The sequence below is a fragment of the Pocillopora damicornis genome, chromosome 3, assembly GCF_964200805.1.
Source record: "Pocillopora damicornis chromosome 3, jaPocDami1.2, whole genome shotgun sequence".
NCBI lineage: Eukaryota > Metazoa > Cnidaria > Anthozoa > Scleractinia > Pocilloporidae > Pocillopora > Pocillopora damicornis.
Genome location: NC_142672.1, coordinates 24707795 through 24981907, shown reverse-complemented (window position 1 = coordinate 24981907; position 274113 = coordinate 24707795). Strand labels below are relative to the sequence as shown.

Sequence of the window (274113 nt, the reverse complement as noted above, 5' to 3'; positions counted from 1 at the left end):
GCTGAGGTGACTTCAAAGTAATAGGTAACTGGGAAAGTGGCGCAAAATGGAAAAAGCCGCAGGGGGTAGGGAATCTTTTTTTTAAGTATCCCGTATCTATTTAATTTTCTGCCCAAATATCCCGTATCCCTATATTTTTTACCCAAATATCCTGTATCCCGATAACCCCTAATAGGGCCAGTATAATTACAAACCGAATCGGACGTCGCGAAGTCTTATTGCCAATTAATCATAAAAATGACAATTTCCAAACAAAATCTTCTAAAATATTTTCATGGTTTATGGGGAAAATTCTCCATTTTGAAGAAAGTCCCAATTTAGGAGCCTGTACACTGTTTTTATGGTGATTGAAACCAAGGTTGTGACTGGTTGATTTAAACTACAACTTTGAATGTGATTAGCTTATTGAACTGTCCGATAACAAACTGTCCGATAACAACTTGGCAAGTGAAAAACAGGAGTTTTTTAAACCAATCACAATCGAGGAAATTGTGATTTTTATGATTACGGTGGATAAAAAAAAAGGGAAAGGGAAGAGGAAGAAGAAGCTTTACAAGAACAGTTCCTGGCATTTCAAGGATGCAACAAAGGAATCATGAAAATGGCTCAAAATCTTTCTGATCGAGCCGCACAGCAACGGACAGAAAGAGAGGCTCTTTGTCAACAGATGAAGGATCAAGTTGATCCAGACAAGGAAGATTTAATAAAAGCGTTGAATTAAAAACAAGATGAAGAAATGAAAGCTCTGTGGGATGAATTGAATGCAAAGTCAAATGAGATGGCTAAGCAAGTTTCACGGGATGAAATGAGGAGTGGCGAAACGACTGAGTTGATTGACTAATTAAACAAACCAGAGAAGCGGAAGAGCGGTAAAGAGACGTAGCAGATACTCGAGAGAGAAAACAAGAAGTAGAAAAACCAGGCTTTTGGAAGAAATCACATGAAGGTCTTAGGAAAATTTTCCCTTCTACACCGTTTGTTTTCAAAATACAGAATTTCTTGTGGTCAATCACAATGAAGAAATGTTTGTTGCAATTTGGAAGAAATATCCTTTCATAATTTTTTTCAAAGACCGCAAATTCCACTTGTCACATGTCCTACCGGCTCCTGCAACTTTTTTGATCTTTGAAAAATTTACTCGTGCTTATTTCTACAAATAGCACTCGAAATCATGTGATTGCGTGTATAAATGGATTGCAAACTTTATTTTGTTTCCTGGGCATTAGTGTGTCATGTTACATTTATTTATTGTGCTTTCAGAAAAGAGCTGGAAGCATGGCTTCAAGAAAAAATCAAAGCATTGCCATCCCTCTTTGTTTACCCAACAACTGCCAGTGAAATGCAGCAACTGGAGAATAAATCAAAACCGGAGGACAAGGTACGTCACTGTATGTGGAGGAGGAAGCGTTGAAGAAGCTTAAGACTGTGAAAGGTATGTTTTCTGTCCATATCTTCATGGTCATCAGTTTTTACATAACAAGTTTTATTTTTTATATATGTTCAAGCTCTTACTGGGTGCAATGAGAACTGCACACATGTAACCATGAAATAGCTAAAAGAAAGAAGATTATTATCAATAGTATAAAAATGGGGAGATTGATATCTGCTTGTGTTCGATTCGGTTGTTATAGTTAACGTAGTTGTCAATTTAGGGACTTACTTTTTCTGGGCACCGTCATATGCTTGTTAACGTACGTTGATCTCGAGCTTTCCAGTTTATCTTGATGCAGTTTTCCTTTTAGTTTCAACAATAATCAAGGAGGGTCTTGGGTTTTTCTTTTTCAATCCGCGATTCAAAAATTTCGTTTTACAACTTAAGCAATCATAAACTAAAATGCTTCATCCTTATCTTGCAGTTGCGTCACTGGACAAACAATGTAAGTGCTTGAAAGAAAACTTAAGTCCTCGATGTTCTCTGGATAGCAGTAAAAAAGCTGAGGTGGGGACAGGGGGGTCATCTTCAGCAATGATGTGTCAGGTAATAGGCACTCAAAGAAGAAACTGATAAAAAGAAGAATCACTCATCTAACATATATTTTTCAAGAAAATTTGGTATCCTTTGTCTTCTAGAGATATTGTGATAATCTCAAGTTTATGAAAACTAAGAAATTTCAAAATTTGAAGAAACTATTACCCCAATTCTAGCCAAAACCAAGTTGCGCTGCTTTAGCGGTCATTTCAGAATAGCAAGTTATAGCTGCCTCCAAAACTACTTACATTGGAATCACCCCTTCACACAAGAGCTTGCACAACTTGACACTGGCTATCTATGTTTTTCAGGACTCCACATGACAGGGAATGTACCGTGGTCTTATTAGACTCAGAGAGAATTGATGCAGTGATGGGAGAAGGTTTGGATACTAGACATGACCTCAGTGGATTGGAGTGTCCTTCGCCACGAACATCAGATGTTAGGGGTGGAGAGATATGCGGAGGAGGGAGGGTGTCCATAAATTAGGCATATTTCTGCGTGCACTTAAAGGCTTGTATTGGTGAAATACAGGAACGGTATTTCAACGATTTTAATGCGTATTCCAAAAGAAAATTTCATTTGGATGTAGGATTTACCCTAAAAAAAGGTTGCTGAAAAGTACTTGGAAAGCATGTGAAAATTAATTAGGCTGCGCAGAGTGTTCTCACATTTTTTTAGCTAGTTCTTGAAGCCTATTCGTGAAAACCGACGTATGCACTCTGTAACTTTGACACGAACGATCCGATGTTTTGATCACAAACCTTCCACTGGGGGTTGATGGAGGAGTAGGGCTTATTTCTCGAACAGAGAGTGGAAGTCGACCTTACACTGGAAAAACTTCTCGTTGAAACAAATTCTCGTCTATTCTCTTCAGTAAGCAGGAGTAAAACTTTAACCCTTCGACAAAAGGATTTTGTGACCAAAAAAAGTACCAAGCTGAACAAAGAAGATAACAGAAAAGCTATTGTGTGCGATAGATGAAACGAAAACATCTCTTAACATTTAGCAGTTTTATTATGAAGTTGTCCCAACGAATAAGACTTCGCTCCAACGCCGACGGCAGTGTGAGTGCGAGCGGTCCTCAACTGGGTGGAGAGGACACAATTCTTCCACAAGACTTTTCCATTCTTCATCTGGCTTCTCAGGGATGTTAATCAGTCCATTCCAACGAAGAAAGAAGTGGGTAAAGGGCGAAAAAGGAGACTGCTCGCAATGTTTTCTGTTTCTTTGGGCCTTCTGTGTTTTTATTTTCGCCGGTTGAACACTTGATAGAATTAAATTACAGCAGTAAAAATGAGAGGATGCTTAGATCCTCTTTGATGCCTGCTGATTGAATGGAACCGCATGGAACAACTTAAGGGAAGACAGACGGCTTGTGCAGCGATATAAACAAGTAGTTACAGGGAAAAAACAAACAAGGAAACAAAAATAAAACGTCAAAAACAATATTAAAGAGGTCGGTCGGCGGGACGCGAAAGGCGTTCTTGTTACACAAGTCAGGCCGAGAGATTCAGTGATAAATTATCGAGAAAAAAAAGCAAATCAAAACCATGCGTGAAAATTTACCAGTTTTTTCCTCTCATCCAGGGGCTGCCTTTATCGAACTAAAGACTACATACTAGTCTCTTGAATTCGAACATTATTCTGTGCGTGGTGCGTTCAGCTGTAAAAGAACTATTTCAATGACTGTGCTTTAGGATTCAGGCAACAAGGATAGAGGTTGTATCTAAGATCTTTTTCAAACACTCGTGCCATCTGCACTTTCTTTGACTACAAAGAGACAAGGATATTTCACAAAAATCCTTTTAATAAATCAATAAAAGTGAGGCTAAAAAATGTGACAACGTTGGGTAAAAATAAACCAACTAAATTGCTATTTACAATGGCAAGTGAGACAAACAAGCATTTAAGCTTGTAACACCAACTTTTCTGATACTGAATTTTCTTTACATCTCCAATTTCAAGCATCATCAGTGTAAAGCATCGAAAAATAAGCCTACTTGAAAGCACAACGCTGCCTGTGAACTGATCCAAGCTCAAGGAATCATTCTTCCGTTCCTTTTTCTGAAAGTCCACCTTTTTTCAAGGGAAAATAAGCTTGTAAGCGAATTTAAATTAATTCAATTAATCAGTTGCAAGTAATTAAGTTAATTAATTTGAATTAATTAATTTAAATAAATTGAGCTTGTCTTCTGCCAGGGTCTCAGTTGGTGGAAAAGATCGAATTATTGGAGAGTGAAAATTGGGGTTTGGGAAGGAAATATCCCTATGTCTATCATAAAGCGATCTATATGCAGCGTTTCCTCTCCATTAACACACATTGTAAATCTCTCCATAACTCATGGTATCGTTCCGGATGATTTGAAAATTGCTCGTGTCATACCTATTTTTAAATCAGGTGACAAAGCTCTCTTCAGCAACTACAGACCTATTTCTGTTCTACCGTGCTTTTCAAAGTTTTTGGAACGAATAATTTACAACCGTATTATGAATTATCTCAATGACTCCGATGTCTTATGTGATAATCAATATGGCTTTAGAAAAAATCGCTCTCCTAGCCTTGCGCTTATCGATTTGTGTGACAAAATTTCTTCTGCATTTGATAGAAAAGAACATGCCATTGGAGTATTCCTAGATCTTTCGAAAGCATTCGATACGGTAAATCACGACATTCTTTTTGAAAAACTCAATCATTATGGGATCCGTGGTCTGGCACTAGAATGGGTCAAAAGTTATCTTTCTGAGAGGAAACAATTTGTCGAATTTAATAACGTTAGATCTGCCCCACAGGGGATTCCCTGTGGGGTGCCTCAAGGTTCTATTCTTGGTCCCTTATTTTTTATCCTGTATGTTAATGATTTGAACAATGCTTCCCTGCTTGATGCAATCTTGTTTGCTGATGATACAAACTTATTTATCTCCCATAATGACCCTGTTTACCTAATTAACACATTAAATAGAGAATTAAACAAATTGTCAACCTGGTTTGCAGCAAACCGGCTCTCCTTGAATTTAGCCAAGACTAATTTTATGGTATTCAAGCCTTGGCAAAAGAAGCAATCCTTTGAATTTCAAGTTTTCATAAATGAGCAGCCTATTCTTCGTGTTTCTGAGACCATGTTTTTGGGTGTTTTATTAGATGACAATTTGACCTGGAAATCGCATATATCCTTAACAGCAAATAAATTATCCAAATCTATAGGTATTATTCATAAATCTAGGTTTTTTCTCTCTACTCACTCCCTTCGTACTTTATACAATTCTATGATCCTTCCATATTTGTATTATTGCAATTTAGCTTGGGCTGGTACCTATAAGTCAAACCTTCAAAGAATTGTAACCTTACAGAAACGTGCGTTAAGAATAGTAAGCAATTCTACATACATTGCCCATACTGGCCCTATTTTAAAGGAACTTAAACTCTTAAAATTTCATGATATCCATTCGTCTCAATTAGGTACTTTTATGTTTTCATTCGAGAACTCTACACTCCCTTCCAAATTCAATAACTTTTTTTTACTGAATAGTCAAATCCACAATTATAATACTAGGAATGCTCAGTCCTTCCGTTTGCCACTGTGCAGAACGAACACAGGAAGTTTTCAATTTACTTTCAAGGTCCAAACTTTTATAATTCGTTAAATTCTGACATAACTAGTTCTCCCTCCTCCGCTTCTTTTAAAAGAAAGCTTAAGGAATTTCTTCTCTCTAAGTATTAGCTTCTGTAAGGCAGTAATTCTTAACTAACTTACTTAATATGTGTGTGCGTGTGTGTGTGTGTGTACGTGTGCGCGGTCAAAGTTAATTACCATAAGTCCATATTGTAATTCTAATATAAGATTAGTTATTTTAAGTGAGAAAACCTGACTTGTTATAAGCCTCGTGGTTTCTTTCAGGTTTTCTCGCCATTTATTTTCTGTCATCAATTTTCTTCATTTTTTTTTTCCATGTGTAAATGTCGTATATGCCAAATAAATATTGTATTGTTATTGTAAAGGAAGCTCCTCTCACTCTTCCCGAGACCTCCATTGTCTCAGCTCACCCCCTTTTTGGCCGTCTCTAGAAAAAGGAGAGCCTGGTACAGACAAAAAGAGGAGTCTTCCTTTCTTCGCGTCATAAAATCACTTTGGGGATCTATGCTAAACTATTTCACTCTGATATCCTAAGAAATTCGTTCAGCGTTCTGATTGGCAAAAAAAATTGAGTACCAACTCGCTATTTTATTGCTGAAAGGAACTTGCATTTCCACTTAAGGTGTAAGACGTTTCACGCGGAACTAGAAATTTGGGAACTTCAGGAAACCACGACAACGGCAATGAGGATGTGGCAAAAAAAAGATCCAAGTAATGAGCAGAACAATAGTTTAGCACGTACGCTTTAAAACTCTTTTCATCTCTCAGCCGTCCACTGTAAAACAACAACGTGAAATCAATAAGATTTGCGGGATTTGAGAAGGAAAACACCGTCGGCAAATTTTCAATTCAAACTGAACGCTGCACCTATACGTTATGCTGAAATAAAGGTATAGCGCCGTAAGAGACGATATACACGTCCAGCAATTTGCAAAATTCTAAATAGGAAATAATCTCGATTTGGCGCAAATACATGCACGTTGTTTTTCGTTTTTTTGCTGTTCGGACATTATCTGTTCGGAGATGCATACAGTTTCTGAGAGTGAAACTCGAGGAAAAGTGAGAGCTTCGAGCGACAGATAATATCTAAGGAAAAATATACGAGAATATTTTTGCGCCAAATGGAGGCTATCGTGTTTATATTTCTTCAATTATTTTTGCAACGCGTGGGGAAAGTGTTTACGAACAGTTCACCGTTTATTACGTAGAATGTTCACCTTCATCCTCTTCATCATCATCATCATCCTCATCATCATCATTATACTCATCATCATCGTCATCATCACCACCATCATCAACGTAAACGTCATCGTCATCATCATCATCGTCATCGTCATCGTCATCATCGTTATCATCGTTATCATCGTTATCATCGTTATCATCGTCATCATCGCTATCATCGCCATCATCGTTATCATCGTTATCATCGTCATCATCATCATCATCATCTGGGTCTTTTCTGGACCTTATTTCTTTTTTTTTTAGCAACTCCGCTATTGTAAGAAATTGATCGATCCTACTTCCATCTGCTCTTTTACGTACCTATCACAGGACAAAATCAAAGTGCTCTGTGAGCAAACTCGTGAATTGACACATGATTTTTTAGATTATGTTTAATGTTATCTGGTTTAGGGAATTTTGTGATTGATTGTCATATCTAGAGTACGAGCAGTAGTTCAGTGTTCGCTAATGTAGCAAAGAAACAAAGTAACGTTAGGATAAGAAGGCATTACAATTGAAATGATCATGCTATTACATTTGACAAGGTGGATGATGTCATGTGTTTTAAACGTCTATCATTTTTGTTTCTGGTTCAAAAGAAAAGGTTGGAAGTAAATGTGGGTGAAAAGTGAAATTTACTGTCTTTCGTTGTAAATATTAGAAAATCAAGGCAATACTGTCTTAATGAAAACATTAACGATTCCCTCTTTATCAAATGAGACAAACGGGAACGAGTTTTGAGTGATATAACTAAGCCAAGCCTGCCACCGTCATTTTGGATCTCCGCCTGGGTAGATTTAGGTCACGTGCTAGGCAACGTATGATCAATAACAAGATAGAATTTCATTTCAGGCCTATTTATCAATTTTGTGGTGTGTAACTTTCGCATTTTAGTACGTTGTTTGTATGTTGAATCTTCAAATTGTCTTGAAACTTAAAAGAAAATTGTTCTTTAAAAATTCACTGAAAATCGGTAGCTAAAATTGTTTGTTTAGGTGTTATCTGATTTTCGTGTTAACTTGTTATTTCGTCAGTCGCCGGCATCTTTTGTTGCTTCTCACAGGAAAAACACACGCGACGAAACGTAATGATCAATTTTGTCCTCAATCTCACGCTATAACAGAAAAAGCTTTTGAACATCTGTAAACTCCGAGCGCTTCGCAGTAAGTGATATTTTCAATGAATCTTCGGATTGTTTTCAAGTTCAAGGACTGTAAATTACAATTTTATGAAAAACGAAGGTTGTTCTGTTATTTCAGTGTGAATCCTTGCATGCCTGCCAGTCGCTGGCGCCGCTTGTTGAAACTAAAACGAAAAAAAAAACTCTTTTAAGATTATCATTGGCTTCTTTTTCACCCCACCACTATTCTTAGCAACAAAGGTCGCCATTTCGTCTGTTTATTGCTCGCCAAAAACTATAAAATGCACTCAAAAGCCTAAAATCTAAAAAAAGTTTACAGGAATCGACCAATCGAGCGAGCGAATGCTATTCCCCACATCGTATCTATAACTCGCTCTTGCGCATGCGCGCAATTCACGAGTTAAAAAGGACACAACATCAACCACAGCACCAATTATGTGAAACTCTCAACTGACATTTTCACACCAGATAAATATTTGAAGCATCCTGATTCTCCCCACGTATATCGCAATATTACGATTCCTTCGCTATGGCAAAATACACCTGTTTCATTAATTCTATGTAACAATCAACTTACATTTCAACACACAAGATAAATATTCGTCGTGAGTTGGCGTTATGTTGCCGTGAGTTCGTTGAGTTTTGCCGTGAATTGCGGTTGTCTTGCCGTGAGTTCGCTTTGCCTTGTTGTAACTTTTGTTTCCGCCGTGACACTTATGGGCCACCGTAGTTTACAAACACATAGATTACGATAAATATAATATTTTTTAAAGGGACGAAAACTGTCCAATATCTTCGAAATTACCTTCCGCATATAAAGTATTACCTACATTATTCTCTGTCCGAGAGTAAATCAATTATTCAATAATTTTCCAACCTTGCACGACTACATGCAACGGGTTTTATTCCAGTTCACTTCTCCACCAACATAATTGTTACACGATTGAAAGTAAGACAACTCTAGATATTTCTTCTTGATGATCTAGTGTTCTCGCTTTAATTTCTTCTTGACTTTCCCTGAAGCAAAGAACTCTCCTCTCAATGTAACCGTACTTTTCTGACAATAACGTTTGAATCATACACGAGACACTTAGAAAATGGTGAATATAAAAAACATATTAAAAACAACTTAAATGTTCTCACTTGTGCTTCGCTGAACTAACGCCCCCAAACCTATCCTCGTATTATTTCATGCTATGGTAGTTTAAAGTTTGCCTAGCTTTGACACTCCACACTCCACAAGGAAGACAAGACAGCAACGAATAAGGAAGACACGTCCTTTGTTCCGGTAATGGCGATGAGAATAAGAATTGTACGTATATGTTCAGCGATGTTACAGAAATATGAAAAGCTGCGTAAAGTGTACACAGAATCAGCTCCAAAGTGTGTGCCAAATTGGAGTTCAAAAATATCTAATTTTTTTGGATTTACACTGACACGAGACCAAGCAGAGACAAACACATACGATAGTTAGTTGAGCAACTTCATTATCAATAATTTCGTTCTTTAATTTTTATTGAATAATGAGCTTATGTAAAGCGGGAGACCCATGGGCCCTGCAATCATCTGACAGAGTTACAAAATATGAGCAATGTAGCCAAAGAAGAAAAGAATCCAACTGATAAATAAGAATAAGTAATCCATTTAAGAGCGAGTAAATTACAGCGCAGTGCCGAGTTCGACTAGTAGCCACGTGTCACGGGTCGCGCCTATGAAGTTTAAGCTTTTAAAATGATTTGTTTTGCTTTTTCCTTTGTTTGCTAGTGGGGCGCTTACGTCTGATGCACAGTAAAGCTTCATTCTTTGAGCGCTAATTTTACTGGTTGCATAACATAACGTCTTTTATATTTAAGTTCATACGGCAACCAGATGGACAATCAGACATGGTTTGATGCTAATCTGGTTTACAAATTTAATGAATGTAACCGAAGAAGTTACAATTCATAGACCCAACGTTTCGACACTCCTGTCCAGTGCCTTCATCAGGGGTGATCTAAACGCTGCAACAAGAAGTCCTTTTATGTGATCACTAATTAGTGGCCTTTTTTCTGACGAGGTGTAAATAGGCGTCAGGGGCAAACCGCCATGGTCACGATTTAGAGGAGCGTGGGCGGAGTCAATATGCCAAGCCTCCAAACAAAGGCGCTGTTGGTAACGCCGATTAGTGGTGATAATTTTAGAATTATCCCACCCAATTGTGTGGTTAGTTAGGCATGTGTGCTCCGATAAAGCTGAATTTTCCTTTTTGCAAAAGAAAACCACTTTTTGATGCTCTTTTAAACGTGTACCAAACTGATGTTTGGTCTGTCCGATGTATTCGTTATCACAGTCATTGCAAGGAATAGAATAAATGGCGTTGGTTCGTTTTTCTTTCGTGACAGGATCCTTAGGTTTGGCGAAAATATGTCCCAAAGTCCGAAAAGTTTTTTGAGCAACTTTAACGTTGTGGCTTTTCAAAATTCTCTTGATGGGTTCCGTAACACCCTGAATGTAAGGAATAACAGCAAAACCAGTCGCTGGTTCCCTTTCATCAAGAGCGTTACTAGTTGTAACTGGTTTTTGGCAGTTACGAAGAAAGGTTTTTGTATAGCCATTTACCTTTCGGACATTAGAAACATATTTGGATTTAACACATGACACAATCCTTTTTGTTTGGTTCTTTCTACTTTGTTGAGTTAACGCTTCCTGTTAATAAAAGCGAATAGATGCTGGTACAGATTGTAGGGAACAACGTCATCAAATCCAAAGCATATACGGGTTAACAACACTTCACGTCACATAATCAAACCCCAAATAAAAGTGTCACATGATAACAACACAAGCCAAAACATTTCAAAATTAACATTGCGCAAAGTTTGGTCAGAGAAAAATTCTCACAATTCATATTTTTTCCTCTTTCTTATGTAAAGCATAGCTACAGAAGATTTCTCTATCAAGACTTCGCCAAAACACAAAGGCCAATCGAATGAACTCGAATGAATCGAACTCCCAAAGTTTTCAATCACAATGTAATCAAGCATGTATTGTACTGGAAACTACTGTCTGTAAATAAATAGTATGAAAGTTCTGAGAGCTAAATTTGTTTATTAATCTTAAACATATTTTTCTGGAAACCATAGTCAAACAAGCAACACATGAACGATAAAAATACTTAACATGGGCTGTTTACGGTCTCCGCCATCCCCAACAATAGCTCTTGATGTCTACATTCTTTCCCATGCAGACTACTCTAATAAATTGTATCCAAAGTACCTTGCTGGAAACAGTATCAAGTGATATTCTTAAGAACATCTAAATAAAAATTAGACACAACAGAGTGAAAGAACAAAAAGGCACTTACACGGTAATCGGTGACCACTGTAATGTTTTTTCCATTTACTGCTGTATAAAACTCATTAAGCTCTGTCTTTGACATCTGAACACCTTTCAGTAGCAGGGATAGGTCCCCTTCCACCTTAGGAACACTGCTAAGATGCTGGACCAGGTCCCTGACTCCTCTGCCAAGTGGATTGCGCCCTAGACCAAGATAGATCAGCTTCGGTACATCTTTTAGTGCACGAGCCAGTGCTGATACTTCATTTTCACCCATATTTGTATTCGCCAGCTCCAGCCTGGTCAGATTGGGTACACTGTTCAGGTTCTTGGCCAGTTCAATAATCCCGTGACCCAGTGCATTGTTTGCCACATTCAGGTAATCTAACTTTTTTAAGTCCTTTAATGAGGCAGCCACTGCTGCACATTCTTTTTCTCCCATTTGTACATCATGTAAATCTAACGAAGTCAACTGTGGCACTTGACGAAGATTCTCAGCCAAATGACTCACACCACTGTGTAAGGGGTTGAATGACAAGCGGAGCACAAGCAAGTTTGGAGAGTGGTGTAGTGACTCAGCAATAAAAGCAGCACACTTTTCTGTTAGATTGATTCCGTAAAGATCTAAATCGCGGAGATTATCAGTAAAATTAATTCCGTGAATCGCGCTCTCAATCGAATCCAAGGCATCTGTCACGCTCCTAAATATTATAATTTTTCGAGGAGCTGTTAATAAAGGCAACATGTTCTTCAACAGAACAAAATCCTCAACTGTTACGTTCTCTACCATGACCTCTCTCACCAGTGACAAAAAATGTTGTCGCGTCTGGTCAGATCTGTTCTCAGTCAAAGACAGTGCAAGGTTATTGTCCTCATTCTCTCCCAGATTATCCACAGGTGGCTGAGAAGAACAAACCGGCGCTGATATCAGTTTAGGAAGCAGTTTACAACGAAAAACAGCATCTGTTATGCGAAGTAGATAGACAAAGTTTTTCTCTTGGCTTTTTTTGAGGAAAAAGTCCGCATCGCGTAACTCGGCGTATTCTTTTACATCTTTAATTTCTCCAGAGCACGTTAAAAATACCGCGTTCAAGTCAGACAATATGGATAGACGATCAACGTGAACATATTGTGTATCCCCTTCTAGAAATAAAGAGATTGGAAAACTGGTGGTGTCTTTGAAGAAGTGCTCTTTAAAAGCAATAGAAGCGTCGTACTCAAAAAGTACTACAACATGGTTAACACATGAGAGAAATGCAGAATACACTGATAGTCTGTCTGAGGCTGGACAACAAAACAAACAGTCGTGACAGAGTTTAATAAAACTTCGTTGTTTAGGAGACAAATCGTTGACAGAAGGCGTCCCAGTGAAATTGTAATTTGCGAGACCTTCTTTCTCTCCGATATGATGTAGTTGATCAAAAACAATGCCCACAGCATCTGATGACAACTCACAAACGAATTTTAGAACTTCTGCCATCATCATTAATTTTTCAAACGTATCCATTCCTGCCAGGCAGGTGACAGGTTCATTCTTCCTAACCTTCAGTTCTTGAACGATGAACCAGGCGGCAAGAAACTCCTGAACGGACTTGTGAAGAAAATACACGATCTTATCACGATTCAAGACGGAACGTTTGGAAACTTGGAAAAAACCGACATGAATAAGCTTCTCGAAGAGATCACTTTTAGGAAATTTGCTGAAGTTAAAATGAAGGCAGTCCTCCAAAAGAGCATCAAAAGCAAGTTCTCCTATCTTGGAAAGTTCCTCTTGATATTCATCTATGCTTTTATCTATTGCGACGTTGTCTGAGTCTTTAGTAGCCATATGATCCAAGAGAGTTTGAATAAATTCTACGTATATTACCGCACGAGATGTTGGTAATTGATGCTTTTTCTTTTTCCACATAAGACACAACATCAACAATAGTAGCGGAATCTCTGCCATCTTCACAAGGTCATGCTCCTTCAGGTATTCAAGTAGCCCTTTAACGTCCTCCTCATCAGGAAGAATCTTTCTTACAAACTGTTTCTTCTGTTCCACGCTATCGAACCCGTTAAGTTCAAACTGGGCGTGACTTGGCACTCTAAGCTCATCCTCTTTCACTGGCCGCGTTGTGATCATTACACAACAGTCTCTCAGTTGACTGCCTCTCCAAATCTGGTGAATTAGGGATGATTTTCCACCGCTGTACTCATCATATCCATCCAAAATGAGCAGCACTTTCTCCTGGTGAGCAAGGTCTTGAGCAAGGTTTTTAAACAGTGAGGAGAATATTTCTCGCCAACTGTAATTTGTAACTTTGACAACGTCACTCTTTAATTTTGAAGGTAAATATTCACATTTTCACTATCTCGTCACTGCGGTTTTTTGTTTTTTTGATTTGTGCCTAATTCTCGAGTACAGTCTCCGATCCTCCCTTCAAGGGGAGAAGCGCGGGCTCATTTCACGAACAGCGGCTGGTAATCGAGGTTATTATTTGTTCCGCTACACAAAAATCTTAAAAAATATATTGATTTCTACTGTGACAAGTGAAATTATTATTAAGACAAAGATTAGGGAAAATCTCAAATATTGTAGTAACTATGAGTTTCTAAAGCTGAAACCTCGAACATTAGCCCCTCGCTGGACCGATTGGGTTGTGTGTGGTTTATAAAATGGGGGTTGGGCTAAAAGGAGGGGAGGGGTAAGGCGGGAGATTCTAGGTGTCTTATGAGTATGTTGAGCCGAGCCTGCCCTCTCTTGCTAATGTAATAACCTGATTTTTTCAGACCATTCTCTATTTTCATTGTCAAACGCCGTTAATCTTGCTGCCACAATTTCGAGATAACGCCCGACTGTCTTCCATTTTTCGAGTTTCTGCAGAAGCCTCTCTAAATCTTCGTCGCTGGGAACTCCTTGCTTGACAACAAACATAAAGACATCACGGCAAAGCATCAAGATGAGACGATAGCGAGTAGTACGTATTGCATCTATTCATGCCATTTTGCTGGATCCACGCATTTTCATTTTACAAAGGCAGGGAGAAGGAAGATGGGGTTGGGGGGTGGGGGTTAACGGGCACGCCCATAGACATGTCCTCATTTTACCTCTTTCCTTTGGAGTCAAGGCGTCACTCGGAGACGACTCTTCATAACGGCATTTCACCTTTGGCATAGGCAAATGTTTAGTGGAACCACCCGCTTGACAACAAATGTAAAAAGATAATTAGACCAGAACATATTATTTTAGCCAACAGATTTATTGTAGCAATGGAGCTTTTTCCTTTCCTAATAAAACGTCTCCTGATGAATTTGTTTCAAGGCCAATTCGTGCCACTGTATTATGCAACCCTACTTTGCATCATTTAACACAAAAATATACACGCCCACATACGCGACCAGAAGATTTCTTGTTCTTTTTTTTTCCCAGCCAATAAGAAAAATTGTCATCGCCACGTAAACGGATTTGGTGACCTACCATTTACATCTCTACTTTGCGATCGAGCGAAAAGCTTTAAAAAAAACTCTTTTCCATACAATAAGCAACTTGGGTAAGGCCACTCTAAATCTTCGTCACTAGGAACTCCTTGCTTAGGAGTTCAAGAAACAGGCAGTGTATAAAGACATAGTCGTTAAATTGGAAGTTGGTGGGCTAGTTGCTTTCCAGCAAACTGTTATTGACTTAGTTATTCATCGAAAAATTTATCTCCGATGAAATAAAACTCACCAGTTCGTTTATTACGATCAATGGGTACCAAAGCCTAAAAAGGAGGAGGAAATACTGGCAACCTTACGCTTACGGTTGGCAGTTAAGTAGTGAGTGAATTTTGCGCTACCAGAAACTTCATAAAAATATACAAACGCGTCAAATGGTCTTCCTTCGCTTTGATTTGATTACCGACAAATGAAGCGACACTTCTAGTTTCGAGGCACTGTCGAAAACGTACATAAAAGATACAGTGGCCAAAAAGCATGGTGTCTGAGAATTTGGCACTATACTTGTAGGTAATTGTATTTTTATTAAATTGCAAGATAAGTGATATATTACCAGTGATAAATTGCTCGGCTAAATCTGTGCGATTAACCAATGAATGACACAACGCATCATGTAGGACCGTGTATGTTGCAGCTGAGCCATCCCTCTCTTTCCAATGTAATAACATTTTGTAGATTTTTTCAGACCATTCCCTATTTTCATTGTCAAACGCCGTTAATTTTGCCTCCTCAATTTCAAGACGACGCCCAACTGTCTTCCATTTATCGAGTTTCTGCGAAAGCCTCTCTAAATCTTCGTCACTTGGAACTCCTTGCTTGACTACAAAAATAAAGACATCACAGCAAAGTATCAAGATGAGGGGATAACGAGTTGTACGTATCGCAACCATTCATACCATTTTTCTGGATCCACGCATTTTTATTTTACAAAGGCAGGGGGAAGGAAGATGGGGTTGGGGGGGGGGGGGGGGGTTAACAGGCTCGCCCATAGATATGTCCTCACTTTACCTCTTTCCTTTGGAGTTGAGGCGTCACTCAGAGAGGACTCTTCATGACAGCGTTTCATCTTTGGCCGAGGAAAATGCTTAGTAGAACCACCTGCATGGTAACAAATGCAAAAAAATAATTAGACCAGAAAATATTATTTGAGCCAACAGATTTATTGTAGCAATGGAGCTTGTTCCTTTCCTAATAAAACGTCTCCTGATAAATTTTTTTCCAAGGCAAGTTCGTGACATTGCATTATGCAACCCTACTGTGCATAATTTAACACAAAAAAATCCACGCCCACATACGAGAGCAGAGGATTTCTTGTTCTTTTTTTTTCCAGCTAGTAACGAAAACTGTCATCGCCGCGTAAACGGATTTGATGACATACCATTTATATCTCTACTTTGCGATCGAGCGAAAAGCTTTAAAAAATCTTTTCCATAAAATAAGCAACTTGGGTAAAGCCACTCTAAATCTTTGTCACTGGGAACTCCTTGCTTGACTACAAACATAAAGACATCACAGCAAAGCATCAAGATGAGGGGATAGCGAGTAGTACGTATTGCAACTATTCATGCCATTTTGCTGGATCCACGCATTTTTATTTTACAAAGGCATGGGGAAGGAAGATGGGGTTGGGGGGTGGAGGTTACCAGGTGCGCTTATAGATATACACTCATTCTACCTGCCAAACACGTTTTTCCTTTCTTCGGAGTTAAGGCGTCATTCGGAGACGACTCTTCCTTACGGCGTTTCACCTCTGGCCGAGGCAAATGTTTAGTAGAACCACCTGCATGATAACAAATGTAGAAAAAAATCATTAGACTAGATGTTTTGAGCCAACAGATTTATTGTAGCAATGGAGCTATTTCCTTTCCTCATGAAATGTTTCCTGAGGAATTTGTTTCGAGGCCACTTCGTGCCATTGCATTATGCGTCCCAACTGTGCATCATTTTACACAAAATGTGCACGCCCAAATATGCGAACGGAAGATTTCTTGTTCTTTTTTTTCTGCCAGGAAGAAAAATTATTATCACCACGTAAACGGATTTGGTGACCTACCATTTATATATCGTTTGCAGTCGAGCGAGAAGCTTGAAAAAAAATATTTTCCATACAATTAGCAACTTAGGGGAAAAAAAAGAGACATTCACTAGCAATGAAAACTTGCAGGGACACTTGAAGCACATGCACACTTGTATCGCATTCTTAACAAAATGTAAAAAAAATTATTTGAGACAGATTTTTTCGGTCAATAGATAGGCTTGTACACAGCCTTGACGATTTGCCTTTTCCGCTTCACTGAAGAAATCTACAAAGACAATCATTTTAAAATCATAAGTCATAGTAACTGAAAAATACAAATTCAATTACAGTGGGTGCCAAAGCCAAAATACAAATATAGATTTGTGTTTGTATACGACATTGTACCAAATAGATGTCCCTGGCAGATATGAATAATCACATCTGGTGGCAAACATCAAAGAAAACTGGACACATCTCCAATTTGTACAACTAAGCTTATACTGATCAAAACTTATGATAACCAGATCAAAACTTATGATAAAGAGTATCCACCTAAAGTCTTGTTTCAAGAGTCTTCAAAAGTCTTGTTGCACAGAAGTTGCATAAAATTTGTTTTTTAAAGTTTAACATCCTTTTCGTAAAGACGGCCAGTTAATATGTATTTAACACTTTTTGAAACATGTTCTCATCAAAGCACTAAGTGACAACTTTTTAATATGTTTGGTTGGTTGATTCAAGTTAAAATTATTTTATTTGTTAGGAAGGTGTTACATATAAAGTTCTAGAGTACTTCGGAATGTTTGCCTGTTTACTGTACATTAAGCCTAATCATGCCAACACTGATTTATTTACCATTAGTGACAAAAGAAACAGAATAGTGTGTAGCACAATTCCAGCATGTGTGTCGCACACTGTGGTCTCTAACCAGCAACTGATACTAATTCTTTTTGACGGGTGACAAAGGAGACAACCATTTCTACAACCCAAGCACATGATGGTCTTTAATAAGCCCCTGATACTAATTTATTTTTAATAGGTGAAAAGTAAACAGTACAGTGTGTTTAGAACTATTACCACAGCCTATGCATATGCTGGTCTTTAATCAGCTGGTCATTACACCTGCTCCAATCAGTCGGAAAGGTAATCTGGTGGAGGATTGGACCTTGTTGAAAGAGAGAACTTGAAAAAAAGCTTAACAAATGATCCTCAGAACAATGTTATGGGAAAGGAAACCTACCAAAAAGCTAAATATTTACCAGTTGCTGATCACACAGAACCCAACAGTTTCCATTTTTAAGCACTGCCTAATTAATAATGTCAATCATGAAGATAGAAACATTGACATCAAAAATTGGCATCTACTGGTTGCTTAATGTGTATTAAACAATGAACTTATCTTCTGCATATTGGTAACAGGAATAAAGAGCTGTGAAGTCAGGAAGTGAATCAAAGCATTAACACTTGATGAGGCAATTGATAGAACCAGAGCTGGAAAAATATACACCATTGAGCTGAAGGACATAGACTTAGAGAACTGTTTTAAGAAGCACCCTTAAGTACAGTCAAGAATCAAAAAAAGAAATCTGACAACATGCAAAAGGTACCAATGCTCAGACTGTGGAAAACCCATGAAACAATGCACATCAATTTCCTGCCTCTGGAAAAATTTAACAAGTGTCGCAAAAATAATTATTTGTTACAATGTGCACAGCCTATGCCAGTAATGGAAGAGATCAGATCACAAAGGAAAAAACTGTGTCAAAGAAATCCGCTAGGACTTTCAATCAAGTTGATGACTCCAAATCAGATGATGAGCTTTATATATCTCATGTACTCAGAAGCAGAAAGTGTTCATACCAAATGCCTTGTGGAGCCTCAGCTAAGGGAAGGTGAGAGCTCCAGTGGACAGCAAAACCATGCAAACAGATTGCAGTTCAGAGGCCAACTGACTAATTATGAAAGATTACAAAAAGCATTAAAAACATCAAGCCTGGAAAACATCTAAGCTACAGTGAATGAAGCCTTTTGAGTTCTATTCACATGTATTAAGGCTACTTCTAGCTTTTTTCTTGGCTTAATTGGTAATACAAAAGAGTGTCACAACAGCTACCTTGATCAAGGCAGCAAAAGATTGAAATGGTTTGCTTGAGCATATAATTGATCATGAGTGATTAAACACCTGCATTGTTTATTTGTTGTGATTGATGAGAGTGTTAAAAATTGGTTCAAATCTGAACCATTTGATCTGCAACGATGAGTACCAGTAGGTACAAATGAGTCGTTTAAGGAGTGATGCACAACTGGAGGAGGAGTTGAGTGGCTGCTCAAAAGCCTTTTGATTTTTCTCAAACAAGCTATCACTTTACCTAAGGATTTCCTCATGTTCCTCATCACTTATTTCTTCCCACTGAAAATCAACAGCTCTGCAAAAACTATTTCCATTTCTGCTGACATTGACTTCTCTTCTTTAAGAAGGTATATTTTCAAACACTGTAATTTGTTTATTTAAAAAAAAGTATGAATACAGGCTTCACACGCCTAAATATAACTGAAAAGACTTTAACGAGTTATTTTCTAGTCATCTATGGCTAATTTTGTAATACTTCAAGATCATTACCCTATGCCAGATTTTGCCATAAACCTTACACTGGGCTCAGAGTAGTTTACCCATGTGTGGAGCATATTTCGTGTTTTTTTTAAAATAAAAACTTACACTTCCTATGTATCAACACTATCTTAATCCATTTCTGATAAAAATTTGGCTAAAAAGTGTTGATCTATCTCCAAAATCATTTTTTTGGACCTCAAAACAACCTTTCACCATATATTTCCTTCTAACAACTTGCAATGTTTGTCCCATGGCAATCCCAGAAATCTTTGTGCAAACAAAAGTATCTGAATACTGACAACTCATTCATTGGCTGACTCAAAATGAGTGGAATAAAATCCTAGTACACCTAAGCTTAGTTCTGTTCTGATTCTGTGAATTGTCTGTAATGTACTTTCATTCCTGAACGTTCTTACCTTACTATGCTATGTCATGCTAATACTTGTTTACATATAAAATAGAACATGATGTTATCATAAAGAATGTTAAGAATGTTAACCATCATACTGGTCAACAATGTATCCCTACACATGTACATGTACTGTGTATTGGAGCTCAAATCAAGTAGTTGTGGTAATCAGTTGATATACTCTGTGGCAGACTAGAAGCTCTATTGCTGGCTGAAGGTCTATTTATTATCATTATTATCAGCATAATTATAATATTTATTTTTGTCTTTATTTTGCTATGCATAAGTTTATTTCTATTTCAATTATACATACAAGACAAACACTTACTTTTCAAGTTGCCATTCCTGTGAGATGGTAGCAGTAGTTGAATTAAACTCTCAGTTACTTGCTGTTGCTGGATTGAATCAATAATACCATCCACCAGATAAACCACAGACCCAGTAGATTGTGCGGCTGATTGTGTTCACATCAATCTACTGGGTAGTGATTAATCTGGCAGACAGCAAAAAATTCAACCAGCTGTTGGAAAAATAACTGTTCTGTGCCAAAATCACTGTAACTCCTGGCTGTTCAGTCAGTCAAGTATCAGAACACCTGCAGTTGTTGGAATGGAACTTAACCCCAATTCATAATATTCTGGAACTCAGCTGCAGGGAAGTAAAACACTTATGGATCAATTATCATTAGTTATATGATAAGCTGAATTATACACACATTTTGATTGGTTGTTATATCAAAATGTGGTAAGTTCATCCATGGCACACACTACTGTGCCTGGAGCAGCACTTTTTTGTTCTTTACACATTTTGACTTCAACCATGATCTATTACTAAACAATCACATGGTAACACAAAATCTATTTATCAAATGGAATAACCATTCAATTTACATTTTTTTCCTTTTTTGGTTTTTTGCTCCTGAACACATGGATATGCAATGAAAACAGGCTCTCATCTCTGAATCAGTTGAGAAAAACAACCATCAAAAACAATTGTCAATAGCACCAATGAAATGGTGAAGTAGATGACTTGTGTCAGCCATTTATAAAGTTCATAACTTACTTGTTTTTTAAATATTAATGTTTCAACAGGGTACTTTCTTGCAACATGATGATTTTCAGAGGCATGGTTTACAAAAGTTAAAAGCAAATACACATACTTTAAAGATGCATACAAAGACAAAATATCACAAACAAAATTCCAAAGGAAAATATGCACAAATATAGTTCATAGAGACAAGGTGCAAAATTGCAATCTGAGCTGGATGCCAAAGCTACTGAAAATTGACTGTTTGCAACTAAAATGTTAATGTTAGTAATGCTAGCAGTTATCTATTTAAGGTTTTCTCAGTATTCTTCATGCAAACCAGCACTCAGGAATGCAGAAATGAATCCATAATTTATTACATCAACTTCTGATACCGGTTTTTTGCAAATCGTCAAGATCTTTTAAACTCTTTTGTAATACAATTGAAGAGAGCATTTTTGTGGAATCATTGAGACTTAGCAACCAAATCATTGCCTCAAATAGTGACTGAATCTAATTGTTTATGACACTTGGTGCCCAGGTTAAAAAAAGTTATTTTTAGACCCTGAGTTAACAATGAAATAAAAACAGAAGCAAGATAGCACTTCAGAGTAGCTCAGATTAATAACAGGAAGCTTGTAGGCCCTGGCAACTTTCAAGTCCACAAGTTAAAAATTAAAATCATAAAAGTACCAGATTAAAGTAAAATAAACAGTACACAGAGGTAACAGACTAATAGGATGAAGAAGTTACAAATTATGCTCCCTTGCATTTGATGCAGAATGAACAGGGAACAAAACTGACTGGGCAGAGAAGAGCTGTTTGAAGTGAAGCCATAATTGAGAGTTAATTAGAACTACAGGTAGACTTATCACACCATTTTGGGATTCAAACTTAATATATACTCTACAGTGTCATAGCAGTGACATTTGAAACAGCAATTACGGCAGCAAAAGGTACAATTAAGATCCAAAACTGTTTTCAAAATGGCAAATTCAATATATCAAAATTAACTTTAAGATAGAGATGATTCAATTAAAGTCAATACTAAAGTGAGCGACAGTTAAGAATTTATAAACTGTTAGGAAAGGAAAATGGGCAAAGTCGCGATCATGACTGCTTTTCACATTAAAACAACTCTAAGGAACTCACTTCAGCAAATGATATTCCAGAATTATGATTTACAGTGTACAATGTTTGAATCAGGTTTAAGTAACGTTTCATATCGGGTGTCTTGGCTTTAACATTTCGATTGACTTATATAAAGAATATTTCTGCTGGCCTAGATGCTTTTAAATGTGGTAAATTTAGCTTTAATTTGTAAACGGGTGTCGATTAAACGATACCCATTGCGTTGAAATCGATGCACTCTATGCAAGCTGTTACCGATGGATTCGAAGTTCGTCGATTTTAAAAGAACAGTCTCAATTAATTGAAATAAATCAAACGAACAACCAAACAACAATGAGATACTGGAAAAAAAGAATTCATACGTACAGCTCCATATAAATAAACAGGAACATGATGACATAGACAACTTTCACGATGAAGCATTAAAGGTTGCTGACATGCTCATAAACAACTATAATTGTAAATGCCAATCTACAAAATTCTTCTAAGCAGCTCTAAACTATGCAATAATACATTTTATCAAGCGTACAAGAGTTAGAATTCTTGACATCCAGTAAAACCATCTCATAAATGTATTCTCTCTTAAGTTGGCAAAGCAGAACCTTACCTCTATTTCCTCTTTACTCGACGATTGCACATGCTCGTGTTTAATGAAACTGAGCAACAGCTGTTGTACAACTTCAACTTAGAGAAATGAAATTTACATAACGAACTGTTTTACAAGTTCAGAGCCGAGCTGAAAGAAGGAAACACAAGGTTTCTTTCGCTGGAACGCGAACCTGTTTATTTTTAATTTCACGAAAGGACTGTGAAGCCGCGCTTCTGCACTCCACTCAAGCTTGCCAGTCATGTGGAAAGTTAATTTTTAACGCAAGCCGGAAGTGCTGAATGTTCCAGAAATATGTTTCATTGTTATTGATCGCTCCTTGTAGTAGTAATAGCTTGGCTCAACATATTATCGATGACCTTTATGCCACAAAAAGAAAGAGAAATGAACGATGAAATACTGAAGTAGAACCATTCCGTGACTCCTTGAGGACATGTTGAATGTTGCGTGACAAGTAGTAGTACTGAGTCACGGAATTACTCTCTGGTTGACTTAATTTCACTGACACATTATTTAAGCTCTCCAGTCAGGAAACGAGTGTATTTCTGTAAAATTATTTCTGTTTGGTATTCATCAAGATCTGCCCACTGTACCAAGGATGAGGTTCACCTCCACCTGCTGTTGTAGTATCTCAAATCAGTTAGTCTACAAAATATCCATAAACGTCCGGACTATTTTATTGGGTAAAACGTATCAAGCGGGGCTACCTCATGATAACAAAACGAAAATTATTCCAGCAACACGAGTATAATTACAGACCGAATAGGACGACACGAAATCTTATTACCAATTAATCATAAAAATGACAATTTCCAAACAAAACCATTGCTTTCTTCAAAAATATTGCCATCGTTCATTGGAAAAAAAATCTCCATTTTGAAGAAAGCCCCAATTTAGGAGTCTGTACATTGTTTAGATAGTGATGAAACCAAGGTTGTGATTGGTTGATTTTAAATTACAACTTTGAATGTAATTGGCTGATTTCCTGTTCAATAAAAACTTGGCAAGTCAATTAGCGGAAAACATGAATCTTTTTTAAACCAATTGCAATCGAGGATATTGTGATTTTCATGATTACAGTGGGTAAAAATGCGTTAAGCGAATGAAAGGTCTTTCCATTTGCTAATAACATGTAATCGCGTGTGTTCTCTTCGCCTTGTGCAACAACACACTTAAATGGTCAGCATATGGAAACCTTAAAAATGTCTCTTGCTGTCAAGCAACTTCTCCCTGGGAGCCAACTATGTTGCAGATAAACGATAAAAATTTCAATTCAAAAAGATTTCAACACTTAATCTGTGGAACTGAATAAAAAAGCTTTATCTCGCTATTATATTCTCCATTTATAGACTAGTAGGTAAGTGGCTGACTCTTCTTATTACCTATTGCTATTTCAACTCCTTTACTCGAAGTTATGGAGCAACGTATCTCATCCAACATGTGTTGAAGATGGCTCCACAAATTAAACATCCCTTGTGAAATAACATCGTAGCGCGAGAATTGAAAAGATAGGTTTCTATGAAATAAATGGGCGAAAATCAGCGGGCTTTCTTGCATCCTACTAGATTAAATCCATTTAACAAATAAACAATGAAACTCATACATTTAATACATTTCTAGTTTTTAAAAAAAGAAGAGAGGGTGATGAATACGCCTGTACAAGTTATCTTTATGATCTCTTAGCTTAGCAGATCAACGACGTGTAGAAAGACTAACCTCTGTGACAGATATCTTTCGTTCTAATGTTAGGGCTGTTTTGATTTAAATTAGTAATCTGACTTGTTACTTTTCTTTTCATTAATTCTTTATCCTGACATTCCAACTTCCCATATAACCTTATTTCATAATTGGAGTCCATGAAATTTCTAAGGTAATGAAGAAAGGGAGTATGAAAATGATACGACGCTCAAAAAAGCAAAACATTACCAGTTCCAGATTTGATCTCCAAGTTTCTGTATAACAGAAAACATGTCACACAAAAGTGATTTTTTACAAAGTGTGACTTAACTTGGCAATTGAATCTCACGAAATTTTAGACTTCTGTCATAAGAAATATTTTCTAGTCTGAAACAACTATCGACTCAATCCAAGAAAAGTGATTTAAGTAAATTTTTAGTCAATCATCTCTGCCTTTGTTGATCTAAGCGTTGAAAGACCTTGGAGTCGATGTTTAGTGTTTTTGTTTTTTAGTCTCAACAGTAATTCGGAGGGTTATGGGTTTTTCTTTTACAATCCACGATTGAAAGATTTCGTTTTACATACTTAACCAATGTGGGTGTAAAGTTCTGTATCCACACACGTTCAAGGTAGGCATTTGGGAGAGTGCGCAATAGCCCAACGATCAAAAAAATAGGAAGAAAAAAAATTATCATAGGATAAAAATAGGCAGAGTGATATTTGCTCGTGTTCGATTCGGTTTTTATAGTTGACATGGTTATCAATTTAGGGACTTGGTTTTTCTTGGCACCGACATATGCTTATTAACATACGTTGATCTTTCTTGATGCAGTTTTTCTGTTAGTTTCAACAATAATTCAGAGAGTTGTGGGTTTTTCTTTTTCAATTCACCTTTCAAAAATTTCGCTTTATATACTTAAGCAATCAGAAACACGAGTTAGATCCACCTCAGATTAGTCACATAACTTTTCCCGCAATTGACTGTTCGTTATGATGTCCATTTTGATTTGCGACTGTCAGTCGAAGCGCGCTTCAAAAACTGCTTTTTCGGCTTTAGAACTGCTCTTCTGGGCTGGACTTTAAGAGATTCACTTACGACAGTAGTATATCTTGCTTTAGTCGCACGTGCATGCATGTATGGGTGTGTCTCTTTTTCTGGCCTTCTTATGGCTATTTGCGCGGTTTTTTATTCTCTGTTTCTTCCTTTATGTATTTTGCGAAGGGAAACTAATAGCCATCTAAATCATTGTGAATCGACTCGAAAACCACACCGGTAAAAAGACGACTGAATCGAGGATGGCTACACGTCTTTTTCACTTACCTTCAGACACATTCAATTTAAAAATGCAACCAAACTTTCTCCATGTAAATCTTATATTTCTATTGGCTCCTAGCATCATACCGAAGTGGAAGTCGTGTATCAAATTCTACAACTCAGCAGGGGTTCCCACCAGACATGACCTCAATGGATTGGAGTATCCTTTAGCAAGAACATCAGACTTTAGGGTTAGAGGGATAAGCGGAGGGGTGAGGAAAGTTCGTAAATTAGACATGTTCTGCGTGTACTTAGGGGCTTCCATTGGTGAAATACAGGCACGGTATTCCAACGGTTTTAACGTGTATTCCAAAAGAAAATTTCATATGGATGTAAATTTTACCATAAAAAAGAGGTTGCTAAAAAGCACTTGGAAAGCATGTGAAAATGACTTCGGCTGCACAAAGTGTTCTCACGTTTTTTAACTAGTTCTTGGAGCCTATTCGTGAAAACCAACGCATGCACTCTGTAACTTTGACACGAACGATCCGATTTTTTGATCACAAACCCTCCACTGACCGTTCATGGAGGAGTAGGGCTTATTTCTCAAACAGAGAGTGGTAGTCGACCTTACACTGGAAAAAATTCTCGTCAAAGCAAATGCTCGTCCATCCTCTTCATTAAGGAAGAGTAAAACAATAACCCTTTGACAAAAGGATTTTGTGCCCAAAAAGAGAACTAGGCTGAACAAAGAAGAGACAGAAAAGCTATCGTGCGCGATGTAAGAAAGGAAAACATTTTTTAACATTTCGCAGTTTTATTATGAAGTTGTCCCAATGAATAAGACTTTGCTCCAACGACAACAGTGTGAGTGTGAGCGGCCCTCAAGAGGACACAGAATTCTTCCACAACACTTTTCCATTCTTCATTTGGCTTCTCAGGGATGTTACTCAGTCCATTCCAACAGACTGCAGAGACATTAAGGAGTATTTCCTAACAAGGGTAAGCCAACTCATTTTGAAATGTTGGACAGAAATGACAAGAGAATTAGTCAAACGCTTCCCAAAAATATTATCTTCTTCAAACTGAAAACATTACAAAACTCTTTTTCACAGCCGCAGAAATATTGATTATATCATAGTTTTCTCGGAATAGACTCTCAGAGTTTGTTTTATGAACAAAATACTCAAAAGTTCGAGAACAAGGTTTTGTTTCTTGGTTGTAAGGTTTATTATTTAACTTTTTGGAGATGTACTGGTTTCGGAAATGGTAACAACTTGTTTTTTTTTTTTGTAACTATGTATATATCTCTCTGCAATTCGTCTAAACTCAGACGTGTCTTAACTCGACTAAAAATAAAGACAAAAGCTTTCTTTATTCTTTGCATACAGTAATTGGATAAGTCTGCTCAGTTAATTTACATATTGACTTTGCTTAAAACGCAGTCGTGTTCTATAAACAAAGAGGGACTGATTGACTGGTTTACCTTGATTACAGTGATCACTGATCACATTGTAATGTGCTCCATATCCTCAGCGATGGGGATCTAAACCTTGTATTGGCTTGTGATACAAACGTCTATATGAAAGGGATGACAGAGAATCTTGGTTTTGTCACAATAAAGTTCCCCTTATGACCCCTAAAAGACTCTGTAATAGTCTTGTGACCCTCCCCCCCTCCCGGCCTTCATCGGCAATTAATTGGCAGTCAATTTTCCATAGTATCCCCTTCATACTCTGTTGGCAATGACTGATTCCCACTCCATTCCCCACTGAAAACCATCCTCCTTCCAGAATCCTTCGCTCCCACCCCAGGAGAAAATGACTGGTTACCTATTACAACTGGTATTTAAATCAACCAGATTTTCAAGGATCAAGGAATGGGACGGGCGGACCACACCCAACAAGTCGCTGAAAGCATTTTGCGTTTCTTCCCTGGCTTCGAAGCCTTCAAACTGTCACCACCATCTGTAAGTGAAGAGGTCATGAAAAACATCAACAGAAACAAAAGTCAGATCATCAGTGAGTTCTTCTCTGGGATAGAAAAGTTCAAGGTCTTGTTGAAAAGAACTCTTACTCCTAAGCACAGCTTCAACGACGGGGAACTTGTGACTGGTGAAGGTAAAGGTTACTATAGCATCTTCGTTTAATTTTCATCTCCCGTGAGAGAGCAACTCGTAACTTCTCTCAGATTTCTATGTATTTTTCAGACGAAAATTACTGGTTTTGAAGAAAAATTTCGAGGGATTACCTTGATCTCTAGAATCTTAAGTCGCCGCCTACTTCTTGAATTATGGGAGTCACAATCTTATGCCATGTTTTTACACTTTTTGTCCACTTTATACTTTTCTAATTAAGTATGTCCTTAACCTTAAAGACAATTTTAATTCCTCGATGACCCACTCTGTTTCCAGGTTTGGCTGCCTTGGTTGAGCTTTACGTGCAGGCCATCAACACTCCTGTAGTGATTCCTAATGTCCAGTCAGCTTGGGACACATTTGTAGCAGAAAAATGTTCTGAAGCAACGTACGAAGCCATTAATGTCTAAAGCACCCTCGTGCATTCAAAACTGTCCAATCAGCTGCCTTGGGACTCCGAAGACATTCGTAAATGTCATGAAACTGCATTTGACCAAACAATTGGTCAGTTCCAAGCTGAAACGATCGAAATATCCTCTATTACAACCGAGAGGTACCTGAACGAACTGGCGGTAAGGAGTTTTAACACATTGTTTAATCATTCCTCATTCAGTACTTTGGAATAAAATGATGCCGACGAACTTTTGTAAAATTCGTCCATTATTTTCCCAACATTTTTGTGGGGATTGATAAAATTTTCGATATTTGATAGAATTCTAACAGGACAAACTCTTATGATTTCACTCAAAGTTTTGGATCTTCGTGAAATATCTAAAAGCAGCAGAGTACCTGGTTCGAAATCGAGTGCGGTGAAAGGAGTAGGTTGTGCAGAAGCATTTCCAAGGTAATGGAATATCCTTGGTTCTTTTTCCACGAGGCTCGAGACTTTCCTCAAGCTTTGCCAACGCTTGTCGTTACACATTTTCTGATGACTGTTTTTCGTGCACGTTTCCGCGCCAGGTGGAGGCTACTGCTTGTTAATTTCATGGCGGCATCTAACTGACCTAACTCTAATTTATGAGCGATAAATATTTAGTAACTGTCTGGTTATACAACCATGAATGCCACGAAATAATAGTTACAGTGCTTCCCAGCATTCATTGTTGGACTTACTAGGGGAGAATGTTCGTAAATTTCAATTATTTTGGCACAAGTTACTCACAGAAACAACAAATAAATGTCCAGTTAAAGTTTGGGAACAAACAACAGCACGGAAAGATGAACACTGGTATTTACTGTAAATATAAAAGGGCTTTTTTTTATTTTTTATTTTTATTTCTCAGTCGTTTGCTGACCGAGATTATGTCACGTGGCAGACTGAGAATGATCAGTTTACGCGAGAGGCTTGTGACGCTCTCCTGAAGCAACTCAAAAAGCAACACTTGGATCCAATCCTCGACCAGCTCCATGGAAAGGAAGGCGCCAAAGTCATGTTCGATGACATTGTAGCAGGTTACAAAAAGATTGAGCAGGACTACAAAGCTCGTACCACCGGAGCTAAACAAGTTTGTGCTGCTGTGTTCTTCGAGTTTCATCCGGTAAATAGGGTTTTTTATTTGGAAATAAAAATTCAGACCAGAAATGAGACAAATTAATGAGGTTTCTAATCTGTCTTCCTTTTTGTTTTCATTGACGTTAATAGTTTCACGGACAGCGAAAAAAATACCAACCAAATTCAGTTCCTTTAATACAAGTACATTGCGATTCTTGGTCTTAGTAACTATTATGTTGTTACAAGAGAATATAACTTTATAATCTCTTGGTAGTTACCACAAAGAAAACCAACAGACAAAGCAACGATGTAAGCGAAAGTTCTACTTTTATCACAGGAACTTACGACAGAAATGCAACAATACTTGGGCATGCTGAAACAATTAAAAAACTTTGACGAGAACTTGAGTCGAGAAATTGCCGCCAAAGCCTATCAAGAGCAAGAGAAGATAAAACTTGAGGTGCAGATGACGCAATTTTCATCGACTTGATCATCATATTACTTTTTAACGGAAAAAAATTGAGAATGATAAATGCTGGGAACGGAGAATAGGAAATGAAGAATAGGAAAAAGGGAAATGGGAAGAGGGAAGTAGAAAGGAAAATAGGGAATGGAAAATGGAATAGGAATTGTTTTTGTTAACGTTCTGCGGCTAAAGTAAGAAAAGGAACGGAAAATGGCATCCTATCTTCAACAAACTTAATCAACTGATTATTAAGAGAACAAAAGCCGATCGAAGTTCATGCTTTCTTTCTCTGTTCTTTGTCAAAAACATTGCTGGATTAATTTAGTTTTAATGGCGAGGATATAGAATTTAATCATCTGCTAGACAAAGCCTATACTGATGTGACTTTTCGTTCTCATTTAAGGAGCCAACGACTTGCACAAATGCAAAAATCAAATGAAGGCATGGAGAAGACAGTGGAGAGCTTGAGACAACAGCTGCTACTCAATCAAAGCCAACAACGGCAAGTTCAAAAGCCGGGATTCTTTGATAGAGCGCTGCAAATGATACCAGTCTTGGGCGGGGTCGCTAGCACCTTATCAAAGCGTAGCGTTATGTAAAGCCTCTAAAGTTATCCCTTATCATGAACACTGGTTCAATGTTTAAGTAGTGGCATTATAACAGCTTCCAGTTAATTATAATTTGCAATCAGTTAACAATCTTACAGTTATGTAACACGTTTCCTGCCAATGGATATGATGTTGATTTTATATATGAAGTGAAAATGGTGTGTTGTCCGTGATACCAATTGGGCTGCAAAACAACTTGAATGTGATCTAAAATAAAATAATTTGAAAAAAGAAACCAATCTGCTCTTCTGATTATTTAATAGCTGGCGCAAGCAAAATCCCCTTTCGGGAGAATTAAGCCCGAAACCTACCTAACTATCGTAGGCTGTGTACGAGAAATATGAATAAATGTTTGGGATATCAAGCTTGCTTTGGTGCGCTCTTGCGGAAGAGAAATGGGGGAGGAAGGGGACAAACGACAAAAATGGAGACTGCTTGCAATGATTTCTGTCTTTTTTTCCGCCTTTTGTGTTTTTCTCGTCGCCAGGTTTAGCACTTGATAGAATTAAATCACAGCAGTAAAAAGGAGAGGATGTTTAGATGTCTGTTAATGCCTGCCGATTGAATGAAACAACTTAAGGAACGACGGTAGTTATAGGAAAAAAACACACGAAAGGCGTTATTGTTACACAAGTCAGGCCGACAGATTCTGCGATAAATTATCGAGGAAAAAAAGCAAATCAGAACCAACAAAATTAACCAGTTTTTCCTCTCATACAGGGGCTGCCTATATCGAAATAAAGACTACATACTAGTCACTTGTATTCAAACTCTGCACACAAATATCATTCTATGCGTGGTGCGTTCAGCCGTTAAAGAACTATTTCAATGGCTGTGCTTTAGGATCCAGGCAACAGGGATAGAGGTCGTATCTAGGGTCTTTTTCAACCACTCATGCCATCTATAACTACAAAGAGACAAGGATATTTCACAAAAATCCTTTTAATAAATCAATAAAAGTGAGGCTAAAAAAAGTCACAACGTTGGGTAAAAATAAACCAACTAAATTGCTATTTACAATGACAAGTGAGACAAACAAGCATTTAAGCTTGTAACACCAATTATCGACTTCACATTTCTGATAATGAAAGATTTTCCATACATCTCCAATTTCAAGCATCATCAGTGTAAAGCATCGAAAAATAAGCCTACTTGAAAGCACAATGCTGTCTGTGAACTGATCCAAGCTCAAGGAATCATTCATCTGTTCCTTTTCTCAAAGTCGGTTTTTTCCGTAAGGAGAAAATAAGCTTGTCTGATAATTAAAATTAATTGAACTAATTAGTTTGAAGTAATTGAGTTAATTAATTTGAATTAATCCATTTAAATAAATCGAGCTTGTCTTCTGCTAGGGTCTCAGCTGCTTGAAAAGATTGAATTATTGGGAGAGTGAAAATTGGGGTTTGGGAAGGAAAGGAAGCTCCTCTCACTCCTTCCCAGACCTCCAATGTCTCACCTTGCACCTTTCTTGACTGTCTCCAAAAAAGGAGAGCCTGGCACAGACGACTAAAGGAGTCTTTCTTTCTTCGCGTCAAAAAGCCACGTTAGGGATCTATGCTAAACTATTTTACTCTAATATCCTAAGAAATTCGTTTTGCGTTCAGATCGGGCGAAAACACTGAGTAACATCCAGGTAATTTACTGCTGAAAAGAACTTGCATTTCCGGTTACAGTATAAGACGTTTCACGCGGGACTAGAAATTTGGGAACTTCAGCAAACCACCACGACAAACTAAAGGTCTAAATTATGAGCAGAAAAATGGTTCAGCACGTGCGTTTTAAAACTCAGTTCATTTCTCAGCAGTCCCCTGCAAAACAACAACGTCAGATCACTAAAATTTGCATGATCTGAGAAGGGAAATACCGACGGTTAATTATCTAAGTTTCCAATTTGAACTCGACGCTGCTCTCATACGTTATGCTGAAATATAGGTGTAGGGCCGTAAGAGACAGTAAGCACGTTCAGAAATTTGCGAAATTCTAAATAAACAGTGGTCTCCATTTAGCGCGAATATATGCACGTTGTTTTTCGTATCTTTTGCTGTTCGGAAATTATCCGTTCCGAGGTGCGAAAAGTTTCCGAGAGTGAAGCTCGAGGAAAAGTGAGAGCTTTGAGCAACAGATAATATCTAAGGACAAATATACGAAAATAGTCTTGCGTCAAATTGAGGCTATTGTGTTTATCTTCCTTGAATTATTTTTGCAACGCGCGGGGAAAGTGTTTACGAACAGTTCACCGTTTATTACGTAAGATGTTCACTTTTCAGTGTTCGCTGGTACAACTGTATGAACACAAAAACATGTCCTTTCTTCTGTAACAACCAACGGCCAACAACAACCCTAATGGACGAAAAGTTTGAAAATCGGGGAATATCAGGTAGGGTTTATTCAAGGATATTCTGCAGTTTTGAGCTAGTGGATATTCGGTCACACGATGCATTTAGACCAATCCCGCGCGCGAGCAAAAACATTTGATGGAATATATTCTGAAATATCATTCTTCTTATTGCTCGCTAAATCAGTTGCCATGGAACCTTTTCTTCCGTGCGCTCAGTCTGCTTCATCATCATCATCATCGAAATCATCGCTATCTTCCTCTTCGTCGTCATCATCATCATTATCGTCGTCGTCGTCGTCGTCGTCACCTTCTTGCTCTTTTCTGAACCTTACTCCTCTTTTTTTAAGCTCAGCTTTTGTAAGAGGTCGATCGATCAACCCTTCATCTGCTTCTTCAATTACCTAACACAGGACAAAAAAAGGACACAACATCAACCACAGTACCAATTATGTGAAACTCTCAACTTGCATTTTCACACCAGATAAATATTTAAAGCACCTTGATACTCCTCACGAATATCGGAATGTTAAGTTTCCTTCGCTTGGAAAAATACACCTGTTTCATTAATTCTATGCAACACTCAAATTACATTTTAGCACACAAGATAAATATTCGTCGCATTCAAATACATTTGTCCATATAGCGAGAAGTGAAAGAGAACATTCTATTTTGAATTCAAATATCTACAAGTGACTACAAGACTTTATTTTACAGCAAGGAAAAAGATCTCAGTTTCAAATAACAAACAACAATGGTCCCTGACGATTAAAATGAGATGAAGGTTTACAAACACATAAACTACAATAAATATTAATTTTTTTTAATAGGACGAAAACTGTCTAATATCTTCGAAACTATTTTTCGCATACAAATCATTCAAATCATTCAATAATTTTCTAACCTTGTACGACTACATGCAACGAGTTTTATTCCAGTTAACTTCTCCACCAACATAATTGTTACACGATTGTAAGTCAGACAACTCTAAATATTTCTCTTTGATGATTCGGTGTTCTCGCTTTAATGTTTTTCTTCACCCTCCTTGAAGCATCCTCTCAATGAAACCGTACTTTTCTGACAATACTGTTTCAATCATATACGAGACACTTAAAAAAAATAATGATGAAAAAACAAATTCAAAACAACTTAAATGTTCTCACTTGTGCCTCGCTGAACTAACGCCTCCTTAGCTATCCTCGTATTATTTCATGCTACAGTAGTTTCTAGTTTGCTTAGTTTTGAGATTGGAAGGAAGATGTACCATTTCCGTATTCCTAGAAGCAAAAAGGAACGCCCACACTCCACAGGAAAGACAAGACAGCAACGAGTAACGAAGGCAGGTCCTTTATTCTGGTGATGGCGATGAGAATAAGAATTGTTTATGTTCAGGGATGTGACAAAAATATGGGAAGCTGCGTGAAGTGTACAAAGAATCAGCTCCACGGTGTGTGCCAAATTGAAGTTCAAAAATATATCACTTTTTAGGATTTACACTGACACGAGACCAAGCAGAGACAAACACATACGATAGTTAGTTAAGCAACTTCATCATCAACAATGTCGTTCTTGAATTTTTCTTCAAAAATGAGCTTATGTGACGCGGAAGACCGATGAGCCCTACAATCATCTGACAGTTTACAAAATATGAGCAGTGTAGCCAACGAAGAAAAAAAATCAACTGATAAATAAGAATAAGGAAACCATTTAAGAGCGAGTAAATTATAGCGCAGTGCCGAGTTTGACTGGTGGCCGCGTGTCACGGGTCGCTTTTAAAACGATTTGTTTTGCTTTTTCGTTTGTTTACTAGCAGGGCGCTTACGCATGACGCACAGCAATGCTTCATTCGTAAAGCACTAATTTTACTGGTTGCATAACATAACGTCTTTTCTAGATCTTTCAGCTGCATGAGATGTCAATGGAAACTGCGCCTCAAAAAGGCTTCTTCTCTCCACTAGTTTAATTAGTCTATGCAGGCGCTTTATTTTATTCAGGACGTGGTAATTTTGCTCTTATTTGGGTACAGAATGGAAACAACGAGCCGAAGCGCTCGTCAGTGGTGACCCTCTTAAACACTTTTACTTGATTTTTTTTTCTCTCCTTTTTCATCTTTCTTCCTTTTTTTATGCAATACGAGTACACAGTCTCCCCCTCCCTCCTCGGAAAAAAAATATATATACCCATCGAATTTCATGCCCGCCTCTCTTCTTTTTTCAATTGCTTCTCGCCATTTTCTCTTTTTTTCCTTATTACCAAACCTACTTTGCTCTTTATTCTATGTTGGTGAGGGTTTAGCCATGTATTTTCGTTTAACACACTTAAAGGGTTTTAGAGTGTAAGGTTTGAAATAGTCATTTTGACAAATTCACTTTTTATAAAGTTGTTCTTTAATTTTTCTAAAAAAAAATAAAAAAGGCTTCTATGACAAAGGCGACCAAGGGCTCTACGAGCATCTGACAGAGTTACTCAACATGAGCAGTGCAGCTAAAGACAAAAAGAATCCAACTGATAAATAAGAAGAATGAAACCATTTAAGTGCAAGTAAATTATAGCACCGTGTCAGTTTCTTTTTGGATGTTAATCATTTTACCTACAACTTTTGGTGAATTATTTCCTATCATCAGTACAAACCTTTAAAACGTAAATTTATGACAATAAAATCAACATGATTTTCGCTTTTCAAAACACGCATTTGAATTTAAACAAGAAAAAACCTTTTTTGTTTGGTTCTTTCTATTTTGTTGGGTTAACGCTTCCTGTTAATAAAAGCGAGTGAATGCTGGTACAGATTGTAGGGAACAACGTCATCAAATCCAAAGCATGTATGGGTTCACAGTAATTTCAGGGCACATAATCAAACCCAAATAAAAGCATCCCATAATAACAACACAAGCCTAAAAAATTCAAAAATTACCATTGCGCAAAGAAGTTTGGTGCGAGAAAAATTCTCACAATTCATCTTTTTTTCTCTCTCTCTTATGTAAAGCATAGCTACAGAAGATTTCTCTAACAAGATTTCGCTAAAACTCAAAGGCCAATCGAATGAACTCGAATGAATCAAACTCCCAAAGTTTTCAATAAGGTTTCAGTAATCAAGCATCCACTACACTGGAAACTATTGTTTGTAAATAATATCAAAGTTTTGAACGCTAAATTTGTTTATGTCTTAATTTAATCTTAGACAAATTTTTCTGGAAACCATAGTCAAAGAAGCATTACATGAACCATTAAAGTACTTAACATGGGCTGTTTACGGTCTCCGCCATCCCCAACAATTGCTCCTGATGTCACAAAATAGAAATAGAAAATTTCGAAAACAGTGACTGTTCCTGATGTCTACATTCTTTCTCATGCAGACTACTCTGATAAATTTTATCAAAAGCAACTTGCTGGGAACAATATCTAATGCTATTCTGAGGAACGTCTAACTAAAGATTAGATACAACTGAGTGAAACAACAAAAAGACTCTTACATGGTAATCAGTGTAAAAAGTGATGCCTCTCCCTTTTACTGCTGTACACAACTCTTCATACTCTGTCTTTGTCATCTGAACCCAAAACAGAGTCAGGTACTTCAGCTTAGGAACACTGCTGAGATGCTGAACTAGGTCCCTGACTCCTCTGCCAAGTGGATTCCATGGTAGATTAAGATCTCTCAGCTCTGGTACATCCTTAAGTGCACGAGCCAGTGCTGATGCTTCATCTTTACCCATATTTGTAGACGACAGTTTCAGCTGAGTCAGATTGGGTACACTGTTCAGGTTCTTGGCCAGTTCAATGATCCCATGACCCAGTGCACTGTGTGACATATCCAGTCTTTCTAACTTGTTTAAGTACTGTAATGAGGCAGCCAGTGCAGCACATTCCTTTTCTCCCATTTCTACATAATCTAACTCTAAAATAGTCAACCGTGGAGTGTGATGAAGATTCTTGGCCAAATGACTCACACCGCTTTGTAAGGGGTTCCCTGACAAGCAGAGCTCATGCAAGTTTGGAGAGTGGTGCAGTGACTCAGCAATAAAAGCAGCACACTTTGCTGTTAGATTGAAAAAGCGAAGATTTAAACTGTGGAGATTGTCAGTAAAATTAATTCTGTGAATCGCGTTCTCAATCGAATTACCTTCCAAGGCTGTCACGCTCCCCCATATAACAATATCTCGAAGAGCTGTCAATAAAGGCAACAAGTTCTTTAACAGAACAAAATCCTCAACTGTTTTCACATGTAAATGAACCTCTCTCACCAGTGACAAACAATGTTGTTGTGCCTGGTCAGATCTGTTCTCAGTCAGAGACAGTGCAACGTTGTTGTCCTCATTCTCTCCCAGATTATCCACAGGTGGCTGAGAAGAACAAACCGGCGCTGATATCAGTTCAGGAAGACGTTTAGAGCAAAAAACAGCATCTGTTATGCGACGTAGATAGATAAAGTTTTTTTTTTCGCTTTTTTTGAGGAAAAGGTTCGCATCGCGTAAATCGGCGTATTTTTTAAAATCCTTAACTTCTCCAGAGCACGCTAAAACGACCGCGTTCAAGTCAGACAATATTGATAGAATATCATCACAGTTACCCTCACGATCATCATATTTAGTTATATATTGAAAAAATAAATAGTTTGGAAAACTGGCGGTGCCTTTGAAGAAGTTTTTCTCAGCAGCAGTAGACACATGTTTGTCATGAAGCATTACGACATGGTTAACACATAAGAGAAATGCAGAATACACAGCTAGTCTGTCTGACTCTGGACAACAGAACAAACAATCGACACAGAGTTCAATGAACTCATTTTGTGCTCTAGACAAATCTTCGACAGAAGGCGTCCTAGTGAAATTGTAATTTGTGAGACCTTCTGTCTTTCCGAGATAGTGTAGATGATCAAAAACAATGCCGACAGCATCTGATGACAACTCACAAACGAATTTGAGAACTTCGTCCATCTTCTTTGATTTTTCAAACGTATCCATTCCTGACAGGCAGGTGACAGTTTCATTCTTCTTAACCTTCACTTCTTGAACGATGAACCAGGCGGCGAGAAACTCCTGAACGGACTTGTGAAGAAAATACACGATCTTCTCACGATTCAAGGCGGAACGTTTGGAAACTTGGAAAAAACCCACATGAATAAGCTTCTCGAAGAGATCACCAGGCGGAAATTTACTGAAGTTAAAATGAAGGCAGCCCTCCAAAAGAGCATCGAATGCAAGTTTTCCTATTTTGGAAAGTTCCTCTTGATATTCATCTATGCTTTTATCTGTTGCAACGTTGTCTGAGTCTTTAATAGCCATATGATCCAAGAGAGTCTGAATAAATTCTACGTAAATTTCCGCACGAGATGTTGATAATTGAGGTTTTTTCTTCTTCCACAGAAGACACAACATCAACAACAATAGCGGAATCTCTGCCATCTTCACAAGGTCATGCTTTCTTAGGTATTCAAGAAGCCCTTCAACATCTTCCTCATCAGGAAGAATCTGATTTGCAAACTGTTTCTTCTGTTCCCAGCTATCGAACCCGTTAAGTTCAAACTGAGCGTGACTTGGCACTCTAAGCTCATCCTCTTTCACTGGCCGCGTTGTGATCATTACACAACAGTCTCTCAGTTGACTGCCTCTCCAAATCTCATGAATTAGGGATGATTTTCCAACGCTGTATTCATCATATCCATCCAAAATGAGCAGCACTTTCTCCTGGTTCTGACGTACATATTCACACAAGTTATTGACTGCCATCGGGTTATCAGCAGACAACAGTTCCGCTGTTTTTAACATGGTAGAGAGGTCCGAAATATCACAAACGTCTCGTAACCTGATTAACAGTAAAAGATTGAACTTTTCGAGGATCTTCTTTCTGCCATTTGTCCAATCCACAGCTACTTTTTGAGTGAAAGTAGACTTTCCTATTCCAGGTCTTCCATACACCAGAATTCGTCTACGGATGGGATGATCTTCGTCACCTTCAAATACTTCACTGCTGTCTCCCAGCTTTTTTTTCGTTGTCCCGTCAGGTTTCCTGTGGTCTTGTAAAAACGTTACTTGTACGTAAATGCTATTAATGTGTACCGTGTTGTCTGGGTCCCATGGTGTTATTTTCACTTGACACATGGTGTTGTAAAACGCCCTCAACTGATTCCGGCACCATTCCCAAAATTCTGGTACAGACGAGTCTGTAGACAAAAAACAAGTAGTTTGGTAAAAATTCTCTTTCTCCCACATCGAAAAGAAAATCACTCGAGAAGGGTTTTTGAACAATAAGGAGAATAATTCTTTCCATCTGTAATTTGTAACTTTGACGACGTCACTCTATAATTCCGAAGGTAAATATTCACATTTTCACTATCTGATCTCTACGGTGTTTTTTTTTTTTTTTTTTTTCTTTCTTTTTTTTTTTTAGGGGGGGCGGGAAGGGAGATGTTGGGGGGGGTTCGATTTGCCCCTAATTCGCGAGTACAGTCTTCGATCGTCCCGTGAAGGAGAGAAGCGTGGGCTCATTTCACGAACAGCGGCTGGTAATCGAGGCTATTGTTTGCTCCGCTACACAAAAATCTTAAAAAAATATATTGATTTGTTCTGTGGCAAGTGAAATTATTATTAAGACAAACATTAGGGACAACCTCAAATATTGTAGTAACCATGAGTTTCTAAAGACCGATTGGGTTGTGTGTGGTTTATAAAATGGAGGTTGTGCTAAAAAGGAGGGGAGGGGTAAGGCGGGAGATTCTAGGTGTCTTATGAGTATGTTGCAGCTGAGCCCTCCCTCTTTTCCTAATGTAATAACCTTTTACAAATTTTTTCAGACCAGTCCCTATTTTCATTGTTAAACGCCGTTAATGTTGCTTCCACAATTTCGAGATGACGCGCAACTGTCTTCCATTTTTCGAGTTTCTGCGAAAGCCTCTCTTCGTCGCTGGTAACTCCTTGCAGCGAAGTATCAAGAGGAGAGGATAGTGAGTAGTAGGTATTGCAACTATTCATGCCATGTTTCTGGATCCACGCATTTTTATTTTACAAAGGGAGAGGGAAGGAAGATGGGGTGGGGGGGGAGGGGTTAACGGGCACGCCCATAGACATGTCCTCATTTTACCTATTTTCTTTGGAGTCAAGGCGTCATTCGGAGACGACTCTTCATTACGGCGTTTCACCTTTGGCGGAGGCAAATGTTTAGGAGAACCACCTGCATGGTAACAAATGTAAAAAGATAATTAGACCAGAACATATTATTTGAGCCAACAGATTTATTGTAGCAATGGAGCTTTTTCCTTTCCTAATAAAACGTCTCCTGATGAATTTGTTTCAAGGCCAATTTGTACCACTGCATTATGCGACCCTACTTTGCATCATTTGACACAAAAATATACACGCCCACATACGCGACTAGAAGATTTCTTTTTTTTTTCTTTTTGTTTTTTTTCCAGCCAGTAAGAAAAATTGTCATCGCCGTGTAAACGGATTTGGTGACCTACCATTTATATCTCAACTTTGCGATCGAGCGAAAAGCTTTAAAAAACACTTTTCCATACAATAAGCAACTTGGGTAAGGCCACTCTAAATCATCGTTACTAGGAACTCCTTGCTTGACAACAAAAATAAAGACATCACAGCAAAGCATCAAGATGAGGGGATAGCGAGTAGTACGTATTGCATCTATTCATGCCATTTTACTGGATCCACGCATATTTATTTTACAAAGGCAGGGTGAAGGATGATGGGGTCGGGGGGTGGGGGTTAGCGGGCACGCCCATAGACATGTCCTCATTTTACCTCTTTCCTTTGGGATTGAGGCGTCACTCGGAGACGACTCTTCATCACGGCCTTTCACCTTTGGCCTAGGCGAATGTTTAGTAGAACCACCTGTATGATAACGAATGTAAAAAAATAATTAGAACAGAACATTTTATTTGAGCCAACAGATTTATTGTGGCCAATTTGTGCCATTGCATTATGCATCCCTTCTGTGCATCATTGGGCACGAAAAATGCACATCCACATACGCGAACAGAAGATGTCATGTTCTTTTTTTTTTTTTTCTAGCCACCAAGAAAAATTGTCATCACCACGTAAACGGATTTGGTGACATACCATTTATATCTCTATTTTGCAATCGAGCGAAAAGCTCTAAAAAAATCTTTTCCATACAATAAGCAGCTTGGGTAAAGCCACTCTAAATCTTTGTCACTAGGAACTCCTTGCTTGACTACAAACATAAAGACATCACGGCAAAGCATCAAGATGAGACGATAGCGAGTAATACGTAATGCATGTTCATGCCATTTTGTTGGACCCATGCATTTTTATTTTACAAAGGCAGGGGGAAGGAAGATGGGGTGAGGGGGTTAACGGGCACGCCCATAGATATCTCCTCAATTTACCTGCGACACGAGTTTTTCCTTTCTTCGGAGTTAAGGCATCATTCGGAGACGACTCTTCATCATGGCGTTTCACGTTTGGCCGACGCAAATGTTTGGTAGAATCACCTAAATGACAACAAATGCCAAAAAAAAAAAATTAGACCAGATTTTCTTGAGCCAGCAGATTCCTTGTAGCAATGGAACTATTTCCTTTCCTCATGCCACGTCTCCTGAGGAATTTGTTTCAAGGCCACTTTGTGTCATGTGCATCATTTTACACGAAATATGCACGCCAACATACGCGAACAGAAGATTTTTTTAGTTTGGTGACCTATCATTAACTTGTCTTTTCAAAATTCGAGCAAAATACTTGGAAAAAACTATCCTTTTTGTAAAAGAAACAGCCAGTGTAGAAAGACAGTCGTTAAAATAGGAAGTTGGTGGGCAAGTTGATTTCCAGCAAACTGTTATTGACTTAGCTATTCGTCGAAAAATTTACCTCTGATGAAATAAAACTCACCAGTTCTTTTTTTATGATCAATGGGTACCAAAGCCTAAAAAGTGGGAGTAAATACTGGCAACCTTACGCTTACGGTTGGCAGTCAAGTAGTGAGTGAATTTTGCGCTACCAGAAAACTACATGGAAATATACAAACGCATCAAATGATCTTCCTTCGCTTTGATTTGATTACCGACAAATGAAGCGACACTTTTCCAGTTTCGAGGCACTGTCAAAAACGTACATAAAAGATACAGTGGCCAAAAAGCATGGTGTCTGAGAATTTGCCACTATACTTGTAGGTAATTTTATTTTTATTGAATTGCAAGATTAGTGATATATTACCAGTGATAAATTGCTTGGCTAAATCTTTGCGATTAACCAATGAATGACACAATGCATCATGTAGGACCATGTATGTTGCAGCTGAGCCATTCCTCTCTTTCCAGTGTAATAACGTTTTGTAGATTTTTTCAGACCATTCACTATTTTCTTTGTCAAACGCCGTTAATCTTGCCTCCTCAATTTCAAGACGACGCCCGACTGTCTTCCAGTTATCGAGTTTCTGCGAAAGCCTCTCTAAATCTTCGTCACTGGGAACTCCTTGCTTGACTACAAAAATAAAGACATCACAACAAAGCATCAAGATGAGGGAATAGCGAGTTGTACGCATCGCAACCATTCATACCATTTTGCTGGATCCACGCATTTTTATTTTACAAAGGCAGGAGGGAAGGAAGATGGGGTGGGAGGTGGGGGTTAACAGGCACGCCCATAGATATGTCCTCACTTTACCTCTTTCCATTGGAGTTGAGGCATCACTCGGAGACAACTCCTCATGACAGCGTTTCATCTTTGGCCGAAGAAAGTGCTTAGTAGAACAACCTGCATGATAACAAATGCAAAAAAATAATTAGACCAGAAAATATTATTTGAGCCGAAAGATTTATTGTAGCAATGGAGCTTTTTCCTTTTCTTATAAAACGTCTCCTGATGAATTTGTTTCAAGGCCAATTCGTGCCATAGCATTATGCAACCCTACTGAGCACAATTTAACACAAAAAGATCCACGCCTACATACGAGAACAGAGGATTTCTTGTTTTTTTTTCCAGCTAGTAACGAAAACTGTCATCGCCACGTAAACGGATTTGGTGACATACCATTTATATCTCTACTCTGCGATCGAGCGGAAAGCTTTAAAAAAATCTTTTCCATATACAATAGGCAACTTGGGTAAAGCCACTCTAAATTTTCGTCACTGAAAACTCCTTGCTTGACTACAAACATAAAGACATCACAGCAAAGCATCAACATGAGGGGATAGCGAGTAGTACGTATTGCAACTATTCATGCCATTTTGCTGGATCCACACATTTTTATTTTACAAAGGCAGGGGGAAGGAAGATGGGGTTGGGCGGTGGGGGTTACCAGGTACGCTTATAGATATACCCTCATTCTACCTGCCAGACAAGTTTTTCCTTTCTTCGGAGTTAAGGTGTCATTCGAAGACGACTCTTCCCTACGGCGTTTCGCCTCTGGCCGAGGCAAATGTTTAGTAGAATCACCTGCATGATAACAAATGTAGAAAAAAAACATTGGACCAGATATTTTGAGCCAACAGGTTCATTGTAGCATTAGAGCTATTTCCTTTCCTCATGAAACATCTCCTGAGCAATTTGTTTCGAGGCCACTTCGTGCCATTGCATTATGCGTCCCTACTGTGCATCATTTTACACGAAATATGCACGCCCAAATACGTGAACGGAAGATTTATTGTTCTTTTTTTTCTGCCAGGAAGAAAAATTGTCATCACCACGTAAACGGATTTGGTGATCTACCATTTATATCTCTTGTTTGCAGTCACGCGAGAAACTTGAAACAAATATTTTCCATACAATTGGCAACTTGGGGGAAAAAAAAAGAGACATTCATTAGCAATGAAAACTTGCAGGGGTACTTGAAGCACATGCACACTTGTATCGTATTCTTAATAAATGTTAAAAAAACTAATCGGGATATATTTTTTCGGTCAATAGATAGGCTTGTACACAGCCTTGACGATTTGCTTTTTCCGCTTAAAAGTTTTAAGGTTTTTCCCTCGTTTAGTACAATTTCGTGCGATTGCATTACGTATCCCTACATGTTATATACATCGTTTAACACTTGATAGGGAGGCCTACATACACAAACTGAATTTTTTTGTTTTTTTTTTGTTTGGTGACCTATCATTTGTACGTCTTTTAAAAATTCGAGCAAAATACTTGGAAAAAACTATCCTTTCTGTAAAAGAAACAGCCAGTGTAGAAAGACATAGTCGTTAAAATAGGAAGTTTGCAACGGTACTTCCTGTAACTTTGCATTCTTGTAGGTGGGCAAGTTGCTTTCCAGCAAACCGATATTGACTATTGGCTATTCATCGAAAAATTTTTCTGATGAAATAAAACTCAGCAGTTCGTTTCTTACGATCAATGGATACAAAAGCCTAAAAAGTAGGAGGAAATACTGGCAACCTCACTCTTACGATTGGCAGTTAAGAAGTGAGTGAATTTTGCGCTACCAGAAAACTGTAGGACAATATACAAACGCATCAAATGATCTTCCTTCGCTTTGATTTGGCTACCGACAAATGAAGCGACACTTTTCCAGTTTCGTGGCACTGTCAAAAACGTACATAAAAGATACAGTGGCCAAAAAGCATTGTGTCTGAGAATTTAGGCACTATACTTGTACATGTAGGTAATTTTATTTTTATTGAATTGCAAGATTAGTGATTTATTACCAGCGTTAAATAGTGCGTAAGTTGGCTATACTCTAAAGGATATTAATGCAGGTCGAAATTCCAGTAGGGATGCTGCATAGAAGGCCGAAATGAAAGCAAAAGCAGGTGTATCATTGGGGGATCAGTGGTCTTCTTCTCAGAGGGAAAATGCTATCAAAAGCTTGAGAGCATCCCAAACATAAGCAGAGTCTGTGAAATTGCTAACAAGCATGTAACATTTCTGATCCAAGAGCTGTTATGATTGGTCAGTGCATAATCATAGGTCATTAATCATGTTTTTTATTTAGTTTTGGTAATTCGGTTCCAGCACATTTATAGAACACAAAACTAAACGGCATACAAGACCAGCTTGTGACTGCAAGCAAATATACTATAGCCCTAAAAAAAATAAAAGTTGATCTGTTTACCTTTGTAATGTGGCCAATCTTCAAAAATATTGCATTGGTTTAGAATGCTGGCAACAAGAGAAGCTGCTGTTACACTTGCAAATGTTTGCCAGTTTTCTTTCTCTTCAGTTCCATCTGCATATCCTGAAATACCCTTGACGACAACCCACTCCATTTTCAGTTCATGCGCTGCACTGAAAACTCCTGAGACATACAATAACAAGCTATTATGAATAAATAACAAATTTGCTCCAAAATCTATTGATTTTAACCTCTTCCATTGTTACCAAATTGTTATCAAAGATTTTCAAGGAACTAGAGATCTATTTTGGGAAGTCACCTTACATATAATAGGTGCAGAGCTAGTCCCTGCAGCTTCTCCCAGGTTCCATACCATTCAGCCACTAAGACTGTACTCTCACTCCCTCCACATGTATATGAAATACTGGTCAGTTCATCAGTAGCCATCTATACTCCTGGGTGTGGAGACACACTGTGAGAGTAAAGCCTCCCAGTCCAGACTACAACACAATGACTTCAGCCCAGGACTTGAACCCAGACCTCTTGATCTGAAGTTCCATATGTTCACACAGTCAAGCCAGTGCATCCCTTGACACTGGTAGGAAAACTTACCGACCACAACTGATATCATATAAGTATCAATTTTCTCTCCCAGGATACAAACATATCCAAATATCTCTTTAAGTAGATTTTACAGTAACAGTTACTTCAAAGGAAAAAGAGATCTTACCCTCTCCTTCTGTCTCAATTGCAATTGCTCCAGGATATGACTTCACTAGTTCATCTCGTCGCCACTCAGCTTGTACGAGCTCACAACCACTCAAAACCTCACCACAGTGGACTTCAACTTTCCTTTCTTGAGGATTTTCTAGGGGTGGATTCCAACCATAAGCTGCATATTGAATGAGAGCAGCAATGTCCCTGCTTACAGGAGTTGTTAAACCACAAAATTTCTTTCCATCCTTTGTAATTTTCTGATAGGAATAGGTTGTGAGCTTTTCTGAAACAACCACATCCCCCAGCTTTGTTGATTCCTGATTCATACCACTACAGTGGCCCACAGTAAAGACAGCTTTTGGCCTCAGCTGAATGACAGCATTCTTTACAACAGTCAAAGCACCACCAGGAATTTTAGAGCCCTCTGAGCATTTCATCAAAGCAACATTCAGTTTAACATCTTGATCTTCACCAATGCTTCCAAAGTATACAGGACCAAGCCCTTTGAAATAGCTTCTAAATGGATCATTAATGTAATAGTAACAACTTAAGAACTCACAGTCCTTCACTGTTAACAACAAAATGTCAATTGGGAGTTGAACATCCTTCCAAGGTTTAGAATTCTGGGTTAGTTCACTTATCTCTGGAAGACTAATATTGATCTTTGGTGGGTCACCATAAATGTTCTTTGGACTGCTCTCATCACTTTTTGCAGTTTCTGACATATTGCCAATCAGCTTCTGAAAATAAAAGCAATACAGAAACATATAAAAACTAGAGTTTAATTTGATTGAATTCACCATATTTAAGCTTGGACACAATAACTAGACTCAAGTCCTGCCCATTTAATCAATGTTTAATTGATGCAACTGTAGAAGTTAAGGTTAATTTATTTCAGAATATAATTCTATTAAAGACAATCTGCTTCACTGCAGAAATCTACAAAGACAATCATTTAAAAATCATCAGTCATAATAACTGAAAAATACAAGATCGATCACAATGGGTTTGTGTTTTTGTATGACCTTGTACCATATAAATGTAAAATCCCTGGAAGATATGAATAATCACATCTGGTGGCAAACATCAAATAAAAATGAACACATCTGCAGTTTGTACAACTAAGCTTATACTGTACTCAGATCAAAATATATGATAAAGAATATCAACCTAAGCTCTTGTCTCAAGCCTGATGCTTAGAGGTTGCATAAAATTTATTTTTAAGTTTAAGATCCTTTTCTTATAAAGGCAGCCAGTTATGTTTCACACTTTTTGAAACAATATATTCTTATCAAAGCACCAAGTGATAATTTAAATTTTTTTTTTAATGTGTTTGGATGGCGACACTGATTTATTTACCATGAGCAACAAAGGAAACAGAATAGTGTGTAGCACAATTCCAGCTTGAGTGTCGAACTCTGTGACGGTCCTTAGCCAACTACTGATACTGATTCATTTTTGATAAGTGACAAAGGAGACAGGACAGTGTGTGTAGCTTTAACCATTTCTGCCACCCAAGCATATGATGGTCTTTAATTAGCCACTGATACTAATTTATTTTTGATTAATGAAAAGTAAACAGTATAGTGTGTGTAGAATTATTCCCACAGCCTATGCATATGACAGGCTTTAATCAGCAAGTCATTACACCTGTTCAAATCAGTCTGAAAGGTAATCAGGTGGAGGATTAGACCTTTTTGAAAGAGAGAACTTGAAAAAAAGTTTAACAAATAATTCTCAGAACAGTGCTGTGAAAAAGGAAACCTACCAAAAAGCTAAAAATTTATTAGTTGGGAATCACATAGAACCCAACAGTTTCCATTGTTGAGCACTGCTTATTTCACAGTGTCAAACATGAAGATGGGAAAATTGACACCAAAAACAGGCAACAAAAATTGGCATCTGGTTGCTTAATGTGTATTAAACAATGAACTGATCTTCTGCATATTGGTAACAGGAATAAAGAGCTGTGAAGTTAGGAAGTGAATCAAAGCATTAACACTTGATGAGGCAACTGATAGAACCAGAGCTGGAAAAATATACACCATTGAGCTGAGGGACATAGGGAACTGTAGAAACACCTTAAGTGCAGTCCAGAATGGAAAAAAGAAATCTGACACTATGCAAAAGGTACCAATGCTGAGACTGTGGAAATCCCATGAAACAATGCACATCAATTTCCTGCCTCTGGAAAAAATGCAGCAATCAAGTGTTGCAAAAAGAATTATTTGTTACAATATGCACATCCCTTGTCAGTAATGGAGGAGATAAGATCACAAGGGAAATTTTTAACAAGGAACTGTGTCAAAGAAATCTGCCAGGGCTTTCAATCAAGTTGACGACTCCAAATCAGATGATGAGCTATATATATATCCCATATACTCAGGAGCAGACAGTGATCATACCAAACACCTGGTGGACCCTCAGCTAAGGGAAGGTGAGAGCTGTGAGTGGCCAGCAAAACTATGCAAACAGATTGTAGCTCAGAGGCCAACTGACTAATTATGGAAGATTATAAAAAGCATTAGAAACAGATCAAGCCTGGAGAACATCCAAGCTATCTTAAAACCCACCAGTAAACTTTGCTCCATGCATGTATGTTTAAGTTTTAGTGTGAAATTGACATCACTTAATGGGTTCAAAATTGTGAAAAATCAGTCATAAATTGCTCTGAAATAAAAGAATGAAGTTCTGTTTACTAGTAGTAAGGCTACTTCTAGCTTTTTTTAATGGCTTGGTAATACAAAAGAGTGCTACAAAAACAGCTACCTCAATCAAGTCAGCAGGAGATTGAAATGGTTTACTTGAGCATAATATTATTGATTATGATATATTAAAGTTAATAAAACACCTACAATGCTTATTTGTCGTGATTGTTGAGAATGATTAGCATTGAAAATCAGTTTAAATCTGAACCATTTCATCATCAACAATGAGTAGGTATAAATTTTGACCTAGGGATTAATCCTCATGTTCCTCATCACTAATATTTCTTCTTTGCCCTAAGGCAATTCCAGAAATCTTTGTGCGAACACAACTATCTGATTACTGGCAACTCTTTCATTAGCCACCTCAAAATGAGTGGAACAAAATCCAAGTACGTGTAAGCTTAGTTTTGTTTTGACTTTGTAAATTGTCTGTGATGTACTTATATTCCTGAACATTCTTACCTTACTATGCTGTGTCATGCTAATTCTTGTTTACATATAAAATTGAATATGATGTTATCACACAAAAAGTTGAGAATGTTAACCATCATACTGGTGTACAATGTATCCTTACACATGTACATGCACTGTGTAATGGAGCTCAAGTCAAGTAGTTGTGGTTATCAGTTGATGCACTCTGTTGCAGACTACTGAAGCTCTATTGCTAGCAGAAGGTCTATCTATTATCATCAGTATCATCATCATCATTATTATTATTATTATTATTATTATCATTATTATTATTATCATTATTATTATTATTATTATCATTATTATAATTTTTATCTTTATTATTATTTTTATCTTTATTTTTTTATACATAAATTTATATCTAGATGTCAATATTATACATACAAGATAAACACTCACTTTTCAAGTTGCTTCTCCTGTGAGGTGGTAGCAGTAGTTGAATTAAACTCTCAGGTACTTGCTGTTGCTGGATTGAATCAACAATACCATCCACCAGATAAACCACTGACCCAGTAGATTGTGTGGCAGGTTGCATTCACAACCAGCTACTGGGAAGTGATTAATCTGGTGGACAGAAAAAAAATTCAACCAGCTGCTGGAAAAATAGCTGTTCTGTGCCAAAATCACTGTAAGTTCTGGCTGTTCAGTCAGTGAAGAATCAGAACACCTGCAGCTGTTGGAATGGAACTTAACCCCAATTCAAAATATTCTGGAACTCAGCTGCAAGGAAGTCAAACACATATGGATCAATTATCATTATTTATACGATAAACTGAATTGTACACTGTCAATGCTACTGAAACTGACTGTTTAGCACTAGAATGTTAATTTTAGTAATTAGTCATAAATTTAGTCTATTTAAGGTTTTCTCAGTATTCTTCATGTAAACCAGCACTCAGAAATGCAGAAATGAATCCACAATGTATTGCTTCAACTTCTAACACTGGTTTTCAGGTAGGTATTAAGGTCTTTGAAACTTTTTCTCTTGCAATTGAAGAGAACATTTTTTAGGAAGCATTAAGTCTTACATTGTATCAACCAAATAATTTGTTTCAAATGGTGACTGAATTCAATTGTTTAATTGTCACTTGGCGCCCATATAAAAAAGTTAATTCTAGACCCTGATTTAACCCTTTACACCCTGACATCAGTATGCATATTCTCCATACTGTTCTCTTTACAATCCCTGATGTCCTAGCAAGGGGAATTTGTTTAACAATCAAGATGTTTTTCAATTTATTATCACTTCCTTTATTCTCATGACCTTAATGTTGGATTCAGGGATGATACTGAAAGGAGAAATTAGATGCTGGTCACTCTTAGGGATTAAAGGGTTAACACTGAAATACAAAAAGAAGCAAGAGAGCATTTCAAAGTAGCTCAGATTAGTAACAAGAAGCTTCTAGGCACTGGAAATAATACTGATCTTTACTCTGACAAACTTTCAAGTCCACATATAAAATCAAAATCATTAAAGCAGTAAATTCAAATAAAATAAACACCACACAGAGGTAAGAGACTGATAGAAGTGATAAAGTAACAAGTTATGCTCCCTTGCATTTGATGTAGAATGAACAAGAAATTTTAACAAAAATTGGGCAAAGCAAAGCTGTTTGAAGTGAAGCCACTGAGAGTTAATTAGAACTACAGGTGGAGTTATCTCACCATTAAAGGATTCAAACTTAACTGTGATGAGTGGCACAATCACCATAACAACTTCTGTAACATGTATGGAAAATGTGAAAGTTGCTAGTTTGGGACAAAATCACTTCTTTAGGTCTGTTTTAAACTCACATTTACTATTACAACTGATTTATTTCAAACTATTTCATTTTTGTCGCATTTGATTCAAATTTGTATTTACCAATAATCCTTTGTGGGTGTGGTCTTTTTCACAAATAATCAATTTCGAGTTCACTGACACAGTAAAAAGTAAAAATAATACCATTTTGTACTACATGGAGGCTAGTATCTCCTCACTGAGATCAATTGACACTATAAAAACTGACTTTCTGTCTCTTTTTACAACTTGAAGATCACATTGCCATTTTTCTCTTGCAAATTCAATTCTCTTTTTGCAATTCTTTTCATTATAATTTAGATTCTTTAGCCTATTCCTTTCCTGCTTTTTCATCCTCCATCTTTGATCCTCGAAAGCTTTTCTTCATTTTCGTTAGCCATACCTCTTTTCCAGCGCACTTGAAGCGATATTTGCAAATTGCTCAATATCAGAAAAACTATTGACCTTGAACACCCTGCAACCTTTGATAATGTCGCAGAAACCCGCAAAACTGGAAAGGTCACCAAGCTGTTTTCAACATGGAGATGAAAAGATGAAAGCGAAAATGGCAGAGCAAACAGCAGATCTCATAGTGCTTTTGGTGACTGTTTTTTACCGATATTTCTCTGTTTATGGTCAATCCTTTAGACTGATTTTTCACTATTTTAGAACACCAAGTATGAGCATTTGGTTGATGTGTTTTCGTTCCCACATGATTCCAGTTTAGTCAATCTGTGGACAACAACTTGGTGTACTTCCAAATTCTGAAACCCAGCGTTACACAAAGGATATTCAGGAATGATGAATCCTTTCTATGTGTTTTAATAAACTTGAAATGTTAAAGTTTTGCTCAAATGTAGTGTTTATTGTGCATTATCATTAGGTGTAATTTGTTTGCTAAAAAACGAGCTCTCTTTTTACTGAAAATTATGTATTTCAAAAATTTTTACCACTGAGATTGTGTTACGTATTACAACCAAAATTGGCTCGATTTTCATCTTTCCCAGGTATTTTCGACGGTTTTAATAATTAATAATGCGTTTTCTGATTTTATGCTTTTACACTAATCAACATGAACAACCATACCTCTAAGAAAAGATTTGGCCTTAATGAAAAATAATGTAAAACAGAAGAAATCAATGAAAGTTTGCAGTCAACCCCCTATAGGCATGGCGATTGTGCTACTCATCAGTATATACCCAACAGTGTCATAGCAGTGATATTTGAAAAATAAATTATATCAAACTATTGTCAAAATGGCAAATTCAAGATATCAAAATCAACATTAAGAAAAAGAAGTTTCAATCTAAGTCAATACTAAAGTGACTGACAGTTAACAATTCATAAACTGTTAGGAAAGGAAACTGGGCAAAGTCGTGATCATAAATGCTTGTCACATTAACACACCTCTAAGAAACTAACATCAACAAATCATTACAAAATCGTGCCCATTGAAAAGTGTCACCCTGGAAAAGTGGGGTACCAATGATGCTCTGTGGGTGTAATGATTTGGGAATGAGGTTGCAAAAGCTCACCACCAGCATCAGTCTCTTAAGATCTGAATTGACAAATTCCTAAACGGGATTTGTAAAATTTCACTTTGCGTCCTTTAGAGGCAATGGGGATACAATTAGAGCAATTAGTATTGTTTGAAAGAGATGAAATGCTGGTAAAGCTGAGTTGGAACTGAGCGTGTACTTACGTGGAGTGGAAATTTACAAGGTATACTTAAGCTTTTTGAAAAGTAAATAGACTGCCAACGTATTATCTGAAACTGAGAGCAATAGCTGGCTAAAAAGAAATATTCCTGTAATGTTATTTTGCTTTCATGGCGAACTTGATGGTCAAACCTCATAAATCTGCCACATTTCAGTCTTAAAACAAATTAAAAACTCGACATTTGAAGGGTAATTTAATTTTACATCTGACCGATTTTTAAACAATTTGAACTAATCAAGATAACGCTATTAATTACTTCTATTCTTCATCGATGAATAGCGCTACGTTTCAGTTGTCTGAGCAAGAAACAATACTTGGGAACACGGCATACACGGAGGATTACATGATTGACAGTCAGATTGACAGGCTTGTGTGAAGTTATGCATGCTCTTTTTCCCTTTTCTAGCTTATTTGCATTTTCCCGTGCGACGTTTTTCAACGGGCGCGATTCCCTAATGGTAATTTACAGCGTACAAAGTTTGAATCAGGTTTAAGTAGTGTTTCATATCGGTTGTCTTGGCTTTAATATTTCGGTTTACTTGTATAAAGACTATTTCTCCTGGCCGAGATGCTTTTAAATGTGGTGAATTTAGCTTTAATTTGTAAACTGATGTCGATTAAACGATACTCACTACGTTGAAGTTGATCCACTGTGTTCAATCAGTTACCGATGAATTCAAAGTTCATCGATTTTAAAAGAACAGTCTCAAGTAATTGAAATAAAACAAACGAACAACCAGACAACAATGAGATACTGGAAAAACAAAGAATTCATGCGCAAGGCTCCCTATAGATAAACAGGTACATGATGACATAGGCAACTTTCTCTTTCGTGATGACGCATTGAAGGTTGCTGATCTTTTATGTACGTAAACAACTACTGTAAATACCAATTTACAAAAAACACTTAAGCCACAATGAAACGTGCAATATTACATTTTCTCAAGCGTTCATGAGTTAGAAATCTTGAGCATCCAGTAAAACCATCTAATAGATGCATTCTCGCTTGAGTTAGCTGACTACAACCTTACCTCCATTTCACCGTTACTCCACAATTGCACATGTTCGTGTTTGATGAAACTGAGCCACAGCTGTTGTACAACTTCAACTTGGTTAAATGAAATTTACATAACGAACTGTTTTACAAGTTCAGAGCCGAGCTGAAAGGAGGAAACGCAAGGATTCTTTCGCCAAAATGTTAACTTCACTCAATCACTCAGTTGATTTCACGAGGGAACTCTGCATTCCACGGCCACTCAAGCTTGCCAGTCACGTGATAAGCCGCAAGCCGGAAGTGCTGAATGTTTTTAAAATATGTTTCCTTGTTATTGATCACTCCTTGTAGTGGTAATAGTTTGGCTCAACATATTATAGATGACCTTTATGCCACAAAAAGAAAGGGAAATGTTCAGTGAAATTCTGGAGTAAAAACATTCCGTGCCTCTTTGAGGACATGTTGAATGTTGCGTGACAAATTATGGTACTGAGTCACGGAACTTGAGTCTAGCGGATTCAACTTTACTGACAAATTTTATGAGCACACAAGGCAGGAAACGAGTGAGATTCCATAAAGTTATTTCCGTTTTGGCAATCATCAAGATCTGCCCACTGTACCAGAGATGAGGTTCACCTCCGCATGCTGTTGTAGTATATGTATCTCAAATCAGTTAGTATACAAAACATGCATAAACGTCTAAACTATTCTATTGGGTAAAACGTATCAAGCGGGGCTACCTTACGGTAAGAGAACGAAAATTATTCAAGCAACACGAGTACAATTACAGGGGATTGTGTATAATCGAGGTTTTTATGATTAAAGTGAATAAAAACGCGTTCAGAGAATAAGGGCCTTTCCATTTGCTAGTAAAATGTAATCGCGTGAGTTCTCTTCGCCTTGTAAAACGACACACTTTAATGGTCACAGCATATGGAAACCTCAAAATGTCCCTTGCAGCCAAGCAACTTCTCCCTAGGAGCCATCTATGTTACAGAATTTTCATCCAAAAAGGACAAGTTTTGCATTGATTTTATTGGTAAATCATTAGCTTATTTGTTAGTTATAACCTTCCTTTGGGTCTTAAGCACTTTCTGCGACAGAACGAGATTGAAAAAATAAATGTACTTTGGTCAGTCATACCGATTTCACTCGTTCTTTCATTTGACTACGTATCCCAAAATTAGATAGAGGACTATAATCGTAACTCCACCTAGAAAGAAGAACGTTGTCTTAAATTTAAATCAAAGCTGGCCGATAAACGATAAAAATTCTTATTAAAAAAGATTTCAACACAGTCTGTGGGGCCGACAAAAATACCTGGATCTCACTATTATTTTGTCAAGTCTATTTATAGACTACTATGTAAGTGGCTGACTCTTCTTATTACCGATTGCTATTTCAACTTACCCTTTACTCGAAGTTATGGAGCAACTTATCCCATCCAACATGTATTGAAGATGGCTCCGCAAGTTTAAGTTACTTTGAGAAATAAGATCATTGCACAAGAAATGAAAAGATTAGTTTCTATAGAATAAATGGGCGGAAATCGGTGGCCTTTCTTGTATCGTACCGGATTGAATCCAAGGAGCAGATGGACAGTAAAACTCATACATAAGCTCACTCAAATTTTGAGAGGAAGAGTCACGTTTTTCTGCTCGCTTTTTACGTCTCACGTTTATAATCACTGACTCTTCAAGATATGAGAAATTAATTAAAGCACTTGCAACTGGGTATAAAACGCAAACTTAAGGAGCAGACCCGGCACACTGCAATAATAAAGGAAGCGCAACCCAACAAAATTTACACTGAACAGTTTCTCTATTTAAATACTGATGTACATATTTTCGTTACTTGTCACGCATTATTTTCAGAGGAAGTTGATAGAAGTCTCTGTATTTCACCAATAAATTTACCATTGTTTCACGAAATTTGCAAAAACAGCTGAAAAAGATTGGTGTGAACTTAAGCATTAAGCGAATTACGCATCATGTTTGAAATACTGACGACGTAAACCCCTGCCTTTTAACATTCAATGGTTTTTGGCAAACCCTGAAAATGTGATGTAACTTGGCAATACTGAAACGCTAGAAAAAGCATGTACACTCGCTAACGCTTCCAAAGTGAAAATTTACAAGAGGATTCCTTCGACGAGTATGTAAGGAAGGACAAACGAATCACGTAACACCTCCAATGAGGACATCATCAAACTTCCTGCTCAGTATGTGTGTGCTTATCCTCAACTGGGGGGACCTTGATGACAATGAGGTGGGGGGAGGGGGACTAGTGGTAAGATTTTTGGACAAGCCTTTACATTAACAATACAGCGGACGAGTTCATTCATTGTCTCGTGTTTTGAAAATGTTACTACTCTGTCTCTGAATTTGTTGCGATCTCTCTGGATTATTCAACGAGAAAGAAAACCATATCTTCAAAAAACGTACCCCTCTTCCACACTGTTTTTATTTGCAAAATGCACTGAGCTACACAATGATTCCTACAGAGGACATCATGGACTTACTAAAGATTTGCCTAGCGTCAACTTGCTTTCATTACAACGATAATCACTACAAACAGCTACACGGTACAGCTATGGAGTCTCCAGTTTCCGTTGTGGTAGCAGAAATTGTGATGCAAAACATCGAGAAACGCGGCCTTTACACTTGCCGACAAACGATACCGCTTTGATTATGCTACGTTGACGAGACATTTACCGCCGTACAACACGCCGAAATCGACGCATTTCACCACCACCATAATGGACACAACACTGACATACAGTTTAACAGAGACTGCCTGGTAAGCCGTGAAGACAACTTATTACAAACAACAGTTTACAACGATCCGACACAAAACAGATTACTAGACGAGTTATCCTACAACCTCGGCGACATTCGGCTCAAAGCCACAACTATCAGGACTCCAAAGCGACGAGCGCAGCTAGTATGCTCAACATCAACATAGAGATCAACGATGAATCCATAATGAGTGGGCACGCCAAAACAAGTTACGTAGTGTGGGTCCTTTATATGGTCCTCACCGACTCGTACTATCGATCATCCTGGCCCGTGTCTAAATCTCTGGAGCACGACTACGTCTGGTCTGGAGTCTCACAACCTGAAATTGAAGGAGACATCAGGAGTTCTGTATCTCTACTCTCCGTTCGATTTTTTCCGCAGACTATCTTGATTTGCATCTAGAATAATAACGCTGCATTAACAAGGAGCTATCCATTGTCTCGTTTGTCGCGTATTACTGCGTCGCATTTGGACACTGTGTATTGTGGAATACCAGCATACCTCACGCTAGGATGTATTGGAAGTAAAGCCAGATACTTCAGAGAGCAGTTGTCATCCTTGTTATTGATGATAGATTGTCGTCATTATTCGGTGCGCTACACTAAGAACACAAAGGCTAAACGCAGAAAGGCCAGGATCGCGTATTATTCCAAAAGTATTGTGACTTATTAGTTGTTAATGGCCTGCGGCGATGTCCATCCACAACCGGGACCGGCATAAACAAAAGCATTTGACGCTGTTTGCTTTAAAGCGATGATAACCAGGCTGTACCACCTCTGTTTTCAAAGAGTGTTCTTGAATGGTTAGCTAATTACCTATCCGGCAGGAGACACTATGTTCAGATCGATGACCGCAAGTCGTCACCTATACTATCCTAGTTTGGAATCCCTCAGGGCTCAATCCTCGGACCGATGTCGTTCAATCCCCACGTCGCGGATCTTCAAGGCATCCTTCCACCTGCAGTTAGAAGCTCCAGTATGCCAACGACACAATAACATACGCCAGCTGTATTGCGTCGCAGATTTCATATCAGTTAGAAGGCATGAATACAAGCCTAGTAAGCCTTGGCGACTGGTCGAATGACTCGAACCTGGCCCTCAATTCTAAAAGACCAAGGCGATGCTAATCTCCTCCTCACAGGTGGCATGTGTGTATTCCCTTGGGAATTTGGAGCTCGTTCTTAAGATCTCCGGCACTCCACTTGAACGTTTGGATGTAGCAAAACTCTTAGGAGTACACATCGACTCAAATCTTAAATGGGAATTTTGATATAAATTCTATTTTTAAATCCTGCTACGCGACTCTGAGGATTTTAAGGAAAAAAAGGAACTTTAGTGACTTCAAATTACGTAAACATTTGGGAGAAACACTGATTTTGTCTAAGATCAGTTACTGTGATATTGCTTTGATCCTTTACCGAATTTCCTCACAGCCAGACTACAAAGGCTCTAGTTCGCTATCGCTAGTTTTTTTAAACTACGTACGTAAACAGTATTATCCGCTATTTTAAATCTTGGTTGGCTACCTATTCTGGAGCTTAGGGACTTTTCACTTTTAAAGACTGTCTTCAAAGCACTCTATACTTATAACTGTCCTTCCTGCTAAAATCTTCGAGTCGTAAAGCCTTTGAGACATCTTCATTCTGATGTAGCGCCAAGGTTACTTGTTCCACCAGTTCAAGGCACTTTTCAGCCATGGTCTTTAATGATTTGCTAATCAAAATAAAAAACTACTCTAACTTCAGGGAAGACTGTAGGCTCTGCAAAACATTTTTGAAAGCGCGTGCTTTGTCTTCCTTGTAAGACCTTTCCTTCTTCAAGCCCGCTTTTGCATTCATTTATTCAATATCCGCAAAAGTGTATAGATTAATAATAATAATAACAATAATGTTTATTTCTTATATTGCGCAGTCTAACATGCGATAATATGATCGAGTGCGCATTACAACACTAAAATCCACCCAACCCAACCCAGGGGAGGACATCCATCACACAGTAATCTCGTGCGTGGGAAATTAACGTCTCCTACCCCAAACCCTGCAGAAGACGGAACCTCCGGCTTAACGTCTTATCCGAGAAGACGAAGCAAGGTGAGTGAAGCGACTTGCTTAAGGCCACAACGTAGTGCCCCATCCAGGACTCGAACCCGGGCCGTCCGACCCAGAGTCCAGCGCTCTGACCACTGGGCCACTCACGCCTCACAGTAACTTAGTAGTTTTGTAATAAAATTTTCTTAATTATTGTCTAATACATCTACATTTTTATAGATAGCACTTTTGTAGGACATTCACAGATGAAGAGCCCCATCTTTTTTTGTGGATATGCTGTGAATAAATCATTATTATTTCGAAACACTCACCGACTTACTACCACTACCGAAGCTAACGACAACGCAATCCTCCTACTACACCGTACATAAATGGCATATTTGAAATCATCTCGCGCATCCACGTCGCTTACAAACCATTACTACACTACGTCAGTTACTGACTAACGCCACAGACAAAGACGAACCGAGGAACTGACAGGGAGCCGTTCATAAGATCAGTCGCTCCGACTGCCACGCCTTCTACATCGGTGAGATTGGCAGAAACCTCACAACTGACTGAACACAAGCGAGCGACGAGGAAAGGCGATGTCAACAGTCACATTTCGTAAAATTTTGCCTCCACTACACAACCGAACACATAAAACAACACTTGGAGGCATGGACGCGTCGGTCAGCCAGGCCCATGATACATTTTATTAACTCACGTGATAAAAATCCACTGTTACAGTAATTCTAAGAACGCGCCACGGCCGGACACGTAAACCCAAAAAAAACCCCTATTGGAAAAATAGGGATCGTGTGCAACCCCAACCTATGCCATGGCGTCGCCTTTGGGGTTATAAAGCAAAACTAATAAAATAAAGCCTAAAAACATGAATATGAGCAGAAAACGAGATGCTACATAAAATAGCTAAGAAAGAAAGGGACCACCACGGATGGTAACGAGATTATGGCTAACAGAATAAGTGAAAACTTAACTAAACAAAGCAAGATGACGCGGTGGGGCTGAATGTAGAATGATACGCATAGCTAACCGGTCACTCTTTCGAACCCCCTAACCGCCGTCCCACGCGCGCTACACTAGAACCCAGTTCACCGTTGCGTGCCGGCAAAATAATAATTTATGTCAATTCTAATTTACAAAAATTACATATTTTGCCTCCATTACACAACCGAACACACAAAACAACGCTTGGAGGCATGGGCGCGTCGGTCAGCTGGGCCCATGCTAGATAGTAGAAGAAAGGGCTTGAGCTCAGAGGGACAGAGATTTAGAGACTTCAAGCCTGCTAGATAGCGAGTCTTTAACATATATAGATGTTTTTAGCTTCTGCGGAAGTTCAGCGACCGTGACGCTGAGTGTTTCTCTCCGAGACGCCTGAATTGGCTGCCAAAGTAGCTCCTCCTGATCTCGTGGAATGAGTATTAAACCTTGATATGTCAGGTACAATATCCGAAAAAGACTTCTTAAAGGAATCCTTGTACGCAGAGTAACTGATAGGCTTGTTAACCGAAACTAAACGCTTACGATTTTCTGAAGACGAAATAGGACGAAAAAGATAGTCGTCAGAATTCCCGGCTCTATGGGCTTTGCTCATGTACGCCATGAGAAGATAGCAAGGACAAGTAGACGAACGGATTTCAGCGATGACGACAGCACGGTTTTCTCTTAATTCATCTGTTTTGCTTTTCTCAATAAAAATAGTAACGTAACTAGAAAAGAATTGAACATGCTTAATACAAATGAGACATAATTCTGAACTTCTGAAAAAGCCGGAAAAGGCGAGGACGAACATAACTAAGCTTCTTAAATGCAAAATATTGCCAAAATAAGTCCTTTTAGCAAGTTGCTTGAGATGGGTCACCTCGAGGGGTTCTTTCCTATGAGAGGCTAGTTGGCAAACAAGACGAAGAGCTCCCTTCTTCGCGGAGATAACGGTGGAGTGTAGGGTAGGAGAATCCACTCCTGCAACCTGATGCAGCCACTTGAAAGCGTACAAAGCGCAGTTGATGGCAGACGCCGACTTATTCCGATTACTGTAGAAGAAACTGCAGTTAGAGAGCACAATCCATGGGACCGACAGGAAAAGTGGGAACGCCCAACACGCCCTTGGCGAACTCTGCCCATATGCTGAAGGCCCTCAAATAGTTTTCCGATGACCCGGACGCCCTCAAAGCAAGCACCGTAAGCTTGAGCTTTCGCCTCGGCTGGTTGACCTGACAGTCGTCGGAGCTTTCAGAAGACCAAAATCCAAAGGAGAAGATATCTTAAACAATAAAGTAAGAACACTGGTGAGCTAACCCATATACGGAACCCCCGGGGGATAACAAAAGAGGTCAATACCCGTCCAAGGTATGACGCAGAAAAAACCAAACTGCAAGGGAAACGTTGAGCCCATCAGGGGTATAAAACTAGGATAATAGAGTCCATCCGGGGCACGTCAATGACAGCGTTCACGGCATAGACATGTGGAACCCATCCAAGGTCAATAATCAGCCAGAACATTTAAATAATCTAAAGACAGCTTCGTAATACTATCAACCTGAAATCCAAATCTTTATTCTTCCCATCAGGGGCACAAGAATGAACCCACCAAGGGTATGAACATTGAACCCATCTAGGGCGTCATAAAGACGGTAAGAAACAAACAAACCCGTAAACCAAAAAAAATTGATAGAGGAGCTCTTTGTTGCTGTTCGTAATCACGCTGGAAACTTTAGCTTCATCCATAGCCACGGCGAAGGAAAAAACAGAGAGAGCTAAACCAAGCAAGATGACGCGGCGAGGCTGACGATAGAATGACACGCATAACTAACCGGTCACTATTTCAAACCCCCTAGCCGCGGTCCCACGCGCGCTACACTAGAACCCAGTTCACCGTTGCGTGCCGGCAAATTAACAACAATAACAAATGACATAAAGGTTGTGATTGTTCATCGTGGTAAAGTACAATAATAATAATGTATTATCTTTTGTCCCACGATGTGGTCACTTCTAATGTGAATCGCGAATGCTTACTGCTAGTCTTCATCAGTCGATAAGGTCGACTGGTTTCGGGTCTTCTTAATAAGCAGGATGCTCCGCTGTGATTGTTTATTTTTTTTTCACAGCTATGATTAGCGCGTTTCGATCCTCGATGGTCGTGCATCATTCCCACGGCGGTCCGCTATCTTACGGCTCTCCGGTTGTTGTGTTTTTTGATCGAGGGCATCAACGGTTCAGAAATTTCTATTCCATCGTCGCTGTTGATGTTGTTAGGGTAAACATTAACAGTCACATGTTAACAATCACATTGATGAACAATACCGACTTACGAACCACGCTTCTGACTGGGACGCTGCGAAATTTATATGCCAAACCTACAGCACCAACTACTTTCAACGACTTACTCTGAAAAGCTGGCTTACTAACTTAGAACAGACTCTCTTCAACAGGTGTCAACCACTACCGGCACCATACAAACGACTCATTCACGACCTTAACATTAGAAACGAACCGAACAGAACGACCTAACTTTACTGACTGATCAAGAAGGACCATCAAAATTAAAAATTCAGACCAAAAATGAGACAAATTAATGAGTTAAAAAGGTTTCTAATCTGTGCCTTCCTTTTTTTTCCATGACATTAATAGTTTCACGGACAAAAAGAAAATACCAACCGAATTCAATTCCTTTAATACAAGAACATTGCGATTCTTGGTCTTAGTAACTATCATGTAGTTACAAGAGAATATAACTTTATAATCTCTTGGTAGTTACCACAAATAAAACCAACAGACAAAGCAACGATGTAAGCGAAAGTTCTACTTTTATCACAGGAACTTATGACAGAAATACAACAATACTTGAGCGTGCTGAAACAATTAAAGGACTTTGACGAGAACTTGAGTCGAGAAATTGCCGCCAAAGCCTATCAAGAGCAAGAGAAGATAAAACTTGAGGTACTGATGATGCAATTTTAATCGACTTATCAATCATATTTCTTTTTAAGGGAAAAAATTGCGAATGATGAATGGGGAACGGAGAATAGGAGATGAAGAATGGAGAAAGAGGAATTTAGAATAGGGAAGGAGAATAAGAAATAGGGAATGGGAAATGAAATGGAAATTTATTTCTTGAAGTTCTGCTCCGTTCTTCGAGGGAACGGAAAAGAATCTATGGAATAATTGCAACTTTTTTTCTCCAACTCAATCAACTTCATATTAAGAGAACAAAAGCTGATTGAAGTTCATGCTTTCTTTTTCTGTTCTTTGTCAAAAACATTGCTGGATTAATTCAGATGTAATGGCGAGGATATGATTCATTCTTGGTGAGAGGGGAAAATTTTTTTTTACACGCAATAGAATTTCGTCATCTGCTGAACAAAGCTTAAACTGACGTTAAATTTCGTTCTTTCTTAAGGAGGAACACGAAGGTTTACAACAAGAAAATCGTCAGCGCTGTAAGGAAGTAAGACATTTTGAGTCAATGTCAGTATCTGAGAAACTGCACACCTACCCCTCCTCTAACTCAACAACAATCAAACAATAACAAGTTAAGGTTAATGTTGGGTCAGGGGAGGGGTAGGTGTGCAGTTGATCAGATTCTGACATTGATCCGACATTTTCAAAATCACTTAAGAAATCCCTCTACGCTTCAAAAATAATCTACCATCGTCAAATCTATCATTTGACGATTTCCATTTGTCCAGATCACAAAAAGAGAATAAAAGAACAAAGAGGACCATTGACTGCTTTTTGTGAGTTTTGCCTTCTCAGACGGAAGCGCTAAACATGCACATCTTTGATTCCAGAAAGCGCAGACACACGAATTTTACGGCGATTAAACATAGTGAAATCCAATTAAATACGTAGAAAAGTAAGCATTTTAATTAAGCGGGAGCACACTCATTCCTGGGAACTAGGTTTTTTGAGTAACATCCGATTTGGTACCAGGGCAGGTGAAATAAAAACAAACAAAATGCTGACATCTTGTCTGAACGAGTCCTGGTGCTGGGGCCGCCTTCTCTGTCTGCTTATTTTCTCTTGGTTCCATTCCAATGTAATTTTGTGATGTGTCAAATTAGATTCATTATTCCTTAATTTCTTTGTTATAGGAATATTGCCTCATAATAACTTTCACCTTCAAATGCCTTAAAATATATATTTAGTTTAAATCACGCTAGCAAGAATATATCCCATTGGGTGTTTTTTGTGAAAGATTGTACAGTATTTTTATCAGAAATTCATTCTGAGTAACTGAGAAATTTGATGATTTTAGCACAGAGGTGAACAAGAGTAGATGCCATAATATTTTTCATCATGACTCTCCTATAGCTGTCTGACCTGAACTTTTTCCTGTTTGGTAATTAAATGAAAAAAGCTGCAGGCAAAACAGGAGCAAGAAAAAAAGAGACTCCGTGAACAGATGGAAGCTGAAGCAGCGGTCCAACGGCAACAAATAGAGAACATGGTAAAGGCGAGAGTGATGGAAGTTAAAAAACACCGACGAAATTTCATGCAAGAAAGCCAGATACTCAGTGAACGACTTGCACAAATGCAAAAATCAAATGAAGGCATGGAGAAGACAGTGGAGAGCTTGAGACATACAACAAAAAAGGAGACTGCTTGCAATGATTTCGGCCTTATTCCGCCTTTTGAGTTTTTCTCGTCGCCAGGTTTAACATTAGAAAGAATTAAATCACAGCAGTAAAAAGGAGAGGACGCTTAGATGCCTAGCTTTTAATGCCTGCTGATCGAGTGACAGCGTAGAATAACTCAGGGAACGACGGGCAGCTTGTGGAAATAAACAAGTGGTTAGAGGAAAAAGAAACAAACATGCAAACAAAAAATCAAAAACAATATTGAAAACGGTCGGTCGGTGGGACACGAAAGCCGTTATTGTTACACAAGTCAGGCCGACAGATTCTAAGGTAAATTTTCAAAAAAAAAAGAGAAAAAGCAAATCAAAACCATGAAAATTTAACTGTTTTTCCTCTCATCCAGGGGCTGCCTATATAGAACTAAAGACTACATACTAGTCTTTTAATAAAAATGTCTGCGCAAAAATATCGTTCTGTGCGTGGTGCGTTCAGCTTTGAAAAACTATTTAAATGACTGTGCTTTGGGGCCCAGGCAACAAGGATACAGGTCGTATACAGGGTCTTTTTCAAGCTCTTATGCTATCTGTACTTTAATTACACAGAGACAAAGATATTTCACAAAAATCCTTTTAATAAATCAATAAAAGTGAGGCTAAAAAAAGTCACAACGTTGGGTAAAAATAAACCAATTAAATTGCTATTTACAATGACAAGTGAGACAAACAAGCATTTAAGCTTGTAACACCAATTATCGACTTCACATTTCTGATAATGAAAGATTTTCCATACATCTCCAATTTCAAGCATCATCAGTGTAAAGCATCGAAAAATAAGCCTACTTGAAAGCACAATGCTGTCTGTGAACTGATCCAAGCTCAAGGAATCATTCATCTGTTCCTTTTCTCAAAGTCGGTTTTTTCCGTAAGGAGAAAATAAGCTTGTCTGCTTATTAAAATTAATTGAACTAATTAGTTTGAAGTAATTGAGTTAATTAATTTGAATTAATCCATTTAAATAAATCGAGCTTGTCTTCTGCTAGGGTCTCAGCTGCTTGAAAAGATCGAATTATTGGGAGAGTGAAAATTGGGGTTTGGGAAGGAAAGGAAGCTCCTCTCACTCCTTCCCAGACCTCCAATGTCTCACCTCGCACCTTTCTTGACTGTCTCCAAAAAAGGAGAGCCTAGCACAGACGACTAAAGGAGTCTTTCTTTCTTCGCGTCAAAAAGCCACGTTTGGGATCTATGCTAAACTATTTTACTCTAATATCCTAAGAAATTCGTTTTGCGTTCAGATCGGCGAAAACACTGTGTAACATCCAGGTAATTTACTGCTGAAAAGAACTTGCATTTCCGGTTACAGTATAAGACGTTTCACGCGGGACTAGAAATTTGGGAACTTCAGCAAACCACCACGACAAACTAAAGGTCTAAATTATGAGCAGAAAAATGGTTCAGCACGTGCGTTTTAAAACTCAGTTCATTTCTCAGCAGTCCCCTGCAAAACAACAACGTGAGATCACTAAAATTTGCATGATCTGAGAAGGGAAATACCGACGGTTAATTATCTAAGTTTCCAATTTGAACTCGACGCTGCTCTCATATGTTATGCTGAAATATAGGTGTAGGGCCGTAAGAGACAGTAAGCACGTCCAGAAATTTGCGAAATTCTAAATAAACAGTAGTCTCCATTTGGCGCGAATATATGCACGTTGTTTTTCGTATCTTTTGCTGTTCGGAAATTATCCGTTCCGAGATGCGAAAAGTTTCCGAGAGTGAAGCTTGAGGAAAAGTGAGAGCTTTGAGCAACAGATAATATCTAAGGACAAATATACGAAAATATTCTTGCGCCAAATGGAGGCTATTGTGTTTATCTTCCTTGAATTATTTTTGCAACGCACGGGGAAAGTGTTTGCGAACAGTTCACCTTTTATTACGTAAGATGTTCACTTTTCAGTGTTCGCTGGTACAACTGTATGAACACAAAAACATGTCCTTTCTTCTGTAACAACCAAAAGCCAACAACAACCCTAATGGACGAAAAGTTTGAAAATCGGGGAATATCAGGTAGGGTTTATTCAAGGATATTCTGCAGTTTTGAGCTAGTGGATATTCGGTCACACGATGCATTTAGACCAATCCCGCGCGCGACCAATAATATTTGATGGGATATATTATGAAATAACATTCTTCTTACTGCTCGCTAAATCAGTTGCCATGGAACCTTTTCTTCCGTGCGTTCAGTCAGCTTCATCATCATCATCGAAATCATCGCTATCTTCCTCTTCGTCGTCGTCATCATCATTATCGTCGTCGTCGTCGTCACCTTCTTGCTCTTTTCTGAACCTTACTCCTTTTTTTTTAAGCTCAGCTTTTGTAAGAGGTCGATAGATCAACCCTTCACCTGCTTCTACAATTACCTAACACAGGACAAAAAAAGGACACAACATCAACCACAGCACCAATTATGTGAAACTCTCAACTTGCATTTTCACACCAGATAAATATTTAAAGCACCTTGAAACTCCCCACGTATATCGGAATATTAAGTTTCCTTCGCTTGGAAAAATACACCTGTTTCATTAATTCTATGCAACACTCAAATTACATTTTAGCACACAAGATAAATATTCGTCGCATTCAAATACATTTGTCCATAGAGCGAGCAGTGAAAGAGAACATTCTATTTTGAATTCAAATATCTACAAGTGACTACAAGACTTTATTTTACAGCAAGGGAAAAGATCTCAGTTTCAAATAACAAATAACAATGGTCCCTGACGATTAAAATGAGATGAAGATTTACAAACACATAAACTACAATAAATATTAATTTTTTTTAATGGGACGAAAACTGTCTAATATCTTCGAAACTATTTTTCGCATACAAATCATTCAAATCATTCAATAATTTTCCAACCTTGTACGACTACATGCAACGAGTTTTATTCCAGTTAACTTCTCCACCAACATAATTGTTACACGATTGTAAGTCAGACAACACTAAATATTTCTTTTTGATGATTCGGTGTTCTCGCTTTAATGTTTTTCTTCACCTTCCTTGAAGCATCCTCTCAATGAAACCGTACTTTTCTGACAATACTGTTTCAATCATATACAAGACACTTAAAAAAAATAATGATAAAAAAACAAATTCAAAACAACTTAAATGTTCTCACTTTTGCCTCGCTGAACTAACGCCTCCTTAGCTATCCTCGTATTATTTCATGCTACAGTAGTTTCTAGTTTGCTTAGTTTTGAGATTGGAAGGAAGATGTACCATTTCCGTATTCCTAGAAGCAAAAAGGAACGCACACACTCCACAGGAAAGACAAGACAGCAACGAGTAACGAAGGCAGGTCCTTTATTCTGGTGATGGCGATAAGAATAAGAATTGTTTATGTTCAGGGATGTCACAAAAATATGGGAAGCTGCGTAAAGTGTGAAAAGAATCAGCTCCACGGTGTGTGCCAAATTGAAGTTCAAAAATATATCACTTTTTAGGATTTACACTGACACGAGACCAAGCAGAGACAAACACATACGATAGTTAGTTGAGCAACTTCATCATCAACAATGTCGTTCTTGAATTTTTCTTCAAAAATGAGCTTATGTGACGCGGAAGACCGATGGGCCCGACAATCATCTGACAGTTACAAAATATGAGCAGTGAAACCAACGAAGAAAAAAAATCAACTGATAAATAAGAATAAAGAAACCATTTAAGAGCGAGTAAATTATAGCGCAGTGCCGAGTTTGACTAGTAGCCGCGTGTCACAGGTCGCACCTATGAAGTTTAAGCTTTTAAAATGATTTCTTTTTCTTTTTCGTTTGTTTGCTAGCAGGGCGCTTACGCATGACGCACAGCAATGCTTCATTCGTAAAGCACTAATTTTACTGGTTGCATAACATAACGTCTTTTCTAGATCTTCCAGCTGAATGAGATGTCAATGGAAACTGCGCCTCAAAAAGGCTTCTTCTCTCCACTAGTTTAATTAGTCTGTGCAGGCGCTTTATTTTATTCAGGACGTGGTAATTTTGCTCTTATTTGGGTACAGAATGGAAACAACGAGCCGAAGCGCTCGTCAGTGGTGACCCTCTTAAACACTTTTACTTGATTTTTTTTCTCTCCTTTTTCATCTTTCTTCCTTTTTTTATGCAATACGAGTACAGTCTCCTCCTCCCCCTCCTCCTCGGAAAAAAAATATATATATACCCATCAAATTTCATGCCCGCCTCTCTTCTTTTTTCAATTGCTTCTCGCCATTTTCTCTTTTTTCCTTATTACCAAACCCGGAGGACTTTGCTCTTTATTCTATGTTGGTGAGGGTTTAGCCATATATTTTCGTTTAACACACTTAAAGGGTTTTAGAGTGTAAGGTTTGAAATAGTCATTTTGACAAATTCACTTTTTACAATGTTGTTCTTTAATTTTTCTAAAAAAAATAAAAAAGGCTTCTATGACAAAGGCGACCAAGGGCTCTACGAGCATCTGACAGAGTTACTCAACATGAGCAGTGCAACTAAAGACAAAAAGAATCCAACTGATAAATAAGAAGAATGAAACCATTTAAGTGCAAGTAAATTATAGCACGGTGTCAGTTTCTTTTTGAATGTTAATCATTTCGCCTACAACTTTTGGTGAATTATTTCCTATCATCAGTACAAACCTTTAAAACGTAAATTTATGACAATAGAATCAACATGATTTTCGCTTTTCAAAACATGCATTTGGATTTAAACAAGAAAAAACCTTTTTTGTTTGGTTCTTTCTATTTTGTTGGGTTAACGCTTCCTGTTAATAAAAGCGATTGTAGGGAACAACGTCATCAAATCCAAAGCATGTATGGGTTCACACTAATTTCAGGGCACATAATCAAACCCAAATAAAAGCATCCCATAATAACAACACAAGCCTAAAAAATTCAAAAATTACCATTGCGCAAAGAAGTTTGGTCCGAGAAAATTCTCACAATTCATCTTTTTTTCTCTCTCTTATGTAAGGAATAGCTACAGAAGATTTCTCTAACAAGATTTCGCTAAAACTCAAAGGCCAATCGAATGAACTCGAATGAATCAAACTCCCAAAGTTTTCAATTAGGTTTCAGTAATCAAGCATCCACTACACTGGAAACTACTGTCTGTAAATAATATCAAAATTTTGAAAGCTAAATTTGTTTATGTGTTAATTTAATCTTAGACAAATTTTTCTGGAAACCATAGTCAAAGAAGCATTACATGAACCATTAAAGTACTTAACATGGGCTGTTTACGGTCTCCGCCATCCCCAACAATTGCTCCTGATGTCACAAAATAGAAATAGAAAATTTCGAAAACAGTGCCTGTTCCTGATGTCTACATTCTTTCCCATGCAGACAACTCTGATAAATTTTATCAAAAGCAACTTGCTGGAAACAATATCTAGTGCTATTCTGAGGAACGTCTAACTAAAGATTAGATACAACTGAGTGAAACAACAAAAAGACTCTTACATGGTAATCAGTGAACAAAGTGATGCCTCTCCCTTTTACTGCTGTACACAACTCTTCATACTCTGTCTTTGTCATCTGAACACCAAACAGGAACAGGTGCCTCAGCTCAGGAACACTGGTGAGATGCTGGACCAGGTCCCTGACTCCTCTGCCAAGTGGATTCCACCCTAGATCAAGATCGATCAGCTCTGGTACATCCTTAAGTGCACGAGCCAGTGCTGATGCTTCATCTTTACCCATATTTGTAGGCGACAGCTTCAGCTTAGTCAGATTGGGTACACTGTTCAGGTTCTTGGCCAGTTCAATGATCCCGTGACCCAGTGCATTGAAACTCATATCAAGATCGCTCAGCTCTGGTACATCCTTAAGTGCACGAGCCAGTGCTGATACTTCATCTTTACCCATATTTGTATCCGACAGGTTCAGCTCATTCAGATTGGGTACACTATTCAGGTTCTTGGCCAGTTCAATAATCCCGTGACTCAGTGCATTGTATGCTATATTCAGTATTTCTAACTTGTTTAAGTACTGTAATGAGGCAGCCAGTGCAGCACATTCCTTTTCTCCCATTTGTACATGAATTAACTCTAAATCAGTCAACTGTGGCACGTGATGAAGATTCTCAGCCAAATGACTCACACGGCTGTGTAAGGGGTTCCATGACAAGCTGAGCTTATGCAAGTTTGGAGAGTGGTGCAGTGACTCAGCAATAAAAGCATAACACTTTTCTGTTAGATTGATACTGCGAAGTTTTAAACTGTGGAGATTGTCAGTAAAATTAATTCTGTGAATCACGCTCTCAGTCGAATTACCTTCCCAGGCATCTGCCACGATCCCACATATAGCAATATCTCGAGGAGCTGTTAATAAGGGAAACAAGTTCTTCAACAGAACAAAATCCTCAACTGTTTCCACGGATAAATCAACCTCTCTCACCAGTGACAAACAATGTTGTTGTGTCTGGTCAGATCTGTCCTCAGTCAAAGACAGTGCAATGTTGTCGTCTTCATTATTTCGCAGATTATCCACAGGTGGCTGAGAAGAACAAACCGGCGCTGATATCAGTTCATGAAACAGTTTAGAACGAAGATCAGTTTTTGTTATGCGACGAAAATAAATAAAGTTTCTCATTTCGCTTTTTTTGAGGAAAAAGTCCGCCTTGCGTAAATCGGCGTATTTTTTAACATCTTTAATTTCTCCAGAGCACGTTAAAAGGACCGTGTTCAAGTCAAACGATATGGAAGGGAAATTATCATCTTCAGTCCTCTCCAGTAGAAGTGTTTGAATTCTTGTTCGAAATAGATAGTTCGGAAAACTGGTGGTGTCTTTGAAGAAGTGCGTTTTGGCAGCAGTAGACGAGTGTTTCTTATCAAGTATTACAACATGGTTAACACATGAGAGAAATGCAGAATACACAGCTAGTCTGTCTGAGGCTGGACAACGAAACAAACAATCGACACAGAGTTCAATGAACTCTTCTTGTGCTCTAGACAAATCTTCGACAGAAGGCGTCCTAGTAAAATTGTAATTTGTGAGACCTTCTTTCTCTCCGACATAACGTAGATGATCAAAAACAATGCCAGCAGCTTCTGATGACAACTCACAAACGAATTTTAGAACTTCAGCCATCTTCCTTGATTTTTCAAACGTATCCATTCCTGACAAGCAGGTGACGGTTTCATTCTTCTTAACCTTCGCTTGTTGAACGGTGAACCAAGCGGCAAGAAACTCCTGAACGGACTTGTGAAGAAAAGACACGATCTTCTCACGGTTCAAAGCAGAAAGTTTGGAAACTTGGAAAAAACCGACATGAATAAGCTTCTCGAAGAGATCACCAGGCGGAAATTTACTGAAGTTAAAATGAAGGCAGTCCTCCAAAAGAGCATCGAATGCAAGTTTTCCTATTTTGGAAAGTTCCTCTTGATATTCATCTATGCTTTTATCTGTTGCGACGTTGTCTGAGTCTTTAATAGCCATATGATCCAACAGAGTCTGAATAAATTCTACGTAAATTTCCGCACGAGATGTTGGTAATTGAGGTTTTTTCTTTATCCACAGAAGACACAACATCAACAACAATAGCGGAATCTCTGCCATCTTCACGAGGTCATGCTTTCCTAGGTATTCAAGTAGCCCTCTAATGTCCTCCAAATCAGGAAGAATCTTTCTTGCAAATTTTATCTTCTGTTCCCAGCTATCGAACCCGTTAAGTTCAAACTGAGCGTGACTTGGCACTCTAAGCTCATCCTCTTTCACTGGCCGCGTTGTGATCATTACACAACAGTCTCTCAGTTGACTGCCTCTCCAAATCTGGTGAATTAGGGATGATTTTCCACCGCTGTACTCATCATATCCATCCAAAATGAGCAACACTTTTTCCTGGTTCTGACGGACGTATTCACACAAGTTATTGACTGCTATCGGGTCATCAGCAGACAACAGTTCCGCTGTTTTTAACATGGTACAGAGGTCCGAAATACCACAAACGTCTCGTAACCTGATTAACAGTAAAAGACTGAACTTTTCGAGGATTTTCATTCTGCCATTTGCCCAATCCACAGCTACTTTTTGAGTGAAAGTAGACTTTCCTATTCCAGGTCTTCCATACACCAGAATTCGTCTACGGATGGGATGATCTTCGTCACCTTCAAATACTTCACTGCTGTCTCCCAGCTTTTTTTTCGTTGTCCCGTCAGGTTTCCTGTGGTCTTGTAAAAACGTTACTTGTATGTAAATGCTATTAATGTGTACCGTGTTGTCTGGGTCCCATGGTGTTATTTTCACTTGACACATGGTGTTGTAAAACGCCCTCAACTGATTCCGGCACCATTCCCAAAATTCTGTTACAGACGAGTCTGTAGACAAAAAACAAGTAGCTTGGTAAAAATTCTCTTTCTCCCACATCGAAAAAAAAAATCACTCGAGAAGGGTTTTTGAACAATAAGGAGAATAATTCTTTCCATCTGTAATTTATAACTTTGACGGCTTCACTCTTTAATTCCGAAGGTAAATATTCACATTTTCACTATCTGCTCACTACGGTGTTTTTTTTCTTTTTTCTTTTTTTTTTTTTTAGGGGGGGGGGGGGAGGGAGAGGTTGGGGGGTTCGATTTGCCCCTAATTCACGAGTACAGTCTTCGATCGTCCCGTAAAGGAGAGAAGCGTGGGCTCATTTCACGAACAGCGGCTGGTAATCGAGGCTATTGTTTGCTCCGCTACACAAAAATCTTAAAAATATATATTGATTTGTTCTGTGGCAAGTGAAATTATTATTAAGACAAACATTAGGGAAAACCTTAAATATTGTAGTAACCATGAGTTTCTAAAGCTTAAATTCGAACATTAGCCCTTCGTTGGACCGATTGGGTTGTGTGTGGTTAATAAAATGGGGGTTGGGCTAAAAGGAGGGGAGGGGTAAGGCGGGAGATTCTAGGTGTCTTATGAGTATGTTGCAGCTGAGCCCTCCCTCTCTTGCTAATGTAATAACTTTTTGCAGATTTTTTCAGACCATTCCCTATTTTCATTGTTAAACGCCGTTAATCTTGCTTCCACAATTTCGAGATGACGCCCGACTGTCTTCCATTTTTCGAGTTTCTGCGAAAGCCTCTCTAAATCTTCGTCGCTGGTAACTCCTTGCAGCGAAGTATCAAGAGGAGAGGATAGCGAGTAGTACGTATTGCATCTATTCATGCCATTTTGCTGGATCCACGCATTTTTATTTTACAAAGGCAGGGGGAAGGAAGATGGGGTTGGAGGGGTGGGGGTTAACGGGCACGCCCATAGACATGTCCTCATTTTACCTATTTTCTTTGGAGTCAAGGCGTCACTCGGAGACGACTCTTCATTACGGCGTTTCACCTTTGGCGGAGGCAAATGTTTAGTAGAACCACCTGCATGATAACAAATGTGAAAAGATAATTAGACCAGAATATATTATTTGAGCCAACAGATTTATTGTAGCAATGGAGCTTTTTCCTTTCCTAATAAAACGTCTCCTGATGAACTTGTTTCAAGGCCAATTCGTGCACTGCATTATGCAACCCTACTTTGCAACATTTTACACAAAAATATACACGCCCACATACGCGACCAGAAGATTTCTTGTTCTTTTTTTCTTTTGTTCTTTTTTTTTCCAGCCAGTAAGAAAAATTGTCATCGCCACGTAAACGGATTTGGTGACCTACCATTTATATCTCTACTTTGCGATCGAGCGAAAAGCTCTAAAAACCTCTTTTCCATACAATAAGCAGCTTGGGTAAGGCCACTCTAAAATCTTCGTCACTAGGAACTCCTTGCTTGACAACAAAAATAAAGACATCACAGCAAAGCATCAAGATGAGGGGATAGCGAGTAGTACGTATTACATCTATTCATGTCATTTGCTGGATCTACACATATTTATTTTACAAAGGCAGGGGAAAGGAAGATGGGGTTGGGGGAGGGGGTCACCGGGCACACCCATAGATATGTCCTCATTTTACCTGCAAAACGAGTTTTTCCTTCCTTTGGAGTTAGAGCGTCCTTCGGAGACGACTCTTCCTCATGGCGTTTCACCTCTGGCCGAGGCAAATGTTTAGTAGAACCCCCTGCGTGTTAACAGATGTAAAAATAAAAAAAATTAGACCAGATTTTTCGAGCCAACAGATTCATAGTAGCAATGGAGCTATTTCCTTTTCTCATGAAACGTCTCCTGAGGAATTTGGTTTCGAGGCCACTTCGTGCCATTGCATTATGCATCCTACTGTGCATCATGTTACACGAAATATGCACGCCCATATACGCGAACGGAAGATTTCTTGCTCTTTTTTTGTTACCAGGAACAAAAATTGTCATCGCCACGTAAACCGATGTGGTGACCTACTATTTATATCTCTTGTTTGCAATCGACCGAGAAGCTTGAAAAAGATATTTTCCTTACAATAAACAACTTGGGGAAAAAAGAGAGACATTCACTAACACGAAAACTTGCAAAGGCACTTGTGGCACATGCACACTTGTATCGCATTCTTCACAAATATTTTTAAAAAAACTAATTGGGACAGATTTTTTTGGTCAAAAGATAAGCTTTACACAGCCTTGGCGATTTTCCTTTTTTGCTTAAAAGTTTTAAGGTTTTTCCCTCGTTTAAGGCCATTTTGTGCGATTACATTACGCATCCTTGCATGTTATACATATCGTTTTACACGTGATAGGGAGGCCCACATACACAAACTGAATTTTTCTTTTCTTTAGTCTGGTTACCTATCATATACTTGCCTTTTTAAAATTAGAGCAAAATACTTGGAAAAAATTATCCTTTCTGTAAAATAAACAGCCAGTGTAGAAAGACAGCGTCGTTAAAAAAAGAAGTTTTTTTTCTTGTATCTTTGTATTCTAGTAGGTGGGCAAGTTGCTTTCTAGCAAACTGATATTGACTTAGCTATTCATCGATCATTGGAGACCAAAGCCTAAAAAGCAGGAGGAAATACTGGCAACCTTACGCTTTCAGTTGGCAGTCAAGTAGGGAGTGAGGCAGGAGTTTTTAGGTGTATTATTGGGGGGTTGGTGGTCTTCTTCTCAGAGGGAAAATGCTATCAAAAGCTTAAAAGAATCCCAAACATTAGCAGAGTCGGTGAAATTGCTGACAAACATGTAACCTTTCTGATCCAAGAGCTGTTCTGATTGGTCAGTGCATGATCATGGGTCATTAATCATGTTTTTAATTTAGTTTTGGTAGTTCGATTCCAGCACATTTATAAAACACAAAACTAAACAGCATACAAGACTAGCTAGTGACTGCGAGCAAATATAGTGCAGGCCTAAAAAAGATAAAAGTTGATCTGTTTACCTTTGTAATGTGGCCAATCTTCAAAAATACTGCACTGGTTTAGAATGCTGACAACAAGAGAAGCTGCTGTTACACTTGCAAATGTTTGCCAGTTTTCTTTTCCTTCAGTTCCATCTGCATATCCTGAAATACCCTTGACGACGACCCACTCCATTTTCAGTTCATGTGCTGCACTGAAAACTCCTGAGACATACAATAACAAGCTATTATGAATAAAACAACAAATTTGCTCCAAAATCTATTGATTTTAACCTCTTCCATTGTTACCATCTTGTTATCAAATATTTGTAAGGAACTAGACATATGTTTTGGAAAGTCACCTTACATATACTAGGTGCAAAGCTAGTCCATGTAGCATGAGCTTCTCCCAGGTCCCGTACCATTCAGTCACTAAGACTGTACTCTTACTCCCTCCACATGTATATGAAAAACTGGTAAGTTCATCAGTAGCCATCTATACTCCTGGGTATACAGACACACACTGAGGGTAAAGCCAAGACTACAACACAATCACTTTAGCCCAGGGCTTGAACCCAGATCTCTTGATCTGAAGTTCAGTATGTTCACACAGTCAAGCCAGTGCATCTCTTGACACTGGTAGGAAAACTTACCAACCACAACCGATATCATATAAGTATCAATTTTCTCTCCCAGGATACAAATATATCCAAATATCTCTTTGAGTAGATTTTACAGTAACAGTTACTTCAAAGGAAAAAGAGATCTTACCCTCTCCTTCTGTCTCAATTGCAATTGCTCCAGGAAATGACTTCACTAGTTCATCTCATCGCCACTCAGCTTGTACGAGCTCACAACCACTCAAAACCTCACCACAGTGGACTTCAACTTTCCTTCCTTTAGGATTTTCTAGGGGTGGATTCCAACCATAAGCTGCATATTGAATGAGAGCAGCAATGTCCCTGCTTACAGGAGTTGTTAAACCACAAAATTTCTTTCCATCCTTTGTAATTTTCTGATAGGAATAGGTTGTGAGCTTTTCTGAAACAACCACATCCCCCAGCTTTGTTGATTCCTGATTCATACCACTACAGTGGCCCACAGTAAAGACAGCTTTTGCCCTCAGCTGAGTGACAGCATTCTTTACAACAGTCAAAGCACCACCAGGAATTTTAGAGCCCTCTGAGCATTTCATCAAAGCAACATTCAGTTTAACATCTTGATCTTCACCAATGCTTCCAAAGTATACAGGACCAAGCCCTTTGAAATAGCTTCTAAATGGATCATTAATGTAATAGTAGCAACTTAAAAACTCACAGTCCTTCACTGTTAACAACAGAATGTCAATTGGGAGTTGAACATCCTTCCAATGTTTAAAATTCTGGGTTAGTTCACTTATATCTGGAAGACTAATACTGATCTTTGGTGGGTCACCATAAATGTTCTTTGAACTGTTCTGGTCAGTTCTCACAGTTACTGACATTGCCAATCAGCTTCTGAAAATAAAAGCAATACAGAAACATATAAAATTAATTTGATGGAATTCACCATATTTAAGCTTGGACACAATAACTAGCCTCAAGTCCTGCCCATTTAATCAATGTTTAATTGATGCAACTGTAGAAGTTAAGGTTAATTTATTTCAGAACAGAATTTTATTAAGGACAATCTGCTTCACTGCAGAAATCTACAAAGACAATCATTTTAAAATCATCAGTCATAATAACTGAAAAATACAAAATCAATCACAATGGGTGTCAAAGCCAATATAGATTTGTGTATTTATATGACCTTGTACCATATAAATGTAAAATCCCTGGAAGATATGAATATTCACATATCTGGTGGCAAACATCAAAGAAAACTGGACACATCTCCAGTTTGTACAACTAAGCTGTACTCAGATCAAAATAATGATAAAGAATATCAACCTACAGGTCTTGTAAGGTCTTGTCTCAAGCCTGATGCTCAGAGGTTGCATAAAATTTATTTTTAAGTTTAAGATCCTTTTCTTAAAGGCAGCCAGTTATATGTTTCACACTTTTTGAAACAATATATTCTTATCAAAGCACTAAGTGATAATTTAAAATTTTTTTTAATGTGTTTGGATGGTGGCACTGATTTATTTACCATGAGCAACAATTAGGAAACAGAATAGTGTGTAGCACAATTCCAGCTTGAGTGTTGAACACTGTGATGGTCCTTAACCATCATTAACTGATGGTTAAGTAACTGATTCATTTTTGATAAGTGACAAAGGAGAGGGCAGTGTGTGTAGCTTTAACCATTTCTGCCACCCAAGCATATGATGGTCTTTAATTAGCCACTGATACTAATTTATTTTTGATTAATGAAAAGTAAACAGTATAGTGTGTGTAGAATTATTCCCACAGCCTATGCATATGACAGTCTTTAATCAGCAAGTCATTACACCTGTTCAAATCAATCTGAAAGGTAATCAGGTGGAGGATTGGACCTTTTTGAAAGAGAGAACTTGAAAAAAAGTTTAACAAATAATTCTCAGAACAGTGCTGTGAGAAAGGAAACCTACCAAAAAGCTAAAAATTTACTAGTTGGGAATCACATGGAACCCAACAGTTTCCATTGTTGAGCACTGCTTATTTCAGTGTCAACCATGAAGATGGGAAAATTGACACCAAAAACAGGCAACAAAAATTGGCATCTGGTTGCTTAATGTGTATTAAACGATGAACTGATCTTCTGCATATTGGTAACAGGAATAAAGAGCTGTGAAGTCAGGAAGTGAATCAAAGCATTAACACTTGATGAGGCAACTGATAGAACCAGAGCTGGAAAAATATACAGCATTGAGCTGAGGGACATAGGGAACTGTAGAAACACCTTAAGTGCAGTCCAGAATGGAAAAAAGAAATCTGACACTATGCAAAAGATACCAATGCTGAGACTGTGGAAATCCCGTGAAACAATGCACATCAATTTCCTGCCTATGGAAAAAATGTAGCAAGTGTTGCAAAAAGAATTATTTGTTACAATATGCACAGCCCTTGTCAGTATTGGAGGAGATAAGATAACAAGGGAAATTTTTAACAAGGAACTGTGTCAAAGAAATCTGCCAGGACTTTCAATAAAGTTAACCACTCCAAATCAGATGATGAGCTATATATATATCCCATATACTCAGGAACAGACAGTGATCATACCTAACACCTGGTGGACCCTCAGCTAGGCGAAGGTGAGAGCTGTGAGTGGCCTGCAAAATTATGCAGATTGTAGCTCAGAGGCCAACTGACTAATTATGGAAGATTATAAAAAGCATTAAAAACAGATCAAGCCTAGAGAACATCCGAGCTATCTTAAAACCCACCAGTAAACTTTGCTCCATGCATGTATGTTTAAGTTTTAGTGTGAAATTAGCATCACTTAATGGGTTCAAAATTGTGAAAAATCAGCCATAAATTGCTCTGAAATAAAAGAATGAAGTTCTGTTTACTATAGTAGTAAGGCTACTTCTAGCTTTTTTTAATGGCTTGGTAATACAAAAGAGTGCTACAAAAACAGCTACCTCAATCAAGTCAGCAGGAGATTGAAATGGTTTACTTGAGCATAATATTATCGATCATAATATATTAAAGTTAATAAAACACCTACATTGCTTATTTGTTGTGATTGTTGAGAATGATTAGCATTGAAAATCAGTTTAAATCTGAACCATTTCATCATCAACAATGAGTAGGTATAAATTTTGACCTAGGGATTAATCCCTATGTTCCTCATCACTTATTTCTTCTTTACCCTGTGGCAATTCCAGAAATCTTTGTGCGAACACAACTATCTGATTACTGGCAACTCTTTCGTTGGCCACCTCAAAATAAGTGGAACAAAATCCAAGTACATGTAAGCTTAGTTTTGTTTTGACTCTGTAAATTGTCTGTGATGTACTTATATTCCTGAACATTCTTACCTTACTATGCTGTGTCATGCTAATTCTTGTTTACATATAAAATTGAATATGATGTTATCATACAAAAAGTTGAGAATGTTAACCATCATACTGGTGTACAATGTATCCTTACACATGTACATGTATTGGAGCTCAAATCAAGTAGTTGTGGTTATCAGTTGATGCACTCTGTTGCAGACTACTGAAGCTCTATTGCCAGCAGAAGGTCTATTTATTATCATCAGTGTCATCATCATTATTATTATTATTATCATTATTATTATTTTTATTTTTATTTTTTTATACATAAATTTATATCTAGATATCAATTATACATACAAGATAAACACTCACTTTTCAAGTTGCTTCTCCTGTGAGAATTGGTAGCAGTACTGTAGTTAAATTAAACTCTCAGGTACTTGCTGTTGCTGGATTGAATCAATAATACCATCCACCAGATAAACCACTGACCCAGTAGATTGTGTGGCAGATTGTGTTCCCAACAATCTACTGGGTAGTGATTAATCTGGCAGACAGCAAAAAATTCAACCAGCTGTTGGAAAAATAACTGCTCTCTGAGAAAATCACTGTAAGTTGTCGTTGTTCAGTCTGTCAAGTATCAGAACTTGAAAATGGAAATGGATGGAAACTTGGAATGGAACTTAACCAGAATTCAGAATATTCTGGAGCTCAGCTGCAAGGAGGTAAAACACATATAGATCAATTATTATTATTTATCCAATAAACTGAATTATACGTGCATTTTGATGGGTTCTGACATCAAAATGTGGTAAGTACATCTGTAGCACACTAGACTGCACCTCACTTGTCACTTTTTTGTTCTTTGCACATTTTGATGTGAACTATGATCTATTAATAAACAGACACACAACAACACAAAATCTATTTATCAAATAGAATAAGCATTCATTTTACAACTGAATTGGTATACATCATTAAAAAATTACAAGTAAGTTGTTCAGACATTTAGTTTTAAAAATATGTAACATTTGTCTTTGCTCCTGAACACCTGAATGTGTAATTAAAACAGGATCTCATCTCTGAGTCAAATGTCAAAAACAAGAAATGTTTAGAGGAACAAAAGCCCTATAGCAACAATGAAAAAATGTTTCTGTACATGATGAAAATGGTGAAGTAGATGATTTGCATCACCTGTTTATAAAGTTCATAATTTAGTTATTTCATGAATATCTCCCAAGATCTGATTGATAATTCTGTTCTCTTGCTGCTACACATTTCCTTGTAAACTGGTTATGAGAATTTGATGTTCAATCAAGATAATATCTTGTACCTGATAAGTTTGAGTAATCTCATTACCTGTTCACTGGATAACATATCAACACTATAGGGAGAAGTTACATGTTTATCACTTCTGGGAGTGAAAGGGATATTAATGTTTAACCAGGGCACTCACAACATAGTGATTCTCAGAGAGGCTTGTTTACAAAAGTTAAAAGCAACCACATATACTTTAAAAATGCATACAACGACAAAACATCACAAACAAAATTCCAAAGAAAAACAAGCATAAATATTAAGCTCATAACAACAAGGTGTGAGATTGACCTCGCTGCCAATGAAAGTTGACTGTATGAGACTAGAATGTTAATATTAGTAATGTTAGCAGGAATCTATTTTGGGTTTTCTCAGTATACTTCATGCAAACCAGCATTCAGGAATACAGAAATAAATCCATAATTTTTCCCTTTAACCTCCAACACTGGTTTTCAGTGAAGTTTCAAGGTCTTTGAAACTTTTTTTGTATTGCAATTGAAGAGAATATTATTTTTTTTGGAATCATTGAGACTTAGCAACCAAATCATTGCTTCAAATGGTGACAGAATCCAATTGTTTAATCAACACTTGGCACCCGAGTAAAGAAGTTGCCCTGAGTTAGCAATGAAATAAAAACAGAAGAAAGAGAGCATTTCAAAGTAGCTTAGATTTGAAACAAGAAGCTAAGTAGGCATTGGAAATAATACAACTGTTCACTACTAAACTTTGAAAAACTATCAAGTCCAAAAGTACAATCAAAATCATAAAAGAAGTAAATTAAAATAAAATAAACACCTTACAGAGGTAAGAAACTAATTGGAGTGATTTAGTCACAAATGAGGCTCCCATGCATTTGATGTAGAATATGATCAAGAAATTTTAACACAAAATTGAGCAAAGCAAAGCTGTTTGAAGTGAAGCCATTGAGAGTTAATTACTGAACTTCAGGTAGAATTATCTCACCATTAGAAGATTCAAACTTAGTATATACTCTGCAGTGTCATAGCGGTGATATTTGAAAAGTTATTACGGCAGCAAAAAGTAACAAGATATAGAACTATTGTCAAAATGGCAAATTTAATACATCAAAATTAACTTCAAGGTAGAGATGATTCAATTAAAGTCAATTTCAAGTGAGTGACAGTTAAGAATTCAACAACTGTTGGGAAAGGAAGTGGGGCAAAGTCGTGATCATAAATACTTGTTGCATTAAAACAACTCTAAGGATATCGATTCCAGAATTATGATTTACAGTGTACAACGTTTGAATGAGGTGTAAGTAACGTTTCATAACGGGTGTCTTGGCTTTAAAATTTCGGTTCACTAATATAACGACTATTTTTCCGAGCTGAGATGCTTTTAAATGTGGTAAATTTAGCTTTAATTTGCAAACTGATGTCGATTAAACGATACCCATTACTTTTAAAGTGATGTACTCTTTGCAAGCAGTTACCGATGAATTCGAAGTTGATCGATTTTAAAGGAACAGTCTCAGATCATTCAAATAAAACAATCGAACAACCAAACAACAGAGAGATACTGGAAAAACAAAGAATTTATACGCACAGCTCCATATAAATAAACAGGGAAATGATGACACAGGCAACTTTCATTTTCATGATGAAGCATTGAAGATTGCTGATCTTATATTTACATAAACAACTATTTCAAATATCAATCTACAAAACTCGTTTAAGTAGCTCTGAACCGTGCAATATTACATTTTCTCAAGCGAAAACGGGTAAGATATCTTGGACATCTAGTAAAACCCATCTAATAAATGCATTCTCCCTTACGTTGGCAGAGTACAGTCAACCCTTACCTCTGTTTCATCTTTACTCGACGATGGCACATGCTCGTGTTTAACGAAAGTGAGCCACAGCTGTTGTACAACTTCAACTCGGTTAGGTGAAATTTACATAACGAACTGTTTTACAGGGTCAGAGCCGGGCTGAAAGGAGGAAACACAAGGATTCTTTCGCTAAAATGTTAACTTGACTCAATCAGGCAGTCACAAGGGAACTCTGCATTCCACGGCCACTCAAGCTTGCCAGTCACGTGATAAGCCGCAAGCCGGAAGTGCTGAATATTTCTAAAATATGTCTCATTGTTATTGATCACCCCTTGTAGTAGAAATAGTTTGGCTCAACCTATTATAGATGACCTTTATGCCACAAAAAGAAAGAGAAATGTTCAGTGAAATACTGGAGTAAAAACATTCTGTGCCTCTTTGAGGACATGTTGAATGTTGCGTGACAAATGATGGTGCTGAGTCACGGAACTTGTGTCTAGCGAACTCAACTTCACTGACAAATTTTATGAGCACACAAGGTAGGAAACGAGTGAAATTCTTTCAAGTTATTTCCGTTTTGGCAATCATCAAGATCTGCCCACTGTACCAGAGATGAGGTTCACCTCCGCATGCTGTTGTAGTACATGTATCTCAGATCAGTTAGTATATAAAACATGCATAAACGTCTGGACTATTCTATTGGTTAAAACGTATCAAGCGGGGCTACCTTACGGTAAGAGAACGAAAATTATTCAAGCAACACGATTATAATTACAGACTGAACTGGATAACACGAAGTCTTATTACCAATTAATCCGAAAAATTGCAATTTCCAAAACAAAACTACTTCTGCTCTCTAAAATATTGTCATTGTGATTGGAACCAAGGTTGTGATTGGTTGATTTAAACTACAACTTTGAATGTGATTAATAATGACCTTAGATATATGAAATTCATATATTTGCACTGAAGTGAAGAAACGAATTTAAGAGATCCTCACAGCTAAGAGCACTACTGAAACGAGTAGTTGAAAATAGGACCTGAAAAAAAAAAATTCAGATTCGTACGGGACTTGAACCCATGACCTCTGCGATTCCGGTGCAGCGCTCTACCAACTGAGATTTTAATAATATGTTGGGTCTAAATATGATCCAAGTGATGAATAATGATTTTAGATATATGAAATTCATATATTTGCACTGCGGTGAAGAAACGAATTTGAGAGATCCTCGCAGCTAAGAGCAATGCTGAAACGAGTAGTTGAAAATAGGACCTGAAAAAAAATTGATTCAATTGATTTGAACTACAGCTTTGAATGTGGTTAGCTTCTTGAACTGTCCGATAACAAACTGTCTGATAACAGCTCGTTTAGAGAATTAGTGGAAAACAGGAGTTTTTGAAACCAATCATAATCAAGGGGATTGTGGTTTTTATGATTACAGTGAATAAAAACGCGTTCAGAGAATAAGGGCCTTTCCATTTGCTAGTAAAATGTAATCGCGTGAGTTCTCTTCGCCTTGTACAACGACACACTTCAATGGTCACAGCATATGGAAACCTTAAAAATGTCCCTTGCAGTCAAGCAACTTCTCCCTGGGAGCCATCTATGTTACAGAATTTTCATCCAAAAAGGACAAGTTTTGCATTGATTTTATTGGTAAATCATTAGCTTATTTGTTAATTATAACCTTCCTTTGGGTCTTAAGCACTTTCTGCGACGGAACGAGATTGAAAAATACCGATTTCACTCGTTCTTTCATTTGACTACGGATCACAAAATTAGATAGAGGACTATAATCGTAACTCCACCAAGAAAGAAGGATGTTGTCTTAAATTTAAATCAAAGCTGGCCGATAAACGATAAAAATTCTTATTCGAAAAGATTTCAACACTTAGTCTGTGGAGCGGACAAAGATACTTGTATCTCGCTATTACTTTGTCAAGTCTATTTATAGACTACTAGGTAAGTGGCTGACTCTTCTTATCACCGATTGCTATTTCAACTTACCCTTTACTCGAAGTTATGGAGCAACTTATCTCATCCAACATGTATTAAAGATGGCTGCGCAAATCAAAGTTCCCTTGAGAAATAAAGTCATAGTCCAAGTAATGAAAAGATTAGTTTCTACAGAATAAATGGGCGGAAATCGGTGGCCTTTCTTGTATCGTACCGGATTGAATCCAAGGAGCAAATGGACAGTAAAACTCATACATATGCTCACACAAATTTGAGAGGAAGAGTCACGTTTTTCTGCTCCCTTTTTTCGTCTCGCGTTTATAATCACTGACTCTTCACGATATGAGAAATTAATTAAAGCGCTTGCAACTTGGTATAAAACGCAAACTTAAGGTGCAGACCCAGCACACTGCAATAATAAAGGAAGCGCAACCCAACAAAATTTACACTTAACAGTTTCTCTATTTAAATACTGATGTACATATTTTCGTTACTTGTCACGCATTATTTTCAGAGGAAGTTGACAGAAGTCTCTGTATTTCACCAATAAATTTACCATTGTTTCACGAAATTTGCAAAAACAGCTAAAAAAGATTGGTGTGAACTAAAGCATTAAGCGAATTACGCATCATATTTGAAATACTGACGACGTAAACCCCTGCCTTTTAACATTCAATGGTTTTTGGCAAACCATGAAAATGTGATGTAACTTGACAATACTGAAACGCTAGAAAAAGCATGTACACTCGCTAACGCTTCCAAAGTGAAAATTTACAAGAGGATTCCTTCAACGAGTATGTAAGGAAGGACAAACGAATCATGTGACACCTCCAATGAGGACATCATCAAACTTCCCGTTCAGTATGTCTGTGCTTATCCTCAACTGGGGGGACCTTGATGACAATGGGGTGGGGGGAGGAGGACTAGTGGTAAGATTTTTGGACAAGCCTTTACATTAACAATACAGCGGACGAGTTCATTCATTGTCTCGTGTTTTGAAAATATCACTACTCTGTTTCTGAATTTGTTGCGATCTCTCTTCATTATTCAGCAAAAAAGAAAACCATATCTTCTGTTTCGTTTAATAAATAGGCGTTGCCTCGTGTTGACAGATTTATTCGATGACAAGAATCGTGATTGACATTAATTCAATAGATTGATTTAAAAGCGTTAGATTATTATGTTTAAGTCAGTTTTTTAGCAGAATCGAAGTGAGAAAGAAGTTATTTTGTTATCGTTTTTCTGTCTCTAAATCCGCTTACCTGGAGAATCTGCTAACCCGTAAAGTGAGACTGTTGTAACGACCCGCCACAGAAGTAAGTTTATATTGAAGTTTTTGTATCTAGTTACAAGATAAAGACTTGATTTGCGTTTGTTCTAATTGCGAATTATAAATGTATTTCTTTTAGATCGAATAATTATTAAAGCTTGGCTTAATATTATACGGTTTGTGGTGGTCACTTGATCTAATCAGTTCCGAGTAAGGAAACATCTTCAAAAAACGTACTCCTCTTCCACACTGTTTTTATTTGCAAAATGCACTGAGCTACACAATGATTCCTGCAGAGGACATCATGGACTTACTAAAGCTTTGCCTAACGTCAACTTACTTTCATTACAACGGTAAACACTACAAACAGTTACACGGTACAGCTAGGGAGTCTCCAGTTTCTGTTGTGGTAGCAGAAATTGTGATGCAAAACATCGAGAAACGCGGTCTTTAGACTTGCCGACAAACGATACCGCTTTGGTTCTATTCCAATGTAATTTTGTGATGTGTCAAATTAGATTCTTTATTCCTTAATTTCTTTGTTATTAAAATATTGCCTCATAATAACTTTCACCTTCAAATGCCTTAAAATATATCTTTAGTTTAAATCACGCTAGTAAGAATATATCCCATTGGGTTTTTTCGGTGAAAGATTGTACAGTATTTTTATTAGAAATTCACTCTGAGTGACTGAGAAATTTGATGATTTTAGCCCAGAGGTGAACAAGAGTAGATGCCATATTATTTTTCATCATGACTCTCCTATAACTGTCTGACCTGAACTTTTTCCTGTCTGGTAATTAGATGGAAATGCTGCAGGCAAAACAGGAGCAAGAAAAAAAGAGACTCCGTGAACAGATGGAAGCTGAAGCAGCGGTCCAACGGCAACAAATGGAGAACATGGTAAAGGCGAGAATGATGGAGGTTGAAAAACACAGACGAAATTTCATGCAAGAAAACCAAGTACTCAGCCAACGACTTGCACAAATGCAAAAATCAAATGAAGGCATGGAGAAGACAGTGGAGAGCTTGAGATAACAGCTGCTACTCAATCAGAGCCGACAACGGCAAGTTCAAAAGCCGGGATTCTTTGATAGAGCGCTGCAAATGATACCAGTATTGGGCGGGGTTGCTAACACCTTATCAAAGTGTAGCGTTATGTAAAGCCTCTAAAGTTATCCCTTATCATGAACACTGGTTCAATTTTTAAGTAGTGGCATTATATCAGCTTCCAGTTAATTATAATTTGCAACGAGTTAACAACCTTAAGGTTATGTAACACGTTTTCCGCCAATGGATATGATGGTGATTTTATATATGAAGTGAAAATTGTGCGTTCTCCGTGATACCAATTGGACTGCAAAACAACTTGAATGTGATCTAAAATAAAATAATTTGAAAAAACAAACCAATCTGCTCTTCTGATTATTTAATAGCTGGCGCAAGCAAAATCCCCTTTCGGGAGAATTAAGCCCGAAACCTACCTAACCATCGTAAGCTGTGTACGAGAAATATCAATAAATGTTTGGGATATCAAGCTTGCTTTGGTGCGCTCTTGCGGAAGAGAAATGGGGGAGGAAGGGGACAAACGACAAAAATAGAGACTGCTTGCAATGATTTCTGTCTTTTTTTCCACCTTTTGTGTTTTTCTCGTCGCCAGGTTTAGCACTTGATAGAATTAAATCATAGCAGTAAAAAGGAGAGGATGTTTAGATGTCTTTTAATGCCTGCCGATTGAATGAAACAACTTAAGGACCGACGGTAGTTAAAGGAAAAAAACAAACATGCAAACAAAAACAAATCATCAAAAACAATATTAAAAATGGTCGCTCGGTGGGACACGAAAAGGCATTATTGTTACACAAGTTAGGCCGACAGATTCTGCGATAAATTATCGAGGAAAAAAAGCAAATCAGAACCAAGAAAATTAACCAGTTTTTCCTCTCATACAGGGGCTCCCTATATCGAACTAAAGACTACATACTAGTCACTTGTATTCAAACTCTGCACACAAATATCATTCTATGCGTGGTGCGTTGAGCTGTAAAAGAACTATTTCAATGGGTGTGCTTTAGGATCCAGGCAACAGGGATAGAGGTCGCATCTAGGGTCTTTTTCAACCACTCATGCCATCTATAACTACAAAGAGACAAGGATATTTCACAAAAATCCTTTTAATAAATCAATAAAAGTGAGGCTAAAAAACCACCACGACAAACTAAAGGTCTAAATTATGAGCAGAAAAATGGTTCAGCACGTGCGTTTTAAAACTCAGTTCATTTCTCAGCAGTCCCCTGCAAAACAACAACGTGAGATCACTAAAATTTGCATGATCTGAGAAGGGAAATACCGACGGTTAATTATCTAAGTTTCCAATTTGAACTCGACGCTGCTCTCATACGTTATGCTGAAATATAGGTGTAGGGCCGTAAGAGACAGTAAGCACGTTCAGAAATTTGCGAAATTCTAAATAAACAATAGTCGCCATTTGGCGCGAATATATGCACGTTGTTTTTCGTATCTTTTGCTGTTCGGAAATTATCCGTTCCGAGATGCGAAAAGTTTCCGAGAGTGAAGCTCGAGGAAAAGTGAGAACTTTGAGCAACAGATAATATCTAAGGACAAATATACGAAAATATTCTTGCGCCAAATGGAGGCTATTGTGTTTATCTTCCTTGAATTATTTTTGCAACGCGCGGGGAAAGTGTTTACGAACAGTTCACCGTTTATTACGTAAGATGTTCACTTTTCAGTGTTCGCTGGTACAACTGTATGAACACAAAAACATGTCCTTTCTTCTGTAACAACCAACGGCCAACAAAAACCCTAATGGACGAAAAGTTTGAAAATCGGGGAATATCAGGTAGGGTTTATTCAAGGATATTCTGCAGTTTTGAGCTAGTGGATATTCGGTCACACGATGCATTTAAACCAATCCCGCACGCGACCAAAAATATTTGATGGGATATATTATGAAATATCATTCTTCTTACTGCTCGCTAAATCAGTTGGCATGGAACCTTTTCTTTCGTGCGTTCAGTCAGCATCATCATTATCATCTTCTCATCATCGACATCATAGCTATCTTCCTCTTCGTCGTCATCATCATCATTATCATCATCGTCGTCGTCGTCACCATCTTGTTCTCTTCTAAACCTTATTCCTCCTTTTTTCAGCTCAGCTTTTGTAAGACGTCGATTGATCCACCTTCCACCTACTATATCAGTTTCCTAACACAGGACAAAAAAAGGACACAACATCAACCACAGCACCAATTATGTGAAACTCTCAACTTGCATTTTCACACCAGATAAATATTTAAAGCACCTTGAAACTCCCCACGTATATCGGAATATTAAGTTTCCTTCGCTTGGAAAAATACACCTGTTTCATTAATTCTATGCAACACTCAAATTACATTTTAGCACACAAGATAAATATTCGTCGCATTCAAATACATTTGTCCATAGAGCGAGCAGTGAAAGAGAACATTCTATTTTGAATTCAAATATCTACAAGTGACTACAAGACTTTATTTTACAGCAAGGAAAAAGATCTCAGTTTCAAATAACAAATAACAATGGTCCCTGACGATTAAAATGAGATGAAGGTTTACAAACACATAAACTACAATAAATATTAATTTTTTTTAATGGGACGAAAACTGTCTAATATGTGAATGAAAGTGATCCTCGAGGATCACTTTCATTCACGTCTTTATCCGCAGGTCAAATATATGACTTTCATATATTCTTAACCACTGTCTAATATCTTCGAAACTATTTTTTGCATACAAATCATTCAAATCATTCAATAATTTTCTAACCTTGTACGACTACATGCAACGAGTTTTATTCCAGTTAACTTCTCCACCAACATAATTGTTACACGATTGTAAGTCAGACAACTCTAAATATTTCTTTTTGATGATTCGGTGTTCTCGCTTTAATGTTTTTCTTCACCTTCCTTGAAGCATCCTCTCAATGAAACCGTACTTTTCTGACAATACTGTTTCAATCATATACGAGACACTTAAAAAAAATAATGATGAAAAAACAAATTCAAAACAACTTAAATGTTCTCACTTGTGCCTCGCTGAACTAACGCCTCCTTAGCTATCCTCGTATTATTTCATGCTACAGTAGTTTCTAGTTTGCTTAGTTTTGAGATTGGAAGGAAGATGTACCATTTCCGTATTCCTAGAAGCAAAAAGGAACGCCCACACTCCACAGGAAAGACAAGACAGCAACGAGTCAAGAAGGCAGGTCCTTTATTCTGGTGATGGCGATGAGAATAAGAATTGTTTATGTTCAGGGATGTGACAAAAATATGGGAAGCTGCGTAAAGTGTACAAAGAATCAGCTCCACGGTGTGTGCCAAATTGAAGTTCAAAAATATATCACTTTTTAGGATTTACACTGACACGAGACCAAGCAGAGACAAACACATACGATAGTTAGTTAAGCAACTTCATCATCAACAATGTCGTTCTTTAATTTTTCTTCAAAAATGAGCTTATGTGACGCGGAAGACCGATGGGCCCTACAATCACCTGACAGGTACAAAATATGAGCAGTGTAGCCAACGAAGAAAACAAATCAACTGATAAATAAGAATAAGGAAACCATTTAAGAGCGAGTAAATTATAGCGCAGTGCCGAGTTTGACTAGTGGCCGCGTGTCACGGGTCGCGCCTATGAAGTTTAAGCTTTTAAAACGATTTGTTTTGCTTTTTCGTTTGTTTACTAGTAGGGCGCTTACGCATGACGCACAGCAATGCTTCATTCGTAAAGCACTAATTTTACTGGTTGCATAACATAACGTCTTTTCTAGATCTTTCAGCTGAATGAGATGTCAATGGAAACTGCGCCTCAAAAAGGCTTCTTCTCTCCACTAGTTTAATTAGTCTATGCAGGCGCTTTATTTTATTCAGGACGTGGTAATTTTGCTCTTATTTGGGTACAGAATGGAAACAACGAGCCGAAGCGCTCGTCAGTGGTGACCCTCTTAAACACTTTTACTTGATTTTTTTGTCTCTCCTTTTTCATCTTTCTTCCTTTTTTTATGCAATACGAGTACACAGTCTCCCCCTCCCTCCTCGGAAAAAAAATATATATACCCATCGAATTTCATGCCCGCCTGTCTTCTTTTTTCAATTGCTTCTCGCCATTTTCTCTTTTTTTCCTTATTACCAAACCTACTTTGCTCTTTATTTTATGTCGGTGAGGGTTTAGCCATATATTTTCGTTTAACGCACTTAAAGGGTTTTAGAGTGTAAGGTTTGAAATAGTCATTTTGACAAATTCACTTTTTATAAAGTTGTTCTTTAATTTTTCTAAAAAAAAATAAAAAAGGCTTCTATGACAAAGGCGACCAAGGGCTCTACGAGCATATGACGGAGTTACTCAACATGAGCAGTGCAGCTAAAGACAAAAAGAATCCAACTGATAAATAAGAAGAATGAAACCATTTAATTGCAAGTAAATTATAGCACCGTGTCAGTTTCTTTTTGGATGTTAATCATTTTACCTACAACTTTTGGTGAATTATTTCCTATCATCAGTACAAACCTTTAAAACGTAAATTTATGACAATAGAATCAACATGATTTTCGCTTTTCAAAACACGCATTTGGATTTAACACAAGAAAAAACCTTTTTCTTTCTATTTTGTTGGGTTAACGCTTCCTGCTAATAAAAGCGAGTAGATGCTGGTACAGATTGTAGGGAACAACGTCATCAAATCCAAAGCATGTATGGGTTCACACTAATTTCAGGTCACATAATCAAACCCAAATAAAAGCATCCCATAATAACAACACAAGCCTAAAAAATTCAAAAATTAACATTGCGCAAAGAAGTTTGGTCCGAGAAAAATTCTCACAATTCATCTTTTTTTCTCTCTCTTATGTAAGGCATAGCTACAGAATTTTCAGAATCAAACTCCCAAAGTTTTCAATTAGCTTTCAGTAATCAAGCATCCACTACACTGGAAACTACTGTCTGTAAATAATATCAAAGTTTTGAAAGCTAAATTTGTTTCTGTCTCAATTTAATCTTAAACAAATTTTTCTGTAAACCATAGTCAAAGAAGCATTACATGAACCATTAAAGTACTTAACATGGGCTGTTTACGGTCTCCACCATCCCCAACAATTGCTCCTGATGTCACAAAATAGAAATAGAAAATTTCGAAAACAGTGACTGTTCCTGATGCCTACATTCTTTCCCATGCAGACTACTCTGTTAAATTCTATCAAAAGCAACTTGCTGGAAACAATATCTAGTGCTATTCTGAGAAACGTCTAACTAAAGATTAGATACAACTGAGTGAAACAACAAAAAGACTCTTACATGGTAATCAGTGAACAAAGCGATGCCTCTCCCTTTTACTGCTGTACACAACTCTTCAGTCTCTGTCTTTGTCATCTGAACACCAAACAGAGGCAGGTACTTCAGCTTAGGAACACTGCTGAGATGCTGAACTAGGTCCCTGACTCCTCTGCCAAGTGGATTCCCCGCTAGAACAAGATCGCTCAGCTCTGGTACATCCTTAAGTGCACGAGCCAGTGCTGATGCTTCATCTTCACCCATATTTGTACTCGACAGGTTTAGCTTAGTCAGATTGGGTACACTGTTCAGGTTCTTGGCTAGTTCAATGATCCCGTGACCCAGTGCATTGAAAGTCATATTAAGATCGCTCAGCTCTGGTACATCCTTAAGTGCACGAGCCAGTGCTGATGCTTCATCTTCACCCATATTTGTCCCCCACAGGTCCAGCTCAGTCAGATTGGGTACACTGTTCAGGTTCTTGGCCAGTTCAATAATCCCGTGACCCAGTGCATTGATTGACATATTCAGTTTTTTTAACTTGTTTAAGTACTGTAATGAGGCAGCCAGTGCAGCACATTCCTTTTCTCCCATTAGTACATAATCTAACTCTAAAATAGTCAACCGTGGAGTGTGATGAAGATTCTTGGCCAAATGACTCACACCGCTGTGTAAGGGGTTCCCTGACAAGCTGAGCACATGCAAGTTTGGAGAGTGGTGCAGTGACTCAGCAATAAAAGCAGCACACTTTGCTGTTAGATTGATACCACAAAGTTTTAAACTGTGGAGATTGTCAGTAAAATTAATTCTGTGAATCGCGTTCTCAATCGAATTACCTTCCAAGGCATCTGTCACGCTCCTCCGTATAGCAATATCTCGAAGAGCTGTTAATAAAGGCAACAAGTTCTTCAACAGAACAAAATCCTCAACTGTTACCTTCGTTAACTCAACCTCTCTCACCAGTGACAAACAATGTTGTTGTGCCTGGTCAGATCTGTTCTCAGTCAGAGACAGTGCAACGTTATTGTCCTCATTCTCTCCCAGATTATCTACAGGTGGCTGAGAAGAACAAACTGGCGCTGATATCAGTTCAGGAAGAAGTTTAGAGCAAAAAACAGCATCTGTTATGCGATGTAGATAGATAAAGTTTTTTTTTTCGCTTTTTTTGAGGAAAAGGTTCGCATCGCGTAAATCGGCGTATTTTTTAAAATCCTTAACTTCTCCAGAGCACGCTAAAACGACCGCGTTCAAGTCAGACAATATGGATAGAATATCATCACAGTTACCCCCACGATCATCATATTTAGTTATATATTGAAAAAATAAATAGTTTGGAAAACTGGCGGTGCCTTTGAAGAAGTTTTTCTCAGCAGCAGTAGACACGTGTTTGTCATGAAGCATTACGACATGGTTAACACATGAGAGAAATGCAGAATACACAGCTAGTCTGTCTGACTCTGGACAACAGAACAAACAATCGACACAGAGTTCAATGAACTCATTTTGTGCTCTAGACAAATCTTCGACAGAAGGCGTCCTGGTGAAATTGTAATTTGTGAGACCTTCTTTCTTTCCGACATAGTGTAGATGATCAAAAACAATGCCGACAGCATCTGATGACAGCTCACAAACGAATTTGAGAACTTCGTCCATCTTCTTTGATTTTTCAAACGTATCCATTCCTGACAGGCAGGTGACAGTTTCATTCTTCTTAACCTTCACTTCTTGAACGATGAACCAGGCGGCGAGAAACTCCTGAACGGACTTGTGAAGAAAATACACGATCTTCTCACGGTTCAAAGCGGAAAGTTTGGAAACTTGAAAAAAACCGACATGAATAAGCTTCTCGAACAGATCACCTTTAGGAAATTTACTGAAATTAAAATGAAGGCAGTCCTCCAAAAGAGCATCAAAAGCAAGTTTTCCTATTTTGGAAAGTTCCTCTTGATATTCATCTATGCTTTTATCTGTTGCGACGTTGTCTGAGTCTTTAATAGCCATATGATCCAACAGAGTCTGGATAAATTCTACGTAAATTTCCGCACGAGATGTTGGTAATTGAGGTTTTTTCTTCTTCCACAGAAGACACAACATCAACAACAATAGCGGAATCTCTGCCATCTTCACGAGGTCATGCTTTCTTAGGTATTCAAGAAGCCCTTCAACATCCTCCTCATCAGGAAGAATCTTACTTGCGAACTGTTTCTTCTGTTCCCTGCTATCGAACCCGTTAAGTTCAAACTGAGCGTGACTTGGCACTCTAAGCTCATCCTCTTTCACTGGCCGCGTTGTGATCATTACACAACAGTCTCTCAGTTGACTGCCTCTCCAAATCTGATGAATTAGGGATGATTTTCCACCGCTGTATTCATCATATCCATCCAAAATGAGCAGCACTTTCTCCTGGTTCTGACGTACATATTCACACAAGTTATTGACTGCCATCGGGTTATCAGTAGACAACAGTTCCGCTGTTTTTAACATGGTACAGAGGTCCGAAATACCACAAACGTCTCGTAACCTGATTAACAGTAAAAGATTGAACTTTTCGAGGATCTTCTTTCTGCCATTTGTCCAATCCACAGCTACTTTTTGAGTGAAAGTAGACTTTCCTATTCCAGGTCTTCCATACACCAGAATTCGTCTACGGATGGGATGATCTTCGTCACCTTCAAACACTTCACTGCTGTCTCCCAGCTTTTTTTTCGTTGTCCCGTCAGGTTTCCTGTGGTCTTGTAAAAACGTTACTTGTATGTAAATTCTATCAATGTGTACCGTGTTGTCTGGGTCCCATGGTGTTATTTTCACTTGACACATGGTGTTGTAAAACGCCATCAACTGATTCCGGCACCATTCCCAAAATTCTGTTACAGATGAGTCTGTAGACAAAAAAAAAGTAGCTTGGTAAAAATTCTCTTTCTCCTACATCGAAAAGAAAATTACTCGAGAAGGGTTTTTAAGCAATAAGGAGAATATTTCTTTCTATCTGTAATTTGTAACTTTGACAACGTCACTCCATAATTCCAAAAGTAAATATTCACATTTTCACTATCTGATCACTACGGTGTTTTTTTTTTTTTTTTTTTTTTTTTTGGGGGGGGGGGGGGGGAGAGAGAAGGCGGAGGTTGGGGGGTTTGATTTGCACCTAATTCACGAGTACAGTCATCGATCCTCCCGCGAAGGAGAGAAGCGTGGGCTCATTTCACGAACATGATTTGTTCTGTGACAAGTGAAATTATTATTAAGACAAACATTAGGGAAAACCTCAAATATTGTAGTAACTATGAGTTTCTAAAGCTTAAATTCGAACATTAGCCCCTCGTTGGACCGATTGGGTTGTGTGTGGTTTATAAAATGGGGGTTGGGCTAAAAGGAGGGGAGGGGTAAGGCGGGAGATTCTAGGTGTCTTATGAGTATGTTGCAGCTGAGCCCTCCCTCTCTTGCTAATGTAATAACCTTTTGAAGATTTTTTCAGACCATTCTATATTTTCATTGTTAAACGCCGTTAATCTTGCTTCCACAATTTCGAGATGACGCCCGACTGTCTTCCATTTTTCGAGTTTCTGCAAAAGTCTCTCTAAATCTTCGTCGCTGGGAACTCCTTGCTTGACAACAAACATTAAGATATCACAGCAAAGCATCAAGATGAGAGGATAGCGTGTAGTACGTATTGCAACTATTCATGCCATTTTGCTGAATCCACGCATTTTTATTTTACAAAGGCGGGGGAAGGATGATGGGGTTGGAGGGTGGGGGTTAACAGGCACGCCCATAGACATGTCCTCATTTTACCTCTTTTCTTTGGAGTCAAGGCGCCACTCGGAGACGACTCTTCATAACGGCATTTCACCTTTGGCGGAGGCAAATGTCTAGTAGAACCATCTGCATGGTAACAAATGTAAAAAGATAATTAGACCAGAACATAATATTTGAGCCAACAGATTTATTGTGACAATAGAGCTTTTTCCTTTCCTAATAAAACGTCTCCTAATGAATTTGTTTCAAGCCCAATTCATGCAACTTCATTATGCAACCCTACTTTCCAACATTTAACACAAAAATATACACGCCCACATACGCGACCAGAAGATTTCTTGTTCTTTTTTTTTCTTTTTTTTGCAGCTAGTAAGAAAAATTGTCATCGCCACTTAAACGGATTTGGTTACCTACCATTTATATCTCTATTTTGCGATCGAGCGAAAAGCTCTTAAAAACTCTTTTCCATACAATAAGCAGCTTGCGTAAAGCTACTCTAAATCTTCGTCACTAGGCACTCCTTGCTGGACAACAAAAATAAAGACATCACAGCAAAGCATCAAGATGAGAGGATAGCGAGTAGTACGTATTGCATCTATTCATGCCATTTTGCTGAATCCACGTATATTTATTTTATCAAGGCAAGGGGAAGAAAGATCGGGTTGAGGGGTGGGGGTCACTGGGCACGCCCATAGATATGTCCTCATTTTACCTGCAAAAGGAGTTTTTCCTTTCTTCGGAGTTAAGGCGTCCTTCGGAGACGACTCTTCCTTACGGCGTTTCACCTCTGGCCGAGGCAACTGTTTAGTAGAACCCCCTGCTTGATAACAAATGTAAAAAGAAAAAAAAATTAGACCAGATTTTTCGAGCCAACAGATTCATTGTAGCAATGGGGCTATTTCCTTTCCTCGTGAAACGTCTCCTGAGGAATTTGGTTTCGAGGCCACTTTGTGCCATTGCATTATGCATCCTACCGTGCATCATTTTACACGAAATTTACACGCCCATATACGCGACCAGAAGATTTCTTGTTCTCTTTTTTCTGCCAGGAAGAAAAAATGTCCTCGCCACGTCAAACGGATTTGGTGACCTACCATTCATATCTCTAGTTTGCGAAAGGCTATAAGAAAAACTCCATACAATAAGCAGCTTGGGCAAGGCCACCCTAAATCTTCGTCGCTAGGTTCGATTTGCACCTAATTCTCAAGTGCAGTCTCCGATCCGTGAAGGAGAGAAGCGCGGGCTTTTTTCATCAACAGCAGCTGGTAATCGAGGCTATCGTTTGTTCCGCTACACAAAAATCTTAAAAATATATTGATTTGTTCTGTGACAAGTGCAATTATTATTAAGGAAAATCACAAATCTTGTTGTAACTATGTAACACTTAAAATCCTCCAGTCCGAAAGTCTAAATCAGAATGCAGATTCTGAAGAAGTTAAAAAATGAAGTCCTCAGTGACTAATACTTCAAGCTTTGAGCGCTTTATGCCCTGGTCCAGTAACCCGCTTGATGACTTCCTTTTTCCACCTTACAAACATAAGGAAAGTAATTTAAAACGAGAGACAGCGAGGCGGGCATTTAATCAGGTTCATTACTAATTAAATAATGGCAGGTAATTATTTGCATGTCAAAGAAATCTAGCCGCAAAAATGTATTTCTATAAGACTAAGAAAATCGTGAACACAAGAGATTTCTATGGAATATATGCCATAAAGTTTCAAGAAAAATAGCTAATCAACAGAAGAGAGAAAGCTAAACCGCAAACAGTAACGCTAATTAGTTAAGTCTAAAGGAAGATGTCATGATTCAATATGCAGCATCGAGCCCCAGACCCTCGGATTCTGCGCTCTGAAGCTCTCCTACTAGGCAAGAGAGAACTCTATGGTGAGTTTCACAGCAATAAGAATAAAAGAAACAGTTTCTCACTGCATCTGTTCATTCAAATACATACCTGCTGTTTTGGTAGACGAAACATGTTGCTGTTGGGAAGACTGGGCACTAGAGCAGCATGGCTCTACCGGAACTTCTTTACTCAGTGCTGAATGTTGTCTGTCAGTTGAAATATCTTCAAGAACACAAAACCAAACAGACAGCAGTTAGACAGCCTTATGAGGTTTGAAACAGACATGCGGCTTTATGTAGTTCAAACCAACATAATTCGAATACTGCGTCCTAACCTTGCTTGCAAAGGTTAGGACATAACTCAAACGAATGTGGGTGTAAGATTTCTAAAAATGCAAATCTACGTGAGGAATTTAAGATGTCTGTGATCCTTCCTTCCTCTGCATAAAAATTCAGCATTTAACCGCAGTTCTTAGGAGAGGCACCATGCAATAATTGGGTTGAAAAAGACTGGCACCTATAAGTCTCAATAGACATACTGGCTCAAGTAATTTCCTATCTGCAAGAGTTAACAGTTACTGTTGTTCGGTTAGCAATGATAATTTGGTTTTATTAACTAAGTTGATAATGTAAATGGCCACCGTAAAGAGTTTCTACAGCTGATGTTTCGAGCATTAGCCCTTCTTTGGACCGATTGGAGGAACCTGGGTTACCTGTGGTTTATAAAATAAGGGTTGTGCTGGTAGGGGAGGGGTTGGACTAAAGCAGGAGTTTCTGGGTGTATTATATAGTGGGGTGAGGTTGGAAGTCTTCTTCCCAAAAAGTTTGAAAGCATACCACCATCCATCTTTGTAGAAAGAAAATTAGAGCTCCTGTATGTCAACTTCAGGTCAACATCATTATCTTTAATTTCTCACATTTTGTTAGCCCAGTGCAACACACAAAAGCAGAGCCTGTGAAATTGCTGACAAACATGTAACAATTCTGAGTGAAGAGCTGTTCTGATTGGTCAGTGCATGATCATAGGTCATTAATCATGGTTTTAATTCAGTTCCAGCACATTTAGTGACTGTGAGCACAGCTAGTGACTGTTAGCAAATATACTGTAGGCCTAAAAAAGACCAAAGTTGATCTGTTTACCTTTGTAATGTGGCCAATCTTCAAAAATACTGCATTCCTTTAGAATGCTGACAACAAGAGAAGCTGCTGTTACACTTGCAAATGTTTGCCAGGTTTCTTTTGCTTCAGTTCCATCTGCATATCCTGAAATACCCTTGATGACAACCCACTCCATTTTCAGTTCATGTGCTGCACTGAAAACTCCTAAGACATACAATAACAAGCTATTATGAATAAAACAACAAGTTTTAGTATTCTCCAACATCTCCTGATTTCAACCTCTCCCATTGTTACCATTGTCATCAAAGATTTGTAAGGAACTAGAGATATATTTTGGAAAGTCACCTAAAATTAGGTGCCGAGCTAGTCCCTGTAGAATGAGCCTCTCCCAGGTCCCACACCATTCAGCCACTGAGACTTTACTCTTATTCACTCAACATGTGTATGAAATACTGGTCAGTTTATCAGTAGCCATCTATACTCCTGGGTGTGGAGACACACTGTGAGAGTAAAGTGTCCCAGCCAAGACTAGAACACAGTCACATTAGCCCTGGACTTGAACCCAGACCTCTTGATCTAAAGTCCAGTATGTTCACTCACAAGCCAGTGCATCTCTCAACACTTGCAGAAAAGTTTGCCAACACGATATGAGTATCAACTCTCTCTCCCAGGATACAAATATATTCAAATATCTCTTTGAGCAGATTTTACAGTAACAGTAACTTCAAAGGAAAAAGAGATCTTACCCTCTCCTTCAGTTTCAATTGCAATTGCTTCAGGAAATGACTTCACTAGTTCATCTCGTCGCCATCCAGCTTGCACGACCTCAGTACCACTCAAAACCTCGCCACAGAGGACTTCAACTTTCCTCTCTTTAGGATTTTCTAGGGGTGGATTCCAACCATGACTTGCACATTCAATGAGTTCAGTAATGTCTCTGCTTACAGGAGTTGTGAACCCACAAAAGTTCTTTCCATCCTTTGTAACCTTCTGATAGGAATAGGTTGTGAGCTTTTCTGACAGAACCACATCCCCAAGCTTTGTTGATTCCTGATTCATACCACTACAGTGGCCCACAGAAAAGACTGCTTTTGGCCTCAGCTGAGTGACAGCATTTTTTACAACAGTTAAAGCACCACCAGGAACTTTAAATCTCTCTGAGCATTTCATCAAAGCAACTTTCAGTTTAACATCTTGATCTTCACCAAAGCTGCCAAAGTACACATGACCAAGTCCTTTGCAATAGCTTCTTAATGGATCATTAATGTAATAATAGCAGCTCAAGAACTCACAGTCCTTCACTGTTAACAACAGAATGTCAATTGGGAGTTGAACATCCTTCCAACGTATAAAATTCTGGGTTAGTTCACTTATCTCTGGAAGACTAACATTGATCTTTGGTGGGTCACCATAAATGTTCTTTGAACTGCTCTCATCAGTTCTCGCAGTTTCTGACATTGCCAATCCGCTTCTGAAAATAAAAGCAATACAGAAACATATAAAAACTAGAGTTTAATTTAATTCACCATATTTAAGCCTGGACATAATAACTAGCCTCCAGTCCTGCCCATTTAATCAACATTTAATTCATGCAACTGTAAAAGTTCATGTTAATGTTTGGAACAGAATTCTATTAAAGATAATCTGCTTCACTACAGAAATCTACAAAGACAATCACTAATCATAATCATGCGTCGATTGCAATGAATAAAACAGAACTTCATTCACAATCTTAAACAGTATATTTTCCTTCTGATCCTCATTGAAGGTGATTGAGGTAGGTTCAAAGTTTCAAAGAAATCATCACCTGCAATGCAAACACCAAATTGTTTACATTCCACAACGAAAACATCTCAGGGATCGCTGATTGCAATGAATAAATTGGGCAGCATATTAGTGAGTATTTGTTTCGTTACTCGCTCAATGACACACGTGTTTCAATGCCTTGAGTAAGTGACATTTTCCTTCCCAGCTGCTTCATCAACAACTCAAATCAAACAAATCAACTGCTACTGTTTGTCGCCTGAATAACAAAGGCACATGAGTTGCGCATTTTTTTCGACCGTGTGTGCAAAAAAATCATATATATGCATCTGACTACCCTGCATCTGAGCGTATGAAATTCGTCTGCGCAGTTAACAAATACACGAGCAGTATTGTAGTGACTGAAAAATAAAAATTTAAATCAATCATAGTGGGTATTAAAGCCAAAATACAAATATAGATTCATGCTTTTTATGACCTTGTACCTAGATGAAATAGATGTAAAATTACAGGCAGATATGAATAATCACATCTGGTGGCAAACAACAAAGACAACTGGACACATCTCCAGTTTGTACAACTAAGCTTAAACTGTACTCAGATCAAAACATATGATAAAGAATATCAACCTAAGGTGTTGTCCAAAGCCCAGTGCACAGAGGTTGCTTATATAAGTTATTTTTTAGTTTAACATCCTTTTCTTAAAGGCAGCCAGTTCTATATTTAACACTGTTTTGAAACAGGTTGTTATCAAAGCACTAGATAATAATTTTTTATGTGTTTGGATGGTCGACTCAAGTTAAAATGATTTAATATACTTTGGAACATTTACTTGTCCACTTTATATTAAGCCTTATCATGCTGACACTGACTTATTTACCATGAGTGATAAAGGAAACGGAACAGTTTGAAGCAAAATTCCAGCATGTATGTCAAACGTTGTGATGGTCTGTAACCAGTGACTGATGCTGATTCATTTCTGATGAGTAACAAATGACACAGGACAGTGTGCACAGCTTCAACCGTTTCTGCAGCCCAAGCATATGATGGTTTGATTTATTTTATTTTTGATAAGTGAAAAGTAAACAGTACAGTGTGTGTAGAACCATTCCCACAGCCTATGCATATGACTCTCTTTAGTCAGCTAGTCATTACACCTGCTCCAATCAGTCAGAAAGGTTATCTGGTGGAGAATTGGACACTCATTTTTGAAGGAGAGAACTTGAAAAAAAGCTCTCACAAATAATCCTCAGAACAGTGTTGTGGGAAAGGAAACCTACCAAAAAGCTAAAAATTCACTAGTTGGGGATCACAGTTTACATTGTTGAGCACTGCTTATTTAACAGTGTCAACCATGAAGATGGAAAAATTGACACCAAAAACAGGCCACAATAATTGGCATCTACTGGTTGCTTAATGTGTATTAAACAATGAACTGATCTTATGCATATTGGTAACAGGAATAAAGAGCTGTGAAGTAAGGAAGTGATTCAAAGCATTAACACTTGATGAGGCAATTGGTATAATCAGAGCTGGAAAAATATACACCATTGAGCCAAAGAACATAGACTTCAGGAGCTGTAGAAGCACCCTTAAGTATAGTCAAGAATCATAAAAAAAACCCAACTCCATGCAAAAGGTACCAATGCCAAGACTGTGGAAATCCCTCAAAACCATGTACATCAATTTTTTGCTGATGGAAAAAATGTAACAAGTGTCTCAAAAAGGATTATTTGTAACAATCTGCACAGCATTTGTTACTAATTGAGGAGATAAGATTACAAGGGAAAATTTTAACTAGGATCTGTGTCGAAGAATCTGCCAAGACTTTCAATCAAGTTGAAGAATCAGATGATGAGCTATATACTGTATATCCCATATATTCAGGAGCAGACAGTGATCATACCAAATACCAGATGGAGCCTCAGCTAAAGGAAGGTGAGAGCTGTGAGTGGACAGTAAAACTGTGCAAACAGATTGTAGCTCAGAGGCCAACTGACTAATTATGAAAGATTAAAAAAAGCACTAAAAACAGATCAAGCCTGGACAACATTCAAGCTATCTTGAAACCCACCAGTAAACTTTTCTCCATGCATGTATGTGCAAGGTTTAGTGTGAAATTGACATTGCTTAATGGGCTTGAAATTCGAAAAATCAGCTATAAATTGCTAGGAAATAGAAGAATGAAGTTCTATTTACCTGTAGTAAGGCTACATCTAGCTTTTCTTATATCTTGGTAATACAAAAGAGGGCTACAACAGCTACCTCAATCAAGGCAGCAAGAGATTAAAATGGTTTACTTGAGCATCAGAGCATTTTCTATTCATAAGTTTATTTCTATTTCAATTATACATACAAGATAAACACTCACTTTTCAAGTTGCTTCTCCTGTGAGATGGTAGCAGTAGTTGAATTAAACTCTCAGGTACTTGCTGTTGTTGGATTGAATCAATAATACCATCCACCAGATAAACCACTGACCCAGTAGATTGTGTGGTGGATTGCATTCACAACAAGCTTCTGGCCAGTGATTAATCTGGTGGACAGAAAAAATTCAACTAGCTGTTGGTAAAATAACTATTCTGTGCCAAAATCACTGTAAGTTGTGGCTGTTCAGTCAGTCAAGTATCAGAACACCTGCAGCTGTTGGAATGGAACTTAACCAGAATTCAGAATATTCTGGAACTCAGCTGCAACGAAGTACAACACATGGATCAATTATCGTCGTTTATATGATAAGCTGAATTATACATGCACTTTGATTGGTTCTTATATCAAAATGTGGTAAGTACATCCATGGCACACTCTACTGCACCTCATGCACCACTTTTTTGTTCTTTACACATTTTGATGTCAACTATGATCTATTACTGAACAGTCATATGGCAACACAAAATATAATAATTTTATCAAATGGAATAACCATTCACTTTACATTTTTTTTTCTTTTTTTGTTTTTTGCTCCTGAACACATGGATGTGCAATGAAAACAGGCTCTCATCTCTGAGTCAGTTGAGAAAAACAATCATCAAAAACAATTGTCATTATAGCACCAATGAAATGGTGAAGTAGATGACTTGTGTCAGCTGTTTATAAAGTTCATAATTTATTTTTGAATATTGATGTTTAAACAAGGTACTTTCTTGCAACATGGTGATTCTCAGAGAGTCTTGTTTACAAAAGTTAAAAGCAAATACAAATACTTTAAAAATGTATACAAAGACAAAGTATCACAAACAAAATCCCAAAGGAAAACATGCATAAATATAGCTCATAGAAGCAAGGTGCAAAATTGCAATCTGAGGTGGTTGTCAATGCTACTGAAAATTGACTGTTTGCAACTAAAATGTTTATGTTAGCCATGCTAGCAGGTATCTATTTAAGGTTTTCTCAGTTTTCTTCATGCAAACCAACACTCAGCAATGCAGAAATGAATCCATAATTGATTGTATCAACTTCCAACACTCATTTTCAGCAAATTGTTGAGGTCCTTGAAACTTTTTTGCATTGCAATTATAGAGAGCATTTTTATGGAATCATTCAGACTTAGCAACCAAATCATTGCTTCAAATAGTGGCTGAATCCAATTATTTATGACACTTGGTGCCCAGGTTAAAAAAAAGTTATTTCTAGACCCTAAGTTAACAATGATATAAAAACAGAGGCAAGCAGCATTTCAAAGTAGCTCAGATTAGTGACAGGAAGCTTGTAGCCATTGAAAATACCCTGACAACTTTCAAGTCCCCAAGTTAAAAATTAAAATCATAAAAGCACTAGATTAAAATAAAATAAACAGCATACAGAGGTAACAGACTAATAGGAGTGAAGAAGTTACAAATTATGCTCCTATGCATTATTTTGATGTAGAATGAACAAGAACTTTTAACAAAAATTGGGCAAAGCAAAGTTGTTTGAAGTGAAGCCATTGAGAGTTAATTAGAACAACAGGTAGAATTATCTCACCATTATGGGATTCAAACTTAGTATATAATCTAAAGTGTCATAGCAGTGATATTTGAAAAAAGCTATTATACAGCAGCAAAAAGTAACGATTGAGATATAGTGCTATTTTCAAAATGGCAAATTCAATATATCAAAATTAACCTCAAGATAGAGATGATTCGCTTTAAGTCAATACTAAAGTAAGTAACAGTTAAGAATTCATAAACTTTTAGGAAAGGAAGCTGGGCAAAGTCATAATCATGAATGATTGTCGCATTAAAACAGCTCTAAGGAACTCACATCAGCAAAATGATATTCCAGAATTAATATGATTTACAGTGTATAATGTTTGAATCAGGTTTAAGTAACGTTTCACATCGGGTGTCTTAGCTTTAACATTCCGGTTGACTTGTATAAAAACTATTTTTCCTCGCCGAGATGCTTTTAAATGTGGTAAACTTAGCTTTAATTTGTAAATGGATGTCGATTAAACGATACCCATTACGTTTAAATTGAAGCACTATATGCAAGCAGTTACCGATGAATTCGAAGTTCGTCGATTTTAAAAGAACAGTCTCAATTAATTGAAATAAATCAAACGAACAACCAAACAACAATGAGATACTGGAAATACAAATAATTCATACGAATTCAGCTCGCTCCATATAAATAAACAGGAACATGATGACATAGGCAACTTTCACGATGAAGCATTAGAGGTTGTTGATCTTAAATGCACATAGACAACTATTGTAAATATCAATCTACAAAAATTACTTGAGCAGCTCAATAATACATTTCCTCAAGCGTACATGAGTTAGAAATCTTGACATCCAGTAAAACCATGTCAGAAATGCACTCTCGCCTGAGTTGGCAGACCACAACCTTACCTCTATTTCTTCTTTACCCGACGATTGCACATGCTCGTGTTCAATGAAACTGAGCTACATCTGTTCTACAACTTCGACTTCGTTCAATGAAACTTACATAACGAACTGTTTTTGAATTTCAGAGCCTGGCTGAAAGGGGGAAACACAAGGATTCTTTAGTTGAAACGTGAACCAGTTGATTATTGATTTCGAGAGGACTGTGAAGCTGCGTCTCTGCATTCCACTCAAGCTTGCCAGTCACGTGGAAAGGTAATCTTTAGCGCAAGCCGGAAATGCTGAATGTATTAAAAATGTGTTTCATTGTAATTGATCGCTCCTTGTAGTAGTAATAGCTTGGCTCAACATTCTATAGATGACCTTTATGCCACAAAAAGAAAGAGAAATGTTTAATGAAATACTGAAGTAAAACCATTCCGTGACTCCTTGAGGACATGTTGAATGTTGCGTGACAAGTGGTAGTACTGAGTCACGGAATTTGTGTCTAGATTGACTCAACTTTACTGACATAATTATTTTAGAAACTCTCCAGTTAGGAAACGAGTGCATTCCTGTAAAATCATATCTGTTTGCTTTTCATCAAGATCTGCCTAGTGTACCAGAGATGAGGTTCACCTCCATCTGCTGTAGTAGTATCTCAGATCAGTTAGTCTACAAAACATGCGTAAACGTCTAGACGTTCATTTGTTCATGGGAAAAAAATCTCTAATTTTGAAGAAAGCCCCAATTTAGGAGTCTGTACACTGTTTATATGGTGATTGAAACCAAGGTTGTGATTGGTTGATTTAAACTACAACCTTGAATGTGATAAGCTTATTGCCTGTCCAATAACAACTTGGCAAGTGAATTAGTGGAAATCAGGAGTCTTTTAAACCAACCACAATCGAGGAGGTTGTGATTTTTAGGATTACAGTGGATAAAAATTCTTTCAGCGAATGAAAGCCCTTTCTATTTGCTAGTAAAATGTAATCGCGTGAGTTCTCTTCGCCTTGTGCAACGACACACTTACATGGTCACCGCGTATGGGAACCTTAAAATGTCCCATGCAGTCAAGCAACTACTCCCTGGGAGCCATCTATGTTACAGAATTTCATTCAAAAAGGACAAGTTTTGCATTGATTTCATTGGTAAACCATCAGCTTATAACTTACCTTAGGGTCTTTGACACTTTCTGCGACAGAACGGGATTGAAAAAAATAAATGTGCTTTTGCCAGTCAGACCGATTTCGCTCGTTCTTTCATTTGACATCTACGGATAACAAAATTAGATTGTAGACTGTACTTTCGTGGAAAAGGTTGTGGTTATTCATCGTGGTGAATAACAATAAAAAGCTAAGTTTTTCGTTTGTCTCACGATGTAGTCACGTGTGAAGGCCCTACTGAAGAAAGGACTGAACTTCGCCGTAACTCCTGCGAATATTCCTGCCACAGAGATCATCGCTAAGGTCGAAGCAGCCGTAAGACAACTCGACGCCGAACAAGCAGATACTGTCAGAAGAGCTGTTAACGGTATCCTTCAACAGGCGGAACCGCCAGAGCCTAACATCACGAAGGAGATGCGAGATGCACTTAAAAACCTGAAAGAAGACGAGTCCATCATGGTCCTCCCAACGGACAAAGGGCGCGCTAGCGTAGTCATGGATACCGACACCTACCGTGCCAAGATGTCTACGCTTATTGAGAACGGACCCTACCAGCTCCTCAACAAAGATCCGACAGACCGTCTGACCCGCAACTTGTCCGAAAAGCTGCTCACCTTGAAGCGAAGCGGATATCTATCAGAGGCCGTTTACAACAAGATCCGACCCCGACACAAACAGCCGCCTAGAATCTACTGTTTACCGAAGATCCATAAGGCCGACGTACCGCTAAGACCTATCGTGTCGTGAGTAAACACCTTTGCATATGATTTATCCGCTTACTTAGCCAACATCCTGTCTCCTTTAACAGGAAAGTCAGAGTACACGGTGACCAATTCAGCCCACTTCGTATCCACCGTCAGCAATGAGACGATCTTAGGCAACTAGATCATGGTATCCTTCGACGTAGAATCGCTGTTTACCAACGTTCCTATCGACGCCGCTGTACAAGCCGCACTGCAGAAACTCGAGAACGACCCAGGCCTTGCAGACCGCACCACGCTGACGCCTGCACAGATCGCTGACCTTTTGACCTTCGTATTGAGATCCACATACTTTCAGTATAACGGATCGATATACGAGCAAAAAGACGGCGCCGCCATGGGGAGTCCGGTTTCCGCTGTTATTGCCAACCTCTACATGGAGAATTTCGAAGAACAGGCGATAACTACATCATTCTACGAGCCTAGGATCTGGAAACGCTACGTGGACGATACCTTTACCATCCTGGATCGCGAAAACGTTAGACGACTTCCTACTGCATTTAAACAACCAGCAGCCTTCCATCCGCTTCACCATGGAGACAGAGAGAGACAACAAATTCGCCTTCCTGGACACCGCAGTTTTAAGAGAACCTGACGGCCGTCTCTCCACCAGCGTATACAGGAAGCCCACGCACACCGATCAATACTTAGCGTATGATTCACACCACCCTTAATCAGTAAAACGCGGTATTGTTAAGTGCCTTTACGAGCGCGCCAAACGCCTCGTAACAAAACCCTCCGTTATCTCTGAGGAGAAAAACATCTGTCATCTGTTCTGGTTTCTAATAGTTATCCTTCTTCTTTCCTGCACAAACTTACCAAGACCGGAAAACCAAACAACAGTGCCGAACCCGCCAACGAGTTCAAAGCCACTGCGGTTTTACCCTATGTTAAAGGTCTATCCGAACAGCTTCGCCGCTGCCTACAACAACAAGGCGTACGCGCTGTTTTCAAGTCGGAGACTACCCTAAGATCTCAGTTAGTACGACCGAAAGACACTGTCAACCCGGCTAAACAAGATGGTGTAGTTTACAGGATTCCCTGTGAATGCGGCAAGGTGTACATCGGAGAGACTGGAAGACCTATGCAAGACAAAATTAAGAAGCACGACCGAGACATTCGACTCGCCCGTACCGAGACCTCCGCCGTTTCAGAACATGCCCACAACACCGGACACAAGCCACTCTGGAACGAAGTAAAGTTTATTGATCGTGACCCTTATTACTACACGCGCAGGGTCAAAGAGGCTATTTATATAAGACTTCACCCTAACAACATCAACAGGGATAGTGGAATAGAAATTCCAGAAGCGTGGATGCCCACGATCAAGAAACACAACAACAGGAGAGCCGTGCGACAGCGGACCGCCGAGGGAGCAAATTGCTGAGTGAACGGCTTTCCGAACTGCCTAGATGTAAGGAAAGGCCGCAAACTGTCGTATGTTGTTTAGAATGATTAGGGAGATTAAAGTGTCTAGCGACTGGTTTGGATGCGTCCATGTCATTTCTTTCCACGTCGCGAGGGTAAACGCGTATTCCAGAGGAAAATTACGTATGTATGAAAAATTTACCTTAAAAAGACTGCTGAAAAGTACTTGGAAAGCATGTGAAAAATAACTTCTGCAATACACAGAGTTCCCACATGTTTTTTCACTAGTTCTCGAAGCCTTTTCGTGAAAAGCGAAGCATGCACTCTGTAACTTCGACACGAACGATCCGATTTTTTGATCACAAACCTTCCACTGAACGTTGATGGAGGAGTTAGGCTTATTTCTTGAACAGAGAGTGATAATCGACCTTACACTGGAAAAACTTATCGATTGTCTCGAGAAACAAGCGCATTACAGCTCTATAAATATACAGGACAAAAAAGAGGGTGTGGCAACTTTTTCCAAGGAGTGATTCCAAGGATTGTAAGACTAATTTGGAGAGCAGAAAAGTAAAATGTGGAGCAAGCCATAATAAAGATTGGGCAAAGTCGACTAAATATGCAAGCTGTATATCTAGCCGGTAATATTTTGAGATCGACGAGGGTGAAGGAAACAGCCATACAAAAATTTAGCGAAAATTTCCTTGACTGAACGCTCAAACGAACGTAAATTATTTACCACTTAAATAAACGCAAAAACCAGGCGAAATCATATATGGGTGGATCGCGTGGGAACCCTAACACTTTAATGACATGTAATCTTACAGCGTTGGTCGAGGAAAAAAAGATAATATATTTAAATATGAGCTAAATACCTAAATATTTCATCACACTTAAACGATTACGCTCTGTCTCTAAAACGTACATGTCTTTCGCTTCGTCTGTTTTCCAGAGCCCATGAAGTTTAAACAACCTCTCAGAAACGGCTGTGGAAGCGTTATTTCTAATAACAGCTGTAGCACCCCCAGAACGCAGACTATGTAGGCCATATTCCTTGGGGTCATAGCCCAAATCTTTCAAAGTAGTCCTAAATATTTCCCTGCAGCGAGTATAGAATAACTTGCCATTCCTAAGACTATAACCCGACTTGTTCTTCGTTAATGGCCTGAATAAAGGCAAGCGACTGGACAGATCCAAATTGGCTGCTTCAATATACTTACGTAGGATAGCTAATGGGCAGTATTTGTTCTATAACTTAGCGATATAAACACAGTTTCCCTCTCTTTATACATCCGTTTTACTCCTTGACACAAAATTTTTAACAAAACCATCGCAAAACGTGAGGTGTTTTTGCTGAATATTAGCCAGCTCGTTAAAACGAAAAAATCCTGCAAAGCCTAAAGAACTTACTGCGGCAATACGTAAGTCCTTTAAAGATGCTTCCTCAGCGCTATCCAACAAGCGTTATCCAAAGGATTGGAACCATGATCAGGAACAAAGGAATGGAACCATTTCAGCGCAGCATGGACCAAAACCATTGCGGCTGGGGACCTAAGCTGTTGATCTAAGCCAAATAGATAAGGTTCGACAACAGAAGAAGAAAAAGGCAACTGTAGCGCAATTTTCCTAGTTCTACACCACAGTAAAAACTTGTTTATTTCCTTGAGATATTTCTTCACAATAGAATCCGCCCTGGAATTAAGTAAACAATTAAATAAAGAATTGAAATCCAGCCTAATAGCAGAAGGGAGCACCATCCATGCTTTACTTGCAATTACGACCTGCAAGAAAAAATTATATCCCCAAAATTTTACAACAACAGGATAGCGAGTCTAGCAATTGTGACGCAAGCAATGACAGCGATCCTAATAAGCGGCCCTATGCCTGTGACGCAATGTCAGTAGGCTGCATTATAGTAAGAACCTAAACCGACCTTCCGGGGCAAAACAGGCATGCAAAGTAGCTCCTAAACAAAGGCCTAGCGAATAACCTACAAAGAAAACTAAATAACAAACACGTAGTAACTGCATATAAGTCCTAAACGCGACTTTCTCTAGTAGATCTTTTAAACCCCCAAAGGCTCCACAAACTACATGCAAACGGATATAAAATAGACAACACCCTGTCTAGGACACAGTCAGCTCGGACACTTAAATAACCTAACAATCAGCAAAAATAAAGTTACAGCCTTGATTAAGAAAGGTAAAAAACTTAAACCAGCGGGAACAACGCAGTTCAATTTTGTGAAAAACCTTGGCCAGAATGGCACGCGAACCAGTGGCAAAAAAGGACACAATTTTCCATACGTGAAAAGGTCTCCCACTGTCGAGAAAACTCGAAACCTTTTCGTTCTACTAACAAAGCTCTAAAACGACAGAAATCTTCTCCAACGGACGCAGTCGTCTCTTCACATGACCAGTGTCATTTACCCTGGACACAGCTGCCCATGCAACTTATGACCAGTGTCAAATCCTGCAAATACCAGCACTAAAAGCTAATTCAGAAACCTAATCGAAGGACAAAAAAGCTGGATAATACCTACAAAAATTCGAATCTGAGTGCGACAACCTCGCCCGTAAAGCGAGGAGAACCAAGGAATGAACTTAAATTTCTTCCCAGGGTGAGAGTTTGGGATGCATTCAGCGTAAAGCATCCTTTAATGAACCACAGATATTTGCTCGTCAGAAGACGCCAGAAACTGGACGAAGGCCATGATGGGACTACGAGAGTAGCCATCGCTCTCTGTAGGCTCAGATAATAGATAACGCGAGCGACAAGAGGAACTGGAGGTACCACTGAACAATTCTCGGAACTTAACTCTTGGGCAAAGAAGTCAATTCCTGACGCACCCGGACTCCAGAAACGCGAAAAGAATCTAGAAAGCTTTGCTATATAAAAATCAGCAAAACAGTCAACTGTATGCGCGCCCCATAACTCTTCCAAACTTAGAAAGAAATCCTGTGTGACTTGCCAATCATCAAAGTCTATAAGGCGACTGATGTAATCCGCCTTCTCATTCTCAGTTCGTGGAATCCACTGCATCTCCAACGAATAATATGCTCCGCGCAGAACTGAAAAATTTTAATTGCATTCCTGTACAAATCCAATTTCATGCTTCCGACTTCTATGATTCTAGCCGCCGTCTGGCTATCAGTGAACCACTTGACAAGTGAACTTTCCAAAATTGGCGCAAAAGACTCTAGAGGAAAATCAATGGCTGCAAGCTCTCTCCAAGTAGAGCTCTTAGAACGCTCTGAAGGCTCCCAAAACTTATGACACACACAATCCTCCTTAAGGGTAATAATTGAACCGCACCCTATAGCGCTAGCATCGGAGTAAGCGAAACGCTGTGGCTTATTAAAGAGAAAATAATCGCGCACTTTGAAGGAATTTAAATTGTTTTTCCAAAAATAGAACTCCTCAATGCAATAGGGATCCTTCTTAACTTTCGAGTCCCAGTGCTGCGCGCTTAATGTAGACATAATGCAGTGCCTAGTCATGATCCTAGAGATATTTCCGGAAACAGGCGCTGTAAAAATTATCTACCCTGTAAAAGAGGCCAATCTTCTGGCAGAAAGAACAAAATCGGAGTCGATAATATTGTCAATGGTATTGGTTATTTTTGCAACCCTCCTATCGACAATTTCAATGGTTCCACGATCGCTATCCCAAGTGATACTCAGCTGATCAAGCCTCTGGCAAGGTATCCACACTGACTTATCCTCGTTAGTAACGAAACCCGCCTTAGAAAGGTCAGCTCTGACGGCATCCGTGACAATACTACACACAAGTGATACTCAGCTGATCAAGCCTCTGGCAAGGTATCCACACTGACTTATCCTCGTTAGTAACGAAACCCGCCTTAGAAAGGTCAGCTCTGACGGCATCCGTGACAATACTACACACAAGTGATACTCAGCTGATCAAGCCTCTGGCAAGGTATCCACACTGACTTATCCTCGTTAGTAACGAAACCCGCCTTAGAAAGGTCAGCTCTGACGGCATCCGTGACAATACTACACACAAGTGATACTCAGCTGATCAAGCCTCTGGCAAGGTATCCACACTGACTTATCCTCGTTAGTAACGAAACCCGCCTTAGAAAGGTCAGCTCTGACGGCATCCGTGACAATACTACACACAAGTGATACTCAGCTGATCAAGCCTCTGGCAAGGTATCCACACTGACTTATCCTCGTTAGTAACGAAACCCGCCTTAGAAAGGTCAGCTCTGACGGCATCTGCGACAATACTACACACAAGTGATACTCAGCTGATCAAGCCTCTGGCAAGGTATCCACACTGACTTATCCTCGTTAGTAACGAAACCCGCCTTAGAAAGGTCAGTTCTGACGGCATCCGTGACAATACTACACACTTGAGAATCCTTTTCAGTTCCCCATCCGTCGTCAAGATAAACAGCCACGGAAATGCCCTGATGCCTCCACTGTTTCTCAAGAGGCTTAAGAATTTTTGGGAACTCGTAAGGGGCGGACGATAATTCGAAATGTAAAATTGTAAACACATAGAACTTCACTTGATTGGAATTGGAATGCTTCTAGGAAAAAGCAAGATATGTTTGAAATTCCTTGAAATTTGATGACTTTATCACGGAGGTAAATGAGAGTAGATGCCATATTATTTGTCATCATGACTCTCCTATAGCTGTCTGACCTGAACTTTTTCTTGTTTGGTAATTAGATGGAAATGCTGCAGGCAAAACAGGAGCAAGAAAACAAGAGACTCCGCGAACAGATGGAAGCTGAAGCAGCGGTCCAACGACAACAAATGGAGAACATGGTAAAGGCGAGAATGATGGAAGTTGAAAAACACAGACGAAATTTCATGCAAGAAAACCAGGTACTCAGCCAACGACTTGCACAAATGCAAAAATCAAATGAAGGCATGGAGAAGACAGTGGAGAGCTTGAGACAACAGCTGCTACTCAATCAGAGCCGACAACGGCAAGTTCAAAAGCCGGGATTCTTTGATAGAGCGCTGCAAATGGTACCAGTCTTAGGCGGGATCGCTAGCACCTTATCAAAGTGAAGCGTTATGTAAAGCCTCTAAAGTTATCCCTTAACATGAACACTAGTTAAATTCTTAAGTAGTTGCATTGTATCAGCTTCCAGTTAATTATAATTTGCAACGAGTTAACCGCCTTAAAGTTATGTAACACGTTTTCTGCCAATGGATATGATGTTGATTTTATAAAGAAAGTGAAAATTGTGTGTTGTTCGTGATACCAATAAGGTCTTAAATACAATAATTTGAAAAAAGAAACCAATCGGGTCTTCTGATTATTTAATAGCTAGCGCAAAGAAAATCCCCTTTTCGAGGAGTTAAGCCCGAAACCTAACAAACCATCGTAGGCTCTGTGTACGACAAATTTGATAAAGGTTGGTATATGAAGTTTGTTTTAGAGTGCTCTAGCGGAAGAGAAGTGGGGGAGGAGAGGGGAAAACGACAAAAAAGGAGACTGCTTGCAATGATTTCGGCCTTTTTCCACCTTTTGAGTTTTTCTCGTCGTCCGGTTTAACACTTGGTAGAATTAAATCAAAAAGGAGAGGATGCTTAGATGCCAAGCTTTTAATGCCTAATGATCGAGTGAAACAGCGTAGAATAACTCAAGGAACGACGGGCGGCTTGTGGAAATAAATAAGTGGTTATAGGAAAAAAAACAAACATGCAAACAAAAAATCAAAAACAATGTTAAAAACGGTCGGTCAGTGGGACACAAAAGCCGTTATTGTTACACAAGTCAGGCCGACAGATTCTGCGATAAATTATCAAAAAAAAAAAAAAAAGCAAATCAAAACCATGAAAATTTACCAGTTTTTCCCCTCATCCAGGGGCTGCCTATATCGAACTAAAGACTACATACTAGTCTTTTTAACAAAGAAAGTCTGCGCAAAAATATCATTCTGTGCGTGGTGCGTTCAGCTGTGAAAGAACTATTTAAATGACTGTGCTTTGGGGTCCAGACAACAAGGATACAGGTCGTATACAGGGTCTTTTTCAACCACTCATGCCATCTGTACTTTAATTACAAAGAGACAAAGATATTTCATAAAAATCCTTTTAATAAATCAACAAAAGCGAGGGAAAAAATAGTGACAACGTTGGGTAAAAATTGACGTACTAAATTGCTATTTACAATGACGAGTGAGAAGAACAAGCATTTAAGCTTGTAACACCAATTATCGACTTAAACTTTTCTGATCATGAAAGATTTTCCATACATCTCCAGTTTCAAGCATCATCAATGTAAAGCATCAAAAAATAAGCCTACTTGAAAGCACAACGCTGCCTGTGAACTGATCCAAGCTCAAGGAATCATTCATCCGTTCCTTTTCTTAAAGTCGGCTTTTTTTGCAAGGACAAAATGAGCTCGTCAGCTAATTAGAATCAATAGTATTAATTGAATTAATAAGTTTGAATTAATTGAGTTGAGTAATTTGAATTAATTAACTTGAAAAAATTGAGCTTGTATCCTGCCAGGGTCTCAGTTGCTGGAAAAGATCGAATTATTGGAAGAGTGAAAATTGGGGTTTGGGAAGGAAAGGAAGCTCCTCTCACTCTTCCCGAGACCTCCAATGTCTCAGCTCACCCGTTTTTTGGCCGTCTCCATAAAAAGGAGAGCCTGGCACAGACGAATAGAGGGGCCCTTCTTTCTTCGCGTCAAAAAGTCACTTTTGGAATCTATGCTAAACTATTTCACTCTGATATCCTAAGAAATTCCTTTAGCGTTCTGATCGGCAAAAAAACTGAGTAACAACTCGGTACTTTATTGCTGAAAAGAACTTGCATTTCCGGTTACAATATAAGACGTTTCACGCGGGACTAAAAATTAGGGAACTTCAGGAAACCACGACAACGGCAACGAGGATGCCTGGCAAAACAAAAGATATAAATAATGAGCAGAACAATAGCTCAGCGCATGCGTTTTAAAACTCTGTTCATCTCTCAGCCGTCCACTGTAAAACAACAACGTGAAATCACGAAAATTTGCGTGATCTGTGATTAGAAGGGAAATACCGTCGGCAAATGATCTAAGTTTTCAATTCGAACTGGACGCTACTCCTATACGTTATGCTGAAATAAAGACATAGCGCCATAAGAGACGGGAAATACGTCCAGCAATTTCCGAAATTCTAAATAAACAATAGTCTTCATTTGGCGCAAATACATGCACGATGGTTTTTGTTTTTGTTGCTGTTCGGACTTGATCTGTTCCGAGAAGCGAACAGTTTCCGAGAGTGAAGCTCGAGGAAAAGTGAGAGCTTAGAGCAACAGATAATAATCTTGAATTAAATTTAAAACGAAGACTTCTTTTGTTGTGGACGTTAAGGTTTGAAAATTGAGGAATATTACTTAGGGTATATTCACGGATATTCTCCAGTTTTAGCTGATGTATATTCGGTCACGTGATGCATTTAGACCAATCCCGCGCGCGCAAGCAAAAATATTTGATGGATTATATTCTGAAATATCAATCTTCTCACTTCTCGCTAAATCAGTTGCCACAGAAACGTTTTTTCTGAGCGCTTACTCATTTTCATCATCATCGAGATCGTCACTAACTTCATCATCGCCATCATCATCATCATCATCGAGATGCTCACTATCTTCATCTTCGTCATTATCATCATCGTCATCGTCATCATCCTCACTTTCGTCATCATCATCATCATCATCACCATCATCATCATCGTCGTCATCGTCATCATCATCTGGTTCTTTTCTGAACCTTATTCCTTTTTTCAGCTCAGCCTCTGTAAGAGGTCGATTGATCCACTCTCCACCTTTCATTTCAAATTTCTATCACAGGACAAAAAAAGGACACAACATCAACCACAGCACCAATTATGTGAAACTCTCAACTGGCATTTTTACACCAGATAAATATCTAAAGGATCTTGATTCTCCCCACGTATATCGGAATATTACGTTTCCTTCGCTATGGCAAAATACACCTGTTTCATTAATTTCTATGTAACACTCAACTTACATTTTAACACACAAGATAAATATTTCTCGCAATGAAAGATATTAGTCCTTATAGCGAGCAGTGAAAGAGGACATTCACTTTTGAATTCAAATAGCTACAAGTGACTAAGACCATTTTACAACAAAGAAAACGATCTCAGTTACAAAAAACAAAAAACAATGCTCCCTGACGATTAAGATGAGGTGAAGGTTTCCAAACAAACACATAAATTACAATAAATACTAACTTTTTTGGGGGGAGGAAAACTGTCTAATATCTTTGAAATTATTTATTTTCCACACACAAAGTATTAGCTAAGTTATTGTCTGCCAGAGAGTAAATAAACGATTTAACAATTTTCCAACCTTGCACGACTACACGCAACGGGTTTTACTCCAGTTCACCTCTCCACCAACATAATTGTTACACAATTGAAAGACAGACAACCCTAAATATTTCTTTTTGATGACCCGGAGTCCTCGATGTAATGTTTTCCTTGACTTTCCCAAAAGTAGAGAACTCTCCTCTCAATGTAACCATACTTTTCTGACAAAACCATTTGAATTATATACGAGACACTTAAAAAAGAATCCAACTGATAAATAAGAATAAGGAAACCATTTAAGAGCGAGTAAATTATAGCGCAGTGCCGAGTTTGACTAGTAACCGTGTGTCACGGGTCGCGCCTATGAAGTTTAAGCTTTTAAAATGATTTCTTTTGATTTTTCGTTTGTTTTCTACCAGGGCGCTTACGCCTGACGCACAGTAATGCTTCATTCTTCAAGCGCTAATTTCACAGGTTCCATAACATAACGTCTTTCCTAGATCTTTCAGCTGAATGAGATGTTAATGGAAACTTCGCCTCCAAAAGGCTTCTTCTCACGACTAGTGCAGGCGCTTTATTTTGTTTAGGACGTGGTAATATTGGTCTTATTTTGGATACAGAATGGGAACATCGAGCCGAAGCGCTTATCAGAGGTGACCCATGTGAAACACTTTCTTGATTTTTTTTCCTCCTTTCCCCAGCCCCCCCTCCCCCTCCAAAAAAAAATATATCTATATATATAGTTATCCATTGAATTTTGTGCCCGCCTGTCTTCTTTTCCAATTCCTTCTCGCTATTATCTCTTTTTGCCTTATTACCAACCCCGGAGTACTTTGCTCTTTATTCTATGTTATATTTTCGTTTAACACACCAAAAAGGTTTTAGAATGTAAGGTTTGAAATAGTCATTTTAACATATTCGCTATTTACAATGTTTTTCTTTAATTTTTCTTAAAAGGAAAAAAAAATAGGCTTCTATGACAAAGGCGACCGAGGGCTCTACGAGCATCTGACAGAGTTACTCAACATGGGCAGTGCAGCTAAAGACAAAAAGAATCCAACTGATAAATAAGAATAATGAAACCATTTAAGTGCAAGTAAATTATAGCACGGTGTCAGTTTCGTCTTGGATGTTAATATTTTAACCTACAACTTTTGGTGAATTATTTCCTATCATCAGCACAAGCCTTTAAAACGTAAATTTATGACAATAGAATCAACATGATTTTCGCTTTTCAAAACACGCATTTGGATTTAACACAAGAAAAAACCTTTTTTGTTTGGTTCTTTCTATTTTGTTGGGTTAACACTTCCTGTTAATAAAAGCGAATAGATGCTGGTACAGATTGTCGGGAACAACGTCATCAGATCCAAAGCATATATGGGTTCACAGTAATTTCAAGTCACATAATCAAACCCAAATAAAAGCATCCTATAATAACAACACAAGCCTAAAAAATTCAAAGATTAACATTGCGCAAAAAAGTTTGGTCCGAGAAAAATTCTCACAATTCATCTTTTTTTCCCTCTCTTATTTCGCCAAATCTTAAAGGCCAATCTAATGAACTCGAATGAATCAAACTCCCAAACTTTTCAATTAGGTTTCAGAAATCAAGCATCCACTATACTAGAAACTACTGTCTGTAAATAATATCAAGGTTTTGAGAGCTAAATTTGTTTCTTTCTTAATTTAATCTTCAACAAATTTTTCTGGAAACCATAGCCAAAGAAGCAATACATGAACCATTAAAGTACTCAACATGGGCTGTTTACGGTCTCCGCCATCTTGCTCGAAACAATATCTAGTGCTATTCTGAGGAACGTCTAACTAAAGATTAGATACAACCGAGTGAAACAACAAAAAGACTCTTACATGGTAATCAGTGAACAAAGTGATGCCTCTTCCATTTACTGCTGTACACAACTCCTCAAGCTCTGTGTTTGTCATCTGAACAGTAGACAGGGACAGGAACTCCAGCTTAGGAATACTGCTGAGATGCTGGACCAGGTCCCTGATTCCTCGGCCAAGTAGATTGGACCCTAGTCTAAGACTGCTCAGCTCTGGTACATCCTTAAGTACACGAGCCAGTGCTGATACTTCATCTTCACCTATACTTGTACGCGACAGGCGCAGCCTAGTCAGATTGGGTACATTGCTCAGGTTCTTGGCCAGTTCAATAATCCCGTGACCTACAGCATTGTTTGACATATCCAGTTTTTTTAACTTGTTCAAGTACTGTAATGAGGCAGCCAGTGCAGATGCTTCATCTTCACCCATATTTGTATCCGACAGGTCCAGCTCAGTCAGATTGGGTACATTGCTCAGGTTCTTGGCCAGTTCAATAATCCCGTGACCTACTGCATTGTTTGACATATCCAGTTCTTTTAACTTGTTCAAGTACTGTAATGAGGCAGCCAGTGCAGATGCTTCATCTTCACCCATATTTGTATCCGACAGGTCCAGCTCAGTCAGATTGGGTACATTGCTCAGGTTCTTGGCCAGTTCAATAATCCCGTGACCTACTGCATTGTTTGACATATCCAGTTCTTCTACCTTCTTTAAGTACTGTAATGAGGCAGCCAGTGCAGATGCTTCATTTTCACCCATATTTGTACGCGACAGGCGCAGCCTAGTCAGATTGGGTACATTGCTCAGGTTCTTGGCCAGTTCAATAATCCCGTGACCTACTGCATTGTTTGACATATCCAGTTCTTCTAACTTCTTTAAGTACTGTAATGAGGCAGCCAGTGCAGATGCTTCATCTTCACCCATATTTGTATCCGACAGGCGCAGCCTAGTCAGATTGGGTACATTGCTCAGGTTCTTGGCCAGTTCAATAATCCCGTGACCTACTGCATTGTTTGACATATCCAGTTCTTCTAACTTCTTTAAGTACTGTAATGAGGCAGCCAGTGCAGATGCTTCATCTTCACCCATATTTGTATCCGACAGGCGCAGCCTAGTCAGATTGGGTACATTGCTCAGGTTCTTGGCCAGTTCCATAATCCCGTGACCTACTGCATTTTTTGACATATCCAGTTCTTCTAACTTGTTTAAGTACTGTAATGAGGCAGCCAGTGCAGCACATTCCTTTTCTCCCATTTGTACTTTATTTAACTCTAACTCAGTCAACTGTGGCACGTGATGAAGATTCTCAGCCAAATGACTCACACCGCTGTGTAAGGGGTTCAATGACAAGCTGAGTGTATGCAAGTTTGGAGAGTGGTGCAGTGACTCAGCAATAAAAGCAGCACACTTTGCTGTTAGATTGATACCACAAAGTTTTAAACTGTGGAGATTGTCAGTAAAATTAATTCTGTGAATCGGGCTCTCAATCGAATTACCTTCCGAGCCATATGTCACTCTCCCCCATATCTCAATATCTCGAGGAGCTGTTAATAAAGGCAATAAGTTCTTCAACAGAACAATATCCTCAATTGTTACATTCCTTAACTTAACCTCTCTCACCAGTGACAAAGAATGTTGTTGTGTCTGGTCAGATCTGTTCTCAGTCAGAGACAGTGCAATGTTGTTGTCCTCATTCTTTCCCAGATTATCCACAGATGGCTGAGAAGAACAAACCGGCGCTGGTATCAGTTCAGGAAGCATATTAGAGCGAAAAACGGCTTCTGTTATGTGGCGTAGATAGATAAAGTTTCTCTTTTCACTTCTTTTGAGGAAAGGTTGCGCATTGAGTAAACCGGCGTATTTTTTTAAACCTTTAATTTCTCCAGAGCACGTTAAAACGACCGCGTTCAAGTCAGACAATATGGATAGAAAATCATCATAGTAACTCTCAAGATCATCATAATTAGCTCTCAGTTCAAAAAATAAATAGTTTGGAAAACTGGCGGTGCCTTTAAAGAAGTTTTTCTCTGCAGCAGTAGACACGTCTTGAGCATAAAGCACTACAACATGGTTAACACATGAGAGAAATGTAGAATACACAGTTAGTCTGTCTGAGGCTGGACAACAAAGCAAACAATCGACACAGATTTCAATAAAGTAGCATTGTTCCTCAGAAAAATCATCGTAAGAAGGCGTCTTAGTGAAGTTGTAATCTGTGAGACCTTCTTTCTCTCCGACATAACGTAGATGATCAAAAACAATGCCGGCAGCATCTGATGACAACTCACAAACGAATTTTAGAACTTCGTCCATCTTCTTTGATTTTTCAAACGTATCCATTCCTGACAGGCAGGTGACAGTTTCATTCTTCTTAACCTTCATTTCTTGAACGATGAACCAGGCGGCGAGAAACTCCTGAACGGACTTGTGAAGAAAATACACCATCTTCTCAGGGTTCAAAGTGGAAACTTTGCAAACTTGAAAAAAACCGACATGAATAAGCTTCTCGAAGAGATCACCATGCGGAAATTTCCTGAAGTTAAAATCAAGGTTGTCCTCCAAAAGAGCATCAAAAGCAAGTTTTCCTATTTTGGAAAGTTCCTCTTGATATTCATCTATGCTTTTATCTGCTGCGTTGTCTGAGTCTTTAGTAGCCATATGATTCAGGAGAGTCTGAATAAATTCTACGTAAATTTCGCCACGAGATGTTGGTAATTGATGCTTTTTCTTCTTCCAGAGAAGACACAACATCAACAGCAATAGGGGAATCTCTGCCATCTCCTCGAGGTCATGCTTCTCCAGGTATTCAAGTAGCCCTTCAACGTCCTCCTCATCAGGAAGAATCTTACTTGCAAACTGTTTCTTCTGTTCCCTGCTATCGAACCCGTTAAGTTCAAACTGAGCGTGACTTAGAACTCTAAGCTCATCCTCTTTCACCGGCCGCGTTGTGATCACTACACAACAGTCTCTCAGTTGACTGCCTCTCCAAATCTGGTGAATTGGGGATGATTTTCCACCGCTGTACTCATCATATCCATCCAAAATGAGCAGCACTTTCTCCTGGTTCTGACGGACATATTCATACAAGTTATCGACTGCCATCGGGTCATCAGCAGACAAAAGTTCAGCGGTTTTCAAAATGCTACAGAGGTCCGGAATATCACAAACGTCTCGTAACCTGATTAACAGTAAAAGAGTGAACTTTTTGAGAATTTCCTTTTCGCCATTTGCCCAATCCACAGCTACTTTTTGAGTAAAAGTAGACTTTCCTATTCCAGGTCTTCCATATACCAGAATTCGTCTACGGACGGGATGATGTTCGTCACCTTCAAATACTTCATTGCTGTCTCCCAGTTTTTTTTTCGTTGTCCCGTCAGGTTTTTTGTGGTCTTGTAAAAACGTTACCTGTATGTAAATGTCGTTAATGTGTACTGTGTTGTTTGGGTCCCATGGTGTTATTTTCACTTGACACATGGTGTTGTAAAACGCCCTCAACTGATTCTGGCACCATTCCAAAAATTCTGTTACAGACGAGTCTGTAGACAAAATAAATAGCTTGGTAAAAAACTCCCACATCGAAAAGAAAATTACTCGAGTGGGGTTTTTAAACAGTGGGAAGAATATTTCCTTCCATCTGTAATTTGTAACTTTAATAACGTCACTCATTGATTTCGAGGGTAAATTTTCACATTTTCACACTTGATGTGGTCACTACGGTGTTTTGTTGGGGAAGGGGGTTTGATTTGCGCCTAATTCTCGAGTGCGGTCTTCGATTCTCCCGTAAAGGGAAAAAGCGTGAGCTCGTTTCACGAACAGCGGCTGGTAATCGTGGCTATGGTTCGTTCCGCTACACAAAATCCTTATAAGAAAAATATTGTTTTGTTCTGAGACAAGTGAAACTATTTCTCTGTTAAGCGAAACAGTAGCGAAAAAACTCAAATCTTAAAGAAACTATGTAACACTTGGAATCCTCCAGTAAAAAAGTCAGAATCACAATTCAGATTCTGAAGAAGACAAATACCTTCAAGCTTTGAGCGCTTTCTGCCCTGGTCCAGAAACTTGTTTGACGACTTCCTTTTTCCACCTTAAAAACATAAGAAAAGTAACTTAACACGGGAGAGAGCGAGGCGAGCATTTGATCAGTTCCTTACTAATTCAACAACTGCAGGCAATTATTTGTACGTCAAAGAAATCTCGCCGGAAAAACGTAATACTGTAAGACTAAGAAAACCTTGAACACAGGAAATTTCTACGGAAAGCCATAAAGTTTCAAAGAAAAATACTTATTCAGCAGACCAGAAAAAGCTAAACCACAAACAGCAACGCTAATTAGTTTAGTTTAAAGGAAGATATTATGAGTCAATATGCAGAATCGAGCCCCAGACCTTCGGATTCTGCGCTCTGAAGCTCTCCCACTAAGCAAGAAAGAACTCTATGGGAAGTTCCATAGTAATAAGAATAAAAGAAACAGTTTCTCACAACATCTGTTCATTCAAATACCTGCTGTTTTGGTAGACGAAACATCTTGTTGCTCGGAAGACTGGGCACTAGGGTAGGATGGCTCTACCGGAATCCCTTTACTCAGTGGTGAATGTTGTCTATCAGTTGAAATATCTTCAAGAACACAAAACCACACAGACAGCAGTTAGACAGCCTTATAAAGTTTGGGACAGACACGCGGCTTCATGTAGTTCAAACCACCAGGATTCGAATACTGCATCCTAACCTTGCTTGCAAAGTTCTCTGCTCTAACGAATGTGGGTGTGAGATTTCTTAGAATGCAAATCTACGTGAGGAATTTAAGACGCGTGTGATCTTTCCTTCATCTGCCTCAAAATTCAGCATTTAACTGCAGTCCTTAGAAGAGGTACCATGCTATAATTGGGTTAAAAAAAACTGGCACCTTGAAGTCTCAATAGACATCCTGGGAATTTGTAAACAACGATGGTGGCTCAAGTGATTACCTAACGACAAGACTTGTTCAGTTAGCAATGGTAATTTGGCTTTATTAACTTAATTGATAAAGTAAATTGGGCACCATAAAGAGTTTCTAAAGCTGATATTTCGAGCGTTAAGCCCTTTGTTGGACCGATTAGGGGAATGTGGGTTGTGTGTAGTTTCTAAAATGGGGTTCGGGCTGGAGGGCTGGAGGGAAAAGGGGGGGAGGGGGGGTTAAGGCTAGGATTTCTAGGTGTATTATGGGAGGGGGGGGTGGGGCGGGAGGTCTTTTTCCCAGAGGGAAAAATGCTATCAAAAGCTTGAAAGCATCTCACCATCAATCTTTGTAGACAGAAAATTAGAGCCCCTATATGTTGACTTGAGGTCATGTCATTATTTTCAATTTTGCACCTTTTGTTGGCCCAGCGCAACATACATAAGCAGAGCCTGTCAGATTGCTAACAAAAATGTAACATTTCTGACTCAAGAGCTGTTCTGATTGGTCAGCGCATGATCATAGGTAATAAATCATGTTTTTCATTCAGTTTTGGTAATTCAGTTCCAGCACATTTATAAAAAAACAAAACTAAGCAGCATACAAGACCAGTTAGTGACTGCAAGCATAATATACTGTAGGCCTAAAAAAGATCAAAGTTGATCTGTTTACCTTTGTAATGTGGCCAATCTTCAAAAATACTGCTCTGGTTTAGAATGCTGACAACAAGAGAAGCTGCTGTTACACTTGCAAATGTTTGCCAGTTTTCTTTCTCTTCAGTTCCATCTGCATACCCTGAAATACCCTTGACGACGACCCACTCCATTTTCAGTTCATGCGCTGCACTGAAAACTCCTGAAACATACAATAACAAGCTATTGTGAATAAAATGACAAATTTGCTCCAAAATCTATTGATTTTAACCCTTCCTATTGTTACTATTGTTATCATAGATTTGTAAGGAACGAGTGATATGTTTTGGAAAGTCACTTTACATATGCTAGGTACAAAGCTAGTCCCTGTAGCACGAGCTTCTCCCAGGTCCCATACCATTCAGCCACTTAGACTGTACTCTTACTCCCTCCACATGTATATAAAATACTGGTCAGTTCATCAGTAGCCATCTATACTCCTGGGTGTGGAGACACACTGTGAGAGTAAAGCATCCCAGCCAAGACTATAACAGTCAATCACTTTAGCCCAGGGCTTGAACCCAGACCTTTTAATCTGACTTCCAGTATGTTCAGACACAAGCCTGAGTGCATCTCTCGACACTGGTAGAAAAGCTTCCCTTGCGAAATGGCTTTTGGAATTCCTAGGAATTCCTAGGAATTCCTAGGAATAAAGGTGTGAATTTTCACGGTAAATTCGGACTGGGAATTCCTAGGAATTCCTAGGAATTCCCAACCATAACAACTCTGGTTCTAAAAACCTAGAAATTCCTAGAAATTCCCAGAAATTCCCAGAAATTCCAAGTTTAAAGCCAACAGGACTTGGAATTCCTAGGAATTCCTAGGAATTCCAACTCAGAGAACCAATGACTTTCCCTGAAAAGCAGTAAATCTAAAAAATTCCTAGGAATTTCTGGGAATTTTTGGGAATTTTTAGGAATGTTTAAGAATTACTGGGAATTTTAAGCAAAAATTTGAGGCTAATGATATAAAATAAATACTTAAAATTAAAAAAACCCAGCTAAAATTCAAGTATTCAATGAAATTTATTTAGAAGCTTAATTAAGGCTTACATGTAAAATATTTTTGATTAACATCAATGTGTGGTAATATTAGGATGGAATTTGTTTTATTTTTCTTTTCTTGAAAGCTTCATACGGATTAATCCTCAATTACAGCTATTCATATAAAATAGTTCTAATCAATCATTAAATTTGGTTTGACACAAATTGTGAATAAAATCTGTTGATTCTTTTCCATAAAATACATTATCTTAAGTTATTTTATATAGTTATATTCTTGGGAGTGAAGGGGCTAATTACAGACAAATAAAATTGATTTTTTGATTAAAATCTTGTTGTAACTGTAACAATAAATTAGAATGAAGTTATCCTAAACTGAAAACTTAGCTGCTGTTTGTACTGTTTGTATTTTTTTTCCTGGGCTCACAATGAGTTGGCCTTGAATGAGGTTGTCAACAAGAACCTTGACCATTTTGTATCTGGATTCCTTGACATCTGAATTTGAAAAAAAATAATATATTAAAATATGTATGTTTAAAGCTTAGACCAGGCTTTTAAGATGGCTATGAGGAAAAGGGCATTCATTGGATTCTCAAATTGAGAAATCTCTGTTATGGAGTTAGTACATCTCTCTCATGGATTTTACTAAAAAAGGGCTGAATACATTATTTTGTTTTTACCAAGGAGGGCTTCTTTATGTACTAAGGTTTGTTATGAATCTTGAATGTTCCCAAACGTGACTAGAGGAATCTTGAAACCTTACTGATAGGTTTATTTCATTGTAAAGCATAAGCTTAAGAAACTGCGGCATGCAAGTGACCGATTCGATTCTCAGAATTATTCTAGTTTCAGTTGCGCCGAGCGTTATGTAAGCTTAATTCAACCCGCTACATCTACTCTTTTATAAGATTTTGATCACAACGAATATCGCAATTTTTACTCACCACAAACTTTCAAAATCGTAGCTTTACAGATGGCCACTCGACCCTTGTTTGTACCGGTCCATATGTCAACTGTTGTCCCTTCTTTTAACTCCACGGCGCCAACGACTTTCTTCTCTTTTACAACACTCACGCTATTCTCGTTTTCCCATTTAACCACAATAAAAGCTATCTTTAGAAATGTTATATTAAGCAAAACAGTTGAGAAAAGCGATCAACCGATGAAAAGTACATTCAAAGATGAGCGCCAAATGGAGTCTTCTTTGTTTCCGATCGGTCAGCATTAGATTCCATCCACCAAAACCACCTTGGTCGAGAGAGACTGAGATGGAATATTTAATGACTTGCAAAACATAACCGAAGATTCTCGGAAATCCGCAAGTGATGTAGCCGAACATCCGAGGTCAGCATTAGATTCCATCCACCAAAACCACCTTGGTCGAGAGGGACTGAGATGGAATGATGGAAAAAAATTACGAAGCTACGACAACGTGCCGACTTATCCCGATGACCCAAGTGTATTATTTGTTTGGGAAATTGCGTCAAAACTTTTCACTAAAGAAATGGTAAGTATTAATTTATTGTTCGATTGTAGTATTATAAAACATTTTACGCAATTTTATGCAGATATTTCACGTATTTAAAAGGTGCTTAGATGTTACGTAGTTTTGGTGGATGTCATTAGGGAACATCCACCAAAACTTTAACCAAAACCATCAACAATATATTTTTTAAATTTTATCTATAGCCATTGTTAGATGTTCAGGGAGACAAAAGATTTATACCACTAATTAGCAGTTAGTGCTCTGGCTAATTATTTTTTATGGTGCACAATTGCTGACCGACCAAACGTTCATAATGATTATCATAACTCTTAACACATAGAATAAAGTGGTTTTGGTGGATGTTTCTCTCCATCCACCAAAACCACCACAGAAATTTCTGCTACTTCCTTACAGAAGACTGATGTGACCTGCTATTTGGAGTACATAACCACAATCTATTTCTTTGTATGTAGAGATATTTTGGAAAGTTCTTGAGTCAGCACCTTTTATTATTGAAACCATAATCATAACATGGTGCATAATATAGAATACAAAAGGTTCTGGTGTGGTAATCATGTAATCTTGAAACAGGAGAGTTTTTAACTGACTTAAACTGATTTAAACAAACATTTGCAACAAAATTCCAGGTCCAGAAATTTCTTCCACTATTTCCGCCAAAATCATAACCTTTAAGTACAACAAATCAGCACATTAGTAATTGTTATCAGGGGTCTGAAAATCCTATAAATCTTTCACATTTATTTCAAGTAACCTTTAATTTCACATGGATGAATAAGTATACACTCAACATGCAGAATGTCTTACAGTTTACAAACTATTTCCCTTTGTATGGATAGACAGTGAAAGGCCTTTGCCAAATTGGTGAATCAAACCATTGTATACCATGCATTTTGTGATAATTGTTTGTTTTTGCTCACAATACCCAGAAAAATGGAGGGGATAAATTTAAATAGCAAATTCTATGGTTAAAATTAAATAACATTGGAAGATCAAATTAACTTTGTATTGTTTAAAATTCAGTTTTGGTTTCTTGCTTATTCCAGCCTCTTGATATTCAAAAGCATTCCTTGTCATTTTTGTGTTCTTCTGTGTACATAACTTGAAAAATAAACACAGAGAAAGGAAACCACAAAGGATTAAACTTGAAGCTAAAGCAAAGTTTAAGTTGAGCCATAGCTGATCCAAATACTGAGCACTTTGTATTGTAACCCATTTAGCAGTAAAGTTTATCTATATGTCTGCCAGCTTGTCACAAGTCTTACCCCTCTCCTTCAAAAGTCTCTATAAATAAATTTTTCTTTGTGGTCCCTAATTGATGATTAGTATATTACAGCTCCTCAATTTTCCTCTCTCAAGTCAAGGTTACTCTAAATTTAACAAAGTAATGGACTTGATAAAACTCAAACTATAACTCAGCTGGCTGCTACTTGCAACCTTAATTTCTAGATATCAGTATACAATAATCAATATGTTATAAATAAGAACCCTAATGCTTAATTTTGCAGTGATCACCTTCCTCCTTTTCATTTGCAGACCAGACTGGAACCTCTATAGGTGTGTTTGCTTGTTTTGAGTGGGGATGGAAGAAAAGGAGTCATGCCGCATATCTGATTTATTAAATCGCATTTGTTCTGTTTATACATGAGTAGAACTACCTTGTTCTCTGAAAAAAATAAAATTTCTCGCATTTTTATCTGTGCTTCGCAGTCAAACTTCCTTGTGTCTTGGACAAGGAATCTTATTTTCTTGAAAACAAAATCTTTGTTTCCAGCCTTCTGTAATAGGTAAATATAACAGTGTAAGATGAGTGACAGTGTATTTCTCAAGTTATTTTTTGGAATGTGACAAAACGGAAGTGTCATAGCGTGATAAGGAGCAAACATATGATTGCTTGATAGAATGCAAAAAATGCAGAATTGCATATATTTTCTCCTTTGTCAGCAGCATATGTTAGTGAAAAGTTCTTACAATTGTTAACTTCTAAACCATCTTCAATTTAGCCAAGATTGAACTGTTATCACGTTTGTCATAAAAGTATTCTGAGATCAATGTCATATGACCCATTCATGTATTTGACCTTTCAAATTAGCAAGCCATAGTTGACAGAAACACAAAGGTTGAGGATAAAAAGAAATTATTATATACAGTATTTCTTCTGTATCTTTTCGTTTCCTTTTCTCTCCAGCTGTTCAATCTATGCCGTGCTGACAATTGAACACTTTCCTTCCCAAAATTAGGAAAGGCACACCAGTAAAAAACGAATTTTTGCTCCTTAAATATCTCATGCATCTTCCCCCAGTATTTTGTGACTTCTGTCCGAGGAAGGAGGTGTAAGCATTAAATTAACCCGAATGATTCCACGATTGTGGTATCATCCAAGCCATGCCAGAGGACTTGAACTAGACAAACTAGTGAGAATGCACAATAGCGATAGCAAAGCTTTGTAATGCTAAAGAGCTTTATCAAATATATATAAATATATGTTCCCGAAACCTTTGACAGCTTTAAAGAAAGAAAACTTCGTCGTCAATCCTGTTTCAAATTCCGCAATAAGTTTAAGCGCCTCATTAACAGAATTTACGTATCCTAAATTATCTGCATGTCTACCATCAATGGTTCGCGACTTAAAATTCTCGCTATGCTATTTCTGTTTGTTCCTCAAGAATCATGGGATTTACAGCTTTTGATGTTCGGCTACATCACTTGCGGATTTCCGAGAATCTTCGGTTCTGTTTTGCAAGTCATTAAATATTCCATCTCAGTCCCTCTCGACCGAGGTGGTTTTGGTGGATGGAATCTAATGCTGACCTTTCCGATCACGGGCATGATCACGTGGATCTTTTAGGACTTGTCATTGGCTAGCAAAGTGAATCCGCTGGCTTGCCGATTGCAGTGTTAAGAGAAGCGCCTAACTTTTTTCTGACTTCTCCGACCGGTTTTCTGCTTCTAGAAGATGGATAGCTTGGTGATATAAATAAAGATGTGAGCTCACTCTATGTAGAAATAATCGACAAGAATCGATCGTATTACAAATGCACGATTTGTGGCCGAAAGTTGTCGAGGAAACAAAGACTCGAAACTCACTTGAGTTGTGTTAATGGCAAAGGTGAGAAATAACACAAGCCAATCACAGTTTTGAATGCGACTACAAATCGTCTTTTACCCTCATATTTATAAAAGAAGGATACCACATTCGGAAGTGTTAGAGATACATAGATGATCCCAGTGTACCAGTACCTAAATCTACAAAGCTTGACCGTAGCAAGCGTTCAGCAACACGTTCCAACACCGCCATCTCGATTCCTCAGTCAGTCGTTTCCACTGAACTTAAAGCAGTATTGACAACAGAGTAGAGTGCGTCTTACAAAGGAGAAACATTTGTACAAGAGACAGGAGTAGCTATATGCGATTACAGAGGTGCGTTGGAACTCTGGTCCACAAATAGTTATGCACTGCCCGGAGTATAAAACAATTTTGTTGATAGCTGACAGACAGAGAAGAACAACAAGTAAACTTAAGAGCTGTTATTATTGAAGTATGACTGCCACTTTTCATTTTTAACTCGTGAATTGCGCGCATGCGCAAGAGCGAGTTATAGATACGATGTGGGGAATGGCATTCGCTCGCTCGCTCGATTGGTCGATTCCTGTTAACTTTTTTTAGATTTTAGGCTTTTGAGTGCATTTTATAGTTTTTGGCGAGCAATAAACAGACGAAATGGCGACCTTTGTTGCTAAGAATAGTGGTGGGGTGAAAAAGAAGTCAATGATAATCTTAAAAGAGTTTTTTTTTTCGTTTTAGTTTCAACAAGCGGCGCCAGCGACTGGCAGGCATGCAAGGATTCACACTGAAATAACAGAACAACCTTCGTTTTTCATAAAATTGTAATTTACAGTCCTTGAACTTGAAAACAATCCGAAGATTCATTGAAAATATTACTTACTGCGAAGCGCTCGGAGTTTACAGATGTTCAAAAGCTTTTTCTGTTATAGCGTGAGATTGAGGGCAAAATTGATCATTACGTTTCGTCGCGTGTGTTTTTCCTGTGAGAAGCAACAAAAGATGCCGGCGACTGACGAAATAACAAGTTAACACGAAAATCAGATAACACCTAAACAAACAATTTTAGCTACCGATTTTCAGTGGATTTTTAAAGAACAATTTTCTTTTAAGTTTCAAGACAATTTGAAGATTCAACATACAAACAACGTACTAAAATGCGAAAGTTACACACCACAAAATTGATAAATAGGCCTGAAATGAAATTCTATCTTGTTATTGATCATACGTTGCCTAGCACGTGACCTAAATCTACCCAGGCGGAGATCCAAAATGACGGTGGCAGGCTTGGCTTAGTTATATCACTCAAAACTCGTTCCAGTTTGTCTCATTTGATAAAGAGGGAATCGTTAATGTTTTCATTAAGACAGTATTGCCTTGATTTTCTAATATTTACAACGAAAGACAGTAAATTTCACTTTTCACCCACATTTACTTCCAACCTTTTCTTTTGAACCAGAAACAAAAATGATAGACGTTTAAAACACATGACATCATCCACCTTGTCAAATGTAATAGCATGATCATTTCAATTGTAATGCCTTCTTATCCCAACGTTACTTTGTTTCTTTGCTACATTAGCGAACACTGAACTACTGCTCGTACTCTAGATATGACAATCAACCACAAAATTCCCTAAACCAGATAACATTAAACATAATCTAAAAAATCATGTGTCAATTCACGAGTTTGCTCACAGAGCACTTTGATTATATAAAGAAGGACTTGTAATTTGCACCAAAAATAAAAAGATGTAATATTTTTTTGGGAGATCCAGTGATTGGGACATTTAAGAAATTAAGTTATGAAAGGAAACTTGGTTGCTACTTCTCACTACTAACAAGTCTTGTTGACAAATATTTTCAGGTCAGAGTTTCAAATAAAGTAAATTGAAGACGTCATATAAAAGGTGTTTTTCCTCAAAGGGTACATTGACTACCTCTGTCTTGTCTGCATGCCAAATGTTTGCAAAGTGTGTGGATGATCCACAAGTATTGGAACTCTTACAAAAATGTTTTGTAAGAATAAAAACAGCAAAACAAATACAGCAATTAGTCATGAAAAAAGAGCAAAAAACTGAAAAAAAGCAGCAACAACAATCATGAAAAAAGAAAGATTAATTAGGTATTGAATTTGTTTGTCTAAGGCATGAAATTTCTACTAAAAGTATTGTCAACAAAAAGTCTCTGACAGCGTTTGAGGCAGCTGAGCTTGACTATTCCAAGGTTTTCTAACAAAGGCAACCAGTAATGTAGGTTAGGGAAGTAAGATAATAATGTAATTATTGTTAATTATTGTGGAAGTTGGCAATTTCCATTTAACATAACTGACAGCTGGTTCATGAGAAAATCCATATTAATGTAAAGATTTACTAAAACTTAGTTTGAGTAATAAATTTCATGATCTTTAAGTTATAAACATGTACATGTATGTATATCTCTTGGTAAGTTTTGTATAGAATACCTTTTATTGAGCCAAAGTTTTAAGCCTCTGAAATTACTCTTTTTCTTAAAACCTTCACATTCAAGGTATTGAGAATTTCTTAGAATTTATGTGGACCTCAGGGTATTAAAATTGCCTCAAATTAAATTCCCAGAAATTCCCAAGAGTGCCACACTTCTTAAATTATAGGTAGTTTGTAAAACTGAGAATTCCTAGGAGTTCCTAGGGATTCCAAGTCCTCACAAAACTGGAGTCTTCCTTTCCCAGAAATTCCCAGTAATTCCAAGCTTTTTAAATCAGAGTTAATTTGCATAGTTGGGAATTTTTGAGAATTCCTAGGAATTCCTAGGAATTCCTAGGAATTCCCAGAAATTCCCAGAAAACTGGGAATTCAGTTTGCAAGGGTCATTTGCATAATTGGGAATTTTTGAGAATTCCTGGGAATTCCTAGGAATTCCTAGGAATTCCCAGAAAACTGGGAATTCAGTTCGCAAGGGTTACCCACCACAGAAGTATCAACTCTCTCTCCCAGAAAACAAATGTACCAAAATATCTCTTTGAGAAGATTTTACAATAACAGTTACTCCAAAGGAAAAAGAGATCTTACCCTCTCCTTCAGTTTCAATTGCAATTGCTTCAGGAAATGACTTCACTAGTTCATCTCGTCGCCACTCAGCTTGTACGAGCTCAGAACCACTCAAAACCTCACCACAGTGGACTTCAACTTTCCTTTTGTTAGGGTTCTCTAAGGGTGGATTCCAACCATAACCTGCACATTTGATGAGTTCAGCAATGTCTCTGCTGACAGGAGTTATGAACCCACGAAACTTCTTTCCATCCTGTGTAACCTTCTGATAGGAATAGGTTGTGAGCTTTTCTGATACAACCACATCCCCCAGCTTTGTTGATTCCTGATTCATACCACCACAGTGGCCCACAGAAAAGACAGCTTTTGGCCTCAGCTGAGTGACAGCATTCTTTACAACAGTCAAAGCACCACCAGGAACTTTAGCACCCTCTGAGCATTTCATCAAAGCAACTTTCAGTTTAACATCTTGATCATCACCAATGCTTCCAAAGTATACATGACCAAGTCCTTTAAAATAACTTCTGAATGGATCAACAACGTAATAGTAGCAACTTAAGAACTCACAGTCCTTCACTGTTAACAACAGAATGTCAATTGGGAGTTGAACATCCCTCCAGCGTTTAGAATTCTGGGTTAGTTCACTTATCCCTGGAAGACTAATACTGATCTTTGGTGGGTCACCATAAATGTTCTTTGAACTGTTCTTCTCAGTTCTTGCAGTTTCTGACATATTGCCAATCAGCTTCTGAAAATAAAAGCGACAAAGAAACATGTAAAAACTAGAGTTTAATTTGATTGAATTTACCATATTTAAGCCTGGACACAATAAATAGCCTCCAGTCCTGTCCATTTAATCAATGTTTAATTGATGCAACTGTAGAAGCTAAGGTTAATTTATTTCAGAACAGAATTCTATCAAGGATAATCTGCTTCACTGCAGAAATCCACAAAGACAATCCTTTTTAAAATCATTAGTCATAATAACTGAAAAATACAAAATCAATCACAGTGAGTGTCAAAGCCAAAATACAAATATAGATTTGTGTTTTTGTATGACCTTGTACCATATAAATGTAAAATCCCAGGAAGTTTTATGAATAATCACATCTGATGGCAAACATCAAAGAAAACTGGACACATCTCCAGTTTGTACAATTAAGCTTATACTATACTTAGATCAAAATATATGATAAAGAATATCAACCTAAGGTCTTGTCTCAAGCCTGATGCTCAGAGGTTGCATAAAATTTATTTTTCAGTTTAAGATCCTTTTCTTAAAGGCAGCCAGTTCTATTTTTCACACTTTTTGAAACAATATATTCTTATCAAAGCACTAAGTGATAATTTTAAGTTTTATTTTAATGTGTTTGGATGGTGACACTAATTTATTTACCATGAGCGACAAAGGAAACAGAATAGTGTGTAGCACAATTCCAGCTTGAGTGTTGAACACTGCAATGGTCCTTAACCAACTACTGATACTGATTCATTTTTGATAAGTGACAAAGGAGACAGGACAGTGTGTGTAGCTTTAACCATTTCTGCTGCCCAAGCATAATAATGATGGTCTTTAATTAGCCACTGATACTAATTTATTTTTGATTAATGAAAAGTAAACAGTATAGTGTGTGTAGAATTATTCCCACAGCCTATGCATATGATGGTCTTCAAATCAGTCTGAAAGGTAATCAGGTGGAGGATTGGAGCTTTTGGAAAGAGAGAACTTGAAAAAAAGTTTAACAAATAATTCTCAGAACAGTGCTGTGAGAAAGGAAACCTACCAAAAAGGTAAAACTTTACTAGTTGGGGATCACATAAAACCCAACAGTTTCCATTGTTGAGCACTGCTTATTTCAGTGTAAACCATGAAGATGGGAAAATTGACATCAGAAACAGGCAACAAAAATTGGCATTTGGTTGCTTAATGTGTATTAAACAATGAACTGATCTTCTGCATATTGGTAACAGGATTAAAGAGCTGTGAAGTCAGGAAGTGAATCAAAGCATTAACACTTGATGAGGCAATTGATAAAACCAGAGCTGGAAAATTATACACCATTGAGCTAAAGGACATAGACTAAGGGAACTGTTTTAAGAAGCACCCTTAAGTACAGTCAAGAATCAAAAAAAGAAATCTGACACCATGCAAAAGGTACCAATGCTGAGACAGTGGAAATCCTATGAAACAATGCACATCAATTTCCTGCCTCTGGAAAAAATGTAGCAATTAAGTGTTGCAAAAAGAATTATTTGTTACAATATGCACAGCCCTTGTCAGTAATGGAGGAGATAAGATCACAAGGGAAATTTTTAACAAGGAACTGATGTGTCAAAGAAATCTGCCACTTTCAATCAAGTTGACAACTCCGAATCAGAAGCAGATAGTGATCATACCAAATACCTAGTGGAGCCTCAGCTAAGAGAAGGTGAGAGCTGTGAGTGGCCAGCAACACCATGCAAACAGATTGTAGCTAAGAGGCCAACTGACTAATTATGGAAGATTACAAAAAGCATTAAAAACAGATCAAGCCTGGAAAACATCCAAGCTATCTTGAAACCCACCAGTAAACTTTGCTCCATGCATGTATGTGTAAAGTTTAGTGTGAAATTGACATCACTTAATGGGTTCAAAATTTTGGAAAATCAGCTATAAATTGCTCTGAAATAAAAGAATGAAGCTCCATATACCTGTAGTAAGGCTACTTCAAGATTTTTTAATGGCTTGGTAATACAAAAGAGTGCTACAAAAACAGCGACCTAAATCAAGTCAGCAGGAGTTGAAATGGTTTGCTTGGGTGTAATATTATCAAGCATGATATATTAAAGTTAATTAAACACCTATATTGCTTATTTGTTGTGATTGATGAAAATGATTAGCATTGAAAATCAGTTTAAATCTTAACCACTTCATCTGTAACAATGAGTAGGTATAAATGGGTAGTCTGCTTAAGGATTTATGCACAACTGGAGGAGAAGGAGTTGAGTGGCTGCTCAAAAACCTTTTGAGTTTTCTCAAACAATCTATCACTTGACCAAGGGATTAATCCCCATGTTCCTCATCACTTATTTCTTGTTTGCCCAGTAACCATTCCAGAAATCTTTGTGCAAACACAACTATATGATTACTGGCAACTCTTTTGTTGGCCAACTCAAAATAAGTGGAACAAAATCCAAGTACATGTAAGGTTAGTTTTGTTTTGACTCTGTAAATTGTCTGTGATGTACTTATATTCCTGAACATTCATACCTCACTATGCTGTGTTATGCTAATTCTTGTTTACATATAAAATTGAATATGATGTTATCTTAAAAAAGTTGAGAATGTTAACCATCATACTGGTGTACAATGTATCCTTACACATGTACATGTACTGTGTAATAGAGCTCAAATCAAGTAGTTGTGGTTATCATTTGATACACTTTGTTGCAGACTACAGAAGCTCTATTGTCGGCTAAAGGTCTATTTATTATCATTATCATCATCATCATCATCATTATTATTATTATTATTTTAATTTTTTTATATATAAATTTATATCTAGATGTCAATTATACATACAAGATAAACACTCACTTCTCAAGTTGCTTCTCCTGTGAGATGGTAGCAGTAGTTGAATTAAACTCTCCGGTACTTGCTGTTGCTGGATTGAATCAATAATACCATCCACCAGATAAACCACTGACCCAGTAGATTGTGTGGCAGATTGTGTTCACAACAATCTACTGGGTAGTGATTAATCTGGTGGACAGCAAAAAATTCAACTGGCTGTTGGAAAAATAACTGCTCTCTGAGAAAATCACTGTAAGTTGTGGCTGTTCAGTAAGTCAAGTATCAGAACACTTGCAGCTGTTGGAATGGAACTTAACCAGAATTCAGAATATTCTGGAACTCAGCTGCAAGGAAGTAAACACATATAGATCAATTATTATTATTTATCCAATAAACTGAATTATATGTGCATTTGATGGGTTCTTACATCAAAATGTGGTAAGTACATCTGTAGCACACTAGACTGCACCTCATGTGCCACTTTTTTGTTCTTTGCACATTTTGACATGAACTATGATCTATACCTAAACAAACACACAACAACACAAAATCTATTTATCAAATAGAATAAGCATTCATTTAACAATTGAATTGGCATACATCATTAAAAAATTACAAGTTGTTCAAACATTTAGTTTTAAAATAATGTAAAATTTGTTCTTTGCTCCTGAACACCTGAATGTGTAATTAAAACAGGATCTCATCTCTGAGTCAAATGTCAAAAACAAGAAATGTTGCAGAGAGGAACAAAAGCCCTATAGCAACAACAGAAAAATGTTTCTGTACATGATGAAAATGTTGAAGTAGATGATTTGCGTCAGCTGTTTGTAAAGTTCATAATTTAGTTATTTCATGAATATCTCCCAAGATCTGATTGATAATTCTCTTCTCTTGCTGCTACACATTTCCTTGTAAACTGGTTATAAGAATTTGGTGTTCAATCAAGATAATATCTTGTACCCGATAAGCTTGAGTAATCTCATTACCTTTTCACTGGATAATGTATCAACACTATAGGGAGAAGTTACATGTTTATCACTTCTGGGAGTGAAAGGGATATTAACATTTAAACAGGGCACTCACAACATGGTGATTCTCAGAGAGGCTTGTTTACAAAAGTTAAAAGCAAACACATATACTTTAAAAATGCATACAAAGACAAAATATCACAAACAAAATTCCAAAGAAAAACAAGCATAAATATAGTTCATAAAGACAAGGTGCGAGATTGCAAACTGACCTCGCTGCCAATGAAAGTTGACCGTATGAGACTAGAATGTTAATGTTAGTAATGTTAGCAGGGGTCTATTTTGGGTTTTCTCAGTATTCTTCGTGCAAACCAGCATTCAGGAATGCAGAAATGAATACATAATTTTTCCCACTAATCTCCAACACTAGTTTTCAGTGAAGTGTCAAGGTCTTTGAAACTTTTTTTGTATTGCAATTGAAGAGAACATTATTTTTTTGGAATCATTGAGACTTAGCAACCAAATCATTGCTGCAAATGGTGACAGAATCCACTTGTTTAATTAACACTTGGCACCCAAGTAAAGAAGTCACTCTGAGTTAGCAATGAAATAAAAACAGAAGAAAGAGAGCATTTCAAAGTAGCTTAGATTTGAAACAAGAAGCTAAGTAGGCATTGGAAATAATACAACCGTTCATTACTAAACTTTGAAAAACTATCAAGTCCAAAAGTACAGTCAAAATCATAAAAGCAGTAAATTAAAATAAAATAAACACCATACAGTGGTAAGAAACTGATAAGGGTGATTTAGTCACAAATGATGCTCCCATGCATTAGATGTAGAATATGATCAAGAAATTTTAACAAAAAAATTGAGCAAAGCAAAGCTGTTTGAAGTGAAGCCATTGAGAGTTAATTACTGAACTTCAGGTAGAATTATCTGACCGTTAGAAGATTCAAACTTAGTATATACTCTACAGTGTCATAGCGGTGATATTTAAAAAGTTATTACGGCAGCAAAAAGTAACAATTAAGATATATAACTATTGTTAAAATGGCACATTTGATACATCGAAATTAACTTCAAGGTAGAGATGATTCAATTAAAGTCAATACTAAAGTGAGTGACAGTTAAGAATTCATCGATTGTTGGGAAAGGAAGCGGGGCAAAGTCATGATCATAAATACTTGTTGCATTAAAATAACTCTCGACTCCAGAATTATGATTTACAGTGTGCAACGTTTGAATCAGGTCTAAGTAACGTTTCATAACGGGTGTCTTAGCTTTAAAATTTCGGTTCACTCATATAACGACTATTTTTCCAAGCTGAGATGCTTTTAAATGTGGTAAATTTAGCTTTAATTTGCAAACTGATGTCGATTAAACGATACCCATTACGTTTAAATTGCTGTACTCTTTGCAAGCAGTTACCGATGAATTCGAAATTCATCGATTTTAAAGGAACAGTCTCAAATTATTGAAATAAAACAATCGAACAACCGAAAAACAGAGAGATACTGGAAAAACAAAGAATTTATACGTAAAACTCCCTATAAATAAACAGGAACATGATGACATAGGCAACTTTCACTTTCATGATGAAGCATTAAAGGTTGCTAATCTTACATGCACATAAAACAACTATTGTAAATACCAATTTACAAAACTCACTTAAGTAGCTCTAAACTGTGCAATATTAAATTTTCTCAAGCGTACATGAGTTAGAAATCGTACACATCCACTAAAAACCATCTAAGAAATGCATTCTTGCTTAAGTTGGCAGACCACAACCTTACCTCTCCTTCCTCTTTACTCTACGATTGCTCATGTTCGTGTTTTCTGAAATTGAACCACAGCTGTTGTGCTGCTTCAACTTGGTTAAATGAAATTTACATAGCAAACTATTTTACAAGTTCAGAGCCGGGCTGAAAGGAGGAAACACAAGGATTCTACAGCTGAAATATTAACTTCACTCCATCAGCCAGTTGCATGATTTCACGAGGGAACTCTGCATTACACGACCATTGGAGCTTGCCGATCACGTGATAAGCCGCAAGCCGGAAGTGCTAAACGTTTTAAAAATATGTTTCATTGTTATTGATCGCTCCTTGAAGTATTAATAGTCTGGCTCAACATTTTATAGATGACCTTTATGCCACTAGAAGAAAGAGAAATGTTCAGCGAACTGTTGAAGTAAAACCATTCCGTGACTCCTTAAGGACAGGCTGAATGTTGCGTGACAAGTGATAGTATACGTCACGGAATTTGTGTTTAGATTGACTCAACTTCACTGACATATTTTATAAGCACTCAAGATAGGAAACGGGTGTAGTTCTGTGAAATTATTTCCGTTTTGGTATTCATCAAGATCTACCCATTGTGCCAGACATGAGGTTCACCTCCACCAGCTGTTGTAGTATCTCTCAGATCAGTTAGTCTACAAAACATGCACAAACGTCTGGACCATCCTATTGAGTAAAACGTACCAGGTGGGGCTACCCCAAAGTAAGAGAGGGAAAATTATTCGAGCAACACGAGTATAGAGGCCCCATTAGGAGGGGTCTAAGTATTCCATATCCCAGTACTTTTTGGCCAAAATATTCCGTATCCCGCTAATTCTTGTGGTTCGTATCCCCACAGTGCTAGTTACCATGATGACGTCATTGAGCGTGATATGTTTAGGTGCCTGATAAAGAAAAATGCATTTTCCTGGGACGCTTCGTATTTCAAATAGAAATTACGTACAAATAAGACATCATGTTTATCGATGGTATGCTCATATATGTAACATTCTGTAAAGAATTGCTAAAGGACTGAGGTGACTTCAAAGTAATAGGTAACCGGGAAAGTGGCGCAAAATGGAAAAAGCCGTGGGGGGTAGGGAATCTTTTTTTTAAGTATCCCGTATCTATTTAATTTTCTGCCCAAATATCCCGTATCCCTATATTTTTTACCCAAATATCCTGTATCCCGATAACCCCTAATAGGGCCAGTATAATTACAAACCGAATCGGACGTCGCGAAGTCTTATTGCCAATTAATCATAAAAATGACAATTTCCAAACAAAATCTTCTAAAATATTGTCATGGTTTATGGGGAAAATTCTCCATTTTGAAGAAAGTCCCAATTTAGGAGCCTGTACACTGTTTTTATGGTGATTGAAACCAAGGTTGTGACTGGTTGATTTAAACTACAACTTTGAATGTGATTAGCTTATTGAACTGTCTGATAACAAACTGTCCGATAACAACTTGGCAAGTGAATAAGTGAAAAACAGGAGTTTTTTAAACCAATCACAATCGAGGAAATTGCTTTTAATGAATACGGTGGATAAATAAAAAAAGGGAAAGGGAAGGGGAAGAAGAAGCTTTACAAGAACGGTTCCTGGCATTTCAAGGATGCAACAAAGGAATCATGAAAATGGCTCAAAATCTTTCTGATCGAGCCGCCCAGCAAAGGATAGAAAGAGAAGCTCTTCGTCAACAGATGAAGGATCAAGGTGATCCAGACAAGGAAGATTTAATAAGAGCGTTGAATTAAAAACAAGAAGAAGAAATGAAAGCTCTGTGGGATGAATTGAACGCAAAGTCAAATGAGATGGCTAAGCAAGTTTCACGGGATGAAATGAGGAGTGGCGAAACGGCTGAGTTGATTGACTAATTAAACAAACCAGAGAAGCGGAAGAGCGGTAAAGAGACGTAGCAGATACTCGAGAGAGAAAACAAGAAGTAGAAAAGCCAGGCTTTTGGAAGAAATCACTTGAAGGTGTATGTAAGGAAAATTGTCCCTTTTACACAGATTGTTTTCAAAATACGGAATTGAATTTCTTTTGGTCAATCACAATGAAGAAATGTTTGTTGCAATTTGGAAGAAATATCCTTTCATAATTTTTTTCAAAGACCGCAAATTCCACTTGTCACATGTCCTACCGGCTTCTGCAACTTTTTTGATCTTTGAAAAATTTACTCGTGCTTATTTCTACAAACAGCACTCGAAATCATGTGATTGCGTGTATAAATGGATTGCAAACTTTATTTTGTTTCCTGGACATTAGTGTTTCATGTTACATTTATTTATTGTGCTTTCAGAAAAGAGCTGGAAACATGGCTTCAAGAAAAAATCAAAGCATTGCCATCCCTCTTTGTTTACCCAACAACTGCCAGTGGAACGCAGCAACTGGAGAATAAATCAAAACCGGAGGACAACGTACGTCACTGTATGTGGTGGAGGAAGCGCTGAAGAAGCTTAAGACTGTGAAAGGTATGTTTTCTGTCCATATCTTCATGGTCATCAGTTTTTACATAACAAGTTTTATTTTTTATATATGTTCAAGCTCTTACTGGGCGCAATGAGAACTGCACACATGTAACCATGAAATAGCGAAGAGAAGCGTCATGGCTAGGGAATGGGGAGGGTGGGGAGACTGGTTATCTTCATTGTTCACTAACATGTCTTCGCACGCCTACAAAATTGCTTAAGCGGGGTGGGGGGCGTATTGCTCCTTTTTACTCTATCGACGAAAAACATTCCCACCCATCGAATGTCTTCCGTGGGTGTAAAATTCTGTATCCACACACGTTCAAGGTAGGCATTCGGAAGAATACGCAATGGCACAATAATGAAAAAAAAGAAAAAGAAAAGAAAGAATATTATTATTAATAGTATAAAAATGGGCAGATTGATATCTTTTTGTGTTCGATTTGGTTTTTATAGTTAACGTAGTTATCAATTTAGGGACTTACTTTTTCTGGGCACCTTCATATGCTTGTTAACGTACGTTGATCTCGAGCTTTCCAGTTTATCTTGATGCAGTTTTCCTTTTAGTTTCAACAATAATCAAGGAGGGTCATGGGTTTTTCTTTTTCAACCCGCGATTCAAAAATTTCGTTTTACAACTTAAGCAATCATAAACGCGAGTCAGACGCACCACAGATTAGTCACAGTACTTTTCCTACAATTCGTTATGATGTCCATTTTGGTTTGTGACTGTCAGTCGAAGTGCGTTTCAAAAACTGCTTTTTCGGCTTTAGAACTGCTCTTCTGGTCTGGACTTTAATAGATTCACTTACGACAACAGCATATCTTGCTTTAGTCGCACGTGCATGAAGGTATGGGTGTGTCTCTTTTTCTGGCCTTCTTATGGCTATTTGCGCGGTTTTTTATTCTCTGTTTCTTCCTTTATGTATTCTACGAAGGGAAACTAATAACCATCCGAATCACTGTGAATCGACTCGAAAACCACACCGGTAAAAAGACGACTGAATCGAGGATGGCTACCTGCCTTTTTCACGTACCTTCAGACACATTCAATTTAAAAATGCAATCAAAATTTCTCCATGTAAATCTTATATTTCTATTGGCTCCTAGCATCATAACGAAGTGGAAGTCGTGTATCAAATTCGGTCTACCTGTGATCACGGCTGATAAATTCCTTAATTTGTATGCCGATAAAATAAGTTGGTATGACTGTTTGAAACATAACTTCAAGGGGCGATTTAAAACTATGAGAGTTATATCAAAACTGATGAAAATATAATTCATCACACTTGCTATACGTAGATCCAGTGTATGTTGTATCGATTGCCGGTCCATACGGAAAAGGGAAGTCGTATATTTTGAGCGAAGCTTTCGATCAACCTGAGGTGTTCCCTCTCAGGCATCATTTTGATCCGGAAACCGTTGGAATCTGAATGTGGATAGTGCCACAAAATATGCGAGTAAGTTCACGTCGATCTGGTAACTAAAATGCTTTATCCCTATCTTGCAGTTGCGTTACTAGTAAAACAATGTAAGTGCTTGAAAGAAAATTTTAACTCTTCGATGTTCTCCAGATAGCTACAACTGTATCTCGCTCATTTATTGACACGATTACTACATTTTAATTGGCAAAAGCATAGCAGTTTTCAAACTCATTAAGCATTAAGGGTGCAGAAGAGATGTTTTGATGTGTATACCAGGTTCCCATGACAATAAAATGTTTTTGAATGACTTTATTTATGGCTTATTCATGTCGAATTAAGCCTTTGAAAGGTCCTTGTAAAAAAGCTGAGGTGGGGACAGGAGGTCATTTTCTGCACTGGTGTGTCAGGTAATAGGCACTTAAAGAGGAAACCGATAAAAAGAAGAATCACTCATGTAACTTACATTTTTCAAGAAAATTTGGCATCCTTTGTCTTTTAGAGATATTGTGATAATCTCAAGTTTATGAAAGGTAAGAAATTTCAAAATTTGAAGTAACTATTACCCCATTTCGAGCCAAAACTAAGTTGCGCTGCTTTAAATGTCATTTGAGAATAGCAAGTCATTGTTGCCTCCAAATCCAGCGACAGTGGAATCACCCCTTCACACCAGAGCTTGCACAACTTGAAACTTGCTATTTCTGTTTTTCAGGACTCCACTGGCAGAGAATGTACCGTGGTCTCATTAGACTCAGAGGGAATTGACGCAGTGATGGGAGAAGGTTTGGATGACAATCCCATATTTACTTTCATTGTTTTGCTGGCTTCTGTTTTGATCGACAACTCAATGGGGGTTGCCATCAGATATGACCTCAATGGAGTATCTTTTAACAAGTACATCAGATTTTAGGGGGAGAGAGATAAGCGGAGGGGGTTGGGGGGGGGGAGTCTATAAATTATGCATATTTTTGCGTGTACTTAAAAAGCTTGTATTGGTGAAATACAGGCACTGTATTTCAACGGTTTTAACGCGTATCCCAAAGGAAAATTTCATCACTGATCACATTGTAATGTGCTCCATATCCTCAGGGATGGGGATCTAAATCTTGTTTTGGCTTGTGATATAAACGTCTATATGAAAGGGATGACAGAGGATCTGGGATCTGTCACAATAAAGTTCACCTGATCACCCCTAAAAGACTCTGTAATAGTCTTGTAACCCTTCCCCCCCCCCTCCCCCCTCCCCCTTTCATTAGCAATTTTCCAAAGGTATCCCCTTCATACTCTGTTGGCAACGACTGATCCCCACTCCGTTCCCCACTGAAAACCACCTTCCTTCCAGAATCCTTCCCTCCCACCCTAAAAGAAAATGACTGGTTCCTTATTACAACTGCTTTTTAAACCAACCAGGTTTTCAAGGATCAAGGAATGGGACAGGCAGACCACACCCAACAAGTCGCTGAAAGCATTTTGCGTTTCTTCCCTGGTTTCGAAGCCTTTAAACTGCCACCACCATCAGTAAATGAAGAGGTCATGAAAAACATCAACAGAAACAAAAGTGAGATCAACAGTGAGTTCTTCTCTGGGATGGAAAAGTTCAAGGTCTTGTTGAAAAGAACTCTTACTCCTAAGCACAGCTTCAACGACGGAGAACTTGTGACTGGTGAAGGTAAAGGCTACTATTGCATCTTCGTTTGACTTTCATCTCTCGTGAGAGAGCAACTCGTAACTGCTCTCAGATTTCTATGTATTTTTCAGACGGAAATTATTGGTTTTGAGGACAAATTTCGAGGGATTAGCGTATTCTCTAGAATCTTAAATCGCGGCCTACTTCTTGAATTATGGGAGTCACAATGTTTTTCAATTTTAGATTATCTTTTACACCTTTTTTCTACTGCATACTTTTCTAATTGAGTATGTCCTTAAACTTAAAGACAATTTTCATCCCTCAATGACCCACTCTGTTTCCAGGTTTGGCTGCCTTGGTTGAGCTTTACGTGCAGGCCATCAACACTCCTGGAGTAATTCCTAATGTCCAGTCAGCTTGGGACACATTTGTAACAGATAAATGTTCTGAAGCAACGCACGAAGCCATGAATGTCTACAGCGCTGTCGTGCTTTCAAAACTGTCCAATCAACTGCCTTGTGACTCCGAAGAAATTCGTAAATGTCATGAAACTGCATTTGACCAAGCAGTTGGTGAGTTCCAAGCTGAAACAATCGGAATATCCTCCATTGCAACCGAGAGGTACCTGAACGAACTGGCGGTAAGGAGTTTTTACACATTGCTTTAACATTCCTCATTCAGTACTTTGGAATAAAATGATGCCGACGAACTTTTGCAAACTTCGTCCATTCAGTTTCCCCAACATTTTTGTGGGGATGAATAAAATTTTCGATACGTGACAGAATTCTAACAGGACAAAATCTTTATGATTTAACTCAAGTTTTCGGATCTTGGTGAAATATCTAAAAGCAGCAGAGTACCTGGTCCGAAATCGAGTGCGGTGAAAAGAATAGGTTGTGCAGAAGCATTTCCAAAGCAATGAGATATCCTTAGTTCTTTTTCCACGAGGCTCAAAACTTTCCTCAAGCTTTGCTAACGCTTCGCGTTACACATTTTCTGATGACTGTTTTTTGTGCACGTTTCCGCGCTAGGTGGAGGCTACTGCTTGTTCATTTCATGACAGCATCGACCTAACTCCAATCAATAAGTGATAAATATTTAGTAACTGTCTGGTTATACAACTATGAATGCCACAAGATAATAGTTACAGTGCTTCCCAGCATTGATTTTTGGACTTACTGGGGAGAAATGTTCTTAAATTTCAATTTTTTTTGTACAAGTTACTTACAGAAACAACAAATAAATGTCCAGTTAAAGTTTGGGAACTAACAACAGCACGGAAAGATGAACACTGGTATTCACTGTGAATATAAAAGGTCTATTTCTTTTTTTTATTATTTCTCAGTCGTTTGCAGACCGAGAGTATGCCACGTGGCAGACTGAGAATGATCAGTTTACGCGAGAGGCTTGTGACGCTCTCCTGAAGCAACTCAAAAAACAACGTAACACTTGGACCCAATCCTCGACCAGCTCCATGGTAAGGAACGCGCCAAAGTCATGTTTGATGACATTGTAGCAGGTTACAAAAAGATTGAGCAGGACTACAAAGCTCGTGCCACCGGAGCTAAACAAGTTTGTGCTGCTGTGTTCTTCGAGTTTCATCCGGTAAATAGAGTTTTACTTGGAATTAAAAATTCAGACCAAAAATGAGACAAATTAATGAGTTAAAAGGTTTCTAATCTGTGTCTTTTGACATTAATAGTTTCACGGACAAAAAAAAATACAACCGAATTCAGTTCCTTTAAAGCAAGTACATTGCGATTCTTGGTCTTAGTAACTATTATGTAGTTACAAGATGATATAACTTTATAATCTCTTGGTAGTTACCAGAAAGAAAACCAACAGACAAAGCAACGATGTAAGCGAAAGTTCTACTTTTATCACAGGAACTTATGACAGAAATGCAACAATACTTGGGCGTGCTGAAACAATTAAAAGACTTTGACGAGAACTTGAGTCGAGAAATTGCCGCCAAAGCCTATCAAGAGCAAGAAAAGATAAAACTTGAGGTACTGATGATGCAATTTTAATCGACTCATTTATCATATTACTTTTTAACGGGAAAAAAATTGAGAATTATAAATGCCGGGAATGGAGAATAGGAAATGAAGAATGAGGAAAAGGGAATTGGGAAGAATTAGGAATGGAAAATGAAATGGGAATTTTTTTGTTTACGTTCTGCGGCTAAATAAAAGGAACGGAAAATAACATCCTTTCTTCAACAAACTTAATCAACTGATTATTAGGAGAACAAAAGCTGATTGAAGTTCATGCTTTCTTTCTCTGTTCTTTGTCAAAAACATTGCTGGATTAATTTAGTTTCCATGGTGAGGATATAGAATTTCATCATCTGCTAGACAAAGCCTATACTGATGTGACTTTTCGTCCTCATTTAAGGAGGAATACGAACTTTTACAACAAGAAAATCTTCAGCGCCATAAGGAAGTAAGACATTTTGAGTCAATGTCAGTATCTGAGAAACTGCACACCTACCCCTCCCCTAACTCAACAACAATCATATAATAACAAGTTAGGGTTAATGTTGGGTCAGGGGAGGGGTAGGTGTGCAGTTGATCAGATTCTGATATTGATTCGACATTTTCACAATCACTATAGAATTCACTCCACGCTTCAAAAATCGTCAAATCTATCATTTGACGATTTCCATTTGTCCAGATCACAAAAAGAGAATAAAGGAACAAAGAGGACCATTGACTGCTTTTTGTGAGTTTTGCCTTCTCAGACGGAAGCGCTAAACATGCACATCTTTGATTCCAGAGATTACAGACACACGAATTTCATGGCGATCAAATATTGTGAAATCCAATTAAAGACGTAGAAAAGTAAGCCTTTTAAAAAAGCGTGAGCACACTCATTCCTGGGAACTAGGATTTTTGAGTAACATCCGATTTGGTACCAGGGCAGGTGAAATAAAAACAAACAAAAAGCTGACATCTTGTCTGAACGAGTCGTGGTGCAGGGGCCGCCCTCTCTGTCTGCTTATTTTCTCTTGGTTCCATTCCAATGTAATTTTATGACGTGTCAACTTAGATTGATTATTCCTTAATTTTTTTGTTATAAGAATATTACCTCAAAATAACTTTACCTTCAAATGCCTCAAAATATATCTTTAGAATGAATAACGCTAGCAAGAATATGTCCCATTGGGTGTTTTATGTGAAAGATTTTTCAGTATTTTTACCAGAAATTCATTCTGAGTGACTGAGAAATTTGATGATTTTAGCACAGAGGTGAACAAGAGTAGATGCCATAATATTTTTCATCATGACTCTCCTATAGCTGCGCTGTCTGACCTGAACTTTTTCCTGTCTGGTAATTAGATGGAAATGCTGCTGGCAAAACAGGAGCAAGAAAAAAAGAGACTCCGTGAACAGATGGAAGCTGAAGCAGCGGTCCAACGGCAACAAATGGAGAACATGGTAAAGGCGAGAATGATGGAGGTTGAAAAACACAGACGAAATTTCATGCAAGAAAACCACGTACTCAGCCAACGACTTGCACAAATGCAAAAATCAAATGAAGGCATGGAGAAGACAGTGGAGAGCTTGAGACAACAGCTGCTACTCAATCAGAGCCGACAACAGTAAGTTCAAAAGCCGGGATTCTTTGATAGAGCGCTGCAAATGATACCAGTCTTGCGCGGGGTCGCTAGCACCTTATCAAAGTGTAGTGTTATGTAAAGCCTCTAAAGTTATCCCTTATCATGAACACTGGTTCAATTTTTAAGTAGTGACATTATATCAACTTCCAGTTAATTATAATTTGCAACGAGTTAACAACCTTAAAGTTATGTAACACGTTTACCGCCAATGGATATGATGTTGATTTTATATATGAAGTGAAAATTGTGCGTTCTCCGTGATACCAATTGGGCTGCAAAACAACTTGAATGTGATCTAAAATAAAATAATTTGAAAAAACAAACCAATCTGCTCTTCTGATTATTTAATAGCTGGCGCAAGCAAAATCCCCTTTCGGGAGAATTAAGCCCGAAACCTACCTAACCATCGTAGGCTGTGTACGAGAAATATCAATAAATGTTTGGGGAAGAGAAATGGGGGAGGAAGGGGACAGACGACAAAAATAGAGACTGCTTGCAAGGATTTCTGTCTTTTTTTCCGCCTTTTGTGTTTTTCTCGTCGCCAGGTTTAGCACTTGATAGAATTAAATCACAGCAGTATAAAGGAGAGGATGTTTAGATGTCTTTTAATGCCTGCCGATTGAATGAAACAACTTAAGGAACGACGGTAGTTATAGGAAAAAAACAAACATGCAAACAAAAACAAATCATCAAAAACAATATTAAAAACGGTCGCTCGGTGGGACACGAAAGGCATTATTGTTACACAAGTCAGGCCGACAGATTCTGCGATAAATTATCGAGGAAAAAAAGCAAATCAGAACCAAGAAAATTAACCAGTTTTTCCTCTCATACAGGGGCTGCCTATATCGAACTAAAGACTACATACTAGTCACTTGTATTCAAACTCTGCACACAAATATCATTCTATGCGTGGTGCGTTCAGCCGTTAAAGAACTATTTCAATGGCTGTGCTTTAGGATCCAGGCAACAGGGATAGAAGTCGTATCCAGGGTCTTTTTCAACCACTCATGTCATTTGTACTTTCTACAAAGAGACAAGGATATTTCACAAAAATCCTTTTAATAAATCAATAAAAGTGAGGCTAAAAAAAGTCACAACGTTTGGTAAAAATATACCAACTAAATTGTTATTTACAATGACAAGTGAGACAAACAAGCATTTAAGCTTGTAACACCAATTATCGACTTTGCATTTCTGATAATGAAAGATTTTCCATACATCTCCAATTTCAAGCATCATCTGTGTAAAGCATCGAAAAATAAGCCTACTTGAAAGCTCAACGCTGCCTGTGAACTGATCCAAGCTCAAGGAATCATTCATCTGTTCCTTTTCTCAAAGTCGTTTTTTCCGTAAGGAGAAAATAAGCTTGTCTGCTTATTAAAATTAATTGAACTAATTAGTTTGAAGTAATTGAGTTAATTAATTTGAATTAATCGATTTAAATAAATCGAGCTTGTCTTCTGCTAGGGTCTCAGCTGCTTGAAAAGATCGAATTATTGGGAGTGAAAATTGGGGTTTGGGAAGGAAAAGAAGCTCCTCTCACTCCTTCCCAGACCTCCAATGTCTCACCTCGCACCTTTCTTGACTGTCTCCAAAAAAGGGGAGCCTGGCACAGACGACTAAAGGAGTCTTTCTTTCTTCGCGTCAAAAAGCCACGTTTGGGATCTATGCTAAACTTTTTTACTCTAATATCCTAAGAAATTCGTTTTGCGTTCAGATCGGCGAAAACACTAAGTAACATCCAGGTAATTTACTGCTGAAAAGAACTTGCATTTCCGGTTACAGTATAAGACGTTTCACGCGGGACTAGAAATTTGGGAACTTCAGCAAACCACCACGACAAACTAAAGGTCTAAATTATGAGCAGAAAAATGGTTCAGCACATGCGTTTTAAGTTCATTTCTCAGCAGTTCCCTGCAAAACAACAACGCGAAATCACTAAAATTTGCATGATCTGAGAAGGGAAATACCGACGGTTAATTATCTAAGTTTCCAATTTGAACTCGACGCTGCTCTCATACGTTATGCTGAAATATAGGTGTAGGGCCGTAAGAGACAGTAAGCACGTCCAGACATTTGCGAAATTCTAAATAAACAGTAGTCTCCATTTGGCGCGAATACATGCACGTTGTTTTTCGTATCTTTTGCTGTTCGGAAATAATCCGTTCCGAGATGCGAAAAGTTTCCGAGAGTGAAGCTTGAGGAAAAGTGAAAGCTTTGAGCAACAGATAATATCTAAGGACAAATATACGAAAATATTCTTGCGCCAAATGGAGGCTATTGTGTTTATCTTCCTTGAATTATTTTTGCAACGCGCGGGGAAAGTGTTTACGAACAGTTCACCGTTTATTACGTGAGATGTTCACTTTTCAGTGTTCGCTGTTACAACTGTATGAACACAAAAACATGTCCTTTCTTCTGTAACAACCAACAGCCAACAACAACCCTAATGGACGAAAAGTTTGAAAATCGGGGAATATCAGGTAGGGTTTATTCAAGGATATTCTGCAGTTTTGAGCTAGTGGATATTCGGTCACACGATGCATTTAGACCAATCCCGCGCGCGACCAAAAATATTTGATAGAATATATTATGAAATATCATTCTTCTTACTGCTCGCTAAATCAGTTGCCATGGAACCTTTTCTTCCGTGCGCTCAGTCATCTTCATCATCATCATCGAAATCATCGCTATCTTCCTCTTCGTCGTCATTATCTTGCTCTTTTCTGAACCTTATTCCTTTTTTTTTAAGCTCAGCTTTTGTAAGAAGTTGATAGATCCCCCTTTCACCTGTTATTTCACGTACCTATCACAGGACAAAAAAAGGACACACATCAACCACAGCACCAATTATGTGAAACTCTCAAATTGCATTTTCACACCAGATAAATATTTAAAGCACCTTGATACTCCCCACGTATATCAGAATGTTAAGTTTCCTTCGCTTGGAAAAATACACCTGTTTCATTAATTCTATGCGACACTCAAATTACATTTTAACACACAAGATAAATATTCGTCGCATTCAAATACGTTTGTCCATATAGCGAGCAGTGAAAGAGGACATTCACTTTTGAATTCATATAGCTATAAGTGACTAAGACCATTTTACAACAAGGAAAACGATCTCAGTTACAAATAACAAAAAACAATGCTCCCTGACGATTAAGATGAGGTGAAGGTTTACAAACAAACACATAAATTACAATAAATACTAACTTTTTTGGGGGGAGGAAAACTGTCTAGTATCTTCGAAATTATTTTATTTTCCGCACACAAAGTATTAGCTAAGTTATTGTCTGCCCGAGAGTAAATCAATGATTTAACAATTTTCCAACCTTACACAACAATAATAATAATAATAATAATAATAATAATAATAATAATGTTTATTTCTTATATTGCGCAGTCTAACATGCGATGATATGATCGAGTGCGCATTACAACACTAAAATCCACCCAACCCAACCCAGGGGAGGACATCCATCACACAGTAATCTCGTGCGTGGGAAATTAACGTCTCCTACCCCAAACCCTGCAGGAGACGGGACCTCCGGCTTAACGTCTTATCCGAGAAGACGAAGCAAGGTGAGTGAAGCGACTTGCTTAAGGCCACAACGTAGTGCCCCATCCAGGACTCGAACCCGGGCCGTCCGACCCAGAGTCCAGCGCTCTGACCACTGGGCCACTCACGCCTCACGTATTCATAAATATGGGGTTTACTCCAGTTCACCTCTCCACCAACATAATTGTTACACCATTGAAAGACAGACAACCCTAAATATTTCTTTTTGATGAACCGCAGTCCTCGATGTAATGTTATCCTTGACTTTCCCAAAAGTAAAGAACTCTCCTCTCAATGTAACCATACTTTTCTGACGAAACCATTTGAATCATATACGAGACACTTAAAAAAGAATCCAACTGCTAAATAAGAATAAGGAAACCATTTAAGAGCGAATAAATTATAGCGCAGTGCCGAGTTTGACTAGTAGCCGCGTGTCACGGGTCGCGCTTATGAAGTTTAAGCTTTTAAAATAATTTCTTTTGATTTTTTTGTTTGTTTTCTAACAGGGCGCTTACGCCTGACGCAGAGTAATGCTTCATTCTTCAAGCGCTAGTTTCACAGGTTCCATAACATAACTTATTAGGGACTTTAAGAATTGAGAACGCGGTGGTCTGGAAAACGTGAGGACCGAGAGTGGGGCTGGGGCGAGCACCGCGTTCTAAGCGCGGGAAATATGTAGTTAAGATCAACAACGCGATCATTTAGACTAATAGTTATGATCTGGAAAACAGTGAAAACACTTTTCGCCTTTCCCTATAAGAATGACTCAAAACTCATTTAAGACTTTACAGGAAGCTTTGCTCCTTTCTCTGGAAGAAAAGCTAATAGATGACGAAGAATTTGCCGTGCTGTATGAAGAATTCACTCCCCAAAACCTTCCGTTTCGCCACTGGGATTATGAAAAATTTTCCCTCGAAAACAAAGACCCCGCAGAGTGTAAGGCAGACTTCAGATTTGAAGAGTGACATCTCATTGTTGGTGGATGTTTTACAGATGCCTGATACCTTCACATGCCCGAATGGTACCGTTTGTGATTCAACAGAAGGACTTTGTGTTATACTAAAGCGTTTTAGCTATCCATGTAGGTTGTCTGATATGATTTCTACTTTTGGTCGATCAGTACCCGAGCTCAGCATGATTAGCAACGAAGTTACTGAATGGATGTACAATGCTCATGGCCACAGGATTACCGAATGGAATCATTTCATTATGTCTCCTAACCTACTGCAAACTTACTCTGTAGCCATTTATGACAAAGGTGCCGCCTTGGACAACTGTTTCGGCTTTGTTGATGGAACAGTTCGTCCCATATCAAAACCAGGAGTCAATCAAAGAGCTGTTTATAATGGCCACAAGCGTGTTCACGCTCTTAAATTTCAATCCTTGGCCCTACCAAATGGATTGATTGGCAATCTGTTTGGACCAGTAGGTAATGGTATATTCATTCATTTTTAACTCGTGAATTGCGCGCATGCGCAAGAGCGAGTTATAGGTACGATGTGGGGAATGGCATTCGCTCGCTCGCTCGCTCGCTCGCTCGATTGGTCGATTCCTGTAAACTTTTTTTCGATTTTAGGCTTTTGAGTGCATTTGATAGTTTTGGGCGAGTAACAAACAAACGAAATAGGGACCTTTGTTGCTAAGAATAGTGGTGGGGTGAAAAAGAAGCCAATGATAATCTTAAAAGAGTTTAAAACTGTACGTTTTTCATCCGTGAATTAAAGTTTGCCTAATCTCCGAATACACTTTTGTCTTTCGCGGCGTATATTTCATTTATGGTGTCAATGCTTCTATTTTTCAATGTATATGTGCAGGAAAATGATAATTGTCCGAAAAAGAAAACAAAGAAAACAAAGAAAGGAAGTTAAGCAAAACGAAAAAATAACTGTCAAGCTAAGGATTTGATCCACCTACATTTACAAGGAAAAGATTGTGAGGTGGTGGCATTACCGCTAAACTATCAACGGTATGGCCCGACAACTGGGGGATACTTTACGTATTAAAAAGTGTTGCATATAAAACGCTGACATTTCGGTTACTTCCACCGCGGGCTCTAAATAATCGAGTCGAGCTGCTCGCCGAGAATCCGATATTGAAGTGTCGATCGCGGCCAACTGCTCGTTAAGTGAGTTGGTGAAGGCTGTGTTTGCTATTCCTGGAGCTGTATCGATGTTGGAAAGTAATTCATAAAGTTTGAGCCCACGAATGGCTTAGTGAATGCTTCTGGACTGGAGTCGTTCATTGTTGTGAGGAAAAGCCTTCGTGCTATTGTTCAGGTAAGCACTTACAGTTTGTAGGTTAAACGATAAAAGGTTTTTCATGGATATCCTCGATCATGGTTTATTTTTTTCTAAAAAAAAATTGGAATTAATAGATCGCCCGTACTTCGGCTGTCCTCGGGAAGTGCTCGTAAAGTCACCTGACAGATTGGGTAGAATGTTTGCGTTCGCCATTTTATAAATTATGGAGGGCTACTACGCAGTGGGCGCCTTCGTGAGTGAAGATGTTTGTAATCAGTCCCCGGTGTATCCAGGGACAGCAAAATCAGTAAAACCGTCGTCTAGCCAGGGTTACTCTGAAGGCGATGACAAGTACCAGGCGTGTTTTCAGTACGTCGATGTCCCCGCTCGCTGGGGTTACGCCATAACTATGGAAAGCGAGAAAGCCAAATACAAACAAATTAAAGCAAAGTACAAGCAAGTCAAAGCCAAGTACGAGCAAATAAAAGCCAAATATGAGCAGGTAAATGCCAAATTTGAACAAATCTCCAGATCTGCCAACCAGACATGTGAATGCAACACTTTAGTGGTAACTGACCAGCATGCCGAAGATAAAACCAAATTTAACGACCAGGAAACTCTGCTGAAAATGCCAACTGATAATTCAGTTGAATATCTTGATTCACTAAGTCATGAAATTATGAAAAGCAGAATGTCAAGGACCACGGTTGATGTTTGTACATGTACACGAAGGTTGCATTATAGAAGGAAACGTGAAAGAGAACCCTCCAGAATTCCATATAGGAGAGTCATCAAACTGTTCAGAAAAACCAAAGTTTTTCGAAATGCAGCTAAATCATACCTTAAAAAAAGCATTCCGAGTTCATCTAAACTAAAACTTTTGCTGTCTGAGCGTAATCGTAGTTATTTCAGTGAACGGTCAGTCAGATCTAAATTTGTATTACCCTCAAAAAAGTTCTCTCTCAGCCAAAATGTGTACCTATCTGTTGTGCGACTGAGAACATTAAAGCATAAAAAGTTGCCCTTATTTTGCATGCGTGTTAACGGCAGAACGTTAAAGAAATTAAAACACATTCCATTCAAAACTTACTGTGTATCTCACAGAGTCATCTCTCTGAGTGGCGATGTTGAAGAGAATCCAGGGCCATCAAATCAATGCAGTGCAACCAATACTTGTAATTTAGCAGCATATCGTTCCTCAATGGCTAATTCAGTTTCATTATTGGAAACTAGGTTGTCTGAATTAAATAGAACTGCAGTTGATGTTGGGGGAGGTGGTGACTGCTTTTTTCGAGCTGTTTCACATCAGCTTTATGGCAATCCTAATAACCATTCTCATATACGTAGCCTTGGGGTCCAGTATTTACTGCAGAACCCTGAAAAATTCATAGAGAGTAACACTGATCATTCTTGGCAAGACTATTTGAGCATTATGTCATGTCAGGGAACATGGGCTGATGCAATTATAATTCAAGCAGTGGCCAATTGTCTAAATCTGTCAATTCATATTGCCGAATCAATTGAAACTTTTGCTCCTGTTACTGTTGTTCAAGCAGTGAATGTGACAGGGGAATACACAGACATTTACATTGGACACATAAGTGAAACTCACTATGTTTCTACAGTAGAAAAGAGAAACTGTCGGGTTCCGAACAATAAAACGTGTGATCAAAGTATAGTTGAAAAAAAAAAAAATTGATAAACATGAAAAGCGCAGAGCTGATCAAAGTTACATGAAAGAATACATGAGAAAGAGAAGAGCTAATGCAGATTTTAGAAAAAGAGAGAATCAACATTCTGTGCAAAGGTACAACAATACTGAAACAATTAGGGAGAAAAAGAACCAAACTGTCACAGAAAGGAAAATGACCAACCCAGAACATGTAAGAGAAATTGACAAAAGGTCTAAAAGGAAACGGAAAGCAGAGAACCCAGATCACATAAAGGAAATTGCAAAAAAGTCATCAAGAAGACAAAAAGGTGAGAATTCAGAACAGGTCAGAGAAATTGACAGAAAGTCGTTCAGAAAACGTAAAGAAAAGAATCCAGAACATAGAAAAGAAGTTGATAAACAGAGTTTTAGGAAACGGAAAGCAAAAAATCCAGAACATAGAAAAGAAGTTGATACAGAGAGTTTTAGGAAACGGAAAGCAAAAGATCCAGAACATAGAAAAGAAGTTGATACAGAGAGTTTTAGGAAACGGAAAGCAAAAAATCCAGAACATAGAAAAGAAGTTGATAAACAGAGTTTTAGGAAACGGAAAGCAGATAACCCAGAACATAGAAAAGAAGTTGATAAACAGAGTTTTAGGAAACGGAAGGCAAAAAATCCAGAACAGAGAAAAGAAGTTGATAAACAGAGTTTTAGGAAACGGAAAGCAGATAACCCAGAACATAGAAAAGAAGTTGATAAACAGAGTTTTAGGAAACGGAAGGCAAAAAATCCAGAACATAGAAAAAAAGTTGATAAACAGGGTTTTAGGAAACGGAAAGCAGATAACCCAGAACACAGAAAAGAAGTTGATAAACAGAGTTTTAGGAAACAGAAAGCAGATAACCCAGAACACAGTGAGCAAGTAAACAGAAATGCTAAAGTCAGGAGAACTACTAAATTCAAACTATCAAATTATTCAAATATGGCTATACCAGCCAATGAAAATCAATTTGAAAATGCCCAAAAGTCATCACATGTATCAACTAATAATGATCAGTTGTTACAAACAGGGAAGAATGAAAGCAGTGTTATTTCTTTAATAAATTTGTTTCATGAAAAAATTAAATGTGGCCCAGAATACATATGTACCTGTTGCGACCAGTTGTGGTACAAGTCTTCAGTAGTGAAGTGTAATGCTAACAGGTACAAGGCATGTTCACAAGGTCTTGTTGAGTCTTGTGTTACTGGGGTAAGAAGTGTAGAAAATACTGAATGGATTTGCAGAAATTGTGACTCAAATCTCACGAAAGGCAAGCTTCCCAGCCTCTCTAAAGCCAATAAAATGAGTTTCCCTAAAAAACCTGACCTGTTAAATTTAACACCATTAGAAGAACGGCTTATATCACCTCGTATTCCATTCATGCAAATTCGTGAGCTACCAAGAGGTGGCCAGTTGTCAATTCATGGAAACATTGTCAATGTACCAAGTGATGTAAATTTAACTGTTCACTGTCTGCCAAGGCCCATCAATGAATCACAAACCATTCCAATAAAACTTAAAAGGCGTCTGATCTATAAGCATCATTACCAGTTTCAGAATGTTAGACCTAAGAAAGTATTAGATGCAGCAAAATATCTTGTAGACACAAGTGATTTATTCAAGAGAGAAGGTATAGAAGTACAAAATGCTTGGTTAGATAACATAAGTTTGCAGTCTAGTGCCCATGAAGACTGGAGTGAATTTGTTGAAAACTCTGACACTTCGAGTAATAATGAGTTACATACACAAACAGATAAAGTTGTTCTGGAGGATAAAAGACAAGATTATCAAAAGAGCATTTCCAATGCAGATGATGAAAATCCAGGCTGTGAGAAAGAAGATAGTGTTGACTGGTGTGAAGTTGATGAACGCCCATCAGGAGTTACAGATACACTATTACAGGAACCAGATGTAGTAGAAAATGTAGACAGAATAATTTCTTTTGCTCCAGGAGAAGGGAATAGACCATTAGGAATATTTATGGACAAAGATTCTGAGTATTTATCATTTCCCACAATATTCTGTGGAAAACGGAGACCTGCCAACAATGAAAGAAAGGTCCCTGTATCATACAGTACAATTTGCAAGTGGGAGCTAAGATGCCAGGATAGAAGAGTTGCAATGTCTGTACCAAACATTTTCTATAAGTTAAAAAAACTGCAAATCAAACAAATTCAAGATAGTGCTTGTATTTCTCTCCGAAAATGTAAGACAAAAGGGAAAAAGTACACTGCTGGTGAATTGAAGTCAGAGGATTATCTTAATAAGCTTATACATCTTGATGAAGGTTTCAGAGTTTTAAAAAATCTTAGAGGGTCACCTCCTTATTATGAAAAATGTAAAAAAGACTTGTTTGCTATGATTCGTCAACTAGGCAACCCAACATGGTTTTGCTCTTTTTCAGCTGCTGAAACAAGGTGGTCTCATCTTCTCAAAACTTTAGGTAGAATTGTTGAGAAAAAAGAGTACACTGATGATGAAACTAAACAAATGACTTGGGAACAAAAATCAGATCTTATTCAAAAAGATCCTGTCACTTGTGCAAGGAACTTTGACCACATGGTGCAGTTATTTATTTACGATGTTTTAAAGAGCAATGTAATGCCAATAGGAGAAATAGCTGATTATTTTTACAGAGTTGAATTTCAACAAAGAGGAAGCCCACATATTCATGGTTTATTTTGGGTAAAGGAAGCCCCACAATATGAAAAAAGTTCTGATGAGGAAATTGTGAACTTTGTGGACAAGTATATCACTTGCTATAAACCAGACAGTTCAAGTGAAATGGAAGATCTTGTAAACTTACAATTGCACAGGCATGCCAAAACATGTAAGAAGGCAGGGCATAACATATGCAGGTTTAATTTTCCATTGCCACCAATGCCAAGGACAATAATTTTAACACCTCTTGAGAATTCCTGCTATGATGAAAAAATCCAGAAAAATATAAAAGAAAATGCTGAAAAAATAAAAGAAGTCCTTGACAACATGAAATGTGGTGAAGCGATCACATTCGAAGATTTTCTTAACAACTTACAATTAACTGAAGAAAGTTACATCTTAGCTATAAGACACACCCTAAAGAGGGCAACATTATGTTTGAAAAGGGCACCATCTGAAATTAGGATAAACAATTATAACAGTGTTTTACTCAATGCCTGGCAAGCAAACATGGACATTCAATATGTACTAGATCCTTATGCATGTGCTACATACATACTTTCTTACATTACAAAAGGACAGAGAGGTATGAGCAGGCTTCTAACGAAGGCATCTGAAGAAGCCCAATCAGGTAATAAAGATATTACAAATAGAGTGAGGCACATTGGAAACAAATTTCTAAATGCAGTTGAAATCAGTGCCCAAGAAGCTGTTTATCTTGTTTTACAAATGCCCATGAGAAGATCTTCCCGTGCTTTTCAGTTTATTAGTTCATCACCTCCAGATGACAGGACATTTGTGTTAAAGAAACTGGATAAGCTTAAGGAATTGCCAGACAGTTCACCTGACATAGAATCTGACAACATAATTAAGCGTTATCAAAGGAGACCAAAACAGCTAGAAAAGTTGTGTTTAGCTAACTTTGTTGCATGGTATAACTGTGTTAAAGATGAACATGCTAATCGGAGTGAAAATGGGTCATCAGTCACAGGTCTTGATGACTTCTTACCAGAAACAAGCTTTGATGACAATACTGATGATGACCCTATCAATATTAACGTCAATGAATGTCAATGTGAGCCACATGAATACAAACTTAAAGGAGGAATGAAACTAGTAAAACGAAAGAAGCCTAAAATCATACGATCTGTTAGGTACAATAAAGATAAGGATCTAGAAAATCATTTTCGAGAACAGCTTATGCTTTATACACCATGGCGAAATGAAACCACTGACTTAATGAAAGAATGTCAAACTTACCAAGAACGATTTGAACAGGTTAAGGATAAAGTTCTCAGCAATAGGCTTCAGTATGAATACCATTCAGAAATACTAGATAAAGCAGTGGAAGATATGAATAATGCTGAATATGACAACTTTGACACTGTTGCTCCAAATGCAGAGCATATCAATAAGCAGGACTGTACTGTCAAAGAGAAGTGTAGTGAATTATTTGGTTGCTTTGATCCTGGAAAAAACAAGGAGCATAACCAGTATGATTTACTTGATGATATTGGAATCTTCCCTAGATGTGATGATGAGGAGGAACTTGTCGTAAAGCGGATGTCAGACAATAATTATTATGCACTTGTCCGCTCTTTGAATGAAAAACAGAGACAATTTTTTTATCATGTGTTACATTCTGTAAAAACTAGGGATGACCCTCTTAGATTGTTCTTAAGTGGAGGTGCTGGAGTTGGCAAAAGTACAGTCACCAATGCATTGTATGAAGCATTAATAAGATATCTAAATAGCATTGCAGGGGAAAATCCAGATGATGTTAAAGTTGTAAAAGCAGCTCCTACTGGTAAAGCAGCTTTTAACATTAAAGGCAATACATTACATTCTGCTTTTAAGATACCTGCCAATAGAGGTTTTGAGTATTGTACACTGGACAGCAACAGACTAAATACCATTAGAGCATGACTGAAGAAACTTAAGACAGTTTTTATTGATGAGATATCTATGGTAGGAAGTGGCATGTTTAACTTTTTGAATGCAAGACTGCAACAAATAATGGGAACAAAAGAGCTATTTGGTGGAATTAGTTTAATAACTGTTGGAGATCTTTTCCAGCTAAAACCAGTTTTTGATAAGTGGATCTTTGAAAATTCTGTGATAGGCTACAGTGCTTTAGCAAGTAACATTTGGACAGAAAATTTCACCCTCTTTGAACTGACGGAAATAATGAGACAAAAGGATGACAGAGAATTTGCTGAGCTACTCAATCGCTTGAGAGAAGGTAAACATTCTGAAGATGATGTAGCCATTTTAGAACAGAGACTTCTGAAAGTCAGGCCTCATGAAGATAATTACCCTATGAACATGACACATTTATTTACTACAAATGCATCCGTAGATGCTCACAACAACGCCCTGTATACTATCTCTAAAACTGATAAAGCTCAGATAAAGGCTGTGGACATTGTAGTTGGGGATATTAATGATGATCTGAAACAACAAATGAAAAACAAAATCCCAGAGGATCCTACAAAGACAATGGGTTTGTATTCACTTGTGTCTGTGGCAACTATGGCAAAATATGACTTGACAACTAATATTGATGTGACTGACGGACTCACTAATGGTGCAGAGTGTATGATAGAGAACATAGACTACAGAGTAGAAAATTCCACCAGGCCAAGTATTATTTGGGTATCATTTCCACATCCTGAAATAGGCAAAAAGCTGCGCAGAGAATATGCACATTTATACAAGAGAAGCATAAATAAAAACTGGACACCAGTTTTAGAAGTAACAAGACAATTCCGGATTGATAAAAAAAGTCAAGTGCAAGTTCTTCGACGGCAATTTCCACTTAGACCTGCTGCTGCTAAGACTATTCATCGCTGTCAAGGTGACTCATTAGATGAAGCAGTTGTTGACTTTCCAGCATCCACAAGGGAGCATATGCATTATGTTGGTTTAAGCCGAGTAAGAAACAGTTCTGCACTACATGTTCTCAATTTGAATGAAAACAAAATCAAGGTTAGTGAGAAAGTTAAAGATGAAACGAGGAGACTTAGAACAGAAGCAAGTCTTCTGCCATTAGCAGTATTACAGAATGCAGATTCACCCAAAACAAAAACAATCTTATTTCAAAATGTCAGATCTCTCCACCTCCACATAGATGATGTCCGAAGTGATTACAATATTCAAAAGGCTGATATCAACATTTTTGTTGAAACAAAACTTTGCTTGTTAGATAGAGATGATGTGTATCAGCTCAGGGGATTTACACTTTACAGAAATGACTTCAATCACTCCAGTATCAGAACTTGTTACGGAACAGCTGTGTACATTAAGAATGATTTGAACTGCACTCACCATACAGATTCAACATTAATAATGTTGAAATTACCATTATGGTTCTAAGCCAACCAATTCCAAATTTTCATGTTATTGGTATCTACCGCTCCAAAGCTAAGGTACCAATTTCACATTTTCTTGATGCTCTTACTCATCTGCATAACTCAGTGTTAACAGTCCCCACAATTCCCACCATACTGATGGGAGATTTCAATGTTAATCTAATGGAGTGGTCTGCAGAACAAAAGGCTCTCAAAAAATATCTGATAACAGACAGAGGATACACACAGTTGATTGAGCAGTACACTACTGACTACCGTACACAGATAGATCACATTTATACAAATGTATCACAGCTTATTCAATCTGCAGGTACCTTAGAGTCATACTACAGTGATCATAAGCCTATCTTTATTTCCTTACTAACTGTTCACAAGTGACTTAAAAGAGAAACATTATTGAAAGTATGTCCTGAAAAATACATTTGACCTATTTTTTTTTCAGAGTTTGTTGTTCACAATGATCAATCTTAGTCATAGCCACCATTTTTTGTTTTTGGTTTTTCATCACATCTTTGATTTTTTCTACCTGTATGAGAACAATTAAATATTCTCTTTATTAAATAAGATTTTCTTCAATTTGAAACCAAGTTTTTATATCAGAAAATGACTTTAAATCTCATTATACATGGGCTGCTGTATGCATAGTGTCCAATTTTCTAGCTACAAGATACAAAGAAACATTGCTTAGTTTATATAAGAAAAACACACTTGGTACATGTCTGACATCCCCCTCCAAAACAGAGTGATCAACCTGATACAGAGGTGGGTAACTTCTTTGATTATAATGTTTGATAAGAGGGTGGGGTGTGGGTGGGCCAACAGCTTTACTAAAACAATTGTTGTTAACACTAGTTATATCTTCTTGTAAAATTGCAGATCATTCTGAGCTTATATCATATACATTGGCAACTGGACTATGGAAACTACTAATACACTATAAGAATTGGAATGATATACAGTCATGTAGTTACTTGCACGTGGTAATTGACAGAGATGTACAGCACTGCAGCTGACTACATTCATTCTGGATTTAGCACCAGTTACTGTATCTGAAGCTACAAATAAATGAACAGTGTGAAAAATGCAAGCACAGCATCACTGGAGTTCATGCAGTTAATAACACAAATTATAAAGAAAGAAGTACATGTATTATATTTGTTGGAACTTTTTCTGTCTACTTCACTGAAAACAACGATGTGGTCTTGAGAACTTAACATCGAGTAATGTATTCAGCAGCTTCCATCCATTCATTGGTTATATTCATACTAGCACCATGAACTTCTATCATGACTATTTCAACTAGTAACAATAACGTTTTGTACAATAGTTGAATTGTAAACTGCACACTTTCAACTATTTGGACCCTGTGATTTCCTTCCTCAGAATTATTTGTTAAATAAACTGGCTTGTTAAGGCTTTGTATGAAGCACTGATACTGGTAAGTGCCAGTTTTATCTTATCGTAGTCATAATTACCACAACAAACCAGTTGATGTAAAACCACCATAAATGCAATCAATTTACTGCCAGACTGCTGGATAATCAGAGATTTGAGGAGAACATTTGATACTTTCAGTTAGCTTGAGTTCACCTGATTTCATAGTTTGACCCTCCTTCATAGTAAATATAGTAATTCCTTGTAAACTAATTTAATGCATAATGGCTTGAGTTGCCATTGGTAAATAACCAGTTTTACTGGCAGACATATTTTCGAAAAACCAAGTAGAAATATACATCTCATATTTATCTGCACCATTTCCTTGATTACACTCAAATCTGGGTGAGTCACTTGCAGCTGATTATAATCTATACTGTGTAATTTTACAATCAACCCTCCTTCACAGTGCAAATCTCACAAGCTCCTAAAGGTGCATTAATCTTTTAGGAAATATTTGGATGTCCTTTAGAACAGTTTGAAATTTTCAGTAAGGAGCCACAAGTCCTTGGCTGATCGGAAGTTCCTGAATAATAAATTATCAAAAACATTCACTACTCTTAACTCACTTTCTCATTGCTTTTCCACACCCTGTTGGAGGGGACTCTCTCGTGAAAAGATCGGGGATGTTTTTTCACTTATCAAGGGTGCAAATCTCACTTAGGGTGCCTCTAATTTTAGTCATCAGTACCTTTTGGGGTTGCACACAAAAAATTAAAATATAAGGAGAAATGCTGTCATTGTAACCCATGTTTAAGTGATATTTCTTTTGAGTCAAATAAAGTTTAAGCTACAGCCAGATTGGTCTCATTTAAGAGTTGAATTCAAATATCCAACCTTTTTACTTTGGAGTACCCCACCCAGGTTATGTGCTCTACAAGCAAGGGTGTAGCTAGAGGGTTCTGCGGTGCCCATGACCCCCCCCCCCCCTTAAAAAGTCTTTTTTGGGCAAACAACCTACAAGAGGTGTGGAGGTCGACATCACCATCTGGTGACACAAAGTGACCTGACTCCACCTCTGAAAAGTTACTTACTTCACCTCTGCCACAGTCACGTTACACACCAAAGTAATCAGCCAAAATATTTTTCAACCTCCGAATGCATTCTGATGACAAACCTTAGGATTTCAAGTTTCCTTAAAATAGGCCTCTTTGGGTTAATATTACCCCATAAGTGCTTAAATTTGCTCCACTGTTTTCAGACCTGAACCGCCCGTGCCGCGTGGGAGACTTGCACGAGCGAACCTTTCCCCCCTATCTCCGCTACTAAGCAGAATGTTGTCTCCAAACTTCCTCTTTTGTTAGAGGATCTATAAACCAATCAGAATCCGTGTTTTGCGCAGTTATTTTGATAACTTTAGGGGGTAGTACAAAGGCGTCATTTTATGTGTTCACAAGAAATGATCAAATTTGAAAAAATGGCGTACGCGCGGCTGACTTTCAATATTTTCAAAATGGATTTTCCGTTTCTTTCCGACCATTTTAGACCTCCTGGAACACAAATGGAAAGAAAAAATACTATAGAATAATCTGCTCGAAAAATAATGGACATCAAGGTCTTATAAGCGACAAAATATGCTTTCGAGTCGACAATACTGCAATTCTCAAAGGTGATGCGAATTAGGGCCGCAAAGTGAAAACCAAACTATCGGACTTCAAACGAGGCCTAGCGACATCATGAAGATTCCACGGCACGGTAAATATCATGATTGAGTAATTCGATGTCCAAAAATTATTGTTTAATGGAAGATTTTGTGTCAAAACGTAGAACTTTCAGTATTTTCAACATAACGCTGCGCAATATTCTTGCCGTGAAGTCAAGTAAACATGGATCTACGCATGATGAATTCTACTTCGTGGGTTTCGCACACGTAAGAAATTCGTACGTTCTAACAGAAAATCAAGAACTGTTTTGAATAAAGCTTTCTTCCCGAAACATTTCCTGGTCACTTTCGTCTTTCTTCTCGTTTATAAATTCCATGTAATACGAGATCTCCCCACACACTGATAAATTTGCATATTCACTTTGAAATCCAATCTACATACTTGTTTGCTCACGTGCGCAAAAGTTCATTGATTTTTATCTTTTATCTTGATTTTAGAGTAAAAACTTAGTATGCATCTATCGCTTTTTTCGTTGAAAGCAAGTTATTTAAATGGTCTTCTTTCACCTGAGCTTGTTTTTGGGAAAAGATGATTTATAAAACTTTACTGCGCATTGTGTTTACTTTTCCGGTTTCTCTAAAATTTTAACTTTTGGATAGGCACATGTTACACGCACGTGTCAATGTGTTAAGGAAAGATGATTTATTATCACAGATTTCCTAACAAATTCAGTACAAAAAGTAAAGTGACACCAGAAAAACTCAGAGACTTCACAATGAACTGTTGTTTTTATTGTAACTTCATTTACAATTTCATACACCAAGACTCCTTATTCGTAAAGGAGGAATTGTAAAATCTGACTGGCCTCTAAATTAACAAAACCATAACAGGGAAATCCAAGGATAATGTAACAGTCGGAAAGATTCAGACTAGAAACTGACACTGAAATCAATCAATATGACCAGCTCTTTTAAATACTTTAACTTTTTAAACTTCGCTTGCCGTTGTTTCTTGTCATTTCTGCAGCCGATTTTAAGTTATTGACTGTACCATAAAAACCTAAAAACCTAAAACGCTCAGATGATCTCGTTTAAACACTGTACAACAAAAATTAACAAGAAATGAGTATTAAGCCTTATCTTAAAGAGGAAAGTAGTAATATTCTAATCACTGAATTTACATCTGTTGATTTCGCTTCACTTCCTAATCTCCATGCAAACTCAAACACTGCACTTGAATCTCCCGTAAGCTAATATAGATTACAACAGCAGAAAAATCCATATAAAAAATTTAAACGATCAATCCTTCACAACATGAGACTTCCTGGAAGTATCAAAACAAATGGAACTGACAAATCTAAGACTGCGCGACACCACATGTTTATTTTCAAACTTCGAGTCCTCAATAAAAAAAACAATTTTACTCTCTTTTACTGCGCTTTAGTACATATTGGAGCGGCTTAAACCTACATTTGACCATACCACTAAAGCACTGACAGAAATTTGGCATAAATTAATTTCTCTTTCACCGTTTCATTTCGTGAGTGAGATCAAAACGGTTATTTGCATTGCAAGGAAATTGTTATCATTCAATGAACGATGATTCCCAGAGCCAGAAACCTAGCTTAGCAAAAAATAATATCTCGCAAAGACTGGTGCCAAGTATCAAGCGGCAAAACATAAAACAAACGCTTGCACGACCCGCCAAAATAATACAAAGCCACCCAAAAGTAAACATCCAGCGTCGCGCGGTCTCGTGCGCTTTTTATCAGTTGACTCAACGAAAATTAATTTAACGTTGCGCGAAATCCTTTAAGATCTGCCCTTGTCACTCTCCAACATGTAAAAATGAGCCTTAATTTATTCAGGAATGCTGACAAACTCTTTCAAAGGAAAAGACTCCAATAACTTCAAGGCCTTAACACCATTTGAAGCTAAGGCTAACAATTTGAAAAATATTAAACATTTGAGCTTCTGGCTGAAGTGATGTATAGTTCAAAACGACTACAGTACCGTGACAACAACCAAAATAAAAATAAGCTTACATTTGCCTCACGTCCTTTGAAATGTAAACGGCACGGAACAACAACAACACAGTTTGTTTATCCTAGGACTTACTTTCCAGCGACTGCATTTAGGACAATACATGTGTCATTGTTATACGTAATCGTAACGTTTTCCATTAACAGCAACATCTCTTCCACTTCACCATCAGTAAGATTCTTGCAGTCGGGGACCAGTTTTTCCAAAACATCGTTGAACACGGTAACGTGAACAGGACTGCCATCAGTAACCTCCATAACCACCGAAGCATAGCGACGAACGGGGCAGTCCACAGTTCTCATGGAATAGCCGCATCTGTCACATCGCACAACAGGGGTTCCCATTGCTTGAAGAATCTTTCTGGAACATTTTCTACATTGAAGATACGACTCTACTTTCTCAACACACTGAAAACTTCGGATCGTCAAGGTGCTTGAAGCAAATCCTCCTCGTATTTCTTCGTCCGTTGCCAGCGGGATTGCTGACAAACATTCATTCATCTCTTCCGCTCTGATAGTACTGCTCACCACTGTAGAGACTTTCTTCTTGCCCAACCACCGTCGAACTTGTACAGGAAATATAGTGTACACACGGCCAACTTCCACAGCGGAGATATGACCCTCCCATAAATCCAGCTCAATTTTACCCGTTTCGTCCGCAAACAAGGCGTTGGCAACTTTCAGCCCCCTGGATTTTGTCACTGTTGGCTCAGCTACACCAACTATTTTCCCGCGGATGGACATCAGGTCTCCCTCGTTGGAGTTGTCAATGATTTCTCTTAGCGCCATTCTCTGCTCCTCATCATTGCTCCCTACTTCCTCGAATTGAAACGAGTACTCTGTTGGTTGCGGTGAAGAAATTTTGGTCATATCATTGACGATGACTTTGGACCCATCCGACGTGTAAGTAAATCTCTGCAGCTTTACTGGCGTGCGCGACTGCTCACTATCAACCAAAAGCTTTCTCTTGGTCTTCGAGTATATCAGCGCGGGTAGCTGCGTATCACTTGAGGTCTGAAGAACCACTGTCGAATAATCCATAGTGTTCCGCTTATTCCTTCTGGACTCCGATACTTTGTGCACGTACGCTATTATGGCATCACGACATTCATCGCGCGCACTAGATGAACTCGCCATTGCATCATTACTTCTCTGTACGGAACCTTCGCCTTCCCCCATTTGCTTTCCACTGTTCGAGGTTTGTGCTGAACCTTCACCTTTCTGAGAAGTATTTGACGTTTCTTCTCTACTGATCCAGTTCATCGCCGACGCAGGCTTAGCAGGTTTAAGTCTTCCACAGTCCTTGGTCTTCTTTCTTATACCGCTTTTGGAAGACATTCTTACAACATACCCTAAGCCTTATTGCGTCATATGAATTGCTGCTTGTGACGAAGGTTTTGGCAACTTTCCACAAGGGACAACACCCTAAAGTCTAGTCCCCTCAACTTAGCTCCTAGGACCTCCCGTTCACGCCCCTATAGAAAGGGGCCTTTCATGTGCAAAACGTGGCTCCGAAAACACATAATTTGATTGGCTGGATTCTAGACTAACGTCTTAACTAATTTAACGCTGATTTTCTTCTCAAAAATTTCAGCTGCCTCACCTCTTACTAAAACCATTCGATCGCAGCAGCCGATTATTCTATTTACTCAGCACCCGCACCATCTATGTTATTTTTCTCTATAATTGAACGCAGTGTATTGGTGGTTTTAATATTTTATTGCAAAGATATGTTAGAAAAGATAACGATGCAAACAACCCAGCAATTCTTAACTTTTTTGTTGTTACCGAAAGAACCTTGTTAATTGCAGCGCATGCGTAGTAAGTAAAAAATTGGGATTGAATGAAAAATTGCTTTCTCGGAAATACGCCTATTTCTTGGTAACCACTCATTAGAACTTCACGAAATTTGGCGCGAAAATACTTAAGGAAATAAAAACAGGAGTATTGAGAAAAACTAAACTTTAACAAAGGAAATTCTAGATATTCCAGTGAACCTTCAACAAGGAATACTTGAACGTCTCTGTTAAATTATTAGCAAAATGGCATTAACATGTGATTATCGTTACAAGCTTGTTCATGCAAATTATGAGAGAATCTAATGACTCGATTTTCTATAAATAAACAAAACCAATTTTAAAGGCCTGTTTATATTTATTCATGTTGCCATGGCAACGGCACATACGTCAGCTTAACAATCTAAAAACTAACGTCTGTGTTGTTAACTTGCTTGATGCCATTTTTGGCGACCGAGGGATCAAGGGTTTTAGAGAAAAAGGAGAATGAAACGCAGGTATCAAAAACCGTGTTCAGCCACCTTAAGTATCAGCAAACACACATTCTGCCAGCATACACGATATACATTTATTCAGTACTGAGTTGGCAATGCATGACAGGGCAATTTCAAATATGGCTGCTTTTGGCTGTTTTGTGACCGGAGAGAGACTTTGTTGCCATGTTTTGACTCATATTTCTCCCGACAAAAGCGAAAAAAGACCAGATTAACAGTTGTTTTCACTTTAATTTATTGTGTGACAGATTTTATGACCGTTTCCATGAGAAACATCTCAGCCAGTTAGAATGACCGCGAGTCAGAAAAAACCTCAAATTTACTCAGTGGCATTGCCCCTGGACATGTCCACGATGACCGGCGATGGTCGCACAGACTTGTCAATGAAAATTTTTATTACTTTGTTTCTTTGCTACATTGGCGAACACTGTACTACTGCTCGTACTCTGAATATGACAATCAACCACAAAATTCCCTAAACCAGATAACATTAAACATAATCCAAAAAATCATATAAGTCATCTGTCAATTCACGAGTTTGCTCACAGAGCACTTTGATTTATAGTGGGATAGTGCCGTAGCTGTTTTCACTTGGATAGACATTTTTATCACTTATGTGAAGTTAAAAGTTAGATTGATTTCTTTTCTCAAAAGGTTAACCTAACGTTTCTTGATGACTTCCTCCCGGTCTCTCAAATCAGAGGTATTTTCAGTAGCTCCCACTCCCAATTTTTATTAGAGGAACTAGTTTTCCTGTCACCACAGACCAATAAATTCTTAACTCTGACTTACAGGCCATAAGTACCTGGACTGCAAGAATAATAGCCAGCCAATCCTATGTTGTTTTTGGCATACTCACTTACTAAGCTAATCAATGGTCTACATAGGTAACAGTTTGTCAGCCAGCCAATGTGTAACTGATTGTGGTTCAAAAATTATTTTTTTTGCCCTTGTTCAGAGGGACGAATGCATGATGCAAGAATGCTGGACACATCTGGCCTTTATGTTGACCTGGCACAGTTTGCCTTTTCTCCTGCTGGACAAGAGATGTGTAGCTACGGGGATCTGGCATATCCTCTATGTACCCATCTGCAGTGCCCCTTCAGACATGGGGTGTTAACAAGACAAATGGAAGAGTTTAATGCATCTATGAGTTCTGTACGCACAAGTGTGGAATGGTTGTTTGGAGACCTTATAAATTATTTCAAGTTTCTCGACTACAAAAAAAATCTCAAAATTGGCCTTAGTCATGTAGGAAAAATGTACATTATTTGTGCACTTTTGCGGAATGCATTAACATGTCTTTACCGCAATACGACTGCTGACTACTTTGGCCTTGATCCACCACCACTAATCGATTACTTTAGCTAAAATACTGTAACAAAAACACCTGTCAATGCCTAAGTTTGCATAAAATCTTGCATAAAATCCTGATTGAACAGTCTGTGAGAATGTTACGACAAGCAGATCTAAACAAAGGGGTGGCAAATAACACTTTGAGTTCAACATTTTGTGAAAATGTAAATCTTAAACATGTAAACACTGAGAAATAAAAATTTAATGTCTACTTGTTAAGCATTTTACTCATGACGCCCATGACCTGCTGCATTATGTTGTTGCTGGAACTGTTGCTGTTGTTGCTGATTTTGCAGTTGTTGCTGGTGCATTAGCTTCAGCATATCAGCCTGTTGTTGTTGCACTTGAAGTTGTTGTTCCTGTCTTCCCTTTTCCAGCTCAAGTTCCTTTTCTCTAATTTCTGCAGACTTCTGTGCTCTTTCCTTTAGAAACTCCATGGCATCTCCAGTTTTTCTTCTTGTTCGTTTTGGTTTGTCCTCACCCTCTTTGGCTCCCTCTGAAGCCCTTTTTTTGCTTTGGGAAAGCCTTTCCATAGCTTTCATTCTTGCATCTTCTGCTTTACCTTTGTCAGCTTTATCCTTACTACATGTATCTGTGGGAGAACTCTCTTCAAGTGCAATAATTTGCTGTATTAGGTCATCTAATTCACTTGGCTCATCTGGGGATATTCCTGATGCTCTTTCTTCAGCTCTGATTTTTTTCTTGTGTTTGTTTACCAAGACATTAATGTGGTCCCGGATGGCTCTGTGGTCAACATTAAATTGTGGGGAATCACATTTGTTTAGAACATCTACAATTTTCTTCCAAGTTTCACTGCGCTGGGGAGTCCCCTTTTTATATACATAGGGATTTTGAAACACTACTTCTCCGCACAGTATAATATTGTGCTGTTCAGTCCAGTACATTACATTGCTATGTGAAAATAAAAACAAAGAGAATATTAGAATAAAATTCACTCCAAAAAAACCCTTTCTTTTGAATTGAAACTAAATGTTATTAATCTCAAAGCTAATTTTTATGCTTGTTCAAAAAAGTGAGATTTTTCTTTAGTGACATCTAAAGCTCACAAATCTAAAGAGCGGCCTTGCTGAGTGAGGGAGACCTCACCCATAACTTTACACTTTCAGGATTAACAGCAGTGGAATAATGCATTCAAAGCCTGACCAAAGATTCACATTATCAAAACTTCATATGAGATAGGCAACAACATCTAACCTCAAATAAAATCTCTTTTTAGTTCTGATTTTTCTTGGTTTGTTTTCAGTTCAGAGTATTATCTAAAACTTGGCTCGTTAGTAACGATTTCAAAGAAATAAAAAAATGGAAATAACACAATGGCAGAAATGTCAGTCTTACCTTTTGAAATGCTACGCTTTATGACAGTGGTCAAGGTAAAGAACTAATTAAACTTATGTTTCCTCTTATAGTCAGTATAGCGGGCGATTTTTGAAAGTTAGCTTTAATAGACTCTGTCTAGTTGAGTTTAAATCACACTCAATATCAGGAAATTCAACTTCAGATCATCATGAATTATCAAGCCTGGATCTGGTAAAGACTCAACTGATAAACAGAAAAGTCTTAGATAAATTATTTATGAAGGTAAAATCGATCATCCGTTGATGGAACAACCGATAAAGCTTTATTCTGATATTTCACATCGGAGCTCTTTGGATTAATCAAAACAAAACGAAGACCAAGTAGTATGATAAGACGCCTGATAACTAAATTGTATCATGCATGAGAATAGCCGCATGAATGTAGTAATAAATTCCTTTAACTGTGAAAGAAAATGAGACTTTGGGAAATATTTAAAGGATAATTAGATGACTTACTTTGAAGATCTGCTAGACGCCATTCACTTCACCACGTGCTTGCTCACCTTGAGGGAAGAAAACGTTTTAAACCATTCAACTTTGGTCCTTTTAGTTTCAAAAATGATGCCTAACCCATGAAGAGGCAATAAATTTTAAATTCCAATTGACAGAATAGTTGTGATAGACGGTTAATTATAGTGTTTTGCTTTAAACAACTCACGTTTTCCAGACAACGCCAAATCTCCTCAGGCCGCGTTCTCGAGTTCGGGAGAAAACGCCACGCGCATGCGCTCTTCATCCGAAATTGGAAAAATCACTTCCGGTCGCGTCTCCGACCCACCGCGTCCTCGGTTCTTAAAGTCCCTATTGTTTTTTTAGAGGGCACGGTAACGAATCTTGCAATCTGATTGGTTCTTTACCCGGTCAGTATTTTCCTATCTCTGCCCACGGGCCACGGTAACGCTTTCGTGAGTCTCCGAGTACATCCCAACTTTCGTTGTCATTTTTCATAAATATACCTCGTTTTCCGGCTGGGCAGTATTTTTAAGCAAACACGTCGGTCACTACCTCAAGCCGATAAATAACTTATGAATCCTCCCTTTTCTCTCTAACAAATCACTTTGGTTGACATAAAAATATTGGTTTCAGAATGAATTTGTATAAACAATAGTGTAATTACGTTGTTGACAAGCGGCCTAAAAACCGTCTGCAATTAATTTTAATCGTTCACAAAAAGTACCCAGAAAGTTGAAACGTGAGGTATTTGGTTACAGTTAAACTGAACGATGGAACTTTCATTCATTTAATATCTGAATTTTCTCGAGCAATTTGTTCATAGTAAAAAAAAAGCGAGCGAAGTTTTAATTTAAGTTCTACAACAAATATACGCTCCTGGTGAGTCTTTCCAATTCCGTTCAATTTGGACATTTGTACCTTAAATTGCACAACAGAAATTGAAGGAATTGAGAAAAGGCCGCATTAAATTCCCTTGTCTCTCGTTGGAGTGTGCCGTTCGAATTTAGTTTTTGTGAAGAAAAGATCAGAGTTAAACACGCCATTACAGCAAACAAACGAGCAAACTCCCACAACTTCAAAATAAAAAATTGAATTTACTCACAATTACTTTCCTCGCCGTTTACTTAATGAAGAGTGGTAAATCTTCGTACATGAATGAATGGTCGATGAGAGTAAATAATACTTTCCGTTAGATCATTAACTGATTTTTAAGAAAACATTGTCGTGACAGTCCTTGCCAAACTAGTTCTGTTGGTTTTCAAATGTTCCTACGATTTTTTTTTCTTGCGCACTCTCTAATTGACAGATGTCAGATTGTGACAGATACTTGTAAAAATAATGTTTCAAAGTTTGTTTGGAAGCCTTTTAAATCACCTTTATCGTTACGGAAATGAAAATGTTTCGCTGAGGCATCTCTCTTAAATTTGCAACACCTCTATTTTAACTACCATTTACTCACTCAAAAATTGTTCAGTTTATGGAAGATCTTGCCGTATTTACGGCCATAAGTCATTCGGGTTCTTTCGGAAAGAATTTCGTCAAGTTTAAAAACAATAAATATGTTATTTACCGGCTAAGGGTCGGTCCGCATGGTGAAAAACTGTGACCTCGGTCTTGAAAATGCTGCCCTCGGCCTACGGCCTCGGGCAGTATTTTCAAGACCTCGGTCACAGTTTTTCACCATACGGACCTCGCAGCCGGCAAATAACATATGTCTTTCCCAGATCTTTCAGCTGAATGAGATGTTAATGGAAACTTCGCCTCCAAAAGGCTTCTTCTCACGACTAGTGCAAGCGCTTTATTTTGTTTGGGACGTGGTAATATTGCTCTTATTTTGGATACAGAATGGGAACATCGAGCCGAAGCGCTTATCAGAGGTGACCCATCTGAAACACTTTCTTGATTTTTTCCTCCTTTCCCCACCCCCTCCCCCTCCAAAAAAAACAATCTATCTATCTATCTATATATATATATATATATATATATATATATATATATATATATATATATATATATATATATATATATATATTTATTTATCCATTGAATTTTGTGCCCGCCTGTCTTCTTTTCCAATTCCTTCTCGCTATTATCTCTTTTTGCCTTATTACCAACCCCGGAGTACTTTGCTCTTTATTCTATGATATATTTTCGTTTAACACACCAAAAAGGTTTTAGAGTGTAAGGTTTGAAATAGTCATTTTAACAAATTCGCTATTTACAATGTTTTTCTTTAATTTTTCTTAAAAGAAAAAAAAATTGGCTTCTATGACAAAGGCGACCGAGGGCCCTACGGGCATTTGACGGAGTTACTCAACATGGGCAGTGCAGCTAAAGACAAAAAGAATCCAACTGATAAATAAGAAGAATGAAACCATTTAAGTGCAAGTAAATTATAGCACGGTGTCAGTTTCTTTTTGGATGTTAATATTTTAACCTACAACTTTTGGTGAATTATTTCCTATCATCAGTACAAACCTTTAAAACGTAAATTTATGACAATAGAATCAACATGATTTTCGCTTTTCAAAACACGCATTTGGATTTAACACAAGAAAAAACCTTTTTTGTTTGGTTCTTTCTATTTCATTGGGTTAACGCTTCCTGTTAATAAAAGCGAATAGATACTGGTACAGATTGTAGGGAACAACGTCATCGAATCCAAAGCATGTATAGGTTAACAGTAATTTCACGTCACATAATCAAACCCAAAAGAAAGCATCCCATAATAACAACACAAGCCAAAAAATTTCAAAAATTAACATTGCGCAAAGAAGTTTGGTCCGAGAAAAATTCTCACAATTCATCTTTTTTTCTCTCTCTCTTATGTAAGGCATAGCTACAAAAGATTTCTCTACAAGATTTCGCCAAAACCGAAGGGCCAATCGAATGAACTCGAAGGAATCGAACTCCCAAAGTTTTCGATGAATTTTCAGTAATCAAGCATCAACTCTACTGGAAACTACTGTCTGTAAATAAATAATATCAAAGTTTTCAAAGCTAAATTTGTTTCTGTCTTAATTTAATCTTAAACATATTTTTCTGGAAACCATAGTCAAAGAAGCAATACATGAACCATTAAAGTACTTAACATGGGCTGTTTACGGTCTCCGCCATCCCCAACAATGGCTCCTGTTGTCACAACATAGAAATAGTAAATGTCGAAAACAGTGACTGTTCCTGATGTCTACATTCTTTCCCATGCAGACTACTCCAATAAATTGTCTCCAAAGCAACTTGCTGGAAACAATAACAAGTGTAATCTGAAGAGAACCAAAATAAAAATTAGATACGTCTAAGTGAAACAAGAACGAGACACTTACATGGTAATCGGTATACAATGTAATTTCTCTTCCAGTTAAGGCTGAAAACAGCATTTTAAGCTCTGTCTTTGTCATCGGAACACCATCCAGATTCAGGAAAATCAGTTTAGGAACGCTGCTGAGGTGCTGGACCAGGTCCCTGACTCCTCTGCCAAGTGGATTGGACCCTAAAATAAGAATTCTCAGCTCTGGTGCATCCTTCAGTGCACGAGCCAGTGCTGATGCTTCATCTTCACCCATATTTGTGTTCTCCAGGTCCAGTATGTTCAGAGTAGGTACACTGTTCAGGTTCTTGGCCAGTTCAATAATCCCGTGACCCAGTACATTGTTTGACATATCCAGTTGTTTTAACTTCTTTAAGTACTGTAATGAGGCAGCCAGTGCAGCACATTCCTTTTCTCCCATTTGTACATCCCGTAACTCTAAGTCAGTCAACTTTGTCATTTGAACACCATCCAGGCACGGGGATAGGTCCTCCTTCGGCTTAGGAACACTGCAGAGATGCTGGACCAGGTCCATGACTCCTCTGCCAAGTGGATTGGACCCTAGACTAAGAATGCTCAGCTCTGGTACATCCTTTAGTGCACAAGCCAGTGCTGATGCTTCATCTTCACCTATATTTGTATCCGATAGTTTCAGCCAAGTCAGATTGGGTACACTGTTCAGGTTCTTGGCCAGTTCAATAATCCCGTGACCCAATGCATTTACTGATATAATCAGTCTTTTTAACTTGTTTAAGTACTGTAGTGAGGAAGCCAGTGCAGCACATTCCTTTTCTCCCATTTGTACATGAATTAACTTTAACTCAGTCAACTGTGGCACGTGATGAAGATTCTCAGCCAAATGACTCACACCGCTGTGTAAGGGGTTCCTTAACAAGCAGAGCTCATGCAAGTTTGGAGAGTGGTGCAGTGACTCAGCAATAAGAGCAGCACACTTTCCTGTTAGATTGAAATTGGAAAGTTCTAATTTGTGGAGATTGTCAGTAAAATTAATTCCGTAAATCGCGCTCTCAATCGAAATACCTTCCAAGGCATATGTCTTGTTCCTCCATATGTCAATATTACGAGGAGCTGTTACTAAAGGCAACATGTTCTTCAACAGAACAAAATCCTCAACTGTTTCCACCAATAAATTAACCTCTCACCAGTGACACACAATGTTGTTGTGTCTGGTCAGATCTGTTCTCAGTCAAAGAAAGCGCAATGTTGTTGTCTTCATTCTTTCCCAGATTATCCACAGGTGGCTGAGAAGGACAAACCGGCGCTGAGATCAATTCAGAAAGCAGTTTAGAGTGAAATACATCATTTGTTATGCAACCAAGATAGATAAAGTTTCTCTTTTCGCTTTTTTTGAGGAAAAAGTCCGCAAGGCGTAAATCGGCGTATTTTTTTACATCTTCAATTTCTCCAGAACTCGTTAAAACGACCGCGTTCAAGTCAGACAATATGGATAGAATACTCTCACGATCATCATATTTAGTTATAAATTTAAAAAATAAATAGTTTGGAAAACTGGCGGTGCCTTTGAAGAAGTTTTTCTCAGCAGCAGTAGACACGTGTTCGTCATGAAGCAGTACGACATGGTTAACACATGAGAGAAATGTGGAATACACAGTTAGTCTGTCCGAGGCTGGACAACAAAACAAACAATCGACACAGAGTTCAACAAAGTCGCATTGTTCATCAGACAAATCATTGACAGAAGGCGTCCTAGTGAAATTGTAAATTGTGAGACCTTCTTTCTCTCCGACATAACGTAGATGATCAAAAACAAAGCTGGCAGCATCTGATGACGACTCACAAACGAATTTTAGAACTTCATCCATCTTCTTTGATTTTTCAAACGTATCCATTCCTGACAGGCAGGTGACAGTTTCATTCTTCTTAACCTTCACTTCTTGAACGATGAACCAGGCGGCGAGAAACTCCTGAACGGACTTGTGAAGAAAATACACGATCTTCTCACGGTTCAAAGTGGAAAGTTTGGAAACTTGAAAAAAACCGACATGAATAAGCTTCTCGAACAGATCACCTTTAGGAAATTTACTGAAGTTAAAATGAAGGCAGTCCTCCAAAAGAGCATCATAAGCAAGTTTTCCTATTTTGGAAAGTTCCTCTTGATATTCATCTATGCTTTTATCTGTTGCGACGTTGTCTGAGTCTTTAATAGCCATATGATCCAAGAGAGTCTGAATAAATTCTTCGTAAATTTCCGCACGAGATGTTGGTAATTGAGGTTTTTTCTTCTTCCACAGAAGACACAACATCAACAATAATAGCGGAATCTCTGCCATCTCCTCGAGGTCATGCTCCTCCAGGTATTCAAGTAGCCCTTTAACGTCATCCTCATCAGGAAGAATCTTTCTTGCAAACTGTTCCTTCTGTTCCCAGCTATCGAACCCGTTAAGTTCAAACTGGGCGTGACTTGGCACTCTAAGCTCATCCTCTTTCACTGGCCGCGTTGTGATCATTACACAACAGTCTCTCAGTTGACTGCCTCTCCAAATCTGATGAATTAGGGATGATTTTCCACTGCTGTATTCATCATATCCATCCAAAATGAGCAGCACTTTCTCCTGGTTCTGACGTAGATATTCACACAAGTTATTGACTACCTCGGGTCATCAGCAGACAACAGTTCCGCTGTTTTTAACATGGTACAGAGGTTCGAAATACCACAAACGTCTCGTAACCTGATTAACAGTAAAAGATTGAACTTTTCGAGGATCTTCTTTCTGCCATTTGCCCAATCCACAGCTACTTTTTGAGTGAAAGTAGACTTTCCTATTCCAGGTCTTCCATACACCAGAATTCGTCTACGGATGGGATGATCTTCGTCACCTTCAAATACTTCACTGCTGTCTCCCAGCTTTTTTTTCGTTGTCCCGTCAGGTTTCCTGTGGTCTTGTAAAAACGTTACTTGTATGTAAATGCTATTAATGTGTACCGTGTTGTCTGGGTCCCATGGTGTTATTTTCACTTGACACATGGTGTTGTAAAACGCCCTCAACTGATTCCGGCACCATTCCCAAAATTCTGTTACAGACGAGTCTGTAGACAAAAAACAAGTAGCTTGGTAAAAATTCTCTTTCTCCCACATCGAAAAGAAAATCACTCGAGAAGGGTTTTTGAACAATAAGGAGAATAATTCTTTCCATCTGTAATTTGTAACTTTGACGACGTCACTCTTTAATTCCAAAGGTAAATATTCACATTTCACTATCTGCTCACCTACGGTATTTTTTTTCTTTTTTTTTTTTTTTTTTTTTTTGGGGGGGGGGGGAGGGAGAGGTTGGGGGGTTCGATTTGCCCCTAATTCACGAGTACAGTCTTCGATCGTCCCGTGAAGGAGAGAAGCGTGGGCTCATTTCACGAACAGCGGCTGGTAATCGAGGCTATTGTTTGCTCCGCTACACAAAAATCTTAAAAATATATATTGATTTGTTCTGTGGCAAGTGAAATTATTATTAAGACAAACATTAGGGAAAACCTCAAATATTGTAGTAACCATGAGTTTCTAAAGCTTAAATTCGAACATTAGCCCCTCGTTGGACCGATTGGGTTGTGTGTGGTTTATAAAATGGGGGTTGGGCTAAAAGGAGGGGAGGGGTAAGGCGGGAGATTCTAGGTGTCTTATGAGTATGTTGCAGCTGAGCCCTCCCTCTCTTGCTAATGTAATAACCTTTTGCAGATTTTTTCAGACCATTCCCTATTTTCATTGTTAAACGCCGTTAATCTTGCTTCCACAATTTCGAGATGACGCCCGACTGTCTTCCATTTTTCGAGTTTCTGCGAAAGCCTCTCTAAATCTTCGTCGCTGGTAACTCCTTGCAGCGAAGTATCAAGAGGAGAGGATAGCGAGTAGTAGGTATTGCATCTATTCGTGCCATTTTGCTGGATCCACCCTTTTTTTTTTTTTTTACAAAGGCAGAGGGAAGAAAGATGGGGTTGGGGGGTGGGGGTTAACGGGCACGCCCATAGACATGTCCTCATTTTACCTATTTTCTTTGGAGTCAAGGCGTCACTCGGAGACGACTCTTCATTACGGCGTTTCACCTTTGGCGGAGGCAAATGTTTAGTAGAACCACCTGCATGATAACAAATGTGAAAAGATAATTAGACCAGAATATATTATTTGAGCCAACAGATTTATTGTAGCAATGGAACTTTTTCCTTTCCTAATAAAACGTCTCCTGATGAACTTGTTTCAAGGCCAATTCGTGCACTGCATTATGCAACCCTACTTTGCAACATTTTACACAAAAATATACACGCCCACATACGCGACCAGAAGATTTCCTGTTCTTTTTTTCTTTTGTTCTTTTTTTTTTTTCCAGCCAGTAAGAAAAATTGTCATCGCCACGTAAACGGATTTGGTGACCTATCATTTATATCTCTACTTTGCGATCGAGCGAAAAGCTCTAAAAACCTCTTTTCCATACAATAAGCAGCTTAGGTAAGGCCACTCTAAATCTTCGTCACTAGGAACTCCTTGCTTGACAACAAAAATAAAGACATCAGCATCAAGATGAGGGGATAGCGAGTAGTACGTATTGAAACTATTCATGCCATTTTGCTGGATCCACGCATATTTATTTTACAAAGGCAGGGGAAAGGAAGATGGGGTTGGGGGAGGGGTCACCGGGCACACCCATAGATATGTCCTCATTTTACCTGCAAAACGAGTTTTTCCTTCCTTTGGAGTTAGAGCGTCCTTCGGAGACGACTCTTCCTCACGGCGTTTCACCTCTGGCCGAGGCAAATGTTTAGTAGAACCCCCTGCGTGATAACAGCTGTAAAAATAAAAAAAATTAGACCAGATTTTTCGAGCCAACAGATTCATAGTAGCAATGGAGCTATTTCCTTTTCTCATGAAACGTCTCCTGAGGAATTTGGTTTCGAGGCCACTTCGTGCCATTGCATTATGCATCCTACTGTGCATCATTTTACACGAAATATGCACGCCCATATACGCAAATGGAAGATTTCTTGCTCTTTTTTTTTTTTTACCAGGAACAAAAATTGTCATCGCCACGTAGACCGATTTGGTGACGTACCATTTATATCTCTTGTTTGCAATCAACCGAGAAGCTTGAAAAAAATATTTTCCTTATAATAAACAACTTGGGGAAAAAAGAGAGGCATTCACTAACACGAAAACTTGCAAGGGCACTTGTGGCACATGCACACTTGTATCGCATTCTTCACAAATATTTTTAAAAAAACTAATTGGGACAGATTTTTTCGGTCAAATGATAAGCTTTACACAGCCTTGGCGATTTTCCTTTTCCGCTTAAAAGCTTTAAGGTTTTTCCCTCGTTTAAGGCCATTTCCTGCGATTACATTACGCATCCTTACATGTTATACATATCGTTTTACACATACACAAACTGAATTTTTCTTTTCTTTAGTCTGGTTACCTATCATTTACTTGTCTTTTTAAAATTAGAGCAAAATACTTGGAAAAAATTATCCTTTCTGTAAAATAAACAGCCAGTGTAGAAAGACAGCGTCGTTAAAAAAGGAAGTTTTTTTTTTTCTTGTATCTTTGTATTCTAGTAGGTGGGCAAGTTGCTTTCTAGCAAACTGATATTGACTTAGCTATTCATCGATCATTGGAGACCAAAGCCTAAAAAGCAGGAGGAAATACTGGCAACCTTACGCTTTCAGTTGGCAGTCAAGTAGTGAGTGAGGCAGGAGTTTTTAGGTGTATTATTGGGGGGTTGGTGGTCTTCTCCTCAGAGGGAAAATGCTATCAAAAGCTTAAAAGAATCCCAAACATTAGCAGAGTCGGTGAAATTGCTGACAAACATGTAACATTTCTGATCCAAGAGCTGTTCTGATTTGTCAGTGCATGATCATAGGTCATTAATCATGTTTTTAATTTAGTTTTGGTAGTTCGGTTCCAGCACATTTATAAAACACAAAACTAAACAGCATACAAGACTAGCTAGTGACTGCGAGCAAATATAGTGCAGGCCTAAAAAAGATAAAAGTTGATCTGTTTACCTTGGTAATGTGGCCAATCTTGAAAAATACTGCACTGGTTTAGAATGTTGGCAACAAGAGAAGCTGCTGTTACACTTGCAAATGTTTGCCAGTTTTCTTTTGCTTCAGTTCCATCTGCATATCCTGAAATACCCTTGATGACAACCCACTCCATTTTCAGATCATGTGCTGCACTGAAAACTCCTGAGACATACAATAACAAGCTATTATGAATAAAACAACAAGTTTGCTCCAAATCTATTGATTTTAACCTCTTCCATAGTTACCAACTTGTTATCAAATATTTGTAAGGAACTAGACATATGTTTTGGAAAGTCACCTTACATATACTAGGTGCAAAGCTAGTCCATGTAGCATGAGCTTCTCCCAGGTCCCGTACCATTCAGCCACTAAGACTGTACCCTTACTCCCTCCACATGTATATGAAAAACTGGTAAGTTCATCAGTAGCCATCTATACTCCTGGGTATAGAGACACACTCTGAGGGTAAAGCCAAGACTACAACACAATCACTTTAGCCCAGGGCTTGAACCCAGACCTCTTGATCTGAAGTTCAGTATGTTCACACAGTCAAGCCAGTGCATCTCTTGACACTGGTAGGAAAACTTACCAACCACAACTGATATCATATAAGTATCAATTTTCTCTCCCAGGATACAAATATATCCAAATATCTCTTTAAGTAGATTTTACAATAACAGTTACTTCAAAGGAAAAAGAGATCTTACCCGCTCCTTCTGTCTCAATTGCAATTGCTCCAGGAAATGACTTCACTAGTTCATCTCGTCGCCACTCAGCTTGTACGAGCTCACAACCACTCAAAACTTCACCACAGTGGACTTCAACTTTCCTTTCTTTAGGATTTTCTAGGGGTGGATTCCAACCATAAGCTGCATATTGAATGAGAGCAGCAATGTCCCTGCTTACAGGAGTTGTTAAACCACAAAATTTCTTTCCATCCTTTGTAATTTTCTGATAGGAATAGGTTGTGAGCTTTTCTGAAACAACCACATCCCCCAGCTTTGTTGATTCCTGATTCATACCACTACAGTGGCCCACAGTAAAGACAGCTTTTGGCCTCAGCTGAGTGACAGCATTCTTTACAACAGTCAAAGCACCACCAGGAATTTTAGAGCCCTCTGAGCATTTCATCAAAGCAACATTCAGTTTAACATCTTGATCTTCACCAATGCTTCCAAAGTATACAGGACCAAGCCCTTTGAAATAGCTTCTAAATGGATCATTAATGTAATAGTAGCAACTTAAGAACTCACAGTCCTTCACTGTTAACAACAGAATGTCAATTGGGAGTTGAACATCCTTCCAACGTTTAGAATTCTGGGTTAGTTCACTTATCTCTGGAAGACTAATATTGATCTTAGGTGGGTCACCATAAATGTTCTTTGAACTGTTCTGGTCAGTTCTCACAGTTACTGACATTGCCAATTAGCTTCTGAAAATAAAAGCAATACAGAAACATATAAAATTAATTTGATTGAATTCACCATATTTAAGCTTGGACACAATAACTAGCCTCAAGTCCTGCCCATTTAATCAATGTTTAATTGATGCAACTGTAGAAGTTAAGGTTAATTTATTTCACAACAGAATTCTATTAAGGACAATCTGCTTCACTGCAGAAATCTACAAAGACAATCATTTTAAAATCATCAGTCATAATAACTGAAAAATACAAAATCAATCACAATGGGTGTCAAAGCCAATATAGATTTGTGTATTTATATGACCTTGTACCATATAAATGTAAAATCCCTGGAAGATATGAATAATCACATATCTGGTGGCAAACATCAAAGAAAACTGGACACATCTCCAGTTTGTACAACTAAGCTTATACTGTACTCAGATCAAAATATATGATAAAGAATATCAACCTAAGGTCTTGTCTCAAGCCTGATGCTCAGAGGTTGCATAAAAATTTATTTTTAAGTTTAAGATCCTTTTCTTAAAGGCAGCCAGTTATATGTTTCACACTTTTTGAAACAATATATTCTTATCAAAGCACTAAGTGATAATTTAAAATTTTTTTTAATGTGTTTGGATGGTAACCAGTCAACTCGCCGACGGATCAACTCGCCGACGCCAACTCGCCGACGTATAAAATCGAGTAGAGACGTCGGCGAGTTGGTCGTCAATCCAATACAACTTATTAGAAGTTAAACATACAGAAAAGTAAACGATATTTAGTAAAAAAAACACTGGTGAACATTGGTGAACATCTAACAGAAGCTTAAACATTGGTGAACATCACCAATGACTGTAACAGCTTAAGACGCGAACGAGTTATCGTGCGGCAACAACACCGTAAAGACTCATCATGTTAATCGCTCAGATTTTTTAACGAAAACTTGGCTTTCTAGACAAGGTCTTTACTAAAAAGCAATTCTTTTATTTGTAACAAAGTTTATAAGGATCTCAAGGCGAATAAAGTAAAGTAAACATCGCCAGTGACTACATCCGCTTCAGACGCGAACGAGGTATTATTGTGTGACAACAACACCGTAAAGACTCATCATGTTAATCGCTCAGATTTTTTAGCGAAAACTTGGCTTTCTAGACAAGATCTTTAGTAAAAAGCAATTCTTTTTATTTGCAACAAAGTTTATAAGGATCTCAAGGCGAATAAAGCGACGTTAACATCGCCAATGAACAAAATTGGCTGTAGTCACGCCAATGAGTTGTGTGAGTCATTGGTGATGTTTACTTCGCTTTATTCGCCTTGAGATCCTAAAAAACTTTGTTGCAAATAAAAAGAAATGCTTTTTACTAAAGATCTCGTCTAGAAAGCCAAGTTTTCGTTAAAAAATCTGAGCGATTGACATGATGAGTCTTTACGGTGTTCTTGTCGCACAATAACTCGTTCGCGTCTTTAAGCTGTTATAGTCATTGGTGATGTTCACCAATGTTTAAGCTTCTGTTAGATGTTCACCAATGTTCACCAGTGTTTTTTTTACTAAATATCGTTTACTTTTTTGTATGTTTAACTTCTAATAAGTTGTATTGGATTGACGACCAACTCGCCGACGTCTCTACTCGATTTTATACGTCGGCGAGTTGGTCCGTCGGCGAGTTGACCGTATGGTGGCACTGATTTATTTACCATGAGCAACAATTAGGAAACAGAATAGTCTGAATAGTGTGTAGCACAATTCCAGCTTGAGTGTTGAACACTGTGATGGTCCTTATAACCATCATTAACTGATGGTTAAGTAACTGATTCATTTTTGATAAGTGACAAAGGAGAGGGCTGTGTGTGTAGCTTTAACCATTTCTGCCACCCAAGCATATGATGGTCTTTAATTAGCCACTGATACTAATTTATTTTTGATTAATAAAAAGTAAACAGTATAGTGTGTGTAGAATTATTCCCACAGCCTAAGCATATGACAGTCTTTAATCAGCAAGTCATTACACCTGTTCAAATCAGTCTGAAAGGTAATCAGGTGGAGGATTGGACCTTTTTGAAAGAGAGAACTTGAAAAAAAGTTTAACAAATAATTCTCAGAACAGTGCTGTGAGAAAGGAAACCTACCAAAAAGCTAAAAATTTACTAGTTGGGAATCACACAGAACCCAACAGTTTCCATTGTTGAGCACTGCTTATTTCACAGTGTCAAACATGAAGATGGGAAAATTGACACCAAAAAAACAGGCAACAAAAATTGGCATCTGGTTGCTTAATGTGTATTAAACAATGAACTGATCTTCAGCATATTGGTAACAGGAATAAAGAGCTGTGGAGTCAGGAAGTGAATCAAAGCACTAACACTTGATGAGGCAATTGATAGAACCAGAGCTGGAAAAATATACACCATTAAGTTGAAGGACATAGGGAACTGTAGAAACACCCTTGAGTACAGTCCAGAATAAGAAAATGAAATCTGACACTATGCAAAAGGTACCATGCTGAGACTGTGGAAATCCCATGAAACAATCCACATCAATTTCCTGCCCCTGGAAAAAATGTAGCAAGTGTCGCAAAAAGAATTTGTTACAATATGCACATCCCCTGTCAGTGATGGAGGAGATGAGATCACAAGGGAAATTTTTAACAAGGAACTGTGTCAAAGAAATCTGCCAGGACTTTCAATCAAGTTGACCACTCCAAATCAGATGATGAGCTAAATATATCCCATATACTCAGGAGTAGACAGTGATCATACCAAACACCTGGTGGAGCCTCAGCTAAGGGAAGGTGAGAGCTGTGAGTGGCCAGCAAAACTATGCAAACAGATTGTAGCTCAGAGGCCAACTGACTAATTATGGAAGATTACAAAAAGCATTAAAAACAGATCAAGCTTGGAGAACATCCAAGCTATCTTAAAACCCACCAGTAAACTTTGCTCCATGCATGTATGTGTAAGTTTTAGTGTGAAATTGACATCACTTAACGGGTTCAAAATTTTGAAAAATCAGCTATAAATTGCTCTGAAATAAGAGTGAAGTTCTATTTACCAGTAGTAAGGCTACTTCTAGCTTTTTTTAATGGCTTGTTATTACAAAAGAGTGCTACAAAAACAGCGACCTCAATCAAGTCAGCAGGAGATTGAAACGGTTTACTTGAGCATAATATTATCGATCATGATATATTAAAGTTAATAAAACACCTACATTTCTTATTTGTTGTGATTGTTGAGAATGATTAGCATTGAAAATCAGTTTAAATCTGAACCATTTCATCATCAACAATGAGTAGGTATAAATTTTGACCTAGGGATTAATCCTCATGTTCCTCATCACTTATTTCTTGTATGCCTTGTGGCAATTCCAGAAATCTTTGTGCGAACACAACTATCTGATTACTGGCAACTCTTTTGTTCGCCACCTCAAAATAAGTGGAACAAAATCCAAGTACATGTAAGCTTAGTTTTGACTCTGTAAATTGTCTGTGATGTACTTATATTCCTAAACATTCTTACCTTACTATGCTGTGTCATGCTAATTCTTGTTTACATATAAAATTGAATATGATGTTATCATACAAAAAGTTGAGAATGTTAACCATCATACTGGTGTACAATGTATCCTTACACATGTACATGTACTGTGTAATGGAGCTCAAATCAAGTAGTTGTGGTTATCAGTTGATGCACTCTGTTGCAGACTACTGAAGCTCTATTGCCAGCAGAAGGTCTATTTATTATCATCAGTATCATCATCATTATTATTATTATTATTATTATTATCATTATTATTATTTTTATTTTTATTTTTTTATACATAAATCTATATCTAGATGTCAATTATACATACAAGATAAACACTCACTTTTCAAGTTGCTTCTCCTGTGAGATGGTAGCAGTAGTTGAATTAAACTCTCAGGTACTTGCTGTTGCTGGATTGAATCAATAATACCATCCACCAGATAAACCACTGACCCAGTAGATTGTGTGGCAGATTGTGTTCCCAACCATCTACTGGGTAGTGATTAATCTGATGGACAGCAAAAAATTCAACCAGCTGTTGGAAAAATAACTGTTCTCTGAGAAAATCACTGTAAGTTGTGGCTGTTCAGTCTGTCAAGTATCAGAACACCTGCAGCTGTTGGAATGGAACTTAACCAGAATTCAGAATATTCTGGAGCTCAGCTGCAAGGAGGTAAAACACACATAGATCAATTATTATTATTTATCCAATAAACTGAATTATACGCGCATTTTGATGGGTTCTGACATCAAAATGTGGTAAGTACATCTGTAGCACATTAGACTGCACCTCACTTGCCACTTTTTTGGTCTTTGCACATTTTGATGTGAACTATGATCTATTAATAAACAGACACACAACAACACGAAATCTATTTATCAAATAGAATAAGCATTCATTTTACAACTGAATTGGTATACATCATTAAAAAATTACAAGTAAGTTGTTCAGACATTTAGTTTTAAAAATATGTAACATTTGTCTTTGCTCCTGAACACCTGAATGTGTAATTAAAACAGGATCTCATCTCTGAGTCAAATGTCAAAAACAAGAAATGTTTAGAGGAACAAAAGCCCTATAGCAACAATGAAAAAAAGTTTCTGTACATGATTAAAATGGTGAAGTAGATGATTTGCATCAGCTGTTTATAAAGTTCATAATTTAGTTATTTCATGAATATCTCTCAAGATCTAATTGATAATTCTTTTCTCCTGCTGCTACACATTTCCTTGTAAACTGGTTATGAGAATTTGGTGTTCAATCAAGATAATATCTTGTACCTGATAAGTTTGAGTAATCTCATTACCTGTTCATTGGATAATGTATCAACACTATAGGGAGAAGTTACATGTTTATCACTTCTGGGAGTGAAAGGGATATTAATGTTTAACCAGGGCACTCACAACATGGTGATTCTCAGAGAGGCTTGTTTACAAAAGTTAAAAGCAAACACATATACTTTAAAAATGCATACAAAGACAAAATATCAAAAACAAAATTCCAAAGAAAAACAAGCATAAATATAGTTCATAAAGACAAGGTGTGAGATTGCAACCTGACCTCACTGCCAATGAAAGTTGACTGTATGAGACTAGAATGTTAATGTTAGTAATGTTGGCAGGAATCTATTTTGGGTTTAATCTCAGTATTCTTCATGCAAACTAGCATTCAGGAATGCAGAAATGAATCCATAATTTTTTCCATTAACCTCCAACACTGGTTTTCAGTGAAGTGTCAAGGTCTTTGAAACTTTTTTTGTATTGCAATTGAAGAGAACATTATTTTTTCTGGAATCATTGAGACTTAGCAACCACATCATTGCTTCAAATGGTGACAGAATCCAGTTCTTTAATTAACACTTGGCACCCAAGTAAAGAAGTTACCCTGAGTTAGCAATGAAATAAAAACAGAAGAAAGAGAGCATTTCAAAGTAGCTTAGATTTGAAACAAGAAGCTAAGTAGGCATTGGAAATAATACAACTGTTCATAACTAAACTTTGAAAAACCATCAAGTCCAAAAGTACAGTCAAAATCATAAAAGCAGTAAATTAAAATAAAATAAACACCATACAGAGGTAAGAAACTGATAAGGGTGATTTAGTCACAAATGATGCTCTCATGCATTTGATGTAGAATATGATCAAGAAATTTGAACACAAAATTGAGCAAAGCAAAGCTGTTTGAAGTGAAGCCATTTAGAGTTAATTACGACCTTCAGGTAAAATTATTACACCATTAGAAGATTCAAACTTAGTATATACTCTACAGTGTCATAGCGGTTGTGGCGTTGTTTATAGGAAGAACAAGACACACACAGGTCTATTTAATCGATGTCCGACCAACTCCACTCAACCGGAAAGCATGGTCTCTAAAGTTTTGTTGTCATGGTAGTTATGACGTAAATGCGGACCGGAAGTAAATAGAACGATAAGATCGATATCGTTACATCTCCCTTTGTTCAGGAAACAAATAAAATGTAAACGTAACTGAACGTCTCAATCCTAGTTTAAAATAAACTACAAAAAAAAAAGAAAATTAAGAGTTTGTCATGTTCTTTTTTTGTTCTTTCGATAACCCCAATCACTGGTAACGTGTGGGTGGTCGCACAATTCGTCCAGATCGAGTGGTGGTCACCGATGGGGAAATCTCCTGCTTATCTGCTGCAGACTGAGGTGGATATTCCGGATGTGGCTTGTCCGTGTTCTGCAAAGGTACTGTGTCTGATTGGTCCTTACTGACTGCAGTACTTGGTATGGAAGGTGGTACCGATGGTATTTCATTACCAGAATTTGCAGTAGCAGAAATTGGTGTTGCTTTTGGGGATAATCTCATCCCATCTTCACTGTGTGGCATCACTTCACGTGTATGTCTCAGGTGTCTGCGGTTCCTCCTATAAATTCTTCCATCTTCTGTTCTGACTTGATAGGACCTTATGTCGACTTTGCCTTCGACTCTTGCTTGGGTCCAATCCTTCTTCTTTCCCAAGTGGGATTTTAGTGGCTGCAATCGCACTGTGTCTCCTGGGCGCAGTTCCTTCAGTTCTTTGGCGCCTTGATTGTAGTACAGGGATTGTTTAGCCTTTTGTAGCTTCAACTTCTGATCAACCTCCTCTGGTAGCTTCGGCTTGAGCAATTGGTTTGAGGTTGGGAGTGGAGTCTTTGTTCTTCTACCGAATAATCGCTGAACAGGTGACGAGTTGAGTGTTTCTGTGGGAGTATTTCTCCAGTCCAGCAGGGCAAGATATGGGTCTTGTTCGGACTTGACGGCTTTCTCTAGCAGATGTTTTGCTGTCTTCACCGTGTTCTCGACTTTGCCGTTGGACTGAGGATATGTTGGAGAGCTTGTTATATGTTCAAAACCATAAGTGTCTGCGAACTGTTGGAACTTTGCGGAAGAAAAGGGCTGTCCATTATCCGATACAAGCTGGTCGGGAATTCCATGGCGGGCAAGATGGGCTTTCAACTTCTTCACAACTTCGTCTGCTGTCTTGTTTGTCATTCTGTCGACTTCAAAGAAGCTTGAATAGTAGTCAACGGTCACCATGAAATCTACACCGTTCAGATCAAAAAGATCAACTGCGATTTTCTCCCAGGGTCTGCTAGGCAGTTCGTGACAAATCATTGGCTCTTTTCCTTGCTCGACAGGCTGGCTGTTGCAGACGGCACACTTTGCTACATACTCTTCGACGTCTTTGTTCATCCCAGGCCAGTAAACTGCTTCTCTTGCTCTTCTGAGACAGCCTTGGATGCCGATGTGGCTCCGGTGGATCTTAGCCAACATGTCAGCTTTCACGCTCATAGGGATAACTAGTCTTTCACCTTTGAACACCAGTCCATTCTGTAAAGACAGTTCGTCCCGAAATGTAAAGTAACCACTGATGTTTGCTGATACCCCAGCTTTGGTAGCTGGCCAACCTTGCCTGATTGTTCTCTTCAGCTCTCTCAGGGTAGGATCGGATTCTGTTGCTTGCTGAATGGCAATCAGCGTTGGTTCCGATACTGGCAAGTATTGTATCATATTGATGTGCTCTAGCTCTCTTTCAGTGTCTCCTCTCATGTCCTCTATGTACATAACATCTTCTGCTACATCTTCTTTTGTGCTCTTGCGCACTCTGTATGCTCTGCTCAGTGTATCTGCCAGATACATTTCAGTCCCTTTTTTGTAAGACACTTGAAGGTCAAACTTCTGCAATCTTAGCAACATTCGCTGGAGACGTTTAGGCGCACTGATTAGACTTTTACGGAAGATGCTCTCCAAGGGTTTGTGGTCAGTTTGGATCTTGACAGGTCGACCATATACAAACTGCTCAAAACGTTCTACTCCGAAAAGTATTGCAAGCATCTCTTTCTCTATCTGGGCATAGTTCACTTCTGTTTCTGTCATGGAACGAGATACATAAGCCACGGGCTGGCCTCCTTGCATTAGACATGCACCAAGTCCTCGGTCTGATGCATCACACTGCAATTCCACGTCGTCTTTGGGGTTAAAATACTTGAGGACAGGGGCAGCTGAGAGTATCTCCTTAACTCGCTTGAAACTACAACCTTGTACTTGCTCATCCCAACGGAACTGGTTCCCTTCTTTCAAAAGGTCTCTCATTGGGGATGTAACTTCTGACAGGTTAGGAGCAAACTTCTGGAGGTAATTTGCCATGCCGAGAAGTCTCTTGAGATCTTGTTTGCTTGTCGGGGTTGGCATCTCTTTGATACCTTGTACCTTGTCTGGGTCAGGCTTAAGACCATCTTGACATATAATATGTCCCATAAACTTCACTTCTTTGCGACGGAGCTTAAGCTTCTCTTTGTTTAACTTAATGCCAGTAGCGCGGCAGCGTTCTAACAATGCTGTCAGCTTTGCATCATGGTCAGAAAGTGCTTCAGCTTCTGTTTCTCCGACACCAAAAACAAGGATATCATCAAATATTGGCTTAATTCCATCAAGACCTTCCAGGGCGTATTCCAATCTCCTCTGAAACTCTTCCGGAGCGGGTGATATGCCGAAGGGCATCCGCGTCCAGCGGAACCTTCCCCAGGGTGTACCAAATGTGGTCAGAAGACTGCTTTCATCGTCTAGCTGCACATGCCAAAACCCATTCTTCGCGTCGACGACACTGAAGACTTTAGCATTCGTAAGCAGCGGTAGTAGATCATCGATCACTGGAAGGGGAAAATGATTTCTCCTGAGTGCTTTATTCAGAGGTTTTGGGTCAATACATAACCTTATCTTTCCATTGCTCTTCTTAATGACCACCATTGAGGAAATCCAGTCTGTTGGAACATCTACTGGTTGCAAGATGCCTATCTTAACTAAGCGTTCTAGTTCCTGTTTTAAAGGCTCTTTTACTGCAAAGGGGACTTTCCTCACTGGCAGTGCCACAGGGGTTACAGACTTATCAATCTCGAGGTGAAGCTTTCCTTTGAGCTTTCCTTCTCCTGAGAAGACATCTCCGAATTTGCTCACGAGATCCGGCTGTGTGGGAATCTCATTCGAGAGAGACATGATGTTATCGGTGTTAATCACTATGAGGCCAAACTGCTGCACTGATTCAGCACCAAGGAGTGCTGTGTGACCTGTTGAAACGACGGTGTATTCCGTGAGGAAACACTGTCCATTCTTGGGGTTGAAGGTCTCGACCTTAGTACATCCTAGAGGTTTCAGCTCTGATTTGTTGAACATGACAAGGGTAGTTTGAGTAGGCTGAAGGCGTTCCATTCGCGGATCGTTAAATACCTTCTGAGAAATATCTGCTGGGAGGATATTGACTGTTGCTCCACAGTCTAACTGGAATTTCACTGTTTCATCCCTCAAGCGCATGTTAGCATAAATCTTCTTTGGACTGTTTTTTGCATAAAGGACGCTCACAGATTCTACACTGAATAAGTAATCATCAGAATCTTCGTCATTAAACTCCTGAACTTCTTGTTCTACATTGTGAACTGACTTCTTAGTTTGCTTTTTGTTAGCTTTCTGACTTCTGCGAGCCACTGAGAAGTGGTTCATTCGACCACAGTTATCACACTTGTGCTGCCATGCTGGACAGAGTTCCTTTTTTAAAGGATGAGTTCTGTGGCAGAACTTACATCTAACTGGTTCTGTTACTTTGTTGGGGACGGGGCGTTGGACTTTACTGAGATTTCGTACTTTATTATGGCGAAAACCTATCTTCGATTTTGGGTGGCCTGTGGCAACGGCGCTAACCTCCTCCGCATGGGACATCTCCTTAAGTTGTTTGGATGTGGTTTCACTCGCACGGCAAATATCAATACACTTGTTAAGAGTTAGTTTGTTCTCAGCTAGCAGCTTTTTTCGGGTGGCGTTATCTCTAATTCCTACCACAACTCTGTCTCTAATCATTCGCTCTTGCATGATGCCAAAATTACACGTTTTAGCTAACGAACGTAAAGCTGTAAGGAAAACATCAAATGACTCACCGACCTCTTGTACTCTCTGATTGAACAGATAGGCTTCGTATATTTCATTCGTCTCACCGATGAAAAAGGCGTCTAGAAGCTCTATCACTTTGTCGATGTCGGTTTTCTCCTCTTCATTTCCGAAGGGCAAACCATCGTAAATCTCCAGGATATCTGGGCCAATACATGTCAACAATGTGGCTGTTCGAAGATTACTGCTTTGCGTACTGAGCCGTGAGGCGATCTCGTAGTTTGTCCAAAGCCGCTTAAATTTCTTCCAATTCACAGCTAAGTTCCCCTTGAAGTCTAGTTTCGACGGTAAAGGAATAGAGGACTGGATAAATTGAGGAGTTGCTGGCTGCGTGCTTGTTGAAGCTACGCTCGACGAGCCTGATTCGGTCATCTGGAGCTAGATTCACTGAGTTTGGCTTGAAAATGCACTCAAGTATTTCAGCGACGATTCTGTAGGAAGAATCCCACTCCTGACACCATGTGGCGTTGTTTATAGGAAGAACAAGACACACACAAGTCTATTTAATCGATGTCCGACCAACTCCACTCAACCGGAAAGCATGGTCTCTAAAGTTTTGTTGTCATGGTAGTTATGACGTAAATGCGGACCGGAAGTAAATAGAACGATAAGATCGATATCGTTACAGCGGTGATATTTGAAAAGTTATTACGGCAGCAAAAAGTAACAATTAAGATATAGAACTATTGTCAAAATGGCAAATTTAATACATCTAAATTAACTTCAAGGTAGAGATGATTCAATTAGAGTCAATACTAAAGTGAGTGACAGTTATGAATTCAACAACTTTTGGGAAAGGAAGCGGGGCAAAGTCATGATCATAAATACTTGTTGCATTAAAACAACTAGTATCGATTCCAAAATTATGATTTACAGTGTACAACGTTTGAATCAGGTTTAAGTAACGTTTCATAACGGGTGTCTTGGCTTTAAAATTTCGGTTCACTTATATAACGACTATTTTTCCAAGCTGAGATGCTTTTAAATGTGGTAAATTTAGCTTTAATTTGCAAACTGATGTCGATTAAACGATACCCATTACGTTTAAATTGCTGTACTCTTTGCAAGCAGTTACCGATGAATTCGAAGTTGATCGATGTTAAAGGAACAGTCTCAAATTAGTGAAATAAAACAATCGAACAACAGAGAGATACTGGAAAAACAAAGAATTTATACGTACAGCTCCCTATAAATAAACAGGAACATGATGACATAGGCAACTTTCACTTTCATGATGAAGCATTAAAGGTTGCTAATCTTATATGCACATAAAACAACTATTGTAAATACCAATTTACAAAACTCACTTAAGTAGCTCTAAACTGTGCAATATTAAATTTTCTCAAGCGTACATGAGTTAGAAATCGTACACATCCACTAAAAACCATCTAAGAAATGTATTCTCTCTTAAGTTGGCAGACCACAACCTTACCTCTCTTTCCTCTTTACTCGACGATTGCTCATGTTCGTGTTTTCTGAAATTGAACCACAGCTGTTGTGCTACTTCAACTTGGTTAAATGAAATTTACATAGCAAACTATTTTACAAGTTCAGAGCCGGGCTGAAAGGAGGAAACACAAGGATTCTACAGCTGAAATATTAACTTCACTCCATCAGCCAGTTGCATGATTTCACGAGGGAACTCTGCATTCCACGACCATTGGAGCTTGCCAGTCACGTGATAAGCCGCAAGCCGGAAGTGCTAAACGTTTTAAAAATATGTTTCATTGTTATTGATCACTCCTTGTAGTAGTAATAGTTTGGCTCAACATATTATAGATGACCTTTATGCCACTAGGAGAAAGAGAAATGTTCAGCGAACTGTTGAAGTAAAACCACTCCGTGACTCCTTAAGGACACGTTGAATGTTGCGTGACAAGTGATAGTATACGTCACGGAATTTGTGTTTAGATTGACCGTTCACTGACGTATTTTATAACCACTCAAGATAGGAAACGAGCGTAGTTCTGTGAAATTATTTCCGTTTTGGTATTCATCAAGATCTGCCCATTGTGCCAGAGATGAGGTTCACCTCCACCAGCTGTTGTAGTATCTCTCAGATCAGTTAGTCTATAAAATATGCACAAACGTCTGGACGATTCTATTGAGTAAAACGTACCAGGTGGGGCTACCCCAAAGTAAGAGAGCGAAAATTATTCGAGCAACACGAGTATAGAGGCGCCATTAGGAGGGGTCTGAGTATTCCGTATCCCATTACTTTTTGGCCAAAATATTCCGTATCCCACTAATTCTTGTGGTTTGCATCCCCACAATGCTAATTACCATGATGACGTTATTGAGCGTGATATGTTTAGGTACCTGATAAAGAAAAATGCATTTTCCTGGGGCGCTTCGTATTTCAAATAGAAATTACGTGTAAATAAGACATCATGTTTATCGATGGTATGCTCTTATGTAGCATTCTGTAAAGAATTGTTAAAGGACTGAGGTGACTTCAAAGTAATAAGTAACCGGGAAAGAGGAGCAAAATGGAAAAAGCCGTGGGGGGTAGGGAATCTTTTTTTAAAAATCCCGTATCTATTTAATTTTCCGCCCAAATATCCTGTATCCCTATATTTTTTTACCCAAATATCCCGTATTACAATAACCACTAATAGGGCCTCAGTATAATTACAAACCGAGTTGGACGTCGCGACGTCTTATTGCCAATTAATCTAAAAAATGACAATTTCCAAACGAAATCTTCTAAAATATTGTCATAGTTTATGGGGAAAAATTCTCCATTTTGAAGAAAGCCCCAATTTAGGAGTCTGTACACTGTTTTTATGGTGATTGAAACCAAGGTTGTGACCGGTTGATTTAAACTACAACTTTGAATGTGATTAGCTCATCGAACTGTCCGATAACAAACTGTCCGATAACAACTTGGCAAGTGAATAAGTAGAAAACAGGAGTTTTTTAAACCAATCACAATCGAGGAAATTGTGATTTTTATGATTACGGTGGATAAAAAAGAGTAACGCCAGGCATTCATGAGGAAAAGCGAAACTTTACAAGAACGGTTCCTGGCATTTCAAGGATGCAACGAAGGAATCATGAAAATGGTTCAAAATCTTTCTGACCGAGCTGCACAGCAACGGACAGAAAGAGAAGCTCTTTGTCAACAGATGATGGATCAAGCTGATCCAGACAAGGAAGATTTAATAAAAGCGTTGAATTAAAAACAAGATCAAGAAAAGAAGGTTCTGCGGGATGAATTGAACGCAAAGTCAAATGAGATGGCGGAGCAAGTTCCACGGGATGAAATGAGGAGTGGTGAAACGGCTGAGTTGATTGTCTAATCAAACAAACCAGAGAAGCGGAAGAGCGGCAAAGAGACGTAGCAGATACTCGAGAGAGACAACAAGACGTAGAATAATTATTCGGTATCATACCGAATTTCTTGTGGTCAATCACAATGAAGAAATTTTTGTCGCAATTTAGAATAAATATCATTCTGTACATTGTTTCAAAGACCGCAAATTGCACTTGTCACATGTCCTACTGGCTCCTACAACTTTTTTGATCCTTGAAAAATTTGCTCGTGCTTATTTCTACAAATAGCACTTGAAATCATGTGATTGCCTGTATAAATGGATTGCAAACTTCATTTTGTTCTCTAGATATTAGTCAGTCATGTAATATTTTATTTATTAGGCTTTCAGAAAAGAGCTGGAAACATGGCTGAAAGAAAAAAAACAAAACATTGCCATTACTTTTTGTTTACTCAACAACTGCCAGTGGAACGCAGCAACTGGAGAATAAATCAAAACCGGAGGACAACGTACGTCACTGTATGTGGTGGAGGAAGCGCTGAAGAAGCTTAAGACTGTGAAAGGTATGTTTTATGTCCATATCTTCATGGTCATCATTTTTACATAACAAGTTTTATTTTTTTGTATATGTCCAAGCTCCTACTGGGCGCAATGAAAACTGCACACATGTAATCGTGAAATAGATAAGAGGAGCGTCACGGCTACCCCACTAACCTGCATCTCACCAGGGAAGGGCAGGGGGTGGGGAGACTGAATTTTGTTACTGTACACTTACCTGTCTTCGCACGCCTACAAAATTGCTTAAGGGGGGTGGGGGGTGTATTACTCCTTTTAGTCTATCGATGATAAACATCCACACCCATCGAATGTCTTCCGTGGGTGTAAAGTTCTGTATCCACACACATTCAAGGTAAGCGTTCAGAAGAATGTGCAATGGCACAATCATAAAAAAAAAAGAAAGAAGACTTTTGTGGGTTAAAAACAGGCAGAGTTATATTTGCTTGTGTTCGATTCGGTTTTTATAGTTAACGTAGTTATCAATTTAGGGACTTACTTTTTCTGGGCACCGATATATGCTTGTTAACGCACGTTGATCTCGAGCTTTCCAGTTTATCTTAATGCAATTTCCCTTTAGTTTCAACAATGATCGAGGAGGGTCATGGGTTTTTCTTTTTCAATCCACGATTCAAAAATTTCGTTTTACAACTTAAGCAATCATAAACACGAGTTAGACGCACCTCAGATTAGTCACATTACTTTTCCCGCAATTCGTTATGATGTCCATTCTGGTATGCGACTGTCAGTCGAGGCGCGTTTCAAACACTACTTTTTGGCTTTAGAGTTCCTTTCCTGGGCTGGATCTTAAGAGATTCACTTACGACGATAGCTTATCTTTCCGTATTCACACGTGCCTGCATGTACGGGTGTGTCTTTTTTTCTGGCCTTCTTATTGCTATTTGGGTGGTTTTTCACTTACCTTCAGACACAATCAATTTAAAAATGTAACCAGAATTTCTCCATGTAAATCTAATATTTTTATTGGCTGCTAACATCACAATAAAGTGAAAGTCGTGTATCAAATTTTGTCTACCTGCGATCACGGCTGATAAATTCCTTTGCATGCCCATATAATAAGTTGGTATGACCGTTTAAAACGTACTTTTAATGAGTGATTTCCAACAACTAGAGTTATCTAAATTGATTGAAATATGTTTCAATACATTTCCTATGTGTAGGTCCCGTGTGTATTGTATCGATTGCCAGGCCATACAGAAAAGAGAAGTCATATATTTTGAGCGAAGCTTTCGATCAACCTGAGGTGTTCCCCCTCGGTCATCATTTTGATCCGGAAACCGTTAGAATCTGGATGTGGATAGTGCCACAAAAAATGCGGGTGAGTTCACATGAATCTGGTTACTAAAATGTTCCATTCATATGTTGCAGTTACGTTATTGGCAAAACCATGTAAAAGCTTGAAGGAAAACTTCAACTCCTCTATGTTCTCCTGATAGCTGCGGCTGTATGTTACTCATTTAATGACAGGAGAGTATAGCAGTTAATTTAGCGTTAACAACCGAGTTAAAAACGTAAATTAGCCACCGTAAAGAATAAAAAAGCTGATGTTTCGAGCGTTAACCCTTCGTCAGAGCGATTGGAGGAATTATGGGTTGTGTGTGGGTTTATATGCAGAAAGTGGAGTAATGCTATTGGTGGGAGTATGATGACGAGAAAAAAAGAATAAATTAGTTGAATGAAAAGTGCTCGTCGATACCGTGGGAATTAAGAGTGCCGATTTGGAAGATAAATTTTTGTTCTAATGTTTTGCGGCTTTCCGAACTGCCTAGATGTAAGGGAAGGCCGCAAACTGTCGTATGTTGTTTAGAATGATTAGGGAGATTAAAGTGTCTAGCGACTGGTTTGGATGCGTCCATGTCATTTCTTTCCACGTCGCGAGGGTAAACGCGTATTCCAGAGGAAAATTACGTATGAATGTAAAATTTATCTTAAAAAAGACTGCTGAAAAGCACTTGGAAAGCATGTGAAAAATAACTTCTGCTATGCACAGAGTTCCCACATGTTTTTTCACTAGTTCTCGAAGCCTTTTCGTGAAAAGCGAAGCATGCACTCTGTAACTTCGACACGAACGATCCGATTTTTTTATCACAAACCTTCCACTGAACGTTGATGGAGTAGTTAGGCTTATTTCTTGAACAGAGAGTGATAGTCGACCTTACAGTGGAAAAACTTCTCGTTAAAACAAATTCTCGTCTATCTTCTTTACTAAGCAAGAGTAAAACAATGACCCTTCGACAAAAGGAATTTGTGCCCTAAAAGAGTACCAAGCTGAACAAAGAAGAGACAGAAAAGCTATCGCGCGCAATAGATAAACGAAAAAATTTCTTAACATTTCGTAGTTTTGCTATGAAGTTGTCTCAACGAATAAGACTTAGCTCCAACAACGGCATTGTGAGCGCGAGCGGCCCTCAAGAGGACTCAGAATTCTTCCACAAGACTTTTCTATTCTTCATCTGGCTTCTCAAGGATGTTACTCAGTCCATTCCACCTGACTGCAGAGACATTGAGGAGTATTACCTAACAAGAGTAAGGCAACTCATTTTGAAATGTTGGACAGAAATTGCAAAATAATTAGTCAAACGCTTCCCAAAAAAAAAGATCTTCTTCCAACTGAAAACATCGCAAAACTCTTTGTCACAGCCGCAGAAACATTGTTTTCTCGGACTACACTCTTAGAGTTTGTTATGTGAACAAAATACCCTATTGTCTCGAGAAACAAGCACATTACAGCTCTATAAATATACAGGACAAAAAAGAGGGTGAGGCAACTTTTTCCAAGGAGTGATTCCAAGGAGTGATTCCAAGGAGTGTAAGACTAATTTGGAGAGCAGAAAAGTAAAACGTGGAGCAAGCCATAATAAACATTGGGCAAAGTCGACTAAATATGCAAGCTGTATATCTAGCCGGTAATATTTTGAGATCGACGAGGGTAAAGGAAACAGTCATACAAAAATTCAGCGAAAATTTCCTTGACTAAACGCTCAAACGAACGTAAATTATTTACCACTTAAATAACTGCAAAAACCAGGCGAAATCATATATTGGTGGATCGCGTGCGAACCCTAACGAAGAACAAGTCGGGTTATAGTCTTAGGAATGGCAAGTTATTCTATACTCGTTGAAGGGAAATATTTAGGACTACTTTGAAAGATTTGGGCTATGACACCAAGGAATATGGCCTACATAGTCTGCGTTCTGGGGGCCACAGCTGTTATTGGTAATAACGCTTCCACAGCCGTTTCTGAGAAGTTGTTTAATCTTCATGGGCTCTGGAAAACAGACGAGGCGAAAGACATGTACGTTTTAGAGAGAGAGTGTAATCGTTGAAGTGTGACGAAATATTTAGGTATTTAGCTCATATTTAAATATATTATCTGTTCTTCCTTGACCAACGCTGTAAGCTTACACGTCATTAAAGTGTTAATGGCCTGAATAAAGGCAAGCGACTGGACAGATCCAAATTGGCTGCTTCAATATACTTAGGTAAGATAGCTAATGGACAATATTTGTTCTCTAACTTAGCGATATAGACACAGTTGTCCTCTCTATATACATCCGTTTTACTCCTTGGCACAAAAATTTTAACAAAACCATCGCAAAACGTGAGGCGTTTTTGCCGAATATTAGCCAGCTCGTTAAAAAGAAATATCCTGCAAAGCCTAAAGAACTCACTGCGGCAATACGTAAGTCCTTTAAAGATGCTTCCTCAGCGCCATCCAACAAGCGTTATCCAAAGGATTGGAACCATGCATGATCAGGAACTAAGGAATGGAACCATTTCAGCGCAGCATGGACCAAAACCATTGCGTCTGGGGACCTAAGCTGTTGATCTAAGCCAAATAGATAAAGTTCGACAACAGAAGAAGAAAAAGGCAACTGTAGCGCAATTTTCCTAGTTCTACACCACAGTAAAAACTTGTTTATTTCCTTGAGATATTTCTTCACAGTAGAATCCGCCCTGGAATTAAGTAAACAATTAAATAAAGAATTGAAATCCGGCCTAATAGCGGGAGGGAGCACCATCCATGCTTTACTTGCAATTACGACCTGCAAGAAAAAATTATATCACCAAAATTTTACAACAACAGGATAGCGAGTCTAGCAATTCTGACGCAAGCAATGACAGCGATCCTAATAAGCGGCCCTATGCCTGTGACGCAATGTCAGTAGGCTGCATTATAGTAAGAACCTAAACCGACCTCCCGGGGCAAAACAGGCATGCAAAGTAGCTCCTAAACAAAGGCCTAGCGAATAACCTACAAAGAAAACTAAATAACAAACACGTAATAACTGCATATAAGTCCTAAACGCGACTTTCTCTAGTAGATCATTTAAACCCCCAAAGGCTCCACAAATTTCATGCAAACGGATATAAAATAGGCAACACACTGTCTAGGATACAGTCAGCTTGGACACTTAAGTAACCTAACAATCAGCAAAAACAAAGTTACAGCCTTGATTAAGAAAGGTAAAACACCTAAACCAACAGGAACAGCGCAGTCCAATTTTGTGAAAACCTTGGCCAGAATGGCACGCGAACCAGTGGCAAAAAAGGACACAATTTTCCATACGTGAACAGGTCTCCCATTGTCGAGAAAACTCGAAACCTTTTCGTTCTACTAACAAAGCTCTAAAACGACAGAAATCTTCTCCAACGGACGCAGTCGTCTCTTCACATGACCAGTGTCATTTACCCTGGACACAGTTGCCCATGCAGCTTATGACCAGTGTCAAATCCTGCAAATACCAGCACTAAAAGCTAGTTCAGAAACCTACTCGAAGGGCAAAAAAAGCTGGATAATACCTAAAAAAATTCGAATCTAAGCGCGACAACCTCGCCCGTAAAGCGAGGAGAACCAAGGAATGAACTTAAATTTCTTCCCAGGGTGAGAGTTTGGGATGCATTCAGCGTAAAGCATCCTTTAATGAACCCATATATTTGCTTGTCAGAAGACGCCAGAAACTGGACGAAGGCCATAATGGGACTACAAGAGTAGCCATCGCTTTCTGTAGGCTCAGATAATGGATAACGCGAGCAACAAGAGAAACTGGAGGAACCACTAAGCAATTCTCGGAACTTAACTCTTGGGGAAAGAAGTCAATTCCTGACGCACCCGGATTCCAGAAACACGAAAAGAATCTAGAAAGCTTTGCTATATAAAAATCAGCAAAACAGTCAACTGTATGCGCGCCCATAACTCTTCCAAACTTAGAAAGAAAGTTGCTGTTTTCCAGTCTTCGTATTTAACGTGCATCTTACCAAGAAACTTGTTGACATATCTTAAATCAAGAACGAGCCTCTTCTTTCCATTAGCTTGAACAGATACGGACAAGAGGTTGACCACCCGAGGCGGTACCTTGGTTTCCACAAAACGACCCGACTGAACTAACTCTTGAATAGCCTCCTCAACAAACTCGGCATGTGAAAGAGACGATCTGTTGTTTTTGAAAACCGCTGGTTCTGGAAAACTAACGAAAGGTGACAAATATCCCCTTTCTATAACGTTAAGAATAAAACTAGGAGTTCCAATACACTTCCAAAGTTCGACGTCTCTTCGAAGCTTTCCCTTGACGTTGACACACGGCGGACCAGTACTTAAGTCAAACTCAAACAATTCGCTATCGCAATGTACCCGAGCGATTTCAGCAACCTCCTCATCAACAACATTGCTGCTTTGTACCGGGTTGAGTATAGGCTCCGTGACTGTAGGGGCTGTATGAGTATCCTGGGGTGAAAGTGGTTCCGCGATAAGCGCTTCTTGGGCTATCCCAGGAGGCAGTGCATTCTCTTGCCAAATGGCCGAGTTTGTGACATTTAAAGCACAAGTTAATAACAGAAACAGCCAATAAATGTCCAGTTACTGTTTGGGAACTGACAACAGCACGGAAAAATGAACACCGGTATTCACTGTGAATATAAAACGTCTACTTCTTTCGTTTTTTTTTTATTTCCCAGTCGTTTGCTGACCGAGGGTATGTCACGTGGCAGACTGAGAATGTTCAGTTTACACGAGAGGCTTGTGACGCTCTCCTGAGGCAACTCAAAAAACAACACTTGGACCCAATCCTCGACCAGCTTCAAGGAAAGGAAGGCGACAAAGTCATGTTCGATGACATTGTAGCAGGTTACAAAAAGATTGAGCAGGACTACAAAGTTCGTGCCACCGGAGCTAAACAAGTTTGTGCTGCTGTGTTCTTCGAGTTTCATCCGGTAAATAGACTTTTACTTGGAATTAAAAATTCAGACCAGAAATGAGACAAATTAATGAGTTAAAAGGTTTCTAATCTGTGTCTTATTTTTTTTTCCATGACATTAATAGTTTTACGGACAAAAAAAAAATTCCAATCGAATTCAGTTCCTTTAATACAAGTACATTGCGATTCTTGGTCTTAGTATCTATTACGTAGTTACAAGAGAATATAACATTATTATCTCTTGATAGTTACCACAAGGAAAACTAACAGAAAAAGCAACGATGTAAGAAAAAGTTCTACTTTTATCACAGGAACTTATGACAGAAATGCAACGATACTTGGGCGTGCTGAAACAATTAAAGGACTTTGACGAGAACTTGAATCGAGAAATTGCCGCCAAAGCCTATCAAGAGCAAGAGAAGATAAAACTTGAGGTACTGATGATGCAATTTTAATCGACTCATTTATCATATTACTTTTTAACGGGAAAAAATTGAGAATTATAAATGCCGGGAACGGAGAATAGGAAATAAAGAATGAGGAAAAGGGAATTGGGAAGAATTAGGAATGGAAAATGGAATAGGAATTTTTTTGTTTACGTTCTGCGGCTAAATAAAAGGAACGGAAAATAACATCCTTTCTTCAACAAACTTAATCAACTGATTATTAGGAGAACTAAAGCTGATTGAAGTTCATGCGTTCTTTCTCTGTTCTTTGTCAAAAACATTGCTGGATTAATTTAGTTTCAATGGTGAGAATATAGAATTTCATCATTTGCTAGACAAAGCCTGTACTGATGTGACTTTTCGTCCTTATTTAAGGAGGAATACGAACTTTTACAACAAGAAAATCTTCAGCGCCATAAGGAAGTAAGACATTTTGAGTCAATGTCAGTATCTGAGAAACTGCACACCAACCCCTCCCCTAACTCAACAACAATCATATAATAACAAGTTAGGGTTAATGTTGGGTCAGGGGAGGGGTAGGTGTGCAGTTGATCAGATTCTGACATTGATCCGACATTTTCAAAATCACTTAAGAAATCCCTCTACGCTTCAAAAATAATCTACCATCGTCAAATCTATCATTTGACGATTTCCATTTGTGCAGATCACAAAAAGAGAATAAAAGAACAAAGAGGACCATTGACTGCTTTTTGTGAGTTTTGCCTTCTCAGACGGAAGCGCTAAACATGCACGTCTTTTATTCCAGAAAGCACAGACACACAAATTTTATGGCGATCAAATATAGTGAAATTCAATTAAAGACGTAGAAAAGTAAGCCTTTTAATCAAGCGTGAGCACACTCATTCCTGGGAACTAGGCTTTTTTTAGTAACATCCGATTTGGTACCAGGGCAGGTGAAATAAAAACAAACAAAAGGCTGACATCTTGTCTGAACGAGTCCTGGTGCAGGGGCCGCCCTCTCTGCCTGCTTATTTTCTCTTGGTTCCATTCCAATGTAATTTTGTGATGTGTCAAATTAGATTCATTATTCCTTAATTTCTTTGTTATAGGAATATTGCCTCATAATAACTTTCACCTTCAAATGCCTTAAAATATATCTTTAGTTTAAATCACGCTATCAAGAATATATCCCATTGGGTGTTTTTTGTGAAAGATTGTACAGTATTTTTATCAGAAATTCATTCTGAGTAACTGAGAAATTTGATGATTTTAGCACAGAGGTGAACAAGAGTAGATGCCATAATATTTTTCATCATGACTCTCCTATAGCTGTCTGACCTGAACTTTTTCCTGTCTGGTAATTAGATGGAAATGCTGCAGGCAAAACAGGAGCAAGAAAAAAAGAGACTCCGTGAACAGATGGAAGCTGAAGCAGCGGTCCAACGGCAACAAATGGAGAACATGGTAAAGGCGAGAATGATGGAGGTTGAAAAACACAGACGAAATTTCATGCAAGAAAACCAAGTACTCAGCCAACGACTTGCACAAATGCAAAAATCAAATGAAGGCATGGAGAAGACAGCGGATTGTAATTGTAATTTGCAACGAGTTAACCGCCTTAAAGTTATGTAACACGTTTCCTGCCAATGGAAACGATGTTGAATTTATATAAAAAGTGGAAATTGTTTGTTGTCCGTGATATCAATTGGGCTGCAAAACAACTTGAATGTGATCTAAAATAAAATAATTTGAAAAAAGAAACCAATCTGGTCTTCTAATTATTAATAGCTAGCGCAAACAAAATCCCCCTTTCCAGGAATTAAGCCCGAAACCTAACAAACCATCGTAGATTCTGTGTACGAGAAATATCATAAATGTTTGGGATATCAAGCTTGCTTTGGTGCGCTCTTGCGGAAGAGAAATGGGGGAGGAAGGGGACAAACGACAAAAATGGAGACTGCTTGCAAGGATTTCTGTCTTTTTTCCGCCTTTTGTGTTTTTCTCGTCGCCAGGTTTAACACTTGATAGAATTAAATCACGGAGGAGAGGATGCTTAGACGCTTACACGCCTTTTAATCCCTGCTGATTGAAAGAAACAACGTACTACAACTTATGGAAGGACGGGTGGCTTGTGGAAATAAACAAGTGGTTATAGGAAAAAAAACAAACAAACAAATCATAAAAAACAATAGTAAAACGGTCGGTCGGTGGGACACGAAAGGCGTTATTGTTATTCAAGTCGGGCCGACAGATTCTGCGATAAATTATCGAGGAAAAAAATGCAAATCAAAACCAAGAAAATGAACCAGTTTTTCCTCTCGTCCAGGGACTGCCCATATCGAACTAAACACTACATACTAGTCTCTTGAATTCAAACTCTGCACACAAATATCACTCTGTGCGTGGTGCGTTCAGCCGTAAAAGAACTATTTCAATGACTGTGCTTTAGGATCCAGACAACAAGAATAGAAGTCGTATCCAGGGTCTTTTTCAACCACTCATGCCATTTGTACTTTCTATAACTACAAAGAGACAAGAATATTTCACAAAAATCCTTTTAATAAATCAATAAAAGTGAGGCTAAAAAAAGTCACAACGTTGGGTAAAAGTAAACCAACTAAATTGCTTTTTGCAATGACCTGTGAACTGATTCAAGCTCAAGGAATCATTCATCTGTTCCTTTTCTCAACGTCGGCTTTTTTCGTAAAGAGAAAATAAGCTTGTCAGCTAAGTAGAATTAATTGAACTAATTAGTTTGAAGTAATCGATTTGATTAATTTGAATTAATTAATTTAAATAAATTGAGCTTGTCTTCTGCCAGGGTCTCAGCTGCTTGAAAAGATCGAATTATTGGGAGAGTGAAAATTGAGGTTTGGTAAGGAAAGGAAGCTCCTCTCACTCCTTCCCAGACCTCCAATGTCTCACCTCACACCCTTGACTGTCTCCAAAAGAGGAGAGCCTGGCATAAACGACTAAAGGAGTCTCTTTCTTCGCGTCAAAAAGTCACGTTTAGGATCCATGCTAAACTATTTTACTCTGACATCCTAAGAAATTCGTTTCGCGTTCAGATCGACGGAAACACTGAGTAACATCCAGGTATTTTACTGCTGAAAAGACCTTGCATTTCCGGTTACAGTATAAGACGTTTCACGCGGGACTAGAAATTTGGGAACTTCAGCAAACCAACACGACAAACTAAAGGTCTAAATTATGAGCAGAACACTGGCTCAGCACATGCGTTTTAAAACTCAGTTCATTTCTCAGCAGTCTCCTGCAAAACAACAACGTGAAATCACTAAAATTTGCGTAATCTGAGGAGGGAAATACCGACCGGACGGTAAATTATCTAAGTTTCCAATTTGAACTCGACGCTGCTCTTATACGTTTTGCTGAAATAAAGGTGTAGGGCCGTAAGAGACAGTAAGCAAGTCCAGAAATTTGCGAAATTCTAAATAAACAGTAGTCTCCATTTGGCGCGAATATATGCACGTTGTTTTTAGTATCTGTTGCTGTTCGGAAATTATCCGTTCCGAGATGCGAAAAGTTTCCGAGAGTGAAGCTCGAGGAAAGGTGAGAGCTTTGAGTAACAGATAATATCTAAGAACAAATATACAAAAATATTCTTGTGCCAAATGGAGGCTATTGTGTTTATCTACCTTGAATTATTTTTGCAACGCGCGGGGAAAGTGTTTACGAACAGTTCACCGTTTATTACGTAAGATGTTCACTTTTTAGTGTTCGCTGGTACAACTGTATGAACACAAAAACATGTCCTTTCTTCTGTAACAACCAACAGCCAACAACAACCCTAATGGACGAAAAGTTTGAAAATCGGGGAATATCAGGTAGGGTTTATTCAAGGATATTCTGCAGTTTTGAGCTAGTGGATAATCGGTCACACGATGCATTCAGTCCAATCCCGCGCGCGACCAAAAATATTTGATAGAATATATTATGAAATATCATTCTTCTTACTGCTCGCTAAATCTGTTGCCATGGAACCTTTTCTTCCATGCGTTCAGTCAGCTTCATCATCATCATCATCATCGAAATCATCGCTATCTTCCTCTTCGTCGTCATCATCATCATTATCATCATCGTCGTCGTCACCATCTTGCTCTTTTCTGAACCTTATTCCTTCTTTTTTCAGCTCAGCTTCTGTACGAAGTCGCATGATCCACCTTCCAACTCTTATTTTACCTACCTATCACAGGACAAAAAAAGGACACAACATCAACCACAGCACCAATTATGTGAAATTCTCAACTTGCATTTTCACACCAGATAAATTTTAAAGCACCTTGAGACTCCCCACGTATATCGGAATGTTAAGCTTCCTTCGCATGGAAAAATACACCTGTTTCATTAATTCTATGCAACACTCAAATTACATTTTAGCACACAAGATAAATATTCGTCGCATTCAAATACATTTGTCCATAGAGCGAGCAGTGAAAGAGAACATTCTATTTTGAATTCAAATAACTACAAGTGACTACAAGACTTTATTTTACAGCAAGGAAAAAGATCTCAGTTTCAAATAACAAATAACAATGGTCCCACACGATTAAAATGAGATGAAGGTTTACAAACACATAAACTACAATAAATATTAATTTTTTTAATGGGACGAAAACGGTCTAATATCTTCGAAACTATTTTTCGCATACAAATCATTCAATAATTTCCCAACCTTGAACGACTACATGCAACGAGTTTTATTCCAGTTAACTTCTCCACCAACATAATTGTTACACGATTGTAAGTCAGACAACTCTAAATATTTCTTTTTGATGATTCGGTGTTCTCGCTTTAATGTTTTTCTTCACCTTCCTTGAAGCATCCTCTCAATGAAACCGTACTTTTCTTACAATACTGTTTCAATCATATACGAGACACTTAAAAAAAATAATGATAAAAAAACAAATTCAAAACAACTTAAATGTTCTCACTTGTGCCTCGCTGAACTAACGCCTCCTTAGCTATCCTCGTATTATTTCATGCTACAGTAGTTTCTAGTTTGCTTAGTTTTGAGATTGGAAGGAAGATGTACCATTTCCGTATTCCTAGAAGCAAAAAGGAACGCCCACACTCCACAGGAAAGACAAGACAGCAACGAGTAACGAAGGCAGGTCCTTTATTCTGGTGATGGCGATGAGAATAAGAATTGTTTATGTTCAGGGATGTCACAAAAATATGGGAAGCTGCGTGAAGTGTACAAAGAATCAGCTCCACGGTGTGTGCCAAATTGAAGTTCAAAAATATATCACTTTTTAGGATTTACACTGACACGAGACCAAGCAGAGACAAACACATACGATAGTTAGTTGAGCAACTTCATCATCAACAATGTAGTTCTTTAATTTTTCTTCAAAAATGAGCTTATGTGACGCGGAAGACCGATGGGCCCTACAATCATCTGACAGTTACAAAATATGAGCAGTGTAGCCAACGAAGAAAAAAAATCAACTGATAAATAAGAATAAGGAAACCATTTAAGAGCGAGTAAATTATAGCGCAGTGCCGAGTTTGACTGGTGGCCGCGTGTCACGGGTCGCGCCTATGAAGTTTAAGCTTTTGAAATGATTTGTTTTGCTTTTTCGTTTGTTTGCTAGCAGGGCGCTTACGCATGACGCACAGCAATGCTTCATTCGTAAAGCTCTAATTTTACTGGTTGCATAACATAACGTCTTTTTTAGATCTTTCAGCTGAATGAGATGTCAATGGAAACTGCGCCTCAAAAAGGCTTCTTCTTTCCACTAGTTTAATTAGTCTGTGCAGGCGCTTTATTTTATTCAGGACGTGGTAATTTTGCTCTTATTTGGGTACAGAATGGAAACAACGAGCCGAAGCGCTCGTCAGTGGTGACCCTCTTAAACACTTTTACTTGATTTTTTTTCTCTCCTTTTTCATCTTTCTTCCTTTTTTTTATGCAATACGAGTACACAGTCTCCCCCTCCCTCCTCGGAAAAAAAAATATGTATATCCATCGAATTTCATGCCCGCCTCTCTTCTTTTTTCAATTGCTTCTCGTAATTTTCTCTTTTTTCCTTATTACCAAACCCGGAGTACTTTGCTCTTTATTCTATGTTGGTGAGGGTTTAGCCATCTATTTTCGTTTAACACACTTAAAGGGTTTTAGAGTGTAGGGTTTGAAATAGTCATTTTGACAAATTCACTTTTTACAATGTTGTTCTTTAATTTTTCTAAAAAAAATAAAAAAGGCTTCTATGACAAAGGCGACCAAGGGCTCTACGAGCATCTGACAGAGTTACTCAACATGAGCAGTGCAGCTAAAGACAAAAAGAATCCAACTGATAAATAAGAAGAATGAAACCATTTAAGTGCAAGTAAATTATAGCACCGTGTCAGTTTCTTTTTGGATGTTAATATTTTAACCTACAACTTTTGGTGAATTATTTCCTATCATCAGTACAAACCTTTAAAACGTAAATTTATGACAATAGAATCAACATGATTTTCGCTTTTCAAAACACGCATTTGGATTTAAACAAGAAAAAACCTTTTTTGTTTGGTTCTTTCTATTTTGTTGGGTTAACGCTTCCTGTTAATAAAAGCGAGTAGATGCTGGTACAGATTGTAGGGAACAACGTCATCAAATCCAAAGCATGTATGGGTTCACACTAATTTCAGGGCACATAATCAAACCCATATAAAAGCATCCCATAATAACAACACAAGCCTAAAAAATTCAAAAATTACCATTGCGCAAAGAAGTTTGGTCCGAGAAAAATTCTCACAATTCATCTTTTTTTCTCTCTCTTATGTGAAGCATAGCTACAGAATTTTCTCTAATAAGATTTCGCTAAAACTCAAAGGCCAATCGAATGAACTCGAATGAATCAAACTCCCAAAGTTTTCAATTAGGTTTCAGTAATCAAGCATCCACTACACTGGAAACTACTGTCTGTAAATAATATCAAAGTTTTGAAAGCTAAATTTGTTTATGTCTTAATTTAATCTTAGACAAATTTTTCTGGAAACCATAGTCAAAGAAGCATTACATGAACCATTAAAGTACTTAACATGGGCTGTTTACGGTCTCCGCCATCCCCAACAATTGCTCCTGATGTCACAAAATAGAAATAGAAAATTTCGAAAACAGTGACTGTTCCTGATGTCTACATTCTTTCCCATGCAGACTACTCTGATAAATTTTATCAAAAGCAACTTGCTGGAAACAATATCTAGTGCAATTCTAAGGAACGTCTAACTAAAGATTAGATACAACTGAGTGAAACAACAAAAAGACTCTTACATGGTAATCAGTGAACAAAGTGACGCCTCTCCCTTTTACTGCTGTACACAACTCTTCAATCTCTGTCTTTGTCATCTGAACACTTAACAGAGACAGGTACTCCAGCTTAGGAACACTGCTGAGATGCTGAACCAGGTCCCTGACTCCTCTGCCAAGTGGATTCCGCCCTAGATAAAGATTGCTCAGCTCTGGTACATCCTTTAGTGCACGAGCCAGTGCTGATGCTTCATCTTCACCCATATTTGTAGACGACAGTTTCAGGTGAGTCAGATTGGGTACACTGTTCAGGTTCTTGGCCAGTACAATGATCCCGTGACCCAGTGCATTGAATCTCGCATCAAGATCGCTCAGCTCTGGTACATCCTTTAGTGCACGAGCCAGTGCTGATGCTTCATCTTCACCCATATTTGTATTCATCAGGTACAGCTGAGTCAGATTGGGTACACTGTTCAGGTTCTTGGCCAGTTCAATAATCCCGTGACCCAGTACATTGTTTGACATATTCAGTCTTTCTAACTTGTTTAAGTACTGTAATGAGGCAGCCAGTGCAGCACATTCCTTTTCTCCCATTTGTACTTCAACTAACTCTAACACAGTCAACTGTGGCACGTGATGAAGATTCTCAACCAAATGACTCACACCGCTGTGTAAGGGGTTCCCTGACAAGCAGAGCTTATGCAAGTTTGGAGAGTGGTGCAGTGACTCAGCAATAAAAGCAGCACACTTTGCTGTTAGATTGATAGTTTCAAGATTTAAACTGTGGAGATTGTCAGTAAAATTAATTCTGTGAATCACGCCCTCAATCGAATTAACTTCCAAGCCATCTGTCCCTCTCCACCTTATATCAATATCTCGAGGAGCTGTTAATAAAGGCAACAAGTTCTTCAACAGAACAAAATCCTCAACTGTTTCCACGGATAAATCAACCTCTCTCACCAGTGACAAACAATGTTGTTGTGTCTGGTCAGATCTGTCCTCAGTCAAAGACAGTGCAATGTTGTCGTCTTCATTATTTCGCAGATTATCCACAGGTGGCTGAGAAGAACAAACCGGCGCTGATATCAGTTCATGAAAAAGTTTAGAACGAAGAACAGTTTTTGTTATAGATAAACGTAGATAAATAAAGTTTCTCATTTCGCTTTTTTCGAGAAAAAATTCCGCATCACGTAAATCGGCGTATTTTTTAACATCTTTAATTTCTCCAGAGCACGTTAAAACGACCGCGTTCAAGTCAAACAATATGGATAGAAAATCATCATAATTACTCTCCCTATATGAGTAAAATAAATTACTCTTCCAACTTGAGTAAAATAAATAGTTCGGAAAGCTGGTGGTGTCTTTGAAGAAGTGCGTTTTGGCAGCAGTAGACGAGTGTTCCTCATCAAGTATTACAACATGGTTAACACATGAGAGAAATGCAGAATATACAGCTAGTCTGTCTGAGGCTGGACAACGAAACAAATAATCGACACAGAATAGAATAAACTTCTTTTGTGCAAAAGACAAATCTTTGTCAGAAGGCGTCCTAGTAAAATTGTAATCTGTGAGACCTTCTTTCTCTCCGACATAACGTAGATGATCAAAAACAATGCCAGCAGCTTCTGATGACAACTCACAAACGAATTTTAGAACTTCAGCCATCTTCCTTGATTTTTCAAACGTATCCATTCCTGACAAGCAGGTGACGGTTTCATTCTTCTTAAACTTCGCTTCTTGAACGATGAACCAAGCGGCAAGAAACTCCTGAACGGACTTGTGAAGGAAAGACACGATCTTCTCACGGTTAAAAGCAGAAAGTTTGGAAACTTGGAAAAAACCGACATGAATAAGCTTCTCGAAGAGATCACCTTTAGGAAATTTACTGAAGTTAAAATGAAGGCAGTCCTCCAAAAGAGCATCGAATGCAAGTTTTCCTATTTTGGAAAGTTCCTCTTGATATTCATCTATGCTTTTATCTGCTGCGACGTTGTCTGAGTCTTTAATAGCCATATGATCCAAGAGAGTCTGAATAAATTCTACGTAAATTTCGCCACGAGACGTTGGTAATTGAGGTTTTTTCTTTTTCCACAGAAGACACAACATCAACAATAATAGTGGAATCTCTGCCATCTCCTCGAGGTCATGCTTTCTTAGGTATTCAAGTAGCCCTTCAACATCTTCCTCATCAGGAAGAATCTTTCTTGCAAACTGTTCCTTCTGTTCCAAGCTATCGAACCCGTTAAGTTCAAACTGAGCGTGACTTGGCACTCTAAGCTCATCCTCTTTCACTGGCCGCGTTGTGATCATTGCACAACAGTCTCTCAGTTGACTGCCTCTCCAAATCTGGTGAATTAGGGATGATTTTCCACCGTTGTACTCATCATATCCATCCAAAATGAGCAGCACTTTCTCTTGGTTCTGACGGACATATTCACACAAGTAATTGACTGCCATCGGGTCATCAGCAGACAACAGTTCCGCTGTTTTTAACATGGTACAGAGGTCCGAAATACCACAAACGTCTCGTAACCTGATTAACAGTAAAAGATTAAACTTTTCGAGGATCTTCGTTCTGCCATTTGCCCAATCCACAGCTACTTTTTGAGTGAAAGTAGACTTTCCTATTCCAGGTCTTCCATACACCAGAATTCGTCTACGGATGGGATGATCTTCGTCACCCTCAAATACTTCACTGCTGTCTCCCAGCTTTTTTTTCGTTGTCCCGTCAGGTTTCCTGTGGTCTTGTAAAAACGTTACTTGTATGTAAATGCTATTAATGTGTACCGTGTTGTCTGGGTCCCATGGTGTTATTTTCACTTGACACATGGTGTTGTAAAACGCCCTCAACTGATTCCGGCACCATTCCCAAAATTCTGTTACAGACGAGTCTGTAGACAAAAAACAAGTAGCTTGGTAAAAATTCTCTTTCTCTCACATCGAAAAGAAAATCACTCGAGAAGGGTTTTTGAACAATAAGGAGAATTATTCTTTCCATCTGTAATTTGTAAATTTGACGACGTCACTCTTTAATTCCGAAGGTAAATATTCACATTTTCACTATCTGATCACTACGGTGATTTTTTTTTTTTTGGGGGGGGGGGGGAGGCGGAGGTTGGGGGGTTTGATTTGCCCCTAATTCACGAGTACAGTGTTCGATCCTCCCCTGAAGGAGAGAAGCGTGGGCTCATTTCACGAACATGATTTGTTCTGTGACAAGTGAAATTATTATTAAGACAAACGTTAGGGAAAACCTCAAATATTGTAGTAACCATGAGTTTCTAAAGCTTAAATTCGAACATTAGCCCCTCGTTGGACCGATTGGGTTCTGTGTGGTTTATAAAATGGGGGTTGGGCTAAAAGGAGGGGAGGGGTAAGGCGGGAGATTCTAGGTGTCTTATGAGTATGTTGCAGCTGAGCCCTCCCTCTCTTGCTAATGTAATAACCTTTTGAAGATTTTTTCAGACCATTCTATATTTTCATTGTTAAACGCCGTTAATCTTGCTTCCACAATTTCGAGATGACGCCCGACTGTCTTCCATTTTTCGAGTTTCTGCGAAAGTCTCTCTAAATCTTCGTCGCTGGGAACTCCTTGCTTGACAACAAACATTAAGATATCACAGCAAAGCATCAAGATGAGAGGATAGCGTGTAGTACATATTGCATCTATTCATGCCATTTTGCTGGATCCACGCATTTTTATTTTACAAAGGCGGGGGAAGGATGATGGGGTTGGAGGGTGGGGGTTAACAGGCACGCCCATAGAAATGTTCTCATTTTACCTCTTTTCTTTGGAGTCAAGGCGCCACTCGGAGACGACTCTTCATAACGGCATTTCACCTTTGGCGGAGGCAAATGTCTAGTAGAACCATCTGCATGGTAACAAATGTAAAAAGATAATTAGACCAGAACATAATATTTGAGCCAACAGATTTATTGTGACAATGGAACTTTTTCTTTCCTTATAAAACGTCTCCTAATGAATTTGTTTCAAGCCCAATTCATGCAACTTCATTATGCAACCCTACTTTCCAACATTTAACACAAAAATATACACGTCCACATACGCGACCAGAAGATTTCTTGTTCTTTTTTTTTCCTTTTTTTTCCAGCCAGTAAGAAAAATTGTCATCGCCACTTAAACGGATTTGGTGACCTACCATTTATATCTCTATTTTGCGATCGAGCGAAAAGCTCTTAAAAACTCTTTTCCATACAATAAGCAGCTTGCGTAAAGCTACTCTAAATCTTCGTCACTAGGAACTCCTTGCTGGACAACAAAAATAAAGACATCACAGCAAAGCATCAAGATGAGAGGATAGCGAGTAGTACGTATTGCATCTATTGATGTCATTTTGCTGAATCCACGTATATTTATTTTATCAAGGCAAGGTGAAGAAAGATCGGGTTGGGGGGTGGGGGTCACTGGGCACGCCCATAGATATGTCCTCATTTTACCTGCAAAAGGAGTTTTTCCTTTCTTTGGAGTTAAGGCGTCCTTCGGAGACGACTCTTCCTTACGGCGTTTCACCTCTGGCCGAGGCAACTGTTTAGTAGAACCCCCTGCTTGATAACAAATGTAAAAAGAAAAAAAAATTAGACCAGATTCTTCGAGCCAACAGATTCATTGTAGCAATGGGGCTATTTCCTTTCCTCGTGAAACGTCTCCTGAGGAATTTGGTTTCGAGGCCACTTCGTGCCATTGCATTATGCATCCTACCGTGCATCATTTTACACGAAATTTACACGCCCATATACGCGACCAGAAGATTTCTTGTTCTCCTTTTTCTGCCAGGAAGAAAAAATGTCCTCGCCACGTCAAACGGATTTGGTGACCTACCATTTATATCTCTAGTTTGCGAAAGGCTATAAAAAAAGCTCCATACAATAAGCAGCTTGGGTAAGGCCACTCTAAATCTTCGTCGCTAGGTTCGATTTTCACCTAATTCTCAAGTGCAGTCTCCGATCCGTGAAGGAGAGAAGTGCGGGCTCATTTCATCAACAGCAGCTGGTAATCGAGGCTATCGTTTGTTCCGCTACACAAAAATCTTAAAAATATATTGATTTGTTCTGTGACAAGTGCAATTATTATAAAGGAAAATCTCAAATCTTGTTGTAACTATGTAACACTTAAAATCCTCCAGTCCGAAAGTCTAAATCAGAATGCAGATTCTGAAGAAGTTAAAAATTGAAGTCCTCAGTGACTAATAGCTTCAAGCTTTGAGCGCTTTATGCCCTGGTCCAGTAACCCGCTTGATGACTTCCTTTTTCCACCTTACAAACATAAGGAAAGTAATTTAAAACGAGAGACAGCGAGGCGGGCATTTAATCAGGTTCATTACTAATTAAATAATGGCAGGTAATTATTTGCATGTCAAAGAAATCTAACCGCAAAAATGTATTTCTGTAAGACTAAGAAAACCGTGAACACAAGAGATTTCTATGGAATATATGCCATAAAGTTTCAAGAAAAATAGCTAATCAACAGAAGAGAGAAAGCTAAACCGCAAACAGCAACGCTAATTAGTTAAGTCTAAAGGAAGATGTCATGAGTCAATATGCAGCATCGAGCCCCAGACCCTCGGATTCTGAAGCTCTCCTACTAAGTAAGAGAGAACCCTATGGTGAGTTTCACAGCAATAAGAATAAAAGAAACAGTTTCTCACTGCATCTGTTAATTCAAATACATACCTGCTGTTTTGGTAGATGAAACATGTTGCTGTTGGGAAGACTGGGCACTAGAGCAGCATGGCTCTACCGGAACTTCTTTACTCAGTGCTGAATGTTGTCTGTCAGTTGAAATATCTTCAAGAACACAAAACCAAACAGACAGAAGTTAGACAGCCTTATGAGGTTTGAAACAGACATGCGGCTTTATGTAGTTCAAACCAACATAATTCGAATACTGCGTCCTAACCTTGCTTGCAATGGTTAGGACATAACTCAAACGAATGTGGGTGTAAGATTTCTAAAAATGCAAATCTACGTGAGGAATTTAAGATGTTTGTGATCCTTCCTTCCTCTGCATAAAAATTCAGCATTTAACCGCAGTTCTTAGGAGAGGCACCATGCAATAATTGGGTTGAAAAAGACTGGCACCTATAAGTCTCAGTAGACATACTGGGAATTTGTAGACAACGATGATGGCTCAAGTAATTTCCTATCTGCAAGAGTTAACAGTTACTGTTGTTCGGTTAGCAATGATAATTTGGTTCTATTAACTAAGTTGATAATGTAAATGGCCACCGTAAAGAGTTTCTACAGCTGATGTTTCGAGCATTATCCCTTCTTTGGACCGATTGGAGGAACCTGGGTTGCCTGTGGTTTATAAAATAAGGGTTGTGCTGGTAGGGGAGGGGTTGGGCTAAAGCAGGAGTTTCTGGGTGTATTATATAGTGGGGTGAGGTTGGAAGTCTTCTTCCCAAAAAGTTTGAGAGCATCCCACCATCCATCTTTGTAGAAAGAAAATTAGAGCTCCTGTATGTTAAGTTCAGGTCAACATCAATATCTTTAATTTCTCACATTTTGTTAGCCCAGTGCAACACACAAAAGCAGAGCCTGTGAAATTGCTGACAAACATGTAACAATTCTGAGTGAAGAGCTGTTCTGATTGGTCAGTGCATGATCATAGGTCATTAATCATGGTTTTAATTCAGTTTTGGTAATTCAGTTCCAGCACATTTAGTGACTGTGAGCACAGCTAGTGACTGTAAGCAAATATACTGTAGGCCTAAAAAAGACCAAAGTTGATCTGTTTACCTTTGTAATGTGGCCAATCTTCAAAAATACTGCATTCCTTTAGAATGCTGACAACAAGAGAAGCTGCTGTTACACTTGCAAATGTTTGCCAGGTTTCTTTTGCTTCAGTTCCATCTGCATATCCTGAAATACCCTTGATGACAACCCACTCCATTTTCAGTTCATGTGCTGCACTGAAAACTCCTAAGACATACAATAACAAGCTATTATGAATAAAACAACAAGTTTTAGTAATCTCCACCATCTCCTGATTTCAACCTCTCCCATTGTTACCATTATCATCAAAGATTTGTAAGGAACTAGAGATATATTTTGGAAAGTCACCTAAAATATACTAGGTGCCGAGCTAGTCCCTGTAGAATGAGCCTCTCCCAGGTCCCATACCATTCAGCCACTGAGACTTTACTCTTATTCACTCAACATGTGTATGAAATACTGGTCAGTTCATCAGTAGCCATCTGTACTCCTGGATATAGAGACACACTGTGAGAGTAAAGTGTCCCAGCCAAGACTAGAACACAATCACATTAGCCCTGGGCTTGAACCCAGACCTCTTGATCTAAAGTCCAGTATGTTCACTCACAAGCCAGTGCATCTCTCAACACTTGCAGAAAAGTTTGCCAACACGATATGAGTAACAACTCTCTCTCCCAGGATACAAATATATCCAAATATCTCTTTGAGCAGATTTTACAGTAACAGTAACTTCAAAGGGAAAATAGATCTTACCCTCTCCTTCTGTTTCAATTGCAATTGCTTCAGGAAATGACTTCACTAGTTCATCTCGTCGCCATCCAGCTTGCACGACCTCAGTACCACTCAAAACCTCGCCACAGAGGACTTCAACTTTCCTCTCTTTCGGATTTTCTAGGGGTGGATTCCAACCATGACTTGCACATTCAATGAGTTCAGTAATGTCTCTGCTTACAGGAGTTGTGAACCCACAAAAGTTCTTTCCATCCTTTGTAACCTTCTGATAGGAATAGGTTGTGAGCTTTTCTGACAGAACCACATCCCCAAGCTTTGTTGATTCCTGATTCATACCACTACAGTGGCCCACAGAAAAGACAGCTTTTGGCCTCAGCTGAGTGACAGCATTTTTTACAACAGTTAAAGCACCACCAGGAACTTTAAATCTCTCTGAGCATTTCATCAGAGCAACTTTCAGTTTAACATCTTGATCTTCACCAAAGCTGCCAAAGTACACATGACCAAGGCCTTTGCAATAGCTTCTTATTGGATCATTAATGAAATAGTAGCAGCTCAAGAACTCACAGTCCTTCACTGTTAACAACAGAATGTCAATTGGGAGTTGAACATCCTTCCAACATATAAAATTCTGGGTTAGTTCACTTATCTCTGGGAGACTAACATTGATCTTTGGTGGGTCACCATAAATGTTCTTTGAACTGCTCTCATCAGTTCTCGCAGTTTCTGACATTGCCAATCCGCTTCTGAAAATAAAAGCAATACAGAAACATATAAAAACTAGAGTTTAATTTAATTCACCATATTTAAGCCTGGACATAATAACTAGCCTCCAGTCCAATGCCAAGACTGTGGAAATCCCTCAAAACCATGTACATCAATTTTTTGCTGATGGAAAAAATGTAACAAGTACATACATACTCTTTATTTAAAGAAATATAAGGTTTACAAAACTTCATGTCCTGCAAATAGCTACAATGCTAATCTCGGCAGGACAAGACTTTAACTAAAGGCGTTATTAAATTACATAAGAAAAAAGAAAAGAAGGAATATAAAAACATACAGAAAGAAACACCTTACATATAAATTCAAGTATAAGGGATTTTGTTATTTGAAAAAGACTAAAATTACAACTAGAGGTATATACAATATATCAGGTTAACTTCACAAAATATTCTATTAAAAAATTAACATTCAAATAATTATCTTCATTACCTAGAACATTAAGGAGTAGTGATTTAATTTTTTTACGAAAATTAGAAACGTTGAGAGTCTTAACAGAAAGTGGAATAGAATTCCAAATAGACACACCGATTCTAGTAAAAGATTTTTTCATTTTTTCAGTTCTAGAGAATTTGACAGAGAAGCATTCTTTTGCAGATAATCGCGTATTATAATGATGTTCTGTATTGATTTTCGCAAACTTATCGAGAAGACTTTTAGGAGCTGTCTTAGCATGAACGTCATACATTAAATAGCTTAACTGTTGAAAGAACAAAGACTGCAAAGGAAGGCAGTTTGATTCAATAAAAAAAGGGATTGCATGGTCTCTGGGTTTAGAAAAATAAATCAAACGCAGAGCACGTTTTTGCAGAACAAGTATCTTATTGAGGTAGGTCTGTGGACAGTTGCCCCATGCACAGATACCATAATTTAAATAAGGAGAAATAAGTGCATGATATAAATTCAAAAGAAGACGCCGTGGAATGTAATGCCTCATTTTAGCAATTATTCCAACCGATCTACTAATTTTGTGACAGATAAAGTCAATATGATGCTTCCATGATAGTTCAGAATCAATCATTATACCCAAATATTTAACAAAGTCCTTCATCTCTAGAGTTACTCTAGTATTTAAAGTTGGATTAAAAATCTTAATTTGAGGAATGAAAGGCATTCTTTTTTGGTGGGGACGAAAAATGACATAATTAAACTTTTTGATGTTGAGCGTTAGTTTGTTAGCATTAAGCCATTCGCTTACTTTCTCAAGTTCATTATTGACAGTTAGTTCAAGAGTAAGTAAGTTGTCATTTGCATAAGTTAGACTTGTATCGTCTGCGAAAAGATAAAAAGTAAATTCCTTGGAAGATTTATGGATGTCATTAATATATAACAAAAATAACAAGGGTCCAAGTACAGAGCCTTGAGGTACTCCAAATACGATCGTTTCAGTTTCAGATATGCATTTGTCTATTTCAATAGACTGTCGGCGATCTGAAAGATATGATCTAAACCAAGAATTTATAACTCCTCTTATTCCATAGTGTTCAAGTTTTGTCAAAAGAATCTCATGGTTAACAGTATCAAATGCTTTCTTAAGATCTATAAAAATTCCACATGAGTACTTTCTATTGTCCATATAAGAATGTATGGTGTTCACAATATCAAGAATCGCATGCTGGGTACTATGTTTATTGCAAAAGCCATATTGTAAATCATAAAGAATATCATTCTTATCTATAAACTTTATCAGTCTACGATATAAAATTTTCTCAAATAAATGATTATAAATTGATAACAAAGAAATTGGCCGATAGTTTTCAGGTAACGTCTCGTCTTCACCCTTATAAACTGGAATTACTTTTGCATATTTAAGTTTTGCAGGGTAAACCCCAGTTAGTACAGAGTGGTTAAAAATTTTGGTTAATGGTATGGATATGACTGATTTGGCAAGTTTTAACAGTTTAACAGGGGTAGAATATTAGCCCCAGGGCTTTATTGTATGGCAACAAGCTAATTTCTGTTTCAATTTCTTGCGGTATAATTGGATCAAAATAAAAACTGTTCTGCAAAGGCAGATAAAGATAATCAGAAAAAGTAGTATTAACTTCAGGAATATTGGTTGCAAGTTGATACCCTATTGACGAGAAGTATTTGTGTCGCAAGTGTCACAAAAAGGATTATTTGTAACAATCTGCACAGCCTTTGTTACTAATGGAGGAGATAAGATGACAAGGGAAAATTTTAACTAGGATCTGTGTCAAAGAATCTGCCAAGACTTTCAATCAAGTTGAAGAATCAGATGATGAGCTATATACTGTATATCCCATATATTCAGGAGCAGACAGTGATCATACCAAATACCAGATGGAGCCTTAGCTAGGGGAAGGTGAGAGCTGTGAGTGGACAGTAAAACTGTGCAAACTGATTGTAGCTCAGAGGCCAACTGACTAATTATGAAAGATTAAAAAAAGCACTAAAAACAGATCAAGCCTGGAAAACATTTGAGCTATCTTGAAACCCACCAGTAAACTTTTCTCCCTTCATGTATGTGCAAGGTTTAGTGTGAAATTGACATTACTTAATGGGCTTGAAATTTTGAAAAATCAGCTATAAATTGCTAGGAAATAGAAGAATGAAGTTCTATTTACCTGTAGTAAGGCTACTTCTAGCTTTTCTTATATCTTGGTAATACAAAAGAGGGCTACAACAGCTACCTCAATCAAGGCAGCAGGAGATTAAAATGGTTTACTTGAGCATAAGAGCATTTTCTATTCCTAAGTTTATTTCTATTTCAATTATACATACAAGATAAACACTCACTTTTCAAGTTGCTTCTCCTGTGAGGTGGTAGCAGTAGTTGAATTAAACTCTCAGGTACTTGCTGTTGTTGGATTGAATCAATAATACCATCCACCAGATAAACCACTGACCCAGTAGATTGTGTGGTGGATTGCATTCACAACAAGCTTCCGGGCAGTGATTAATCTGGTGGACAGCAAAAAATTCAACTAGCTGTTGGTAAAATAACTGTTCTGTGCCAAAATCACTGTAAGTTGTGGCTGTTCACTCAGTCAAGTATCAGAACACCTGCAGCTGTTGGAATGGAACTTAACCAGAATTCAGAATGTTCTGGAACTCAGCTGCAATGAAGTACAACACATATGGATCAATTATCACCATTTATATGATAACCTGAATTATACATGCACTTTGATTGGTTCTTATATCAAAATGTGGTGAGTACATCAATGGCACACTCTACTGTGCCTCATGCACCACTTTTTTGTTCTTTACACATTTTGATGTCAACTATGATCTATTACTGAACAGTCACATGGCAACACAAAATATATTTATTGCATCAGCTGTTTATAAAGTTCATATTAATTTATTTTTGAATATTGATGTTTAAACAAGGTACTTTCTTGCAACATGGTGATTCTCAGAGAGACTTGTTTACAAAAGTTAAAAGCAAATACACATACTTTTAAAATGCATACAAAGACAAAATATCACAAACAAAATCCCAAAGGAAAACATGCATAAATATAGCTCATAGAAGCAAGGTGCAAAATTGCAATCTGAGCTGGCTGTCAATGCTACTGAAAATTGACTGTTTGCAACTAAAATGTTAATGTTAGCCATGCTAGCAGGTATCTATTTAAGGTTTTCTCAGTATTATTCATGCAAACCAACACTCGGCAATGCAGAAATTAATTCATAATTGATTATATCAACTTCCAACACTCGTTTTCAACAAATCATCGAGGTCCTTGAAACTTTTTTGTATTGCAATTAAAGGGAGCATTTTTATGGAATCATTCAGACTTAGCAACCAAATCATTGCTTCAAATGGTGGCTGAATCCAATTTTTTATGACACTTGGTGCCCAGGTTAAAAAAAAAGTTATTTCTAGACCCTGAGCTAACAATGAAATAAAAACCAAGGCAAGAGAGCATTTCAAAGTAGCTCAGATTAGAGACAGGAAGCTTGTAGCCATTGAAAATACCCTGACAACTTTCAAGTCCCCAAGTTAAAAATTAAAATCATAAAAGCACTAGATTAAAATAAAATAAACAACATACAGAGGTAACAGACTAATAGGAGTGAAGAAGTTACAAATTATGCTCCTATGCATTATTTTGATGTAGAATGAACAAGAACTTTTAACAAAAATTGGGCAAAGCAAAGCTGTTTGAAGTGAAGCCATTGAGAGTTAATTACAACTACAGGAATGATCTCAACATTATGGGATTCAAACTTAGTATATAATCTAAAGTGTAATAGCAGTGATATTTGAAAAAGCAATTGCAGCAGCAAAAAGTAACGATTGAGATTAGCTATTTTCAAAATGGCAAATTCAATATATCAAAATTAACCTCAAGAGAGGGATGGTTCGCTTTAATTCAATACTAAAGTAACAGTTAAGAATTCATAAACTGTTAGGAAAGGAAGCTGGGCAAAGTCATGATCATGAATGCTTGTCGCATTAAAACAGCTCTAAGGAACTCACATCAGCAAATGATATTCCAGAATTATGATTTACAGTGTATAATGTTTGAATCAGGTTTAAGTAACGTTTCACATCGGGTGTCTTAGCTTAAACATTCCGGTTGACTTATATAAAAACTATTTTTCCTGTCCGATGCTTTTAAATGTGGTAAACTTAGCTTTAATTTGTAAACGGATGTCGATTGAATGATACCCATTACGTTTAAATTGCTCTCTATGCAAGTAGTTACCGATGAATTCGAAGTTCGTCGATTTAAAAAGAACAGTCTCGATTAATTGAAATAAATCAAACGAACAACCAAAAGACAATGAGGTACTGGAAATACAAAGAATTCATACGAATTCAGCTCCATATAAACACAAACAGGAACATGATGACATAGGCAACTTTCACGATGACGCATTAGATGTTGTTGATTTTCAATGTACATAAACAACTATTGTGAATACCAATCTACAAAAATTATTTGAGCAGCTCAATAATACATTTTCTCAAGCGTACATGAGTTAGAAATCTTGACATCCAGTAAAACCATGTCATAAATGCATTCTCGCTAAGATGGCAGACCACAACCTTACCTCTATTTCCTCTTTACCCGACGATTGCACATGCTCGTGTTTAATGAAACTGAGCTACAGCTGTTGTACAACTTCGACTTCGTTCAATGAAATTCACATAACGAACTGTTTTACAAGTTCAGAGCCGGGCTGAAAGGAGGAAAAACAAGGATTCTTTAGTTGAAACTTTGATTTCGAGTGAACTGGGATGCCGCGCCTCTGCATTCTACTCGAGGTTGCCAGTCACGTGGAAAGGTAATCTTTAGCTCAAGCCGGAAATGCTGAATGTTTTAAAAATATTTTTCATTGTTATTGATCGCTCCTTGTGGTAGTAATAGTTTGGCTCGACAGTCTATAGGTGACCTTTATGCCACAAAAAGAAAGAGAAATGTTTAACGAAATACTGGTGTAAAACCATTCCGTGACTCCTTGAGGACATGTTGAATGTTGCGTGACAAGTGGTAGTACTGAGTCACGGAATTTGTGTCTAGATTGACTCAACTTCACTGACATATTTTATAAGCTCTCCAGTTAGGAAACGAGTATATTTCTGTAAAAATCGTTTCTGTTTGCTTTTCATCAAGATCTGCCTAGTGTACCAGAGATGAGGTTCATCTCCATCTGCTGTGAAAGTATCTCAGATCAGTTAATCTTCAAAACATGCATAAACGTCTAGACTATTCTATTTGGTAAAACCATAGTTAGTAGTCCCCTCTACTAACTATGGTAAAACGTATCAAGCGGGGCTACCTCATGATAAGAAAACGAAAAATATTCGAGCAACACGAGGATAATTACAGACCGAATAGGATGACACGAAGTCTTATTACCAATTAATCATAAACATTACGATTTACAAACAAAACCATCGCTGTCTTCGAAGATGTTGCCACTGTTCATAGGAAAAAAATCTCCAATTTTGAAGAAAGCCCCAATTTAGGAGTCTGTGCGCTGTTTATATGGTGATTGAAACCAAGGTTGTGATTGGTTGATTTAAACTACAACTTTGAATGTGATTAGCTTATTGCCTGTCCAATAACAACTTGGCAAGTGAATTAGTGGAAAACAAGAGTCTTTTAAACCAATCACAATCGAGGAGATTGTGATTTTTATGATTACAGTGGATAAAAATTCGTTCAGCGAATGAAAGCCCTATCTATTTGCTAGTAAAATGTAATCGCGTGAGTTCTCTTCGCCTTGTGCAAAGACACACTTACATGGTCACCGCATATGGAAACCTTAAAAATGTCCCACGCAGTCAAACAACTACTTCCTGGGAGCCATCTATGTTACAGAATTTCATCCAAAAAGGACAAGTTTTGCATTGATTTCATTGGTGAACCATCCGCTTATTTTTCAACTATAAATTACCTTTGGGCCTTAAACACTTTCTGCAACAGAACGGGATTGAAAAAATAAATGTACTTTTGCCAGTCATACCGATTTCGCTCGTTCTTTCATTTGACATCTACGGATCACAAAATTAGATTGTAGACCGCTGTACTTGTCACTCCATTCAGTTAGAAGGATGTAGTCTTAAATTCAAATCAAAGCTGACCGATAAAAAATTCCGTGTTAAAAAAGATTTCAACGCTTAGTCAGTGGAGCAGATAAAAATACCTTTATCTCGCCATTATATTCTTAAGTCTATTTATAGACTTGTAGGTAAGTGGCTGACTCTTCTAAATACCGGCTGCTATTTCAACTTACCCTTTACTCGTAGTTATGGAGCAACTTATCTCATCCAACATGTATTGAAGATGGCTCCACAAATTAAATTTCCTTTGAGAAATACAATCATAGCGCGAGAAATGAAAATATTAGTTTCCATGGAATAAATGGGCGGAATCGCTGGGCTGTCCTGTCACCATACTAGTTTGAATTCACAGAACAAATCAGAAGAGTGAAACTCGTACATTTCATACATTTCTTGTTTTTAAAGAAAGAAGAGAGGGTGATGAATACGTCTGTACACGTTCTTAGCTTAGCAGATGAACGACGTGTAGAAACACGAACCTCTGTGACAGATATCTTTCGTTCTAATGCTGGGGACTGTTTTGATTTAAAAACACTAACTGAGCCGCTCAGATTTCACCCGATCCTTCCCATGCCAGGGCTGGTTTGTACCGTCTTTCGACTGACGCACTATGCACTGGCGTGGGAAGGGTCGGGTGAAAAGTGAGCTCAGTTAGGGATTAATTAGAATTTTAATACGGTTAATCGAAGGCTTATGATCGACCTCTTCGGTCCACATCACGTGTCGACGGCAGATGATGAGCGAATCTCGGAAATCGAGCAGGCTTTTGAGGTAGTTAGAGGCGGGCAAATACACTGATTTCTGGCTTCGCTCATTTCTCGGGATCACTTGCGTCTTGCCGAGATCGACCGTTGCAAATTGCAACCAAAGTAAGAGTTAAATAGCGTATCAAATAACTGACGTTACACGGTCTCAAACCCACAGGCTTGTCTGCCCGTGATTGATCCAAGCGTTGAAAGAACTCGCCGGAGTCGATATTTAGAGTAGTCGTGATATATTTCCGGTTATTATGCGATGTAATTGAAACCAATTCTTTTCAGTTTTTTGCAAGATTAGATAAATAAGATTTTCAAATAAAAAGAATTTCGCTTTACACACTTAACCAATCCGAAGAACGAGTTAGACGCACCACAGATTAGTCACATTACTTTTCCCACAATTCGTTATGATGTCCATTCTGGTATGCGACTGTCAGTCGAGGCGCGTGCCAAACACTACTTTTTGGCTTTAAAGCTCCTTTCCTGGGTTGGATCTTAAGAGATTCACTTACGACGATAGCTTATCTTTCCGTATTCACACGTGCCTGCATGTACGGGTGTGTCTTTTTTTCTGGCCTTCTTATGGCTATTTGGGTGGTTTTTCACTTACCTTCAGACACATTCAATTTAAAAATGCAACCAGAATTTCTCCATGTAAATCTTACATTTCTATTGGCTGCTAACATCACAATAAAGTGAAAGTCGTGTATCAAATTTGGTCTAACTGCGATCACGGCTGATGAATTCCTTTGCATGCCCATATAATAAGTTGGTATGACCGTTTAAAACGTACTTTTAATGAGTGATTTCCAACTACTAGAGTTATCTAAATTGATTGAAATATGTTTCATTACATTTCCTATGTGTAGGTCCCGTGTGTATTGTATCGATTGCCAGGCCATACAGAAAAGAGAAGTCGTATATTTTGAGCGAAGCTTGCGATCAACCTGAGGTGTTCCCCCTCGGTCATCATTTTGATCCGGAAACCGTTGGAATCTGGATGTGGATAGTGCCACAAAAAATGCGGGTGAGTTCACATGAATCTGGTTACTAAAATGTTCCATTCATATGTTGCAGTTACGTTACTGGCAAAACCATGTAAAAGCTTGAAAGAAAACTTCAACTCCTCTATGTTCTCCTGATAGCTGCGGCTGTATGTTACTCATTTAATGACAGGAGAGTATAGCAGTTAATTTGGCGTTAACAACTGAGTTGAAAACGTAAATTAGCCATCGTAAAGAATAAAAAAGCTGATGTTTCGAGCGTTAACCCTTCGTCAGAGCGATTGGAGGAATTATGGGTTGTGTGTGGGTTTATATGCAGAAAGTGGAGTTACGCTATTGGTGGGAGTATGGTGACGAGAAAACAAGAATAAACTAGTTGAATGAAAAGCGCTCGTTGATACCTTGGGAATTAAGAGTGCCGATTTGGAAGATAAATTTTTGTTCTGATGTTTTGCGGCTTTCCGAACTGCCTAGCTGTAAGGAAAGGCCGCAAACTGTCGTATGTTGTTTAGAATGATTAGGGAGATTAAAGTGTCTAGCGACTGGTTTGGATGCGTCCATGTCATTTCTTTCCACGTCGCGAGGGTAAACGCGTATTCCAGAGGAAAATTACGTTTGTATGTAAAATTTACCTTAAAAAAGACTGCTGAAAAGCACTTGGAAAGCATGTGAAAAATAACTTCTGCAATGCACAGAGTTCCCACATGTTTTTTCATTAGTTCTCGAAGCCTTTTCGTGAAAAGCGAAGCATGCACTCTGTAACTTCGACACGAACGATCCGATTTTTTGATCACAAACCTTCCACTGAACGTTGATGGAGGAGTTAGGCTTATTTCTTGAACAGAGAGTGATAGTCGACCTTACACTGGAAAAATTTCTCGTTAAAACAAATTCTCGTCTATCTTCTTTACTAAGCAAGAGTAAAACAATAACCCTTCGACCTAACTCGAAGGGCAAAAAACCTGGATAATACCTACAAAAATTCGAATCTAAGCGCGACAACCTCGCCCGTAAAGCGAGGAGAACCAAGGAATGAACTTAAATTTCTTCCCAGGGTGAGAGTTTGGGATGCATTCAGCGTAAAGCATCCTTTAATGAACCACATATATTTGCTTGTCAGAAGACGCCAGAAACTGGACGAAGGTCATGATGGGACTACAAGAGTAGCCATCGCTTTCTGTAGGCTCAGATAATGGATAACGCGAGCAACAAGAGAAACTGGAGGAACCACTAAACAATTCTCGGAACTTAACTATTGGGCAAAGAAGTCAATTCCTGACGCACCCGGATTCCAGAAACGCGAAAAGAATCTAGAAAGCTTTGCTATATAAAAATCAGCAAAACAGTCAACTGTATACGCGCCCCATAACTCTTCCAAACTTAGAAAGAAATCCTGTGTGATTTGCCAATCATCAAAGTGCATAAGGTGACGGATGTAATTCGTCTTCTCAGTTTTAGTTGGTGGGATCCACCGCACCTTCAAACGAATACTGTGCTCCGCGCAAAACTGAAAAATTTTAATCGCAAACCTGTGCAAATCCAATTTCACGCTTCCGACTTCTATGATTCTAGCCGCCGTCTGGCTATCAATGAACCACTTGACAAGTGAACCTTGGCCCAAAAGACTCCAGAGAAAAATCAATGGCTGCAAGTTCTTTCCAAGTAGAGCTCTTAGAGCGCTCTGAAGGTTCCCAAAGCTTGTGACACACACAATCCTCATTAAGGGTAATAATTGAACCACACCCCGTAGCGCTAGCATCGGAGTAAGCGAAACGCTGTGGCTTATTAATAAGAAAACAATTGCGCTTTTGATGGAATTTAGATTGTTTTCCCAGAAATAGAACTCCTCAATGCAATAGGGATCTATCTTAACTTTCGAGGCCCAGTGCTGCGCGCTTAATGTAGACATAATGCAGTGCCTAGTCATGATCCTTGAGATATTTCCGGAAACAGGCGCTGTAGAAATTATCTACCCTGTAAAAGAGGCCAATCCTCTGGCAGAAAGAACAAAATCGGAGTCGATAATGTTGTCAATGGTACTAGTTATCTTTGCGACCCTCCTATCGACAATTTCAATGGTTCCACGATCGCTATCCCAAGTGATACTCAGCTGATCAAGCCTCTGGCAAGGTATCCACACTGACTTCTCCTCGTTAGTAACGAAACCCGCCTTAGAAAGGTCAGTTCCTGACGGCATCCGCGACAATACTGCACACTTGAGAATCCTTTTCAGTTCCCCATCCGTCGTCAAGATAAACAGCCACGGAAATGCCCTGATGCCTCCACTGTTTCTCAAGAGGCTTAGGAATTTTTGGGAACTCGTAAGGGGCGGACGATAATTCCAAATGTAAAATTGTAAACACATAGAACTTCACTTGATTGGAATTGGAATGCTTCTAGGAAAAAGCAAGATATGTTTGATGGCCCTCAAAATTTCAACGTGGTGGTACCCACTTTTCAGGTCGAAGGAAAACATATATGCACCCCGCGCGAAGACATAGCTGTTTTCCAGTCTTCGTATTTAACGTGCATCTTACCAAGAAACTTGTTGACATATCTTAAATCAAGAACGAGCCTCTTCTTTCCATTAGCTTGAACAGATACGGACAAGGGGTTTACCACCCGAGGCGGTACCTTGGTTTCCACGAAACGACCTGACTGAACTAATTCTTGAATAGCCTCCTCAACAAACTCGGCATGTGAAAGAGACGACCTGTTGTTTTTGAAAACCGCTGGTTCTGGAAAACTAACGAAAGGTGACAAATATCCCCTTTCTATAACGTTAAGAATAAAACTAGGAGTTCCAATACACTTCCAAAGTTCGACGTCTCTTCGAAGATTTCCCTTGATGTTGACACACGGCGGACCAGTACTTAAGTCAAACTCAAACAATTCGCTATCGCAATGTACCCGAGCGATTTCAGCAACCTCCTCATCAACAACATTGCTGCTTTGCACCGGGTTGAGTATAGGCTCCGTGACGGTAGGGGCTGTATGAGTATCCTGGGGTGAAAGTGGTTCCGCGATAAGCGCCTCTTGGGCTATCCCAGGAGGCAGTGCATTCTCTTGCCAAATGGCCGAGTTTGTGACATTTAAAGCACAAGTTAACAACAGAAACAGCCAATAAATGTCCAGTTACTGTTTGGGAACTGACAACAGCACGGAAAGATGAACACTGGTATTCACTGTGAATATAAAAGGTCTATTTCTTTCGTTTTTTTTTATTTCCCAGTCGTTTGCTGACCGAGAGTATGTCACGTGGCAGACTGAGAATGATCAGTTTACGCGAGAGGCTTGTGACGCTCTCCTGAAGCACCTCAAAAAACAACACTTGGACCCAATCCTCGACCAGCTTCAAGGAAAGGAAGGCGCCAAAGTCATGTTCGATGACATTGTAGCAGGTTACAAAAAGATTGAGCAGGACTACAAAGCTTGTGCCACCAGAGCTAAACGAGTTTTTGCAGCTGTGTTTTTCGAGTTTCATCCGGTAAATAGACTTTTACTTGAAATTAAAAATTCAGACCAGAAATGAGACAAATTAATGAGTTAAAAGGTTACTAATCTGTGTCTTATTTTTTTTCCATGACATTAATAGTTTTACGGACAAAAAAAAAATACCAATCGAATTCAGTTCCTTTAATACAAGTACATTGCGATTCTTGGTCTTAGTATCCATTACGTAGTTACAAGAGAATATAACAGTATTATCTCTTGGTAGTTACCACAAAGAAAACTAACAGAAAAAGCAACGATGTAAGCGACGAGAACTTGAATCGAGAAATTGCCGCCAAAGCCTATCAAGAGCAAGAGAAGATGAAACTTGAGGTACTGATGATGCAATTTTAATCGACTCATTTATCATATTACTTTTTGACGGGAAAAAATTGAGAATTATAAATGCCGGGAATGGAGAATAGGAAATGAAGAATGAGGAAAAGGGAATTGGGAAGAATTAGGAATGGAAAATGAAATGGGAATTTTTTTGTTAACGTTCTGCGGCTAAATAAAAGGAACAGAAAATAACATCCTTTCTTCAACAAACTTAATCAACTGATTATCAAGAGAACAAAAGCTAATTGAAGTTCATGCTTTCTTTCTCTGTTCTTTGTCAAAAACATTGCTGGATTAATTTAGTTTCAATGGCGAGCATATAGAATTTAATCATCTGCTAGACAAAGCCTATACTGATGTGACTTTTCGTTCTCATTTAAGGAGGAACACGAACGTTTGCAACAAGAAAATCGTCAGCGCCATAAGGAGGTAAGACATTTTAAGTCAATGTCAGTATCTGAGAAATTCTAAACCTACCCGCCCTCCCCCCCAACTCAACGACAATCAAAAAATAACAAGTTAGGGTTAATGTTGGGTCAGGGGAGGAGTAGGTGTGCAGTTGATCAGATTCTGATATTGATCCGACATTTTCACAACCACTAAAGAATTCACTCCACACTTCAAAAAGTATTTTCCATCGTCAAATCTATCATTCGACGATTTCCATTTGTCCAGATCACAAAAAGAGAATAAAAGAACAAAGAGGACCATTGACTGCTTTTTGTGAGTTTTGCCTTCTCAGACGGAAGCGCTAAACATGCACATCTTTGATTCCAGAAAGCACAGACACACAAATTTTATGGCGATGAAATATAGTGAAATCCAATTAAAGACGTAGAAAAGTAAGCCTTTTAAAAAAGCGTGAGTACACTCATTCCTGGGAACTGGGTTTTTTGAGTAACATCCGATTTGGTACCAGGGTAGGTGAAATAAAAACAAACAAAAGGCTCACATCTTGTCTAAACGAGTCCTCGTGCCAGGGCCGCCCTCTCTGCCTGCTTATTTTCTCTTGGTTCCATTCCAATATAATTTTATGATGTGTCAACTTAGATTGATTATTCCTTCATTTTTTTGTTATAAGAATATTACCTCATAATAACTTTACCTTCAAATGTCTCAAAATATATCTTTAGAATGAATAACGCTAGCAAGAATTTATCCCATTAAGTGTTTTCTGTGAAAGATTTTTCAGAAATTCATTCTGAGTGACTGAGAAATTTGATGATTTTAGCACAGAGGTGAAAACCAAGTACTCAGCCAACGACTTGCACAAATGCATAAATCAAATGAAGGCATGGAGAAGACAGTGGAGAGCTTGAGACAACAGCTGCTACTCAATCAGAGCCGACAACGGCAAGTTCAAAAGCCGGGATTCTTTGATAGAGCGCTGCAAATGATACCAGTCTTGGGTGGGGTTGCTAGCACCTTATCAAAGTGTAGCGTTATGTAAAGCCTCTAAAGTTATCCCTTATCATGAACACTGGTTCAATTTTTAAGTAGTGGCATTATATCAGTTTCCAGTTAATTATAATTTGCAACGAGTTAACAACCTTAAAGTTATGTAACACGTTTCCCGCCAATGGATATGATGTTGATTTTATATATGAGGCGAAAATTGTGCGTTCTCCGTGATACCAATTAGACTGCAAAACAACTTGAATGTGATCTAAAATAAAATAATTTGAAAAAAGAAACCAATCTGCTCTTCTGATTATTTAATAGCTGGCGCAAGCAAAATCCCCTTTCGGGGGAATTAAGCCCGAAACCTACCTAACTATCGTAGGCTGTGTACGAGAAATATCAATAAAGTTTGGGATATCAAGCTTGCTTTGGTGCGCTCTTGCGGAAGAAAAATGGGGGAGGAAGGGGACAAACGACAAAAATAGAGACTGCTTGCAAGGATTTCTGTCTTTTTTTCCGCCTTTTGTGTTTTTCTCGTCGCCAGGTTTAGCACTTGATAGAATTAAATCACAGCAGTAAAAAGGAGAGGATGTTTAGATGTCTTTTAATGCCGGCCGATTGAATGAAACAACTTAAGGAACGACGGTAGTTATAGGAAAAAAACAAACATGCAAACAAAAACAAATCATCAAAAACAATATTAAAAATGGTCGCTCGGTGGGACACGAAAGGCATTATTGTTACACAAGTCAGGCCGACAGATTCTGCGATAAATTATCGAGGAAAAAAAGCAAATCAGAACCAAGAAAATTAACCAGTTTTTCCTCTCATACAGGGGCTGCCTATATCGAACTAAAGACTACATACTAGTCACTTGTATTCAAACTCTGCACACAAATATCATTCTATGCGTGGTGCGTTCAGCCGTTAAAGAACTATTTCAATGGCTGTGCTTTAGGATCCAGGCAACAGGGATAGAGGTCGTATCTAGGGTCTTTTTCAACCACTCATGCCATCTATAACTACAAAGAGACAAGGATATTTCACAAAAATCCTTTTAATAAATCAATAAAAGTGAGGCTAAAAAAAGTGACAACGTTGGGTAAAAATACACCAACTAAATTGCTATTTACAATGACAAGTGAGACAAACAAGCATTTAAGTTTGTAACACCAATTATCGACTTCACATTTCTGATAATGAAAGATTTTCCATACATCTCCAATTTCAAGCATCATCAGTGTAAAGCATCGAAAAATAAGCCTACTTGAAAGCCCAACGCTGCCTGTAAACTGATCCAAGCTCAAGGAATCATTCATCTGTTCCTTTTCTCAAAGTCGGTTTTTCCGTAAGGAGAAAATAAGCTTGTCTGCTTATTAAAATTAATTGAACTAATTAGTTTGAAGTAATTGAGTTAATTAATTTGAATTAATCCATTTAAATAAATCGAGCTTGTCTTCTGCTAGGGTCTCAGCTGCTTGAAAAGATCGAATTATTGGGAGAGTGAAAATTGGGGTTTGGGAAGGAAAGGAAGCTCCTCTCACTCCTTCCCAGACCTCCAATGTCTCACCTCGCACCTTTCTTGACTGTCTCCAAAAAAGGAGAGCATGGCACAGACGACTAAAGGAGTCTTTCTTTCTTCGCGTCAAAAAGCCACGTTTGGGATCTATGCTAAACTATTTTACTCTAATATCCTAAGAAATTCGTTTTGCGTTCAGATCGGAGAAAACACTGAGTAACATCCAGGTAATTTACTGCTGAAAAGAACTTGCATTTCCGGTTACAGTATAAGACGTTTCACGCGGGACTGGAAATTTGGGAACTTGAGCAAACCACCACGACAAAGTAAAGGTCTAAATTATGAGCAGAAAAATGGTTCAGCAAGTGCGTTTTAAAACTCAGTTCATTTCTCAGCAGTCCCCTGCAAAACAACAACGTGAGATCACTAAAATTTGCATGATCTGAGAAGGGAAATACCGACGGTTAATTATCTAAGTTTCCAATTTGAACTCGACGCTGCTCTCATATGTTATGCTGAAATATAGGTGTAGGGCCGTAAGAGACAGTAAGCACGTCCAGAAATTTGCGAAATTCTAAATAAACAGTAGTCTCCATTTGGCGCGAATATATGCACGTTGTTTTTCGTATCTTTTGCTGTTCGGAAATTATCCGTTCCGAGATGCGAAAAATTTCCGAGAGTGAAGCTCGAGGAAAAGTGAGAGCTTTGAGCAACAGATAATATCTAAGGACAAATATACGAAAATATTCTTGCGCCAAATAGAGGCTATTGTGTTTATCTTCCTTGAATTATTTTTGCAAGGCGCGGGGAAAGTGTTTGCGAACAGTTCACCGTTTATTACGTAAGATGTTCACTTTTCAGTGTTCGCTGGTACAACTGTATGAACACAAAAACATGTCCTTTCTTCTGTAACAACCAACAGCCAACAACAACCCTAATGGACGAAAAGTTTGAAAATCGGGGAATATCAGGTAGGGTTTATTCAAGGATATTCTGCAGTTTTGAGCTAGTGGATAATCGGTCACACGATGCATTTAGACCAATCCCGCGCGCGAGCAAAAATATTTGATGGGATATATTATGAAATATCATTCTTCTTACTGCTCGCTAAATCAGTTGCCATGGAACCTTTTCTTCCGTGCGTTCAGTCAGCTTCATCATCATCATCGAAATCATCGCTATCTTCCTCTTCGTCGTCATCATCATCATTATCATCATCGTCGCCGTCGTCGTCGTCGTCGTCACCATCTTGCTCTTTTCTGAACCTTATTCCTTCTTTTTTTCAGCTCAGCTTTTGTAAGACGTCGATTGATCCACCTTCCACCTTTTGCTTCACCTTCCTATCACAGGACAAAAAAAGGACACAACATCAACCACAGCACCAATTATGTGAAACTCTCAACTTGCATTTTCACACCAGATAAATATTTAAAACACCTTGAAACTCCCCACGTATATCGGAATATAAAGTTTCCTTCGCTTGGAAAAATACACCTGTTTCATTAATTCTATGCAACACTCAAATTACATTTTAGCACACAAGATAAGTATTCGTCGCATTCAAATACATTTGTCCATAGAGCGGGCAGTGAAAGAGAACATACTATTTTGAATTCAAATATCTACAAGTGACTACAAGACTTTATTTTACAACAAGGAAAAAGATCTCAGTTTCAAATAACAAACAACAATGGTCCCTGACGATTAAAATGAGATGAAGGTTTACAAACACATAAACTACAAAAAATATTAATTTTTTTTAATGGGACGAAAACTGTCTAATATCTTCGAAACTATTTTTCGCATACAAATCATTCAAATCATTCAATAATTTTCCAACCTTGTACGACTACATGCAACGAGTTTTATTCCAGTTAACTTCTCCACCAACATAATTGTTACACGATTGTAAGTCAAACAACTCTAAATATTTCTTTTTGATGATTCGGTGTTCTCGCTTTAATGTTTTTCTTCACCTTCCTTGAAGCATCCTCTCAATGAAACCGTACTTTTCTGACAATACTGTTTCAATCATATACGAGACACTTAAAAAAAATAATGATAAAAAAACAAATTCAAAACAACTTAAATGTTCTCACTTGTGCCTCGCTGAACTAACGCCTCCTTAGCTATCCTCGTATTATTTCATGCTACAGTAGTTTCTAGTTTGCTTAGTTTTGAGATTGGAAGGAAGATGTAACATTTCCGTATTCCTAGAAGCAAAAAGGAACGCCCACACTCCACAGGAAAGACAAGATAGCAACGAGTAACGAAGGCAGGTCCTTTATTCTGGTGATGGCGATGAGAATAAGAATTGTTTATGTTCAGGGATGTCACAAAAATATGGGAAGCTGCGTAAAGTGTACAAAGAATCAGCTCCACGGTGTGTGCCAAATTGAAGTTCAAAAATATATCACTTTTTAGGATTTACACTGACACGAGACCAAGCAGAGACAAACACATACGATAGTTAGTTGAGCAACTTCATCATCAACAATGTCGTTCTTTAATTTTTCTTCAAAAATGAGCTTATGTGACGCGGAAGACCGATGGGCCCTACAATCACCTGACAGTTACAAAATATGAGCAGTGTAGCCGACGAAGAAAAAAATCAACTGATAAATAAGAATAAGGAAACCATTTAAGAGCGAGTAAATTATAGCGCAGTGCCGAGTTTGACTAGTGGCCGCGTGTCACGGGTCGCGCCTATGAAGTTTAAGCTTTTAGAACGATTTGTTTTGCTTTTTCGTTTGTTTTACTAGCGGGGCGCTTACGCTTGACGCACAGCAAGGCTTCATTCGTAAAGCACTAATTTTACTGGTTGCATAACATAACGTCTTTTGTGAAGTTTATATGAAATAATTCATATAAACTCAATAAATTGACCTCGCTCCCAATGTGTGGCTTCATAGCTCAGTTGGTAGAGCATCGCACCGGTATCGCGGAGGTCACGGGTTCGAATCCCGTTGAAGCCCTGATTTTTTTTCAGGCTTCTTCTTTCCAATTGCTTAAATTGGAAAATTTACTGCGATGATCACATTTCACTTTCATAACGTCTTTTCTAGATCTTTCAGCTGAATGAGATGTCAATGGAAACTGCGCCTCAAAAAGGCTTCTTCTCTCCACTAGTTTAATTAGTCTGTGCAGGCGCTTTATTTTATTCAGGACGTGGTAATTTTGCTCTTATTTGGGTACAGAATGGAAACAACGAGCCGAAGCGCTCGTCAGTGGTGACCCTCTTAAACACTTTTACTTGATTTTTTTTCTCTCCTTTTTCATCTTTCTTCCTTTTTTATGCAATACAAGTACACAGTCTCCCCCTCCCTCCTCGGAAAAAAAATATATATACCCATCGAATTTCATGCCCGCCTCTCTTCTTTTTTCAATTGCTTCTCGCCATTTTCTCTTTTTTTCCTTATTACCAAACCCGGAGTACTTTGCTCTTTTTTCTATGTTGGTGAGGGTTTAGCCATATATTTTCGTTTAACACACTTAAAGGGTTTTAGAGTGAAAGGTTTGAAATAGTCATTTTGACAAATTCACTTTTTACAATGTTGTTCTTTAATTTTTCTAAAAAAAATAAAAAAGGCTTCTATGACAAAGGCGACCATGGGCTCTACGAGCATCTGACAGAGTTACTCAACATGAGCAGTGCAGCTAAAGACAAAAAGAATCCAACTGACAAATAAGAAGAATGAAACCATTTAAGTGCAAGTAATGCCCCATTCACACCAAAGCTTAAACATGTTTAAAAGTTGTTTTGTTAAACACAGTTTAATTTTTTTTTCTTCATAGAAACTATTTAACCGAATATTTTTGACTTGAATGTAGCACATTGGAAATGCAAGTTAGCAAGTACTTGAATCCAATGGAAAATCAAGTTTTTCAGTTCTCTGTTTATAATTTTCATTCAATGAAAACCAGTTTAACAAAACATGTTTTGCTGGTGTGAATGGGGTATTTGACACGAACGATCCGATGTTTTGATCACAAACCTTCCACTGGGGGTTGATGGAGGAGTAGGGCCTATTTCTCGAACTGAGAGTGGAAGTCGACCTTACACTGGAAAAACTTCTCGTTGAAACAAATTGTCGTCTATTCTCTTCAGTAAGCAGGAGTAAAACTTTAACCCTTCGACAAAAGGATTTTGTGACCAAAAAAGGTACCAAGCTGAACAAAGAAGATAACAGAAAAGCTATCGTGTGCGATAGATGAAACGAAAACATTTCTTAACATTTCGCTGTTTTATTATGAAGTTGTCTCAACGAATAAGATTTCGCTCCAACGCCGACGGCAGTGTGAGTGCGAGCGGCCCTCATCTACGTGGAGAGGACACAGAATTCTTCCACAAGACTTTTCCATTCTTCATCTGGCTTCGCAAGGATGTTACTCAGTCCATTCCAAAAGACTGCACAGACATTAAGGAGTATTTCCTTACAAGGGTAAGGCAACTCACTTTGAAACGTTGGACAGAAATGACAAAAGAATTAATCAAAGGCTTCCCTGAAATATTATCTGCTTCAAACTGAAAACATCGCAAAACTCTTTGTCACAGCCGCAGAAATATTGATTGTATCATTGTCTTCTCGGAATAGACTCTTGGACTTTGTTATATGAACAAAATACCCGAATGTTCAAGAACATGGATTGTTTATTAGTTGTAAGGTTTATTTTTTAATTTTTTGGAGATGCACTGGTTTTGAAAATGGAAGAAACTTGCTTTTTTTTTTGTAACTATGTATATATCTCTCTGCAAGTCGTTTAAACTAAGACGTTCTTTTAAGTCGACCAAAAATTGAGACAAAAGCTGTCTTTATTCTTTGCATACATTAATTAGATAAGTCTGCTCACTTAATTTACATATTGACTTTACTTAAAACGTAGTCGTGTTCTATAAACAAAGAGGGACTGATTGACTGGTTTACCTTGATTACAGTGATCATTGATCACATTGTAATTTGCTCCATATCCTCGGCGATGGGGATCTAAATCTTGTATTGGCTTGTTATATAAACGTCTATATGAAAGGGATGACAGAGGATCTTGGTTTTGTCACAATAATGTTCCCCTGATCTCCCCAAAAAGACTCTGTAATAGTCTTGTGATCCTCCCCCCACCCCCCCCCCTTCATTAACAATTAATTGGCAGTCAATTTTCCATAGTACCCCCTTCATACTCTGTCTCTCCTAACAGAATCCTTCCCTCCCACCCTAGGAGAAAATGACTGGTTACTTATTACAACTGCTATTAAACCAACCAGGTTTTCAAGTATCAAGGAAAAGGACAGGCAGACCATACCCAACAAGTCGCTGAAAGCATTTTGCGTTTCTTCCCTGGTTTTGAAGCCTTCAAACTGCCGCCACCATCAGTAAATGAAGAGGTCATGAAAAACATCAACAGAAACAAAAGTTAGATCAACAGTGAGTTCTTCTCTGGAATAGAAAAGTTCTAGGTCTTGTTGAAAAGAACTCTTACTCCTAAGCACAGCTTCAACGACGGGGAACTTGTGACTGGTGAAGGTAAAGGCTACTATTGCATCTTCGTTTGGCTTTCATCTCCCGTGAGAGAGCAACTCGTAACTTCTCTCAGATTTCCATGTATTTTTCAGACGAAAATTACTGGTTTTGAAGACAAATTTCGAGGGATGAGCTTATTAACCTCTAGAATCTTAAGTCGCCGCCTACTTCTTGAGTTATGGCAGTCACAATCTTATGCCATGCTTTTCTATTTTAGATTATTTTTTACACCTTTTGTCTACTGCATACTTTTCTAATTAAGTATGTCCTTAAACTTAAAGACAAATTTCATCTCTCGATGACCCACTCTGTTTCCAGGTTTGGCTGCCTTGGTTGAGCTTTACGTGCAGGTCATCAACACTCTTGAAGTGATTCCTAATGTCCAGTCAGCTTGGGACACATTTGTAGCAGATAAATGTTCTGAAGCAACGCACGAAGCCATGAATGTCTACAGCACCCTCGTGTATTCAAAACTGTCCAATCAGCTGCCTTGTGACTCCGAAGACATTCGTAAATGTAATGAAACTGCATTTGACCAAGCAGTTGGTTAGTTCCAAGCTGAAGCAATCGGAATATCCTCTATTACAACCGAGAGGTACCTGAACGAACTGGCGGTAAGGAGTTTTACACATTGCTAAAACATTCCTCAAGCAAACTTCGTCCATTGTTTTCCCAACATTTTTGTGGGGATGAATAAAATTTTCGATATGTGGTAGAATTCTAACAGAACAAACTCTTTATGATTTCACTCAAGGTTTCGGATCTTGGTGAAATATCTAAAAGCAGCAGTGTACCTGGTCCGAGATCGAGTGCGGTGAAAAGAATAGGTTGTGCAGAAACATTTCCAAGGCAATGAAATATCCTTGGTTCTTTTTCTGCGAGGCTCAAAACTTTCCTCAAGCTTTGCCAACGCTGTCGTTACACATTTTCTGACTGGATGACCATTTTCCGTGCATATTTTCGCGCCAGATGGAGGCTACTGCTTGTTCATTTCATGGCGGTATCTAAAGGACCTAACTCCAATTTGATAAATGTTTACTAACTGTCTGGATATACAACCATGAATGCCACGAAATAATAGTTACAGTGCTTCCCAGCATTCATTGTTGGACTTACTAGGGGAAAATATTCTTAAATTTCAATTTTTTTTGCATAAGTTACTCACAGAAACAACCAATAAATGTCAATCTTTAATCAATTGATTAAATTTCATCATGACTCTCCTATAGCTGTCTAACCTGAATTTTTTCCTGTTTGTTAATTAGATTAGAAACGATGTTGATTTTATATAAAAAATGAAAATTGTTTGTTGTCCGTGATACCAATTGGCTGCAAAACAATTTAAATGTGATCTAAAATAAAATAATTTGAAAAAAGAAACCAATCATGTCTTCTGATAGCTAGCGCAAACAAAATCCCCCTTTCCAGGAAGTAAGCCCGAAACGTAACAAACCATCGTAGGTTCTGTGTACGAGAAATACCATAAATGTTTGGATATCACGCTTGCTTTGATGCGCTCTTGCGGAAGAGAAATGGGGGAAGAAGGGGAAAGAGGACAAAAAAAGAGACTGCTTGCAATGATTTTTGTCTTTCTTTCCGCCTTTTGTATTTTTCTCGTCGCCTGGTTTAACACTTGATATAATTAAATCACGGAGGAGAGGATGCTTAGATGCTTACATGCCTTTTAATCCCTGCTGATTGAAAGAAACAACCTACTACAACTTATGGGAGGACGGGTGGCTTGTGGAAATAAACAAGTGGTTATAGGGAAAAAAAACAAACAAATCATAAAAAACAATAGTAAAACGATCGGTCGGTGGGACACGAAGGGCGTTATTGTTATACAAGTCAGGCCGACAGATTCTGCGATAAATTATCGCGAAAAAAATGCAAATCAAAAGCAAGAAAATTAACCAGTTTTTCCTCTCGTCCAGGGGCTGCCTATATCGAACTAAATACAACATACTAGTCTCTTGAATTCAAACTATGCACACAATTATCACTCTGTGCGCGGTGCGTTCAGCCGTAAAAGAACCATTTCAATGACTGTGCTTTAGGATCCAGGTAACAAGGATAAAAGTCGTATCCAGGGTCTTTTTCAACCACTCATGCCATCTGTACTTTCTACAACTACGAAGAGACAAGGATATTTCACAAAAATCCTTTTAATAAATCAATAAAAGTGAGGCTAAAAAAAGTCACAACGTTGGGTAAAAATATACCAACTAAATTGCTATTTACAATGACAAGTGAGACAAACAAGCATTTAAGCTTGTAACACCGATTATCGACTTAAACTTTTCTGATAATGAAAGATTTTCCATACATCTCCAATTTCAAGCATCATCAATGTAAAGCATCGAAAAATAAGCCTACTTGAAAGCACAACGCTGCCTGTCAACTGATCCTAGCTCAAGGAATCATTCATCTGTTCCTTTTGTTCAAAGTCAGCTATTTTCGTAAAGAGAAAATAAGCTTATCAGCTAATTAGAATTAATTGAACTAATTAGTTTGAAGTAATTGAGTTGATTAATTTGAATTAATTAATTTAAATAAATTGAGCTTATCTCCTGCCAGGGTCTCAGCTGCTTGAAAAGATCGAATTATTGGGAGAGTGAAAATTGAGGTTTGGGAAGGAAAGGAAACTCCTCTCACTCCTTCCCAGACCTCCAATGTCTCACCTCACACCTTTCTTGACTGTCTCCAAAAAAGGAGAGCCTAGCATAGACGACTAAAGGAGTCTTTCTTTCTTCGCGTCAAAAAAACACGTTTGGGATCTATGCTAATCTATTTAACTCTGATATCCTGAGAAATTCGTTTCGCTTTCTGATCGGCAAAACCTCATGAGTAAGAACTCGGTATTTCATTGCTGAAAAGAACTTGCATTTCGGGTTACAGTATGAGACGTTTCACGCGGGACTAGAAATTTGTGAACCTCAGCAAACAACGATGACAACGGCAACTTCAGCAAACCACAACAACAAACTAAAGATCTAAATAATGAGCAGAACAATAGCGCAGCGCATGCGTTTTAAAACTCTGTTCATTTCTCAGCCGCCCCCTGCAAAACAATAACGTGAAATTATCTAAGTTTCCCATTTCAACTCGACGCTGCTGCCATACGCTATGCTGAAATAAAGGTGTAGCGCTGTAAGAGACGATAAACACGTCCAACAATTTCCGAAATTCTAAATAAACAATAGTCTCCATTTGGCGCAAATACATGCACGATGGTTTTTGTTTTTGTTGCTGTTCGGACATTACATGTTCCGAGATGCGAAAAGTTTCCGAGAGTGAAGCTCGAGAAAAGGTGACAGCTTTTTGCGACAAATAATGTCTGAAGACAAATATACCACAATATTTTTGCGTCAAATGGAAGCTATTGTGTTTATCTTCCCTCAAATATTTTTCCAACGCGCAGGGAAAGTGTCTACGAACAGTTCACCGTTTATTACATAGGAGGTTCACTTTTCAGTGTTCGCTGGTACAACTGTATGAACACGAAAACATATCCTTTCTTCTGTAACAACCACAAAACGCTCTCTAATCTTGAATTAAATTTGAAACGAAGACTTCTATCGTAGTGGACGTAAGGTTTGAAAATCGGGGAATATCACTTAGGGTATATTCACGGATATTTTCCTGTTTTAGCTGGTGGATATTCGGTCACGTGACGCATTTAGACCAATCCCACGCGCAAGCAAAAATATTTGATAGATTATGTTCTGAAATATCAATCTTCTTACTGCTCGCTAAATCATATGCCACAGAAACCTTTTTTCTGAGCGCTTACTCATTTTCATCACCATCGAGATCGTCACTACCATCATCACTATCTTCATCATCATCATCATCATCGAGATGCTTCCTATCTTCATCTTCGTCATTATCACCATCATCATCATCGTCATCATCATCGTCATCGTCATCATCATCATCATCCTCACTTTCGTCATCATCATCATCATCATCGTCGTCATCGTCATCGTCATCATCTGGCTCTTTTCTAAACCTTATGCTTTTTTTTTTCAGCTCAGCTTTTGTAAGAAGTCGACTGATCCTCCTTCCACCTGCCATTTCACGTACCTATCACAGGAAAAAAAAAGGACACAACATCAACCACAGCACCACTTATGCGAAACTCTCAACATTTTCACACCAAATAAATGTCTAGAGGATCTTGATTCTCCCCACGTAATCGCAATATTACGATTCCTTCGCTATAGCAAAATACAGCTGTTTCATTATTTCTATGTAACAATCAACTTACATTTTAACACGCAAGATAAATATTCGTCGCATTCAAATACATTTGTCCATAGAGCGAGCAGTGAAAGAGAACATTTTTTTTGAATTCAAATATCTACAAGTGACTATATGACTTTCTTTTACAACATGGAAAAACATCTCAGTTTCAATTAACAAACAACAATGGTCCCTGACGATTAAAATGAGGTGAAGGTTTACGAACACATAAATTACAATAACTATTAATTTTCTTTAAAAGGACGAAAACTGTCCAATATCTTCGAAATTATCTTCCGCACACAAAGAATTACCTAAATTATTCTTTCTTTTTGATGATCTAGTGTTCTCGCTTTAATGTTTTCTTGACTTTCCTAGAAGCAAAGAACTCTCCTCTCAATGTAACCATACTTTTCTGACAATAATGTTTCAATCATATGCGAGACACTTAGAACAAACTGATGATAAAAAAAAATCAAAACAACTTAAATGTTCTCACTTGTGCTTCACTGAACTAACGCCTCCAAATCTATCCTCGTATTATTTCATGCTACAGTAGTTTCTGGTTTGCCTAGTTTTGAGATTGGTAGGAAGATGTACCACTTCCGTATTCCTGGAAGCAAAAAGGAACGCCCACATTCCACAAGAAAGACAAGACAGCAATCAGTAACGAAGGTAGGTCTTTTATTCCGGTGATGGCGATGAGAATAAGAATTGTTTATGTTCGGCGACATCACAGAAACAAGGGAAGCTGCGTTAAGAGTACACGGAATCAGCTCCACGGTGTGTGCCAAATTGAAGTTCAAAAATATATAATTTTTTAGGATTTTACACCGACACGAGACCAAGCAGAGACAAACGCATACGATAGTTAGTTGAGCAACTTCATTATCAACAATTTCGGGAGACCCATGGGCCCTGCAATCATCTGACAGAGTTACAAAATATGAGCACTGTAGCTAAAGAAGAAAAAAAATCCAACTGCTAAATAAGAATAAGGAAACCATTTAAGAGCGAGTAAATTATAGCGCAGTGCGGAGTTTGACTAGTGGCTGCGTGTCACGGGTCGCGCCTATGAAGTTTAAGCTTTTAAAATGATTTGTTTCGCTTTTTCGTTTTTTTGTTAGCAGGGCAGATCTTCATTCTTTAAGCGCTAATTTTACTGGTTGCATTCAGCTGAATAAGATGTCAATGGAAACTACGCCTCCAAAAGGCTTCTTCCCTCCACTAGTTTAATTAGTCTTTGCAGGCGCTTTATTTTGTTCAGGACGTGGTAATTTTGCTCTTATTTTGGATACAGAATGGAAACAACGAGCCGAAGCACTTGTCAGAGGTGACCCATCTTAAACACTTTTACTTGATTTTTTTCCCTTCCTTTTTCATCTTTCTTCCTTTTTTGTTATGCAATACGAGTAAGCAGTTCTCCCTCCCCCACCCCCCCCCCCCTCCTCGGAAAAAAAAGTATATTTACCCATCGAATTTCACGCCCGCCTCTCTTCTTTTCCCATTGCTTCTCGCCATTTCTCTTTTTTCCTTATTACCAAACCCAGAGTACTTTGCTAAGTTGGTGAGGGTTTAGCCATATATTTTCGTTTAACCCACTTGAAAGGTTTTAGAGTGTAAGGTTTGAAATAGTAATTTTGACAAATTCAATTTTTACAATGTTGTTCTTTAATTTTTCTAAAAAAATGAGCAGTGCAGCTAAAGACAAAAAGAATCCAACTGATAAATAAGAATAATGAAACCATTTAAGTGCAAGTAAATTATAGCACCGTGTCAGTTTCTTTTTGGATGTTAATCATTTCACCGACAATATTTTGTGAATTATTTCTTATCATCAGTACAAACCTTTAAAACGTAAATTTATGACAATAGAGTCAGCATGATTTTCGCTTTTCAAAACACGCATTTGGATTTAACACAAGAAAAAACCTTTTTTATTTGGTTCTTTCTATTTTGTTGGGTTAACGCTTCCCGTTAATGAAAGCGAACAGATGCTGCTACAGATTGTCAGGAACAACGTCATCAAATCCAAAGCATGTATGGGTTCACAGTAATTTCAGGTCACATAATCAAACCCAAATAAAAGTATCCCATAATAACAACACAAGCCTAAAAAATTAAAAAATTAACATTGCGCAAAGAAGTTTGATCCGAGAAAAATTCTCACAATTCATCTTTTTTTCTCTCTCTTATGTGAGGCATAGCTACAGAAGATTTCTCTAACAAGATTTCGCTAAAACTCAAAGGCCAATCGAATGAACTCGAATGAATCAAACTCCCAAAGTTTTCAATCAGGTTTCAGTAATCAGGCATCCACTACACTGGAAACTACTGTTTGTAAATAATATCAAAGTTTTGAAAGCTAAATTTGTCTCTGTCTTAATTTAATCTTAAACAAATTTTTCTGGAAACCATAGTCAAAGAAGCATTACATGAACCATAAAAGTACTTAACATGGGCTGTTTACGGTCTCCGCCATCCCCAACAATTGCTCCTGATGTCACAAAATAGAAATAGAAAATTTCGGAAACAGTGACTGTTCCTGATGTCTACATTCTTTCCCTTGCAGACTACTCTGATAAATTTTATCAAAAGCAACTTGCTGGAAACAATATCTGGTGCTATTCTGAGAAACGTCTAACTAAAGATTAGATACAACTGAGTGAAACAACAAAAAGACTATTACATGGTAATCAGTGAACAAAGTGATGGCTCTCCCATTTACTGCTGTACACAACTCTTCAATCTCTGTCTTTGTCATCTGAACACTAAGCAGGGACAGGTACTTCAGCTTAGGAACACTGCTGAGATGCGGGAACAGGTCCCTGACTCCTCTGCCAAGTGGATTACGCCCTAGATCAAGATCACTCAGCTCTGGTACATCCTTAAGTGCACGAGCCAGTGCTGATGCTTCATCTTCACCCATATTTGTATTCATCAGGTGCAGCTTAGTCAGATTGGGTACACTGTTCAGGTTCTTGGCCAGTTCAATGATCCCGTGACCCAGTGCATCGTAAGTCATATTCAGTTCTTCTAACTTGTTTAAGTACTGTAATGAGGCAGCCAGTGCAGCACATTCCTTTTCTCCCATTTGTACATAACTTAACTCTAAAATAGTCAACCGTGGAGTGTGATGAAGATTCTCAGCCAAATGACTCACACCGCTGTGTAAGGGGTTGAATGACAAGCAGAGCTTCTGCAAGTTTGGAGAGTGGTGCAGTGACTCAGCAATAAAAGCAGCACACTTTGCTGTTAGATTGATATTTTCAAGGTTTAAACTGTGGAGATTGTCAGTAAAATTAATTCTGTGAATCGCGCTCTCAATTGAATCACCTTCCAAGGCATATGTCCCGCTCCCGAATATATCAATAATCCGAGGAGCTGTTAATAAAGGCAACAAGTTCTTCAACAGAACAAAATCCTCAACTGTTACACTTAACCAAACCTCTCTCACCAGTGACAAACAATGTTGTTGTGTCTGGTCAGATCTGTTCTCAGTCAAAGACAGCGCAATGTTCTTGTCTTCATTCTTTCCCAGATTATCTACAGATGGCTGAGAAAAACAAACCGGCGTTGATATCAATTCAGAAAGCAGTTTAGAGTGAAATACAGCATCTGTTATGCGACGAAGATAGATAAAGTTTCTCTTTTCGCTTTTTTCGAGGAAAAAGTCCGCATCGCGTAAATCGGCGTATTTTTTAACATCTTTAATTTCTCCAGAGCACGTTAAAACGACCGCGTTCAAGTCAAACAATATGGATAGATGATCATCATAATTACTCTCCCAATCTGAGTAAAATAAATAGTTCGGAAAGCTGCTGGTGTCTTTGAAGAAGTGCATTTTGGCAGCGATAAACGAGTGTTTCCAATCAAGTATTACAACATGGTTAACACATGAGAGAAATGCAGAATACAAAGCTAGTCTTTCTGAGGCTGGACAACGAAACAAATAATCGACACAGAATAGAATAAACTCCTTTTGTGCATCAGACAAATCTTCGACAGAAGGCGTCCTAGTGAAATTGTAATTTGTGAGACCTTCTTTCTTTCCGACATAACGTAGATGATAAAAAACAATGCCAGCAGCTTCTGATGACAACTCACAAACGAATTTTAGAACTTCAACCATCTTCCTTGATTTTTCAAGCGTATCCATTCCTGACAGGCAGGTGACAGTTTCATTCTTCTTAACCTTCACTTCTTGAACGATGAACTAGGCGGCGAGAAACTCCTGAACGGACTTGTGAAGAAAATACACCATCTTCTCGCGGTTCAAAGCAGAAAGTTTGGAAACTTGGAAAAAACCGACATGAATAAGCTTCTCGAAGAGATCACTATGCGAAGGTTTACTGAAGTTAAAATGCAGGCAGTCCTCCAAAAGAGCATCGAATGCAAGTTTTCCTATTTTGCAAAGTTCCTCTTGATATTCTTCTATGCTTTTATCTGTTGCGACGTTTTCTAAGTCTTTAGTAGCCATATGATCCAAGAGAGTCTGAATAAATTCTACGTAAATTTCCGCACGAGATGTTGGTAACTGATGCTTTTTCTTTTTCCACAGAAGACACAACATCAACAATAATAGCGGAATCTCTGTCATCTCCTCGAGGTCATACTCCTTCAGGTATTCAAGTAGCCCTTTAACGTCCTCCTCATCAGGAAAAATCTTTCTTGCAAACTGTTCCTTCTGTTCCAAGCTATCGAACCCGTTAAGTTCAAACAAGGCGTCACTTGGCGCTCTAAGCTCATCCTCTTTCACTGGCCGTGTTGTGATCATTACACAACAGAGTCTCAGTTGATCGCCTCTCCAAATCTGATGAATTAAGGATGATTTTCCACCGCTGTACTCATCATATCCATCCAAAATGAGCAGCACTTTCTCCTGGTTCTGACGGACATATTCATACAAGTTATCGACTGCCTTCGGTTCATCAGCAGACAACAATTTAGCGGTTTCCAACATGGCACAGACGTCCCGACTATCACAAACGTCTCGTAACCTGATTAAGAGTAAAAGGGCAAACTTTTTGAGGATCTCCTTTTCGCCATTTGCCCAATCCACAGCTACTTTTTGAGTGAAAGTAGACTTTCCTATTCCAGGTCTTCCATACACCAGAATTCGTCTACGCATGGGATGATGTTCGTCACCTTCAAATACTTCACTGCTGTCCCCCAGCTTTTCTTTCGTTGTCCCATGAGGTTTCCTGTTGTCTCGTAAAAATGTTAACTGTATGTAAATGTCATTAATGTGTACCGTGTTGTCTGGGTTCCATGGTGTTGTTTTCACTTCACACATGGTGCCAGTGTAAAACGTCCTCAACTGTTTCTGGCACCATTCCAAAAATTCCGTTACAGACGAGTCTGTAGACAAAAAGCAAATTCTCTATCTCCCACATCGAAGAGAACATTACTTGAGCAGGGTTTTTTAAATAGTGAGGAGAATATTTCTCACCAACTGTAATTTGTAACTTTGACAACGTCACCCTTTAATTCCGAAGGTAAATATTCACATTTTCACTATCACGTCACTACGGTTTTTTAATTTGTGCTTAATTCTCGAGTACAGTCTCCGATCCTCCCGTCAAGTGCGGGCTCATTTCACGAAAAGCGGTCGTTAATCGAGGCTATTGTTTGTTACACTACACTCAAATCTTTAAAAAAATATATTGATTTGTTCTGAATATATTTGTTTTTTCTTATTATTAAGACGAACAAAAAGGGAAATCTCAAATATTGTAGTACCAATGAGTTTCAAAAGCTAATATTTCAAGCGTTAGCCCTTCGTTGGACTGATTGGGTTGTGTGTGGTTTATAAAATGGGGGTTGGGCTGAAAAGAGGAAAGGGGGGTAAGGCGGGAGATTCTATGTGTCTTATGAGTATGTTGCAGCTGAGCCTTCACTCTCTTTCTAATGTAACAACCTTCTGAAGATTATTCAGACTATTCCCTATTTTCATTGTCAAACGCCGTTAATCATGCTTCCACAATTTTGAAAGGACGCCCGACTGTCTTCCATTTTTCGAGTTTCTGCGAAAGCCTCACTAAATCTTCGTCGCTGGGAACTCCTTGCTTAACTACAGACATAGAGACATCACAGCGAAGTATCAAGATGAGAGGATAGCGAGTAGTACGTATTACATCTATTCGTGCCATTTTGCTGGATCCACGCATATTTATTTTACAAAGGCAGGGGGAAGGAAGATGGGGTTGGGGGTTGGGGGTTGACGGGCACGCCCATAGACATGTCCTCATTTTACCTATTTTCTTTGGAGTCAAGGCGTCACTCGGAGACGACTGTTCATAACGGCGTTTCACCTTTGGCGGAGGCAAATTTTTAGTAGAACCACCTGCATGGTAACAAATGTAAAAAGATAATTAGACCAGAACATATTATTTGAGTCAACAGATTTATTGTGGCAATGGAGCTTTTTCCTTTCCTAATAAAACGTCCCCTGATGAATTTGTTTCAAGGCCAATTCATGCTACTGCATTATGCAACCCTACTTTGCATCATTTAACACAAAAATATACACGCCCACATACGCGACCAGAAGATTTCTTGTTCTTTTTTTTTTTCCAGCCAGTAAGAAAAATTGTCATCGCCACGTAAACGGATTTGGTAACCTACCATTTACATATCTACTTTGCGATCGAGCGAAAAGCTCTGAAAAAACTCTTTTCCATACAATAAGCAGCTTGGATAAGGCCACTCTAAATCTTCATCACTAGGAACTCCTTGCTCGACAACAAAAATAAAGACATCATAGCGAAGTACCAAGATGAGAGGATAGCGAGTGGTACATATTACATCTGTTCATGCCATTTTGCTGGATCTACACATATTTATTTTACAAAGGCAAGGGGAAGAAAGACTGGGTTGGGGGTGGGGGTCACCGGGCACGCCCATAGATATGTCCTCATTTTACCTGCAAAACGAGTTTTTCCTTTCTTTGGTTTCGAGGCCACTTCGTGTCATTGCATTACGCATCCTACTGTGCATCGTTTTACACGAAATATGCACGCCTATGTACGCGAACGGAAGATTTCTTGTTTTCATTTTTTTTTCTGCCGGGAAGAAAAATTGTCATCGCCACGTAAACGGATTTGGTGACCTACCAATTATATCTCTTGTTTGCAATCGAGCGAGAAGATTGAAAAAAATATTTTCCTTACAATAAACAACAAGAGTGCCCTTGCAAGTTTTCATGTCACTAACATGAAAACTTGCAAGGGCACATGTGGCACATGCACACTTGTATTGCATTCTTAACAAATATTTTAAAATAAACTAATTTGCACAGATTTTTTCGGTCAGCAGATAAGCTTTACTCAGCCTTTACGATTTTCCTTTTCCGCTTAAAAGTTTTAAAGTTTTTCCCTCGTTTAGGGCCATTTCGTGCGATTGCATTACGCATCGCTACATGTTATATATATATCGTTTTACACGTGATAGGGAGGCCCACATATACAAACTGAATTTTTTCTTTTCTTTAGTCTGGTTACCTATCATTTACTTGTCTTTTTAAAATTAGAGCAAAATGCTTGGAAAAATATCCTTTCTGTAAAATAAACAGCCAGTGTAAAAATACACCGTCGTTAAAAAAAGAAGTTCACCACGGTATTTCCTGTATCTTTGTATTCTAGGAGGTGGGTAAGTTGCTTTCCAGCAAACTGATATTGACTTAGCTATTCATCGAAAAATTTATCTCTAATGAAAAAAACTCACCGGTTCGTTTCTTACGATCATTGGAGACCAAAGCCTAAAAAGCGGGAGGAAATACTGGCAGCCTTACGCTTTCAGTTGGCAGTCAAGCAGTGAGTGAGGCAGGAGTTTTTAGGTGTATTATTGGGGGGTTGGTGGTCTTCTTCTCAGAGGGAAAATGCTATCAAAAGCTTGAAAGAATCCCAAACATAAGCAGAGTCTGTAAAATTGTTGACAAACATGTAACATTTCTGATCCAAGAGCTGTTCTGTTTTGTCAGTGCATGATCATAGGTCATTAATCATGTTTTTTAATTTAGTTTTGGTAATTCGGTTCCAGCACATTTTATAAACCACAAAACTTAAAACAGCATAGAAGACTAGCTAGTGACTGCGAGCAAATATAGTGCAGGCCTAAAAAAGATAAAAGTTGATCTGTTTACCTTGGTAATGTGGCCAATCTTCAAAATCACTGCATTGATTTAGAATGCTGACAACAAGAGAAGCTGCTGTTACACTTGCAAATGTTTGCCAGTTTTCGTTTGCTTCAGTTCCATCTGCATACCCTGAAATACCCTTAGCGACGACCCACTCTATTTTCAAGTCATGTGCTGCACTGAAAACTCCTGAGACATACAATAACAAGCTATTATGAATAAAACAACAAATATTCTCCAACATCTATTGATTTTAACCTCTCCCACTGTTACCAAATTGTTATCAAACATTTGTAAGGAACTAGAGATCCATTTTGGAAAGTCATCTTACAAAAATATTACCTTATATTAGCCCAGGGCTTCAACCCAGACCTCTTGATCTTAAATCCAGTATGTTCACACACACAAGCCAGTGCATCTCTCAACACTTGCAGAAAAGCTTACCTACCACATAAGCAGATTTTACAGTGACGGTTACTTCATAGGAAAAAGAGATCTTACCCTCTCCTTCTGTTTCAATTGCAATTGCTCCAGGAAATGACTTCACTAGCTCCTCTTGTCGCCACTCAGCTTGCACAACCTCAATACCACTCAAAACCTCACCACAGAGGACTTCAACTTTCCTTTCTTTAGGATTTTCCAGGGGTGGATTCCAACCATGACCTGCACATTTGATGAGTTCAGCAATTTCTCTGCTTACAGGAGTTGTGAACCCACAAAATTTCTTTCCATCCTTGGTAACCTTCTGATAGGAATAGGTTGTGAGCTTTTCTGATAGAACCACATCCCCAAGGTTTGTTGTTTCCTGATTCATACCACTACACTGACCCACAGAAAAGACAGCTTTTGGCCTCAGCTGAGTGACAGCATTCTTTACAACAGTCAAAGCACCACCAGGAACTTTAGAACCCTCTGAGTATTGCATCAAAGCAACGTTCAGTTTAACATCTTGATCTTCACCAAGGCTGCCAAAGTACACATGACCAAGCCCTTTAACATAGCTTTTGAATGGATCATTAATGTAATAGTGGCAGCTTAAGAACTCACAGTCCTTCAATGTTAACAACAGAATGTCAATTGGGAGTTGAACATCGTTCCAACTTTTAAAATTCTGGGTTAGTTCACTTATCTCTGGAGGACTAAAATCGATCTTTGGTGGGTCACCATAAATGTTCTTTGAACTGTTCTCATCAGTTTTCGCTCTTTTTGACACTACAAATCCCATTCTGAAAATAAAAGCAGTACAGAAAATATAAAAACTAGAATTCAGCAACTTATCACCTGGCGATTTAATTTCCCATAATTAAGCCTGGACACAATGACTAGCCGCCAGTCCAGCCCATTTAATCAGTGTTTAATTGATCCAACTGTAGAAGTTAATGTTAAATTATTTTGGAACAGAATTCTATTAAAGATTATCTTCTTCACTGCACAAATCTACAAAGACAATCATTCTAAAATCATAAGTCATAATAACTGAAAAAGACAAAATCAATCACGGTAGGTGTCAAAGCCAAAATACAAACATAGATTTGTGTTTTTACATGACCTTGTACCAAATAGATTTAAAATCCCTGGCAGATATGAATAATCACATCTGGTGGCAAATATCAAAGAAAACTGGACACATCTTCAGTTTGTACAACTAAGCTTATACTGTACTCAGATCAAAACATGATAAAGAATATCAACCTAAGGTATTGTCTCAAGCCCAGTGCCCAGAGGTTACATGGAATTTACTTTTAAGTTTAAAATCTTTTTCTTAAAGGCAGCCAGTTACATATGAAACACTTTTTTGAAAAATGTTCTTATCAAAGCCCTTGGTGATAATTTTTTATGTGTTTAAATGGTTGATTCAAGTTAAAATGATTTAATTTGTTGGGAGAGTATTACATGTAAAGTTTTAGAGTACTTTGGAATGTTTGCTTGTTCACTTTATATTAACAAAATAGTAACCCTCAAGGAAACCTACCAAAGAGCTAAATATTTTAACCAGTTGCTGATCACAAAGAACCCAACTATTTCAATTTTTGAGCACTGCTTAATTAACAGTCAACCATGAAGATAGAAACATTGACACCAAAAGCAGACAACAAAAATTGGCATCTACTGGGTGCTTATGGTGTATTAAACAATGAACTGATCTTCCACATGTTGGTAACAGGAATAAAAAAGCTGTGAAGTTAGGAAGTAAATCAAAGCATTAAAACTTGTTAGGCAATTGATATGGTCAGAGCTGTAGAAACATACACCATTGAGCTGAAGAATATAGACTAAAGGAGCTGTAGAAACACTCTTAACTATAGTCAAGAATCACAAAATCAAATCTGACACAAGAGAAAATTTTGACTAGGAACTGTGTCAAAGATTAATCTGCTAAGAATTTCAATCAAGTTGAAGACTCCAACTCAGATGATGAGCTATTTATATCTCATGTACTAAGAAGCAGACAGAGATCATACCAAACACCTAGTGGAGCCTCAGCTAATTTCCAATTTGTTGATAGCTGACAGACAGAGAAGAACAACAAGTAAACTTTAGAGCTATTATTGAAGTGTGACTTGCACTTTTCATTTTTATATAAAGAAGGACTTGTATTTTGCACCAAAAATAAAAAGATGTAATATTTTTTGGGAGATCCAGTGATTGGGACATTTAAGAAATTAAGTTAAAGGAAACTTGGTTGGTACTTCTCACTACTAATAAGTCTTGTTGACAAATATTTTCAGATCAGAGTTTCAAATAAAGTAAATTGAAGACGTCATTTAAAAGGTGTCTTGTCTGCATGCCAAATGTTTGCAAAGTGTGTGGATGATCCACATAAGTATTGGAACTCTTACAAAAATGTTTTGTAAGAATAAAAACAGCAAAACAAATTACAGCAATTAGTCACGAAAACAGACCAAAAAACTGAAAAAAAAAAATAAAAAGCAACAACAATCATGAAAAAAGAAAGATTAATTAGGTGTTGAATTTGTTTGTCTAAGGTATGAAATTTCTACTAAAAATATTGTCAACAAAAAGTCTCTGACAGTGTTTGAGGCATTTCTGAGCTTGACTGTTCCAAGGTTTTCTAACAAAGGCAACCAGTAATGTAGGTTAGGAAAGTAACTTAATATGTTCATAACTAACAAAGTTCTTTAAGTATAGATAACAATGTAATTATTGTTAATTATTGTGGAAGTTGTGTACCATGAAACAGCTGATGAATGTTTGATGATTTTGGCACATCAGTGAACATGAGACATTAATTTGCATCACAATAAAAATATTTTTTGATCATGGAATGCAAGAGTCCTTTGAGGTTAGAAAGCAAATCTGTGATATGAGTACATTGGATTAACATAACTGACAGCTGGTTCATGAGAAAATCCATATTAATGTAAAGATTTACTAAAACTTAGTTTGAATAATGAATTTCATGATCTTTAAGTTATAAACATATACATGTATGTATATCTCTTGGTAAGTTTTGTATAGCATACCTTTTATTGAGCCAAAGTTTTAAGCCTCTGAAATTACTCCTTTTCTTAAAACCTTCACATTCAAGGTATTGAGAATTTCTTAGAATTTATATGGACCTCAGGATATTAAAATTGCCTCAAATTCAATTCCCAGAAATTCCCAAGAGTTCCACACTTCTTAAATTATAGGTAGTTTGTAAAGCTAAGAATTCCTAGGAATTCCTAGGGATTCCAAGTCCTCACAGAACTGGGTCTTCCTTTCCCTGAAATTCCCAGTAATTCCAAGCTTTTTAAATCAGAGTTAATTTGCATAGTTGGGATTTGTAAGAATTCCCAGAAAACTGGGAATTCAGTTCACAAGGGTCATTTGCATAATTAGGAATTTTTGAGAATTCCTAGGAATTCCTAGGAATTCCCAGAAAACTGTGAATTCAGTTCATAAGGGTAATTTTGTGTTGATTCTGTGAATTGTCTGTAATGTAACTTTATTCCTGAATGTTTTTACCTTACTATACTATGTCATGCTAATACTTGTTTACCTATAAAATAGAATATGATGTTATCATACAGAAAGATGAAAATGTTAACCGTCATACTGGTGTACAATGTATCCCTACACAATTGTACATGTACTGTGTAATGGAGCTCAAATCAAGTAGTTGCAGTTATCAGTTGATAAACTGTGTTGTAGACTAGAAGCTCTATTGCTGGCTGAAGGTCTATTTATTATCATTATTATCATCATAATTATTATCATTATTTTTATCTTTATTTTTCAATACATAAATTCATATCTATGTCAACTATACATACAAGATAAACACTCACTTTTCAAGTTGCTTCTCCTGTGAGATGGTAGCAGTAGTTGAATTAAACTCTCAGGGACTAATGTGCTGTTGCTGGATTGGATCAATAATACCATCCACCAGATAAAACACTGACCCAGTAGATTGTGTGGCAGGTTGCATTCACAACAAGCTACTAGGAAGTAATTAATCTGGTGGACAGCAAAAAATTCAACCAGCTGTTGGAAAAATAACTGTTCTGTGCCAAAATCACTGTAAGTTCTGGCTGTTCAGTCAGTCAGGTATCAGAAAACCTGCAGCTGTTGGAAAGGAACTTAACCCCAATTCAGAATATTCTGGAACTCAGCTGCAAGGAAGTAAAACACGTATGGATCAATTATCATTTACCATATAATAAGCTGAATTATACATGCACTTTGATTGGTTCCTAAATCAATGTGGCACCAAAGTAAAAAAGTTAATTCTAGACCCTGATTTAACCCTTTACACCCTAACATCAGTATGCATATTCTCCATACTGTTCTCTTTACAATCCCTGATGTCCTAGCAAGGGGAATTTGTTTAACAATCAAGAGGTTTTTCAGTTGATTATCATTTCCTTTATTCTCATGACCTTAATGTTTGATTCAGGGATGATACTGAAAGGAGAAATTAGATGCTGGTCACTTTAGGGATTAAAGGGTTAACACTGAAATACAAAAAGAAGCAAGAGAGCATTTCAGAGTGGCTCAGATTAGTAACAAGAAGCTTCTAGGCACTGGAAATAATACTGATCTTTACTATACTCTGACAAACTTTCAAGTCCACATATATAATAAAAATCATTAAAGCAGTAAAATTAAAATAAAATAAACACCATACAGAGGTAAGAGACTGATAGAAGTGATAAAGTAACAAGTTATGCTCCCTTGCATTTGATGTAGAATGAACAAGAAATTTTGACAAAAATTGGGCAAAGCATAAGCTGTTTGAAGTGAAGCCACTGAGAGTTAATTAGAACTACAGGTGGAGTTATCTCACCATTAAAGGATTCAAACTTAACTGTGATGAGTGGCACAATCACCATAACAACTTCTGTAACATGTATGGAAAATGTGAAAGTTGCTAGTTTGGGACAAAATCACTTCTTTAGGTCTGTTTTAAACTCACATTTACTATTACAACTGATTTATTTCAAACTATTTTATTTTTGTCACATTTGATTCAAATTTGTATTTCCCAGAATCCCTTGTGGGTGTGGTCTTTTTCACAAATAATCAATTTTGAGTTCACTGACACAGTAAAAAGTAAAAACAATACCATTTTGTACTATATGGAGGCTAGTATCTCCTCATTGAGATCAACTGGCACTCTAAAAACTGACTTTCTGTCTCTTTTTCCAACTTGAAGATCACATCTCCATTTTTCTCTTGCAAATTCAATTCTCTTATTGCAATTCTTTTCATTATAATTTAGATTCTTTAGCCTATTATTTTCCTGCTTTTTCCTCCTCCACTCTTTGATCCTCGAAAGCTTTTCTTCCTTTTCGTTAGCCATACCTCTTTTCCAGCGCACTTGAAGCGATATTTACAAATAGCTCAATCCCAGAAACTGACTAATGACCTTGAACACCCTGAAACCTTGATAATGTTGCAGAAACCCACAAAACAGGAAGGGTCACCGAGCTGTTTTCAACACAGAGATGAAAAGATGAAAGCGAAAATGGCAGAGCAAACAGCAGATCTCATAGTGCTTTTGGTGGCAATGGTGGCAAAACTCCATTCTCAGTATATGGTGTCAACATGGTAAAAAGTGTAGCGACTTGGTCAAAAGTGAATATTTTGGCTGTTTCTAAAGATATGGACACGAAAACTTGGAAATGACAAGGGAAACTTATGAGCATTGAAGTGCAATCAATTTCAAAACCCGACTTTGCAGTGTTTGAAGTATTAAGTGGCGAAGGAGAAGGTAAGTTGATGAAAAATATTATTGCATAACCAGATTTTAGAAAACCGTAGCGACTGTTTTACACTGATATTTCTCTGTTTATAGTCAATCCTTTAGACTGATTTTTCACTATTTTAGAACACCAAGTATGAGCATTTGGTTGATGTTTTTTGTTCCCACAGGATTCCAGTTTAGTCAATCTGTGGACAACAACTTGGTATACTTCCAAATTCTGAAACTCAACGTTACACAAAGGATATTCAGGAATGATGAATCCTTTCTATGTGTTTTAATAAACTTGAAAAGTTAAAGTTTTGCTCAAATATAGTGTTTATTGTGCGTTATCATTAGGTGTAATTTGTTTGCTAAAAACAAGCTTTCTTTTTACTGAAAATTATGTATTTCAAAAATTTTTACCACTGAGATTGTGTTACGTATTACAACCAAAATTGGCTTGATTTTTCATCTTTCCCGGATATTTTCTCAAAGACAGTAATGTGGTTTTCTGATTTTATGCTTTTACAATAATCAACAAGAACAACTATTCCTCTAAGCCAGGGCGTGAAATTAATTTTTTTTTCTGATAGCCACTTGGCTCCTTAATTCTTAAAAGTGGTAGCCAAGTGGAAAAAAGTTGATCCCCATTTTCAAAGACTGTTATCTGAAACTGACAGCAATAACTGGCTAAAAAGGAATATTTCTGTAATGTTATTTTGCTTTCATGGCGAACTTGATGGTCAAACCTCGTAAGGTAAAATTTCTGCACAGGCCCATACTATTGTAAAACAAATCTGTTTTCCCAATGGTAATGTATTGTTTTTTACATTGTTTTCTCTATCCAAGAACTGAATGCAAAATGAAGTATGGGGCTGTGCGGAAATTTTACCCCTCGTAAATCTACCGCGTTTCAGTCCTAAAACAAATTAAAAACTCGACATTTAAAAGGTAATTTTATGACTAATCAATTTAGACTAATCAAGATAACGCTACTAATTACGTCTGTTCATCTTCGATGAATAGCGCTACGTTTCGGTTGTCTGAGCAAGAGACAATACTAGGGAACACGGCATACACGGGGGATTACATGATTGACAGTCAGATTGACAGGCCTGTGTGAAGTTACGCACGCTTTCTTTCTCTTTTCTAGCTTATTTGCATTTTCCCGTGCGACGTTTTGCAATGGGCGCGATTCCGTAATGGATATTCCGGAATTATGATTTACAGCGTACAAAGTTTGAATCAGGTTTAAGTAATCTTTCATATCGGTTGTCTTGGCTTTAACATTTCGGTTTACTTGTATAAAGACTATTTCTCCTGGCCGAGATGGGTAAAATTTCCGCACAGCCCCATACTATTGTAAAACAAATCTGTTTTCCCAATGGCAATGTATTGTTTTAGTCATTGTTTTCTCTATTCAAGAACTGAATGCATAATGAAGTAATTGGGGCTGTGCGGAAATTTTACCCCGAGATGCTTTTAAACGCGGTGTATTTAGCTTTAATTTGTAAACTGATGTCGATTAAACGATACTCACAACGTTGAAGTTGATGCACTCTGTTCAAGCAGTTACCGATGAATTCTAAGTTCATCGATTTTAAAAGAACAGTCTCAAGTAATTGAAATAAAACAAACGAACAACCAGACAACAATGAGATACTGGAAAAACAAAGAATTCATGCGCAAGGCTCCCTGTAGATAAACAGGAATATGATGACCTAGCAACTTTCTCTTTCATGATGACGCATTGAAGGTTGCTGATCTTCTATGTACCTGAACAACTACTGTAAATGCCAATTTACAAAAATCACATAAGCCACAATGAAACGTGCAATATTACATTTTCTCAAGCGTTCATGAGTTAGAAATCTTGAGCATCCAGTAAAACCGTCTAATAGATGCATTCTCGCTTGAGTTAGCTGACTACAACCTTACCTCCATTTCATCTTTAATCCACAATTGCACATGCTCGTGTTTGATGAAACTTAGCTACAGCTGTTGTACAACTTCAACTTGGTTAAATGAAATTTACATAACGAACTGTTTTACAAGTTCAGAGCCGAGCTGAAAGGAGGAAACGCAAGGATTCTTTCGCTAAAATGTTAACTTCACTCAATCACTCAGTTGATTTCACGAGGGAACTCTGCATTCCACGGCCACTCAAGCTTGCCAGTCACGTGATAAGTCGCAAGCCGGAAGTGCTGAATGTTTTTAAAATATGTTTCATTGTTATTGATCACTCCTTGTAGTGGTAATAGTTTGGCTCAACATATTATAGATGACCTTTATGCCACAAAAAGAAAGAGAAATTTTCAATGAAATACTGGAGTAAAAACATTCTGTGCCTCTTTGAGGACATGTTGAATGTTGCGTGACAAATGATGGTACTGAGTCACGGAACTTGTGTCTAGCGGACTCAACTTCACTGACAAATTTTATGAGCACACAAGGCAGGAAACGAGTGAAATTCCATAAGATTATTTCCGTTTTGGCAATCATCAAGATCTACCCACTCTACCAGAGATGAGGTTCACCTCCGCATGCTGTTGTAATACATGTATCTCAAATCAGTTAGTATACAAAACATGCACAAACGTCTAAACTATTCTATTGGGTAAAACGTATCAAGCGGGGCTACCTTACGGTAAGAGAACGAAAATTATTCAAGCAACACGAGTATAATTACAGGGCATTGTGTATAATCGAGGGGATTGTGGTTTTTATGATTACAGTGAATAAAAACGCGTTCAGAGAATAAGGGCCTTTCCATTTGCTAGTAAAATGTAATCGCGTGAGTTCTCTTCGCCTTGTAAAACGACACACTTTAATGGTCACAGCATATGGAAACCTCAAAATAATCCTAGCAGCACTTTCTGCGACAGAACGAGATTGAAGAAATAAATGTACTTTGGTCAGTCATACCGATTTCACTCGTTCTTTAATTTGACTACGGATCCCAAAATTAGATAGAGGACTATAATCGTAACTCCACCTAGAAAGAAGGATGTTGTCTTAAATTTAAATCAAAGCTGGCCGATAAACGATAAAAATTCTTATTCGAAAAGATTTCAACACTTAGTCTGTGGAGCCGACAAAAAATACCTTGATCTCGCTATTATTTTGTCAGGTCTATTTATAGACTACTATGTAAGTGGCTGACTCTTCTTATTACCGATTGCTATTTCAACTTACTCTTTACTCGAAGTTATGGAGCAACTTATCTCATCCAACATGTATTAAAGATGGCTGCGCAAATCAAAGTTCCTTTGAGAAATAAAGTCACAGTCCAAGTAATGAAAAGATTAGTTTCTACAGAATAAATGGGCGGAAATCGGTGGCCTTTCTTGTATCGTACCGGATTGAATCCAAGGAGCAGATGGACAGTAAAACTCATACATATGCTCACACAAATTTGAGAGGAAGAGTTACGTTTTTCTGCTCCCTTTTTTCGTCTCGCGTTTATAATCACAGACTCTTCAAGATATAAGAAATTAATTAAAGCACTTGCAACTTGGTATAAAACGCAAACTTAAGGAGCAGATCCGGCACACTGCAATAATAAAGGAAGCGCAACCCAACAAAATTTACACTTAACAGTTTCTCTATTTAAATACTGATGTACATATTTTCGTTACTTGTCACGCATTATTTTCAGAGGAACTTGATAGAAGTCTCTGTATTTCACCAATAAATTTACCATTGTTTCACGAAATTTGCAAAAACAGCTGAAAAAAATTGGTGTGAACTAACGAATTAAGCGAATTACGCATCATATTTGAAATACTGACGACGTAAACCCCTGCCTTTTAACATTCAATGGTTTTGGGCAAACCCTGAAAATGTGATGTAACTTGCCAATACTGAAACGCTAGAAAAAGCATGTACACTCACTAACGCTTCCAAAGTGAAAATTTACAAGAGGATTTCTTCCACGAGTATGTAAGGAAGGACAAACGAATCATGTGACACCTCCTATGAGGACATCATCAAACTCCTGTTCATTATATCTGTGCTTCTTCTCAAATGGGGAGACCTTGATGACAATGGGGTGGGGGGAGGGGGGACTAGTGATAAGATTTTTAGACAAGCCTTTACATTAACAATACAGCGGACGAGTTCATTCATTGTCTCGTTTTTTGAAAATGTTACTACTCTGTTTCTGAATTTGTTGCAATCTCTCTTGATTATTCAACGAAAAAGAAAACCATATCTTCAAGAAAGGTACTCCTCTTCCACACTGTTTTTATTTGCAAAATGCACTGAGCTACACAATGATTCCTGCAGAGGACGTCATGGACTTACTAAAGCTTTGCCTAGCGTCAATTTCCTTTCATTACAACCGTAATCACTACAAACAGCTACACGGTACAGCTATGGAGTCTCCAGTTTCTGTTATGGTAGCAGAAATTGTGATGCAAAACATCGAGAAACGCGGCCTTTACACTTGCCGACAAACGATACCGCTTTGGTTATGCTACGCTGACGAGAAATTTACCGCCGTACGACACGCCGAAATCGACGCATTTCACCACCACTATAATGGACACAACATTGACATACAGTTTAACAGAGAGGTCGAAGAAAATGGTAAAGAACCTTTTCTAGACTGCCTGGTAAGCCGTGAAGACAACTTATTACGAACAACAGTTTACAACGAACCGACACAAAACAGATTACTAGACGAGTCATCCTACAACCCGACATTCGGCACAAAGCCACGACTATCAGGACTCCAAAGCGACGAGCGCAACTAGTATGCTCAACGTAAAACCGTAGGCCCCGTCTCCTGCAGGGTTGGGGTAGGAGACGCACGAGATTACTGTGTGGTGGATGTCCTCCCCTGGGGTAGGATGGGTGGAACTTGTAAGGCGCATCTAAATATATTCATATAGATATTTGCGCCGAATAAGTATTTATTAAGTAAGTTTCATTAACTAAATGAGTGGGCACGCCAAAACAAGTTACGTAATGTGTGTCCTTTATATGGTCCTCACCGACTCGTACTATGGATTATCCTGGCCCGTGTCTAAATCCCTGGAGCACGACTACGTCTGGTCTGGAGTCTCACAACCTGAAATTGAAGGAGACATCAGGAGTTCTGTATCTCTACCCTCCGTTCGATTTTTTCCGCAGACTGTCTTGATTTGCATCCAGAATAATAACGCTGCATTAACAAGGAGCTATCCATTGTCTCGTTTGTCGCGGATTACTGCGTCGCATTTGGACACTGTGTATTGTGGAATACCAGCATGCCTCACGCTAGGATGTATTGGAAGTCAAGCCAGATACTTCAGAGGGCAGTTGTCATCCTTGTTATGGATGATAGATTGTCGTCATAATTCGGTGCGCTACACTAAGAACACAAAGACTAAACGCAGAAAGGCCAGGATCGCTTATTATTCCAAAAGTATTGTGACTTATCAGTTGTTAATGGCCTGTGGCGATGCCCATCCACAACCGGGACCAGCATTAACAAAGCAATTGACGCTGTTTGCTCCAAAACGGTTATAACCAGGCTGTACCACCTCTGTTTTCAAAGAGTGTTCTTGAATGGTTAGCTAATTACCTATCCGGCAGGAGACACTATGTTTAGATCGATGACCGCAAGTCGTCACCCACCCCTACTATCCGAGTTTGGAATCCCTCAGGGCTCAATCCTCGGACCGATGTCGTTCAATCCCCACGTCGCGGATCTTCAAGGCATCTTACCAGCTGCAGTTAGAAGCTCCCAGTATGCCAACGACACAATAACATACGCCAGCTGTATTGCGTCGCAAATTTCATATCAGGTAAAAAGCATGAATACAAGTCTAGTAAGCCTTGGCGACTGGTCGAATGACTCGAACCTGGCCCTCAATTCTAAAAGACCAAGGCGATGCTAATCTCCTCCTCACAGATGGCATATGTGTATTCCATTGGGAATTTGGAGCTCGTACTTAAGATCTCCGGCACTCCACTTGAACGTTTGGATGTAGCAAAACTCTTAGGAGTACACATCGACTCAAATCTTAAATGGGAATTTCATATAAATTCTATTTTTAAATCCTGCTACGCGACTCTGAGGATTTTAAGGAAAATAAGGAACTTTAGTGACTTCAAATTACGTAAACATTTGGGAGAAACACTAATTTTATCAAAGATCAGTTACTGTGATATTGCTTTGATCCTCTACCGAAGTTCCTCACAGCCAGACTACAAAGGCTCTAGTTCGCTATCGCTAGTTTTTTTTAACTACGTATGTAAATAGTATTATCCACTATTTTAAATCTTGGTTGGCTACCTATTCTGGAGCTAAGGGACTTTTCACTTTTAAAGACTGTCTTCAAAGCACTCTATAATTATAACTGTCAACAGTCACATTTCGTAAAATTTTGCCTCCACTACACAACCGAACACACAAAAAAACACTTGGAGGCATGGACGCGTCGGTCAGCCAGGCCCATGATACATTTTATTAACTCACGTGATAAAAATCCACTGTTACAGTAATTCTAAGAACACGCCACGGCCGGACACGTAAACCCGAAAAAAACAACTATTGCAAAAATAGGGACCGTGTAACCCCAACCTATGCCATGGCGTCGCCTTCGGGGTTATAAAGCAAAACTAATAAAATAAAGCCTAAAAACATGAATATGAGCATAAAACGAGATGCTACATAAAATAGCTAAGAAAGAAAGGGACCACCACGGATGGTAACGAGATTATGGCTAACATAATAAGTGAAAACTTAACTAAACAAAGCAAGATGACGCGGCGGGGCTGAATGTAGAATGATACGCATAACTAACCGGTCACTCTTTCGAACCCCCTAATCGCCGTCCCACGCGCGCTACACTAGAACCCAGTTCACCGTTCCGTGCCGGCAAAATAATAATTTCTGTCAATTCTAATTTACAAAAGTTACATATTTTGCCTCCATTACACAACCGAACACACAAAACAACGCTTGGAGGCATGGGCGCGTCGGTCAGCTGGGCCCATGCTAGATAGTAAAAGAAAGGACTTGAGCTCAGAGGGACAGAGATTTAGAGACTTCAAGCCTGCTAGATAGCGAGTCTTTAACATATATAGATGTTTTTAGCTTTTGCGGAAGCTCAGCGACCGTGACGCTGAATGTTTCTCTCCGAGACGCCTGAATTGGCTGCCAAAGTAGCTCCTACTGATCTCGTGGAATGAGTATTAAACCTTGATATGTCAGGTACAATATCCGAAAAAGACTTCTTAAAGGAATCCTTGTACGCAGAGTAACTGATAGGCTTGTTAACCGAAACTAAACGCTTACGATTTTCTGAAGACGAAATAGGACAAAAAAGATAGTCGTCAGAATTCCCGGCTCTATGGGCTTTGCTCATGTACGCCATGAGAAGATAGCAAGGACAAGTAGACGAACGGATTTCAGCGATGACGACAGCACGGTTTTCTCTTAATTGATCTGTTTTGCTTTTCTCAATAAAAATAGTAACGTAACTAGATAAGAATTGAACATGCTTAATACAAATGAGACATAGTTCTGAACTGAAAAAGCCGGAAAAGGCGAGGACGAACATAACTAAGCTTCTTAAATGCAAAATATTGCCAAAGTCAGTCCTTTTAGCAAGTTGCTTGAGATGGGTCACCTCGAGGGGTTCTTTCCTATGAGAGGCTAGTTGGCAAACAAGACGAAGAGCTCCCTTCTTCGCGGAGATAACGGTGGAGTGATGGGTAGGAGAATCCACTCCTGCAACCTGATGCGGCCACTTGAAAGCGTAAAAAGCGCAGTTGATGGCAGACGCCGACTTATTCCGATTACTGTAGAAGAAACTGCAGTTAGAGAGCACAATCCATGGGACCGACAGGAAAAGTGGGAACGCCCAACACGCCCTTGGCGAACTCTGCCCATATGCTGAAGGCCCTCAAATAGTTTTCCGATGACCCGGACGCCCTCGAAGCAAGCACCGTAAGCTTGAGCTTTCGCCTCGGCTGGTTGACCCGACAGTCGTCGGAGCTTTCAGAAGACCAAAATCCAAAGGAGAAGATATCTTAAACAATAAAGTAAGAACACTGGTGAGCTAACCCATATACGGAACCCCCAGGGGATAACAAAAGAGGTCAATACCCGTCCAGGGTATGACGCAGAAAAAACCAAACTGCAAGGGAAACGTTGAGCCCATCAGGGGTATAAAACTAGGGTAATAGAGTCCATCCGGGGCACGTCAATGACAGCGTCCACGGCATAGACATGTGGAACCCATCCAAGGTCAATAATCAGCCAGAACATTTAAATAATCTAAAGACAGCTTCGTAATACTATCAACCTGAAATCCAAATCTTTATTCTGCCCATCAGGGGCACAAGAATGAACCCACCAAGGGTATAAACATTGAACCCATCTAGGGCGTCACAAAGACGGTAAGGAACAAACAAACCCGTAAACCGAAAAAAATTGATAGAGGAGCTCTTTGTTGCTGTTCGTAATCACGCTGGAAACTTTAGCTTCATCTATAGCCACGGCGAAGGAAAAAAAAGAGAGAACTAAACCAAGCAAGATGACGCGGCGAGGCTGACGATAGAATGGCACGCATAACTAACCGGTCACGATGTCCGTGTATTATTCCCACGGCGGTCCGCTTTCTTACGGCTCTCCGGTTGTTGTGTTTTTTGATCGAGGGTATCCACGCTTCAGAAATTTATATTCCATCGTCGCTGTTGATGTTGTTAGGGTAAACATTAACAGTCACATGTTAACAATCACGTTGATGAACAATACCGACTTACGAACCACGCTTCTGACTGGGACGCTGCGAAATTTATATGCCAAACCTACAGCACCAACTACTTTCAACGACTTACTCTGAAAAGCTGGCTTACTAACTTAGAACAGACTCCCTTCAACAGGTGTCAACCACTACCGGCACCATACAAACGACTCATTCACGACATTAACATTAGAAACGAACCGAACAGAACGACCTAACTTTACTGACTGATCAAGAAGGACCATCAAAATTAAGAATTCAGAACAAAAATGAGACAAATTAATGAGTTAAAAGGTTTTTAATCTGTGCCTTCCTTTTTTTCCATGACATTAATAGTTTCACGGACAAAAAGAAAATACCAACCGAATTCAGTTCCTTTAATACAAGAACATTGCGATTCTTGGTCCTAGTAACTATTATGTAGTTACAAGAGAATATAACTTTATAATCTTAATAATAAAGGACTTTGACGAGAACTTGAGTCGAGAAATTGCCGCCAAAGCCTATCAAGAGCAAGAGAAGATAAAACTTGAGGTACTGATGATGCAATTTTAATCGACTCATCAATCATATTTCTTTTTAAGGGAAAAAATTGCGAATGATGAATGGGAAACGGAGAATAGGGAATGAAGAATGGAGAAAGAGGAATTGGGAATAGGGAAGGAGAGTAAAAAATAAGGAATGGGAAATGAAATGGAAATTTATTTGTTGACGTTCTGCTCCGTTCCTCGAAGGAACGGAAAAAAATCTATGGAATAATTACATCTTTTTTTCAACAAACTCAATCAACTTCATATTAAGAGAACAAAAGCTGATTGAAGTTCATGCTTTCTTTTTCCGTACTTTGTCAAAAACATTGCTGGATTAACTCAGATGTAATGGCGAGGATATGATTCATTCTTGGTGAGAGGGAAAATTTTTTTTACACGCAATAGAATTTCATCATCTTGCTAGACAAAGGTTAGACTGACGTTAAATTTCATTCTTTCTTAAGGAGGAATACGAACGTTTACAACAAGAAAATCGTTAGCGCCATAAGGAAGTAAGACATTGCGAGTCAATGTCAGTATCTGAGAAACTGCTCACCTACCCCTCCCCTAACTCAACAACAATCAAAAAAATAACAAGTTAGGGTTAATGTTGGGTCAGGGGAGGGGTAGGTGTGCAGTTGATCAGATTCTGACATTGATCTGACATTTTCACAATCACTTAAGAAATCATTCCACGCTTCAAAAATAATCTACCATCGTCAAATCTATCATTTGACGATTTCCATTTGTGCAGATCACAAAAAGAGAATAAAAGAACAAAGAGGACCATTGACTGCTTTTTGTGAGTTTTGCCTTCTCAGACGGAAGCGCTAAACATGCACATCTGTGATTCCAGAAAGCACAGACACACGAATTTTATGGCGATCAAATATAGTGAAATCCAATTCAAGACGTAGAAAAGTAAGCCTTTTAATTAAGCGTGAGTACACTCATTCCTGGGAACTAGGCTTTTTTAGTAACATCCGATTTGGTGCCAGGGCAGGTGAAATAAAAACAAAAAAAAGGCTGACATCTTGTCTGAACGAGTCCTGGTGTAGGGGCCGCCCTCTCTGCCTGCTTATTTTCTCTTGGTTCCATTCCAATGTAATTTTGTGATGTGTTAAATTAGATTCATTATTCCTTAATTTTTTTTTGTTATAAGAATATTGCCTGATAATAACTTTCACCTACAAATGCCTCAAAATATATCTTTAGTTTAAATCACGCTAGCAAGAATATATCCCATTGGGTGTTTTCTGTGAAAGATTGTACAGTATTTTTATCAGAAATTCACTCTGAGTGACTGAGAAATTTGATGATTTTAGCACAGAGGTGAACAAGAGTAGATGCCATAATATTTTTCATCATGACTCTCCTATAGCTGTCTGACCTGAACTTTTTCCTGTCTGGTAATTAGATGGAAATGCTGCAGGCAAAACAGGAGCAAGAAAAAAAGAGACTCCGTGAACAGATGGAAGCTGAAGCAGCGGTCCAACGACAACAAATGGAGAACATGGTAAAGGCGAGAATGATGGAGGTTGAAAAACACCGACGAAATTTCATGCAAGAAAGCCAGGTACTCAGTCAACGACTTGCACAAATGCAAAAATCAAATGAAGGCATTGAGAAGACAGTGGAGAGCTTGAGACAACAGCTGCTACTCAATCAAAGCCGAAAACAGTAAGTTCAAAAGCCGGGATTCTTTGATAGAGCGCTGCAAATGATACCAGTCTTGGGCGGGGTCGCTAGCACCTTATCAAAGTGTAACGTTATGTAAAGCCTCTAAAGTTATCCCTTATCATGAACACTGGTCCAATTTTTAACCGGTTGCATTGTATCAGCTTACAGTTAACCATAATTTGCAACGAGTTAACCACCTTAAAGTTATGTAACGCGTTTTCTGCCGATGGATATGATGTTAATTTTATATATAAAGTGAAAATCGTGTACTGTCTGTGATATATTAGGCTGCAAAACAACTTGAATGTGATCTGAAATAAAGGAACTTGAAAAAAGAAACCAATCGGTTCTTCTGATTATTTAATAGCTGACGCACACAAAATCCCCTTTTCGAGGAGTTAAGCCCGAAAGCTAACCATCGTAGGCTCTGTGTACGAGAAATATGAGGGATATCAAGCTTGTTTTAGTGTGCTCTAGCGGAAGAGAAGTGGGGGAGGAAGGGGGCAAACGACAAAAAAGGAGACTGCTTGCAATGATTTCGGCCTTTTTCCGCCTTTTGAGTTTTTCTCGTCGCCAGGTTTAACATTAGAGAGAATTAAATCACAACAGTAAAAAAGGAGAGGATGCTTAGATGCCAAGCTTTTAATGCCTGCTGATCGAGTGACACAGCGTAGAACAACTTAAGGAACGACGAGCAGCTTGTGGAAATAAACAAGCGGTTATAGGAAAAAAAAAACAAACATGCAAACAAAAAATCAAAAACAATATTGAAAACGGTCGGTCGGTGGGACACGAAAGCCGTTATTGTTACACAAGTCAGGCCGACAGATTCTAAGGTAAATTTTCAACAAAAAAAAAGAGAAAAAGCAAATCAAAACCATGAAAATTTACCTGTTTTTCCTCTCATCCAGGGGCTGCCTATATCGAACTAAAGACTACATACTAGTCTTTTAATAAAAATGTCTGCGCAAAAATATCGTTCTGTGCGTGGTGCGTTCAGCTTTGAAAAAACTGTTTAAATGACTGTGCTTTGGGGCCCAGGCAACAAGGATACAGGTCGTATACAGGGTCTTTTTCAAGCACTTATGCGATCTGTACTTTAATTACAAAGAGACAAAGATATTTCATAAAAATTCTTTTAATAAATCAATTAAAGTGAGGGTAAAAAAAGTCACAACGTTGGGTAAAAATTGACGAACTAAACTGCTATTTATAGTGACAAGTGAGACGAACAAGCATTTTTAAAGCTTGTAACACCAAATATCGACTTAAACTTTTCTGATCACGAAAGATTTTCCATACATCTCCAGTTTCAAGCATCATAAATGTAAAGCATCACAAAATAAGCCTAATTCAAAGCACAACGCTGCCTGTTAACTGATCCAAGCTCAAGGAATCATTCATCTGTTCCTTTTCTCAAAGTCGGCTTTTTTTGTAAGGACAAAATGAGCTTGTCAGCTGATTAGAATCAATAGTATTGATTGAATTAATAAGTTTGAATTAATTAACTTGAGTAATTTGAGTTAATTAACTTGAAAAAATTGAGCTTGTCTTCTGCCAGGGTCTCTGTTGCTGGAAAAGATCGAATTATTGGAAGAGTGAAAATTGGGGTTTGGGAAGGAAAGGAAGCTCCTCTCACTCTTCCCGAGACCTCCAATGTCTCAGCTCGCCCCTTTTTTGGCCGTCTCCATAAAAGGAGAGACTGGCACATACAAATAGAGGGCCCTTCTTTCTTCGCGTCAAAAAGTCACCTTTGGGATCTATGCTAAACTATTTTACTCTGATATCCTAAGAAATTCGTTTAGCGTTCTGATCGGCAAAAAAACTGAGTAACAACTCGGCACTTTATTGCTGAAAAGAACTTGCATTTCCGGTTACAATATAAGACGTTTCACGCGGGACTAGAAATTATGGAACTTCAGCAAACCACGACAACGGCAACGAGAATGTGGCAAAACAAAAGATCTGAATAATGGACAGAACAATAGCTCAGCGCGTGCGTTTTAAAACTCTGTTCATCTCTCAGCCGTCCACTGTAAAACAACAACGTGAAATCACTAAGATTTGCGTGATCTGAGAAAGGAAATACCGTCGGCAAATTATCTAAGTTTCCAATTCGAACTGGACGCTACTCCTATACTTTTTGCTGACATAAAGATATAACACCGTAAGAGACGGGAAACACGTCCAGCAATTTCCAAAATTCTAAATAAACAATAGTCTTTATTTGGCGCAAATATATGCACGATGGTTTTTGTTTTTTTTTGCTGTTCGGACATTATCTGTTCCGAGATGCGAAAAGTTTCTGAGTGAAGCTCGAGAAAAAGTGAGAGCTTAGAGCAACAGATAATGTCTAAGGACAAATATACGAGAATATTTTTGCGCCAAATAGAGGCTATTGTGTTCATCTTTCTTCAATTATTTTTGCAACGCGCGGGGAAAGTGTTTACGAACAGTTCACCGTTTATTACGTAGGATGTTCACTTTTCAGTGTTCGCTGGTACAACTGTATGAACACAAAACATGTCCTTCCTTCTGTAACCACCACAAAACGCTCTCTAATCTTGAATTAAATTGGAAGCGAAGACTTCTATTGTTGTGGACGTTAAGGTTTGAAAATCGGGGAATGTCACTTGGAGTGTATTCACGGATATTCTCTAGTTTTAGCTGGTTTATATTCGGTCACGTGACGCATTTAGACCAATCCCGCGCGCAAGCAAAAATATTTGATGGATTATATTCCGAAATATCATTCTTCTTACTGCTCGCTAAATCAGTTGCCACAGAAACCTTTTTCAGAGCGCTTACTCATTTTCATCATCATCATCGAGATCGTCACTATCTTCATCATCGCCATCATCATCATCGAGATGCTCACTGTCTTCATCTTCGTCATCGTCATGGTCATCATCCTCACTTTCGTCATCATCATCGTCGTCGTCGTCGTCGTCGTCGTCGTCGTCGTCGTCGTCGTCGTCGTCGTCGTCGTCGTCGTCGTCGTCGTCGTCGTCGTCGTCGTCGTCGTCGTCATCATCATCATCATCTGGCTCTTTTCTAAACCTTGTTCCTTTTATTTTCAGCTCAGCTTTTGTAAGTCGTTTGATCACCATTTCATCTCCACTTTCATTTTCCTATCACAGGACAAAAAAAGGACACAACATCAACCACAGCACCAATTATGTGAAACTCTCAACTGGCATTTTCACACCAGATAAATATCTAAAGGATCTTGATTCTCCCCACGTATATCGGAATATTACGTTTCCTTCGCTATGGCAAAATACACCTGTTTCATTAATTTCTATGTAACACTCAACTTACATTTTAATACACAAGATAAATATTTCACGCAATCAAAGATATTTGTCCATATAGCGAGCAGTGAAAGAGGACATTCACTTTTGAATTCAAATAGCTACAAGTGACTAAAACCATTTTACAACAAAGAAAACGATCTCAGTTACAAATAACAAAAAACGATGCTCCCTGACGATTAAGATGAGGTGAAGGTTTACAAACAAACACATAAACTACAATAAATACTAACTTTTTTGGGGGGAGGAAAACTGTCTAATATCTTCGAAATTATTTTATTTTCCACACACAAAGTATTAGCTAAGTTATTGTCTGCCCGAGAGTAAATCAACGATTTAACAATTTTCCAACCTTGCACGACTACACGCAATGGGTTTTACTCCAGTTCACCTCTCCGGCAACCAACATAATTGTTACACGATTGAAAGACAGACAACCCTAAATATTTCTTTTTGATGACCCGGAGTCCTCGATGTAATGTTTTCCTTGACTTTCCCAAAAGTAAAGAACTCTCCTCTCAATGTAACCATACTTTTCTAACAAAACCGTTTGAATCATATACGAGACACTTAAAAAAGAATCCAACTAATAAATAAGAATAAGGAAACCATTTAAGAGCGAGTAAATTATAGCGCAGTGCCGAGTTTGACTAGTAGCCGCGTGTCACGGGTCGCGCCTATGAAGTTTAAGCTTTTAAAATGATTTCTTTTGATTTTCTGTTTGTTTTCTAGCAGGGCGCTTACACCTGACGCACAGTAATGCTTCATTCTTCAAGCGCTAATTTCACAGGTTCCATAACATAACGTCTTTCCTAGATCTTTCAGCTGAATGAGATGTTAATGGAAACTTCGCCTCCAAAAGGCTTCTTCTCACGACTAGTGCAAGCGCTCTATTTTGTTTAGGACATGGTAATATTGGTCTTATTTTGGATACAGAATGGGAACATCGAGCCGAAGCGCTTATCAGAGGTGACCCATGTGAAACACTTTCTTGATTTTTTCCTCCTTTCCCCACCCCCCCCTCCAAAAAAAAAAAAAAAAAAAAATATATATATATATATATATATATATATATATATATATATATATATATTTATCCATTGAATTTTGTGCCCGCCTGTCTTCTTTTCCAATTCCTTCTCGCTATTATCTCTTTTTGCCTTATTACCAACCCCGGAGTACTTTGCTCTTTATTCTATGTTATATTTTCGTTTAACACACCAAAAAGGTTTTAGAGTGTAAGGTTTGAAATAGTCATTTCAACAAGTTCGCTATTTACAATGTTCTTCTTTAATTTTTCTTAAAAGAAAAAAAAATAGGCTTCTATGACAAAGGCGACCGAGGACCCTACGAGCATCTGACGGAGTTACTCAACATGAGCAGTGCAGCTAAAGACAAAAAGAATCCAACTGATAAATAAGAAGAATGAAACCATTTAAGTGCAAGTAAATTATAGCACCGTGTCAGTTTCTTTTTGGATGTTAATCATTTCACCTACAACTTTTGGTGAATTATTTCCTATCATCAGTACAAACCTTTAAAACGTAAATTTATGACAATAGAATCAACATGATTTTCGCTTTTCAAAACACGCATTTGGATTTAAACAAGAAAAAACCTTTTTTGTTTGGTTCTTTCTATTTTGTTGGGTTAACGCTTCCTGTTAATAAAAGCGAGTAGATGCTGGTACAGATTGTAGGGAACAACGTCATCAAATCCAAAGCATGTATGGGTTCATAGTAATTTCAGGGCACATAATCAAACCCAAATAAAAGCATCCCATAATAACAACACAAGCCTAAAAAATTCAAAAATTACCATTGCGCAAAGAAGTTTGGTGCGAGAAAAATTCTCACAATTCATCTTTTTTTCTCTCTCTTATGTACGGCATAGCTACAGAAGATTTCTCTAACAAGATTTCGCTAAAACTCAAAGGCCAATCGAATGAACTCGAATGAATCAAACTCCCAAAGTTTTCAATTAGGTTTCAGTAATCAAGCATCCACTATACTGGAAACTACTGTCTGTAAATAATATCAAAGTTTTGAAAGCTAAATTTGTTTATGTCTTAATTTAATCTTAGACAAATTTTTCTGGAAACCATAGTCAAAGAAGCATTACATGAACCATTAAAGTACTTAACATGGGCTGTTTACGGTCTCCGCCATCCCCAACAATTGCTCCTTATGTCACAAAATAGAAATAGAAAATTTCGAAAACAGTGACTGTTCCTGATGTCTACATTCTTTCCCATGCAGACTACTCTGATAATTTTATCAAAAGCAACTTGCTGGAAACAATATCTAGCG

At 38.2% G+C, this 274113-nt stretch overlaps 9 protein-coding genes and 7 pseudogenes across 20 annotated transcripts in view; 7 read left to right on the top strand and 9 right to left on the bottom strand.

Annotated features, from left to right (window-relative positions):
* Nucleotides 1-3761: 3761 nt before the first annotated feature.
* LOC149049001 (uncharacterized) lies at nucleotides 3762-13507 on the bottom strand. Of its 3 annotated transcripts, XM_089201440.1 has the most exons (4): nucleotides 11307-13507; nucleotides 6822-7146; nucleotides 6347-6379; nucleotides 3762-4048 (listed from the first exon to the last, which is right to left on the bottom strand). In XM_089201440.1, exons 1-3 carry the CDS (start codon nucleotides 13401-13403, stop codon nucleotides 6369-6371), a joined length of 2433 nt encoding a protein of 810 aa, XP_089057566.1. In that variant the 5' UTR covers nucleotides 13404-13507; the 3' UTR covers nucleotides 3762-4048; nucleotides 6347-6368. The 3 variants fall into 3 exon arrangements, 2 of the variants coding, with proteins under 2 accessions (XP_089057566.1, XP_089057565.1); XR_016185176.1 differs by having other exon boundaries at nucleotides 6347-7146; XM_089201439.1 differs by lacking the exon at nucleotides 6347-6379.
* A 13850-nt stretch (nucleotides 13508-27357) lies between these two features.
* LOC149049000 (uncharacterized) lies at nucleotides 27358-29449 on the top strand. Its single transcript, XM_089201472.1, has 3 exons — nucleotides 27358-27605; nucleotides 27899-28194; nucleotides 28906-29449. Exons 1-2 carry the CDS (start codon nucleotides 27365-27367, stop codon nucleotides 28030-28032), a joined length of 375 nt encoding a protein of 124 aa, XP_089057598.1. The 5' UTR covers nucleotides 27358-27364; the 3' UTR covers nucleotides 28033-28194; nucleotides 28906-29449.
* A 1665-nt stretch (nucleotides 29450-31114) lies between these two features.
* Nucleotides 31115-53193, bottom strand: LOC149048999 (NLR family CARD domain-containing protein 4-like). 2 transcript variants are annotated; one of them, XM_089201416.1, is made up of 12 exons: nucleotides 52977-53193; nucleotides 48846-49166; nucleotides 45281-46007; nucleotides 44551-44733; nucleotides 42825-42929; nucleotides 42159-42248; nucleotides 41709-41975; nucleotides 40886-40990; nucleotides 40278-40367; nucleotides 39601-39690; nucleotides 35997-38683; nucleotides 31115-32927 (listed from the first exon to the last, which is right to left on the bottom strand). In XM_089201416.1, the coding sequence occupies exons 3-12, from the start codon at nucleotides 45990-45992 to the stop codon at nucleotides 32739-32741; spliced, it is 4518 nt and encodes a 1505-aa protein (XP_089057542.1). In that variant the 5' UTR covers nucleotides 45993-46007; nucleotides 48846-49166; nucleotides 52977-53193; the 3' UTR covers nucleotides 31115-32738. The 2 variants fall into 2 exon arrangements, with proteins under 2 accessions (XP_089057542.1, XP_089057541.1); XM_089201415.1 differs by lacking the exons at nucleotides 31115-32927; nucleotides 39601-39690; nucleotides 40278-40367 and having other exon boundaries at nucleotides 35923-38683.
* A 3242-nt stretch (nucleotides 53194-56435) lies between these two features.
* LOC149048998 (uncharacterized) lies at nucleotides 56436-57539 on the top strand (annotated as a pseudogene).
* Nucleotides 57540-63982: 6443 nt separating this feature from the next.
* On the bottom strand, nucleotides 63983-104718 carry LOC149048997 (NLR family CARD domain-containing protein 4-like). 3 transcript variants are annotated; one of them, XM_089201411.1, is made up of 10 exons: nucleotides 104521-104718; nucleotides 102060-102378; nucleotides 98671-99395; nucleotides 97946-98128; nucleotides 96915-97028; nucleotides 95676-95783; nucleotides 95000-95089; nucleotides 68858-71712; nucleotides 65563-65785; nucleotides 63983-64863 (listed from the first exon to the last, which is right to left on the bottom strand). In XM_089201411.1, exons 3-9 carry the CDS (start codon nucleotides 99380-99382, stop codon nucleotides 65606-65608), a joined length of 4242 nt encoding a protein of 1413 aa, XP_089057537.1. In that variant the 5' UTR covers nucleotides 99383-99395; nucleotides 102060-102378; nucleotides 104521-104718; the 3' UTR covers nucleotides 63983-64863; nucleotides 65563-65605. The 3 variants fall into 3 exon arrangements, with proteins under 3 accessions (XP_089057537.1, XP_089057538.1, XP_089057539.1); XM_089201412.1 differs by lacking the exons at nucleotides 63983-64863; nucleotides 65563-65785; nucleotides 68858-71712 and adding an exon at nucleotides 91160-94086 and having other exon boundaries at nucleotides 104521-104714; XM_089201413.1 differs by lacking the exons at nucleotides 63983-64863; nucleotides 65563-65785; nucleotides 68858-71712 and adding an exon at nucleotides 91160-94086 and having other exon boundaries at nucleotides 95676-95780; nucleotides 104521-104714.
* A 1174-nt stretch (nucleotides 104719-105892) lies between these two features.
* Nucleotides 105893-107807, top strand: LOC149048996 (uncharacterized; annotated as a pseudogene).
* Nucleotides 107808-113857: 6050 nt separating this feature from the next.
* LOC149048990 (NLR family CARD domain-containing protein 4-like) lies at nucleotides 113858-194272 on the bottom strand. Of its 3 annotated transcripts, XM_089201410.1 has the most exons (9): nucleotides 138490-138712; nucleotides 135750-136069; nucleotides 132194-132920; nucleotides 123557-123739; nucleotides 122452-122565; nucleotides 121973-122035; nucleotides 117976-121487; nucleotides 115294-115609; nucleotides 113858-114680 (listed from the first exon to the last, which is right to left on the bottom strand). In XM_089201410.1, the coding sequence occupies exons 3-8, from the start codon at nucleotides 132903-132905 to the stop codon at nucleotides 115337-115339; spliced, it is 4857 nt and encodes a 1618-aa protein (XP_089057536.1). In that variant the 5' UTR covers nucleotides 132906-132920; nucleotides 135750-136069; nucleotides 138490-138712; the 3' UTR covers nucleotides 113858-114680; nucleotides 115294-115336. The 3 variants fall into 3 exon arrangements, with proteins under 3 accessions (XP_089057536.1, XP_089057534.1, XP_089057535.1); XM_089201408.1 differs by lacking the exons at nucleotides 113858-114680; nucleotides 115294-115609; nucleotides 135750-136069; nucleotides 138490-138712 and adding exons at nucleotides 186335-186654; nucleotides 193866-194272 and having other exon boundaries at nucleotides 117648-121487; XM_089201409.1 differs by lacking the exons at nucleotides 113858-114680; nucleotides 115294-115609; nucleotides 122452-122565 and having other exon boundaries at nucleotides 117649-121487.
* Nucleotides 143656-146372, top strand: LOC149048995 (guanylate-binding protein 4-like; annotated as a pseudogene). Its single transcript, XR_016185178.1, has 4 exons — nucleotides 143656-144041; nucleotides 144344-144639; nucleotides 145345-145604; nucleotides 145886-146372. The product of XR_016185178.1 is annotated as a guanylate-binding protein 4-like (transcript).
* Nucleotides 148665-182502, bottom strand: LOC149048991 (NLR family CARD domain-containing protein 4-like; annotated as a pseudogene). Its single transcript, XR_016185174.1, has 6 exons — nucleotides 181775-182502; nucleotides 181047-181229; nucleotides 179712-179816; nucleotides 179036-179125; nucleotides 175036-178088; nucleotides 148665-150430 (listed from the first exon to the last, which is right to left on the bottom strand). The product of XR_016185174.1 is annotated as an NLR family CARD domain-containing protein 4-like (transcript).
* On the top strand, nucleotides 153231-155473 carry LOC149048994 (uncharacterized). The gene is made up of 2 exons (XM_089201450.1): nucleotides 153231-153468; nucleotides 153567-155473. Exon 2 carries the CDS (start codon nucleotides 153656-153658, stop codon nucleotides 155129-155131), a length of 1476 nt encoding a protein of 491 aa, XP_089057576.1. The 5' UTR covers nucleotides 153231-153468; nucleotides 153567-153655; the 3' UTR covers nucleotides 155132-155473.
* On the top strand, nucleotides 156515-162591 carry LOC149048993 (uncharacterized; annotated as a pseudogene). Its single transcript, XR_016185175.1, has 2 exons — nucleotides 156515-160775; nucleotides 162035-162591. The product of XR_016185175.1 is annotated as an uncharacterized LOC149048993 (transcript).
* LOC149048992 (uncharacterized) lies at nucleotides 170108-172070 on the bottom strand. Its single transcript, XM_089202321.1, has 3 exons — nucleotides 171918-172070; nucleotides 171716-171762; nucleotides 170108-170627 (listed from the first exon to the last, which is right to left on the bottom strand). Exons 2-3 carry the CDS (start codon nucleotides 171736-171738, stop codon nucleotides 170108-170110), a joined length of 543 nt encoding a protein of 180 aa, XP_089058447.1. The 5' UTR covers nucleotides 171739-171762; nucleotides 171918-172070.
* Nucleotides 194273-205433: 11161 nt separating the features above from the next.
* On the bottom strand, nucleotides 205434-218348 carry LOC149048989 (NLR family CARD domain-containing protein 4-like). The gene is made up of 9 exons (XM_089201480.1): nucleotides 217630-218348; nucleotides 216901-217083; nucleotides 215833-215946; nucleotides 215356-215415; nucleotides 214600-214710; nucleotides 213924-214013; nucleotides 210166-213032; nucleotides 206862-207090; nucleotides 205434-206157 (listed from the first exon to the last, which is right to left on the bottom strand). Exons 1-8 carry the CDS (start codon nucleotides 218339-218341, stop codon nucleotides 206905-206907), a joined length of 4323 nt encoding a protein of 1440 aa, XP_089057606.1. The 5' UTR covers nucleotides 218342-218348; the 3' UTR covers nucleotides 205434-206157; nucleotides 206862-206904.
* Nucleotides 218349-232973: 14625 nt separating this feature from the next.
* Nucleotides 232974-253426, bottom strand: LOC149048988 (NLR family CARD domain-containing protein 4-like; annotated as a pseudogene). The gene is made up of 5 exons (XR_016185194.1): nucleotides 251851-253426; nucleotides 251356-251538; nucleotides 250312-250336; nucleotides 245902-248593; nucleotides 232974-234791 (listed from the first exon to the last, which is right to left on the bottom strand). The product of XR_016185194.1 is annotated as an NLR family CARD domain-containing protein 4-like (transcript).
* A 9782-nt stretch (nucleotides 253427-263208) lies between these two features.
* Nucleotides 263209-264031, top strand: LOC149048987 (uncharacterized; annotated as a pseudogene).
* A 5581-nt stretch (nucleotides 264032-269612) lies between these two features.
* Nucleotides 269613-274113, bottom strand: part of LOC149048986 (NLR family CARD domain-containing protein 4-like) — an 11600-nt gene continuing 7099 nt past the window's right edge. The window contains exon 7 of the mRNA XM_089201482.1: nucleotides 269613-271621. Coding sequence (XP_089057608.1) covers nucleotides 271295-271621 — 327 coding nt within the window. The 3' untranslated portion in view covers nucleotides 269613-271294. The remainder of the gene's footprint in view (nucleotides 271622-274113) is intronic.

What these genes read in the sequence shown, in the direction of transcription:
- LOC149049001 (XM_089201439.1), bottom strand. Translation starts at nt 13,403, where the DNA reads ATGATCACAACGCGGCCAGTGAAAGAGGATGAGCTTAGAGTGCCAAGT. An exon ending in CAGTGGTCACCGATTACCGT is followed by an intron (nt 7,147 to 11,306) that starts GTAAGTGCCTTT and finishes GTCCTGTGATAG; the next exon opens with GTACGTAAAAGAGCAGATGG. An exon ending in TGATGATGAAGAGGATGAAG is followed by an intron (nt 4,049 to 6,821) that starts GTGAACATTCTA and finishes CCTTGAAAAAAG; the next exon opens with GTGGACTTTCAGAAAAAGGA.
- LOC149049000 (XM_089201472.1), top strand. Translation starts at nt 27,365, where the DNA reads ATGGGACGGGCGGACCACACCCAACAAGTCGCTGAAAGCATTTTGCGT. An exon ending in GGAACTTGTGACTGGTGAAG is followed by an intron (nt 27,606 to 27,898) that starts GTAAAGGTTACT and finishes CTCTGTTTCCAG; the next exon opens with GTTTGGCTGCCTTGGTTGAG.
- LOC149048999 (XM_089201416.1), bottom strand. Translation starts at nt 45,992, where the DNA reads ATGTCAGAAACTGCAAAAAGTGATGAGAGCAGTCCAAAGAACATTTAT. An exon ending in AGGAAAAACTCGTGTCGCAG is followed by an intron (nt 40,368 to 40,885) that starts GTAAATTGAGGA and finishes GTTATCATACAG; the next exon opens with GTGGTTCTACTAAACATTCG. An exon ending in CTCAATCCCAAAGGAAAGAG is followed by an intron (nt 39,691 to 40,277) that starts GTAAAATGAGGA and finishes GTTACCATGCAG; the next exon opens with GTGGTTCTCCTAAACATTTG.
- LOC149048997 (XM_089201411.1), bottom strand. Translation starts at nt 99,382, where the DNA reads ATGTCAGAAACTGCGAGAACTGATGAGAGCAGTTCAAAGAACATTTAT. An exon ending in AATTGAAACTGAAGGAGAGG is followed by an intron (nt 98,129 to 98,670) that starts GTAAGATCTCTT and finishes TGTATGTCTTAG; the next exon opens with GAGTTTTCAGTGCAGCACAT. An exon ending in CTTGACTCCAAAGAAAAGAG is followed by an intron (nt 71,713 to 94,999) that starts GTAAAATGAGGA and finishes TTTTGTCTACAG; the next exon opens with ACTCGTCTGTAACAGAATTT.
- LOC149048990 (XM_089201410.1), bottom strand. Translation starts at nt 132,905, where the DNA reads ATGTCAGAAACTGCAAGAACTGAGAAGAACAGTTCAAAGAACATTTAT. An exon ending in TTCGTCTACCAAAACAGCAG is followed by an intron (nt 122,036 to 122,451) that starts GTATTTGAATGA and finishes TATGTTTTTAAG; the next exon opens with GTGGAAAAAGGAAGTCGTCA. An exon ending in CTTTGTTCACTGATTACCAT is followed by an intron (nt 115,610 to 117,975) that starts GTAAGAGTCTTT and finishes GTCCTGTGATAG; the next exon opens with AAATTTGAAATGAAAGGTGG.
- LOC149048994 (XM_089201450.1), top strand. Translation starts at nt 153,656, where the DNA reads ATGGAGGGCTACTACGCAGTGGGCGCCTTCGTGAGTGAAGATGTTTGT.
- LOC149048992 (XM_089202321.1), bottom strand. Translation starts at nt 171,738, where the DNA reads ATGGCGTCTAGCAGATCTTCAAA. An exon ending in GCGTCTAGCAGATCTTCAAA is followed by an intron (nt 170,628 to 171,715) that starts GTAAGTCATCTA and finishes TGTTGACCACAG; the next exon opens with AGCCATCCGGGACCACATTA.
- LOC149048989 (XM_089201480.1), bottom strand. Translation starts at nt 218,341, where the DNA reads ATGTCAGAAACTGCGAGAACTGATGAGAGCAGTTCAAAGAACATTTAT. An exon ending in AGATTGGCCACATTACAAAG is followed by an intron (nt 215,947 to 216,900) that starts GTAAACAGATCA and finishes GTGTTCTTGAAG; the next exon opens with ATATTTCAACTGACAGACAA. An exon ending in CTTGACTCCAAAGAAAAGAG is followed by an intron (nt 213,033 to 213,923) that starts GTAAAATGAGAA and finishes TTTTGTCTACAG; the next exon opens with ACTCGTCTGTAACAGAATTT.